We start from the raw sequence: 269,513 nt of genomic DNA on the forward strand, positions 1-269,513 counted from the left end.
TCAGTCCCCTCCAGGTCAATCCACGAACACTGGCTATCTTTAGAATCCCTAGGATGTGTGGGGGGGGGGGAGGACACTGATATGGCCTGGATACCTTATGTGGTAAAGGTTATTGAACCTTAAACACGGACTACCGCAAATAACCAAAAAAGGTTTAGCTGGGGGGGGGAGGGGCTCCAGCAGTTAAGGTGTTAAAGTCTGCTAGCCCGTCACTGTTAAGTAGATTTTCTTCGATTTTTCGACCTCGTTCAGGGCAGCGGTGGGGGTTTAATAAGAGGATAGCTCGTCAGGACTTTCTGGGTAATATGACACCCCGGCCCTGACAGAAGCCGAGACCTAATTTGCCGGTAGGCGTATTTATTTTGACATTGGGGCGTGGACTCAATGACAGTTAGCCACACTCTCCGTGCCACCTACTAGGCGCTGATTCAGTGGCGATGTGCGTGACCACGCTACCAAGGGGGCGGTGGTTCAGTGCAATTTGGCAGTTTAAACCGTGATGTGCATAATCCGCCTATGGGCGGGAACAGAGTTTGCCAGGCTGTTCGCCTTGATCTGGAAGGTTCCTAGTGGTGTGTGAGACTCGTTGTCTCTCTTCCGGTTCCGGTTGTGCTTGCGCAGTGTTCTTCGCTGTTTCATCGGGCTTTCCGTGTGTAAGCGTGAGCTGGTCTCGCGTCGCTTTCTTGCGTGAGCGCGTGCTGCTCCTTGTGATTGCAGCCCCCCGCTAGGCTTACGCCGACCGCCATGGACGCCCGGAAGCTCAGCGAGCTGCGGGCCTTTGTCACCCTCTGCCAGCAAGACCCGGATGTGCTAAAGAGGCCCGAACTCAACTTCTTCAAGCAGTGGATTGAAAGGTGAGGGGGATTTCGGGGAGACACGTTTAGTGGGTGCACAGGCCGCTCTAGGAAATAGATTGAGGGTCAGCGAGATGATCTTTGAAACTACGATTACCTACCAACTTTTAAAGAGCAACGTGTGGGTGATAATGTGCATAGTGCACGCGAATTCCGTCAGCGGGAGGAATACTGGCCAGGCGTTGGTAAAAACGTACGGAAAGGAGGGTGAAAACCAAATTAGCAATATTTTACCTTAAACATCGGAGTTTCAGTCCGAACGAACTTCTTTTTTCTTGTCTCCCCGCTCCTTCCTTCCAAAGTTCAATCTAATTCACCCAGTTACACGTTTTCCCTTCCCACACCCCTAAACGTTCTATTATTTTCGAAGTTAACATTGGCGAGAATAATGGCAGCTCTGTCACAAATCCATATGCCTATCAACCTCAGTCTGTTGGGCCTTGTCGTTCCCTCCCACTTTCGGAACACAAAAGTACGCATCCCACGTCTCTTAATAGTAAAATACTATCTCAAATATATTTTTTATGAAAACACTGCCCCTCATAAGACTTCTTTCGATAGGTTTCCTTTTCCGTCCTGATGCCGGAGAGGCTGACGGCTCGAAAAAGACGGATTAAAGTGAATGGGGCATAGGTAGATCCAAATTTAGGGGGCATGGACTGGGGTAGCATCGGACAGGGTTTATAAAATGCATTATTTATTAAAACATTTATCCATAATTTCTTTGAGAATGATGACTATATTCTCTATAATGGTTCTCCTTAAGTGTGTGTATGTGTATATACATATGCCTTAACATCAGGGGCTGGTCGTGCACAGTGCAACTGTTTTTTTGGCACTCCTCCCCCATTTCCTCCTTCTCAGTGAATTCCCTTAATACCACTCTCCAATAATGCACCTCGTATTTCTATAGGGTCGTTTTGACAATCATTTCATTTTTTTTATAGGGCTATTTATAGTTTACTCACACTCAGTTCTGTGATCTGCATGGAACACGTTCTTTGTAGCAGGCACATTAACCCTCTGCACTGTGTGGGTGACTGGAGTGCCCATGTGAGTGCGTGGTTTGCGATGCAACCGTGTGAGAGGAGTGACTGCAGTGTGAGTGAAGTGGCCATATGAATTTGGGTGCGGATGGAAGTACAGAGTGGGATGAACGTATGGTTAGTGATGGGCTTGTTTGAGTGAGATTGCAGAGTGAGCAGTGAGGGGGACATGTGGGTAAAGTTTCACATGAGTGTAGGGTGAGTAGTGTGCTCATGTGACTGCAGGGTGAACAGCGCAAGTGCATTGAGTGCAGATTGAGCTGTGTGCTCATGTGACCGCAGGGTAAGTATAGTGAGAACGGTGTGAGTTCATGGTGAGTGGCATAAGCGCAGTGTGGTCACTGAGTGCCGGGTGATTTGTGTGAGTGCCCAGTGAGAATGAGGAGTAAGCTGTTTAAATGCAGAGTGCATTCACAGACACTTGAAGTAACTCAGCATGTTATTAAGGCCTGGCGTAGGGTTTCAGATATACGTTGAACTATGCTATTATGACATTAAGTGTCGGGGCCAGACTGGCTGTAGTGGGCATCAGGCGTTTTCTCAGTGGGCCGGTTTTGCAGCAGTGCTTCAATATCGGTCCCCTGTACCAAAATAAGCAGTCACCTAAAGCCTGTTTTCAACTTATCTGGCAATACTTGGAACAGCAAATATAAACAAAGTATTTTTAATTGTGTTCTAGGGCTGCCTGAATTACTCATGACTGATAATTAAAGTGAACAAAGACTTTTCATTTCAAATAAATACACATTATTTTGTTTATAACCCTATCCAATGACAATTCAAGACTGGGCCTTAGCAGGCTTCTTAAACTACAAACGACTGTTATTTTTCTATTGGCAACCCTACTTTATATTCCTTTTCATGAAATTCATTCTCACACTATAGCAGTAAAAGTTAAATACAATATAAGGAATAACCAGAGTGGGAACCCAGGGGGTACTGGAACCAGAAACAAAACTAAGCCTTGTTAACTAGTTTACAAAGGTATGTAAATATGCAAATGGACTTTCAAAGATCTGTTAAAAACTCTGATTCCGGAGATAAGACTCCAGGCACTGCCCAGTGGAGCCCACAGCAGCTCAAGCTGACACATGCCAGGGCTGCGTGTGTGTATATGTATATATTATGTCCCTGACCTTGTTAGAGAAAGGGACAGCGTCGTATGGGTTATAAGATACATAGGCCACTTGCATCAACATAAGGAATTGCGATTCCAAAATAGCGATTTTTAAGGAATCACAGTTCCTTATGCATGTAATCGCAATTTGCGAATGCAATTCCAAGGGTGCAATGGGTGCCTCGGCCCCCACCGATGCACCCCCCAAAAAAGGTAAGTATGCACATGTGCAGCACACACACATTCCCTAAGGGCGTGCATTTTTCAAAGCATGCGCAAATTACCATCAACTTCAAGTTGATGGTAATTAGCGTTTCCTAAATGCAGTTTTCAGTTAGGAAAGGCTTGATGTATTGCAATTAGGGAATCGCAAATTGTGATCCCCTAAATGCATTCGCAATTTAGGTAATCGCAATAAATTGCGATTACCTAATTTGCGAACTCAAAGCCTTTGCATCGGAAAAGGCCTTTTTGTCCGGTTGCAAACCGGCCAATTCTGTCAATTGGCCCGTTTACGACCGGACAAAAGCTTTATGTATGTGGCCCATGAGTCTAAAAACTTGGTTACCAGTTTGTCATTGTAACACTGGAACAATGAGTGCACAAAGGTGTTTTCATTGTGCTGTGATTTTGCATTGTTGCCCTATTATGAACATAAGCAGACATATGCTGACTTTGACAGACCCATGATTAGTTTGACGTCAGAATAATGTTTTAACAAGCATTTTGCTGCCAAACCACACTAGTTTGACGAGGCAGGATAAAGTGATGTCAAACATACGTACGTGAGCACTAGTGTACTGTCTCTGCATAGACGCCATCCTGGAGAAAAAAAAATCAGTTAAACCTTAAAGCAAATACTTCTCATGTCTTACAATGCACTCTGAGAAATAGGTGATTACATTGGGTGGGGGTTTTTAGGCCCATGGTTAGACTTAAATTATACGTTTTAGCCTTTGGAATTTTGGACAGGTGCATTAGTTTACGTGGGGTCACATACAAATGATACATAATTTTGCACCACGTTTGCTTAACCTGAACACAGTAGGTTGTCTTTGGGATATCTGCCCAGAGGCCCTCCAATTCCTTGTGTGTTATTTACCGATAGTCACACCCATTATTGCACCTGGGGCAACTCGGGGATGAATATTAGTGTTGCATATATGGACAATACCAAGCCTTTTGTGATTTTAGTTGAAGTTATTCAGATGAAGTAAGATCTCTGGTTCCAGCGGCTTTGTTTGATGGAGCAAGAGCCCACTGCCCAAGTAGGAAGTATCCGTGCCTCTCACCCCCCTCCAATCCCATAATCCTTTTGCAATCCTTGAACAACCATCTTGTGGTTTTGGAAGAAATCTAATATGTTAATCAGTCTCCACGACGTCAGCCCCACACATTTTTCCTTCTTTTAGGGCTGGAGTGAAATTGGGGTTTCTGGGCGGGTGGTGAAGGCAAGATTCTCAGTCATGGTAAGAGGTCTATTTGCATCTGAAACAGGTTGCTGCCGACCTAGCTTGCCTAGGAACACGCATGACCTCCCAATGGGGGTGGGGGGGGCTTCCTAACAGTTTCTATTTCATATAAGGTTAGTGTTTCATTGATTTCCAGAGGTACCATTCAAAGACTACCATTAGTTGAGCTGCATGTACTTTTCAATATCTGGGCGCCCATGCCCTATAAATCACACCAATGTGCATTGCCTTTCGTAGGATTCAAGGCATGCGATTTTTGCCGAGTATGTTGCAGGCATTTTGTAGTTGTCTTAGATATTGTTACAGATGCACACGGGTAGTATTAGGCCAATGTTTGTTTTCTGGACAGCCATACAGCTACCTATCCATAATATCGATAAGGAGTTTTATTCGTGTTGCTTTTAATTTCTTTGAGATCTGGATAACTAGGCCATGCAGAGATGGAGTTTAATGAATGCCCTGGTATTTTATACGATTAAGGAAACAATGGTCCCTTGAAGGAGAAATATAAACCTCTACTTCCTTGGAAAATGTTAGTTAACCATCAACGTATTGGTTGTATTTCAAACAACACAATTTTATTCAGTTTTTCAACAAAAAGAAAATCATTGGGCTTTCATATTCAAGACAATTAGAAATAAATTGGTGCTCCCAAACAGTGCTAGTGAGGCAAGTGGCTACGAAATGCTCTAATGCTAGACAGACTATGTACATAAATAGTGAGTGATTGAGCATGCAAGGGTGGTTGATCCACACTCTGACAGTGAAATGCTCCAGAACCAAATAAAAACTGTACACTAACATGGTGTCAATGTTTCGACTTGTGCGTTCAATTAGGCAGGGTTATCATCAGGACGCAGATTGGGAAACACCAATGGAGGAGAAACCACTTGTCAGTAGGTTTAAAAAGTCTGTTTTTTCCCCCCATAACATTAATACAATAAGCTGCTGGGAGGGACACCTAACCTACCCATTTGCTGATATGCACGTAGAGTAAGTCTATCAGTACATTTCCGAAGAGGTCTTTCACATCAGTCTAATCGGGTGTGCCAAAGTATTAATCCAAATCTTTGATGAACCATATCAAAACATATGCAGATTCTCATTTAATCCTTTGCGGGTTCTGTTTAGTGTGCCGCATATGACCCACTAGGAAATGTTCCTCTAGAAAAAAGGATTAAAGAATAAATGAAACGCCTCTCTTGCAGCGTCCTAGGAAGGTGTGGTGTGTAGTTGGACTCAAAAATAATTAGGGCCGCATGGAAATGTGAGTTGTCTCGAAGCACCGTTTCAGTCACTCACAAGATGTGAACGTAGTGGGGGGGTGTGTATGTCAAGTGATGTGTGTGCAACACGAATTGGAGTTAAGAAGCTTCTTGGACGTCACTATGACGGGGTAATTAAAAACACCACCGTAGATTATTGATGGGATGTGACCTAGGTAAATAACTTCTATGAAACAAAAACAATAGATGAATTGGTGTTTCTGTCACACTTATAAGCGGGGTGGATTATAAATTAAAGCTTACCCCAACTGGGCACAAATTACTCAAACCGTCAAGAATGGTAATCAATCAAAAGGGCAAGCTCCATGGATAAATCCTATAACTAACAAGCGTAAAGAAAAACAATGGTTTTGAAAAGTCCGCTACTAAGTTAAAATTAACAATGAGGTACTTGATCTGGAAATAAAACAACATAACTTGACCCAAACAATCACTAAAAAGAGAAGATTATGGCTGAAATGCAAAAGATAAGCAATTGACTAAATGCTCCAGAAGTGGAGGCTTGCAACCTTCAAGTGGCCAAGTAGGAACACAAGACTTACAGAACAACAGGTTTAACAAACACTGGCACAAATGTCTGTTGTGATGTAGGCGAGTGTTTGTGTTCAGTGTGTGCTTTATACTGTAGCACTGCACGTGCTGCTCTAATGGAAAATAATAAGAGGAAACTGCTCAAAATGTTTGGACTATACTCGGACAGGCGCTCAAGAGAATCTCGACAGGGAAAGTTAGTAAAAGACAAGTTCTGTGCGTTAGTTCGAGTGAATAACTAAAAGGGATAATGAGTAATGTCAAGGAATCTGTCTTCTTGTAGGAAAGTGTCTACAGTAATTCTGCTTGAAACTTAGTCAAATTGTACTAGAAGACAATGGTTGGAGCCCGTGGGTCAAGCCGGGATGTGTGTGCATCTAATAGTGGCGCCTAGCTGCAATAGTGGTGCTCAGATCTAGTCAATAGATGTGACTCATACAAAGGACCCCATGATGGAAAAAATATGTCTGATTTAAAAAAATAAAGGTAAATTAATGTTATCCATTGCATGTGTACAGAGAGCCTGTGGCTCCAGCAGAGTTGTGTGGGAACAAATAGTTATTGGAAGGGAAAGATCTGAGAAACGTGTACCTTGCACACAGTGCGCTGCATGTTGAACAAGGTTGCAATCCGAACGTGGGAATGGAAACACACAACATGATTTGGCAAAGAAAACTACTGAAAGGCCGCTTGCCTTCAGTCTTCCACTGTTTTGAGCCCATGTGTGATAGTCCACTTTATCAATCCAATGTAGTACTCTGAGCAATATGGCATTGGCAATGTCACACCCACAGGGACCCGAAGTCGCATGTTCTGCTTACCAACTTAAGTCTTCCAATGTATGCTTCGCAACCTGGAAATGTTCCACCAATGGTGCACCGATGACTCCACACTTAATCCTGCTGAGATGCTGTAAGATCCGGCATTTGATCTATTGTGGTGTTTGACCAATGTAAAAAGGTCATATGGGCACCATACCACATAAATTACATTGTTTATATTGCAGCTGGTGAAAGCAGTCAAGGTGAAATTCACATTCAAATGTACAAACAACTTAGTATTCAATCAGTATTTACATGCCACACTTTGAGTGGCATAAGAGTGGTGTCATTCCCCGTTGGGAATTAACTGAGATCTTAGTGGGCGAGGAAGCCAGGGCAGCCCGATACTAAGGCATCTGAGGTTTTTTCTTCTTTTAAAATAAAAAAATTGGTTCCTCCTTGGAGGTGAGGTAGTGTTCCGCCACTTACCACTGTTAAGCAATCTCTTTGATGCCATTGCTTGCTGGGTTGAATGTGCAGACGCAAATAATGTGGTCACACCTGTCATCTTTATGGTTGGATCCAGGAGTGTCTCTCTGGCATTATACTATGCCTGCCTGACAAGGCATCTGGGACAACCCCACTCGATTTAAATTTTTTGGTTAAGGAGTCCTATTCATTAAAAATAATCTGATCTCCTAGTGCAGTTCTACCGTATACGGAGCAACTGCTTAAAGGGCAGACTGGCTCTGAGACTCCGTGGATGACAACTTGCGTAGTGAAGTCTTCTGCCGGCTACCTATATAATGAGACAGATGTGACCATCCTCAACTTTGATCTATGGATCCAAAAATGGGGTTACTGCATTGCTAAATTCACAGGTGAATCTTTTTTTTTTTTTTGTGTAAATTTCTTTATTAGGTGTTCCTCCAGATCAGCAGACAATGTACACTAACCATCGATCTCTTCCGCCTCAGCCAAGGTGGAGCATGTTTTCATAATGATACAAGTCATTAATTAGACCTAAGGTCGTGTCGGTGGAGGAGTCTTCAGCTCAAGTTATTTTTCATTTGTATGAACGACATCCGAACTTAACTATAACTTAACTCCCCTTACCCCCCCTCCCCCGGGGTCTGGCTAACTCTAGGTCTATGCATCATATCTGTTATGCTGGGTCCCCTTGTGTCTGCTCCCAGGAACGTGGCCCCCCACCCCCCTCTGCAGAAGGCGTCGGCTCTGAGCTTTCTTTATTTTTTTTGCTCAACAATTGAATATAACTGTTTGAAATAGAACCAGTCTGTTGATGGTTAACTAACATTTTCTGAAGATGTAGAGGTTTACCCCCCGCCCCCTCCTGAGACCATTGTTTCCTTAATCACTTGACTATCCTGGTCCCAGGGTACTGGGTTGCCCCTTGTTATTCTAATACAGAGGTATTTTATGCCTCAACATGCTTTTAAATGATGACAAAGCCTCCGTTTTATTTGTAGCTAGTTGGCTTATCTGAATTCCCATTCTGTCCACCCATGTGAAATTAACCAGAAATCTGGATACTGCTGAAAAATGTTGTATAATCTGAGATGCTTCAGGGCTCATTGGGGTCAAAAGCATGTGGTCAGCAAAAAGGTGTATCCTGTGCGATTGGCCACTGTAGAAACCTGGCTCTGTATATACTATAGTAAGGTATAGTGTGCTCAAAGTCCAGTGGATCCCCAAAAGCTTAAAGAGGTAAAAGTAGATAACTTGCTCTCTATTTGTGGTAATGTGGGTGAGCAGTAAGGCTTTACCAGAGGGTAGTGTCAAGTATTTATTGTACACTCAGGCAAGAAATAATTTCACACACTCCGACTGCACTCTGACCAATTGTTTTGCATAAAAATACTTCTTTGTTGTATTTTAGTTTAATAACCAAGCCAGACTTGGTGCAGGTAAGTAAAAAATAATACTTTTCTGGTATAATACAGTTGTGTGCAATTACAGGTAGGTCAAATGTTAACAGTTGAAAATACTTTTCAGTTACTTTGAGATTACTTTGATTACTTTTTAGATTACTTTTTCTACTCCGTGTGATATGCCTAGATATCAAACTGGAACATTTTCTAAATAAAAAATGTAACTCCTTTTTTGTAAATGCAGTTTAAGTCCTCAAACAATTTCCAACTCCACACTTAAACGTTTTTCTCAGAAAAGCAGTCAATGCAATCTTATGGGAGGAAATTAAGTTAATTACTTGGGTTTCTGGGGTAAGAACCATGGTCAAGGATGCACTCTCAGAACACCCTCAGCGGCTGTAGGGCGGCCAGGTGCAGAGTGCTGAGGCCCAGTGTTATTCAGTGGGAGATAGGGGGCCTCCGGTTGGTGGCTGCTCACGGGCTCGCCTCTTGGATGTGGGAGCAAAGCTCCTAGAGTTTAGCTCGGGGCAAAGGGGGATCCAAGATAGCACACAAGGTGCACCCACTGCGGCACTGGGGTGGCTGGGTGCAGGATCAACGTTGGGAGCCCTGTTGATTTCAATGGGAAAGCTCTGATTAGCACAATCACTGCAGACTCGGGCACCAAGGTCTTCTGGAGGCGACCACCGGTTGGAGAGGTGAGTTGGGATGCTGGGACACTTGGTTGGGCCACCGAAGGGCATCTGGTGCAGGGGTGTCTTTTGGCATCGGGTTTTCCTTACCAGCTTCGGCCGCGGTAGGGGTATCCTCCACATAGGGGCTGCAAGCATCATCGGGGGACTTTTAAAAAACTTTCTGAACATTTTCTGAGTAACAGCAAGACATGACACTATACATCTTCATGGCAGGGATGTACAAAGAAACCGTGATCACAGCATGACGGCTCACAGTCCGTCTTATCTGTTATGTTACCATATACTTTGTCAGCAAAGTTCACCAAAGCAAGCAACAATAGCTGTCTAAAGCACCGAGCAGGTCACCTCGATCGTAACGCCGGGCTCCCAAGAAGTTCTCCCCTTCAGATGGCTCGGCAGCACCCAGCAGTGTAACAGGGTAACCCCACAGATCCCTTTCAATGTCTGTTCAGTGTTAGTCCGCCTAGGCCTCCTCATCATTACCTGCATCAGCCCTTCCAGTCGCATTATCCTTTGCCAGTAAGTGTGTCTTATACAATGCCCCGAAGTTTTTAGGACTGCTGCGCGGCGGAAGAAGTTCGCTATAGAGCTCTGTTTGCGTACTACAGAACACCATGTCCCTGGACCAGTTCGCGATCGTCGGAACCGGGCCTTTCAGCCAACATATCGTCCTCACTGCGCCTGTACTCCTATCTACCAATCTGCGAATTGCTTTAGGGAGTGGCTTGGAGTATCCCAGCAAAGCGAGCAGGGGATCCGGTGTGAGTTGCATATCTATAATGCCTCCTAACTCTCTAAACACTAGAGCACAAAAGGTATTTATCCCCGGACATAACCACGCTAAGTGTAAAAAAAAAAAAAAATAACAATAATAAAGAAAAATATGCAGTTCTTTCGTCACAGCGGTTGCCCTTAGACGTGTCACGCAGACCATATCTACATAACCTTTCCGGCGTGTAGTACACCCTATTTAAAATGGATAAGCCTATGCCCCCCATTTAGCGAGATCCATCATCGGGGGACTTGAGGTAGGTCAGGGATCACCAGATACCAAGTCAGGATCTCTGGGGAGACCACCTCGTGGCGTTGGTACACTCTAACTCGGGCCGTGGGCGTCTGGTGCAGACTTGAGGATTGGGCTGGAGCTAGAGTCTGTTGGTGAACAAATCCGATGCTCAAGGGAGACAGTCTTGTTAGGGAAGGCAGTGCAGGTCATCTTGGGGGGGGGGGAAGCTGGGGGGCTGCTGGCTGCAGGACACACCGGGATTCTGTTGGAGCAGGTCTAGATTGGGACAGGCCGGTAGGGCTGGGGCCAAGTCAGCCTTCTCTTCTTCCTTCAGCACGGCTCTTAGGTCCTTCTTGTCTGAGGAAGCAATGTTCGGGGTTGCCCCTAAATACTACATTTAGGGGCGTTTAAGGTAGGTACAAGTCTTTACCAATGCGTCCCTTCTTTAACCCTTGTTAAGCCACCCTCCGGGGGGGGGGCGGCATAAGCATCACTCTGGTTGGCTGGTCCCCCCCCCCCCCCCTCTTTTTAGGTCTCGCCCGACCCAGCGCATGCGCTGGTCTGGTGAGACTTTTTGAGCGGGCTCCAAAAAGTACTACCAGGCCAGCCTAAAGCTACAGTGCATGACTGCAATTACTTTCACTGCCGCACGGCCGCTTTGATGTTTGATTGCGATCACTTTCGCGGCCGCTTGGCATAGCCAATAGGTCTCGCCTTTGGGACCTTATAAGTATTTAGTTATGCAACCGTTGCTTGGCTAAACACTTAAGGTCCCAAAGGCGAGACCTATTGGCTATGCCAATGCTTGTTTCAGGATGTTGGGGACAGAGTTGTGATTCGCCTCACCCCACCTGAGGAGTGGGGTTGGCAAAAGTGGGCGCACCGCTCCTATCTTTGTTTTCCCGCCGATTCCCTCCTTAAGTGGGGAGTAGTACCGATGGGGTCCAGTTGCTGAGAGCAGCAAATGGCTGGGCCTGCTCACAAAGGCGGCAAGCCTTTGAAACTTCCCCTTCGTGGACCCTGCCCATCCTGAGGAAGGAGGCTTGGCACCTCTGCCCAGGATGTGCTTTGTTTCAGGACCCTGAGAGCGGGAGACTTTTGACCCAGGGGCCCAGTAACATGTTTGGGGATGGCAGCTGGCGGGTGGCAGCTGGCGAGCAGCCAGTCAGCTGGGACACTAGAGTTGTCGTTTTTCATGGGGCATCGCTAAGATTCACTCTGAGTGCATTTGAAATTAAGTCCCACACTGGCATCAGTGTGTGTTTAATGTGCTGGTAAGTTTGATACCTAACATACCGGGTTTCATCAAAGCCATTATGGTGCTGCGGATTTCGTAATGACCTACTCCCAGACCGTATACACTTTTATGGCTTTGCTGCACTTACAATGTCTAAGAATGGACTTGAACTGTAGGGGTACAGGGCCATGTACCCTCACCAGTGGCATAGTGCACCCTGCTAGTGTAGGGTAGTTCCTATATCCCTGATAGGCTCTGCGCATTGGAATAATATACACTATAGTTTTGACATAGGACTGAGGTCAGTATGTCTCTATCGAGTACATTAAACTTAAATACTTCTGTGTTCGCCAGCTAACTCGGAGGTCACTAGAAACTTCTCGAACATACAAGAAGGGATTAGTTTCTGACAACCGCATAAACATGACAACTTTGTTTCCCTTGGAGCCGGAACAATCTCAGAACCGTGGAAACAAGTTTCACTCAGTCAATCGTGCATGCTTTGTTTCTACAGAGTTACACAGAAATAAATAGACTGGCGTTTCAATAAAAAGAGTTTATTGAACAGTCTTATTTCTCGTACAAGAGATATGAACTGCTACAATCGTTAGACAGGTTGCGAAGTAGAATACGTACAGGGTTAGCAGTAAGATAAAATAATACTGCAATAGCATGGTTTGTAGCTATGACATATATATTCATATAATACATACATAACACAGGCTAAAATGTGAATACTCATCTTGTGCTTCTAAATAGTTCTACCCCAGTGTAACTAACCTAAGTGTAGTACGAGGTAAGAAGTAGATGCTGTCTTCTAAAGTATAGCTAGCTATAGTTTTAGTTTTGCCAAGAGTTCCCAAAAGTTTCTCTAAGTTCTAGTCTGCTCCATACCTTAGAAAGTGTGAGGTTGGAATCTCTTTCCGGGACTCGATATCTAACACCCCGCAAGGGGAGTCAGAAACACTGGAGCTGGATTTTCTGCGAGGAGGATGACAGCGTCTGGTCAGTGCATCAGGTGGGAACTCTATCTCCTTCCGAACTAGGTGCGGCGAACCGCAAGTAGGCAGTCTAACTGGACCGTACCGGAACCGAGGTTTGCCAGGGCAAGTGCAGGTATATTTATACCTTTAAGGTGTTTAGGAATGCCTGTATTGACTTGAAAGTCGGGCATCGGAACGTTATGAATGAACCCCTAAGGAATAGATGTTCATGAATAATAAATGAGTTCTTGGAGAAATCAATTTCCAAGCAAGGGAAATTCCAAAAGGCTTAAGAGTCTGGTTTTCCAAGAACTCATTGTGACGTGGATTGACGGATGTAGGAGACCATGCCTGTATTTGGTTAACATGGACAATGCCTAAATAAGGGCTGGATTTTCTATGCCTAAATAAGGGCAATATAAATTGTACCTATATAAGGGCATACATCGGGAAACCTATATACGGAATCTAAATCTACACACAACACTAGAGGGATGGTTTACCTATACCATAGGCAGTGGGTTGTAGGCATGGCACACAGGGATGTGTGCCATGTTGACTTCACTTTTCTCTGCACCAAAACATGCAGCTTGCAAGGCCTGTGTGTGCGTGTGCGTGTGTGTGTGTGTGTCTGTGTGTGTGTGTGTTTTAAGGTACGGGCCTCTAAGGGAGGCACAATAGGTGCTGCAGTCCTTGGAGACCTTTCTTGGTCACAGTGACCTTGGTATCCGTGGTTCCTTTACATGGGACTTGCATGTGGCCAGAGAGTGCCAATTGGGTTTGCAATAGTACAGTTTTAGGGAAAGAACATAGGCCCTGGGTACCTGGTTGGCAGGAACCCAGGGCCACTTAGTTAGAGCGTCAACATCAGGCAAAAAGTGGAGGGCAACCATGCAAGAAGGGGCACTTTTCTACAACAGGCACAAGCAAAATGTGAGGTAGAGTGTGTTCAAGGAGTGGAAAGAGGGACTACAAAATAGAACCAGTAAATGAAAAGGTAAAGCACTAGCACAATGTTGGTGAGAAAGAGGAATGAGAGCCAGAGCTTGGCTCAAAGAGAATAAAGTGGTGCAAGCCTAAGCAATAAGACACTGATGCAGAAGGGAAGGCTGAGGTAGGCAGAGTTGGACTTAAAGAAGTGGATAGAAGAGTATTGTAGTACTGGAGATTTACAGAAAGGGTAGTTGAGAGGGAGGTCTTCAGGATGCAGGATAGACACACCACATGGTAGGAAAGTAGTTTAGCATGGCCTGTCCCGGAAGCGAATAGTAGTTGCATAATAGGGGTGATGGACGTATTGGAGTGGGGAATCCACCCTGGGCTTCTTTAAGGTGTTGAACGCTGCAGGGGCTGAAGAGACTGGAGAGAAAGGTAGGTTGCTCTGAGCTGTTCATCTTTTTGGGGTTCCTTTTGGGCATGGTGGTCTTCAATTTCAGCTGCTATCAATTATTGTGGTCTTAATTTTTCGCTAGTCCTTTTTTTATTTATTTATTCAGTGCAACATTGCAGAAAGAGGACAACCATGTGCAAATCGGTCATTATACTGCTCCTATGGAGCAGTCCAGCCTGTGCGAACTTGACCCGAAATGGGTATCGGAGCGCTTCACATAGCACCAGTTGCGTTACTTGAGGACACATTCATTTTTAGGTCTCGCCTGACCCAGCGCATGCGCTGGTCTGGCGAGACTTATTGAGAGGGCTCCAAAAAGTGCTCAGGCCAGCCTAGAGCTACAGTCCATGTGCGCGGTTACTTTCACTGCCGCACGGCCGCTTTGATGTTTGATCGCGATCACTTTCGCGGCCGCTTTGCATAGCCAATAGGTCTCGCTTTTGGGACCTTATAAGTATTTAGTTGCGCAACTGTTCCATGGCTAAACACTTATAAGGTCGCAAAGGCGAGACCTATTGGCTATGCCAATGCTTATTGTTTTTTTTGTTTAAGCACGGCGAAATTAAGTGATTTGCCCAGTATCGCAGGATGTTCCACGTCCTTGCCGAGACTCGAACCCGGTTCCCCAGATTCGAGGTCGACCACCCTAGCCGTTAGGCCAACTCCTCTCCCCTAGCCTTGTTGAGCCTTGCCAGGGAGGTGCAAGATGATATGGCACAGTGAGCTACAGGATCATTGAGGGTATACCGGATGTACTATTATTTGCATTGAGTATCAAAATTTAATACGTGATCTCAGCAACTGGTGGAGGCTCTAAGCAGTGTGCATAGGGCTTGATGGGCCACTAAAGGATTTTGGTCAGGTAGCATTGGTCAGAGTAGGGTAACATACAGGAGTGGGCCTCTGCTCAGTGTGAGGATGGCAACACATTAGTCATGTTGTTGGGGAAAAGGTAGGGCCAGTTGGGGGTATATCTTTCTTGATAGCAAGAAGAGGACTCTGCTCTGTAAATTGGCATCTTTTGAGGTCTGGGTAATGGGACAGTCTCATGACATGAGAAGGTGATTTAGTTGGACTGTAGAACAGATCTCTTCAGGAGGGGACAGGCTGTGTAAAGGAGAATACCAAGAGACTAGCTTGTGGAGGCAACCATGGGCATCTGCACAGTGAAAAGATCTAGTGGAATATATAGATTGCATAGTGTGAGGTAAGAATTGGGCACCACAAGTGACTGATTAATAAAGTCGTAAGACGATGTGAGGGTGGTCTGTAGACTACATGGGGGTGAAAAATGCCTGTTTCTATGTGGTTAGGTTGTGATATTAGAGTGGTGTAGTGTGTGACTGATCAGGTCAGGTGTTTGTCTGGTTGTTCTCTTTCCCACTCTCCTCACATTGCATTATATGCTAAGTCTGGGTACCTCCTATTTGCCTAGGGTTTTTGAATTTGTGACAAAAGCTTGTCTCTTCTCCACAGTTTGGGAGCCACATTACCACCGTCGTCTGCAAAAACATCCCCTACTCATACCCCCACAGAAGCACCAAAGGTAAGATGCCGCATGACCTGACAAAGGAACTTGAACATAAGCTCAATTCTTTGAGGTCATTGGGTTAGAGGTTGCAGAGAGTATTGGGGCTGGATGGTGAACATTCTGCACAAGGAAGCGCTATTTGATTTCGCATTTTATGGCAATCTGCTAGTTTCCTTTCATTTAGAAAGGATCTCTTAGATGCCTGCAGTGTGCAAACTCAAGGGGGCAAACTTTAATACATGTTAGTGGCTCCATAGGGGAGTTTGGGGGCTTGCCTTACTTTCGGATTGCCAGTTATTCTGAAAGATTGCATGTTACTTCCCTGGACCTACCATTTTGCAGTAATTCTTTCTCTCACCAGTGACGGGTGAGGTCAGGGGATAGTTTCTCTAAATGGGTTTGGAGGCTGACTTTACCTAGGGTTCACTCCGTCACGGTTCATGGTTGGTGAGCTCCCCTCATGCTCTTAGAGTTGGTTTTGTTACAGATGCATGCATTTCCTTCATACCTCATTAGCTTTTTAAGAGATCATTGATTGGTAAAATGTGCATGGAGTTATAGGTGTCTGGTTTCTGGGGTTTGCGCAGGCATTCTGACTGTGGCACTTGCATGTAGCTTGAAATTACGCACACTTCTTAAGGTGATCCTATACCCACAAGGCCACAGAGGCCAGTAGTTAAGTATGCACATCGTGCAGTTCACTTAACCTGTGGATTGAATTGGTGCACAGTAGTGTATGCTGCATTTGAGGTACTTCTATTTTGTCCTCAGCAGGAGCATGCAAAACCTGAAGAGCCTCCCAAACAAGAGGAGCCAACTGAGCCACAGAGTGAGGAGAGCGATGTTGGTGAGTTTGCAGCACTGCTGTAATGAAGTCTGAGCTTGCTAAGGAGGTTTTTTTCCAGGAATGGTCCTCTGAGCATCAGTGTGCATAGTATCCCTTTACGGATGGATGGGTGCGATAGTAGAATCCAAAATCTGCATTATCGGTACATCTGTTTTGAATTCATAAGTTCATGAATCATGCCACATGCATATGGGTATTGTGTAATACTTTAATCTCACTTACATGAATACTATTAAGTATACAATTGACCTTATAAAATACAGATAGAATCATTGTCCATATGAGGCTACATTAAAAAAAACCAATGTGACTGTTTCAGGTTACAGTTGAATAAAAAATGCTGCACAAAGTAACACTACGGAATAATCCCTAACTTTTGTGCTTGGAGGAAGCATCGCAAGAAAGTTGAAATAATGGAAAATTGAGCCAATTTACAGGATATAAACTACTCAAAATGCTCATGGCTTGTTTAAAGAACAATTACTAAAAATAAATAACGAGCCAGGGGCTTCCAAATACCAGCATGCCTTTACCTCACAGAATCAGTACTTTGAGAAGCTTATTAAAGTTTATATTTACTTGGAGTATAGGGACTTTGAAGGGTCATTTAGGACTTTACCAAAGATACTTATGATGCAGAGCTTAAATTACAAGCAAGATTCCTTCTGCTTTGTAGGATCATTGATGGACGTTCTGGAATAGAATACCAGGGTCATTCCCAATTGACAGGCGGTATCCAGAAATTAATAGTACAGACCCGTGATTTTTGCTGTCTGCATCTAATAACATTGTCAAGATGCTTTGACAAATCTTTTGGGCTGACTGCTGTCTAGTGTGGCTTCTGAATTGAAACAAGAAAGTACAGATGGATCTCCAAGTAGCACTTAAACTTATTTTGTTCATAGAACTGTTCTCATTCTAGCGTCTGTAGTTTTACCTCCTAGTTGAATGCGCCGAAGCCTAGACAATTACCAGTCTATTTGCCTGTTTGTAATACCAAACCATGAAGGACACGTTCTACCTTGCTAAAATGGTTTATTTGTATCCCGGCCTGTATGTAAGAGCATGTTAATAAAAAGCTGATTAGATGTCCATATGTCCTCTTTGGTGGTGTTGATAATATAAAGCAATTTTAAATATCATTGAAGTGGACCTTTTAGCTGAAGCTCAAAGGTTATTAAAAAAACAAGACTGGTAAAAGAGGACCTCCGGTGTAGTTTGGAATACATCAATGTAACACTCATTTGCAGGGCAGCCACTTTACACTGGTGAGGAGATATAATGGCATGAGTTGTCAATATATTGTTATATTTCTTCATATGACTGACTCAAAAAAACCGTTCCGAAATGTTTAAAAACAAAAAATTCTACATTTCATAAATAGTCAACAAATATTCAATTTAAGAAAAAATGTGTCCCAATATCCTCCCCTCCTGAAGCTGTGCTTGTGCCTGCCTGGCAATGCATGGATGGAGCACCGATCGGATGAGCGGTGGATACTGGGTTCAGCAGTCCTCATCACAAGATCACCCACGTGCTGGAAATTATGTTGTCCTCTGTTGTGGTATTTTGGGGGTATAACATGACTTTGGTTCGGCTGGGACCTTGGATGCCTGTCTGCCGTCACTGTGCCTGGCTTAATCATGAAGACGCGTACGGGTCTATGGCAGGGCCGTGGGGGGACCTGAGCACCAAGGGTACAGGACATAGCGCAGCCTTTCCCTTTCTTGTTTGCCCTCTTGAACGGCATTCTTGGCGGGCGTCCCTTTTGGTTTTCAGTTTTTGTGTGGGGGGGGTAACTACCACTGACCCTCTGTGTTCATAATCCTACATAGCCTGCTGGTAAAGACTGGGTGGGCAGAGGCACCCCGTTTATTATATAACAATCCGACTAAGGGGCATGGTTGTAGTGCACCATGGGCAAGCGTAAGGCAATGACAATGGGAAAGACTCCGCTTCCATATAGGCCCGCTATCATGGACACCATGCTTGAGAGAGCCTTTGGGGTAGTTTCTAACGAGATTGCTATGACTGAGCGATGATTGTCCATCAAGGCTGACCGAAGGAAAGGGAGGGGGGGGCACAGGAAGGTTGTGTGGGGGATATCTGTGCAGCAGCAAACTTGGGGGGGGGGGGGGGGATTCTTCCACCAAGATGGACTGTCCAGTAAAAGATGCGAATGGGGAAAGTTCTCATAGTTCTGCAGGAGTTGCAAATGGGGCTATGTTGGTAGAGATTAATCCCTGCATAAATCCGGCTTCCCAGAGTCCAGATATTGTCATTTCCTCCCCGTAACCTGCTGCCAAACGATAAGGCCCAACGTTGAGGTGCCCCGACATGTCCAACAGTCTAAATTAAGAGCTACCTTGTGGAAGGCTGGGGCTTTGACTTGAGAGCTTTGGGAAATTTGTTGAAAATGTGAAAGATTATCTTGCCCCCATCAAGGAAAGCCTGGCTGCCGTGGAAGCCCAAGTGGTTAATATTAGTGGCAGAGTGCACTTAAGTGAGCAAAGGTCACCCAGTATGATTCTGCCCGGACACGTTTGCAGCTGCGGATCCAGTGGGCTTGTAGCTGGATCAGGTCTGGTGGCCAGCTTGCCACAAGACATAAAACCCTTCACGCCCAGCCAGGCAGGAGAAGTTACTAAGGCAAGATGCCTGCCGACATAGCGCAGGGGGGAGCGACCGCTGCAAGGAAGCCGAGAACCCAGGTCCTGTTACAGTATTTCGGAGGGACCCAGAGGCAAGAATAAATGACGATAAGGAGATGGTTTTCAGCACTTTGGCACTGTCCCCCCTGCCCCCCGGCATGTCCATATGTGGTGGTTCTGGCAGGCGTCCCAACACTAAAGGGGGACGTGGGGGGGGGGGATGCATCTAACTATCTGAGGAGATTGCCTGGTAGTGAACGGTCGTCACCCATTAACAGTGACCAGGCTGCTAAGGCATCGTGAGGAGAGGTTGTTAATTCTAACGGGCTTTACTGCACTGCCCCTGGGATATTTCTATAAGCCACCTGTACAATCATGCAGCTGACGGAGGCCAAACTAGCTTTACCTAACTCTAACAAGTGTAGGAGAGAGATCTGGGACCACCGTATTGGGAAGACGTACCGCTTGGATTGAAGAAGAAAAGCCAGAGGGAACCAAATCTCTAATGAAGTGGTTGCTGCTGTTGCCCAGAGGACAGGAAACCCTGATCACTCATTTGCAGTGCTGTCTTGGAACATTGCAAGAATTCGGACGAAGGTGGGAAATGGGGATTGGGTGGGTTTTGTCAGGTTATGATCTAATTCTGTTACAAGAGACCTGGGATGTGGACTAGTTTCATCTAAACAGTTTCTTTTCCTATTGTACTCTGGCTATCCCTACTATTTCAGGGAGGGCAAAGGGTGGCTTGGCAGTGCTTCCATCAGTTAAACGTGATGTGATGAAGGGTAAATTTAATGTTGTTCTCCCTGCTATCAATTGCTTTTACTCTCGGGTCTTAATATTGTGGATCTTTTAGTTGTCAATTTCTATCATAATATATTTGACCAAAGAAATTCTGAAGTTACTAATAATTGAAGTGAGTAAATTAGTAAGGTAACCGTTTCTTGACAGCCACTATCTATTCTGTGGGCTGGTGATTTTAACTGTAGATTTTAGCAATTCAAGTGTTTGCTTGGTTGAAAATCAGGATGAGCAATTTATGACTCATTTCTCTCTCTGCTTATGGGGACGACTTGAATGGTATTTAAATTTCTCATGACCTGATTCCTTTGTATGATTGTGTTATCGGTCTTTCGTGGGATTAGGACACAAGAGCACAAACAAACTTGTTTCTATCCAGCATCCATTGTAGTCACTCCCGGTATTTTAAACATCTTACCAAATTACGCCTGTGACCACAATCCCTTAGTGGTCTCCTTTAAAATAGACTTGCAGACAGGGAACCTGATGTTGAATAAAGGTTTAAGGCTGAAATGGGAACATGTAAATTCCCTGGATATTGAGTATAAAATCTTGAGTGACAATATTGCCCTCATGCAAAGTTGTCTGACACTTGGATCCTTGCCCGTTGGCCTTGTTCAAGATTTTGAGACACTTTGTTCAGCTATCTGTTCATCCGCCCGAATAGTCAGGTTCTCTACTAAACCGGTCCCTCCTGATTGCTGGTTCTATAGTTATTGTACAAAGGTCCATGAGGAGTTCAGAAGAGCCCTAAATGCTATCCCCCTTAATAAAGAACTAGTCGGGGGCATTGAGCGAGAAATCTAAGGTGGTTACAGCTCATAGAAAGATGGATCTCAGGACAGAGGTCTGGTCGGATATGGGGCTCCTGAGGACTTGAACGACATGAGAAAGTTCTGGGAAGCCATTAACTGTCTGGTGTTCTCAGATACCTCTACCCAAACAAATGATTCCGATACCAGGAGACACCTGGGTGTCAACTATTCACATATCTTTAGCACTTTAAACAGAGCCTTACATTCTGAGCATAGGGTGACTGAACTTGAGAGCTGCTTCTGTCTTCAATCAGTTTCTGTTAAGGAGGTGGAGGCAGCGATCACTCCAGGTTATCTGTCTCAAAGCGCCCGGCCCCGATGGAGTTCCCCATGACCTGTTCAAGGATAACCCCAACCTCTTGGCACCTCGTCTAAAAACAAAATATCTTTAGGGCTTCCATCACAGGTGTTCCCTGCCTGCTTCATGGAAAGACGCTACAGTGATCCCTATCTTTTAAGAAAGGGGACAGGAATGACCCGATTTGTTATCAGCCAATATCTCTAATAGATGCAACAGTAAAAGTCTTGAGCAGGGTCCTCTTGGCTCGGTTAGAAGAGTGGGCCTCTGCAAAGGTGCATTCTTCAAACAATATGGTTTTAGATGGGGAGTGGGCATGAAGGAACAGTGCCTGAATCTGTCACTGATAGTCAGTAAATACACTAGGTCCATGAAGTGCTTTTTACATCTAGCCTTCATGGACTTATTTACTGCGTTTGATACTGTCAGTCGTGACAGATTGTGGAATATAGGGGTGAAGGAATCCCTTGTTGTCCTGTGTAGGTTACATTGTAATACTGCGGTGAAAATGCGTTACAGCAATGATGGTGAGAGCGGATTCAATTGCCTCGACGTTTGTGGTCCGCCAGGGCTGTATAGTGGCCTTTTTATTGCTATTTTATACAAATGGCTTAGATGCCCATCTATTGAAAAAGGGTCTAGATTTTCCAAAAAAGGTCTAGCTTGTCAAATTTATACCGAGATGCTGTTCTTATTGCAAGGACAGCTATGAGCCTTGAGAGATCCGTAAATGCCTTTTGTAGACTTGGACCTAAAAGAGAACTATAAAATGTCGTACGTTATTGTGTGCGGCCCCAAGTCGTCAAAGTTGAAATCTTTTACCGTACAGGCAATCAAGAATGTAACCTTTTTTCCTATCTAGGGATTCTTTTTAACACGCAATTACTGTGGGAGCCCTTGCTGACCCTTGGCCCAGATCTCTGTACTGGGGTGAATGTATGACATTGATCTGAATTCTGTCCATTATTTGCATTTGTCACCCTTGGGGCACAGCAAACAACTAGAGCCACTGTTTTTTGTTTTGCAGTAAAATTGGACCCTAAGCCTGGCAAAGAAATTGCCACATTCTACAATACTAAATGCCTCTCATTTGCCTTTTATGGGGCTGGAGTGTGGGGTTTTAGCAACTGTGGAAAACTCCACTTAGTGGGAAATTAATTTTATGAGAAAGCTTTTGATGGTCCCTAAGAGCGTACCATCATCTTTTTGCAACTCTGATCTGGTTCTTGAGTACATTACAGATCGTATTGGATTTGCCCCTTTGTTATGGGTGAAAATCTGGTGTACACCGTAGCTAGATTTTTCAAGATCCATTATTATGGATTTTCTATCCATGGCAAATACTGCGATGATTTCCTGGCTTGGTTATCTGAAACGTGCGTTTAGCGAATTGGGTGTAATAGTTCTTTAATGACCCCTGTAATATGGCGTCTCCAAGCTGCATTTCTATTAAAGGCTTTATATTATTCAAGTGTCCGTGCACGGCGCAACCGGCAATTAAATCCGTGAAGAGCCTTGATCATGGGTAATGTTCGTTTTAGGTCGAGCCTAGCGCATGCGCTGATCTATGGGGAGGCTTCTTGTAAGCACTCCAAACTTCCTAGAGACTTCTTCGTGTGATTTTGTTAACACCCACAAATTTTATTGGCCATTGCGTGTGGCTTTCAAAAATGAAAGCACGCAAATGGACACAGGCGGGTGTATGTCCTGCCTTTTCTGTAAACGTTCACTCCCATAGCCTTTGTGTCTCTGGAGCGAGCAACTGTGCGCAGTGTGCCAGCTTCCCAGGATCATGTTACTAATTAACCCAGCGAGGTTGCTTTCACGCTTGTCTTGGCTTGCCAACTGTACCTTTATGCTGGTGTCCGCCGCTCCTGCTGCCGACCAGTGTCTGACGTTTTTCTCAAGTCTGCTGACCGCTGGCCTAGCTCCTCCCTGGCGGAGTCGACTGCCTAGAAGCACTCTTTCTCAGCTGGGTGTGTCTCTTTTGTTCTGGCTGGCCACTGCTTGGGACCGCCGGGCTTGAAACTCTGTGTGGAACCCAGGGCCGAGCCACCATCTGCAACAGCAGAATCCGTGAGAACGGGGCCCCAGCCCCGACTTGAGATACAGGCCTTAGACCCAGCCCCTCCCAATGACCCTTTAACTCCTGGGATCACCAAAGCAACACCTCCCTAATCCAGTGCAGTTTCTCCCGCGACGACTCATCGTTTCTCGGCCCAAAGGTCTTTCGTCTGGACCTCCAATTCGCCCACCGCCCTGGCTGGGGACCGGATTGATTAAGCTTTATTTCAGGCCCGCCGAGAGACGCACTGCGGTTGTATTCCACGGCCTTCTATCCTGGAAACTGCCCGGCTCACGCGGCAGCTGCCGGGTCCCCCTCTACTGTTGCTGGTCATTGAGGTCGGGATTGCGGAGTCCACTTAGTACAGGGTCACTCCAGGAATATATTCAACTGGTCTAAAGATTGCTGTGACAGGATGAAGAAGGATTACTGGGTGGGCCGGCCGGGGAGCTTGGAGGCTTGCATCCAGTCGGCCGTGGTGTTTGGCCACGCCCCCTGTAATGGCTATATCTAAAGGCCTGTACCCTACAATGGAACCTAAAATACCCAATGGTGAACACACTGCCCAGTCTCTGCAAGCCCTACAGTGCCCCCAAAATCAATTAGTTATCCTCCTTGACTGCTTGTACTTTGAAGCTGTTTAGTTTCTACATTTCTCCCATCATCCCATAGTAGTGGCAATACCAGCAAACAATTGGAGCACATTGATGGCGCAGTTTCCCTTCAGTACCATAAAAGAATCTTTCTTCATAATTATTACATATGGTTGCATTATTTCTTGATATGCGTTACGTCCTTAAGGACATATTGCTCTGCCTGCACCATATCATTATAGCTTGCATTGCCCAGTTATGCAATTCCCCAGTAAACACATTGACCACAGTGTACAATGTTCCAGTTTCTACATATTGCTGTTATCCATAAGACACCAGATATAGCATGCAATATCAGCTTCTGTAATAACCCACTTAGCACATGTCAGATTATATAACATCCCTCCTGGCAAGTGTCTAGAGTCCAAAAATGCCCCAATGTGCACCGTGGCAGATTTGGCCTTGTTACCATCAGGAAGCTAGTTAGCCACAATCCGTAATTCCCTGTTAGCACACTGGGTTCGATTGAATTGCACATTGCTAGATTCGCATTAAACCAGCTTGTACAGTGCTTTAGATTCCATAATTCTACAATAAGCTTACTGGCCAAGTTTCATCATTCACCAATTATTACCTGGCTTTATACCATAATGTCCCATTCATTGAACATTGCTAGATTCCGGAATACTGCAATTTGTGCACATGGCTTGATTCCATAATGTTCCATTTAGTAGATAGCTAGATTTCACAGTACCCGATGCCATAATGACCCAGTTAGCACAACCTATACTTTATTGATGAGACATCATGAAGACAAAACACAAATGACATTGCTCATGTTCCTGTGTGGAGGAAACAAGTCTTAACAGTTAGAGTTGGACTGTCTTTTTAAAAAAAAAAATTTAGGTCGAGCCTAGGGCAGCGGGCATGCGCTGCTCTATGGGGAGGCTTCTTGTAAGCGCTCCAAACTTCCTAGAGACTTCTTTGTGTGAATTTTTTAACACCCACACATTTTATTGCCCATTGCGTTCGGCTTTCATAAATGAAAGCACGCAAATCGCCAAAGGCGGGTGTATGTCCTGCCTTTTCTGTAAATGTTCACTCCCATGGCCTTTGGGTCTCGGGAGCGAGCAGCGGTGCGCAGTGTGCCAGCGGCATTCCAGGATCATGTTACAAATTAACCAAGCGTGGTCGCTTTCACTTTCGCGACCACGCTTGTCTTGCCTCAAAAGCAGACCCCACCCACCCCCAACACAGCATCGAGCAGCGCTCACCGCGCAACTTCATTTACTTATTATCGGGGCCCATACGTGTTATTTTGTACACCGTATCGCCTGCTTTACGGCAGTCACGCTTTGTTACATCGACCATCTAAATCGTCCACGTTCTCCTTTATGGAAAGTTCTCTGATACCTCTGGGTCCAGCCAGCGCTATATAAAACTACAAAAAAAAACATGTCTGCCATGATGCGATTCTTCTGTTTGCAGGTACGTGTGAGCTGTGAAGAAAGCGCCTCGGGCTACAAGCCGTCTGCAGCCACAGAGCACAGCCTATCATCAAGGGGCTCTGCGTCCCGCCCGTTACTGCTTGTTACAGTGCTTCTGCGCCCATCGGGTTCTCTTCATTTAATTTAAACATGTCCGTTGTGCAGCACTTTTTCTGTTTACAGGTATGGACAATGTGGGCTGTGGCAGGGAGTAGCCCGACTGACTCCAAACTTGCTGAAGTCACTGCACCCCGGACCATGTCTCCCGAGGCATCGGCCAGCTCTTGCAGTGCTCCATCACTTGTTTGTGTACCTCAGTCGTCTCCCAAGGCATTGGCCAGCTCTCGCAGTGCTCCATCCCTTGCACAAACAAGTGCCGCTTCCTGCTCACCACCACCACTCACGGCACTAAGGACCAACACCCCCAGCGTGGCTGACTCAACACACTGGCCAGGCCCTTATTGGGAATACAACTAAAACGGTCTCCCTTATTCCCGAGGCAAGCTGGGCCGCACCTAACAGACGGATTAGTCTTCAAGGCACTCTAGGCGAGTTCGTGCACATTGTTTTTATTTTTTGGCAGGCTCAGTTCCCAATGTTCACTTTTCACAAGGTTTTCCAGTCTGCCTTTATCCAACTCTTCATTATAGAACAATAAGATTTTCACAGCTTAGCCCGATATTTTTTTTTCTGTAATCCAACCCGGCCATTTAGGAAAACCTAAGCTGAATTTCTATCTACAAAGCCGAGCTTTTCCAGATGCATTGGTATTGCGCGGGAGAATCGTGCACCGTCGTTTCTGCGAAGTATATACGAAATAGGATCACCTTATTAAATAGTATTGATGATTAAAAAAGGATCTAAGCAGTTGCAAAAGTAGCAAACCCAAAACAATTAGAAACCTTTAAAAAGTTAAAACTATTTTCATAAAACCACGCATGGGTTAAAAAAAAACTAGAGCCAGTCCCGGTCTGAAGGAAGCACCTCCGGCTCCAAGCAGTTTCTTAGCACTTCATGTAAGCGGGCACAAAGCACAGCCTATGCCTCCTCCCTCAGTCTGTTGTTTATAGTAATTTGGTGCCTCTCACCATTATTTAATATCTCGTGCCATGCCGACCCTTCTCTATCCCGCCTGTCTCTGAAAACTTTTGCTTTATTTTTATACTCTTCCCCGTCCCCTTTCCCTACCAAATCACATTCTCCCTTTCTTTCCTCTTCCCCCTCACCTTGCCGCCCCTTAAACTTCACCCCACATTTCGCACCCCGCCCCTTTCCCTACTTTCCTCCCCCAGGCCCCCTGGATATAACAAATTTCAGGGATCATCTACAGCCCCTCGAGCTACAGGAAGAGGAGACTGAGGGCCCGAGCAGCCTCTGTTCCCGCCGTCAGTAGTGTTCGCACATCACCACCCCCATCTTCAATGTCAAGCGCATCCCTTTGTTTAAGGAGGTAATGCCAGGGCTGGCGGTAGCACTAGTCAACTGCTACAATTAGGTGCTTGTTTCCCATTTAGAATAACATTTTCAAAATATTACTTCTAGAAGCATCAAATTCTACAAAACGAATAACATGTCCCAAAGGCAAGACCTATTGGCTATGCCAATGCTTGTCTACTAATCGGATGCAACCCTATTTGTATCTTTTTCTGGAGCCTCAACATAGATTTTTTTTTTTTTTTAAACCAGATTTCGCTTGAGCATTCTGTACTTTCTGGTACCTTTTCCTAATCAAGGTGGTTGGCATGCCTGCCTTCCGCCCTGCCCAAGTAATAATGTTGCAAAACAATTTACTCTGCACTTTGTCTTGCGCACTGTACAGAAAATTGAGATCCAAATTTTTGCATCCGATACTGAGGCTGCGTCGCCCTTGTTCTTGTAGAGAAGGTTTTAGTCACTCTTTTAATATGTGTTGCTTTTTAAAAGAAAATAAGTGGAGCCCTTACAACACAAAAACTATATGGATAAACCAGTGTATTTTGCCGTGCATGCTTTGGAGGTTTTGCATATGCACTTTATCTTTCTTGCAGGGTGGGAATGTGATTCTCTTGCATCTATGATGGGTTTAGCAAGAAATGTACACTGGAATAGATTTGAGTTGCCAGTTCGTTTCTTAACCTATTTGTCTGCACTTCTTATTGGATTTAGCATCGTTTTTAATGATTTTGTGTATTCTACTTAAATGATGTATTTCTCTATTGTGACATTTTATTGAATGAATTATTTTTGCTTTTATGAGTTGCTTGTCAAATCGAATAAAGTTTGATTGCATTAAACATCTATTAAAATCTAATGGTAAAAATATTAAATCATGATTAATCTGACCGAACAGTTATGTTGCTCCGCCCTAACATGTTACTTTATTTGAATAGACAGTACTCCTGCACATTGTTGAGATTTCTCGCCACATAGAACCGGAGGTACAATCATATGTCCATTACAGCCAATCTTAAATTTAGGCTGTTGCATACCTATAAAGCCTTGTATGGCCTATTTTTTCTTTTCTTGCATATTCAATCTTATTTGATATGGGCCTAGGTTTCCTGGGCAAAACTCCTCCCAAAGTGCTCATGCCTGACCAAAAAGTGACAAGTGATATAAGGTAAAATTTGTATTCTAAAAATTTCAAAAGTAATGTGTTGCTACCCAGTGTGCGTCCACAACTCCTAATCACGGTTCAGTCCCCACGGGCCAGAGTTCTCATCTTTTTCACACACTTTGTCTCCTATTATCTCAGCGCCCTGACCCTGTTCCCTCCTCTCTCTTTCTGAGGAAGTTAGTCCACACAGAAAAAACGCAGCAGTTTACTGTTACTGATATGCTTCACAGCAAAATGTCTGGGCAGTGGTTAGGTTTCATCTTTGTTATAGCCATAGTGCGCTCCAGCACCCCTTTCTTCACTGGATGCACCATACTGCCTACGTGTCTCTTGTTGCATGGACATACCAAACAATAGACCACAAAGCTTGAGTTGCAATTAAGAAGCTTTGTAACATGTTTCATTGTGTTTTTTACCCGGAACCTCAAACTCTTTGATCTTGCTGCTGCTCCTGCACGTTTGCTTCTAGTGCAGCGTTCAAACCCAGCCACCTTGGGTTTCTCCATTACTGTATCTGTATAGTGGCTATGTACTTGTAGACCTTTAAGTGACGTTCCTTTTCTGTGTGTTGTACTGGGGGTAGTGTAGGACCAATGGAGGGATCATCCGGCAGGATACCCCAATGTTTCACTACTTGGCAGACGTCCTTTGACTCTGCAGAGAAATTCAAAATCGAGTTTGTCACTAAATCGCCTCCTTCCTCTTTGTTTGGGAATCGATAGTTTCGGCCTGTCTATTGTGTGCACCTTCCTAACCGCTTCTTTCAGGACATTTTTAGAGTACCCTCTGTTCTCAAATATGTTTATAGCCTTTCATTCTGCCTGTATGTAGCTTTATGTTGTGGAGCTTGAGGCTTAAAAGCTCCCCATATGGGATACTGTTTACGAGGCTGTGTATATTGACTCCTGACTTTGAGTTGCCGACTGTCTGTTTTCTGTACAGTTTTGTGAGCAATAAATTGTCTTCAACAAATGCCAGAAGTCTAAAAAAGGCACTTCTGTATCACTAATACAGCTGGTGAATTGCAACTTTAATTTGTTAGGCAAAACTGCAATATCTTTCATCTTCCTCATGTGATACTTTGCAAACCATGAATAAATCCCCTCTATGGATCGGGCCACCTTTTCTACCCAATGATCATTGGGATCTGCCCAGGCCACATGCTCCTCCCAACAGCCCACAAATAAATTAGCATAGCTGGGACCGAAACATGTGGCATTCGCTGTCCCTTGCCTGTGTCGATTATAGTTGCCCTGAGAACAGAAAAATGTTGTTCAAACAGAAAGGTATCAGTTGTGATATTATACTATTATGTTCCTGAAATTTCAATTTTTTTCCTTTAAGGAAAAATTCTACTGGCTGGAGTCGCTGCTGGGGCGATATAGATGGGTACAAGCTTGTGATGTCAAGTGTAGGAAGTTTCCTTCCCACTCAATTTCCTGGATAATTCTAATAAAATCAGTAGTATCCTTAATGTATGAACTTAAATCCTTCACAGACGGAAAAAGAAAAGTCTACGCAGATCGAAGCATTCTCTAGTCTAGGAGGCTGCCCTTCGATGACACAATTGGATGCGGGGGGGGGGGGTGCATATATATATATATATATATATATATATATATATATATACTCTTATCTCTGAACAGTGTTTCTTTTTAGTGTGGCTTACAATTCTGATTTTTTTTCCTTTGCTTTCTTCAGGCTTTCTATAGTTTTCATAAGCTGCAAGTTAGTCTTGCGTTACAACAAACAAGTTAGTCTTGCAGCATTTCTTTCTTAGTATTTTCCATGTAATTGGAGCCTGAACACGTCAACATGTTCTAATAAATGTAACCTCTGAGGCTATGATGTGGTTGTCAGCATTTTAAACCAGATACACTCTTTTCAATTATGTGAAATTAAAGTGTGTTAGGATCTGGGCATGCAGACATATTCTGCCTCTTATGACTACCGGTGAAGATGTGTGATGCAGAAGCTTTTGTGGAGCAGCTGTCGAGCTACTATTCTTGTATGTCGCCCCATATGTTGCTCTTTGTTGGTGTTTGTGCCTTCATCCAACCACCAAACTTCACAGGACTGTTGCTGTGCAGTGTTTATCTGAAAGAAACACCTTAGTTAGATTCCTCACCTTTCAATATCCCCAGGCGTCCGGCTGGATCCGAAAAGATTTTTCGTCCGCAATACCCTTGCGCGTCGTCTGCGGCTCCGCGTCCGTCGTCTGCGTCGTGATCTCCGGAATGACGTCGCCGGAGTACTTAGACGCCGCCCTCGCGCGCTGACATCAGTTTTTTTCCGCGCCAGTAAACGCCGATCCGGGAAGAGCATACCCTTTAGTCACTTTTTGAACTCTTTTGGTTCTATTTCCAGTCGACCTAGACTATGGCGCCGGTAGGGATGCCTGGATTCAAACCTTGTGACGCCTGTCACCGACTGATGTCGGTCACGGATCACCCCCTCCGGTGTCTCTATTGCCTTGGGGCCGACCACGATGCCGAGTCGTGCCTCGACTGCCGGGCCTTGACCCCGAAGGCTAGGCGGGAGCGGTCCAGCAAGCTGATCGAGATCCGGCAGTCGGCTCCGTGCTGCGCCGCTCAAGGTTCCGGTCGAAGGACCGTTCTCGGAGCCGCAGCCATCACCGCTCGTTGGGGTCGAAGTCTTCGCACTCCGGTTTGAGGCAAAGCAAGAAGTCGAAGAGCCGACATCGCTCTTCTGACTCCCCTCGCCAGTCGTGAGACTCTGATGAGGGTTCGGGTGGCACCACCCGCGCGGCTCCATCGGAGCTGCAGGAGTCCCGTCCGACCCCATACCCTCCGGTCCCTGGGTCTGACGCGACTCCGGTGGAGATCAGAGACTTCTTTGTGGCCATGAGGAGCCTGGCTCCGCCGTCGACGCCTGCCGGCACGCCTTAGAGCCCCGCTGGCTCGACTGGGAGGCCTAGCCAGCTGCCGACTCCAGTCCCGACGCTGCAGGCCCCTGTGGGATCCAGGCCTGGATCCCGGTCGACTTTACGACCCCTCCGCCGGTGCCGCCTTCGGACGCCGCCGTTCCCCGGTTTAGTCCTGGTCCGGGCCCGGTGTCGGAGCGGCGCCATCCGGCGCCGATGGATGAGATTCATCTACTTCCCGGCGCCGACCCTTCCACCTGTATACCAGGAGTCAGATGATGGAGACGACTGGGAGTGGTCTGAGGACCCTCTGGCACAGCAGTGCCAGTTATCTCAGGACTGGGCAGACGAACTGAGGGATGCCAGTGGTCTTGATACCTCCCCTGACACTGGCTTCATCTCTCCTCCAATCGTTGGCTACGGAGGAGGGTGCTACGTATTCTGTGGTGCTGCGCAAGGCGGCTGAAGCCCTCTGGCTGGAGCTGCCTGCTGTGGCCGTGAGGACTAATCTCCTCACTGAAGTGCTTCAACCGCCGGCAAGCTCCTCGGAGTCTCTGCTGCAGTTCAATGAAGCACTGACTGACGTTCTGATGGGCACCTGGTCCAAGACCTCCACAGTTCCTCCTGTGGACCGGAACGTGGCCTGGTGCCACCGCCCTGCACCGGGCGACCCCAGTTTTCTGTCGGTACACCCCACGCCCAAGAGCCTGGTTACCCAGGCTTCTACCTCCCAGACCACCTTCCCGTCCGCTCCCCCGGATCGGGAATCCAAAAGGTTGGAACAGTTTGGGAAGAAACTGTTCTCCTCCCTTAGTTTGGGGTTGCGGTCTATCAACACCGCGTGCCTTTTGGACCGTTACTCCCACTCCCTGTGGGATACGGTGGAGGACGTGCTGCACCAGTGTCCGGAGGAGGCCCGGACACGGCTCGCCCAGGCTCTTGCCGAGGGGCGGGATGCGGCACGGTATTCAATCGGTTGTGAACTGGACACAACGGACTCGCTAGGCAGGGCAATTGCGACCATGGTGGCGATTTGTTGCCACACCTGGCCGAGGTCCACGAACTTCTCCGGGGATGTCCAGAGCACCCTCATGGACATGCCCTTCGATGGCCGTCGCCATTTTGGCGACAAAGCGGATAGTGCGCTGGAGCGCTTTAAGGACTCCAGGGCAACGGCCAAGTCCTTTGGCCTCTCGGCCTGCGCCCACTAACTTCCGCTTTTCGCCCCTTTTGTGGCCAAGGGAGGGGCACCCCCGTCTAGCCACAGGACGCAGACCCAGTCTCAATGCGGACATGGATTCTGCCGAGGCGGTGCAGGAGGACAAAGAGCCGGTCCGTCCACGTCTACCCCAGCCGCATCTGCCTCAAAGCCCTCCAAGTCTGAGCTTTAAGGCCCATTCCACGCCGGTGGGAGGCAGAGTTCGCCATCACCTGCTCCACTGGCGTACCATCACATCGGACAGGTGGGTGCTGCAAATTGTCCGAAGGGGCTACTCCCTCCCATGCAAGGCAACCCCCCCCCCCCCTCCTCCTCCAGCCATGCCACTGCAGTACCACCGCATGTCGGGGGGGGATCACTTGAACCTTCTGCGGGAGGAAGTTACGGCCCTCTTGGCCAAGGGGGTCATCGAGCACGTTCCTGGCCCAGAAGTAGGCGGGGTTGTTACTCCCACTACTGTCTGGTTCCCAAGAAGGGCAAAGGGGGGCTATACCATATCTTGGACCTCAGGAGCGTCAAAGGAGAAGTTCAAGATGCTGACATTAGCTCAGGTTCTGGCTGCCCTGGAGACTGGATGGTAGCGTTGGACTTGCAGGACGCTTATTTCCACATCCCTGTCCTGCCGGCCCACCGGCGTTACCTGCGGTTCACGGTAGGCCACAAGCACTTTCAGTTTACCGTGCTCCCCTTCGGCCTCACCAGTGCCCCTCCACGAAAGTGATGGCCGTGGTCGCAGCTCATCTGCGCAGATTAGGGGTTCCAGTCTTCCCTTATTTCGACGAATGGTTGTTGAAGGCGGACTCGCTCCAGGCAGTCGTCTCCCACCTCCAGGCTACAGCCGACCTCCTGCATTTGCTGGGGTTTGGCATCAATGTGCCGAAGTCGCATTTGAGTCCCTCCCAGAAGCTCCTCTTCATTGGGGCGCTTCTGGACTCTGCGCAGTTCAGGGTCTATCCTCCGGAACAACGGGTTCGGGATATTCAGCCTCTATCCCGGGTTTCGGTCAGGTTGGTGCTGCGGCTTCTGGGTCTGATAGCCTCCTGCATCCTGCTGGTACGTCACACTCGGTGGCGGATGCGGGCTCTCCAGTGGGACCTGAAGTTTCAGTGGGCCCAGCATCGGGGCAACCTGTCCGACCATGTCTTGATCTCGGATGGCACTGCCAGACAGTTGCAGTGGTGGCTCACGGACTGCGATTGGGTCAGTGGCAGATCCCTCTCCCTACCCCAACCGGAGCACGTAGTGGTGACGGATGGGTCCCTCCTGGGATGGGGGGGGCCACATGGGCGAGGCGGAGATCAGAAGCCTCTGGCGGAGTCCCAGCTCCATATCAACCTATTGGAGCTGCAGGCGATCCGACTTGCACTGAAGGCATTCCTCCCCTCTGTTCGGGGGAGTGTAGTGCAGGTGTTCACGGACAACACCACCGCCATGTGGTATTGCAACAAACGGGGCGGGGTGGGGTCGTGGACCCTTTGTCGGGAGGCTCTGCACCTCGGGACATGGCTGGAACATCGGGGCATCACCCTGGTGGCTCAACACCTGGCGAGCTCTCTGAACGCCAGGGCGGACAAACTCAGCCGCCAGTGCATGATGGATCACGAATGGCGTCTGAACTCGGACGTGGCGCAAGGCCTATTTCGGCAGTGGGGAGATCCTTGGTTAGATTTATTCGCCACCGAAGAGAACGTGCAATGTCGGCAGTTCTGCGCGTTGGAATTTCCAAGGCGGCACTCGCTCGGAGACGCTTTTCGTTGCGATTGGATCTGCGGTCTGTTGTACGCCTATACCACTTCTGCCCACAGTACTGAAGATCAGCCGCGACCGGGCCCAAGTCATCCTTGTGGCTCCGGATTGGGCACGAAGATACTGGTAACCAGAGCTACTCAGTCTATCGATCGATTTCCCCCGATTCGACTGCCTCTTCAAGAGGACCTTCTGTCGTAGCAGCAGGGGACGGTCCTCCACCGAACCTGTCCAGCCTCCACCTCCATGCGTGGAGATTGAGCGGCGGCAGTTGATGCCATTTGACTTGCCTCCTGAAGTCTGTAATGTTGTTCTGGCAGCCAGGCGTCCCTCCACAAAATCGGTATGTGCCTGCCGGTGGAACAAATTTGTGGCATGGTGCACAGCAAAGGCTGTGGATCCCCTTTCCGCCCCTCTTTCTGAGGTTCTCCTCTTCCTCCTTTCCCTGGCCCAGCAGGTCTCTGCTCTGGGCACCCTCAACGGATATCTTTCAGCTATTTCTGCTTTCTTACGGCTTCCTGATCAGCCTTCTCTTTTTAAATCCCCTGTTTCTCGATTCTTTAAGGGCATTACTCACATGTTTCCTCCTGTCCCCTTTATAATGCCTCAGTGGGATTTGAATCTAGTCTTGACCTATCTGATGTGCGCTCCCTTTGAGCCACTTCATAATTGTCCCCTTCGTCTTCTGACTCTTAAAACTGCTTTCCTGGTTGCCATCACCTCTGCTAGAAGGGTGAGTGAGCTCCAGGCTCTCTTCTAAGCCTCCTTTCCTTTCTGTCCATCCGAACAAAGTTGTTCTTAGGACTAGTCCTTCCTTTCTCCCTAAGGTGGTAACTGCCTTTCACATCGGCCAGTCTGTTACACTGCCCACCTTCTTTCCGCCTCCCCCGAAAGAGAAAGAGAGGCTCCACCGTCTGGACCCAAAACGGGCACTGTCCTTCTATCTGGACCGCACCAAACAGTTCAGGGTGGACGACCAACTCTTTATTGGCTACGTGGGCGCTAAGAAGGGGCGGGCGGTGCACAAGCGAACCATCTCTCGGTGGGTCGTTTTGTGTATCAAGGCCTGTTATTCCTTAGCTAAAAAGGAACCTCTTGTAGGGCTGAGGGCCCATTCCACGCGGGCCACAGTGGTGACCACTGCCCTGGGCCGGGGAGTCCCCTTGCAGGATATTTTGTCAGACAGCAACGTGGGCCTCGCTGCACACGTTTGCCAAACATTATGGACAGCTAAGTCCGGAGAGACGGCTTCTTTGGCCGTTCTGTTCTCCAGGACTTTCTGGTGTGATCTTGGTTCGCAGACCCCCCGCCGGGGTTGGTATTGCTGGGGGTATCTATTCTAAGGTGAGGAATCTAACTAACGTGTTTCTTTCAGATGAACTAGTTACTTACCTTCGGTAACTGTATGTATGTAACATTAGTTAGATTCATCACTGCCCCGTCCATCCTCCCCGTTCTGCGACCCGATATCTAGGGTTGAGGTCATCCTTTCAGGGCCCTAGATTATTGGCACCAGTGTCGGTCTCTTGCATGGCTCTGCATTACTGGCGCGGAAAGCTATGTACAAGAACTGACGTCAGCGCGCGAGGGTGGCGTCTAAGTACTCCGACGTCATTCCGGCGATCACGACGACTGACGCGGAGCCGCAAACGACTCCTAGCGACGCGCAAGGGTATTGCTGACAAAAAATCTTTCCGGATCCAGCCTGACGCCTGGGGATATTCTAAGGTGAGGAATCTATCTAACTAATGTTTCTTACAGATATATCGTTACCGAAGGTAAGTAACTTGTTTGTTCGTGCTTGTTAATTCAAACCTTCTTACAGCAGAAGTGTGTTTCTACAGTCAAAATAGGTACTGGTTGTTTTCCTCTCGTTAGTGGATTTAGACATCAACAAAGTGCTGAATGTGTAAGGTGTTCAACTCTGGTCTCATTGTTAAGGCTGTTCCCAAGTAGACTTGCTGGTTTTCAGTCTAATTGTTTAGCAACTCCATCCAGCCTATGCTACCCGAGTTGGTGAATAGCAGTCATGCTGCCAATGAACATTACTGTTTGCTTCTGTTTCTTAAATCGTTCTGCCAAGTTGTATATGGTACAAAGCCATGCCCCTCCCTGAGGTAATAAAGTAACCTGTAACATAACACAGGCCTTTTTCATGCTTATTGTGCTACTAATTTTTGTAAATATTCAGCATGTCTGAAAACTAACACAATTGTAGGATTTGTACATGCGGTTTACTTGCGTGCACTCAGTATTTCTGATTATGGTTTAGACTTTTTTGCTTACTCTGGCAAAAGATATGAGGAGAGTTGATGCTTAATCATGATCTCTCTTAATCATACTCTGCCTCTGATGGAGTGCACAAAGCAACCTTGTTGGCGCCTTTAACTAAAGTGAGATTAGAGGAAGGTGAATTCCTGCAGAGGAAACGGTGAGCATAAGGTTGCCTTTTTCACACCTGGCGCGCATTCACCATACAGTCTTCTGGGTGCGTGCTCCCACTTTTCTCTCATCCTAGTGCAATCTGCCACCATTGTGCACCTTTCAAACCGGTCTCATTCCTCTCCCTAAAACCCTTTCCTCCTTTTTTTGTTTTTCCCCTTTAAGCTTCCAATAGCTTGCCTAGCAATATCTTGTTCAGGTAGAGTATGAATGTCCTATGAGAACTAAGTTATTTTTGAAGCATTGTGGTTTATTTTCCGCAGAAATTGATAATGAGGGTGTGATCGACCCAGACACTGAGGATTCTCAAGAGATGGGAGACGACAGCGCTGAGGTAAAAACACTGTTTTGAGGTTTCTGGAGTGTGTGTGTGTATGTATGTATGTATGTGTATGTATGTATGTATATGTGTGTATGTATATATATATATATATATATATATATATACGTATGGGAACATGGAGGGCTTATTCAGCACTTACTGATGACTCACTGATACTCTTCTGAACATAGATTAAACATAGGCTTTAAGTAGTTGTGCTGATTCTCAGGTAATGTAGCTGTAAAACACTCGGAGGGATGCTACAGGTTACATAGACGTTTACAGGCTCTGGCAGCAGAGATAACCCTCCTATATATTATAGAAACTGCAGGCCCATGCTTCCCAAGGATTGGCTGAGCCTAGGTGTCGCACATTTTGCAGACCTGCTACAAAGCTAACCCGTTGTGGACATTGTTTTTTTCATGTCACCCTTTCTTAGCTATCTCATTCAGTTTTAGATTGGAGCTGCTTCTTCCCTCTATCCCTACATACAACAGAGTTCACCCTGTGTCAGATTTCACAGTTGTCCCTCACCTCTTCACTCTCTTTTTCTGCTGCATGTTGTTAAACAGGAGCCCCCACTAATATTTTGCTTCCTTTCAGGTAACAGAAGAAATGATGGACCAGGCCAATGAAAAGAAGTCTGAGGCAATTGATGCTCTAGGAGAAGGTGAGTTAAGAAAATATTTGACTGTTAAGATGCCAGTGCACCTTTCTTAGCCATATGTGTTAAAAGATTTTACATTTTTTTTTTGTTTGTTTTACTGCTCCATTTAAATGCGTGGGGGGGGATGGGGGAGGGTACAGATAATGTTTCCAGACCCAAACTAAAGATTGTTGCTTAATGTTCTGCCTGTTTGTGTCTCACCCACAACCTAGCCTGCTCTAGAGGCAGGGCTCAAATACTTCACTTAAAACACTAGTTAGTATTTCGAGGGAGAGGGGGGGGGGGGGTTGTTTGATCTCACTATTTGTAATGCTGACGGTGGCCTGGAAAATATGGGGGGGAATAGCATAAGTCACAAACTGGCAAAAATGACCTTTAGTGCACCGTCCTCCGTGAGTAAGGGGTGTAATTCTATAGTCTCATTGCTATTCCTGGCAGGTGGAAAGTTGACTTCACTGGGCTCCTTTCTCAAGTTTATCTGCACCCATCCCCCACCAGTCCCTGTGGGGCGAAATATAAGTCATGCAGAGTTGGATCAAACATAAATAAGAGGCAATGACCAGCTCTCGTGGAGCCACCCTGGTATCCATCCAGTCTCTCTCGTCCAGTTGGCCTACCCAACCCTCCCATTTAGCCAAAGGGCTTAGAAGGAATCTGGTGAATTAATGACCAATGAACGGTAGACCAGTGAGATGCTTCCCTGGCCAAGCGGGTACAAAAGAACCTGGACCTCTAGCGGGCTACACTCCGACAGCTCCTGCAACTGAAAGTGGCACACTCTTGGCACATGACACTTCTGCGAATATCTGTAAAATGAGGCCATGTGGAGTTCAAATTCCTCCTGGAGGGCGTGGAATAACTTTAATTGTGAGCCTTCCCAGGCGTCCCCAGTCCCCAAAGTGTGAGATACCAGTGAGGTCTCTCGAACCCATCCAAGTTGGGTGAAAAGAAATCTCAAGCACTCTTAGAGCAACTATTAGTCCATTTCTTTATGTTCAGTCTTGTGTGCTTTATCAGTAATTGTAGTTTCCACCCTTCAATTGCCAACAGGTGGTTTGTCTCTGGAGGTTATTACACCATTTGACTTAATCAGGGCTAGAACAATAATTGAGACATATTTCAATATAAGATGAACATAACCTATTGAACCGCCTCCTTGGTCAGCTTGACCGGAAAACGCCATTAATAATGAAAAAGAAACTACAAACTGCGGGAGAAGCATGCTTGGGCCTTACTACGGGCGGGGGGCATCCCGGGGACGAGGCACATAAGTGAGAGACACTTGGAATGCAGAGGGATCTGAGACAGTGAAGCACGGCGATGCCCGGCCTCCGGGATGTGGGATAGTCGATGCTGTTGGCATGACAATTGTGATGTGGTAGCCGACCCCCGGGGTGTAGGCGCAGAGTTCTGTATATGAAGGTGCCTTGTTCGCAGTCAATAAAAAAATAAAAAAATAAAAAATAATGAAAAAGAGATGTATAATGTTAAGAGGCATATGAGCTGCAGATTACACACTGTGCATAGATCGCCATCTGGTGTTGGGCCCGGATGTTTGCAGTCGTTTTTCTTCTTGGAAAGTCTTTGGAAGTCACGAGGTATGCGACTCCTCCTTTGGGTCATACTGCGCATGGGCTTCGGCTCCATCCTCAGATTGTTTTTTTCCGCCATCGTGCTCGGATGTGTTCTTCGCGCTCCGGTTCCGAACCGTTTTCAGTTCTTCTGATCGGCGCGCAATCCTTCCCTTTCCGCTGTTTAGTTTCGATCGCGATCTCCAACAATCGATGCGACTCATCGTTCGAAGTCTTCGATTCCAGTCATCGACTAAGGCCTTCGGGCCTACCTGAGCTCCGGTCCTGGCTCATGGAAAGGACTCCATTTAAGAAGTGTCCTCGATGTGGGTCAAAGTTTCCCCACACCGATCTCCATGAGGTGTGCAACCTCTGCCTCTCCCCAGAACACGAAGGACGAGACTGTCTGGCTTGCAAATCCTTCCGGTTAAAAAAGACCATTCGGGACCGAAAGGCGAGGAGAACCATGGCACACTCGTCGACTGCAATCCCTGACTACATCTTCGGAGAAGGTGTCTGTTACCTAAGACCAGCACACCGAAGGGGGCCTCGTCAGCGCCTCCGAAGCAGACGACTCAGATGTAGAGGACATCACTCCGGCACAGAGGGGTGTGAGTACTAACCTCGATCCCCACCCCCCACCCTTGACGGCATCGAAAAGGCTTCGGTCACGCCTTCGCCCTCGGGCCTAGGCACGACCAAAGACACTGCTTCACATACCTCGCTTTCAGGCCCGGTAAAGAAGCCCATCAAGCCTTCTGGCAGCTCGGGCTCGAGCCAGCCTGCTGTCGGTGCCGAGAAAGACTCTTCTGCACCGGCACCGAAAAAGATGGCCGCCTCCTCCTCTGCACCGAGCTCCACACCGAAGCACTCGGCGCCGAAGACAAGCACTAGCTCCTCGGTACCGACACATCCCCGGAACTGAGCAAAAAATCCAAAGCCCTCGACGCCCACACCTCGAAGCCGAAAGTAATCTCTGAACCGAGGAAACAGCCGGACATTTCTAAGCCACACAGTTCAAAACAACGAACAGATGCCGACTCCAAGACTAAAAAACCTACGGCTCCGACACCGTCGGCGCCGATGGATCGGCCCCTCACGGAGGAACTATTTTGTCCCGATCTACCACAAAAAACACTTGTCAAAGACCCTAACACTGGACATTTGATGCTCAGCATCAAAAAGACCGCTGGACAAACCTGCTCCACCTCCCAAGAGAAGAGACTTTGCTACCTCCCAAGAGAAGAGACTTTGCTACCTCCCCTTTGAGACTACCTTCACCCCCTCCTCCACCCTCTCCTCCGCCTCCCCCCCCACCTCATCATTCCCACACACCCTCCCCGAATGAGGATGATGATTGTCTACGACGACACAGGGGGCGGACCCCATGACCACCCCACAGGGGACCCCGCTTCTATAGGCTCCCTAGACCCATGGGACGACTACAACATCCCAGACGTCCCGCAGGATGACCTTTACCCTTCAAGACCGTGAACCCCCCCCCCCCCCCCCCCCCCACACACACACAGAAGACACCATGGGGTTTACGTGGAGGAGGACTTCCTCCAAGATACCTTTGACACTACACACAGGGCCACTTCCATTCTGCCCATGCTTAAGGGGGTTATCAAGGAAGCGCCTGAGGTCTTTAAAGTCCCGGCCAGGATCATCAACGCTTGCATTGAGGTAGAAGGCCGCTCCTACAGACCCCACCTACATCAGAGGGCCTGCACCACTAGACTCCCTAGTAGTCTCCACTGCAAGGAAGCGTGCAAACTCCTAGGCATCAGGCGAGGCACCACCACCTGATAAGGAGTCCAAACTCCTAGATGCCTCTGGCAAGCGAACTGCATCCCAGGCTGCCAACATATGGCGTTGCAAACACCCAAACGCTTTTGGCAAGATACGACAGGGCACATTATGAATAATTAGAAGCCATAATGCAACACCTCCCTGACAAATACAGGAATAGAGCCAACGAGCTAATCCAGGAGGGTAAAACCATCACCAACACCTCCATTCGCTGCGCCCTCGATGTAGCTGACACCGCCTCTAGGGCAATTAACACCAGCGTCTTCCTCCGTATGCATGCCTGGCTACGAATTTCGGGTTTCAAACCCGAGGTGCAGGCTTCCATCCTCAACCACCCCTTTATCCAGGAACATGTGTTTGGCCCAAACGTTGACGTTGCCCTGGAAAAAATGAAAAAGGGACACCGATACGGCAAAGTCTATGGGAGCGCTACAGTCGCACCCTCCCAGGCGCTCCTTTCGCCGTTCTTCCTTTCGAAGCACCTCCAGAGGCTACTCCTCCGACAGCGCCTCCACTTCCTATAAAGCCCCTACCCAATCCACCTTCACTAGGGGTTACCAGAGAGGAGGCTACAGGAGTAACAACAATAAGGGCAGAGGCAAAACTAACACCTCCCGCTCTGCCTCCACCCCTGCCCAATGACTTCCCTCCACTCCCCCCAGACCATACCACTCCAGTCGGGGGCAGACTCCACAATTTCCTTACTGTCTGGACTACTATCACCTCAGACAAATGGGTAACACAGATAACTCGATCAGGCTACTGCCTGCTCTCCCAAAACGACTTCCTTGCCACCCTAGACCTCAAGGACGCCTGTTTCCACATTCCTGTTCACAAGGCTCACAGGAGGTTTCTCAGATTTGTACTGGACGGTCAACACTATCAATTCAAAGTGCTCCCATTCGGAGTCACCACAGCACCACGGGTGTTTGCCAAGTGCCTAGCGGTAGTGGCAGCACACCTGCCGAAGACAACACATCCACGTCTTCCCATACCTAGACGCTGGCTCATAAAAGCCAACTCATACAACCAGTGTGTACAACACACTCGCGCCACTATCCAACTACTTCACCAACTGGGCTTCACAGTAAACCATACCAAGTTCTATCTGCAACCGTCCCATGTAAAACAATACCTCGGTGCCACCATAGACACCTCAAAAGCGCTAGCCTATCCCAGTCCTGCCAGGATAGCAAACATTCAGGCTCTACATGCCAAATTTCACCCAGAACACACTCTTCCAGCTCGTGTGTTCATGCAACTTATAAGAATGATGGCCTCTTGCATATTCATAGTACCTCATGCAATACTCCAGATGCGTCCTCCAAGAGTGCTTAGCGCGCCAATGGAACCAGGCCCAGGGTCAACTGACAGATCTGGTGTTGGTAGACGGTCGCGCCCATCGCTCTCTGCAGTGGTGGACCACCGAAAACCTTTCCAAAGGGTGACCGTTCCTGGACCCTGTTCCCCAGATAGTACAGACAGTGGACGCATCGCTCTCAAGCTGGAGAGCTCACCTACTACATCACACCACGCAGGGCAGGTGGACACCTCAACAAAAGTTACTCCACATCAACCATCTAGAGTTACTAGCCTTATTCTTAGCCCTGAAGGCCTTTCAAACCCATGTCTCAGGCAAGGCCGTCCTAATCCGCAGGGACAACATGACAGCCATGTACCATATACAAAAACAAGGCGGCACACACTCCACAGCTCTGTTAGCACAGAGCATATGAAGATGGGCCATACCCCCAAAAAAATCTTTCTCCTAGCCTAACATGTCCCAGGAGTCCAGAACACTATAGCCGATCTGCTCAGCAGACAAACACAACAAATCCACGTGTAGGTACTCCATCCACAAGTTATTCACCCGTACTTTCAAATGTGGGGCCATCCACAAATAGACCTCTTCACCACACACAAACGCCAAATGCCAAGCTTCGCCGCCAGGTATCCACACCCATTGTCCAAAGGCAATGCAATATGGATGAACTAGTCAGGCAGATTTGCATACGCTTTTCCGCCTCTCCCACTCATTCCATTAGTGGTGCGCAAACTACAGCAACACTCCCTCACTCTCATCCTAATTGCTCCAACTTGGGCCAGACAACCGTGCCGCACCAAAAGTTACACCTCTCTCCGTGGAGAGATCAGGCACCCGGACCCAGCTCAGCTCAACCTTGCGATCTGGCTCCTGAAATCCTAGAATTCGGTTATCTTAATCTGCCCACTTACTGTATGAACGTCATTAGAGAAGCTAGACGGCCTACCACTAGAGCTTGCTACGCAGCCAAGTGGAAACGTTTCGTGATGTTCGAGGCATGTGGGCTGCTGAATTCATTTCTGTGCATAGATCACCGCCTAGTGTTGGGTCCGGATGTTTGCACGTTGTTGTCCTGGAAGAGTCTTCGAAGTATCCTGAGATAGGTGACTCCTCCCCTGGACCACAGTGCGCATGGGCATCCTCTCCATCCTCGGATTGTTTTTTTCCGCCATTGGGTTCGGATGTGCTCATCTTGACTCAAGTTAGGAAAAACTTTTTTCAGGCCAAAAGGCCTTTAGTTCGCGTCGGTACTGTTCCCGATCGGTATCGACAGTTACTTGCTAGTTTACTAACTTCAAAAACAACTTTTTCGCATCGACATCGACACCATCGACGATGGAATCGAGGACACCATTCAAGCGGTGTCCTGTTTGCAATGCAAAATATCCCCATGTCGACGTCCACCCGGTGTGCAACAAATGCCTTTCACCGGATCACGACGAATCCACATGTATGGCCTGTGCCCGATTCCGATCCAAAAAGACTCTCCGGAATCGACGAGCAGCGAGACTTGAAGCGCAGCAAGCGGCACCGGCCCCGACCAACATCTTCAGCGCCGAGGACGAAGATGTGGAAGGCGTGGAGAACCTACCCTCCAGCCCCGCTTCCGAACACAATTCCGGATCGGAAGACCTAGAAAAACAACTCTTTCACAGGGATGAAGACGACACCGAGGTAGGAGACTACGATGAGGCCTTAGGGGCCGAAGAAAGTAGCTCCGGTGACGAGCAAGGCCTACCCGTACAGACGGAGGATATCCCAGTGCGTCAGTCTATGGCTCCGGTCGAGGGATCGCCTTCGGGCCTTACCCAAGACCTATCCCGCAGTTCTTCGGCCCCGCCCTCGTGCCCGGCCTCGGACATTCAGCGACAGCCATTAGTACCCAAAACGACTGGTCTCCCTTCATCGAAACCGAAACCAAAAGTCGTGTCAGTTCCACAAAAACCAAAACTGAAAGTGACACTGGTCTGATCGAAGCCCACTACACCTTCGACGACAGCCAAACCCGTCGGCGCCGACCGCACCAAACGGGACTTCGGTGCCGAACTCGCAGCAGCCGATGTCGGCGCCGACACACCGAAAAAGGCCATCGGTACCGCCAAACCGCCTCGGCACCGAAACAATCGGCTCCGGCCACGAAGGTCAAAATGGCCGCTGCGTCGCACACCACTTCGAAAGCAGCACCTAAGGCCCAATCATCGACGCAGTCGACGGCTACTACCTCTCCTCGACTCGATGGCCCCGAAGAAGCCCACGCCTGCCTCTACAGAACCGCTCGGCGCCAAAGAACCGTCGGCGCTCCAGGTGCGACAAGTTGCAGCGTCCTTGCAACGCATCAAAGAAAAGGCAGCCCTCCAGGACACGTCGGGCCCCGAGCAGAAAACTGCGCCCAAAATGTTTGAAATAAGAACACGTGTCATCCAAACTAGGATCACACCTGCCGAACGCTCTCCTCCGGAGACGTCACCGTCCCACATCATCGATGCCGACACCGGCAGAATTATGCTCCACAAGCGGAGAATATCTTCCGAACACGCTTTGGACTCCTACCGGATCCCGCTAAAGAAAAAGCTGCCAGCGGATTCGGAACCAGTTCTTTACAAACGTCTCCATACCTCCTACCCAGATCCACAGTCCTTCTCTCCGACACACTCCGAAACCGACGTTTTGGAGGACTATATGGGTGACGACGTCCCCTGCCCCAGAGAGATGGACCCTGAAGGCCAACAGGACCCTTACCAGCCTTGGGATGACCCTGTAGACACAGGTGCACCTATGGATACACAGGACACGCAGCTATATGGCGCAAAAACGTCTCCCACAGAGGACACTGCCGCATTCAACGCCCTAATTGAACGTGCTGCGGCAAATCATGGTGTGCAACTCCACTCTGACACAATCGAGGACGATTTTCTAATGGATACTTTCGCATCCTCAGAGAGAAATATCAAAACTCTACCCATGTTGAAGGGTGTCCTCAAACCAGCAAAGGACATTTTCAAAGAACCCACCAGGGCAAGAGTAATAAACCCCAGGATCGACAAGAAATATAGGTCGGCTCCTGGGGACCCTACGTACATTAGAGGCCAGTTGCCTCTGGATTCCATCGTAGTCGCAAATGCTCGCAAACAGGCGCACTCGCAGACAACTGGGGATGCTCCTCCCCCGGACAAAGAGTCCAAGGTGCTCGAGACCTCCGGCAAACGGGTTGCAGCCCAGGCAGCTAACATATGGCGTATTGCCAATACCCAGGCGCTCCTAGCTCGCTACGATCGCGCACACTATGACACATTAGAAACCCTACTCCAACATCTCCCTGACCAATACAAAGAGGGAGCAGAGATCCTCATCAGGGAGGGACAACTCCTCACGAACGCATCCATTAAGTGTGCACTGGATGCCGCAGATACAGCTGCCAGAGCAATAAACACCAGCGTCATGCTACGACGACACGCCTGGTTACGAATCTCCGGATTCAAACCTGAGGTTCAAAATAACATCCTCAATCAGCCGGTCAACCCCGACTACTTATTCGGGCCAGAAGTTGACACCACCCTAGAAAAAATAAAAAAGGACACAGACACTGCAAAGTCCATGGGGGCTCTCCAAACGCAGACCTTTCGGAGTGGCTCCTTTCGTCGCCCCGGAAATAGAGGAGCAGGCAGAGGACAGGGGTCACAGCAAACCTACAACAAGGGCAACACACAAAGTACCTACGATAAAAACACCCGGGGTGGGTATCGTGGCTCCAGCACAAAGGGCAGAGGACGCGGATACGGCAATACCAGGTCCTCCCCCAAGAACAAACAGTGACGCCCTCTACCTTCCTCCCGACCACATAACACCTGTCGGGGGAAGGCGACAAAGGTTCCTGTCCACGTGGAACACCATCACCACGGACAGGTGGGTCAAAGATATTATCAAACACGGTTACTGCCTAGAATTAACCTCCACTCCACCCACAATACCACCAAAACACCGTCCTATGTCCTCAGAGCACTTAGCGCTATTACAGCAGGAAGTGCTCAGTATGCTGGAAAAAGGCGCAATAGAGGTCGTACCCGTCCACGAGCAAGGCACGGGGGTGTACTCCCTGTACTTCTTAATACCAAAAAAGGACGGGTCACTCAGACCTATACTAGACCTGAGACCCCTCAACCGCTACATTCTCTCAGAGCATTTTCACATGCTCACCCTACAACAAGTCCTCCCGCTGCTCAAACAGGGAGACTTCCTGGCCACGCTAGACCTCAGATGCGTATTTCCACATACCCATTCACCCCTCACACAAAAAATATCTCAGGTTCACTGTTCAAGGGCAGCACTACCAATTCAAGGTTCTTCCCTTCGGCGTGACAACAGCACCCAGAGTCTTCACAAAGTGCCTAGCTACTGTGGCTGCACATCTACGGAGGCAACACATTCACGTCTACCCTTACCTGGACGACTGGCTTGTTCAAGCAAAGTCAGCCCAGCAATGTGCCAGCCACATGTCGCGCACCATTCACCTTCTTCACAGTCTGGGGTTCTCACTAAATTACCCAAAATCACATCTCCAACCCGCACACGTACAACAGTACCTAGGTGCGACCATGACACTCTGGCAGCCACAGCTCAGCCAAATTTAGTGAGGATCAACAGCATGCAAATGCTGATTTCCAAGTTCAAACCCCAACACTCCCTTCCTGCGCGAGTGTTCATGCAGTTGATAGGCATGATGGCCTCCTGCATCTTCATAGTCCCACACGCGAGACTACATATGCGCCCGCTTCAGGAGTGCTTAGCACGTCAATGGAATCAGGCTCACGGGCAACTAAAAGACCTAGTGTTGGTGAGCGGTCGGGCATACAACTCTCTGCATTGGTGGAATCCACAAAACCTTTGCAAGGGCCGACAGTTCCAAGAGCCTGTTCCACAAATAATACTGACAGCGGACGCGTCTCTCCAGGGATGGGGAGCTCATGTACTCAATTACACAGTGCAGGGACTATGGACAATACAACAAAAGAAGATGCACATCAACCTTCTAGAACTGATGGCAATCTTCCTAGCAATGAAAGCATTCAAAGTACACTTGTGCAACAAAGTTGTGTTGATCCGGACGGACAACATGACCGCCATGTACTACATACAAAAGCAGGGAGGAACACACTCTCCACAGTTGTCTCATCTGGCTCAGAGCATGTGGAAGTGGGCCATTCAGAGGAACATGTTCCTCATGGCGGAACACCTCCCCGGCAAGGACAACCAGATGGCGGATCTGCTCAGCAGACACAGCCACCAGATGCACGAGTGGGAGTTACACCCATCAGTACTCCAACCGTACTTCCAGCAGTGGGGTCATCCAGAGATAGACCTATTCGCCACAAGCGAAAACGCAAAATGCCAAAGCTTTACCGCCAGGTTCCCACATCCGCAGTCGCAGGGCAATGCGATATGGATAAACTGGTCCGGCAGATTTGCGTACGCTTTTCCCCCAGCACCATTGATACCGCTGGTGGCACGCAAACTCAGACAACACTCACTAACACTCGTCCTGGTTGCTCCAACATGGGCACGCCAACCATAGTACACCACCTTTCTCGAACTTTCCGTGGTGCCGCATCAAAGGCTGCGGATCAAACCCGCGCATTTGACGCAGAACCATGGCGAGATTCAGCACCCAGATCCGCAACAGCTGAACCTGGCAATCTGGCTCCTGAAGTCCTAGAGTTTGGCTACCTGAACCTGCCACCTGACTGTATGGACATCATTAAGGAGGCTAGAAGACCCACTACCAGAGCTTACTATGCAGCCAAATGGAAAAGGTTCGTAATTTATTGCACTAACAATGACATTAACCCGCTAGACGCATCCATCCAAAACATAATTTGTTACCTCTTACACCTATACCGATGCAATCTGGCATACACCTCAATACGTGTCCATTTGACCGCAATATCAGCCTATCTCCAGAACAGGCAGCACCTCTCTTTATTCAGAGTGCCTGCCATCAAAGCATTCTTGAAGGACTCAAACGAGTAATTCCTCCAAGCCACCCACCAGCTCCAATGTGGAACCTCAACTTGGTCCTCACCAGACTGATGGGTCCACCCTTCGAACCTCTACACTCATGCGAGATTAAATTCCTCACCTGGAAAGTAGCTTTCCTAGTAGCGATCACCTCTTTGAGGAGAGTTAGTGAACTCCAGGCACTAACCGTTCAAGAGCCATTCATACAGGTTCACGCCAACAGGGTCGTACTACGTACCAACCCCAAATTCATGCCCAAGGTGATATCGCAGTTCCACATTAATCAAACTATTGAACTGCCCGTTTTCTTTCAAAACCCACAAACTGTCGCAGAAAGAGCACTCCATACACTGGATGTAAAGAGAGCCCTCATGTACTATATAGACAGGACTAAAGTCTTCAGGAAAACAAAACAACTTTTCGTTGCCTTTGCCCCACACCACAAAGGTAACGCCATCTCCAAAGCAGGTATAGCCAGATGGATCGTTAAATGTATTCAAATTTGCTATCAAAAAGCTAAACGCACATTAACGATTCCCCCACGAGCCCACTCAACACGTAAGTGAGGGGCCTCCATGGCTTTCCTGGGAAACATTCCCTTGCATGATATGTAGAGCAGCCACCTGGTCCACTACACATACATTTACCAAACACTATTGTGTAGATGTGCAATCAAAACAGCAGGCAGCTGTAGGACAGGCTGTTCTCAAAACTCTTTTTCAGACCGCTGCAGCTGGCACTGGTGGCCGCCGCTAATAGAGGGTACTGCTATATATTCTATGCACAGATATGAATTCAGCAGCCCACATGCCTCGAGCTGAATATGCTACTTACCAGTATGCATCTTTTCTTGGCATGTAGGGCTGCTGACATTCATATCGCCCACCCTCCTCCCCGGCGCCTGTAGCAGCTGCAGCTCTCAGAATTACTGTAAGCATGGTCATCACTTTCTGTATCTACTCCATCACTGCCACAATGGCGAAAAACAATCTGGGGATGGAGAGGATGCCCATGTGCACTGTGGTCCAGGGGAGGAGTCACCTATCTCAGGATACTTCGAAGACTCTTCAAGGACAACAACGTGCAAACATCCGGACCCAACACTAGGCGGCGATCTATGCACAGATATGAATGTCAGCAGCCCTACATGCCAAGAACAGATGCATACTGGTAAGTAGCATATTCAATATTGTCACAACAATAACTTCGATCCCCTAGATGTGTCCATTCAACTCATCATAGGCTATTTTCTACACCTACAAAGATGCAACCTAGCCTACACATCTATTAGACTGCACCTTGCAGCCATAGCTGCTTATCTACAAAACAGGCAACATCTCTCACTCTTTCGAGTACCTGCCATAAAAGCCTTCATGGAAGGTCTCAAGAGACTAATTCCCCCCAGAGTGCCACCCTCACCTGTGTGGAACCTAAACATCGGTCTCACAAGACTAATGGGGCCTCCCTTTGAACCTCTACACAAACGTGAACTTCAATTCCTAACATGGAAAACTGTATTTCTTGTAGTCATTACTTCCCTCAGAAGTGTCAGTGAGATGCAAGCATTCACCATTCAAGAACCTTTTCTGCAAATGCACCATAACAAGGTTGTTCTCCGCACTAATCCAAAATTCCTCCCTAAAGTCATTTCTCCCTTTCACCTAAACCAATCTGTGGAACTGCCCGTATTCTTCTCGCAGCCACAGACCACTGCAGAAAGAGCTCTACACACACTAGATGTCAAACGAGCCTTACTCTACTACATCGAAAGGACACAACCCTTTCGTAAGACCAAACCACTGTTTGTGTCTTTCTCACCACCACACAAAGGCAACCCCATTTCCAAATCTGGGATAGCTAGGTGGATTGTTAAATGCATACAGATTTGCTACCACAAAGCAAAACGCACGCTATCTGTTCCCCCTAAAGCCCACTCTACACGTAAAATAGGGGCTTCCATGGCATTCTTAGGGAACATCCCCTTAGATGATATCTGCAAAGCAGCTACATGGTCTACACCGCAGTCTTTCACTAAACACTATTGTGTAGATGTGCAAACTAAACAAGCTAGTGTAGGCCAGGCTGTTCTTAAAACACTGTTTCAAACAACTGCAATAGATACTGGTGGTCGCCGCTAGGAGCGAGTACTGCTTTATAATCTATGCACAGTGTGTAATCTGCAGCTCGTATGCCTCGAACGGAATAAGCTACTTACCAGTATGCATCTGTTGTTGGCATGTAGAGCTGCAGATGTACACACACCCACCCGCCTCCCTGGCTACCGTTCCAGTTTCTTATTTAGATACAGCACACATGGGTATCTTCACTGCTTATTACTACGCTCCCATCATTTCCCTGCTGGCGAAAAATAATCAGAGGATGGAGCCGAAGCCCATGTGCAGTATGATCCAAAGGAGGAGTCACATACCTCGTGACTTCCAAAGACTTTCCAAGAAGAAAAACAACTGCAAACATCCGGGCCCAGCACCAGATGGCGATCTATGCACAGTGTGTAGATCTGCAGCTCTACATGCCAAGAACAGATGCATACTGGTAAGTAGCATTTTGTATATGTATATATATTAGGCCTGGGCTAAAATTTCGTTCCGTTCGCGGAAATTGCGATCATTTGACATTTTCGCGTTCCGCGGAAAGCGCGAAAATGTCAATTACCGCATTCCACAGCTTTGCGATAATTTTGGTTCTTGCTCGCGCTGTAAAATACATTCTCGCGCACGCGCGATCGCCTTACCTGAATCCCTGCGTTCGCCGACAAGTTTTCTTGATTTGGTCGCGTCCTCCATGAGATGTTGTATTGTTTTTAGCCATTTGCGCTGTCTCGCGACAGTTCGCGCCCGCAGTGACGTCATGCGTCGCGCGATCACGTCTTTCTTCTTGCGATCATGCACCGCGAGACAACTGAAAACAAGATGGCCGCGCCCGCGTGCAACCGCATGGGTAAGTTGGCGAGCCGCAACCATGCAGAAAATCTCGCGAACATGCGGGAAAAAAACTTCCGCATCTTCGCGATATTTCCACGTGTTTGCGATAATTTTTGACATTTTCGCGATAATTTGTGAAAGTGGATTTCGCAAATTCCGCCCACCCCTAATTGTGTGTGTATATATGTATGTGTATATATGTATGTGTATATATATATATGTGTATATATATATATATATATATATATATATATATATATATATATATATATATATTCTCCCAAAGATTACAGCAGTAGGATTGTAATCCAGGTGTCAATCACTAGCTGAAACAATTATATGAACCATTCTCCATTTACAAACTATAAGCAGTAGAAAATTTGGTGATTCGCTGATGGCGATTGGCTTCCATCAGAAGTCAGAGTAGGAGAGTGGACCCTCCCTGCCACCAAAAGTGTTCAGTGTAATTTTTGTGTGCATTCTTTATTAGGTTTCGTACTACGAAGCATTTTGTAATAAACTCATTACATTGTCATATGTTATCGACACATCTGTATACCACTTTCCTCCTACAAAGGTCAGCTCCATCCTCCCCCACATCCAGAGACCTATTACCCATTGGCGGGCCCCCCCCCATTCTGCCACATCCTCCTCCAGTCTATCATCTGATCAGAGTAATTTAATGGTCTGTGGGCTCCCCTAAAGTGAAGTCGTTTTCACAAACTAAGGTTTTGTGTTCAATTACACTTCAGTATAAAACTCTGGGGAAAAAATATTTTCTTGAATACACCATACTTCAAATTAGCTCCTAAGTAATAGATCAATTACACAACTGAAAGTTCAACGGTATTGAACAAGTTAAAAAGTTGTACTTCAATTTAACCATGTGTAATCAAACGTCAAAACTTCTGCTTAACCAACCATATTCATATGCAAAATTGATCAGCACTTATCCTATATCGTTAATCATATGATCAGTCTGAGTCACTTGCTGCAGTCTTATTATACGTTGTATAATGTTCTGTACATAAACAAAATGACTACTGTCATAGACAAGAGAATTGATCTCAAGGCTCACAAGGAACTACATATAAAACAAACAATACAAAATTACACTAGTCTCTGAGCCCACATCAGACTTGTTAAATCTTACCAGCTCGGAAGAATTCTTAACAAAAATACACATCAGTGAGCCCACATTGGATCCGATTAATCTTACTGCCTCGTAGAGTACTCCTTCATGCTGCGAGGACCGTGTTGGCGTTCTGCGGCTGCGCCATAGTAGAGTAGTATAAATATACTGGGAAAGAAGGACTGGTACTCCTACTTCGCAAGGACCGTATTGGCATTTTAAAGTCGCACCATATTGAAATAGTATCTGTACGCTCAAAGAGAAAAAGCACTGTGTATCCTAAAGAGTGGTGCCATATTGGAGTAAGAATTGCCCATCTTATACAAGAAATAAATAAGAAAAATGGGGAAAAAACTTTCTTAGTTAATTCATATCAAACAATGAAATAATATACCAAAGAAACCAACTCTAACAAGAGAATTAAGCACAAACATATGAGAGAATATTTTGTAATTCTATTCTTCAAATAAATATTACAAGTCAGCGCAAATAATAGACATACCAAAGTTGCACCATATTGAAGTAGTATAAAGCCCTCCAAATTTAATTAAAGTAATAAATTTAACTCTTCCCCCTATAAATGTCACAAACCGGCGTGATGTTAATTTATTACGGCATCCTGTGGTGATACCAAAGGATCTGAAGTAGGAATTTGTGTGTGTGTGTGTGTGTGTGTATGTATATGTATGTATAATATAGTGTGTGTGACTGTTTATCAACTAATTTCATTCGGCACCATGCCAGGCTAATCATCCCATTCATATTAAAGCATGGCAACACATAAGTTGATGCAGTTATAAGAGGGACTTACAATGACTAATCCAAAATAGAGCTAAAATTAAACTACATAGGAGTACCACCGTAATATTAAAGCATTTTGGGAGCTCATATTTGTAATCGCAAGTAATGATAAATACAGTATCAAATTTGAAAAGATTAGTGTAGAGTAAAGGATACTGAAATTCGTTAAAGCGAAAGAAAATTCATATTAATCGGGGTCAAGGTATGGTGTGGTCACTCGCATCCAATTGGTGCACGATCTTATAAATAACCTAGATATGATGTAGACCAAAATAGTAATGGCTTCCTCGATTACGATATAGTCATATATATTCAAGTTGTACACTGTCGTGTAAATACAGTATACAAAAAAATGGGGCACATAATACAATTTTGTATTATTTGCCTCTTTGCTACAGTAATGTTTGGGTCTTTGCAAGAAATGGGAGTGGGGTGAAGCTGCAAACATTTTCCATGTTTGATTGTTTAGGCATGTATTGTGTACATGTACAGATGACTGTTGGGTTGGAACACATTAACAGGTTTTGAATTCTCCATGTCTGTTTTCAGGGGACCTGCAGCGTGCCATTGACTTGTTCACAGAAGCCATCAAGCTCAACCCTCGGCTAGCTATCCTCTACGCCAAGAGAGCCAGGTTAGTTGGGAATTGTTCATTAAGGCGCTGTGCATCAGGGGAGGGTGGGGAGCATGAGGAAAAGTGGCTAAGTCTTGGGGTGGTAAAAAGGGCAAATACACTAAGGCACTGCGACCTAGGAAACTATGTATAGAGTTCAGAACCTCCTATGCAGGAGGCAGTGGCGGCTGGTGACATTTGAAAGTGGTGAGGCGTCCAATTATTGCCGTTCCACACTGCGGTGAGCGAGTGTAGCAAGCGTGCCCGAACAACCGACGGGGGGGGGAGAAAAGTTTGAAAAAAGAGTGGACAAATGGTGCATTTTCAAGCAAATTTGAGGAAGCAGGAAGGTTAATAAAGCAATACGATTTAATTATCATTTAAGAAATTGTCAATTTTTATGACCTATAGAGGACAATCTTTGCCAGAAGCGCCAAGGAATGCCCTACACTTCTACTGTTCCTCGTGTCCAGCCTTATGTAAAAACTCCATAGGTATGAGTGAACCTACAGAAACATGATTCAACTGAGACATAGAACTTAGAAAACCAACAAATATCTCACTGTGACCCCACGGCACAAAAAGATACCATGTCAGTGTGCAAGCGCCGCAAAAGTGTACAGAAACAACCAGCAGTAAAATCATAGCAGAACAGCATAAACAACACACTGTGAATTCAAGTCACAGAATCTAATTCACACTGTGAAATAACAGCTCAGCATACCCTTAAAGACATCTCTGCACCATCTGAGAAAAGCTAACACGTGGACAGCATAAATACACAACATTTTATACTGTTAGCAGAGGAAATCCCAAATATGTAAAACTCTTCCTAACGTGATGTGTGTAAACGGATTTGAATAGCTCGCCTGATGAATGCGAACAAATCACACAAGGATTCTGAAAAGTGGTTTCATTAAAACGGAGTGGCACACGCATCTGAAGCACATACTTTAAATCAATACATCACTTACCACAAAGGGTAACTTAAAGCTCCTAGATTCGCTTCTTGTCACCGTCTGATTTTTAATGCATATACCTGAATAACCTGTTATGCCTTTGGCCTACAACGGCCTTTCCTATGTATTGTACTTTGATGCATATGGCCATAATTTGCAAATTATATGGTTTGTCAGTGGCTCGTTTGCAAGGATTCAAATATTTATGAGTTTTTCTAACTAAGATGTAGAACTTCTCATAGAATGGAGTTAACAAGGCCCAACAATTTGCATTAATGCTGATAGTGCAAAAAATAACCACATAGGACTCATATCGAACTTCTTTAAACCTTTTTCGGCTCCTTTCTCAGAATACACATTTTTCATTTATCTATATTAGTTAAAATATTTGCTCGCCCAGCATCTAATAATTTGGCGCGTCTCAAACAAAATTTAAGATGAACTTCAAAATCAAAGTGAATCGTGAAGTTTGAATTGTTTTTCGTGTGCCATGACAAAATAAAATATACATACATACATATACATGCTGAAAAAAAGAATCCGGCCAACGCTGCACTCGTCGGAACACAGTTCCCAATGAAGCTGTCAAAACACCATGTTCAATTCTCCACATGTTGGTGACCGTAGCATGTTCCTGTTTCTACGCGTGTATGAATTGTATGTAAACTGTTTAATGCCAACCTGGTTAGGAAGCGTTGCATAGCGAGGAAGCAAGGTAGAAAATTGGGTGAGTGGGTGACAGAGCAGGGTATTTCTTTCATACTTTGGACCATGCACTACTTCAAAACTTCCTTTTGTGCGATGTCTGGCTATAGTACCCTCCCAAACAGAATGTATTTGGTTCTCTGGTAATGACATTTGTAACTTGCGAGGCAAAAGACCCCCCCTGGTGTCATTACTAGGTGGGGGGTTGGGAATGTAAAGCTGTTACACTCTGTCTCCGGACGGAGCTCGTGTTCGCTTTGAACTTTGATCATCTCCGTTCTGCTCCAGGGAACTTAAACAAATACCCCTTTCTTATATGAAATTTGTCTGTGCGCTTTTCAATAATAGCCAAACTCTGGAAACTTACTTTAAGCCTAACCTAATTTTGCCTAGAGCTGCTTTCTTTGTTTGTCGTCTTTGTGAAAAATGGGAGTCCCTACTTGAAATGCTGGTATTATATTCCAAGACCCCCCTCACCTCTTTCTCACCTGAAATGGAGTATAGTACGTCGGAGGCTACAAAGGTGCGTCATAACAGTGAACCCTCCAAAGCCCTCTCTGCTTAACGAAAGGTCACCTGGTTTGACGCAGGGTTCAACGTACGTGTGTGGTTAATTAACAGCGGCATTTTCTTTTGTTTAGTTGTTGCTACGTTATTTTTTTAGTATGCTGCAGCATGTCCCAGTGGCATTACGCAAAAGGATGGCCCCTGAGTTAATCTGTCATAGATATTTATTGACCTTGGCCTGTATGGAGACTCCCTGAAGGAGTAGGGGGGGGCCCGGCGCTACAGAGGTCCCCAGGCGCCGTAGGGGCTTGTGTTGCACCCCTGACCAGCCGCGGCTCGCGCGCACGGGGGGGGTGTGGAGGGTCGCGCACGGGGGGGGTGGAGGGTCGCGCACGGGGGGGGTATGGAGGGTCGCGCACGGGGGGTGGAGGGTCGCGCACGGGGGGAATGAAATATATTAAACAAAAAACTTACCTCATAGCCGGTCCACGCCACCTCTCAGACTTCTGCTCCCCTGGGCGCCTTCACGAACGGCACTGGAGGGGCCTGCCAACCCCTCTCAGCCAATCCAGGATTGGCTGAGGGCACAGCTAGCGCCACAGCTGCCCATTAGGAGACCGAGGGGCTCCTAATGGGCATGCAAGCCAGTGCAAACACAAGTGCGCATGACTGGGCACGGGTGAAAATTCGCTCACCCTCCCCACTCATGCGCACTTGTGCTGCTGCCTGTTGCCCCTGGTCTGACAATCATGTCAGTCAACATGACGCCGGACCGCCCACCCCCTTCAGACTCTGAAGGGGGTGGGCGGTCCGACGTCATGCTGACTGATATTGTCAGTTGGTTCTCCCTCGGCGTCTTTGAACTTAAGTAAACTGATTCAGTTTACTTAAGTTTAGAAACGCCGAGGGAGCTACGGGCGGGGGGCTACGCCCCCAATGGACGCACCGCTTGTAGGACCATGTTGTATATTGTTATTATTGGGTCACCTTTGACATTTTTCATGAACGGGTCCGAATCCGTTTTTAATGCTTCATTTGGTTGGCTAGTCGTTTTCATCCAAATAAGTCTCCAAACCTTTGGTTCTGAGGAGCAGTGAGCTTTACTGACACTTCCTAACATAAACGTGTATTCATGGGTGTGTTCGGACTAGATCTAAAAGCTGCCTTCCCTTTATTTTGTTAGTGTTTATGTGAAACTTCAGAAACCCAATGCAGCGATACGGGACTGCACCAGAGCCATCGAGATCAACCCAGATTCTGCTCAGCCATACAAGTGGCGAGGGAAGGCGCACAGGTAAGGCAGCACATTTGCTCTGCAACTGCACAACTTCTCGTAGATTAAGGTAGGTGATGAATTAAGGAGCACACATCCAGGACGAACCCAGTTGGGCAGGATATGGGTGTAGGGGATACCCTGGGTCGAGCACAGACAGAGTAGAGGGATGCCCATGTAGAGGAATGCCATTGATTTGGTTGGCAGTGTATGGATACCCTGCTTGGGTAGGGTCAGAACGGGGGGGGGATGCTACAACCTGGCAATTTAGGGGTAAGAGGGATGACCCTGTTGGTAAGGCAATAGTATAGGTTGAGGTGTGGGTATACAGATCTGCACCTTGTTTGAGGAATACCCTGGTTAATCTGAATTCCATTAGAACCATGCAGTGTCGGGCAGGGGACTGGGTTGTAAAAAAAGAACAGCTGTTATGCAACTATTGGGGAGAAGGAAGCAGAGAACCAGCTGAATGAGTTTGTCCGGTTCTTAAGCTACAGTCTATTCTACAAAGCCCTAATGCAGTTTGAATCTCTCAAAACTGTTATTTCACCCCAGAGGGTACCTATCTATCCCCTTTCCACCATTCGAACACCTACGTTTGTCATCCTTTGTGCCTTTTTATTGTTGTGATTCTCTGCTAAGCTATTGTCTGTTTTCTGTGTTGCTCTGAGCTTGTACTGCTCTAGCTCACTCGTTCCATAACAAAGCTCAAAGCACCTGGTCTTTTTCCCCGTTTGTCCCTAGCACTGAGGTCCTTGTCAATTCATGGGTGCTTTTCTCAGTACTATCGCACTTGACTTGTATCAGTCTTGTGCCAGTCAGTGTATAAGCATCTGCTGTGGTTTCCCTTTTTTGGTGCTAACAGTACATTTTCCTTTCAGGCTCCTGGGGCACTGGGAAGATGCAGCCCACGATCTGGCAATGGCTTGCAAACTGGACTATGATGAGGACGCTAGTGCCATGCTGAAGGAAGTGCAGCCGCGGGTAAGGGAGCTGATTTTTGGGGAGTTTGGGGTGGGTGGGGCGGTTGGTGGAGGAGTTTCGGGGGGAGGCAGGACCCTCAGGCTGTCCTGGAGCAAAGTTCATTCAGCCAATGTAGGTATAGGTCCTCTTTCTGTTCTGCACTGTTCTGATTGTCTTGCTTTGGAAGCATACCTTGTGACCAGCACACTGCCAGCCACGAGTTGCCTTGTCTCCGTTTACCCTTGGAGCATACGGCTTCTGCAGAACAAAGATATCGTCCAAGCCCTGTTTCTAGTGTGCCCATGCTTCCCTCACTGTGGTTTGGAATAGGCCTCTGCAAGAGACTGAATGGAGGTTTTGTTCCTGCTTGGCTTTCCTTGATTATTGCAGGTAACCCATCTTGCTATTAATCTGTAGGGTCCGGACTATTGCATGGACTCCAGTTTGGAAGTGGTAGGAGGCTGGGGTTCTGACTGTTGCTACTGCATGATCTTCTGGAGGAAGATTACTTTCTGTGCTTTGTGCAGTAAGGTAGCTGTAGGAGTCTGCCGATAGGTTGCAGGTTGCAATCCTCCTTGAATCTGAACCATGTGTTATGGTCCTCTGCCAGAGGAGGCTTGCTGACTGCAATTGTTTGTTTCCAGCTTCCTTGTCCATAGTTGCTATGGTTGGGGTTGTCTGCTGGAGGTAGTTCCTCTATGCGATGATTCTTGTAGTGTTTTCTGACCTTTGGTAGAGTTAATATACAAAACCGTCGTTCTTACGGAAGAAGCCTTATTACACTAATCTTTGTTGATGGTAGAGTGGCATGGCCTCCCCCCCCCCCCCCACAGTATTTTCCTTCAGACACAACAAGAAGTCCAGCATTTGTAAGATAATTCATTTGTAATGTATTATATAGATCATGCTGGGATAACCCTGTATAAAGAACAATATGCAAACTACGAGGTGCTTTAAAAACAAGGCGCAGTGCTTGTGAGTTTGTGGGAAAAAAACGAATTACAAAGCAACGAAGATGGGGTTGAAAATGGCTGTTTAGTACATTTAGAAGTAAATTGAGATGAGTTTACAATGTAAAATTCTACCCATTTGGCTGTCAATCAAAACAATAGCATTCTAATTGTAATGGTGTCTGCGTCTCGATACCCTAACAGTGAGATTCCAGTAGGGTCTTTATCACGGTGGTGATGGCTTCACCTCGATCAGTATAAGGAGGATACTTGAAAAATCAGTCTGGCAGGTCCAGTATGCTCATTCAATATATTTTAAATGTGTATCGTAGAGGAAGTGGGTTACAACTTCTGCGGTGCTTAAAACATTGGCCAAGTGCGACTGGTGTTAATTCCCTGCTGTGATTTAAAATTTCTGTGAGGTATTTAGGTGGACCTCCCCGATGACGTGCTCTCGCATTCTGAAATGCTTAATGACTTCAAGTGTATATGAGCCATCTTATTTGCCTTGTTTTCTTTTTTCACAAACTCATGAGCACTGCACCGTCCCTACGCACTTGTGTTTTTTTTTTTTTTTTTACGAGCACCTCGTTGTTCGTGGTTTATTCTGTATACATGCTTCTAACGGCATAACCACTTTGATACGTTATAATTGATTTACCCTACAAATGTTGGACCTTTTTGCTTGTGTGAAGGAGACTACTGTTAGGGGGGAGGTAGTTCCCCTCTCCTGTTAACCAGGATTAGTGTATGTAATTTTTCTTTAATAACCTTTTTTGTATAATGCTCCTGTAACCCAGGTTCTGACGCATATAAGGTAGTCCCGTGGCTTTTGTTTTTTTCCCTCCATTTTCTTTGCTTGAGTTATGCATTTCTGTTTGGGCGTCAGTGGGATGGGAAAAGGATTGAAGACTGTGGTTCCATTGTGTGGTGTAGGTTTCCTTTTGTAGCTGTGGGTAGCTGGGTGGGCCTGTGATGCAGGAGTATATAAGCAATAATTTGCATATGTTTTGTCCCTGGGATTGTTTGCTGGAGAATCGCAGGTTGCATTTCATGTGGAATTTCCTTCTCCTGCAGCTTGATGTACCTTTCCGAGTCTCCCCCTTTGATCCTGCAATGTCACTTTCTCTCCCTCATAGGCCCTGAAGATCGCTGAACATCGGAGGAAGTATGAGCGGAAGAGGGAGGAGAAGGAGATCAATGCAAGAAAAGAGCGAGCGAGGAAAGCTCGGGAGGAGCATGAGCGAGCGCAGAGGGTAAGAATAGCAAGAAAAGACCCCCCCCCCCACCTCTTGTTTGTATTTTAACTACTGCTGTGCTTTCATGCATTTTGTTCTTTCTTTTCCTGCTTGCTGTGTGCACTTATGCTGTTTTTGCTCTTTCCGATGCCCCCCTCCCTTTGGTGGTTCTTGCTTTCCTTTTTAGGACTCGCTGAGCCCAGCGCATGCGCTGGCTCAGACATTTTGTATGTGAGCTTTCAAAGTGCTGCTGGCTGGCCTAGCGCTTGCGTTCACGCGACCGTGCACGCGCGCTAGCCTTCAGCAGCACTTTGAAAACTTGTGCGTCATCGCGATCACTTTCGCTTTCAGAGCGATAGCGATGACTCACGCTTTAAATGCTTGTTTTAGTTTTCTTTTAAAGCGTTCCCGGTCTAAGTTCGCCACAATTTGTAACCCGTTCATTTTGTTTCACGACATTGGTTTGACTCTTTTGCCCTCACATTGCCCCCTTAGCCTCCCCCACTTGGAAAGTTCCTTTTCCACTTCCTGTACCACCAGTACCGACGCCACTCCAGACAGTACCACGTAGCTGGCAGCTTTCTCACGTCCATGGGCTTCATCAGTCCATTTTTCCTTTGAATTCTGGGACTTGTAGTCCTTTTTAGGTCTCGACCTTGCTATCGCGTAAGCGATCGCAAAGCGAGACTATTGAAAGCGGGTTTGAAAAGTGCTCCCAAAAGCGGATTGCATGGCTAGCACGCGCACAATCACGCGCATCGTGCCGCCATGCACTCCGCTTTTGGGAGCACTTCAAAGGGTCCGCTCCCCCGCCTGGAATGCGCTCCGCCGCCCCCAAGCGCGCGCGCGCCACGCTCCGCTGGGCTTGTTCATCATCTCCTATTTTACTTTCTCTTTCGTCTTTCTTGTTTTGTTATCCCCTCTGCGATCATCTTCAGAAGCATTAATTTCTCAACGCGTAGCTGAATCTGTCCCGTAAAGTTACAAAATGCCTTCCTGAGCTATTCTAGGCTTTGTGCCCCAAACAAAGTCCTACAGGTGGTTTGTGTCAGTTGTACTTGTGCGCTATAAAGTCTGTTCCTAAATAGTACTAAGAGTGCATCGTGAAAAGGGTCGAAACGTAAGACCTGTTTTAAACAATTAAGCAGATTCCCGTTTCAAAACGCATCCATTAAAACTAGTGGAGCGAAGAGCTATTTTTTGTTTGGCCTTTCTGAAAAAGCAGCAGACACACAAACCCCCAGCCCTCTTTGCACCCACCCGCACTCCTCGAGTTGGTATGATACATTGCGCTCGCCTTGTGTCTTTGCTTGGGGGACATGCATGTTGGGCTGCTAAGGGAAGGCGCCCCTGCTACCCCCACTTGGCCTGTGGCTGAACAAAGAAGGCCTGGTGCTAAACTATTTTAACTTTCCATATGGGGTTGATAGGGGAAAAACACTGTTACAGAAATCCACAGTCAGGTGCGGCTTAAACATAGGGAGAAAGAAAGCCGCAGCATCAATCGCGGGATGTCCCAGCAAGCCGCAGCCCCCAAGCTAAAGCTGGGCCAATAATTAGCCACGTTGGCTCACTCAGGCTACAATCCAAATGTGCGCTGAGAATGCTTACAGACAAATCTGCAGTAGTCATGTACAGAGGCGTGTTTATTGTCCATCCTGACAAAGTACTTTTATGCCGAGTATTTAAATTTAGCATTGCGTCATTCTTCGTTGTCAAGCTACTTCACGTGTCATAAGTCGTATGGGCCACAGAAATTGCTTTTAGATTCATGTATTTATATGTCTAGGGCCTTATTAAAGAGGGCTTGCAGCCTCGAGGTAGGTTCAGTGGCTCCTGCGCCAGTTGTGGATGGCGCGCCGCTGAGTTGAGGTGTCCATATCGTGAACGAGCAGATTCCTTTGTTTACTTCAAAAACATTTCTCATAATTAAGACCACTTATCTCAGAACCTCTCTTGTTCGACTTCTTATTGCAGAATGTAGACATATTAACACTTTATTGCAATTCTGTGTAAATTCTGCATAAAAGTTGAAAAGTAGAATATGTGGCGTGGGCAAGAGTTGGTATGCATGTGAGAAAGTGTGTGTGTGTGTGCTTGAGTTGAATCAGATGAGTCTGTGTGTGAGCGGAGGTGTTTTTTGCCTTCGCATGTGTATGCTTAGCGTGTGTGCCATGGTTTATGAAGTGCATGTATTGGGGTGTGGGGACAAAAAGATGCGAGCTTCAGTATGAGAGTGCGCGTGAAGGGCAGAAGAGTTTGTGTGTCAGCATGTCTGTTTTACATCGGTTTCTGCAAGCGCCCTGCATCTCTGCACTGCTGAAGTAAAACATCTGAAAGAAACACGTTAGTTAGATTCCTCACCTTAGAATATCCCCAGGCGTCCGACTGGATCCGGAAGATTTTTCGTCAGCAATACCCCTTGCGCGTCGCTAGGCGTCGTCTGCGGCTCCGCGTCCGTCATCGGCGTTGTGCGCCGGAATGACGTCGTCAGAGTACTTAGACGCCGCCCTCGCACGCTGACGTCAATTCTTCTTTTTCCGCGCCAGTAAGCGCCGATCCGGGAGAGCTACCCCTTTAGTCAATTTTTGACTAACTTTTTTGACTTTTTTTGGTCATTTCTCGACTCTGGTGCCAGTAGGATGCCTGGTTTCAAGGCCTGCGACGACTGTCACCGACTGATGTCGGTGACCGATAATCACCGCCGGTGCCTGTACTGCTTGGGCCTCGACCACGACGCAGCGTCGTGCTCCGATTGTATGGCCCTGACCTCGAAAGCTAGGCGGGAGCGGTTCCGCAAACTTCTCGAGCTTCGCCACTCTGCTCCGCGCCGCTCTCGATCCCGGTCCAGGAGGAGGTCCAAGGATCGGTCGCAGAGCCGCACTCTCCATCGTCACTCGTCTGGCTCGAAGTCTTCGGGTAAGTCGAGGCACTCCAAGAGGCGACACTGCTCTTCGGACTCCCCTCGGCCGAGGGTCCGGGTGGTTCCACCCCCGCGGCTCCGCAGGCGCCGCGCAAGTCCCCATACCCGACGGTCCCTGGGACTGACGCGACGCCGGCGGAGGTCAGTTGCCTTCCTCTCGGCCATGAGGAGCCTGGCCCCGCCGTCGATGCCCGCTGGCGCGCCTTCGGGCCCCGCGGACTCGACTGGGCAACCTCGCGTGCCGGCGGCTCCGGCGCCGTTGGAGGCTCCGGCCCGACGCCGCAGGGGCCCGAGCCTGGGCCCCCGTCGACGCCGGTCGACCTCGTTACGCCTCCTCCGCCGACACCGATACCACCCCCCGACGCTGGCTCCGGTCGAAGTCGATCCCCGGTTCAGCCCCTGTCCGGTCCCAACGCCGCATCCGACGCCGCTAGAGACACATATTGTCTATCGACCGGCTCCGATCATTCCTCCTGTTTACCAGGAATCGGATGAAGGGGGTGACTGGGAGGGGTCTGATGACCCTATGGCCCTTCAGAGCCAACTTGCACAGGACTGGGCAGATGAACTGGGGGAGGCCAGTGGGTTGGATACCTCACCGGACACTGGATTCATCTCTCCTCCGACTGTGGCTTCGGAGCAGGGTGCAGCTTTTACTGTGGTGCTGCGCAAGGCGGCCGAAGCCCTTGGGCTTGAGCTGCCTGCCGTGGCTGTGAGGACTAACATCCTCACTGAGGTGCTTCAGTCTGCCGCATGCTCCACTGAGCCTCTGCTGCCATTCAATGAGGCCCTCACTGACGTTCTGCAGGGCACCTGGTCCAAGCCCTCCACAGTCCCTCCTGTGGATAGGAACGTTGCCAGGCGCCACCGCCCTGCTCCGGGCGACCCCAGTTTTCTGTCCCAACACCCCACCCCCGAGAGTCTGGTTATCTAGGCCTCTACCTCCCAATCCTCCTTCCCGTCCGCTCCTCCGGACCGGGATTCCAAGAGACTGGAACAGTTTGGTAAGAAGCTGTTCTCCTCGCTCAGTTTGGGCCTGCTGTCTTTAAACACCGCCTGTCACTTGGAATGTTACTCCCGCTCTCTGTGGGATGCGGTGGAGGACGTGCTGCCACTGTGCCCGGAGGAGGCCCGGGCACGGCTTTCCTCGGCTCTGGCCGATGGGAGAGATGCAGCGCGCCATGCAATCCGATGTGGACTCGACACTACGGACTCGCTGGGTAGGGCGATTTCTACCACGGTGGCGCTTCGACGTCACGCCTGGCTTCGGTCCACGTCCTTTTCAGGGGATGTCCAGAGCACCCTCATGGACATGCCTTTTGATGGCGCTCGCATTTTTGGTGAGAAAGCGGATAGTGCGCTTGCTCGCTTCAAGGACTCCCGGGCTACAGCCACGTCCTTGGGCCTCTCGGCCCCGCGGCCACAAACTTCCGCTTTTCGCTCCTTTCGTGGCCAAGGTAGGGGCACCTCCTCGCGTCCGCCTAGCCACCGGCCGCAGAACCAGCCTGCATGCGGTCGCGGACGTGGTTTCTGCCGAGGCGGTACTGGAGGACGACGCGGTCAGTCCACATCCACTCCGGCAGCATCCGCCTCAAAGCCTTCCTAGTCCGAGCTTTCAGGCCCATTCCACGCCAGTGGGAGGCCGGGTTCGCCATCACCTGCTCCACTGGCGTACCATTACTTCGGACAGGTGGGTGCTGCAAATCGTCCGAAGGGGCTACTCCCTCCCCTTCGAGACGACCCCTCCAGCCAACAGCCATGCCACCGCAGCACCACCGTATCTCGGAGGATCATTTGAATCTTCTGCGAGAGGAAGTTTTGGCCCTCTTGGCCAAAGAGGCCGTCAAGCGCGTTCCGAGCCCAGAAGTAGGTCGTGGTTGTTATTCCCACTACTTTCTGGTTCCCTAGAAGGGCAAAGGGGGCCTACGCCCGATCTTGGACCTCCGGAACGTCAATGCCTTCCTCCGGAAGGAACGGTTCAAAATGTTAACTTTGGCTCAGGTTCTAGCTGCCCTCGACCCTGGAGACTGGATGGTAGCGTTGGACTTGCAGGACGCATATTTCCACATCCCCGTCCTGCCGGCCCACCGGTGTTACCTGCGGTTCACGGTGGGTCAGGAGCACTTTCAGTTCACCGTGCTCCCCTTCGGCCTTACCAGTGCCCCTCGGGTGTTCACGAAAGTGATGGCGGTGGTCGCAGCTCATCTTCGCAGATCAGGGGTTCCAGTCTTCCCCTATCTCGACGACTGGTTGTTAAAGGCGGGCTCGCCCCAGACAGTCGTCTCCCACCTCCAGGCTACGGCGGATCTCCTGCATTTGCTGGGGTTTTCCATCAATGTGCCGAAGTCACACCTGAGCCCCTCTCAGAAGCTCCTTTTCATCGGAGCAGTTCTCGATTCGGCGCTGTTCCGGGTTCATCCCCTGGAACAGCGGGTCCGGGATATACAGGCCCTGATTCCCATCTTTCGGCCTCTATCCTGGGTTTCGGTCAGGCTAGTGTTGCGGCTTCTGGGGCTGATGGCCTCCTGCATCCTACTAGTGCATCACGCCAGGCGGCGCATGCGGGCTCTGCAGTGGGACCTGAAGTTTCAGTGGGCCCAGCATCACGGCAACCTGTCCGACCATGTCTTGATCTCGGAGGGCACTGCAGTGCAGTTGCAGTGGTGGCTCACGGACCGCGATTGGGTCACGGGCAAGAGCCTCTCCCAACCCCTTCCGGAGCATGTTGTAGTGACGGATGCGTCCCTCCTGGGATGGGGTGGCCATATGGGAGAGGCGGAGATCAGAGGCCTCTGGTCTCCGGCGGAGTCTCGCCTCCACATCAACTTGTTGGAGCTGAGAGCGATCCGACTTGCACTGAAAGCCTTCCTTCCCTCTGTCCGGGGGAAGTGTCGTGCAGGTATTCACGGACAACACCACCGCCATGTGGTATTGCAACAAACAGGGCGGGGTGGGGTCGTGGACCCTTTGTCAGGAGGTTCTGCGCCTCTGGACATTGCTGGAACACCAGGGCATCACCCTGGTGGTTCAACATCTGGCGGGCTCTCTGAACGCCAGGGCAGACTAACTCAGCCGCCGGTGCATGATGGATCACGAATGGCGTCTGAACTCCGAGGTGGCGCAAGGTCTCTTTCAGCAGTGGGGAGGGCCTTGGTTAGATCTATTCGCCACCGACGAGAACGTGCAATGTCAGCAGTTCTGCGCGTTGGAATTTCCAAGGCGGCACTCGCTCGGCGACGCTTTTCGTCGCGAGTGGAGTTGCGGTCTGTTGTACGCCTTTCCGCCTATACCTCTTCTGCCCAGAGTGCTGAAGAAGATCAGGCGCGATCGGGCCCAAGTCATCTTGGTGGCTCCGGATTGGGCACGAAGGTACTGGTATCCCGAGCTACTCAGTATGTTGACCGATCCTCCGATACGTCTGCCCCTTCGGGAGGATCTTCTGTCGCAGCAGCAGCGGACTGTCCTCCACCCGAACCTGTCCAGCCTCCACCTCCATGCGTGGAGATTGAGCGGCGGCAGTTGATGCCATTTGACTTGCCTCCTGAAGTCTGTGATGTCATTCTGGCAGCCAGGCGTCCCTCCACAAAGACGGTATACGCCTGCCGGTGGAACAAATTTGTGGCATGGTGCACAGCAAAGGCTGTGGATCCCCTTTCCGCCCCTCTTTCTGTGGTTCTCCTCTTTCTTCTTTCTTTGGCCCGGCAGGGCTCTCCCCTGGGCACCTTGAAAGGTTATCTTGCTGCCCTCTCTGCCTTTTTACGGCTTCGTGATCAGCCCTCTCTTTTCGAGTCCCCTGTAGTGTCCAGCTTTCTTAAAGGCATTACTCACGCGTTCCCTCCTGTCCCTTTCGTAATGCCTCAGTGGGACTTGAATCTTGTCTTAACATTCCTGATGTGCGCTCCCTTTGAGCCTCTTCACAATTGTCCTCTTCGTCTTCTGACTCTTAAGACTGCTTTCCTGGTAGCCATCACCTTGGCTAGACGGGTGAGTGAGCTCCATGCTCTATCGTCCAAGCCTCCTTTTCTATCTGTTCATCCGGACAAGGTTGTCCTTCGGCCTCGTCCTTACTTTCTACCTAAAGTGGTGACCCCCTTTCATCTTGGGCAATCTGTCACCTTGCCCACCTTCTTTCCGCATCCTTCCAAAGAGGAAGAGCGGCTCCACCGTCTGGACCCAAAAGGTGCGCGCTCCTTTTATATGGACCGCACAAAACAGTTCCGAGTGGACGACCAGCTTTTCGTTGGCTACGTGGGTGCAAAGAAAGGCAAAGCTGTGCACAAACGGACCAGCTCCCGGTGGGTCGTTTTGTGTATAAAAATCTGTTATTCCTTGGCAAAAAAGGACCCGCCTGTTGGGCTGCGTGCCCATTCTACTCGGGCCACAGCGGCTACTACTGCTTTGGGACGGGGAGTCCCTTTGCAGGACATCTGTCAGGCGGCAACATGGGCTTCGCTGCACACGTTTGCCAAGCATTATTGCCTAGACAGCCAAGTCCGGAGGGATGGCTTCTTTGGCCGTTCTGTCCTCCAGGACTTTCTGGTGTGATCTTGGTTCGCAGACCCACCACCGGGGTTGGTATTGCTTGGGTATCTATTCTAAGGTGAGGAATCTAACGTGTTTCTTTCAGATGTACAAGTTACTTACCTTCGGTAACGATGTATCTGTAAGAAACATTAGGTTCGAGGCATATGAGCTGCAGATCACACACTGAGGATAAGATCGCCATCTGGTGTTGGGCTCGGATGATTGCAGGTTGTTGTTGTTTTCGGAAGAAGCCTTTGGTCACGAGGTTGGTGACTCCTCCCCTGGACAACAGTGCGCATGGGCATCCACTCCATCGTCAGATTGTTTTTTTCCGCCATTGGGTTCGGATGAACTTTTTTCCGCTCCAGCAGAAAACTTCCAGCAATCGATTTAACTCTTTAATCTTCATTCCATCGACGTCGACATCCACTCGGACCGGTTCCGGAAGCGGCTGATGGACAGGACACCCTTCAAAAAATGCCCCCAGTGTGGAGCGAAGTTCCCCCACAGTGACCATCACGAGGTTTGTAACCTCTGCCTGTCGCCGGAACACAACGAATCGACCTGTCCAGCTTGTGCCGCTTTCCGTTCCAAGAAGACCCTCCGGGACCGAAGAGCTCGACGCCATATTATGGCCAAACCAGCTCCAGAACCGGAGGACATCTTTGCTCAAGATGTTCCTGAAGATGACACCGAAGATCTCGATAGTGTCCGAGGCCGACGATTCCGATGACCTCATCACTCCAGGGCAGCGTGTGAGTACCACCCCCCCTGCCCCATCCAAAAAGACAGTGGTCAAGACTCCGCCAGCTGGGCCCAGTCGCGACCGGAAATCCTCTTCAGAAGCCCCGCCCTCGGGCCCGGCTCCGAAGACATCTAAGCCTGTAGGTGGCTCGGGCTTGAGCAAACCTCATGTGATTGTTCCTTTAACACCCTCGGCACCGAAAAAACCACTGTCTGCACCGAAACAGGCTTCAAGACCGAAATCTCCTTCGGCCCCGAAACGTTCCTCGGCACCGAAGTCTCCACCGGCGCTGAAACGTTCTTCGACATCGATGCCGAAAACTCCATCGGCACCGAAAACTCCATCGGCACCGAAAACTCCATCGGCACCGAAAACTCCATCGGCACCGAAAACTCCATCGGCACCGAAAAAAGCTCATAAAGACCCGAAACGGCCGTCGCCGCCACCACCTTCGGAGCCAGATTAACTTTTTCGCCCAGATCCTACTCAAAAGCGGATCTACATCAATCCCGACACTGGACATGTGACTGCCGTCCCATATAAAAAGCGGAAGCTGGACATCACACCTCCTCCAGCTCCCATACGGAAAAAGGACTGTGCCACTTCACCACTTCATCCTTCCTCTCCCGTATTACCTCCTAACCCGTCCCCCCCTCCTCCTCCTCCTCCTCCTCCTCCTTCTCCTTTACCCTTACCTTTACCATCTCCCTATCATTCACCTCCTCCACAGGATGATAATGATGACTTGGGGGGGGGGGGGGGGGGGGGGGGGACCCTGATTTATTTAATGATCCTGTTGATCCACACGACCCTTTTACATTTCCAGGCACAGCACCAGTAGATGACTGGTCTTATCCAATGCCTGACATGCCTGACCCCACTACCTACCCCTCCAAGCCCTCCCCTCCTGATGACCATTTGGGGTTTGGCCAACTAATAAATAGGGCAGCAACATTCCATGGTGTCACTATGCACACGGACCCCCTTGAAGAGGACTTTCTCCTCGATACTTTTGAGCAGTCACAAAAAACTGTTCACATACTGCCCATGATTAAAGGGGTTATAAAGCATGCCACTGAGGTCTTTAAAGACCCTGTTCGAGCGAGGGTTCTCAACCCCCGCATCGAAAAAAAAGTACCGACCAGCTCCGCAGGACCCTGCATACATTAAAGCCAAGCTCCCTTTAGACTCCTTGGTCGTTTCAAATGCCAGGAAGCGCGTTAACTCACAGACAACTGGAGAAACGCCCCCCCCAGACAAGGAGTCTAAACTTTTAGAAGCCTCAGGCAAACGAGTCGCTGCACAGGCGGCCAACCACTGGCGTATTGCCAATACCCAGGCCCTGTTAGCCCGGTATGACAGGGCGCATTATGACCAACTTGAGGACCTTATGCAACACCTGCCTGATCCCTTTAAATCCCAGGCCGCTGACCTCATTCAAGAAGGCAAATTAATATCTAATGCCTCCATTAAATGCGCCTTAGATGCAGCAGACACTGCTTCTCGGGCGGTCAATACTAGCGTCTTACTCAGACGACATGCCTGGCTCCGTATTTCCGGTTTTAAACCAGAGGTTCAAACCGCAATTCTAGCTCAACCTTTCAACCAAGAGCAGTTATTTGGCCCTGCAGTGGACACTGCATTAGAAAAAATGAAAAAGGATAATGAGACTGCCAAGTCTATGGGAGCACTGCAGTCTCCTCAAAACCGGGGTTCCTTTCGTCGCTCCTTTTATAGAGGAGGCTCCAAAAACACGGCAACTGAGACCACGTCCACCTTTAAAAATTCTGGACAAACATCCCCTAATAGAGGATATTTCCGGGGAGGTTATAGGGGAAACAATAACAAAGGTCGAGGGCGGGGCAACAACAACAACACCCGCACCTCCCCAGCCACCAAACAGTGACTTGCCACCACTCCCCCCAGACCATTCCACTCCGGTCGGGGGGCGACTCCAACAATTCCTACCTGTCTGGACTTCCATCACCACAGACAGATGGGTAAGACAAATTATCCAGTCTGTCTACTGCCTAGAACTCATACAATCCACCCCCCAAACATACCACCCAAACAACGTCCAATGTCCTCACATCATCTCTCTCTCCTCAAACAAGAAGTTCAATCCCTGTTACAAAAACATGCGATAGAACCAGTCCCTCTTCAACATCGGGGAACCGGGGTGTATTCTCTATACTTCCTCATTCCCAAAAAGGACAAAACATTACGGCCCATACTGGATCTCAGACTGCTAAACCAGTATATACATTCAGATCATTTTCATATGACCACCCTCCAACAAGTCCTCCCACTGTTACAACAGGGAGACTTCCTTGCCACATTGGACCTCAAGGACGCGTATTTTCACATCCCTGTGCATCCCGCTCACAGAAAATATCTACGATTTGTGGTAGATGGGCAACACTATCAATTTACAGTTCTCCCATTCGGAGTAACAACAGCACCCAGAGTGTTCACCAAGTGCCTAGCAGTCGTGGCAGCGCACCTCAGAAGACAACAGATCCATGTCTTCCCCTATCTGGACGATTGGCTCATAAAAGCCAATACTCGCCAAAAATGCGTTCTCCACACTCATCGCACGATTCAAACTCTCCACAATTTGGGATTCACTATAAACTACCCCAAATCCCATCTACAACCTTCCCACTTACATCAGTATCTAGGAGCAACCATAGATACCTCCAAAGCCGTTGCTTATCCCAGCACTGCCAGGATAGCCAGTATACAAAATCTCATCTCTCAATTTCAAACTCATCCATCTCTTCCAGCAAGAGTGTTCATGCAGCTCCTAGGCATGATGGCGTCATGCATCTCCATAGTCCCACACGCACGACTTCAAATGCGTCCCTTACAGGAATGTCTAGCACAACAGTGGAACCAAGCTCACGGACAACTTACCGATCTGGTGTTGGTGGACAGTCGCTCACTTCGCTCACTAAAATGGTGGAACACCATCAACCTGTCCAAAGGGCGACCGTTCTTAGAGCCTCTTCCACAAGTTGTGCTAACTACCGACGCATCTCTCACAGGGTGGGGAGCCCACCTCCTTCACCATACCACTCAGGGCAGATGGACCAGTCAACAAACTGCTCCACATCAACCACCTGGAACTCTTAGCAGTGTTCCTAACACTAAAATCCTTTCAGGGTCACCTAAAGAACAAAACTGTCCTCATACGCACAGACAACATGACGACAATGTATTATATACAGAAACAGGGAGGGACACATTCTCTCCAACTGTCCCAACTGGCACAGCAAATCTGGAGATGGGCAATTCCCCAAAACATCTACCTGTTAGCAGAACATCTCCCAGGGATCCACAATCAAGTGGCCGACCTCCTAAGTCGCCACACACAGCAGATCCACGAATGGGAACTACACCCCAAGGTTCTACTCCCCTTCTTCCAAAAATGGCGACAACCAGACATAGACCTGTTCGCCACTCCCGAAAACACAAAATGCCCAACCTTCGCCGCCAGGTTTCCACACCCACAGTCGAAGGGCAATGCCCTATGGATGAACTGGTCAGGAAGATTTGCGTACGCTTTTCCGCCTCTCCCACTAGTTCCATTTGTGGTACGCAAACTGAAACCGTCACTAACACTAATACTAGTGGCTCCCACTTGGGCACGTCAACCGTGGTTCACCACACTTCTGGAACTGTCTTTAGTTCCACATCAAAGGCTACGCCTCTCCCCGGATCTACTAACCCAGAACCATGGAGAAATCAGACACCCAGATCCTCAAACACTCAACCTAGCGATCTGGCTCCTGAGGTCTTAGAGTTTGGATACCTCAATCTCCCTCCAGACTGTATGAATATCATAAAGGAAGCCAGACGACCTACTACTAGAGCGTGTTATGCCGCTAAATGGAAACGATTTGCCATCTACTGCGCTAATAAGGACATGCATCCATTGGATGCTTCCATCCAAAACATCATTTGCTATCTACTACACTTGCAAAGATGCAATCTGGCGTATTCCTCTATACGTTTACACCTAGCAGCCTTGGCAGCCTACTTACAAAATAGGCAACACCTGTCCCTTTTTAAGGTACCAGCCATCAAAGCGTTTATGGAAGGTCTCAAAAGAATTCTTCCCCCAAGATTGCCACCTGCCCCAGTGTGGAATCTCAATGTGGTTCTAACAAGACTCATGGGTCCCCCATTTGAACCCATGCACAAGTGTGAATTACAATTCCTAACATGGAAGGTAGCTTTCCTTATCGCAATCACTTCCCTACGCAGAGTAAGTGAACTACAAGCCCTTACACTAGAGGAACCTTTCTTTCAACTACACCGTAACAAAGTGGTTCTTAGGACAAACCCTAAATTTCTTCCAAAAGTGATTTCCCCTTTCCACCTTAACCAATCAGTAGAGCTACCAGTCTTTTTCCCAAACCCAGACTCCGTAGCTGAAAGGGCCTTACATACTTTAGATGTCAAAAGAGCCTTGCTTTATTACATCGACAGGACAAAACCTTTTCGAAAGACAAAACAACTCTTTGTTGCTTTCGCACCACCACATAAAGGCAATCCAATCTCCAAATCCGGTATAGCCTGGTAGATAGTTAAATGCATCCAAATATGCTACCTAAAGGCTAAACGTACACTTACAGTTCCCCCTAGGGCGCACTCCACGCGTAAAATAGGGGCTTCTATGGCCTTCTTAGGTAACATTCCCTTAGACATTTGCAAGGCAGCCACGTGGTCTACCACGCATACCTTCACTAAACACTACCGTATTGACATGCAGGCCAAACAACAGGCCTCAGTGGGCCAGGCTGTCCTAAAAACTTTATTTCAAGCTGCTGCAACGGATACAGGTGACCACCGCTAGGGGAGACACTGCTATACAGTCTATCTTTAGTGTGTGATCTGCAGCTCATATGCCTCGAACGGAATATGCTACTTACCAGTATGCATCTGTTCTTGGCATGTAGAGCTGCAGAGTCACACACGCCCGCCCGCCTCCCCGGGACCTGTATCTGTTCCAGCATCCGTCTTACTTAGACATTACACATGGACATCCTTTCTTTCGTTCCTATACACTCCATCTTTTCCCATCATGGCGAAAAAACAATCTGACGATGGAGTGGATGCCCATGCGCACTGTTGTCCAGGGGAGGAGTCACCAACCTCGTGACCAAAGGCTTCTTCCGAAGACAACAACAACCTGCAATCATCCGAGCCCAACACCAGATGGCGATCTTATCCTCAGTGTGTGACTCTGCAGCTCTACATGCCAAGAACAGATGCATACTGGTAAGTAGCATATTCCTTAGTTAGATTCCTCACCGACCCACCCATCCTCCCCGTTCTGCGAACTGACATCTAGGGTTAAGGCTATCCCTTTCAGGGCCCTAGACTTTTTTGGCACCAGTGTCGGTCTCTTGCATGGCTCTGCGTTCCTGGCGCGGAAAGCTATGTACAAGAACTGACGTCAGCGCGCGAGGGCAGCGTCTAAGTACTCCGACGCCATTCCGGCCCACGACGCTGACTGACGCGGAGCCGCAGGCGACGCGCAAGGGGTATTGCTGACGAAAAATCTTCCGGATCCAGTCTGGCGCCTGGGGATATTCGAAGGTGAGGAATCTAACTAACTAATGTTTCTTACAGATACATCGTTACCGAAGGTAAGTAACTTGTTCAACATCTCGTGTTAACGGCCTCCATTAATGAACCTTTTAAAAACGCTGATCCTTGGGTCAATGCAGCCTGTACAAAAAAGCTAGTGTCAATCATGTTTAATCTGCTATCAAATACGCTCCAGCGCCCAAATTAGCAGAACAAAAACACGGGTTGTGAGTGACCTCTGAACTCTCTCTTCACAGGCCAGGGGGGCACCGCGGGGCTGCTCTCCCAGCAGGGAGGCTCCCTTCAGCGTCCCTTGGAATCCATATTCAGCCTGTGACCACCAGGGTGAGACCCGGGGCGCCTGGACCCCCCCTCCCCCCCATTCCAAGGCAACAGATTGTAGTTCACGTCGACCCTCGCTGTGTGGAAGGAACCCCTCGGCATCGTGAATATTTTTGAAGTCCGCTTTCCCTGCCCTGTTCGCTTTTCCTGGTTTTTTCAGGATAGCAAAATCAATCCTTTATAGTGAACATCTGTTCTGTAGCAGAGAACTGTACAAGCAACAAGCATTTACAATGCAATAGGTCTCGCCTTTGTGAGCGTTTGAGCTATTGTTATTGTAAATGACAATGCTTTTCATTTGTGTTTTGAAAACCTTTAAGCGGTCCGTAAACACGCAGTTTGTAGTAATAGCTGGCAGTAAGAGAGGCACAGTTACTGCCAGCCTTGCTTCTCGTATGCAACGACTATGTACAAAGTGTGTGTTTACTCACCGCTTGCAGGTTTTCAAAACACATAAATAAAAGGCATTGTCACTTACAATGCCAATAGCTCAAACTCTTGCAAAGGCGAGACCGATTGCATTGCAAATGCTTGTTTATAATGAACTAAACAAGACTGCAAGTTCCATAATTGAAAGAAAAAACAAGAACTGGAGCAGCTCATTACACACGGATCTTAGAAATTTGGCAGGGCTGCCATAGAATACTATCATCGCTTTTAGAATGTACGCCTTTCATAGGCGGGACTTCCTGTGCTAGGAAGCAGTCCAGATGGGTGGGTGTGACGGGGACATTTCTAATTGGCAGATCAGGCAAAGTTAGGAAACTTCGCCGATGAGATGTTTGTGAGGTTTGCAGACTTTGCAAATGGAGGTTCTCCTCAGAAGCCCAACACTCCCTACAGCACCAAAGGCACATGCGCCCCCAACCATTCAAGGGCCCCACTCGGCCCAAGGCCACTGAATACCTGTGAGACATAGGAGAGCCAGGGACTTCTCATCACGTTCTGCAGGTGGGCCTCGTCATTTTCCGTTACGCCACTGGCTTTTCTTATCTACTCCTGCTTAACCAATAAGGGGTGTACAGTGTTCAAGTTACCAAAATATTTTTTTAGCTTGCACCGCCAAGCGAATGAGCCTTTCTCTTCTTGCCCAAAGGTCATCTCAGCATGCGATTTTGAACATGTCATTGCAGGATTACGATGCATACATTTTATTCCACTGCTCGGCTCTTTGCAATCAAAGGCAATCGTGTCTGAACTGCAGCCAGAAGCAAGTCATTTAGACTTTTTCGAGTTTTGTTTTTTAAATTAATTTAGCGATATAAAAACATTTTATGATGTGTTTTTTTTTTATAGTTGATGCTTAAACGGTTTTATAAAGTATGTACAAACTATACATGAATGAAGAAACAAAATAAGACCTCTTAGCTCTTGCATCGTTGCTCTTGTAATGTTTTTCAGCATAGAGCACAGAACTTTCTAATCCTGCCTGTAGCCGAGACATAAACTAGCACAGGGTAGGAAATGGACAAACCCCTACAGCCAGTTGACAAATCATGCTGTCCAGTTTTGCTGGCCTCATTTAAACAAGCATTGGCATAGCCAATAGGTCTCGCTTTGGGACCTTAAGTGTTTAGCAATGCAACAGTTTGTTGTAGCATCAAGGATATTGTGCTGCATAACTAAATACTTATAAGTTCCCAAAAGTGAGACCTATTGGCTATGCCAATGCTTGTTCTTCCTGTGTGTATTCCTCGGCAACTCCTGCTTTACCTCTTCTTGCCATTTTGTTGCTCTCCTTCCTTTTCTCAACCTTGCTTGTTTGCTGTTCTCCTCCTTTTTGATTCATTTTCCTTCCCCCTGCAGTTTCTGCTTCCTTTTCACACTTTCCACTCCTTTCTCCCCTCTAGTTTCCTGCTCATTTTCACCCTATATCTCTCTGAGAATTTGTCGTTGAATTCTCTCTTCAGTGATGTTCCTTCAGGCCCTGTTTTCCTTGTCTGTCCTTTTGTTGCCCAGTGTTTGGTTTTCACTATTCTCATAAGGTGGCAAGAATTCTATGATTAGTTCGAAGTGTCGTTTGCGTGTTCAATATAATTGGGGTGGAGGGAGGTCTCTAATGTGATGGAACGATCATGGCCACATGCCATGTATTACTCATGGGTCACTGCCTGGTGCGAACTGCAGCAGAACTGTGGATTTTTGGCACAAAACCCTGCCCAGCCCTCTTTCGACAGTCACAACAGTGACTCGTCCTGTGAACTGGAGAGTTTCCAAAGCCTTGGGTAGCTTGCCATTCTGGATTCTTGCTGCACCAGGACCAAGCAGCTGTCTAGGGACATCTGCATCACTGAGACCCACTTCATGAGTGGCCCAGCTGCCTTGAGTTTGCCTGCCAGCTGTTTGTCCGTGACTGCGAAGAGGATTTTTGTGTTCCCAGCAGACCTAACCACGCTGCACCTGAGCTACCTGGCCTTGGTCCCGACGAACTAGCTATGTCCCCGTGCTCCAAGACCCCCTGTGACCCAAGCCTCCGTTTAGGAGCTCTCAGACTAGTCTCCATTTGCAGCCTGGTTCTGGGTGGCCCCCCTTCTCTGTAAAGCGCCAGATACCAACCTCCTCGGCACCCTGGTCCCTGCAGAAACAGGGCAGTTCTCTTCCAGGGGATCCTCGTCAAAGTCATAAGCATTAGAATATTCCCGCCCATGCGCGGGACCCCGGAAACACTATATTGTATGTGCCCCATACCAGAGCTGAATCGTGCTGTAAGGAATTTCCACTATACATGAAAAACATGCATTAGAAACAGGAGAAACAATAATAAAATGTGTTTAGAAACTGTTTTAATGCTCAGCAAACAGTAGAAATCCTCATAAAACACTGAAAGCATAGGAAGCTCCCAGGCTGCATTGCAAATACCCAGTCTAACAAGACTGAACAGCTAACCTGTAGCTGCATAGCAATAAACTGACAACCGTGCCTTTAAGGCACACCTGACCCCAGCTTCCCATCATGCCTCAGGGGTGACCGTTAGGTCAGTTGTTCTTTCCGGCTCCTTTAGGAAGGATCCTGGCAACACAGCTCCACTCTTTTCTGATTTTTGTCAGAAAATATTTTCACTTTTCACAACTTTTATACCTTACTTCGATGTCTTTCATCATTTGAAGTAAGAAGCTGTCTTTTTTTGACAGGTTTGGGCATTTTTTAACAACTTAAAATGCCATCTCTTTTTGACCCCAGTTGTTCTTTGCGGAGAGTGAAGAAAGTAATGATACGAAGAATTAACAATATCTTCAAATTATAACAATCCTTTGCCCGGGGAGGCGGGAGGGTTGCTTATGACTGATGAGGATTACAGGTAAGTAACTAATCCTTCTTTTCCAGGGGATCCTCATCAATAGTCATAAGCATTAGAATAGAATAGCGAGCCTCACCTCATCTCCCTGCGGGCAAAGGAGAACACAGAAATGTGATCAGTAAACTTAGACAAAACTAAGCTATCCAAATAGATTCCTCAAGGAGGCTTGGCCTACTTGAGCATCAGCCCTGGAATCAGATTCTAGGCAGTAGTGACTCGTAAAGTTATGAACCGATCTCCAGGTTGCAGCCTTGCAGATCTGACATTGGGACGTCATGTAAGAAAGCAACTGTGGCCGCTTTCCCCCTAGTGGAGTGCGCCTTAGGAGGCAACGGTAAGGGTCTTTTCGCCAGCCATTTATTTTCCTGTCTGTATTTATTTGTAAATGTGGATTTAAAATTCAGAATACAGTAAAGTCATGACTGCTTGGTCAATAGCTGTGTGGATTGACCGGTAGGCGCGTTTAAAAAAAAAAAAAAAAAGTTAGTCTTGAGGCTTAAAAGACAATATGGACAAGGTAGATACAACAATGTGCATGTTTTCATATGTAAATTGATACTTGTATAGCGCACTACTCACCCGCAAGAGTCTCCAGGCGCTTTTACGAATACCGCTGTGGAACCCATCCTGGCTTTCCCTGTGAGGCGTCCACTCCTGGGCACCCCCAAGGTGGAGGCCAGGCATCCTTAGCGTTGTGGGGGCCGTTGTGGAGATTAAGCAAGCTATTGCCCAGAGTTGCAGAGTGGGACTCCATGATTGGAATGGCACCGAGGCGAGAATTATCAGGTCCGTGGAATTTTGAGCCCAAGACCCGCCGAGGCGGGGAATTGAACCCTGGTCCCGGGCTAGACCTCTGCTTCAGGGTCTGCCGCTCTAATCATTGAGCCACACTTCTCCACTTCATATGTGTATTGATTTATCATCTGTGGGCGTGGATCTCATTGAAACCTGCCAGGAATTAAAGTACAAATGTGCATTTATTTTTTTAATGTGAAAATAATCTAGTTTCAGCTTTGTTCACATAACCCAAAATAAATATGGATAAATACAGATACAATTCACAAAATATAAATGGGCATGAATACAGATGGAAATGTCAAAAAAATATACACCATAAAACCGTGAGCCCTATGCAAAATGCTCTAGCAGTTGACTACATAAAACATATGTGATTTGTCAGAAAAATGCTTCTTTCAGCATCTGGTCTTCTGGACAGGTAGTGTCATCAAGACTGTGAATTCTTACTCCAAGCTTTTTGGGATCCTTTTGTGTTTTAGGTGGCATGGAGGTAAAATGAGTGGCTTAGATAAATCTGCACAATTTGGTGTCTAGATGAGGAACGTTTCCCCTTATCCAGTTCCCTGCCTTTGCTTCTACTTTCCTTCTTTGCACTTAAATGGTTTTCTACAATGCTTGCTTGTTCTTACGTTTTGCAGTCTTAAACCGTGCCCCATTCTGTTTTGTAATGTTGCTCTCCCTCCTCCATCTTTCCTTCTGCGTGTACGTTAATTATTTCAGTCCCCTTCCCATCCTCCTTTTCTCCCAGTTTTATTAATGTTTCTGCTGTTCCCCCCCCACCCCACCCCACCCCACCCCACCCCACCCCAATGTGTCTACCCTCCTCCCCAATCTGACCATGGTGCTTGTCTGTTTTTTATTTTATTTAATCCTGTTTGTACCATACTTGGTATACATATGTTTCAGATGCCCATAGATACTTGTGGATGCTGCTTCTTCGGCTTTTTTAATCTTTCCTCAGTCTTGATCTGCTTATAAAGTGACTCATAAAATGACAATAGTATTTTTTTTGTGTGTGCGCAGGAGGAAGAGGCTCGGAGAGCGGCAGGTGGTAGTAACCCCTTTGGCGGGGGTGGATTCCCAGGTACGTTTAACTTTTGCATGAACATACGTAGTGCCAGAAAGCCATTTTAATTTTGGTACACAGCTTGAGGGGAGACTTCTTATAGAAATTGATCATGAACAGAGCTGGTAGTGAGGATTCTGAAGATGAGACTACATTTGGGGCTTTTCTCAGAATGCAACTTTCTGTTAAGGAGGTTGTGGGGATCTTCCCCAATTAGGGATCGTGAGAAAGTGCCCTCTTTCTGCATGGTTGCCCCCACTTTTTGCTGAATTGCTGATGTACTTTGACTGAGTGTGCCCTTAACTCCTTCTAATCAGGTACCCAGGGCCTAAAACTGCATTGAAGCCTAAACCCAATTGGCATCTCTGGTCAGCCTCTGGTAAATGGTACCACAGGTACCCAGGGAACTGTGACAATAGAAGGCCCCTAAGGACTACAGCACTTATTGTGCCACCCTTGGGGGCCCTGTACTCTGACACTTACACACTGCCTTTACAAGCTGCGTGTCTTGGTGCAGAACAAGGTGAAGAGTCGACATGGTTCACATCCCTGTGTGCCATGCCTACAACCCCCTACCCTCACATAAATCAGTCACCCCTCTAGATGGTTGCACTATACCAGTGGTGAGGGTACAGGTGCATGAGCCCTGTACCCCTACAGTGTCTAAGTCCATTCTTGGGCACTGTAAGTGCAGTGCTGCTATTAAGAGTATATGGTGCTGGAAGCTTGTCACTACGAACTCCACAGCACCATAATGGCTATACTGAAAACTGAGAAGTTTGGTATCAAACTTCTCATCACTTTAAACCCCCACCGTGATGCCAGTGTTAGATTTAAGGAAAAATGCACACAGAGTTTCTTGGAGATGCCCCCTGAAAGCGAACCTACCATTGGTGTCCAAGCTTGAGTGGCTGCTTTCAGCTGCCACCACCAGACATGTTTCTGGACCCCTGGGTCAAGAGCCTGCTGCTCTCTGGGGCCTGAAACAATGCACATCTTGGGACGAGGTGCCAAGCCTCATCCCCCAGGATGGGCCGGGTTCACGATGGGGAAGCTTCAAAGGCTTGCTGCCTTTGTGAGCTTCCCCAGGCCAATTACTGCTTTCAGCAACTGGTCTACACTGGTTTTGACCCCCACCTTGGGCGGGAGAACCGGCGGGAAAAACAAGTGAGGAAGAGAGGTGTGCCCACCTCTGCCAACTCCACCCCTCAGGTGGGGGAGGCAAGGTAAATCACAACTCAGTCCACGCCATCTTGAAGATGGGGACTCAGCCAATCTGGGACAGGCAAATGCCCCCCTCCCACTGGAGGGTGGCATATTGGGGGGGGGGGGGGGTACCCACCCCAGGGAAGGAACCCATTGGTCCCTGTCTCTTATCTACCTGTAACACCCCAGCCCTACCAGCTTGTCTTCCTCTCGAACATGCTCCTGTGAAATCCTGGTGTGTCCTGCAGCCAACAACCTCAAACCCCGGAGGACCTGCCTGCCTCTCCTGTGAACACCAGATTTGTTCATCTGTAATCTCTGGCTCGCACTCTGCACGTGCAGTCCATGGCCCGAGCTAGAGTGGGCAAACACCACGAGGAGGTCCCCCCGGCGATCCTGAGATCTGGCGACCCATACCTGCCTCAAGCTTTCAGCTGACACCCCCCAACCGCGACCAGGAACTGGTAAGAAGGGGGGTGGAGTTGGCAGAGGTGGGCACACCTCTCTTCCTCACTTATTTTTCCCGCCGGTTCTCCCGCCCAAGGGGTGGGGTTGGCAAAGGTGGGCACACCACCTGGGCTGAGCTAACTGTTCGAGGCATATGAGCTGCAGATCACACACTTAGGATAAGATCGCCATCTGGTGTTGGGCTCGGATGATTGCAGGTTGTTGTTGTCTTCGGGAGAAGCCTTTTGGTCACGAGATAGGTGACTCCTCCTCTGGACAACAGTGCACATTGACATCCACTCCATCCTCAGATTGTTTTTTTCCGACTTTAAGTTCGGATGAACTTTTCCACTCCGGCTGAAAACTACTGAAATCCAGCTTTCGAAACCTTTACAACTCGACGTCGAAATCCAATCGGACCGGATACGGCTCATGGAAAGGACACCTTTTAAAAAATGCCCTCAATGTGGAGCAAAGTTCCCCCACAGTGACCACCTCGAGATATGCAACCTGTGCCTCTCGCCGGAACATAACTAATCCAACTGTCCAGCCTGCGCCGCATTCCGCTCCAAGAAAACCATCCGGGACCGAAGAGCTCGACGCCATATCATGGCCAGACCAGCTCCAGAACCAGAGGACATCTTTGCCCAGGATGTCCCGGAAGACTACTCCGAAGACCTCCAAATCGTATCCAAAGCGGACGATTCTGATGACCTCATCACTCCGGGGCAACGAGTGAGTACCAGTGCCCCTACCCCAACCCCCCCATAAAAGACATTGGTCAAGACTCCGCCAGCTGGCCCCAGTCACGACCGAAAATCGTCTTCAGAAGCCCCGCCCTCGGGCCCGGCTCCGAAGAAATATAAGCCTGCAGGTGGCTCGGGCTCGAGCAAACCTCATGTTGTTGTGCCCACAATACCTTCGGCACCGAAGACTCAACCCCTTTCGGCACCGAAGCAGGCTCCGAGGCCGAAATCTCCACAGGCACCAAAACGTTCTTCGGCACCGAAACCATCCTTGGTACCGGAAAAAGTCCACAAAGACTCTACCGATCACCCAAAACACAGATCGAAACCGAAAAAGTCGGCGCCAAAGCCACTTTCGGACAATGAAGAACTTTTTCGCCCGGATCCCAGCTCCCGTAAAGAAGGACTTTGCCACCTCCACCCATTCATCCTTCCTCTCCTATATTACCTCTCATCCCACCCCTTCTGCCCCCACCTCCTTCTCCTCTACTATCTCCTACACATACACCACCTCCGCAGGATGATGATGATGATTTAGCGGGAGACCCGGATGACCTTAATAATCCTACTGATCCTAATGATCCTTTCACACTCCCCGATACAGCACCCTTAGATGACTGGGCTTACCCTTTACCTGATTTCCTGATCCCACTACATACCCCTCCAAACCCTCCCCTCCTGATGACCATTTAGGGTTTGGACAGCTCATAAACAGGGCGGCACTGTTCCATGGCGTCACCATGCACACAGATACACCTGAAGAGGACTTTCTCCTCGACACATTTGAGCAGTCGCAAAAATCAGTTCAGATCTTGCCCATGATTAAGGGAGTGATAAAACACGCCACTGAGGTTTTTAAAGACCCTGTTAGAGCTAGCGTTCTTAACCCCCGAATTGAAAAAAAAATATAGATCGGCCCCACAGGATCCTGCATACATTAAGGCGCAGCTCCCTCTAGACTCTTTAGTCGTATCAAACGCAAGAAAGCGGGCTAACTCCCAAACAGGAGACACACCGCCCCCAGACAAAGAGTCCAAGCTCTTAGAGGCCTCGGGCAAAAGGGTTGCCGCACAAGCTGCTAACCACTGGCGTATTGCCAACACACAAGCCCTATTGGCCCGATATGATGGGGCTCATTATGATCAGCTAGAAGATCTTTTTCAACACCTGCCTGATCAGTACAAATCCCAGGCCAATGACCTCATCCAAGAGGGAAAGCTAATATCTAATGCCTCAATCAAATGTGCACTAGACGCAGCGGACACCGCCTCTAGGGCGGTCAACACAAGCGTATTACTTAGACGCCACGCATGGCTACGTATTTCCGGCTTTAAGCCGGAAGTACAAACAACCATTCTTGCTCAACCATTCAATCAGGAGCAACTATTTGGACCCGCAGACGACACTGCACTAGAGAAGATGAAGAAAGATAACGAGACTGCCAAATCAATGGGAGCATTACAGTCTCCACAACCCCGAGGCTCCTTTCGACGCTCCTTTTACAGGGGAGCCTCCAAATGTGGGAACAGACACCTCTTCCACTTTCAAAACCTCCGGACAAACATCCCCTAACAGAGGATATTTTAGAGGAGGATGTAGGGGAAACCAATACCAAGGGCCGCGGATGGGGCAACACCAACACCCGCACCTCTCCAACCACTAAACAGTGACTTGCCCCCACTCCCCCCAGACCATTCCACTCCAGTCGGGGGAAGACTCCCAACAGTTCCTACCTGTCTGGAATTCCATCACAACAGACAAGTGGGTAAGACAAATTATCCAGTTTGGCTACTGCCTCGAACTTACAAACACCCCCCCACACATACCACCCAAACACCGTCCAATGTCACTACACCATCTTACACTCCTCAAACAAGAAATTCGGTCCTTGCTTCAAAAACACGCAATAGAACCAGTTCCACTCCAACATCCGGGTACAGGAGTATATTCTCGTTATACTTCCGCATTCCCAAAAAGGACGAGACTTTAAGACCCATACTCTACCTCAGACTACTAAACCAGTACATACACTCAGATCACTTCCATATGATCACTCTCCAACAAGTCCTCCCACTAATTCAACAAGGCGACTTCCTTGCCACATTGGACCTCAAGGACGCATACTTTCACATCCCTATGCATCCCGCTCACAGGAAGTATCTACGATTTGTGGTAGACGGGCAGCATTATCAGTTGACAGTTCTCCCATCCGGAGTAACAACCGCACCCCGGGTATTCACCAAATGCTTAGCAGTAGTGGCAGCGCATCTCAGGAGACAACATCCATGTCTTCCCCCTATCTCGACGATTGGCTCATAAAAGCCAATACTCTCCACAAATGCGTTCTCCACACTCACCGCACTATTCAAACCCTACACGACTTGGGATTTACCATCAACTATCCCAAATCTCAACTGCAACCCTCCCACATACATCAATATCTCGGAGCCACCATAAATACGTCCAAGGACATAGCTTATCCCAGCACAGCCAGGATAGCCAACATACAAAACCTCATCTTAAAATTTCAAACTCAACACTCTCTTCCAGCAAGAGTGTTTATGCAACTGTTAGGCATGATGGCGTCCTGCATCTCCATCGTACCCCACGCACGACTTCAAATGCGTCTCATACAAGAATGTCTAGCACAACAGTGGAACCAGGCTCACGGACAACACTCTGGTGTTGGTGGACAGTCGCTCACTTCGTTCACTGAAATGATGGAACACCATCAACCTGTCCAAAGGACGACCGTTCTTAAAGCCTCTTCCACAAGTAGTGCTGACCACCGACGCATCTCTCACGGGTTGGGGAGCCTTCAACACACCACTCAGGGCAGATGGACCACTCAACAAAAACTGCTCCATATCAATCACCTAGAACTTCTAGCGGTGTTCCTAGCACTGAAATCCTTTCAAGTACATCTAAAGAACAAAACTGTCCTCATCCACACAGACAACATGACAATGTACTACATACAAAAGCAGGGCGGGGGACATACACTCCAACTTTCCCAACTCGCACAGCAAATCTGGAGATGGGCAATTCCCCAAAACATCTACCTGCTAGCGCAACACCTTCCAGGCGTTCACAACCAGATCGCCGACCTCCTAAGTCGCCAGACACAGCAAATCCACGAATGGGAATTACACCCCAAAGTCCTATTCCCATTCTTCCAAAAATGGGGCCAACCAGACATAGACCTGTTCGCCACTCACGAAAACGCAAAATGCCCAACCTTCGCCGCCAGGTTTCCACACCCACAGTCGAAGGGCAATGCAATATGGATGAACTGGTCAGGCAGATTTGCATACGCTTTTCCGCCTCTCCCACTCATTCCATTTGTGGTACGCAAGCTCAAACAGTCGCTACAACTGATCCCACTTGGGCACGTCAACCCTGGTTCACAACACTTCTGGAACTATCGCTAGTAATACATCAAAAATTGCGCCTCTCCCCGGCTTTATTAACCCAGAACCATGGAGAAATCAGACGCCCAGATCCACAGTCACTGAATTTGGCAATCTGGCTCCTGAAGTCTTAGAGTTCGGTTACCTCAACCTCCCACCAGACTGTATGAATATCATAAAAGAAGCTAGAAGACCTACTACTAGGGCGTGTTATGCTGCAAAATGGAAAAGATTTGCCATTTACTGCGCTAACAATGATATACGTCCACTGGATGCTTCCATCCAAAACATTATTTGCTATTTACTACACTTGCAAAGATGCAATTTAGCGTATTCCTCCATACGTCTACACCTAGCGGCCTTAGCAGCCTACTTGCAAAATAGACAACACCTGTCCCTCTTTAAGGTACCAGCCATCAAAGCATTTATGGAAGGTCTTAAAAGGATTATTCCTCCAAGATTACCACCTTCCCCAGTGTGGAATCTCTATTGTTCTAACAAGGCTCATGGGTTCCCCATTTGAACCTATGCATAAATGCGAACTGCAGTTCCTAAAATGGAAAGTGGCTTTCCTTATCGCAATCACATCCCTGCGAAGGGTAAGTGAAATACAAGCCTTAACTCTTGAAGAACCATTCCTACAACTACATTGTAACAAAGTGGTTCTTAGGACAAACCCGAAATTCCTCCCTAAAGTCATTTCCCCTTTCCATCTTAACCAATCAGTCGAGCTGCCAGTCTTCTTCCCTAATCCAGACTCAGTAGCTGAGAGGGCCCTTCATACCTTAGATGTTAAAAGAGCCTTGCTTTATTACATCGACAGAACCAAACCTTTTCGCAAAACCAAACAGCTGTTTGTTGCTTTCACTCCACCACATAAAGGCAACCCCATTTCCAAATCAGGTATAGCCAGGTGGATAGTTAAATGTATCCAAATATGTTACCAAAAAGCTAAACGCACTCTTACAGTTCCCCCCTAGGGCGCACTCCACGCGTAAAATAGGGGCTTCCATGGCATTCTTAGGGAACATTCCCTTAGAAGATATTTGCAAAGCAGCCACATGGTCTACCACACACACCTTCACTAAACATTACTGTGTTGATGTGCAATCCAAACAACCTCAGGACACCCGCACAGCCCTCCTGCTGTAGGCGAGTCTGTTCCCCCTCGTTGCTGCTCGTGACTCCGTTTTTGCCCTCCTGTGCCCGGATTGTGCATTTAGTTTTATACTGTATCTCTGCTTCTTTGTGATTGTGTAATTTATTTTTTAACCCCTTCAGCGCAGCGCGGATTCCCGCGCCACGCTGAAGGTTCGTTGCGCGGACGGGCTCATGACGGAACGGTTCCGTCATGAGCACAGCCCAACCGACGCTCATGACGGAACGGTTCCGTCATGAGCGCCGAAGGGGTTAAACTGTTTCTCTGATTTGTTTTGCACGTTGCTCCCCTGTTGTGACCCCCCCCCCCCCCCCCCTCCGCTCCCCGCTTCCCGCCGCCGTGACATCACGGCCCGCCCCCTTTTCTTTCTTTGTCCTCCCCGCTCCCGCCTCCCAGCTGCTCCTCCCTCCCACTTGGCCTTAAATGGAGACCGCGCAGCGGGTGCGCCGAAGGCGCGCCAAAGGCAAGCCCGTCCGCGCCCAGCACCAGGACCCCTGGTCCACAACGAAGCCAGCGCACTCGAGGATCCTACGACCCCGCCACCCTCCACGCACTCAACGCCGGCCGAACCCCCGCCTGCTATCGAGCCACCCTGAAACGCACCCACGGACCCTTCACCTGCCAAGCCTGCAAGTTCACCTGCCCCCGGACCTGCTCCGCACCCGCCAAGCCAAACACCAGCAGCAACCACCTCAAGTGCATCCTGCTCAACACCCGCTCCGTCCACAGACACGCCGTCGAGCTCTGGAACCTGCTCGACACAACATCACCAGACGTCGCCTTCCTCACGGAAACCTGGATGAGCGCCTCCTCAGCGCCCGACATCGCCATCGCCATCCCGGACGGATACAAGATCACCCGGAGGGACTGCGTCAACCAGACTGGAGGAGGCATCGCCATCGTACACAAGAACACCATCTGCATCACGACCAGCACCGACGACACCTTCGCCGAACACCTCCACTTCCAGATACACACCGACCCCAAGACCACCCTCAGAGGCACCCTCATCTACAGACCCCCAGGATCACGCACACAATTCAGCGAAGCCATCGCAGACTTCGTCAGTCCGCACGCCCTCCCCTCCGCTGACTACATCCTCCTAGGGGACCTCAACTTCCACCTGGAGAACAACAAGGACAGCAACGCCACCACCCTGCTGGACAACCTCGCCAACCTCGGGCTCAAGCTACTGGTGAACATCCCCACCCACTACGCCGGCCACACGCTTGACCCAGTCTTCTCCTCCAGCGAGCACATCTCCTTCAGCCACTCCACCGGACTTCATTGGACTGACCACAGCTGCGTCCACTTCAGCTTCAGAAGAACCACGACCCACCACCACCCGCAACAGGTCCCTCGCAGAAACTGGAACAAGATCACCGCCGACCAGCTCACCACCTCCCTCAGCCAGAACCCTCCCGCCAGCACAACGGACCCCAACGAAGCAGCCAGCAACCTCACCCAGTGGATCACCAACTGCGCAGACGACCTCGCACCACTGAAGACCCCTCCCAGCAGACACGGCACCAAGAAAGCCTCCTGGTTCACCGACGAACTTAAGAACTCCAAGAAGAACTGCCGCACCCTCGAGAGAGCCTGGCGCAACGACCAGACCACATGGCCACCCGCAAACACCACCAGCTGATTCGCACCACCAAGAAGACAGCATTCAAAGAACGACTGGACAACAACGCCCACAACAGCAAGGAACTCTTCAGCATCGTCCAAGAGCTCTCCAACCCCAGCGCCGGAAACAACATCACTCCCTCGCAAGACCTCTGCGACTTACTCGCCTCGTTCTTCCACCGCAAGATCGCCGAAATACACAACCGCTTTGGCGCACCAACCACGCACCCATCCACCGAACCTACGCCTGGACCCAGGTCAGCACCGAAGACACCACCCGCACAATGAACACCATCCACTCCGGATCCCCTACCGACCCCTGCCCCCACCACGTCTTCAACAAAGCCGACTCCATCATCGCACCCCAACTCCGGGACATCATCGCCTCCAACACCGCCAGCTTCCCGGAGAGCTGGAAGCACGCCGAGCTCAGCGCCCTCCTGAAGAAACCAACAGCGGACCCCACCGACCTCAAGAACTTCCGCCCCATCTCGCTCCTCCCTTTTCCTGCCAAAGTCATCAAAGACCGTCAACAAACAGCTTGCCGCCTTCCTCGAGACGACCGGATCCCTCGACCACTCGCAGTCCGGCTTCCGAGCCAACCACAGCACCGAGACCGCCCTCATCGCAGCCACTGACGACATCAGATCCCTGCTCGACAACGGGGAAACAGCGGCCCTCATCCTCCTGGACCTCTCCGCAGCATTCGACAGTCTGCCACCGCACCCTAGTGCAACGCCTCAGCAACATCGGAATCCAAGAGAAGGCACTGGGGTGGATCATCTCGTTCCTCGCCGGAAGAACCCAGAGAGTCCGCCTCCCCCCGTTCAGATCCGAGGCCACCGAAATCTTCTGCGGCGTACCACAGGGATCATCGCTCAGCCCCACCCTCTTCAACATCTACATGAGCCCCCTCGCAGCCATCGCACGCCAACACAACCTCAACATTACCTACGCCGACGACACCCAGCTCATCCTCTCCCTCACCAACGACCCAGCCACCGCCAGAACCAGCCTACACAAAGGGATGAAGGACGTCGCCGAGTGGATGAAGAACAGCCGCCTGAAACTGAACTCAGACAAGACGGAAGTCCTCATCCTCGGACCTTCTCCTTCCGCCTGGGACGACTCCTGGTGGCCCCCTGCCCTGGGCAGCGCACCCAAACCAACGGACCACGCACGCATCCTGGGCTTCATCCTGGACTCCTCACTCACGATGACCAAGCAAGTGAACGCCGTCTCATCATCGTGCTTCAACACCCTGCGTATGCTCCGTAAGATCTTCCGATGGATCCCCACCAAAACCAGGAAGACGGTCACCCAGGCCCTCGTCACCAGCCGCCTGGACTACGAGAACACCCTCTACCCTGGAACCACTGCCAAACTCCAGAAAAGACTCCAGCACATTCAGAACGCCTCAGCACGACTCATCCTGGACATCCTGCGCCGAAGCCACATCTCCGCCCACCTGAAAGACCTGCACTGGCTCCCCGTCAACAAAAGGATCACGTTCAGACTCCTCACCCACGCACACAAGGCTCTCCACGACATGGGAAGTACCTCAACAGCTGCCTCACATTCTACACACCCACCCGCCAGCTCCGTTCCGCCAGCCTCGCCCTCGCCTCCGTCCCACGATTTCGGAAATCCACCATCGGCGGAAGATCCTTCTCCTACCTGGCAGCCAAGACATGGAACTCCCTCCCCATTCACCTTCGGCTGACCCACGACCATCTCTCCTTCAGGAAACAACTCAAGACCTGGCTGTTCGAGCAGTAGCGTCCCCCCTCAGCGCCTTGAGACCCTTACGGGTGAGTAGCGCGCTATACAAATTCCGATGATTGATTGAAACAACAAGCTTCAGTAGGCCATGCTGTCCTAAAAACTCTATTCCAAACTGCTGCAACAGATACAGGTGACCACCGCTAGGGGAGACACTGCTATATAGTCTATCCTAAGTGTGTGATCTGCAGCTCATATGCCTCGAACGGAATATGCTACTTACCAGTATGCATCTGTTCTTGGCATGTAGAGCTGCAGAGCCACACACGCCCACCCGCCTCCCCGGGACCTGTATCTGTTCCAGCATTGTCTTAATTAGACACTACACATGAACATCCTTTCTCTTTATTCTTATACTCTCCATTTCCCATCATGGCGAAAAACAATCTGAGGATGGAGTGGATGCCCATGCGCACTGTTGTCCAGGGGAGGAGTCACCTATCTCGTGACCAAAAGGCTTCTTCCGAAGAAAACAACCTGCAATCATCCGAGCCCAAAACCAGATGGCGATCTTATCCCAAGTGTGTGGCTCTGCAGCTCTACATGCCAAGAACAGATGCATACTGGTAAGTAGCATATTCCTTTCCCACCTATCTTCCCGCCTAAAAGAACGGGAGACGGGAAGGGGGCCTGATCCTGAGGCTGGGCGGGGTCGCATTACAAAGGCGGCAAGGCTTTTGAAGCTCCACCTGCCACTGATGGCTCTTCCTGGCCTGGGGGACGTGTGACCACCTCCGTCAAGGAAAGGCTTTTTTTCTGAGCTCAGGGAGCGAAGGCTCCAAACCCCAGGGGTCCAGAAACATGTCTTGTGGTGATAGACCTGTGTGTGCCCATCAGGGAATCCAACAGATGCTGGTTATTTTTCAGGGGGCTTCTGAGTGCATTTTTCATTAAATCCCACTCTGGCATAAGTCTGGGTTTAATGTGTTTATAAGTTTGATACCAAACTTCTCAGTTTTCTGTAAAGCCATTATGGTGCTGTGGAGTTCGTAATGACAAACCTCAGCACCATATACTCTTAATGGCATTACTGCACTTACAATGTCTAAGATTCGACTTAGACACTGTAGGGGTACAGGGCTGATGCACCTGTACCCTCGCCACTGGTATAGTGCACCCAGCTAGAGGGATGGCTGACCTATGCCAGGGCAGTGTGTTGTAGGCATGGCACACAGGGATGTGTGCCATTTCGACTCTTCACTTTGTTATGCACCAAAACACACAGCCTGCAATGGCAGTATGAGTGTGTAAAGGTACAGGGCCTCTAAGGGTGGCACAATAAGTGCTGCAGCCCTTAGAGGCCTTCCCTGGCCACAGTGTCCTTGGTACCTTTTACAAGGGACTGACATGTGGCCAGAGAGGTTCCTATTGGAGGTACAAGGTACAGTTTTGGGAAAGAACACAGACTCTGGGAACCTGATTGTCGGGGACCCAGGGCACATCAAGTCGAAGTGCATCAATAGTCTGGCAAACAGAGGGGGGGGGGGGATGTGTTCTGCAACAGAAACCCATCTTCCTACAGGACTCACGAGAGAGCCAGGTCTCTTGAGGGAGCTTTTGAGAAGTCCAGAAAATCTCTTTAAGACTTCTCACCAACCTCCCAGCTCTAAGATAAAGGAGATACCAAGAAGCAACTTTACCTGGCCCATCAACGCCTTTCGCCAGGGACAGAGACTGCCCTTATGCCTCCTCTGCTGGCCAGTCTGAGGCACAGATCCTTTTCAAAGTCCCTCTCAATGACATTCCCGTCCACACCAACATCATCTATGACCCAGCATTACCATCTCTTTGTTGAGACAGCAACGGCGAAGAATAATATGACAGCTGCCTTCGGCGCTCCTATCTTGTCGACGAAGATCCAGGTGTTCGAAGTTCCTGTCGAGGTTACTGCCGTGGATTATAGTTCCGACAACACTCCTTCCGACTACGGCCCCAGCGACAATGAGCCTATCGGCGATTGCCCCGTGGATGGTCGACCATGACAGTACCTCTGACACTGATGTCTTCGTCAACAATAAAAATTTCAAAGATCTTCAATTTATCCTGAGGTCGCTTCAACTAGAAAGGTCTCTCACCAGCCGCAAAGCCATCTACTAGACTTTAAGTAGTCTGATGACTGCAGCCTTTTTGGCCCAGTTGAGTCCTGAACTGAAGGTAAAATGTCAGGAGGTAGGAGAAGGAAGGGCATTACTTCCAACACTATTACCCTCCACCTCCTAAGTACTATGAACAATGTGGATATTATTCTGACCCTCCACCTAAGCAGGACACTTCACATCTTCCTGTCTCTTTGGTCCAGGATCTCCAGGCCATGGTTTCCACAACCCCCTGAAGAGCAGTCTGCTGCGCCATCACCACCCTGCTCCTCTGGTTCCTCTGCCTTTTCCCCCACCAGCTACACCTAGGATGACACCTGCGTTCCATGTAGCATTACCTCCAACAGATGTTCCTTCATCCTCAGAGGGTGAAATACCAGACATTCAACCACCTCTACATGAGTGGGATGACTACGTGATTCTACCTCCGTCCCTGCCTCTTCTGCACTGGCTGATTCACCTCCTGAAGCGATTGGAGGTTTCCGTAACCTCATGGAGAGCGGCAATTTCATCTCGGTCTGTGAAGCAGCCTGACTGCTTCCTTTACGATATCAAAGAGCAGTTTAGATGAGCGGTACGCTCCATACCTATCTTGGACTACATTTGGCAGGTGGGAGTAAATGTGAAAAATCCAGCCACTGTGGCGGCTGTACTTCCATGGATCGACAAATAGAGCACCTGAGTACTCCCAGTTATGCTTGACACAACTCCCCAAGCCTGACTCAGATCTCTTAGGGGGTGCAACAGAGGTCTAAAAACCTTTATATTTCGATATCCAAGTCACCAGACAAAGAAGGGCACCGTCTGGATAACATCAGGAAGAGATTCTCCACCATGTCGGCAATTACTCTAAGCCACTACGACTCCCAAATGGGGTCCGAAATCTGTGCTATCATTGACCTCATCCCTGTAGATAGACTAGCAGAAGCAAGGAAGATCTGGTTTGAGGACGCAAGAACATAGCCTGAGATTATAGCCTGTGCCATGGACATAGCCGCCAGATGCTTCCGTCAGTTAGCCGGCACAGCTGTCCCACGGTGCCATGGATAGCTAAAGGCAACATCATTTAGATCCATGGTTCAGTCCAAAATATTGGACATTGCTATGACTGGGATATCCTATTTGGGAAAGACAATCGATGATGCTCTGCTTTCCATTAAGACAGACACTGATTCTGCCAAATCTCTAGGCGCACTACAAAACCGTAAGGTGCCTTTTTAGAGGAGCACGTGGGTGTGGTTTCCCTTCATATAGGGGTGGATACCAGCACTCACAGCAGGATCAGCCACAGTACAGGACAGGACACCAGCAGCAGCAGTCCTATCTGCAATCCTCTACTGCTGGTTTTCTTCAAACAAGGGGATCGCAGAAGACCACCTCCTCAGAATCTTGACAGCATTCTCAAACAGTGACTTTCAGGTACCAGTAACAACATCCTCTCACCCCCATGGGTGCAAAAATATCCTGTTACCTCCTGCATTGGCAAACCATCACTTCAGACAGATTGGAACCTTGTCACCGCCCCCCCCCCCCCCCCCCTCCCTCGCTCTCCTCCGTCCTCATCTTCACTTATTGGGGAAGGAAGCTCGCCAAGGGAGCAAATAGAGAAGGTCCCAGGGCCTCCGAGGTAAAGAGGATTCTACTCCAGTTTTTTTTCTCATCCACAAGAAATCAACGTAGTGTAGACCGATCCTGAATCTCATTAAGCTCATCAAATTACTCTGCAAAGAATCTCTCCGGATGATAACTGACATTCTCCATTGTGTCAACAGTGGCGACTTCATGACCTCTCTAGACCTGGAAAATGCTTATTGCCATACCCCATTCATCCCAAACACAAATATCGTTTCACAGTAGCTTGCACCCATTACCAATTCAAGTCCGCACCTCTTGTATTCACCAAGTACAAGGCCCAAGTAGCAACAGCACTCAGGAAACCAGTTCATCGGATATTCCTATACCTAGAAGACTGGCTGCTAAAAGCCCAAACGCCAAGATAAGCTGCCAAGGCAGCGAAAGCCTCACTTGCTGTTTGTCAAATAGGGCCTCGCCGTCAATTGGCAAATATCCTCTACTAATCCCTTTCCGACTATGCCATTTCTCTGAGCCTATCTCGACACAATACAGAAGAAAGCGTTCCTCTCCCAAGACAGGCATAGAAGACTAGCGCGTTTGGCTCCGAGCAGTGCAGGAAAACAGTGCGTTTCTGTTTGACTGTTAGTCAATCCTAGGTATGATCTCTGTGAAAAGCTTGATCCCCTCGGCGCACCTCAAGATGAGACCATTACAAGAGGAATTACAGCTCCAGTGGATCCAGTCGGAACGGTCCTTTGAGGACTTGATCTCCATTACTCTAAGATGTTACCAATGCTAGCATGGCGGTCACACACCACATCTGAAGGCCTTGTGTTTTTACCACTAGTGCCGGATTGCATCATCACTACAGACTCCTTTATGGAGGGCTGGGGAGGCCACTTGCAAGACCTTCAGATCCAGGGAAGGTGGTCGACACCTGAAGTGTCTACACATCAACAGCTTGGAGCTCTAGGCCATTTTTCTCACCCTGCATGCTTGCCTCCCAGGGATAGCTAAATTCCCCCGTGCTGGTTCATACCGACAATACAACCAGCAAGTATTATATCAACAAACCGTAATGAGTCAGATCTCACACTATTTCAATTAGTCCAAGCACTGCTTTACAGCTCGCCGAACATCTTTCCAGACTCAACATGCTTGTGGATGCCCTCCGCAGGACTAAGGACAGCTGCCACAAGTGGGAACTCAAACAGTAGCTGAACAGGATATTCTCGTTGTGGGGCAAAACAACACAGGATCTATTAGACACGGAAACTAATACCAAATGGCTGTTCTGTGCCAGTCGATTCCCTCTCCCAGGGTCCGAGGGAATGCCCTTTTGATGCTCTGGGATTTATGCGCACGCTACCGCCCAATCCCCTTCCACCCCCACCCCTCGCTCCCCCATATTCCCAGAGTCCTCGCCAAGATTAAGACGGAGCACTGTTGTCTCCTGTTGATCGCTCCCAAGTGGCCCAGGCAGCACTGGTCTTCATAGCTTCTCCTAGCTGAGATCAAGCCCATATGCCTTCTTCCATCGTCACCTCTACTGACAATGAACAAGGGTCTGATATGCCATCCAGAGCCAGCATCTACACTTGCATGCATGTAACCTGAATTCAACGAATTTCGGAATCTGAAAATTCATACATGAATGCAAAGATGAGATCTCCAAGACTACAGCAGAAGGCTTCATCAAGACTTACAACTTTAAGTGAAAGATTGTCATTGGTGTCAGTAAAACAACTCGTACTCGTTCCATGCTTCTCCAGTACAGATCTTACCTTACCTTCTCTCCCTGGCCAAGTCAGCTCTGGTATATGCGTCAGTTAGAGTTCACCTTGCTGCAATCTCAGGGTACAGACACTTCACAGACCATCTCTCTGCTCCACAAGGCTTATAAAACAATGCTTGAAAGGACTCTTCAGGGCCTTTCCTCCAGTGCACGCTCCTCCTCCGGAATGGCATCTTATTGTGGTCCTGTTGCAACTAATGAAGCAGCCTTTCGAGCCTATTCATAGGGCTGACAAAGTTTCTCGTGTGGAAAGTTGCTCTTCTCTTTGCACTCGCATCTACCAGAAGAGTCGGCGAGGTGCATGCCTGTACCACTCAAGAACCTTTTGAGTTTGTGCTTCTCAGAACAAATTCACCTCAATGTGCCTGTCGTTCTTCGAACCTTTTTCCCCAGCCATGCCAGCTGAACACGCTCTTCATTCTTCTGACATTAAACGATTCCCCAAATTCTACTTGTAAAGAACTAAGAACATTTGTAAGACTGAACAGCTACTTGTAGCCTTTGGACAAGGCCATCCGGGCACAGCTGTGATGAAACCTACCATTGCAAGATAGATCTCTGCGACAATTCAATTTTGCTTACCAAGGAGGGCAAGTCCTTGACGAATGCTAAAGCTCATTCAACAAGAGTAGTCTCCACCTCGGCTGCTCTGTTCGCAGACATTCAACTGCAGAAAATATCCTGTGCTGCGACGTGGAAGAGCACTCACCCACACATTCATGCAGTACTACTTCCTGGAATCAACACAGCGTATCGACAGCGTATTGATGCAGCCGTGGGCTAGGTGGTGGTACGCCATCTATTACAATAAGGTGACCCTATTCAAGTAGAGGTGTTTCTTCATGTTCAAAAAGGTCAATGTTTCCAGACGTTAGTTAACTGTGCTCTCCATTTATCTCATCTAAAGTTTTGCATAAAAATGCTTCTCGTTGTACGTTTCTATATGTTCGAGGCATGTGGGCTGCTGAATTCATATCTGTGCATAGATCGCCGCCTAGTGTTGGGTCCGGATGTTTGCACGTTGTTGTCCTGGAAGAGTCTTCGAAGTATCCTGAGATAGGTGACTCCTCCCCTGGACCACAGTGCGCATGGGCATCCTCTCCATCCTCAGATTGTTTTTTTCCGCCATTGGGTTCGGATGTGCTTATCTTGACTCAAGTTAGGAAAATTTAGTTTTCAGGCCAAAAGGCCTTTAGTTCGCGTCGGTACTGTTCCCGATCGGTATCGACAGTTACTTGTTAGTTTATTGACTTCAAAAACAACTTTTTCGCATCATATCCGACCATCGACCCCACATCGACGATGGAATCTAGGACACCATTCAAGCGGTGTCCTGTTTGCAATGCGAAATATCCCCATGTCGACGTCCACCCGGTGTGCAACAAATGCCTTTCACCGGATCACGACGAATCCACATGTATGGCCTGTGCCCGATTCCGATCCAAAAAGACTCTCCGGAATCGACGAGCAGCGAGACTTGAAGCGCAGCAAGCGGCACCGGCCCCGACCAACATCTTCAGCGCCGAGGACGAAGATGTGGAAGGCGTGGAGAACCTACCCTCCAGCCCCGCTTCCGAACACGATTCCGGATCGGAAGACATCGAAGAACAACTCTTTCACAGGGATGAAGCCGACACCGAGGTAGGAGACTACGATGAGGCCTTAGGGGCCGAAGAAAGTAGCTCCGGTGACGAGCAAGGCCTACCCGTACAGACGGAGGATATCCCAGTGCGTCAGTCTATGGCTCCGGTCGAGGGATCGCCTTCGGGCCTTACCCAAGACCTATCCCGCAGTTCTTCGGCCCCGCCCTCGGGCCCGGCCTCGGACATTCAGCGACAGCCATTAGTACCCAAAACGACTGGTTTCCCTTCCTCGAAACCAAAACCAAAAGTCGTATCGGTTCCACCGAAACTGAAAGTGACACTGGTTGGATCGAAGCCCACTACACCTTCGACGCCAGCCAAACCAGTCGGCACCGACCGCACCAAACGGGACTTCGGTGCCGAACTCGCAGCAGCCGACGTCGGCGCCGACACACGGAAAAAGGCCAGCGGTACCGACAAACCGCCTCGGCCCCCGGCACCGAAACAATCTGCTCCGGCCACAAAGGTCAAAATGGCCGCTGCGTCGCACACCACTTCGAAAGCAGCACCGAAGGCCCAATCATCGACGCCTTCGACAGCTACTACCTCTCCTCGACTCGATGACCTTGTGGCCCCAAAGAAGTCCACGCCTGCCTCTACAGAACCGCTCGGCGCCAAAGAACCGTCGGCGTTCCAGGTGCGACAAGTTGCAGCGTCCTTGCAACGCATCAAAGAAAAGGCAGCCCTCCAGGACACGTCGGGCTCCGAGCCGAAAAGCTCAAAAAGCTTCTCCAGCACCACCCCACATCACTTTTGGCCTGCCGCCATCCACGGCGCCCAAACTGTTTGAAATAAGAACACGTGTCACCCAAACTAGGATCACACCTGCCGAACGCTCTCCTACGGAGACGTCACCGTCCCACATCATCGATGCCGACACCGGCAGAATTATGCTCCACAAGCGGAGAATATCTTCCGAACAAACTTTGGACTCCTACCGGATCCCGCTAAAGAAAAAGCTGCCAGCGGATTCGGTCTTTACGAACACCTCCATACCTCTTACCCAGATCCACAGTCCTTCTCTCCGACACTCTCCGAAACCGACGTTTTGGAGGACTACATGGGTGACGACGTCCCCTACCCCAGAGAGATGGACCCTGAAGGCCAACAGGACCCTGACCAGGCTTGGGATGACCCTGTAGACCCGGGTGCACCTATGGATACACAGGACACGCAGCTATATGGCGCGAAAACGTCCCCCACAGAGGACACTGCCGCATTCAACGCCCTAATTGAACGTGCTGCGGCCAATCATGGTGTGCAACTCCACTCTGACACAATCGAGGACCATTTTCTAATGGATACTTTCGCATCCTCAGAAAGGAATATCAAAACTCTACCCATGTTGAAAGGTGTCCTCAAACCAGCAAAGGACATTTTCAAAGAACCCACCAGGGCAAGAGTAATAAACCCCAGGATCGACAAATATAGGTCGGCGCCTGGGGACCCTACGTACATTAGAGGCCAGTTGCCTCTGGACTCCATCGTAGTCGCTAATGCTCGCAAACGGGCGCACTCGCAGACAACTGGGGATGCTCCTCCCCTGGACAAAGAGTCCAAGGTGCTAGAGACCTCCGGCAAACGGATTGCAGCCCAGGCAGCTAACATATGGCGTATTGCCAATACCCAGGCGCTCCTAGCTCGCTACGATCGCGCACACTATGACACATTAGAAACCCTACTCCAACATCTCCCTGACCAATACAAAGAGGGAGCAGAGATCCTCATCCGGGAGGGACAACTCCTCACAAACGCATCCATTAAGTGCGCACTGGATGCCGCAGATACAGCTGCCAGAGCAATAAACACCAGCGTCATGTTACGACGACACGCCTGGTTACGAATCTCCGGATTCAAACCTGAGGTTCAAAATAACATTCTCAATCAACCGGTCAACCCAGACTACTTATTCGGACCAGAGGTTGACACCACCCTAGAAAAAATAAAAAAGGACACAGACACTGCAAAGTCCATGGGGGCTCTCCAAAACGCAGACCTTTCGGAGTGGCTCCTTTCGTCGCCCCGGAAATAGAGGAGCAGGTAGAGGACAGGGGTCACAGCAAACCTACAACAAGGGCAACACACAAAGTACCTACGATAAAAACACCCGGGGTGGGTATCGTGGCTCCAGCACAAAAGGCAGAGGACGCGGATACGGCAATACCAGGTCCTCCCCCAAGAACAAACAGTGACTCCCTCTCCCTTCCTCCCGACCACATAACACCTGTCGGGGGAAGGCTACAAAGGTTCCTGTCCACGTGGAACTCCATCACCACGGACAGGTGGGTCAAAGATATTATCAAACACGGTTACTGCCTAGAATTAACCTCCACTCCACCCACAATACCGCCAAAACACCGTCCTATGTCCTCGGAGCACTTAGTGCTATTACAGCAGGAAGTGCTAAGTATGCTGAAAAAAGGTGCAATAGAGGTCGTACCCGTCCACGAGCAAGGTACGGGGGTGTACTCCCTGTACTTAATACCAAAAAAGGACGGGTCACTCAGACCAATACTAGACCTGAGACCCCTCAACCGCTACATTCTCTCAGAGCATTTCCACATGCTCACCCTACAAGTCCTACCGCTTCTCAAACAAGGAGACTTCCTAGCCACGCTAGACCTCAAAGATGCGTATTTCCACATACCCATTCACCCCTCGCACAGCAAATATCTCAGGTTCTCTATTCAAGGGCAGCACTACCAATTCAAGGTTCTTCCCTTCGGCGTGACAACAGCACCCAGGGTTTTCACAAAGTGCCTAGCTACTGTGGCTGCACATCTACGGAGGCAACACATTCACGTCTACCCTTACCTGGACGACTGGCTTGTTCAGGCAAAGTCAGCCCAGCAATGTGCCAGCCACATGTCCCGCACCATTCACCTTCTTCACAGTCTAGGGTTCTCACTAAATTACCCGAAATCACATCTCCAACCCGCACACGTACAACAGTACCTACGTGCGACCATAGACACTCTGGCAGCCACAGCTCAGCCAAATTTAGTGAGGATCAACAGCATGCAAATGCTGATTTCCAAGTTCAAACCCCAACACTCCCTTCCCGCGCGAGTGTTCATGCAGTTGATAGGCATGATGGCCTCCTGCATTTTCATAGTCCCACACGCGAGACTACATATGCGCCTGCTTCAGCAGTGCTTAGCACGTCAATGGAATCAGGCTCACTGGCAACTAAAAGACCTAGTGTTGGTGAGCGGTCGGGCATACAACTCTCTGCATTGGTGGAATCCACAAAACCTTTGCAAGGGCTGACCGTTCCAAGAGCCTGTTCCACAAATAATACTGACAGCGGACGCGTCTCTCCAGGGATGGGGAGCTCATGTACTCCATTACACAGTGCAGGGACTATGGACAATACAACAAAAGAAGATGCACATCAACCTTCTAGAACTGATGGCAATCTTCCTGGCAATGAAAGCATTCAAAGTACACTTGTGCAACAAAGTCGTGTTGATCCGGACGGACAACATGACTGCCATGTACTACATACAGAAGCAGGGAGGAACACACTCTCCACAGTTGTCTCATCTGGCTCAGAGCATGTGGAAGTGGGCCATTCAGAGGAACATGTTCCTCATGGCGGAACACCTCCCCGGCAAGGACAACCAGATGACTGATCTGCTCAGCAGACACAGCCACCAGATGCACGAGTGGGAGTTACACCCATCAGTACTCCAACCATACTTCCAGCAGTGGGGTCATCCAGAGATAGACCTATTCGCCACAAGCAAACGCAAAATGCCAAAGCTTTACCGCCAGGTTCCCACATCCGCAGTCGCAGGGCAATGCGATATGGATGAACTGGTCCGGCAGATTTGCGTACGCTTTTCCCCCAGCACCATTGATACCGCTGGTGGCACGCAAACTCAGACAACACTCACTAACACTCGTCCTGGTTGCTCCAACATGGGCACGCCAACCATGGTACACCACCTTTCTCGAACTTTCCGTGGTGCCGCATCAAAGGCTGCGGATCAAACCCGCGCATTTGACGCAGAACCATGGAGAGATTCAGCACCCAGATCCGCAACAGCTGAACCTGGCAATCTGGCTCCTGAAGTCCTAGAGTTTGGCTACCTGAACCTGCCACCTGACTGTATGGACATCATTAAGGAAGCTAGAAGACCCACTACCAGAGCTTGCTATGCAGCCAAATTGAAAAGGTTCGTCATTTATTGCAATAACAATAACATTAACCCGCTAGACACATCCATCCAAAACATTTGTTACCTCTTACACCTATACCGATGCAATCTGGCATACACCTCAATACGTGTCCATTTGACCGCAATATCAGCCTATCTCCAGAACAGGCAGCACCTCTCTTTATTCAGAGTGCCTGCCATCAAACCATTCTTGGAAGGACTCAAACCTGTAATTCCTCCAAGCCACCCACCAGCTCCAATGTGGAACCTCAACTTGGTCCTCACACGCCTGATGGGTCCACCCTTCGAACCTCTACACTCATGCGAGATTCAATTCCTCACCTGGAAAGTAGCTTTCCTAATAGCGATCACTTCTTTGAGGAGAGTTGGTGAACTCCAGGCACTAACCGTTCAAGAGCCATTCATACAGGTTCACGCCAACAGGGTCGTACTACGTACCAACCCCAAATTCATGCCCAAGGTGATATCGCAGTTCCACATGAATCAAACTATTGAACTGCCTGTTTTCTTTCAAAACCCACAAACTGTCGCAGAAAGAGCACTCCATACACTGGATGTAAAGAGAGCCCTCATGTACTATATAGACAGGACTAAAGTCTTCAGGAAAACAAAACAACTTTTCGTTGCCTTTGCCCCACACCACAAAGGTAACGCCATCTCCAAAGCAGGTATAGCCAGATGGATCGTTAAATGTATTCAAATTTGCTATCAAAAAGCTAAACGCACATTAACGATTCCCCCACGAGCCCACTCAACACGTAAGTGAGGGGCCTCCATGGCTTTCCTGGGAAACATTCCTTTGCATGATATATGTAGAGCAGCCACCTGGTCCACTACACATACATTTACCAAACACTATTGTGTAGATGTGTAATCAAAACAGCAGGCAGCTGTAGGACAGGCTGTTCTCAAAACTCTTTTTCAGACCGCTGCAGCTGGCACTGGTAGCCGCCGCTAATAGAGGGTACTGCTATATATTCTATGCACAGATATGAATTCAGCAGCCCACATGCCTCGAACTGAATATGCTACTTACCAGTATGCATCTGTTCTTGGCATGTAGGGCTGCTGACATTCATATCGCCCACCCTCCTCCCCGGCGCCTGTAGCAGCTGCAGCTCTCAGAATTACTGTAAGCATGGTCATCACTTTCTGTATCTACTCCATCACTGCCACAATGGCGAAAAACAATCTGGGGATGGAGAGGATGCCCATGCGCACTGTGGTCCAGGGGAGGAGTCACCTATCTCAGGATACTTCGAAGACTCTTCCAGGACAACAACGTGCAAACATCCGGACCCAACACTAGGCGGCGATCTATGCACAGATATGAATTCAGCAGCCCTACATGCCAAGAACAGATGCATACTGGTAAGTAGCATATTCAATAGATGTTATATATCTTTATTTAGACAGATTTATATATATAAATAGCATGATATAGATGTGCAAATATAGATGTGTATTTCTATGTTTTTACTTTTTAAATGCATGCTCTGCAAATGTATATTACCCACCATATTCTAAGGGTACTTGTATGTTCAAAGCATGTGAGCTGTATATCACATTCCTTGCATACCCCTGCCATCTAGTGTTGGGTCCAGATGTTTGCAAGTTGGTTTTTCTTCGAAGCAGTCTTTCCAGTCATGAGGTAAGGTGACTGCTCCTTTCGGTGGTAGTGCGCATGGGCATAGACTCCATTGTTAGATTTTTTATTTATTTTTTCCGCCATCAGGTTCGGGCGTGGATTGCTGCACTCCGGTTCAAAACCGTTCTTCGGGTTCCCCTCTGTGCGCAGTCCACAATACCCGCATCTGTATTGTTTCGTACGCGTATCCCACTTCTCCGCGTATCGGTCATTGAACATTTCTATTTGGACGGAAAACTCTTAAGTCCATCAGGCCTAACTTTGTCGGTCCACCTTACAGTCTATGGAACGGACTCCATTCAAATTCTGCCCTTGGTGCCTTGCAAAATATCCACGCACCGACTTGCACAAAGTGTGCAACTTGTGCTTATCTCCACAGCACAACTAACAAGACTGCCACGCGTGCAGATCCTTCCGATCCAAGAAAACTCTGCGATCGTCTGGCTCTGTCGTGAAATGCAAAGCCAGAACAAGAATACACGCTGGACATCTTCGGTGAAGGATCCCAGCAAGAAGAATTCGATGCACATGGGGCCGAAGACTAACCGGAAGAACAGCCCTTCTGTAGTAGGGGATCTCTGTGTATAGTCATAATCTAGTGAATAGTCCCGCCCATGTGCGCGGACCCCGGAGCAATAAAAAATAATCTCTAAAAGGTGACAAATCATGCAGACCTGCATACACCTTTAAGAGAATTTAATTTAAAGACAGATAATGCAGCCTATACCCACAGGCTACACTGTCCAGTACTTCAACTAGAATTCCACCAAAATCCACAAACAGCACTGCCTGTCCAGTTTTTCTCCCCATAGGAAAAAACCCTGCCTCTACCAGCAAAAACCTCTGGAATGATAGAGAGGAAGGAGTGGACAGACAAGCCCCATAGGCTGCCATTATGTGGCTTGGAACAGGATACTGTGCCTTTAAGAAAACTTTCCAGTTTTCCAGAACTTTCCCCAGTATCCCAGAATGCCCAGCAGGTCCCATTTACTTTCAGTTCTTTTTTCCGGCTCCTGCTAGCAGGACCCTGGAGCATTGAGCTCTACCTTTTTCAAGGTTTTTCATTGAGATTTTGGCAATTTTTGTCACTTTTTCTTGTGTTTAGTAGCTGGTACTGTCAACATGCCTGGCTTGTTCGACAAGTGCCCGGAATGTGGTCGAAAGAAGGCTAAAACTGACCCACACGAGGTGTGCATAGCTTGCCTTCCCCAGTCCCACGTGCCTGAAAGCTGTACCATCTGCCACTCGTTTTCAGCAAGAACCCTGAGGGACAGGATGAAGAGCAGGCTTCAAGCTCTGGAGGAGCGAAGACTGAAGGCACCAGGTGGGTCTGGTGGGGCTGATTTGGCCCATGCTGAGGCCTCTGGGGGGCTCCCCAGGGGCAGGAAGACCAGTAAGCGCTCCCGCTCCCCGTCGACGTCGAGGGCGTCGACGGCGACGTCTAGGAGGATGACCACCGTCTGTTCGCCGTCTCCCCAGGGCTCTGGGGAGAAACGGCGTCGACTATCGCCGTCGAGGGACCTGAATAGGCCGCCGTCGACTACATCGGCGGCGTCGGCGACGACGCAGTCTTCGACTGCGTCCAGCGGTCGACTTCGAGAGAAGGCCCGGCGTCGGCGTTCGGCGTCGAGGGATCGCAGCTCGCCGTCGATGAAGAGAAGGAGATCGACGTCGAGAAAGCGAAGGTCGACGTCGAGAAAGCGAAGGTCGCCGTCGAGAAAGCGAAGGTCGCCGTCGAGAAAGCGAAGGTCGCCGTCGAGAAAGCGAAGGTCGCCGTCGAGGCGAAGGTCGCCGTCGAGGCGAAGGTCGCCGTCGAGGAGGAGATCGACGTCGAGGCACAGGTCGACGTCGAGGCACACGTCGACGTCGAGGAAGAGAGAGTCGCCGGGATCGGTGTACAGTGGTGTATACCCCGCCTCGGAGGTCTCCGTCGCCTCCTCCTCTCCCACCTCTGCCACCGCCTCCTCCACCACCACCACCACCGCCACCTCCTCCACCACCGTCTCCACTTCCTCCACCGCCTCCTCCGCGGCCGCGGACTCTGTCTCCGCCACCCCGGCCTCTGTTGCTGCCAAGCACTCCTGCGGTACCGCCGCCGGTCCCCCCGAGGTCGGTTTCCCTTCCACGGTACCCGACTCCGCCGCAAGGGACCCCGAAGCCACGACGCCCACGGTCGCCTGGACCAGCAAGACCGGCGGACAGGCCTAAGCCGAAGAGGTCGCGCTCCCGCTCTCACAGGAGGCGACGATCGCGGAGCCGAGGGCGATCCTCGTCAGATTCTAGACGACGCCGCAGAAGGTATAGGTCCAGGTCGCGCTCCTCGGACAGGGACCTTTCCCCGACGCTGTCGGACTCCCCGGGGACTAGGGTGTCGCCGGTGGACGACTTGGTCTCGTTCCAGGAGGTGCTGTTGCGAGGGGCTGCGAAGCTGAATATCACGGTGACGGTTCCAACACCCACGACGTCCGTGATATTTGAGACGCTTCATAAAAGACACTTGTCTCGCCCCCTCCTGCCTCTCGTGCCTGGACTGGTGGAACCAGCTTTGGAACTGTTCCTCACTCCCGCAACAGCGAAGGCCGCTCCGTCCAGGCTCATGAAGAAATATAGGGCCCCGGAGTCGGATCCGTCATTCTTGAGAGGGGACCCGAAACCGGATTCGGTTATCGTGACGGCGGCGAGAAAACAACATGCGACCGCCCCGGCCTCCACGGTGCCACCGGACAAGGAAAGCCGCTGGCTGGACTCTGCGGGCAGGAAGGTGTGTGGTACCGCTGCCACCACGATGAAGGCGGCGAGTGCAGGGGCGTTGTTGGGCCGTTACGACTGGGCCCTGTGGGAATCCCTGCAGCAATATGCGGACCTCCTGCCACGAGACAAGAAGGAGGACTTCTTGGAGACGGTGCGCGAAGGCATGCTGGTTTCTAACCAAACGATCAGCGCAGCAGCGGATATATCGCTATTGGCAGCCCACGCCTACTGTCATGGCGTCCACCAGCGGCGCCATTCCTGGTTGCGCCTGACGTCCCTCAAGCCGGAGGCGCAGCAGAGAGTGGCCAACCTGCCCTTCTCGGGGGAAACCCTGTTCGGGAAGCATGCGGACGATGAAATGGCCCGCATGAAGGCTGAAGCGGAAACCCTGACGGCCGTCGGGTTAGAGAAGGCCGAGAAAAAGAAACGACCGTTCCAGAGGAGGTTCGGGTCGTCGGGCCGAGGGCGTGGGCAGGGCTCGGGACAGCAGCAGCCACAACAGCAGCAGTTCCGCAAGCCCTTCCAGAAGCGCCAGAGGGGTAGAGGTGGCCAGCAGGCTACTACCACAAACAAGGGCCCGGCCGGGTCTCGGCCCTGAGCTGTTACTTCCCCCTCAACCGTTACCCACTCCAGTGGGGGGAAGCATTCGATTTTTTCCGGCAGAGTGGAGAAAAATTACTCAGGACAAGTGGGTGCTGAATATTGTTTGCAATGGATACAGTCTTCGGTTCATCAGCCCGCCTCCAGCGATTCCGCCGGTCAGCTCTCGCTTCCAGCTGAGGGAGCTCCAGGCGGAGGCAGACATCTTGTTGAGAAAAAAGGCGGTAGAAGAGGTACCTCTGTCTCAAAGGGGAAGAGGTCTGTACTCTCGGTTCTTCCTCGTTTGCAAGAAGGACAAGAACGAGTTCAGGCCCATTCTGGATTTGCGACAAGCAAACAAGTGGATTCGCAGAGAAAAGTTTCGCATGCTGTCGTTGCACCAGATTTACCCTCAGCTGCAACGGGGAGACTGGCTCTGTGCCATAGATCTACAGGATGCGTACTTCCATGTGCCCATAGCACAGAAGCACAGGAAGTTCCTGCGATTCCAAGTCGGCGCCAATCACTATCGATACACAGTACTGCCATTCGGGCTAAAGTCTGCTCCCAGGACTTTTTCGAAGTGCATGGCGGTGGTGGCGGCACACCTGCGGAGGAACAAGGTGTTTGTCTACCCGTATCTGGACGATTGGCTGATCAAGGCGTCATCCTTCGAGGAAGCGCAAGAACACTTCCGTTGGACGTGCGAGCTCTTGAACAAGCTGGGGTTACACGTCAACATGTCCAAATCGGTCCCATCTCCGGTACAGTGCATACAGTACCTGGGGGCCTCCATAGATACGCGGTCAGCAAGCGTGTCTCCTTCGGAGGAGAGACGGTTATCGCTCCTTCGGAAGGCTCAGGACCTCAGGACTGCTCCCTCGACGACTGTGAGGAAGGTGTCGTCTCTACTGGGATCGATGGCCTCCTGTATCTTCCTCACTCCGCACGCACGTCTACAGATGCGACCACTGCAGGAGTGCTTGGAGGATCAGTGGGATCAGAAGACAGGCTCTTGGGACGACAAGATCCGACTGTCTCTACATGCTCGTCAGTCTCTGAAGTGGTGGTGTTCGGCGGAAAACCTCCTCAAGGGGGTTCCCTTCCACAAGGACATTCCCACGACGAATGTGGTGACGGATGCTTCTCTCCAGGGCTGGGGTGCGCATTCCGGGGACCTGCAGATTCAGGGGAAGTGGTCTCCTTTGGAATCGACGTACCACATCAATTTCCTGGAACTCAGAGCTGTCTTCCTGGCACTGAAGGCTTTCCTTCCGTCCTTCCAGACCAACTCGCTGCTGATACAGACGGACAATACTACCACGATGTATTACCTCAACAAGCAGGGGGGGTCGAGATCGCGCACTCTGTCGCAGGAGGCGCAGGCGATCTGGCGCTGGCTGCTGGCCCGAGGATTGACGATCACGGCCACGCATCTGCCAGGGGTGCAGAATGCTCAGGCGGACGCCTTGAGCAGGCTGATTCAGGAAAACCACGAATGGGTCATAAACGACGAAGTACTAGGAGAAGTCTTCGCAAGGTGGGGGACTCCAGACGTAGATCTGTTCGCCACCGCCGAAAACAGCAAATGCCGAGACTTCGCATCCAGGTACTACCAGCGGGGGACGCTGGGGAATGCGCTATGGATCGATTGGTCGAACAGCTTTCTGTACGCTTTTCCACCCATTCCCCTGATTCCGGCGGTGCTCATCAAGCTGTCCCAGTCCAGGGCGCGGATGATCCTGATCGCCCCGGAGTGGCCCAGGCAGTGGTGGTTCACGGACCTACTTCACCGGTCTCTCCTTCCTCACATGCGGTTGCCGTGCAGGCCGGACCTTCTCACGAAGTTCGGGGGGCGGATGGTGCACCCCAACCTCTCGTCTTTGAGTTTGGCGGCATGGCTCCTGAAATAGTGCAATACGGTCATCTGAATCTACCAGACGATTGTATGGACATTCTGAAGGAGTCTAAGCGACCTTCCACTAGGACATCCTATGCTTACAAGTGGAAGAGGTTCTGTATCTGGTGTAAGTCCAAGAACTTTGATCCGACAACATGTAAGGAAGATGTCATCCTTCCATACCTTTTGCATCTGGCGCAGTCTGGCCTTAATTTCCATTCCATTAAGGTTCATCTGGCTGCTTTGACTGCTTACAGGAAGTGCCCTTCGCAGACGTCCTTCTTTCAGATTCCTGTGGTCAAGGATTTTTTGGAAGGCTTGAAGAAGGTGTTCCCTCCTGTCAGACTTCCCTCGCCTTCTTGGGACTTGAATGTGGTGCTGTCCAGACTGATGAGAGAGCCTTTTGAACCTATTCACAAGGCTTCATTGCAGCACCTATCCTGGAAGGCGGCGTTCCTAGTGGCCATTACATCGGCCCGCAGGGTGAGTGAACTTCAGGCATTATGTTGTCAAGAACCTTATACTGTGTTTCATGCTGCTAAGGTTGTGATGCGTACTCACCCTAAGTTCCTTCCTAAGGTTATCTCTGACTTTCATGTCAATCAGACCATAACTTTACCTACGTTCTTTCAGAATCCCTCTTCACCAGCGGAAAGGGCTCTCCATTCCCTGGATGTCCGAAGGGTGTTGAAATTTTATCTGGATAAGACCAAGGATATTCGTAGGTCTGACCAATTGTTTGTTAATTATGGCTCAGTCAGGACTGGTCTTGCGACCTCTAAGCAGTCCATCTCTCGGTGGATTGTGTCCTGCATACAGTTGTGTTATCAAAAGGCTAATAAGACCTTAGGGGGTAAACCTAAGGCTCATTCCACCAGGGGCAAAGCTGCCACGACGGCTTTGCTGCGTAATGTTCCGATTGCGGAAATCTGTAAGGCGGCCACTTGGAAGTCGGTCCATACCTTTGCTGCGCATTACTGTCTGGACTCGGATGCCAGGGCAGATGCTCAGGTTGGGCAGGCTTCGCTGCGAAATTTGTTCGCACAGTAGTGGTTGTGTCTTATGTGTTCTCCACCGCTTTTGTTGTGTGGGGATGGGCTTGCCATTCTATTCACTAGATTATGACTATACACAGAGATCCCCTACTACAGAAGGAGTAGTTTATTTTCTGTAACTCCAGTTCTGTAGTAGGGGTATCTCTGTTATAGTCATAAGCGCCCGCCCTCCTCCCCGGTGGAGAGATACTTATTCATATGGAGAATGCTACAGGTCTGGCGTGCTACGCCTTCAAAAAGAACTGAAAGTAAATGGGACCTGCTGGGCATTCTGGGATACTGGGGAAAGTTCTGGAAAACTGGAAAGTTTTCTTAAAGGCACAGTATCCTGTTCCAAGCCACATAATGGCAGCCTATGGGGCTTGTCTGTCCACTCCTTCCTCTCTATCATTCCAGAGGTTTTTGCTGGTAGAGGCAGGGTTTTTTCCTATGGGGAGAAAAACTGGACAGGCAGTGCTGTTTGTGGATTTTGGTGGAATTCTAGTTGAAGTACTGGACAGTGTAGCCTGTGGGTATAGGCTGCATTATCTGTCTTTAAATTAAATTCTCTCTTAAAGGTGTATGCAGGTCTGCATGATTTGTCACCTTTTAGAGATTATTTTTTATTGCTCCGGGGTCCGCGCACATGGGCGGGACTATTCACTAGATTATGACTATAACAGAGATACCCCTACTACAGAACTGGAGTTACAGAAAAGAAACTACTCCTTATCAATTCCTGAATCTAATTCCGAGATGGAGGATGACTTACTGCAGGGTCAAGGTCCTGTGAATACCGAACACCCCTTGCCCTGAAATCCAACTCCAAGCAAAATGCTTTGGTTCTACCTCCGCACCAAGGTCGGCACAGAGACTGTTTGACGCCCTGCCTCCTGACTGTGCACCGAAGCCCATTGTCAAGCCTTCCGTCTCTGGATCGAGTTGGCCAAAGTTCGGCTCTGAGCCGACACCTTTGAGCTCAAAGCCAGACTGCTTCGGAGCCGAAATCCTATACGGCGAAAACTGCTTCGGAGTCCAAACCTTCCACTCCAAAAGGTCTTTCTGTCCCGGCACCGAAATCCTTTGCGCCGAAACCAAAAAATGCTCCTTCGAGCTGCATGATCAGATTCTCGACTTGCCACCCCCCAAATCGGATCATAAACATGAGTCGGAGAACATACAATAAAAGATTCCTTTAGAGAGGAAAAGTGTTGGTACTAACCCTTCTCTTCCTCTTCCACCATGTTCCCCTACACCTTCACCACCTTCTCCAGTATTGGAACATTTACTTATCACACCACACAATTCTCCACCCTCACAGCATGATGATGATGATATTCAATTACCTGTAGATCCTTGGAAAGACTACACTATTGATCCACCTACAGATCATGCCTCCATCCTTTACCTTGCAGTCTCTCCCTGCTGACAACATTGTAGGATATTTAGTTGCTTGCTAGAGCTGCCCAATATCACGGGATACACCTACACAATGAATCACTAGATTTCTTGTTCAAAACGTTTAGTAGTACATACTGATCTAGTCACTCTCCCTATGCTCAAAGGCATGATGAGACATACTGATGATATCTTCAAAGACCCTGTTTGTGCTCTCATTCTGACTCCCAGAATAGATAAAGTATAAGCCTGCTTCCTCTGATCCAGTCTTTATTAAGGGTCAGTTACCCCTTGACTCACTTGTCTCTTAATACCCGTAAATGGGCTAATTCACAAACCTCTGGGGATACCCCCTCCAGACAAGGAATCAAATTTGGACTCCTCTCGCAAATGAATAGTTGCCAAGGCGGGTAATCATTGGCACATTGCCAACACCCAGGCCCTCTTAGCCAGGTATGATAGTGTGCACTGGGACAAAATGGAGCAATTGCTCCAATATCTCCCAGCTGAGCACAAAGCTAAAGCACACAATTTAGTACAAGAAGGAAAGCTCATTTCCAATTCCTCTATTAGATGTGCCTTAGATGCTACCGACACTGCAGTTCGAGAGATTAACACTAGTGTGTTAATCAGGAGACACATCTGTTAAGGATTTCCAGTTTTAAACCTCAAGTCCTGCAATTAATCTTCAACAACCCGTATGATAGAGCTTCTTTTTGGACCTGAAGTTGATCAGTCATTAGAAAAAATGAAAATAGACACTGAAGTAGAGAAGTCTATGGGAGCTCTACAGTCTCCTAACCGGGGCTCCTTTTTGTTGCTCCTTTTATTGTGGGGGGTCTAAGATCATGTCCTCAGACACCAATGTTTCCTCCTATAAAGGCAACAATCAACCTTCCGCCACAAGAGGTTTCTTTAGAGGAGGGTAAAGAGTAAACAACCGCAAGGGTAGGGGAAAGGGTTCCACAACCCCGTAACTCCCCTTCCTCTTACAAGCATTGACTTAACTACCTTTCCCCTGATTATCTAACACCTGTCAGAGGACGTCTTCTACAATTCCTCCCCATTAATCTATAACAGACTAATGGGTGTTGGGAATTATCCAACAAGGTTATTGCCTGGAGCTTACCACCAAACCTCCAAACATTCCACCTCATTCTCACAAACTGTCGCCAGAACATTTGCACCTCCTCAAACAGCCCAGTCTCTCTTGCTAAAAGGAGCCATAGAGCCGGTGCCATTACAATATCAGGGGTCAGGCGTTTACTCCCTGTATTTTCTAATTCCCAAAAAGGACTGCTCGTTAAGACCTATTTTGGACCTCCGAGAACTGAACCTCTACATGCTGTCAGATCATTTCTACATGGTGACACTTCAAGTGCTCCCACTTTTACAACAAGGTGACTTTGTCTACCCTAGACTTAAAGAACGCATATTTTCACATTTCGTTTCACCCTGCTCGTTGCAAATATCTGATTTGTGATAGTGGGTCAACATTACCAATTCAAAGTACTACAGTTTGGAGTCGCCACTGCTCCCAGAGTGTTTATCAAATGCCTGGCAGTAGACGCAGCTCATCTGAGAAGACAGCATATCCATGTCTTCCCCTATCTGGACGACTGGCTCATCAAAGCCAGCACTTAACAAAAGTGTCTCCAACACACAAGCCACAATTCACTTACTGCACCAACTAGGGATTACTGTGAATGCGCTGAAGTCCCTTCTGCAGCCTTAAAACGCACAAACCTATTTGGTAGCCACCATAAACACTCAAAGCTCTAGCCTCTCCCAATTCAGCCTGAACTCATAGTATTCAGTCTCTTCTCACTAAGTTTCAGCCCAACCACTCCTCACCAGCCAAAGTCTTCATGCAACTGCCAGGAATGATGGCGTCTTCCATCATAATCGTACCCCATGCAAGACTTAACATGCGCCCCCTTCAAGAATGCTTAGCAAGTCAGTGGAATCTGTCGCAGGGTTGATTAACTGATACAGTGTTGGTGGACGGCCGCACCCATCGCTCTCTGCAGTGGCGGAACCCACAAAATGTATCCAAAGGGCGGCCCTTCATCAACCCTGTTCCACAGAGGGTGCAACAGTGGACGCATCACTCACTGGTTGGGGGGCTCACTTACAGGACCACACAATCCAATGATTGTGGAGTCTAAAGCACAAAAATCTCCATATAAATCCTCTAGAGCTACTAGTGTTTCTCACGCTCAAAGCCTTTCAAACTCACCTAGTAGGCAAAGCTGTCCTTTTCCGCACGGACAACACTACAGCTAAGTACTATATAGAAAAACAGGGAGTGGGGGGGGGAGACACTAGGACGCTGGGTTTCTGTTGCAGTAAACCCCCCCCCCCCCCACACACACACACACACTTTTTACCAGACTACTGATGCTCTTTGACTTGATATGCCCTGGGTCCCTGCCAATCAGGTTCCCAGGGCCTGTGTTCCTTTCCGAAACTGTACCTTTGTAACCCCAATTGGCACCTCTCTGGCCACATGTCAGTCCCTTGTAAAAGGTACCATGGGTACCAAGGGCACTGTGGCCAGGGAAGGCCTCGAAGGGCTGCAGCACTTACTGTGCCACCCTTAAAGGCCCTGTACATTTACACACACACACTGCTTGTTTTGGTGCTGAGCAAAGTGAAGAGGCGACATGGCACACATCCCTGTGTTCCACGCCTACAACCCACTGCCCTGGCATAGGTCAGCCACCCCTCTAGCTGTGTGCACTATTCTAGTGGTGAGGGTACAGGTGCATGAGCCCTGTACCCCTAATGTGTCTTGACCAATTTTTAGACATTGTAAGTGCAGTAATGCCGTTAAGAGTATATTGTGCTGGGAGTTTGTCATTATGAACTCCACAGCACCATAATGGCTTTACTAAAAACTGGCAAGTATGATATCAAACTTAACAGCACATTAAACCAACACTGATGCCAGTGTGGGATTTTATGACAAATGCACTTGGAGGGCATTTTAGAGATCCCCTCCGACAAATAACCATGCTCGCCAGCCTGCCACCACGAGACATGTTTCTGGACCCCTGGGGTGGGAGCATTCGCTCCCTGAGCCCACAAACGCAGCCTTTCCTGGGCTGAGGTGGTCACACCTCCCCCAGGCCAGGAAGAGCCATCTGTGGCAGGCGAACTTCAAAGGCCTTTCCACCTTTGTAATGTGACCCCCAGCCTCTCCTGCTATCAAGAGCAGGCCCCCTTCCTGTCTCTTCTCCTTTTCAGCGAGAAGACAGACAGAAAATATTAGCATAGCCCAGAAGGTGTGCCCTCCTCTGCCAACACCACCTCTCAGGCGAGGTGAAACCCACTCTTCAGTGCCCGCCATCTTGCAGATGGCAGGCACTCCAATCAGGATTAGAGATTGTGCCCACTCCCCCATGTGTGGTTAGCACACAAAGGGTGTAGTCACCCGCTGGTCAGTAGCCCATTGGCTACTGACCAAGACACTGCTAAAACGCCCCCTAAATTACAGTATTTAGAGGGCAGCCCTGAACCAAGAAGACAGATTCCCGCAACCTATGAAGGACGAAAGACTACGTCCAGCTGAGGAAACTGCAGAGAAAAACTGACTTTGCCCCAGCCCTACCAGTCTGTCTGTAGTATCCAGAGATCATGTGCTAAAAGTCTCCTTGATCTGCAGCCAGTGACTTCCAGGACCCGTGGGAGGACTGACTGCCTTCATCAAAGACCAGATCTTCTGTGAACAGCAGTTCTGTTAAAAAGAAACTCCCAAGATCGACTCTGAGCCTGCTAAGGACAAAGAAACCCGACGCCTGGAACCACCATTGTACCTGTTGCCTATGGCCAGAGTGGCCCACCGGTCCCAGCAGGGTCCCCCAGCGCTCCAGAGTCCACCGTGGGTTGACCTCTCCAGGACTCCCCGTCGCCTGCGGCTGCTGGCTGGAGCCAAACCCCCCCAACCGAGAGTGGCCTGGTAAGGTGAAATCTGACTTCAAAAGACACCCCTGCATCCAGCCTCCCTGCACCCTGGAGAAGAGAACCTGAGGTGCACCTGTGTGCCTGAGCCCTTCAACTTACCTGCCCAACTGTTGGTTCCTTCTGGAAGTCTTCCTGGCCCGAGCCTGCAGCCAAAATCCCAAACCGGCAAACACAGGGCACCCAACATCAAAACAGCACCCTCCACCCAGCCGCCCCCTGCGCCGCTACGGGTGTACTTTGGGTGCTAACTCGGATCCCTCGTTGCCCTGAGCCTAACACCAGGAGCTTTGCTCCCACAACCTTGTGGCCTGCTTGTGAGCAACCACCAACCAGAGGCCCCATATCCCCCCATTAGATAACATTGGGCCTCAGCACCCCGTCGCCCTGGTGCTGCTGAGGGTGCTTCAGGGGTGCAGAGTGGGGAAGCCTGGTTCTAACCCCAGAATACCAACTCTGACTAACTTGTACTTACCTGCAAACCGTTAACTTCATTTTTCTCCATAGGAATACATTGACTGTTTTTTTCCTTAAATTGTTTTAAGTGTGGAGTTGGTTTGTATGAAACACTGAAAAACAGCAAATGTACAAAAACTGATTTACTTACTTTCTCTAGGAAATGTCCCAGTGTGCTATCTAGGCATATCACACTGAGTAGATAAAGTAACTTAAAAAGTAATGTACAAAGTAATTTGTAAAGTAACTGAAAAGTAATTTCGAAACATTGACTTACCTGTAATTCAATCTACTGCATTCGAACCTGCATATTGCATAAGATTTTGCAAAGCATTTACTTCACTTACCTGCACCAGGCTTGACTTTTTTTCTAGAAATAAAATAACTGAATATTGTTGATGCAAACAAATTGGTCTGAGTTTAGTCTTTGAGTGTGACATCCTTTGCTGCCTGAGTGTGTACAACAAATGCCTAACATTACCCTCTGATAAAGCCTTACTGCTCGCCCATGTGAGAAAGTGCCATCTTTCTTGCATGGTATGCCCCCACTTTTTGCTAAATTGCTGAATGTACTTCGATTGAGTGTACCCTGGGTTCCTGCCAATCAGGTGCCCAGGGCCTATGTTCCTTCCTTAAACCACACAAACTCCAAATTGGCAAACCCTAGCCACATGTCAGCCCCTAGTAAATGGTACCCTAGGTACCCAGGGCCTTGTGACCAGGGAAGGCCTCTAAGGGCTGCAGCACTCATTGTGCCACCCTCAGAGGCCCTGTACCCTTACACACACACACTGCCCTTGCAGGCTGAGTGTCTGGGTGCAGGACAAAACAAAGAGTCGACATGGCACACATCACTGTGTACCATGCCCATCACCTACACTGCCAAGGCATATGTCAGCCACCCCTCTAGCTGGGTGCATTACGCCTATGGTGTGGGCACAGGAGCAGGAGCCCTGTGCCCCTACAGTACCCGGGTCCATTCCTGGGCACTGTAAGTGCAGTGCTGTCATTTAAGAATACATGGTGCTGAGAGCTTGTCAAACACGAGCTCCACAGCACCATATTGGCAACACTGAAGCCTGGGAAGTTTGGTATCAAACTTCTCAGCACATTGAACCCACACTGATGCCAGTGTAGGATTTAATGTACTAAGCACCCCAGAGGGCATCTTAGAAGATGCCCCCTTACAGCTAACTTGCAATCCACGTCTGCTCTGAGGCTGCCCAGGCTGCCACACAGCAGACACGTTGCTGGACCCCTGGGTGGGAGAGCCCCTGCTCTCCCGGGCCTGCAACAATGCACATCCTGGGTGAGGTGAGAAATCTCCTCCCCCAGGATGAGCAAAGGGAAGCTTCAAAGGCATGCCGCCAGTTGGAGTTTCCCCAGGCCACTGCAACCCCCCACTCTGGCGGGAAGCTTGGCCGGAAACCCCATACAAGGACAGGGGATGTGCCAGCCTGCCCACCCCACCCCTCAGGTGGGGGAGGCGAGGTGAAGCACATCTCCGGGCTCTCGCCATCTTGAAGATGGGAGGCCCTACCCTATCAGGATTAGGCTACTGCCCCCCTCCCACAGGAGAGAGGCAGGATAGGGGGTGTACCCACCCCAGGACAAGGACCCATTGGTCCCTGGCCTTCACCTACCTGTAACGCCCCTAAATCTAGTATTTAGGGGCCCCCTGAACCTTCCTTCCTCAGATTCCAGATAGAAAAACGACAAGAAGAGCAAGAAGAACAAAGACCTGCCCTGCAGCTGCTAAAAAGAGAAGAAGACACCAACTGCTTTGGCCCCAGCCCTACCGGCCTGTCGACTCTCGAACCTGCACCAGCGCGGCCTCCCACGTGGCCAGCAACCTCACCAACCCCGGAGGACCTGGCTACCTTTTAGCTCTAAGCCCCTGGGACTCCCACGAGTAGAGGCTCTACTCAAGAAACCTACTTGCTATCCCTGGCACCAGCCCGGGACCGCGGACCCAACACACTCTGCACCAGCCAAGCCTGGCCAGTGCCGGAGTGGACAAAGACCCAGAGGACGACCCCACGGCGACTGTGACCCAGAGTCCGGCACCCAAGGACCCCCCCTCGACATCCCGGAAGAAGCCTGCAGCCTCAGAACCAAGTGCCACCCCAGCCGCGATCAACCAGAGGGTAAGATTCCCGACGTCAAAAGGCACCCCTGCACCCGGCGCCCTGCGACCCCCTGTGCCCAATCCTGGGGTACCCACCTAACCTACAACTACCCAACTTACCTCTCGAAGTGGTGGTGGCACCTGAAACCTCCTCGTCCCCGAGCCTGCAGCCTCTTTCCAAACCGGAACATTCCCATTGATTTCCATTGAGCGCCCTAAGGCTCAAAAGCACCCTGCACCCAGCCGCCCGAGTGGCCCTGGCAGTGCCCTCTCTACTCTAACCTACTTCCCCACTTGCCCTGAGTAAGTGACCAGGAGCCCAGCTCCCACAGCCGCGTGGCTTGCCAGACAGCAGCCACCAACCAAGGCCCCCCTATCCCTCATAGGATAACATTGGGCCCAACTCTCTCTGCACCCGGCCGTCCTGAAACCGCTGAGGGTGAACCAACTGTACCTACCTGACACTGGGGGACCCCTGAGTCCATGCCCGGAATTTCAACACTACCAGTCGAGTACTTACCCTTAAACCGCTAACTTCATTTTCCTCATAGGGTAACATTGACTGGCTTTTTTCTTCAAAAATCTTCTAAGTGTGAACTTTTCAAAACTGCAAAAATTCACCAAAAATCAGCCAAGTGACAAAAACGAATTTACTCACCTGCTCCTAGGTGAGCTCCCAGTGCTGGATCTTGGTGCCCAGCCCTGACTCTGAAAAGTGTTCACAACTATACTTACTTCTAACTCATTTTTCTCCCATAGGAAACCATTGCCTGCTTTTCTGTGAAATTTCTTCTAAGTGTCTACTTTTGCAAATTTGAAATATTCTTTTAAAATCGTACCATTTCTGCAAACGAAATTACTTACCTGCTTTTGATAAGGACCCCAGTCCTGGGTCTAGGCACCCAGTCCTGGATTACTAAAGTAACGATAAAGTACTCTACCTGCAATTTGAATTTCTTGCCATAGAGATCCATTGAATGTTTTCTGTGAAATATTTTCTAAGTGCTAACTTTTGAAATAGCTAAATATTATCTAAAAATCATTACAGTTATTAAGTCGACTTTCTTCACTTGATTCTGAATACTGACCCCAGGCTGGTTCTAGGATCCAGACCTGGAATTCCAAAAGTAATCTGAAAAGTAATTTATTACAAATAACCTGAATTTACCATTGAGCTCAATGCATTGTTATGTTTAGGAAATAGGATTGTTTATTGCAACCAACTGTGACTGTTTACACAAATTTATTGCTTGAAACAAAAGTATTTATATTCAACCTCTCATTCTGAGAAAGTATATTTTTACCCCCTTGTGGTTCTAAAAATAAAACAAGCATATATTTTATATATACAAATCATTGGCCTAGAGTTCAGTTATTGAGTGTGTGAAACCATTTGCTGACTGAGTGTGTACAATAAATGCTTTACACTGTCCTCTGGTACTGCCTTACTGCTCGACCAAGCTACCACTTTTGAGAGTAAGGTCATACCTAACTTTGACCTCTATCAGCCTCTGGGGGACTGTGGACTCTGTACACCCTGTACCTATTAGGGAACAGTATATACAGAGCCACTTTCTCACATTGGTGGATCAGCGGTGGGATACAAACTTGCATTTGTTGGACTACTTGGTTACCATCTGATCACACGACAGAACTCTTAAAAATTGCCTTTAGAATTCTGATTGGTTTTTCCAAAATTACTAAAAGTCTTGCTAGGGCCTTGCTTAAGTCCCATTAGAATTTTAGAAAAATAAAAGTCACTATAGTCAGGGTAGAGGGTTAGAACTGTCAGGTTAGAATGTCTCAAACAAACCCAGCTATTAGTGATAATAATAACATGGACCTGGTGGAGGAGCTCGACCTCACACCTTACTTACACTTGTCTTTCAAGGAATTGAGGTCCTTATGTAAACTCAAAAATTTACAAATGGGTCAGCATCCATCCAAACAAGGGCTCCAGGAGCTCCTGGCTGAGTATGCTAAAGACCACCCATCTGAACATGGTGATGGCCAGTCAGATGAGGAAAGGGAAACAGGGGAGGAGGACAGCAACCTCCCCATACTATTCCCTAGGGAGGAGATGGCACCCATACCCTCCAACTCAAGACATAGCATCTGGGCACCTAGAGACCACACAGGTGGCTCTGGTCCCAGAGACAACACTGGGGGACCCCCCAGTGAAGAGGACAGCCTTGTGAGGCTGGCCAAAAGAATAGATCTAGAGTCCAGGCTCCTGGCTCTAGAAAAGGAAAGGAGAGAGATGGGTTTAGCACCCATCAATGGTGGCAGCAATAATAAAAACAAGGATAGGGAGGAAACTTCTGACCTTAAAATCCCCAAAGGGATTGTCCCTAAATTTGAGGAAGGTGATGATATCACCAAATGGTTCACAGCCTTTGAGAGGGCTTGTGATATCAGGAAAGTAAAGAAACCTCTCTGGGGGGCACTCCTGTGGGAACTGTTCTCTGGTAACTGCAGGGACAGGCTTCTGACTCTCTCTGGGCCAGAAGCAGGATCCTATGACCTCATGAAGAAAGCTCTGATTGAGGGATTTGGATTCACCACTGAGGAGTATAGAATTAGATTCAGGGGGGCTCACAAAACCCAGACCCAGTCCTGGATTGATTTTGTAGATTTCTCAGTGAAGACACTGGATGGTTGGTTAGCTGGACATGGTGTGCAGGATTTTACTGGATTGTACAATTTATTCATGAAGGAACATATTTTGAGTAACTGCACAAATGAAAAGTTGCATCAGCATTTGGTAGACCTAGGTCTAATTTCTCCCCAAGAATTGGGAAAGAAGGCGGACCACTGGGTCAAGACTAGGGTGACCAAGACAACCACTGGGGGTGACCAAAAGAAGGTGGTCACAAAACCTCCCCAGGGGAAAGGTGGTGAGAATCCCCAAGATAAAAAGTCTGAGTCTTCCAAAGGGCCCCAAAAACCTGTTCAGGTGGGTGGGACCCAAACTACTCCCTATGTGCCCCAACCATATAGGGGGAAGAACTTTGATCCCTTAAAGGCCTTTTGTAATACCTGTAAGAAGCAGGGACACCTAACTGTATCTTGCCCCCAAAACAAAGCCCCTAAGGCACCCAGTACAGCCACTCCTGGGGCAGCAAGTATACAAATGGGATCAGAGGTGTACCCTGAGCAAATCTGGGAACACACTGAAGCAAGTTTAGTCTCCTTGGGAGAAGTGGAGTTTGCCACTGTGGCTGTGTGGCCCCCCAACTTGAAGAAATACTTACAGTACCCCTGGGTGAATGGAACTAGGGTAGAAGCTCTGAGGGATACAGGTGCCAGTGTCACTATGGTGAAAGACACACTGGTTTCCCCTGAGCAATACTTGATTGGGAAGTCTTACCCAGTCACCAACGCTGACAGTGTCACCACTAGTCATCCCATGGCCATGGTAACATTAGGCTGGGGGGGGGTTACTGGCCTGAAACAGGTAGTGGTCTCTCCAAAGTTGCCAGCTGCATGTCTGCTTGGAAATGATCTGGAAACCTCAGCCTGGGCTGAGGTTGAGTTAAAGGCCCATGCAGCCATGCTGGGCATCCCTGAATTGGTGTGTGTGCAAACCAGAGCACAGAGCAAGAGGAAGGGTGAAAAAGTAGGTTTGGAGCCTGGAATAATGGCCCAACCAACCAAGAGGAAGGGCAAGAAGACTGGGGGACCAGCTTCTGTACAGCCAAACACTCAGAACCCCTCTCCCCCTGGAGAGGATGTAGATACCTCTGAGGGAACTGAGTCCATGGAGCTTGACCCTTACCAGGTTGAACTCTTGGGCCCAGGGGGACCCTCTAGGGAAGAGCTGTGCCAGGGTCAGCAAGACTGTCCCACTCTTGAAAGCCTGAGACAACAAGCTGCTTCAGAAGCCAGGGGAGATGTCAGTGGTACCCATAGAGCTTATTGGGAAGAGGGATTACTGTATGCTGAGGCAAGAGACCCCACTCCTGGAGCCACCAGGAGGGTGGTAGTGCCACAGAAGTACAGGGAGTTCCTCCTAACTTTGGCTCATGACATCCCCCTAGCTGGACATCTGGGGCAATCCAAAACTTGGGAAAGGTTAGTGAGTCACTTTTACTGGCCCCAGATGCACCAAAAGGTGAAGGAGTTTGTCAGCTCCTGTGTTACCTGTCAGGCCAGTGGCAAGACAGGTGGCCACCCAAAGGCCCCCCTCATTCCACTACCAGTGGTGGGGGTCCCCTTTGAAAGGGTAGGTGTGGACATTGTGGGTCCACTCGAACCTCCCACAGCCTCAGGGAACAAATTCATTCTAGTAGTAGTGGATCATGCTACTAGGTACCCTGAAGCAATTCCACTTAGGACTACTACAGCTCCTGCAGTAGCCAAGGCCCTCCTGGGTGTCTTCACCAGGGTGGGTTTTCCTAAGGAGGTGGTTTCAGACAGAGGTTCCAACTTCATGTCTGCTTACCTAACACACATGTGGAAAGAGTGTGGAGTGCAGTACAAGTTTACTACACCCTACCACCCACAAACCAATGGCCTTGTTGAGAGGTTCAACAAGACATTGAAAGGTATGATCATGGGACTCCCTGAGAAACTCAAAAGGAGGTGGGATGTCCTATTACCATGCTTGCTTTTCGCCTACAGGGAAGTGCCACAGAAGGGAGTAGGTTTCTCACCCTTTGAACTTCTGTTTGGTCATCCTGTAAGGGGACCACTGTGTCTTGTAAAGGAGGGCTGGGAGAGGCCTCTTCAAGAACCCAAACAGGACATAGTGGACTATGTGCTTGGCCTAAGGTCCAGAATGGCTGAGTATATGGAAAAAGCATCCAAGAACCTTGAGGCCAGCCAGGAGCTCCAGAAGCACTGGTATGACCAAAAAGCTGCACTGGTTGAATTTCAACCAGGGCAACAGGTGTGGGTTTTGGAGCCAGTGGCACCAAGGGCTCTCCAAGACAAATGGAGTGGCCCTTACCCTATCCTAGAGAGAAAGAGTGAGGTCACCTATCTAGTTGACCTGGGCACTAGCAGGACACCCAAAAGGGTCATCCATGTGAACCGCCTTAAACTCTACAATGATAGGGCTGACATCACCATGCTGATGGTGACTGATGAAGAACAGGAAGCAGAGAGTGAGCCACTCCCTGACCTCCTATCCTACAGCCCAAAAGATGGGTCAGTAGATGGTGTGATTTTCTCAGACACCCTCTCTGCCCAACAACAGACTGACTGCAAGCAAGTCTTGCAACAATATGCTAGCCTCTTTTCCCTGACCCCTGGTCTGACAAGCTGGTGTACCCATGATGTGGACACTGGTGACAGTGCACCTGTCAAGAACAAAATCTATCGACAGTCAGATCAAGTCAAGGAAAGCATCAAAGCTGAGGTCAGCAAGATGCTGGAGTTAGGGGTCATTGAGCCTTCAGAGAGCCCCTGGGCTAGCCCAGTAGTTCTGGTCCCCAAACCTCATCAACAGGGTGAAAAGAGAGAGATGAGGTTCTGTGTGGACTATAGAGGGCTCAACTCTGTCACCAAGACAGATGCTCACCCTATCCCAAGAGCAGATGAACTGATAGACAAATTGGGGGCTGCCAAATTTCTCAGTACCTTTGACTTAACTGCAGGGTACTGGCAGATTGGCATGGCCCCAGGAGCAAAAGAAAAGACAGCATTCTCCACCCCTGATGGGCATTATCAGTTTACTGTGATGCCCTTTGGGTTAAAGAATGCCCCTGCCACCTTCCAGAGGTTGGTGAACCATGTCCTGGCTGGGTTGGAGTCCTTTAGTGCAGCTTATCTTGATGATATTGCTGTCTTTAGCTCCACCTGGCAGGATCACCTGATCCACCTTGGGAAGGTTTTAGAGGCTCTGCAGAGTGCAGGTCTCACTATCAAAGCATCCAAATGCCAGATAGGGCAGGGCACTGTGGTGTACTTGGGCCACCTTGTAGGTGGAGGCCAGGTACAGCCCTTACAACCCAAAATCCAGGCCATCATGGACTGGATAGCTCCAACAACCCAGACCCAAGTCAGGGCATTCCTTGGCTTGACTGGGTACTACAGGAGGTTTGTGAAGGGGTATGGGTCCATTGTGACCCCCCTCACAGAACTCACCTCCAAGAAAATGCCCAAGAAAGTTAACTGGACAGTTAGTTGTCAAAAGGCTTTTGACACCCTAAAAGAAGCAATGTGCTCAGCACCAATTCTAAAAGCTCCAGATTATGCCAAGCAGTTCATAGTGCAGACTGATGCCTCTGAGCTAGGGATAGGAGCGGTCCTATCCCAGACCAATGATGAAGGCCAAGACCAACCTGTTGCTTTTATAAGCAGAAGACTACTCCCTAGAGAGCAGCGTTGGAGTGCCATTGAGAGGGAGGCCTTTGCTGTGGTTTGGTCCCTGAAGAAGCTGAGGCCATACTTGTTTGGCACTCACTTCCTAGTTCAAACTGACCACAGACCTCTCAGATGGCTAATGCAGATGAAAGGGGAAAATCCAAAACTACTGAGGTGGTCCATCTCCCTACAGGGAATGGACTTTGAAGTGGAACACAGACCAGGGACTGCCCATGCCAATGCAGATGGACTTTCCAGGTTCTTCCACTTAGACAATGAAGACTCCATAGGACAAGGTTAGTCTCATCACCTTTCGTTTGGGGGGGGGTTGTGTGAGAAAGTGCCATCTTTCTTGCATGGTATGCCCCCACTTTTTGCTAAATTGCTGAATGTACTTCGATTGAGTGTACCCTGGGTTCCTGCCAATCAGGTGCCCAGGGCCTATGTTCCTTCCTTAAACCACACAAACTCCAAATTGGCAAACCCTAGCCACATGTCAGCCCCTAGTAAATGGTACCCTAGGTACCCAGGGCCTTGTGACCAGGGAAGGCCTCTAAGGGCTGCAGCACTCATTGTGCCACCCTCAGAGGCCCTGTACCCTTACACACACACACTGCCCTTGCAGGCTGAGTGTCTGGGTGCAGGACAAAACAAAGAGTCGACATGGCACACATCACTGTGTACCATGCCCATCACCTACACTGCCAAGGCATATGTCAGCCACCCCTCTAGCTGGGTGCATTACGCCTATGGTGTGGGCACAGGAGCAGGAGCCCTGTGCCCCTACAGTACCCGGGTCCATTCCTGGGCACTGTAAGTGCAGTGCTGTCATTTAAGAATACATGGTGCTGAGAGCTTGTCAAACACGAGCTCCACAGCACCATATTGGCAACACTGAAGCCTGGGAAGTTTGGTATCAAACTTCTCAGCACATTGAACCCACACTGATGCCAGTGTAGGATTTAATGTACTAAGCACCCCAGAGGGCATCTTAGAAGATGCCCCCTTACAGCTAACTTGCAATCCACGTCTGCTCTGAGGCTGCCCAGGCTGCCACACAGCAGACACGTTGCTGGACCCCTGGGTGGGAGAGCCCCTGCTCTCCCGGGCCTGCAACAATGCACATCCTGGGTGAGGTGAGAAATCTCCTCCCCCAGGATGAGCAAAGGGAAGCTTCAAAGGCATGCCGCCAGTTGGAGTTTCCCCAGGCCACTGCAACCCCCCACTCTGGCGGGAAGCTTGGCCGGAAACCCCATACAAGGACAGGGGATGTGCCAGCCTGCCCACCCCACCCCTCAGGTGGGGGAGGCGAGGTGAAGCACATCTCCGGGCTCTCGCCATCTTGAAGATGGGAGGCCCTACCCTATCAGGATTAGGCTACTGCCCCCCTCCCACAGGAGAGAGGCAGGATAGGGGGTGTACCCACCCCAGGACAAGGACCCATTGGTCCCTGGCCTTCACCTACCTGTAACGCCCCTAAATCTAGTATTTAGGGGCCCCCTGAACCTTCCTTCCTCAGATTCCAGATAGAAAAACGACAAGAAGAGCAAGAAGAACAAAGACCTGCCCTGCAGCTGCTAAAAAGAGAAGAAGACACCAACTGCTTTGGCCCCAGCCCTACCGGCCTGTCGACTCTCGAACCTGCACCAGCGCGGCCTCCCACGTGGCCAGCAACCTCACCAACCCCGGAGGACCTGGCTACCTTTTAGCTCTAAGCCCCTGGGACTCCCACGAGTAGAGGCTCTACTCAAGAAACCTACTTGCTATCCCTGGCACCAGCCCGGGACCGCGGACCCAACACACTCTGCACCAGCCAAGCCTGGCCAGTGCCGGAGTGGACAAAGACCCAGAGGACGACCCCACGGCGACTGTGACCCAGAGTCCGGCACCCAAGGACCCCCCTCGACATCCCGGAAGAAGCCTGCAGCCTCAGAACCAAGTGCCACCCCAGCCGCGATCAACCAGAGGGTAAGATTCCCGACGTCAAAAGGCACCCCTGCACCCGGCGCCCTGCGACCCCCTGTGCCCAATCCTGGGGTACCCACCTAACCTACAACTACCCAACTTACCTCTCGAAGTGGTGGTGGCACCTGAAACCTCCTCGTCCCCGAGCCTGCAGCCTCTTTCCAAACCGGAACATTCCCATTGATTTCCATTGAGCGCCCTAAGGCTCAAAAGCACCCTGCACCCAGCCGCCCGAGTGGCCCTGGCAGTGCCCTCTCTACTCTAACCTACTTCCCCACTTGCCCTGAGTAAGTGACCAGGAGCCCAGCTCCCACAGCCGCGTGGCTTGCCAGACAGCAGCCACCAACCAAGGCCCCCCTATCCCTCATAGGATAACATTGGGCCCAACTCTCTCTGCACCCGGCCGTCCTGAAACCGCTGAGGGTGAACCAACTGTACCTACCTGACACTGGGGGACCCCTGAGTCCATGCCCGGAATTTCAACACTACCAGTCGAGTACTTACCCTTAAACCGCTAACTTCATTTTCCTCATAGGGTAACATTGACTGGCTTTTTTCTTCAAAAATCTTCTAAGTGTGAACTTTTCAAAACTGCAAAAATTCACCAAAAATCAGCCAAGTGACAAAAACGAATTTACTCACCTGCTCCTAGGTGAGCTCCCAGTGCTGGATCTTGGTGCCCAGCCCTGACTCTGAAAAGTGTTCACAACTATACTTACTTCTAACTCATTTTTCTCCCATAGGAAACCATTGCCTGCTTTTCTGTGAAATTTCTTCTAAGTGTCTACTTTTGCAAATTTGAAATATTCTTTTAAAATCGTACCATTTCTGCAAACGAAATTACTTACCTGCTTTTGATAAGGACCCCAGTCCTGGGTCTAGGCACCCAGTCCTGGATTACTAAAGTAACGATAAAGTACTCTACCTGCAATTTGAATTTCTTGCCATAGAGATCCATTGAATGTTTTCTGTGAAATATTTTCTAAGTGCTAACTTTTGAAATAGCTAAATATTATCTAAAAATCATTACAGTTATTAAGTCGACTTTCTTCACTTGATTCTGAATACTGACCCCAGGCTGGTTCTAGGATCCAGACCTGGAATTCCAAAAGTAATCTGAAAAGTAATTTATTACAAATAACCTGAATTTACCATTGAGCTCAATGCATTGTTATGTTTAGGAAATAGGATTGTTTATTGCAACCAACTGTGACTGTTTACACAAATTTATTGCTTGAAACAAAAGTATTTATATTCAACCTCTCATTCTGAGAAAGTATATTTTTACCCCCTTGTGGTTCTAAAAATAAAACAAGCATATATTTTATATATACAAATCATTGGCCTAGAGTTCAGTTATTGAGTGTGTGAAACCATTTGCTGACTGAGTGTGTACAATAAATGCTTTACACTGTCCTCTGGTACTGCCTTACTGCTCGACCAAGCTACCACTTTTGAGAGTAAGGTCATACCTAACTTTGACCTCTATCAGCCTCTGGGGGACTGTGGACTCTGTACACCCTGTACCTATTAGGGAACAGTATATACAGAGCCACTTTCTCACAGCCCACTCTTGGTGAACTCCAGAAATTAACTATACAAGCGCCTTTCTTTCAGCTTCATAGACAAAGTGGTTCTTGCACCAGTCCTCACTTTCTCCCTAAAGTAGTTTGTTTTTCGTATCAATCGGTTGAGTTACCGGTGTTCTTTCCTCAACCTGATTCTGTAGCAGAACGAGCTCTAAACACTCTTGATGTTAGAGCTCTACTATATTACAGTGCAAGAACAAAAGAATTTCATAAAACAACTTTGTGTTGCTATTTCTCCACCACACAAAGGCAATCCCATATCCAAATCAGGCATTACAAGATGGATCGTAAAATGTATCCAGACTGCTTATCAGAAAGCAAAAATAATTTTGCTAATACCCCCTAGAGCACATGCCACTCGCATAATAGGGGCTACTATGGCCTTCTTAGGGAATATTCCCCTAGCTGACCTCTGTAAGGTAGCAACATGGTCTACACCGCACACATTCACCAAACACTATTGTGTAGATGTGTTTTAAATACTGCATGTCCTACATTAGCTTGATGCCTCGCTGTTTCAGACAACTACAGGTTAGCCACTGCTTTGGGAGTACACTGCTGTATAGTCTATGCAAAGCATGTGATCTACAGCTCACATACCTCGAACGGATAATGTTACTTAACCCAGTTAGCATCTGTTCTTGGCATGTAGAGCTGTAGATTACCATGCAAAAACCAGCCTCCCCGGTCTCCTGTAGTTTCAGTTTATCAATTTACATACATACGCATAAACATCTCTATTCTACACTCATTAACTCCATTCTTTCCCTCTGAGGGAAAACAATCTAACAATGGAGTCGATGCCCATGGGCACTATTGCCAAAAGGAGGAGTCACCTTACCTCGTGACTGGAAAGACTTCTTCGAAGAAAAACTACTTGCAAACATCCGGACCAAACACTAGATGGCAGGAGTATGCAAAGCATGTGTATCTACAGCTCTACATGCCAAGAAAAGATGCTTACTGGGTAAGTAACATCCTTATCATGATACTGCTTGCTACTCTTATTCAAGCAAAGGAATCTATAAAAGATGCCCCAATACTGGATACGAAAATAAGTTACCTGTAACTGCAGTTATGCAGAATTAATCTTTCATAGATTCACATGGGACCCACCCGCCTCCCCGGAAAGGCTCCCCTTATTCCTGTGATATTACTCCCACTTGTGCTGGGAAATGAGGGACTCCACCACTCTTGGGAGTGATCTAGAGGGTGCTAGCAGCGAATTGGTTATAGTTGAAGTATGGTCCTTATTTAAAAAGGGCCCAGATAGGCTATTAAAGTGATGGCTCAGTCCCGTTACAGCCTATAATAGATTCATCATACTGCTTGATTATGGTACCATGGGATTTCCTCTTAGTATTCATTCACAAGCACCCAACCTCCTCCCTGGGAAGCTTTAATGTTTGTGCATAGTATAATGGGTTAAGAAGAGATCTGCAGTTTCATGATGATCCAAGCTAGACTCGCTCCACACTCCGTACACATTCTCACCCGCTGTACAAAAACAATCCAACATAATATTGGAGCCCATGTGCATTGTGGACCAAGGGAGGAATCCTAGCACATCTTATGACTTGAAAGACTTCTTTTGAAGAAAAACAACGTGGAGGCATCAAAGTCCAATACTAGATGGCAGGAGTTTGCAGAGCATGTGAATCTACAGCTATAGAAACTACAAAAAGATGCTTAAAGGTTAAGTAATACTTTCCTACTTTACCAGTACATACCTTTTTAATATTACATTCTCTACATCTATGTACACTTTTGACACACAACACAATCTAAAATTAAGTCTGTGTAAGTGTGTATTTTGGGCCGAAATCGCATGTCTCCTTAAAACTGAAACCCCTTTGAAGAAAAATAATGTGGAACTTCCATGGACCAACATTGGATGACAGAAGCGTGCACAGCATGTGGTTCTACAACACAGCAAGCTGCATTCAGATTGTTACAGGTAAGTAATATTTTTCTCTCTCCCCAACCAAAGGAGAGGTGTACATGTTGGCATCCCTGCCACTAAACAAGTACCTGATTGGTGTGCTGCTTGGTATTTACAATTGATGCACTTGTTTTGCATGCTATTGTCACGCTTGTTTGATAATGCATGGTGGGAGACCCAAACTGTTGGAGTCACCAACCTCAATGTCTGCAATTGGGTGTCGAAAACTAACTCCTTCTTTCATCTATTTATAGGTGGTTTTCCTGGAGGAATACCTGGTATGGGAGGAATGCCTGGAATGGGGGGAATGCCTGGGATGGCAGGGATGGCTGGCATGCCTGGACTCAATGAGCTCTTTAGCGATCCAGAGATCATGGCAGCACTGCAGGTAAGTGCTTGGTAGACTTCTATGGTTCTTTTGGGTGACCTTCTGAGGCTATGTTCTTTACACTTCGTACAGATAGGGACCTAGTGAGGTATGCGTGAATTTGTGCAAACTTTGTCTTGAGTGGACTCTGGCGATCTGTATGTACAGATAGGGGTGCCTCTGAGCTAACTGCTTCTTGAGGTTTGTGGACCTACAACTTTATTACTATATACTCCACCAGTATAATTGGTATGCTGTTCATTTGATTGATGTATCCTGTCTGTTGTAATCGGCTGGTGATGTGTATATGGTGGCCTCATCATAAGGTAAATTATCTTTTAATCTGGAAAGGTAAGGTATGTAACCACCTGAACAGATCTCTGAAGTGAGCAAGCCACTAATGACTTTTGCTGTTTCATTTCAGGACCCAGAGGTTATGGCAGCATTCCAGGATGTGGCCCAGAATCCAGCAAACATATCCAAGTACCAAAATAACCCCAAGGTCATGAACCTGATTGGAAAACTGTCTAGCAGCTTTGGGGGCCCGGGCCATGCATAAACATGGAGCAATGGAGAAGAGAAGGCCTTCCATTTGAAAGGGACTGCAGGGCGAATACATGCCTACCTGTAAGCTGCCACTATGAAGAATGGAGAGGGGAGGCTCCACGATCACACCTGTTAAACTGGGACATGCAGGATGCGCTGAGAACGTCCCAAGGGGTGCTTAGGTGACGTCTTAAAGGGGGTGCTCCGGTGAAATCTTGAGATGCTGTTCCGACATTCTAAGGGCATGCTCTGTACTGACATAAATGACTTTCTCTACCATAGTCTGACCTCAAATTTTCCCCACCCTCCCCTTATGCATCAGTTCCCTTGCCCTTTCTGCTTCTGAAGCTTCCCACTGGTTTGCCAGTATCCGAGAAGCATGAAGCTGGTATAAATATATACATACATGAAATAACTGCACATCAATAAAGATTTGGAATTTAATCTGAGTTGTTTCGAGTATTAATTTCTTGGCTCAGATTTCCATTTAGGCTTGTCCATACTGCACTGCTATTGTTTTTCAAAAGTAAGCACTTTAACCTGAGGTCAGTCTATCACTTTACCTTTAGATCTTAGGCCGATGATTAACCAAACGAACTTTTCAAGATTTTCTGATTATGGCATACTTGCTCCTTTTTACCTTTGCTGGTATCAAACGAATACATGTTTTGTGTAATCGGTTTGTAGCTTGTATGGCTGTAGATAAACGTAAGTTGCATGCTCTTGCCATGCAGTTCTAATAGGCACAGACGACGCCCTGGATTGTTTGTTTTCCCCATCTGAATTGGACATAAGCAATGGCTCTGTGACTGATGCAATCTTGTGGCTTTTCTGGGCCTAACTGGTCCACTATTTTGAACTAGTGATGCAGGTAATAATGACAGCGTATTCGGCATCTATCCGATGGTTATCCCAAAAGGATGACCGCTCTACCTTCACTGACCGCTTCACCAAGACATCCCAGCTCCTTGGTTGCTATTTTTTTGGGGGGTGAGGGATCGGGTCTTATTTTTATTGCTACGCTGCACAGATATCGCAGTACATATTCATCAACAATTCGCCACTATTGATTTACTGTAAAGATGTATGAAGTTGCATCTCAACAGTCTATTTGAGTGTCCATTCTCTCAGCGCCATAGTTTGTGTGTGTGCACATTAGCTATTTGATATTTAAAGTCTTTCCCAACCAAAAGTAATGCGTGCAGCAATGTTACATTTTAAAATAAGGAATAAATTAACAAAAAAAGCAGAATCTTTGCAGCGACTGACAACTCCTTCCCTTTTTTATTTTTCAATTTTTTAACCTTTTCTCCCAGAGATCAGCAATATTCATAAACCGAATTACATAATGAGGTTAGAACAGAACATCTTAATTAACATAACATTTTGTGAAGAATAATCCATCCTCCCTATCCCCTGACTTCAGTATACCAACTAAGTCAGACTATCACAGATCCTCCCCCAGATATAATCCGATATTGAAATTAAGCTACAAAAAAAAACATTTCATGCAAAAAGCAACCAATATTTCCTCCCATCCACTAAACTTGTTGACCTAAGTGATTTTATTTCCTATGAATCCTTCCACCTTGCAAGAGGGTCCCAGATACGTCGTCCCAGCATTTTCGACTTCTTCCCCTTCCTCTCATAAATAGCTCTTTCCATTATATACAGTGAGAGCCACTGTTGAAACGTAGGGGGTAACAAATCAAGTCAAGCGGAAGCGATACTCATCCGTAATACAGCCATGGCTACAAAAAGAAATTGATAGGCCGGATCTTGCAGTTCGCTGCAGTTAACTCTCAACCAGAGCAGGGGCTAATATAACTTTCAGCCGAAGTGACAAATCTAGGAATTTCGTGATAGTCTAACAAGTTTTCGAGACGGGGGCAAGATGCAAACATGTGTACGAGGTCAGTGGCCGATGCACCACATCGCGGACAAATAGTCCCTACTGACCCACCCCACTGTGCTATTCTAGCCGGGGTATGATAAAGAGCAAAGATAGTTTTAAAATGCTGCGCTTGAAGCCCGTCCGAGCACAGAGCCGTCTGACCTAATTCAAGAGACTCAAAAACCCTCTCTGGTACAACACCCACCCATTCTGTCCATTTACCCGCATGCTTAGCCAAATCGTCTTGCTTTAATGCGATCAATTCTGCATAAAATAGCCTGATAGCACCCTTCATGCAGCCCCTAATAATATCTGACTTTGATTCTGCTAAACTTATTATACCCTCCCACCTTCTTACCAGAAAAACTACGCAGCTGTAAGTACTTAAAGAAATTACCTCTTTCGAGCCCGAATTCCACCTGAATATCCCCAAACTGTTGAAAGCCTTTGTTCTGTATTAGATCCCCTGCCTTCCGGACCCCCCTCACTGACCAAACTGCCATGATCTCATCTGTAAAGATTTCAGGAAGCATGGGGTTTTTATAGAGCTGGGTATAGTGGTTGAGCTGACCTAGACCAGTCTTTCTTTTCAGTGCCGCCCAGATCTTAAAGGCAGCCACAAGAGTCTTAAATTTTGTCTGTTTATAATAACTGGGCTCCATAAATTTAATAAAACAATTCACAGCATGATCCCTATTTAACAACTTGTATACATCCGGAAGCCCAATTTCCCCTTCCACATCTCCAGAGGGTGTGCCAAATAAGATACTCGTATATTGGAGAGCTGCAGCCCAAGCCCAATAATAACTTCTAAAATCAGGAACAGTGAACCCCCCTTGCTCCCGTGGTAATGACATAAACCTGAGGGCCCTACTAGTTTTTCCGTGCTCCCAAATATATCTGTTAACTATACCCTCCAAAGTTACAAACCAATATGTCTCAAATTCAAGCGGTATTGCCCTGAATAAGTAAAGAATTTTTGGTAAAACCATAATCTTTACCACATTACATCTGCCAACTAATGATAAATGTAGATTATTGATTCTATCAAAATCAGCTCTTGTCTTCTTAATTACTGGCTCGATATTCCTGGCTACCAGATTCTCCAAATCTGACACAATCGTTATTCCCAGGTACACTGCTGATTCTGTGACACGAGGATCACCGATGATGGCATACCTGTTCTTTATGACTTGAGTTTTAGTTCTGTTTAGAGCATACCTGGAGTATCTGCCAAAATCTTGTGCTACTGACTCCACCATCAATGCAGAGGAGGGATTAGCCGTAACAATAGCGACATCGTCCGCGTAGGCCAAAACTTTGGATGCCAAACCCTGACAAACGATAGGGAGAATTCCATTGTTAACCTCGAATAGCTGTATTAAAGGGTCAATATATATGGCAAATAGGGGTGAACACGGTCACCCCTGCCGTGTCCCCCACTGGATAATTAAAGGCGCTGTATAGCCACCATTCATCCTTAAACGAGCTGTGGGTGCCTGATATAGTGCCTGTATGGATTTGATAAAGCCCTCACCCAAACCATCTCATAGCTTCCCTCAGAAAATCCCAGGAGACCCTATCAAATGCATTCTCAGCATTTGATAAAGCGGACATATGGTCCCCTGAGATCTGTTGCATCAAGAAGTGTTTTCACTCGTTACACATGCTGCGTTGTCCCCCCGGCCCTTTATAAACCCATGCTTGGCAAGGGTGGATTATTTTCCTCATAATATTGTTGAGCCTAGTGGCCATAGCTTTGAAAAGATTTTAACATCGCTATTCAATAGCGTTATAGGCCGAAAGGAGCCTGGCTCCCTCGGTGGCTTTTCCTTTTTACAAGGACAACTACATCCACTCCAGCCCAAGACTCTGGTACTGCCCCCCCCACACCTTTGAGCAAGCCGGATAACCGCGATCAAATCAGGTCCTATTACCTCCGCAAAAGTTTTATAAAACTCTAAAGGAATCTGGTCCGGGCCTGCCGCCTTGCTAGTGGGAAATCTTGCAGAGCAGTCATTTCGTCTTGAGTTAACACCATCTCGAGAGCTTCCATTTCTACTAGATCAACCTGCTGTAGAGATTTTATCTAAATATTCCCGTATTGCCATCTGCTTCTCTAGGGATTCTTTACTATATAGCTTTTGATAAAAATGCCGGAACGTCTCTCGAATCCCTGGGGGGTCTACTATTACACTCCTATTAGCGTAAAAAATTTCCAATATCTCCCCTGCAACTGCTTTCTGTCTTACTCTTACGGCCAGAGTATGCCCCACCCTCTCTCTATACTCATGGCAGTGTTCTCTTTTTGCCAGATACATTTCTGCGGCTTTGACAGCTATACATTCTCCAGCTTCGGCCTTATTTGTGGCCAGTTGAAGCATTATGTCTTCAATTGGCCCTTCCGTATTAACAGCCATGGCCAACGCCTCTTCTAGCTTAATTAGCTTATCTCCAACCGCCTCCTCCCGGCGATGCAAACTATAGCTAGTGGTTTCCCCTCTAACCCCCGCTTTACGAGCATCCCAGACTATCCCTGCACTTGTGCTCCCTCGGTTAAAATCCCAAAATTCCTTAATCCACACCTTCATATGAGACAGATAATCTGGATCATATAGTAACCTCCGTTTCAAAGTCCAACCCCGAATTTGCTCATCTCCCCCTGAAACGCTAACCGTGAGAACTAATGGATTATGGTCCGAGGGTATTTCTCAATCCTAAAATTAGTGATGAACTGATGCGATAACAAGAAGTAATCTAGCCTGGAGATAACCTTATGTGGTGCAGAAAAAAAAGTACTGCCGGGGTCAGTAGGTTTCATATATGCCCATGCATCAGTGAGACCGTTCTTAATAATTAAATTTGCTAAAACTGCACCGACTCTCCTTTTCCTACACGGATATAGACTTCCTGGAGTACCCAGTGTACCCCCCAACCATTAATATTGAAATCCCCACATACAATCATCAATGTGGACCACAATACGAGATTAGTATCCAAAAATTCAAACCTCACCGGGGCATCACATGTTGACCCGTATACCGAGCATAATGTGAATTTTTGGCCTCCCAACGATCATTCAACAATAGCCCAGCGGCCCCATAGATCATCAGATTTCCTTAAGAACTTTACATCACTCTTCCGGGTAAGGATAGCTACACCTCTTGTGCGGGAGCCCTGTGTAGTATTCACCACAAGCTTGTATCCAAGATGCGGACTCTGGACCCTTCTATATGTCTCTCTTGGACACAAAGAAAATCTATGCGTAAGGATTTAAACAAAATTGCAGCCCTTTGCCTCTTATTTTGATCATTTAACCCGCAAATATTGACTGTCGCTATTCGAATGCTCATAGTAATGATATATTCCCCCTTTTCTTACCACTACCCCTCATTCTCCTATTACCTTTAAATCTATCAATGCTTAAAGTTGCTCTCCAAGTGCTCATTCGATATACATGTGACTCCAGATACTCAAGTTGTTCCCTCCCCTCACATATTGAACTGACAAGTACTGTGCTGATCACAAACCCACCCCACCTCCCCCCACCTGCACCCCTTACAGGCAGATAGGTCAGACATGACCTATATATGGCAGCTGATCCTACATATCAGGCAGCGCCGACCCCCCATAAACCAATAACTTCAGTGAGCTCATCCTAACTACCAATCTGACCCAGTAAACACCAACCCTTAAAGCTTTTAGATAACAAAACAAATCTGCTGGAAATTTATACTTCATGTCTCCCTGAAAGTGCCACTGTAGAAAATTTAATCAACAGCAACCCCCCCCCGAGCAATATTACACCACGAGTTTCTTTAGCTCAGCGAGACACTCCTGCGCCATGACTTCAGAAAAAAACATTTTGACCCTCCCATTAGAGAACTTTTAGTTGTGCAATAAATAGTAGAAAACCCTCACAACCCACCCCCTGAAACGTAGTTATCATCTGTCAGTCTCCACCTCCGCTCGACCGTCATATGGCAAAAGTCAGGATGAGCGAAGGTGTGGCCCTCGTAAGATCGCTTCGAATTAGGTCTGGCCCGATCAATTATAGCCTGCCTTAACAAAAAATTACCAAAATCAAAATAGCTCTTGGTCGAACCCCTTGACTTTTTGCTTGAGCTCTCCTGAACATTGGAAATCGATGAGCCCGCTGTATTTCCATCTCCCAGTTCCAGTGGGCTAAGTCCGGAAAAGCACCCTTCAGCAATGTGATGACAAAGGCCATGATATTCTCGCCCTTCACATTTTCTTCCAATCCAAGTAACCGCATATTGTTGCGGCGTTGCCGATTTTCAAATTCCTCAAGTTTCCAGCATACATCTAGAGACTGCTTCTCCTGCGTGGCCTTGAATGTCTGTAATTTATCGACTTCGACCTCCACAGCAACAGTCGTTCTTCCACTTGCGTGACTCTCTCCGACATATCCGTGCATACCTTATTCATCTTACGGATTGCCCCCTGTAATTTTTTAGTGGCCTCTAGCGATCTTCTACTCTACTGTTTCGCCTCCCCCTGCATCTGCTTCAAAGTAGCATATAATGGCCCCAATGTTGGAGAGGGAGCCACAGTTTCTGAGGTGTTGGCACCCCCAGTAACACTTTGTACTGTAATTCCAAGGTCCGATCCACCAACCGCGCTCGTCAGTTGTTGCCGAATAGTCCCATTCAAGTTTGCGAGTGGTTGAGTCTGATAATCTAGCTTTAGCCTTGGCACGTCGCTTTCGGTTACTGGACCGACTGCGGTGAGTTTTCTGAGTAGCGGATGACTTCCCAGAAGCCATCTCCTGTGACGTCTCAAGTTCGCTGATCTCTGATGTATCCGAGTCTTCATTTAAAGAGAAACTTATCCCCTTCAGGGGAGAGCAAGGGGACACTTGACCATGACGATATTATACCATGGTTGTTCCGATCTCCGGACGAACTACTGGCACTACCACCATCATTTTCCAGCTCAGCCGGCTGTACCTGTGACTGTGCCAAGGCTTGTTGTTGTCTGTACGCTAATTGAACACCTGCCGTATCAGAGCGTATGACCGAGCCTTCCAGGATAGTACTGCCATTACCATTGATATTTTTCTCACCATTATTATTTGCATTGGCAGTCTCCTGCCCCAGCACTCTGATCAGGGAGTCTGCAGCCTCCTTGGGAAGCGCCCTGGGATTTCCCTCGTCACTTAGCTCACACGGCGTCTGTGCAAGCAAGCCTGTGTGAGACGCATCTACTCCGACCAATCCTTCGGAGTCCTGATGACGCTCACCACTCTGATCAGGTCCGGAAATTACAGACTAAACAATAGTAACCGCGGACTGAGGCATAGGACTACAGAGCACAGAATCCCCCTGCACAGTCACTGGAGCGTTAGTGCCCACTGAATCTTTGCCAGGATCGTTTACTGTGAGAGCGGGGGTCCGCTGACACCGGAGTTTTCAGAGCAACCAGGAGGAGTGAGGCGGCACGGCCAGCAGCTTTTGGAGCCATTATCGCTCTCAACGCTTCCGCGACTGATGGCTGCCGCAGAGAACCCTCCCCAGCAGCTGCAGCGGCGTGCAATCTGGTACTGCTTGCCACCCCAACATCTTTCTGTATTGTCCTTCCTTTGGGGGACCCCCCCCGGCGCACCTGGCCAGTGCCGTGCACTGGATCCTGTGTGCCGTCCCTTAGAGTCCCTTTAGCGTCTTTTACAGCGTCTTTCACAGCGTCTTTCACAGCATTAAGGTCCTTGACTGGATCTTTAACTGATTTGCTCGTCTTCGGGGCCATCCTACGCTGTAATTGTACAGAGAGCCGCCAGAGGAACAAAGGAACCCACCAAAGAATCACGCCAATCCGTGCTGACCGGGAAGCGAGCTGACCACGGCCCTCAGCACCAAGCGCTCTAACATCAGCAGCTCAAGTATCGGCAACCTGCAAAACCACCGGGTAAGTCCACAGAAACATATCCGTTGATTAGGCCGAGCATTTTAAGAGCGCTCCGAGGGAGAGGGGGGGGTTGGGATCAGTGCTGACCTCACTGAGGTCAGTCAGCGGCCATCTTGCCGACTGAACTCCTTCCCATAGATAACATGTGCATGTCGTCTAGAGCAAGGCATCAAACAGCCGTCATTATTAATCTAATTAAAACAGTGAGTGAACATTATTATCATCAGGTGAAGGCTATTTCTTTGTGGGGGTGTGGGTTGTTTCCATTCTCTGTTTGGTGTGTGGGTGGTATGGTTGGACGTATGTGTTGAGCCCTCCTCCCCCTCATTCTGGTTTTCTGTCGACTGTAATCCCCTCCACATGTGTCCCTAGTCTTCCAAATCATGCTGTGCATTCTCATCTGTGTACACAGCTTGCAGGGGGCACTCCTCCACCTCCTAGGTTGCCATTTGTGGCTTGGTTGAGTACTCTTCAATCACTGCAAGCTCGCCCCTGAGAATGTATACAGGAAGGGAATGATGGAATGCACATCCTTCCAGTTATTTACAGGTTGCAAAACTTAGTATCCCAGAATCGAGCAGCTAGATGATTGTAATTGGTCTTTTCCCGAAACTACTACTAGAATGCCTTCCAGGTCTGCCTAGCATTTTTATGCAGGAAGTCTTGTTAGAGTACTGAAGGAAACGACATTAGGTGCCTTCTAAAATGCAGCAGCAGTCTTCCTGTGAAACCCTGACATTTTTGGTGAAGAAGATCCTTTGTGTTTCATGTGGAGAATGAAGCGAGGTCCCCCCTGGGATCAGCTCAACTGATTCCCTGCCCTTGAGACCTCCTTTAGTGTTTCAGCTGGAGAAGACCAAGACTGGATGTCCTTTACATTACTTTCTTGTCATAACCAGCCTGCCAAAAGGCTATGGTTTACCAGATTGTGTTAAGAACATTGTTCCAAATATATGCATCATCTACCTGCAAGCCGTTGCTTAGGAGGGAACTGCTTTACAGTGGATGCAGAGTATGTTTATCGGTAGCCATGTATGAGAAATGTCCTCTGAGCATCTGATTGCAGCATGTAGTGCTGCAGATTCACATGTGCCTGCACTCCTACCTGAAAGCTGGCAATGATAAGTTTAACTTTTCTCACACTACGTTAGCAACATACAATGCACCCTGCACATCCTAGTAGTCTTAACCTACACTCCACTTTCACCACTCACTATACGTAAAAAGAATCCAGGGTTGTCGGTGCCCATACGCATTGTAAACAAAGGAATTCGTAACCCATCCCAAAACTCCATGTGTAACCAGATTTGTGGAGCTTTAAAAATAAAGTTTTTATCAGTTAAATCAATATACAAAACTGTTAAACACTCAAGATCCACATCATATTTTCCCTCTCTTGGCTGAAGGATAAATCCAGACTGTATTTTGTTGGTGATGAAACTATTTGACATACCTCGGACACAATGGTTCTCTCGTAAGGGAATTTCCATTATAGTCTTGAGCATTGAATAGTCCCGCCCATGGGCGTAGACCCAGGAGCACTTTTTTACTATATAAGTGCAGATGTTCACCTTTCTTCAGGAAGGCCTGCAGAGTCACTGAAGAAAGAAAAATATTATGCAGCCAATAGGACTAGGCTACAATGGCCAACTCCTTCATCTTTTACTTAAAAAAAGGGTCCAGGAGAATTATATATGTGTACAATTTCATGTTTTAATATTAAAAGCCTAAATCTTTCACAAACCCTTTTTTGATAGAGCCTAAAGATGAAGGAAAGCAGGACATAGTAGCCCCATAGGGTGTCATTATGAGTTAAAAATAGAGGCTGTACCTTTAAGGACCCAGGAGACTACCAGTACCCCATCATGCTGAGCAGTTGCTTCAGTTTTTTCCGGTACCTGGTGACAGGACCCTGGAGCTTTAAGCTCTGCCAAATTTGGACTTTTCTCCTCAAAATGTTCAACTGCATTTTGGTGACCATCTTTTCATTCAAAGTATTTGGTCTCTTCCCTGGCTTTTTCTGGCTTTTCATGAAAGAAATTAGAGGTTTTTGACAGAAAAATGCTATCTTTTTGACAAATGCCCAGCCTGTGGGAGAAAAAAGGCCAAGACTGACCTCCATGAGATGTGTGTACTCTGCTTCCCAGAAGATCATGTTCTTTAGTCTTGCTATCACAGCAGAAACGTTTCAAGACTCACCCTGAGAGTAGACTCGCCTTCATGGTACTGAGGAGTGAAGACCACAGGCACAGTCTGAATATGGGACCTCAAGGCAAGGAGCGGGTTTTGTCACCGGTTTCTAGAGGGCCTGTCAGGAGAAAAAAAAAGAGCACTAAAGTGACATCTGTCCCGGTCGACGTTTAGAAGATCTAGGAGAGGTACAGAACCGATCTGTTCGCCCTCTAGCCATGGTTCGACGTAAAGGAAAAGCCGCAGATTAGTATCAAGGCAAGGACTATTGAAGTCTATAAATATACCCAAAGACCTCGTTTGACGTTGAGGAACCCATAGACTACCAGGCCATCAAGCGGTCGCCGGTGAGATCCATATCGACGTCTTGGCACCGTGGAAGGTCGACGTTGAGGCACACTCCGACTTCATACCGAATGCCCGTCTCCACATGTGACCTCTACAGGAATGTCTCGGACTAGTGGGACCAACTGACAAGCAATTGGGAAGACCGGATACAACTGGGGAGAGGATGTGGCCTAACGGCTAGGGCGGTCGACCTCCAATCTGGGGAACCGGGTTCGAGTCTGCAACGACGCTCAACATCCTGTGATTCTAGGCAAATCACTTAATCTCCCGTGTAACAAAATTCAATGTGTCCTTATGTAACGCAACTGGTGCTAATGTACAGCGCTCTGATACCTTTGGGTCAAGTTTGCGCTGTATAAAACTCAGAAAAAAACAAACCAAAAACTGTTCTTTCAGGCGAAGCTGTCCCTGAAATGTTGATGCTCTCCAACCAATAACTTTTATCAGGAGATTCCGCCTTAAATCATAGTCACTGATGCCTCACTACTGAATTTACATGCTATATCAATCTCCTCGAGATGGGCGCAGTCCATCTGGTGCTGAAGGCGTTTTAGCAGTCGTTCAGATACCACTCCCTACTTGTTCGGACGGACAATTTGACAATCATGTATTACCTCAACAAGCTGGCACGACTAGGTCCTGGCCCTGGCCCTGGCCCTTGTCACATGAGGCTGACTATCTGGAAATGGCTTCTAGCCAGGGACTTTAACATAAAGGCATCATACCTTGCAGGTGTCCAATGCTCAAGCAGATTCCCTCCGCAGACTCTTGCAAGAAAACCACGCTTGAGTCTTAAACAATGACATCGTACAAAACCTCTTTCAACCGTTGGGAGCTCCGGCCATCGACTTGTTTGCCACTGCAGAAAACAAAAAATGCAGAAGCTTCGCCTCATGGTACTTCCAGCCAGGGATGCTAAGGAATGCCCTATCAAACAGTTGCTCTGGCAAGTTTCTCTACGCTTTTCTGCAAATTCTCCTGATCTCAACAGTCCTCATCAAGTTGTCCCAAAAGAGAACCAAGATGATCCTCATAGCTCCGGTGGCCACGCAAATGGTGGTTCACAGACCTCCTTTACTGGTCTGACCATCCACTTCTCAAGCTGCCATGCAGACCAGACCTGCTAACGAAGTTTGGAGACCAAATGGTTCACCCCAATCTCTCCTCTTTGAATTTGGCGCTATGGCTCCTGAGCTAGTGCAGTATGAACTGCCACAGGACTGCATAGACATCCTGAAAGAGGCTAAGAGGCCTTCAACACATTCAGCATATTCCTTCAACTAGAAGATTTTGCATATGGTCTTCCTCTAAGAATGTGGACCCTACATTTTGTCAGGAATATGAAATTCTTCCATATTTACTCCATTCGGTAAAATCTGGCTTTCAATTAGCTTTTTCTATAAAGTTTCACCTGGCAGTTCTTATTGCCTACAGAAAATGTCCTACACAAACCTTTTTTTCTCTCTTCAAAATCCCTGTAATTAATGATTTTCTAGAAGAGTTAAAGAAGGTTTTCCCTCCCATTAGGCGTACTTCTCCTCCCTGGGAGCTGAGCAATGTACTTTCACGTCTGATGCAGGACCCCTTTGAGCCCATCCAGAAAGCCTCCCTTCAACACTTTTCTTGGAAGATAGCTTACCTTGTAGCTGTAACATCGGCTCGCAGGGTTAGCAAGTTCCAAGCGCTTTGTTCTCATGAACCACATAGTCTTCCACTCTAGTAAAGTGGTCATGAGAACTCGCCCAAAATTCCTTCCCAGTTATTTCAGACTTTCTTGTCAATCAAACCATCTCCTTACCCAACCAGAATTCCTATACTCCAGCAGAAAGATCTCTTCATGTGAGGAGAGTTTTGAGATTCTATCTCACTAAGACAAGAGACTTCCGAAGATTGAATTAATTCAACTGTGGTGCAGGCCGTACGGGTTTAGCCACTTCCAAGCAATCCATCTCCCAATGGTTAGTATCCTGCATCCTTTTGTGCTAACAAAACGCTATCTGCATGAAAGGTAAAGCGGCTACTGCCGCTTTGAGGAATAGCCCTATTCGGGATCTTTACAAAGCAGCCACATGGAGATCTGTCCATATGTTTACCAAACATTACTGCCTGGACTCAGATTTCTGAGGGAGTCCTGTACTACTTGAGCATGTACTCTAGCATCAATTTTTTTTTTTAAAGTCTGCCTTAGTTTATTCTGTCTTCACTGCTCTTAATGGGCTTGCTACTCTATTCAGTGCTTATGACTATAAATGGAAATCCCCTACGAGAAGGAATAGTTTCTTACCTGTAACTAAAGTTCTCCTGTATGGGAATTTCAACTAGTCATAAGCAACCCTCCCTCCTCCCCGGTGGTGTTGCAGGGATTCTGCTTATGCACAGAACTATGCACAGAAAACCAGGACCTCAGTGAATTGTGGTGTACCAAAAACTCACCTCAGAACCCCTTATCCGACCAGCATCAGTGTCCCATTCGTTAGCCGAGTTTTATCTCTGCGGTCTCAATGTATAGACAACCCAGAACAAGCGACTTGGGGTATTCTCAGGAATGGTGGGAATCAGAAATACCTGTTCGTAATTATTCTCATATCAGTCCACAACAGAATAAACAGAGACACGGTGAAGTTTAAAGAGTTTATTTTATAAACCTCGTGTCCTAAGATGCAGTACTTTGGCTAACATTAGCAGACAAATGATTAAGATCAAAACCATCAGCATAGTTACAATACCATAGAAAATGAAAGGAGTAATCCTGCTAAAATGACAGTGGATATCAGCCACCTTCCTTTCGCTAATAAACTAATATTATTATTATTAGACTAATAGAAGGTCTCTAGGCTTGACTGGGGAACCCTATACCGTAAAGATCAGCTCAGTGAGATCACATCACAGGATCAGCTAGACTCTGCTCCTGGGAAAGCTCTTCTTCCGAATGTAATGAAAAACATGCAACACTGCAATATTAAAAGCACCCGACTTTCAGGTATTTGCAGCTGCGTGCGTGTTATGGCTAAATAGTGGGCCGATCAACCTGAACCCAACAACATGCACCGTCTAGCGACCCAGACTGATTCTTTACACAATGTACAGACCAAGGTCGCTGCTCACTGTTAGCGATGTGAACAAGACAGTTCTCATGTGAAGCAAAGTCTAGTAAGCATTTCTCACTTAATAACATGTGACTACAGTGTCGTGTGCAAAAGCAGCAAAAGCGGCAAGATTGCTTTCTAAGATCTAACGCGGTTGTGCTAACTTAGCATTGTACGTATATAGATAGCAATCTTCACTACACCCCCCCCTTGATTGGACCACTAACCAGTAGGGGCGCACTTGCAAGAACGCAGAGTTCAAATTTGATAGAACGGAACCAAGGGCATGAACTGTAAGTCCATATAAGGTAAGTGAAAAAGTTCGAAAAGAAAAAAAAGATTGAAAAAAACCATTTAAAGGATAAAAAAAACATCATTGAAGGAGGTATGACGATTCGAAGGTGCAAAAAAGTCAATCCATCAATGTATAAGCACAATAAGTTGCAACGGCTTCCAAGAGGAAATCATTGGAACGTTCTGCAAAATTATCTGCCATCCAGTTCAGCAAGGGGAAGGAACACACATGTTCCTCGACAATCGGAGCCTCTAGCACCATTCGAGGACAACTGGCGTGTTCTTCAAGATAACTTCTCGCTAAGAAGTCAGCTGCAGCCGCTCCGATGTCCCAATTCTAAAGGACTCCATGTGCTGCTCCCACAGGCCATAATCCGGACGCCAGAACAGTCCAACTTATGAGCCACTAAGGGGCTCATTAGCCGATCATAATCCGGGGCAGGAGACACCGAGTTCGACAGGCACAAATCCAGAGCCCATTGGAATGGACAATCTAGGCAATGAAAGACAGGCTGCACACAGGTAAAGTAGGTAAACCGGAAGGACAATCCATAGGCTATGCTTAAAGTCACCAGTGGTAAAGTGCCATAGTATTCAAGCATCCGGTTACGAAGATGGAGCAGCCGGGACATGCTGTCGTGTGACGCAAGTTGTGCATCCATAGCGTAATACGCAGATCAACAAAAGCACCCCAGCTACGAGGGCGAGAAGCAAAGGAAACCTCCGAAGACGCTGGAAAAAATAGAATGGAAAAATGCCGGGATCACACCAAAAATAGTTTGAAAGGCGGTCACGAGGCTGGAGCCCACAATTTAAAAAAAAAAATGAGCCAGGCCACTTGTTGACGAGGCATTGAAGATAGTCTGAATCAGGGCCCCAAAATGAAGGGGGAGATCAGTACTCAAAAGCGCTTGCACCTCTGTGCGTGTGTTTGCTACGTGAAGGACAAATGTTTCCCTGGTGAGACAATAGAGCCCTTATTCTGCTCAACTTATTGAACTCTGCTTTCAAGGTTGGAATGGAAGGCCAGATGGATACATCGAGCCGTCCATGCGGGGGTGGGAAAAGGACGTTATTACAGCAAACTACCCTCTGTGAAACAGTCACTATGTAGGGAATTCCTACTAACATCCCACAGCAAGCTTCATTATTTAATAACAAATAACTACCGTTAGCAAGCAGCGTAAAAGACGGTGTTATAACTGGCACAGGCATCCCTTTAAGGACGCAAGCTAAATTAGGAGCGTGCACATTACATGCACCATGCAATTGAATGTGCCTACACACCACAGAGTGATCCGGAGTGGAAGTGCACTCTTCACCTTTTAAATAAACCTCTTTTCCATCCCTCACGCATCTATACGTGAAAGGGAGTGACCAAACTTTGTGCAGGAAGGCAGTACCAAGTTTTTCATATCTGCCTAGCGCATATTGTTTCATGCACGAACTGAACTTAAACAGGGGGAATGGTAACGTGATCAGCCCGTGGATAAGCCACACTGCAGAGTTTAATTCGGCAACGGAGAAAGGTAAAGGTTCTAATTTTTCAATGTGCAGTAATGAATATGTCGCATCCTTCATGGACATGAACTGTTTCGCAGTTAAATTAAAAGGGAGGAACAAAGATGAAGTATTCATGTAATCCCAAGGGACTTTCCCAGCTTTTAACGTTTGTAATGTCCATGCAAACTGCATAATGGAACGCAATTGATTCTGACCATGATACAATACAGACAAGTCATCCTGCACAATGTCTACCACAGATGAAACAATATTATCTAAGGTATAAATTCTGGAAGACAGGGTGTTAATGCCATTATCTTTTACAGCCAATACCTTTTCCATATTGGCTTGATCAATAGCTCGTAATCTGGATGCAGCTTCAATCTGTGACAGCTTCCAAACTTTGTTGTACATAGCATATAGCCATCTTTTGGACCTGCCAACCGCAGGACCTTTAACAAAATCATTCAAATCTATTTTGTCGTTTAATCGCGATAAGTGAAGTTTAACAGATGCTAAGGTGGAATGTTGCAGCCAAGATTGGCATAACTTCCATACTGAGTAGGTAGTTACCGTGTGAGGAGACTCAAAACGGGGGTCCACACGAACTTGCGTATACCCCGGTGCTAAATCCAGAAACCGATGTTGACAGGAATCTGAACTAGTTTGCCACACCAACCACCTTTCCGGATTCAATTCAGAAATATTGAAGGATGTGTTGGAAACGTATGACTGCAATGTAGCAAGGGACAGATCCGTATGATTACCCCAATTAGGATAAGCACCCAGACCCGCAACGGAGGGTGAATTTAATTTTTTAGAAGTAGCCAATCCAAAACAGGTGGTCTGAAAAATTGACGAATTTAGAAACATGTGATTCGGGATGAGGCAGGCACGATGCAAAGCTTCTGTTCCCTGTACCTGCCACGGTTTAGAACCCCAAACCAATTTAAGATCGATAGTAGCTTTCCACAGATCATATCCTCCAATTGCCAATTTGTCCATAAAGGACTTGGAATACAACAATTTGGTGTGTGTCAGTCTAACCTTAGAAGCAGACTCAGCCGCAACCTTAAAATAAAAGGAGGCCGGATTCGACACACTAAAATGAGAAAAATATGTGAATTTGTCCACTAACGTGTTGGAGCTGCCCAGCCTAGGGGTGGGACAGTGTTCCCATTGTGTATAATTTACAAAATTTCTAAACGTATTTGCTTTGTGTAGGAAATGCGTGCCATAATGTTGATAGCAGAATTGCTCATCATAATTAGCAGTGTTTAAATACAAATCTTCAGCATCAAATGCAGCATAGTTTTTCAAATCAGAAAACAGTGCTTGTACATCCCAATCATCTGAGTGTATGTTCTGTTTGACTACATCACCCATAGAAACACGAAATACATTTGGCACATTGATCACTTCAGTGGGGCCATGAATTTGAAATTTCACAGCATCCCAAGCGATCCCATCACGTACAGGCCAGGCAGTAATGTTCACAAAAGTCTGGTACCTTTTCATGATATGTGATGAGGAGTGGGGGGCCAAAGTTCCATCTATTTGTCGAATTGTAGATCTTTCTCTCAGGTAGTGTCCATTGATAAGTTTAAAAAACACTACCACAAAGCCAACGGACATAAACAAAAAAATACATATGAGCACCAGCCAAATGTAAGTCCAAGGGGGAATTAAAAAATGTCTTTTGAACCAGGTCACAAAAATCGAAACTTTGGACGGGGCAACGGAAGTCATTGAGTTCGTGTCAAAAGAGTATCGTGACTGGGTAACTGTGGTGGATTGTAAAACAGGCAATGGAACATCCGCAGGATAAGCATACTCAATATCTTCAGGTAGACCACCAGGTGTCGGTGGCAATAAAGGACCAGTAACTGTATGCATCTCAACGGCAACATCAGGCAAGGTGTTAGAAGCTGGGGCCACAACAGAATTTCTCAGCATCGAAGGGCAAGAAACCGCTGGTGTCATACTAAGAAGAATCGGCCACTCGCTGTAGCTTGACATTGTCAATTGAGATGTACCTGTTATCCTTACGACCAGGAAGTGGAGGTAAAATGACTATGTGTACCCTGTACTCCAAGCACCGGAACTGGTGCACGATAAGAGGGGCCGAACTCCTTCTTGTTCTCCACCTTCTTACGGACCAGATCACCAACTCTAGGTAGCCAGCCGACTACCGTAATCTGAAGCGCAGCATCAGATGTGGAGGGTACGTGTTCCTTCGCTAGACTGTCTCTGGCATCTTGAAGATTCTGCAATAAAGCACAGTGATCATCTACGTCAAAGGGTGCGGTGGTCGCCGCCATGTCTAGACCATCAAGGTCCGGGACAAACATTTGTATGCCAAAGAGCATCATGTATGGGGTCCGCCCACCCAGAGACCTTCTAGGGAGATTATTAAGTGCACGTTGCACGTCATATAAGTGGGCTAGCCAGTTCCGGCCAGTACCTAAAACCATGGCTGTCAAAGATTGCTTTAAGTTACAGTTCATCCGCTCCACTACACTATTATCCTCAGGTCGGTATGGAGACGAAAATTTGACTTGGACCCCCAAATTTCTCATGGCTTCTTTGTACGCCTTAGAGGCGAACGCAGGGCCCTGATCAGAATGAAAGGTACCACATGCAAAACTTCCAACAAAGACACGCAAATCCTTGATGACAGTATGGGCATCAGCACTCTTTTGTGGCCACACCCACAGAAAACGTGTGCACGAATCCACTGCAACCAAGATGTATTTGTACGCAGTATCGGAGGTAAATGGACCGCAATGATCTAAATAAACACACCCAAGTGGTTTATTAGATATGTACAACTGAGTTTGTGGTGGGCGCGCCGCAATTGAAGGTTTTATCTGCTGGCAAAAGTCACAATTAAGAACATAAGCACAGGCTTGTTTATATAAACCGCACCACCAGTAACGTTGTTGTAACAGAGATACAGTAGCTGCAACGCCGGCATGCGCGGACGCCATGCCCTCGTGAGCTGCTAATATCAAAGATGGTCTGCAGTCCGCGTTGGGAATCAATCTGTCACCAACGTCATTAATCCTCACTAATCGGACGTTATCAAGACTTAAGCGATAATGGTAACGAGAAGGGAAACCTCTTGGATATTTTGTTCCCTTCTCTGTAGCAGCAATAGCTGCCAAGATGTCATCATTGATCTTACTTTTGGATCTTGTAACTGCTGCTACTAAGTATGTCGCCACTGCTGTTTTTGCTGCCTCGTCAGCCAGGCTGTTGCCGTTCGCATGGACACCAACTCGTTGGTGACCAAGAGTGTGAATAACATTCACGAGAGGCAGATGTTCTTTAAGTTCTGCCACTCGAACCCAAAGCGTTTTATGCTTAATCGTGCTACCTTTGGAATCATGGTAGTCATTCTGAGACCAAAAATGTAGATTGTCGTTGTAAGATTGGACACAGTAAAATGAGTCACTCACTATAAGAGTAGTGACTCGAGGATCAGCAAACTCCAGTGCAAGCACCAGAGCACGAAGCTCCGCCAACTGTGTGGTACAATCACCCAACGACTGCGTATGCACGACATCGGATAGGAATTCACCATTTACGAAAGTACCGACTACAATTGCGCAGGCCGCTGAATAGGCATGCTTCGATCCAGTAGCCGGTTGCGCAGAACCGTCAGTGTAAATGACACAATGGTAATCCTCAAGTGGGCGCAAAGACAGAGGAGCTGGATGAACGAATTCATACTGCAAAAGCTCCTGAGTCTGTAGTGCCGTGTCAAAGATGTATGTGACGTCAGGCGATGTCAAGGAAGTGGCGCATTGTATCCACCTTGGATGCAAAGCTTTAGAATTAGGTACACTTGCTTTTGTCACCGCCTCAAGGGCAGGATATGGTGTCAACAGCAACATGCGTTTACTTTGCGATAGCGCTCGCTCTTTCAGATTCGCCATCTGTACTGCTGTCAGAACTTTCTCGACTGCGGAAAATCGCAGTTCAGCCGAAGTGTACAAGTGTGATTTGTAGGCAATGGGGACGGTGTCGCCCTCATTGAACGTTAAGTATGTGAGACCCACTGCGCCTGGCACAATCCTTATGACCAGGTTAGTGTGGTTATCACGGGTCAGTAAGTATCTTGAAGCAAGAAGATCAGCCTGCAATGATTGCAATATAGCTGAATGCTCTGGCAGCCAACATGATTTGGAAAAAGTAGGTTGTATCAAGGCATAAAGCGGCTTGATACGCTGGGCATAATCGGGAATGTACGTTCGACCGAAATTCAGAAAGCCCAGCAGAGATTGTAATTTCTTCAGTGTCGTAGGAGCACGTAGGCATGCGCATTTCTCAAGGAAGTGCGGAGCCAATCCTCGACCTTCATTATTGAGTTCGTATCCCAAGAACAACACTGTATATTCCGCAATGTGAGACTTCGCAAAATTGAATTTGTAACCGAAGTCTGCAAACACAATGATGCGATCGACGCAACGCAAATGCGGCTCTAACTCGTCATCTGTGAGATAAATATCATCCACATAGGAGTACGCATCAGGGTCTATGCTCTCTAACAGAGAGACTACACGAGCGGCAAAGTCCCCAGGGCTGTTTTTATAGCCCATTGGTAATCTTTTGAAATGTTTTTGTTTGCCACCCAAGGTAAATGCCGTCCACTCACTACTGAGAGAGGACAGGTTATGGCTATAAAAGCCGTTGGAAATGTCAAGTGTGGTTTTAAACCGTTTTCTCACGAGACTATCGACGAGAGGCGAACTGTGGGTATTCTGTACTGCGCATGTCCGGCAATGAGAATTTAAATGCCGGTAATCCAAAACCAGGCGGTACGACCCGTCAGGCTTCGTCACAGTGAATAAAGGATTATTCATTGGTGACACACATGTTTCAATTACACCTTGATATTCCAATTGCTCAAGGATAGCCGCGACGTGAGGTCTTGCTTCGCGACGCATGGGATATTGGGGTTGTGGCTGGGGCGTGGACCGCAACGGAATTTCATGGCTGAGGGACAATTTATCCCAGCCTACCTGATTACGATACAGCGCAGGTGCTAGCACCAGAGCCCAATCCTCGGTGAACTTTTTAGCTTGGTCCTTCGGCACTGTGTGCGTAAAGGACGGGAGGATTACCTCCTCCCTTCTAGGAGCATCTAAAACGAAAGCCGGGGGCCATTCTGCCTCTGCCAATAGAATATCATATGAAGTGGTCAGATGATCCCAAAAAATCCCTTTAATCGTGCGTTGTATGTCACCTTCAATTAAAATGACTAGGTTATATAATCTGTCAGGGGGAGCCACTCTAGTGTCAGCAGTTTCTACAGTTCTGAACGTATCAGTTGCTGTCGCCACCAGATATGGACGCAGTGCTTGTCGCACTACTGTAACTCCCGCCGCGCTGTCGAGCAGCGTTGGTGCCCATGTCAGGTTCTGAAGCTGCGTCCGCACCATCTGTGGCATACCTCGCTGTTAGCGCAGCAACTTTCTTCTTCTGAAACGGGAGTCATTGACGTGCAGACTCGTCCTGCTTGCCTTTGCCGTCAGTCTGGCAGGGTTGCTCACGACTTTGGGCACCCCTTCCTTTCCCACGGTCTCCGCCACCGGATTATGAACCCGATGTTTCCTGTGAAGAACGAGGAGAGCGTTGTTCAGAAACCTGGAATCTATCAGGTGACTAAATACGAGATCGATCGCACAGATCATATGTGCGTTCGCTGGATGACTGCACGGGCGAGGCAGGACGAGACCCCTGTTTCTGCTTCCCCTGTTTCTTTGCTCGCCAACTTTGTTTAGGAAAATTGGGGCTTTCGTCTTTAGTCGACGAGCTCACCTTAGTTTGCTGTACAATATCAGGAATTATTGCGGCTGGTTTAACACCCAACGCACTACGGCCCACTTGCCTGTAGGCTTGCGCAATTATTTTTGCGAACTCTTTGGGCTTGTCGAGTTCATCCACGCTGTCCAGCTTATTTAGTACCTGGAACTGCATGGCATCGCCTTTGAGGTTGCCCATTACCATGGAAGCCACCACATCGAACACCCCGACAAGCCTCATTCCTAATTCAACAGCAGCCTCCGCACCGTGATTCTCTTGAACACGTTTGATGACGGAGGGTAGTACAGACATAGACGGAGTGCCGAAGCACTTCGAGTAGGTCGCGGCAAAGACCTTGCCCCAGTTTGTGCAATCAGCCATATCTGGGACTAAGTCCTTCGGCAAACTAATGGTGAGTATCCTGTGTTTCTCCACAGGAGTGGTATGCGGGAAAAACTCCTCCAGTTGGTCAAATTTCTCAGCAAGCCAATAAGGAAAATCATCCCTATTTTGGGGGCGCTTGCCCATTACCGAATTAACCATAACAGGACTAATAACCACCGCGTGGTGGTCTGTTGGTTGTCCCGCAACAGCAGGTGCCCCCACCTGCACGTTGCGTGACGTACTGCACTAAAGCCCTATGAACTGTAATCAGGGCTATGTGTAGTACCCGCAGCTCAGCCACCGCCACCGTGAGATAACGGGGATGAGGCGTAAATCTGGCTAGCACCGGCCATGTGGCCCCTGCAATAGACAACAGGCCCATTCTTGCCGGTGCAACCGCATGGGGAAGGGCGCCATTAAACCAAATGGTATGCTGCCAGGCAGAGATTGGAATTTCTTGTGTCCTATACGGGGTATAGACCGCAGGTAGCTATGTGGGAGTAAAGGTGTGAAACGTATCATCGTCATCCACCGCCGGAAAAGTCACCCAAGAGTAAAACAACTCATACGGGTAAGATGCATCAGCGCTCACCACAAAAATAACAGCCATCCCATCGATCGGGCACCCCATACTGCGTCAAATGATGTCGTAGAGCTGCACGACTATGCGTGGCTATGTCAACCGCCATTAGGACACACTAAAGAGTATCAACGATATCAACAGTAGCACTGGGGTTCAGTAAAAAATTAACCTTTTTAATGATCAAGCTTGAAAGAACCTATTAGTCGAAACACAGGTAGGTTAAACCGTCACTCCCGTTAACCGGAAACTAGAGTGAGGGTGCCGTGGACTAATATAAGCACTACTAAGGCGTTTCAAATCAATAGACCAAACGTTAGGTGTGCCATGTTGCAGGGATTCTGCTTATGCACAGAACTATGCACAGGAAACCAGGACCTCGGTGAATTGTGGTGTACCAAAAACTCACCTCAGAACCCCTTATCCGACCAGCATCGGTGTTCCATTCGTTATCCGAGTTTTATCTCGGCGGTCCCAATGTAAAGACAACCCAGAACAAGCGACTTAGGGTATTCTCAGGAATGGTGGGAATCAGAAATACCTGTTCGTAATTATTCTCATATCAGTCCACAACAGAATAAACAGAGACACGGTGAAGTTTAAAGAGTTTATTTTATAAACCTCGTGTCCTAAGATGCAGTACTTTGGCTAACTTTAGCAGACAAATGATTAAGATCCAAACCATCAGCATAGTTACAATACCATAGAAAATGAAAGGAGTAATCGTGCTAAAATGACAGTGGATATCAGCCACCTTCCTTTCGCTAATAAACTAATATTATTATTATTAGACTAATAGAAGGTCTCTAGGCTTGACTGGGGAACCCCATACCGTAAAGATCAGCTCAGTGAGATCACATCACAGGATCAGCTAGACTCTGCTCCTGGGAAAGCTCTTCTTCCGAATGTAATGAAAAACATGCAACACTGCAATATTAAAAGCACCCGACTTTCAGGTATTTGCAGCTGCGTGCGTGTTATGGCTAAATAGTGGGCCGATCAACCTGAACCCAACATGCACCGTCTAGCGACCCAGACTGTTTCTTTACACAATGTACAGACCAAGGTCGCTGCTCACTGTTAGCGATGTGAACAACAGACAGTTCTCATGTGAAGCAAAGTCGAGTAAGCATTTCTCACTTAACACGTGACTACAGTGTCATGTGCAAAAGCAGCAAAAGCGGCAAGATGGCTTTCTAACATCTAACGCGGTTGTGCTAACTTAGCATTGTACGTATATAGATAGCAATCTTCACTACAGTGGAGAGGACAGAGGTAACCATGGGACCTCAATATCATCATGCATCGCCTCAAAAAGAACTGAAACAACTGCAACCTGCTCAGCATGATGGGCTACTGGTGGTCCCTGGGTTCTTAAAGGCACAGCCTCTATTCCCTGGGTTCTTAAAGGCACAGCCTCTTTTTAACTCTTGTAATGACAGCCTATGGGGCTACTCTGTCCTGCTTTCCCTCAACTTTATGGTCTATCAAAAAGGTTTGTGAAAGATTTATGCTTTTATATTAAAACTTCATAAAAGTATACACATATATAATTCTCCTGGCCCCTTTTTTAAGTACAAGATAAAATAATTGGAACATTGTAGCCTAGTCCTATAGGTTCCATAAAATTTTTCTTTAAGTGCCTGCAGGCCTTCCTAAAGAAAGGTAAACATCTACACTTCAGAAGATATATTGTGAAAATGAGCGAGACTATTCAGTGCTTATGAATATAATTGAAAATCCCCTATGAAAGAACTGGAGTTACAGGTAAACTATTCCTTATCTGGATTTGTTGTTACAACAATCTATACAAAAATTTGCCACCCCTACCAATTCTTAATCCATTGCTTGAGGCAGGCTGTGCTATAGTATTTGTTTTTCCACCAACCTGCACCAGTCCGTGAATTCTGGTCTCCTCTGTTCCCCCCACTTCTGGCTATGTTCTGCTTTGCCAATGCCCATCCCAGCTTCACCTTAAGCCTCAAGTACATTGGAGTACCATCCTCTTCCCTCCTGGTTAATGCATTGTTTGTCAGAGGCCTTGACCAGACCACCCAACACGGTGCATGCATGCATTCTTTTATTCCTTCCCAGAAGAGCTGCACTTCTGGTCAGGACCACAGGGTGTAGAAAAAGGTACCTGTTGTGCACTCCTTGCTGATCGTTCTTCTATTTTCAGCTCCGTAGTTGTTGAATAAAAAGATCTATGCAATATAAGCAGCTGTATTTGTGCGTAACTGGATGGTTTTGCCACCTCTCTTGGGCCTCCTAATGCATCTTCTTACTTCCCTTCCTCCAGGGTGCCCAGGTTAGCATCCTATCTCTTCTTTAGTGTCTACATAACTTCAGGCAAATGATAATTTTGTGGTTTTTTTTTTACATATAACTTTATGTAAGGTCTCACTCTGTATCGTGCCTGCCCTCCAAAGGGGAGGATTTGGAGAGTCTTGAGGTGGGATCCCAGGATGTCTAATCTGCAAGTACTTCCCGTTTGGCATCTGGTATTCTTTCCGAAGTTTTTCAAAGGGCACCATTTTTTCTCCTGCCAATATATCCCCTAGTTTGGATTGTTGCAGGTTCACCCTAATGTTTTGATGGCCTAGGTGCAGGTTTTTCGCGACTAGTGCACTGGGCCCTGCTGTCCGTGCCCCTGTGCATGTTCTATGGTCCCTTAAAGTATGTGTACAATTGGCTAATACCAGAGTGGTTTATTTAACTTACCTATAAGTTCCTAGTTTATGGTGCAACAGGTGCCCAGGGTGGTAAGTTAGCTTCACTAGTGGACTGAAGCAAATAATTGTTTCACCAATATGGTGACAAAGTTGTCATTGCAGCCTAGTCAGGCAACTTTAAAACTGACAACTCCACATTGCAAAATACACTTTTTTGCCAGATCAAAGCTTTCCTTTTAATACTAATAAGCCACCCCTAGGGAAGGCATTGGTAGCCCACCAGGCAGAGTGCTTAGTATTAAAAAGAAGGGCATGTTCCTTTAGTATTTAGTATGCACTGCCAATGAAAACCCAAAATGCCATTTCACAGTAGCAAGGTTGGTAGTCCCATTGACTAACATGGAGTTTCACAAACCACCCTGCTAAGTGCTAACTTCCATTTGAGACCACCAAAGATGTTACTCCAAGCTATAAATTAAATCATTACATTACAATCTGACTTCTTGCCGAGATGGGATTTAAGTTAACTTTTAATAAGGTGAATTTAGGGAGTGAAATGCAAAAAGATCAATTGGTTGATGGAATGCTGAACATTGTCAAACATGCACCCCCGGTACATAGATCTGGTCCTAAATCCATTGTTTTGCTCACCATGCCATTCCAGTTTGGACCCAGCCATATGCAAACCAGTCTTGACCATGCTCCCCATGGGAGAATAGAATGCTTGTGTTCTGGTTCAGGCAGAACCTGGCTTAGCAGTTCTGGCTGGACTGCTCACATGAGGAGCAGGGTCAAGACTTATTTGCATATGGCTGGGTCCCAACTGAAGTGACATGGTGAGCAGAACAATTATGGGATAGGACGCTACCCTGTACGCTTGCCAGTGGTTAGACAAAGTGCAAGCATTCCTCATCACCTGTTGTATCTTTCATGACTTTAGGGAGTCAACATTTTTTTTTGTCAAACTCTGGTAGCCTTTTTGATCTGCAGTTAGCTTAAAAAACGTGTAGCCCCTTGCTAGGAAGTGTGCAGCCCTCCCAGGAGAAGGCAACAAAGAATTATTGGTAGGAGGAGGTGTGACCACCTCCAGCAGGATGACTACCTGGAGTAGGCCACAGATGACCCGCCTCTGAAGCAAATGGCAATCACACCTCAACAGGTCTGCTTCTTTGTGTTACCAAACAGGCTGGCCTCTTTGCTGGAGGACAGAAAACCCAGTTTATACTGGCTATACACCAGGGATGTGCCCAGAGCTCCACACAGGGGTAAAAGACTTGAGCCATCTTGGATTCAAGCAGAGAAGGTTGCTCTGGGATTGTTTTTAACCCCACCCATGACCGGATTTAAAAGAATGTTTTGGACGCCCAGCCCTCGGTCCTGGCACCGAAAACTGATACCAAGGCCAGGCCTTCAGAATTGACCACTTTAGACTTAGACTGACCTTCGGGATGGAGCCAGCAACCAACCACAGCTACCTCTGGGCTGAGCAAAAAATTCTGGTATACACCAAAAGCCTTGGCACTGAAAGTTACAGATCTGAAAGCCTCGGTCTTCATTGGCTTTCATATCTCCAATCAAGCCCATTCTTGAGAAAATGGACATTTGGCAATGTAAAATTCAGATCCAGGAAGGTACAGGACGGCTACTTCGCTACCAAAGAGATGCCTTGTGGAACGACCGCTTCCCGACAGCCCTGTGCCCCTGATGAAAAAGATGAAGAAAAAAGCCATCAGTCCTACATGCCGGCCTCCTCCCCTCCATCCCCACCACCACCTGACCCACTTGATGCTTCACCTCCAGGTTCACCAGGTACAGATGATTGGGAAGGATCCTGATCTATGGGATGCATATGGCACTGATCTCCTTACCCCTAACAATCCACATCTATATCCTGCTTGTCCATCTCCCCCAGAAGATGCCACTTCTTTTCAACTAGTAATTGCTACGGCAGCTGAGTTCCACAATGTTGAGCTACACAGTCAACAGGCCTTATTATTTCACACCCCCTCTTCCGCGCAGAAACCCAGTATCTACCCATGCTTCCTGGCATGAGGCATGTTGAGGATATTTTTGACGAGCTAGTCCAAGCCTAAGTTATCATCCAGCGGGTGGACATGAAATACAAGGTGGCTCCTTCTGAACCACTATTTATTGGGGGTCCAGTTCCCCCTGACTCTATAGTTGCTACTACGGATCATTAAAGAGCTAACCGCCACGCTACTGGGATACTCCGCCTCCTGAAAAGGAGAGTAAGCGAATAGATGCCGCTGGAAAGAGTCACACCTCAGGCAGCTAATCATTGGTGTATTGCCAATTTCCAAGCACTTCTGGCGCGCTATGACTGAAACAAACACCACAAGGACCTGATCAATGTGGGCTAAATCTACTGTCATATATAGGATTGGGAATGGGTATTCAACTTGCACTCCCCATCAAAAAAGAAATTTCTTTGTGTTGTCCCAAATCCTTAAAGCCTAATAGGTTAATATTTTTCTAAAAAATCTTTACGGTTGTCAGTCACTGTGCTCCAGATATACCCCCCCCCCCCACTTAAACAGCTGTATATATCACAAAAAACAATTGTGAAAAGGCGAGATAGCACCTCTCGTGTGCTACACCAAAGGAGCTTACTGGTTGGTTCTCACCAGTTGTGCTCAGGTTTCTCATCATAGGTAGCTATCTCACCTATGAAAAATAACAGAACAGTGTCCAGAACAAAAAAGGTGAAAAGTGTTTTGTGTAGATCACAAAAAAGAAGAAAGAGACCCCGTAAAGTTTAAACTTGAGGTAAGCCACACGTACACCAAATACCAATTTTATTCAAAACTCGTGGGCCTACTCAAAATTAAAAACAACTGCATGTTGCAGACCAATTGAAGATGGGCCAACATGTTTCATTGCCTGTTTTTCTTAGTGGCAATTTCGTCAGGGCTTGAGGTCGGTAATCTCCTTACTGGACTTTCGTTGACCAACACAAACAGAAACAAGCATTTGCAATGCAGTAGGTCTCGCATTTACACAATTTTAAGCTATTGGCTTTGGAAATGACAATGCCTTTTATTTATGTTTTAAAAACCAAAACCTAAATAAAAGGCATTGTCATTTACAATACCAATAGCTCAAACTTGTGTAAATCCGAGACCTATTGCGTTGCAAATGTTTGTTAATCTTGTAGAGGTTGATGGTTGCACATTTTTGTGGGACGGGTCAGGGACCCAAGGTCTTGATCTTGTAAGTCCGAAACACTTGTGCAGTCTTAGACAAGGTTGATGGTTGCAAATAATTTTGTTTGGGGGGGGGTAAAGGGGGGGTAGGAACCAAGGTCTTGGTCGTGATCTTGTAGGTCTGGGGCACTTGAGCAGTCTGAAACCAGTGCTCCTTCTCTCTTTTTTGTAATTCCTCTGGTAATTATTTGGCTCCCAATATCTGAGCAGCACAGCGGGTTAACCTGCTGCGGCGGAATCACGATCTCCAAATTCAAGGTATTAGTTTATCACAGAGAATCATCTGCTAGAGATGTTTGTGCGCGTAGGAAATACGTGAGCATTTAGGCTTTGGGAAGGTGTTTAACTACACTGAATCTGTGTGTCATTCGAGTTATTTTTTAATTCTTTTGAAATAACAAAATAATCCAAATTGGTAACACTTTAAAACAAGGCTGTGAAATGTTCTGAAATCGGAGATCAAAAATGAATGCATCTTCCGCACATCACGAGTCCTGTGATCATCCCCTATGATGTGTTCTTGTTTTAGATCTGTTGAATAGACGTGCTGGCCCCGTATCGGTACCTACACCTCGGACCGCCTGCTTACGAGATCTGCACACCCTGCCACTCAAGAGCATGAACCCGGCTCCAATGAAACACACAAGAACACGACCTTCAGCGTTTATTTAACCTGCACAGCCTGTTTCTTCCACACACCGGGGCATTGCTGTTTGTGTACATCTGTGTTTGAGATGGGATGTGTTTATGACCTGACAAATGGCTTTAGGATGTCCTCGTCTGTATGGTCGGATTGGGATCACAATTTGGCCTGGGCACTGGTGAAACGAGCATCGCGGCACCGACACTTTACTTTTAATGTTAAAAGTAAAGCGCGTGTGCCGCGATTATAGCAAAAGTAAAGAAATGGATGTTGTTTTCTATTTCTTTACTTTTGGTATTATCGCGGCACCCGTGCTTTACTTATAACATCAAAGGTAAAGCGCGGGTGCCACGATTATACCAAAAGAACACAAGCGGCACTGAAAGCGATCGTGTCGCGTTCGCTATTGTCAACAACTAGTGGTGTGCGCGCACCACAGAGGAGTGGGGGGGGGGAGGGAGCACGACAGCAAGGTGAACGCGCGCTGCAGCGCGTGCTGGCCACTGTCGGGGAATGGGCGTTTCAAAGACTGGACATTGTCCCGCCTTTGCCCAATCGTGTGCCGTTTAAAAAAAACACGCGCAAGCCGATGCCAGACGGAGAAAGCAAAACCACACACAAGCGTGTGGGTAGCTTTCTAAACCCCGTACAAGAGGTCTCATGCTGCGCGAGCAGTGCTGCCCACTGCAACGCTAAGCACAAGACCTAAAAACCATTAAAACGTCCAACCAGTTAGACCCCCGTCTTATCCAATCAAAACAATTAACATAAGCCTGTGTCACTAGAGTAATTATTTACCGGGTATTAGCCAGGGCCCCTCGTACCAGCTATCCACCTCGTCATAGGGTACTTGCTTCTGTTATAAGACTCTTTTATAACACATATATTGCCATAAATCTATATGGAGAAACACACAACTGTTAGTCCTTCCTTTCTTCTCGAATGTGTCGGTGATATAAAATTAAATGCACCGTGGTCTCACTCTATATAATTGCGGATTCACAGCCCCAAAGATCTGTATACTTCTATATAGTTACCTTTTTCATGAACAACCTAATTTATATTTCTGTGTTTCCCTACAGAACGGTTCATCATTAAAACCAAGTGTTGCAGGAGTTTCCCTTGCCAATTATACAAAAACGGAACCCAATCCGCCACTTATTCAACTCAAGTGCGCCTGCAGATTTACATGCAAATTAATAAACCAGTTCGTGCTCGAGCCCCTCATCGGCCCGTGTCTCTCTAGTCAAGCCACCTTTGTTGGAAAATACACACATTCACCCGTATCCAGAGCTCTCACCCAATCAATCTTACCACGTGTACCATTAGACTGAGCGTGGTCTCATTCCGGTACGTTGTTACGGTCTGGCGTTCCATTTAACCGATCGGCCCACAACCAGGAAGTCTGGTCGCTTCCTCGTTAAGTGTCACGTGGTTCACTGTGTTTTGGAAGCGCCATATTGGACTGGTGTTCCATACACTAAAAACGACCCAACTTGTTAGTGTGTTACTCACTACTTGCTGTGATGACAATATATTTACATATTTCTATTAGAGAATGGGCAAAAATAAATGGGGGGAAAAATAGGGAGGAGAGTTTACATGGACAAATTACATTAATCCTATGCTTCCGCAAATTCATGATCTTTATTATTTATATGCACAATATGGAATTCTCAGTGGAGAGGGCACTTCCATTCAGGCAGCCCGTTTATTCTTCCTTGTTGGATAAGCAAAAAATCTTTTATATAAAAAGTTTCTCCATATACATTTAAAAAAAAAAAAGTTTCATCTTTCAGGCTGTATTGTGGGCAGGTACAACTGCCCCAAAAAAGGGGGGGGGAGAAGAAGAGACATACCTCTTACACTGTCCATTCCATTTCATACTGAAATGTTTACATAGGTTCTTCACCGTCTCTGGTTGTAAAGAGTAGTTAAGTTTGAATGTGACACAGAATGTTAGGAGCTATATAGGGGTGGAGCTCTTAATTCAGTTGATCACCCACTAATCTTATTCCATTCAATATAATCATTCAACCCAATCATTCAACCCAATCTGATCAGCCTTTTCTGTGAAAATCTAACGAGCCTCCCTGTTGGCCAATGTTACATGCCTCACCTACCACTCTTTCTAAAACAAGCTATGTCAATGTTCTAGCATCGTGGTTCTGTTCTTTAAAGTGTTGCACCAACCTTGTAGTTAGTCTGCCTGACCTTATCATACTCAAATGTTCCTGAATGTGAATTTTAATCTTGCGCGATGTGAGGCCTATGTAATGTAACCCACACGCCGTATTACAATTGCTGAACTTTGTCAAGTGCCACACTTTCCCGTTCAGTAACTGTATACTGTTGGTTATCTCAGTTAAGTCACACACTGAATAACTCCCACATGGATAATGTCTAGGGGGAATTGATGAATCTTTAGGACATGATATTATACAAGTGTGAAGAACCAATTTATCCTTTAAGTTGCATGCTCGTCTAAACGCAAACCTAGGTTGTGGCATCTTGAAATCTGCTGTAGACAATAATGACCAGTTTTTTCGGCTGGACTGGTGGATTTTCGTCGTCAACGGATCATACGTCATGACAACTGGCAGGCAATCCATGCTCGTTCTCGTGTTCTTTGCAAGTAAAACACTCCTAGTGTATTCAGTGCTCCTTTTCTTGCATTATTCACTATCTTCCTGGGATAAGCCCTCTGGACCAATTTGTCTCTCAAACCCTCTGATTGCTGTATATAGGCACTTGTGGTGGAGCAGTTCCTGCGGTACTTCTATGACTGAGCCCATTGGGATGAGATGGAGGAACTCTTGCAGTACTGCCCTGAAGAACACCACAGAAGGGTACAACTAGTTGTCACAGAAGGTCCGACCATTACCAATAACTCCATCCAATGTGCACTAAATGTGTGGGATACAGTTGCTAGGGGTGTCAATACTAGTGTGCTACTTAGACTACATGCATGGCTTAGGTGCTCTGGATTTAAACCAGAGGTCCAGCAGGCAATACTAAAGATGCCCTCTAATAAAGAACACCTTCTTGGCTCACAAGTAGACACTACCCCTGATAAAATGAAAAAGTATACTAACACAGCTAAGGCTATGGGAGCATTACAGATGACAACTCCTTGAGGGTCCTTTCATTGCACAGGTTACAGGGGTCCATATAAATCTACCGCCATAGACACCTACACCTCCGAACAAAAACACGGCGAGTCTGCCTACAGTAAGACCTTTTTTTTTTTTTTTTTTAGAGGTTCTTTCAGAGGCAGAAGCAATAATGGAAGGGGCAGCAGAACCCACTGTAAAGCAGCGATTACCCAATCCTTAAACACCTTCCCGCCTCCTCTCCATCCGTGACCACCCAACACCTGTCGGGGGTAGACTACAATCTTTCTACTCAGTCTGGGAATCTATCACCACAGACCAATGGGTAGAAGCTATTATCCAACATGGCTATTGTCTGGAGCTCATTACCATACCACCCAACATCCAACCCCTCACTCACAGGATCATCTGACACTCCTCAAACAAGTCAAAGCCACTAAGACCAATCTTGGATCTCTGATCCCTCAAGCAATACGTCCTATCAGAGCATTTCCATATGTTTACAGAATGACATTCCACTTCTCCAAGAGGGCGAATTTATGGCAACACTGGATCTAAAGGACACATATTTCCATATACCAATCCACATTGCACACCGCAAATACTTCAGATTTGCATAGCAGGCAGACATTACCATTTCAAAGTTCTACTTTGGGGTGACCACAGCACCTCAAGTGTTCACAAAATGTTTGTGAGTAGTTGCAGCACATCTGGGAAGACAAAACATTCATGCATTCCCATATCTTAACAGTTGTCATATCAAAGCCAGTACCTACCTACAGCGTTGACAGTCTTCACAGACTGGGGTTTACAATAAACTTTGCCAAGTCTCACTTTCAACATCTCCAAATTCAACCGTATTTAGGAGCAATCCTCAACACAGTTAGGATTAGCCTATCCAAATCCCGCTTGAGTTCAGAACTTTCAGGTAACTTAACCACACTTCCAACCAAACACACCTCTAACAGTACAGACTTTGATGTGTCTGCTAGGAATGATGGCCTCTTGCATTGACATAGTTCCCCACCAGGTTACATATGTGTCCCTTACAGAAATTTCTAGTTTGCCAGTGGTCTCAATCACTGGGTCACCTCGAAGATCAAGTGTTGATAGACCGCCACGCTCACTGTCCTGTGCAATGGTGGAACACCAACAACCTGCTACAGGGGCGGCATTTTCTGGCCCCCTGTTCCTTACCTCACTCTCACTACAGATGCATCTGCGAATGGTTGGGGTGCCCATCTACAAGACCACAGTGCAAGGTGTGTGGGATGCCAAACATAAATCCCTACACATCACCTAATTGAAGCTTCTAGCGATCTTCTTAGCACTAAAAGCTTTCCTTCCTCACCTGTCTCACAAGGTTGACCTAGTCCGCCAGACAGTATGACAGCCATGTATTCTCTGAGAGCGTGGAGGAGACCCGGTATTCTCAACTGTATCAGACCATATGGAACTGGACTCTTCACCACCACATTCACCTCTCGGCGGAGTATCTGCCTCTAGCCGACAACTATTTTGCAGACCTGCTCAGCAGGATGCAGCACCAGACCCACAAGTAGGAACTTCACCCGCAAGTCCTCTTTCCCTATTTTCAAAGGTGGGTGTTTCCTCAAATAGACCTTTTCGCCACAGCCGAAAACCCCGAATGCCCAAACTTCGCCTCAAGGTACCCACACCCACTATCCAAGGGCAATGCACTATGGAGGAGTTGGTCAGAGATATTTGCCCAAGCTTTTCAACCTTTCCCTCTCATTCTGTTTCTGATTCGGAGACTCAGGTGCGTCAGCCCTTGTTCATCGCACTACTGGATCTTTCAGTAGTTCCACACGATAAGCTCCTCAACAGGCCGGACCTTCTTAGAGTCCAGGACAAATCAGACACCTGCACCCTAAAACTCTCTATCTAGCAGTTTGACTCCTGAGATGATAGTTTGGCTATCGCAACTTACCACAGGAATGTATGAACATTCTCAAGCAAGCACGCAAACTCACAACTAGAGCATGTTATGCTGCAAAATGGAAACTTTTGTTTGCTACTGACAACCTAAACACATTGATCCTATTAACCCCATCGCTGCGGCGCGAATGCCGCCGCAGCGCTGGGGGGGGTTTGGGGGGGTTGACGGCGCCGCTGTGCTCATGACGGAACCACGCCGTCATGAGTCACGGGTGAGCTGTGCTCATGACGGCGTGGTTCCGTCATGACTCCACCCACTGCGCTAATCGCCCGCACAGGCGGGGAATTAGCGCCGCGTGGGAGGAGCGGCCGCCAACGGCTGCAGCATGACGGAACCACTCCATCATGAGCACAGCGCACCCGTGGCTCATGACGGAGTGGTTCCGTCATGAGCAGGCAACGGGTTAAAGTCACTGTGCAAAACATTATCTGCTACCTACTCCATTTACAAAGGGCTAATTTAGCCTGCACTTCCATTAGTTTACACTTTGCTGCCATGGCTGCATATCTCCAAAATAGACAGCATCTCTCACTGTTAAAAATCCAGTCATTAAGGCATTTATGGAAGGGCTGAATAGAGTCATTATTCGTCTGGGTCCTCCAGCACCCTCCTGGAACCTTAACATTGTTCTAACCAGACTTGTGGGTTGCCTTTTTGAGCCTCTTCACTCATGCTCCCTTCAATTTCTTTCATGGAAAGTGGCATTCTTAGTTGTCATTACCTCACTCAGGTGTGTTAGTGAGATCCAGGCTTTAACCTTAGAATAACCATTCTTTCAAATGCATAAAGACAATCTGGTTCTTCACACTAATCCTAAATTCCTAACAAAGGTAGTTTCTCAGTTTCACCTCAATCAATCCTTTGAGCTTCCTCTGTTTTTTTCCCCTAATTTATTCTGTAGCGGAAAGAGCTCTTCATAACCTAGGTGTAAAAAGAGCACTCATTTTCTACATAGTTAGAACTAAAACTTTCAGGAAAACAAAGCAACTCTTTGTAGCCTTTCCTCCACGTCATAAAGGCAACCCTAATCCAAATCAGGGATAGCCCAGATTTAAACGTCCTACATTAAATACAAAAATCCTTTACCTTTTACTCCCAGAGCACATTCTAATAGCAAAAGGGAGCTACTATGGCCTTTTTAGGACATTTTTCCATAGCTGACATTTGTAAGCAGCTGCATGGTCTACCCCACACACACGTTTACCAAACTCTACTGTGTGGATGTTTTTAGCACAGAGCGATGCCAAAGGGGATGATGGACGGAGCGTTTGAGCTAATATGTCTGAACTGGGGTGGCGTAGTGAGCAAAATAACGATGCTTTAAACCCAGATCTGTGACTGGGGGTGAATGTTTTGCCAATGTACAACATTCCGTCCATCATCTTGTGTTTTTTGATGTTTTTAGCACGCCAACAAGCCAATGTAGGTCAGGCAGTGCTGCGCATCCTTTTTCAAACTACTGCAACTCCCACAGGCTAGCCACCTCTTCAAGGGAAGGACTGCTTTACAGTCTATGCTGAGCATGTGTAACCACAGCCTTGCATGCCATCTAACAGATTGTTACTTACCCTGTGAACATCTTTTTATGGCATGTGGTGCTGTAGATTCACATGCGCCCTCCCCAGACTTCTATGGCCTTTACATTACATACTTATGTGATAAGTTTACATTTAGCATGGTCATCCTTTTTCTTGCACACTTCTTAGACTCTTTCTCACCTGCCTGAGGGATAAAATCTAATAAAGGAGTTGATGCCCATGCGCAGCATCACCGAGAGGAGGAGTTACTCAGTCTTGAAACTCAAAAGCCTTTGAAGAAAAACAACTTACGCAGCTCTAGACCCATCAGTAGATGGCAGGAGTATGCAGAGCATTTGAATTACATCACTACATACCACGAACAGATGCTTTCAGGGTAAGTAACCTAATGCTTTTATATGGTGCCCTGACCGCAAAACTCATTTGTTGAATTGGATTATACCCAATTGGCATAAGCTAATTTACCTATAAGCCCCTAGTATATGGTACTCGGGGCATGTAAGTTAGGTCACCACTGGAATTATAGCACTGGTTGTGCCGCCCTGGGTGTGACACAGATAAAATGAGCCTCCCAGTCCGCCATTGCAGACTGGAAGAGCAATTTTAAATTGCTAGCCCGACTTTGTTATGGAAAGCAATTGCAAAGTTAAATCTTGCTCCTTAACAATACGTTAGCCACCCCTATGGCAGGGCACTGAGCCCTAAGGCAGGGTGCGGCTTATTTCACAAGCAGATCATGTATTTTACATGTTCTGGCAGTAAAAATGCGAAACTAGTTTTTGTTGTGGAGAGACCTGGTCGCCCACATTGGTGAATACGGGGTTACACACGGACCCCTTAGCTGTACTAACTTCTAACCGGTGTGTCAAAAGTTGATACTCCAAGCAATCAAATAACTCGTTACATTAATCCCGGCTTGATTTTCAAGTCCAAACTAATGTAACGTGGCAGTGTGCAACTTTTACATAGTTGCCACTTTTTTGCCTATAAATCTCCTGTGCCTTAACTGTTGCACAAGGATGCTGGCCCTGAGACAGCCAACTGCTCTCCTGGGGAGTCATTTCAACGACTCTCAGGGGAGAAGACAATAGAAGCTTGCACAGGAAATATGTGTTACCTCCCTACGTTTTGAAGGAGGGCAAATGGATAACACTTGGGAGAGGGGTTGCTCCATTGTCTAGGTGGACGGTCCGGCACTAGGGGCAGGGAAGTGGAAATCAGTTGCCAAACCGGTTTTCCAGGGGCGTGTAGCTGCACCTCTGAGATGGGCTAGGGAGCTCTGGATGCTGAATGTGAGAAAGTGCCATCTTTCTTACATGGTATGCCCCCACTTTTTGCTGAATGTACTTTGACTGAGTGTGCCCTGGGCTCCTGACAATCAGGTGCCCAGGGCCTATGTTCCTTCCCTAAAAACTGTGCTGAAACCTAAACCCAAATTGGCAAACCCTGGCCACATATCAGCCCCTGGTAAATGGTACACTAGGTACCCAGGGCCTTGTGACCAGGGAAGGCCCCTAAGGGCTGCAGCACTTATTGTGCCACCCTTAGAGGCCCTGTACCCTAACACACACACACACTGCCCTTGCAGGCTGAGTGTCTGGGTATAGAACAAAACAGAGTCGACATGGCACACATCCCTGTATGCCATGCCCACAACACACTGCCATGGCATACATCAGCCACCCCTCTAGCTGGGTGCCCTATGCCAGTGGTGTGGGTACAGGAGCATGAGCTCTGTGCCCCTACAGTACCCAGGTCCATTCCTGGGCACTGTAAGTGCAGTGCTGCCATTTAAGAGTATATGGTGCTGGGAGATCGTCAACACGAACTCCACAGCACCATGGTGGCTCCACTGAAGACTGAAGTTTGGTATTAAACTTCTCAGCACATTAAACCCACACTGATGCCAGTGCAGGATTTAACCCCCTGCGTGCTCATGACGGAACCACGTCGTCATGAGCCACGGGCGGCGTGTGCTCATGACGGCGTGGTTCCGTCATGCTGCGGCCGTTGGCGGCCGCTCCTCTCACGCGGCACTGATTCCCCGCCTGTGCGGGCGAAATAGAGAGTGGGCGGAGTCGTGACGGAACCACGCCGTCATGAGCACAGCTCGCCCGTGACTCATGACGGCGTGGTTCCGTCATGAGCATGGCAGCGCCGCGCTCTCCCTGCACCCCCACCAGCGCCACGGCGGAATTCGCGCCGCAGCGAAGGGGTTAATGTACAATGCACAACAGAGGGCATCTTAGAGATGCCCCCTGAACCTAACCTACAATCCACGTCTTGTCTGAGGGGCTGCCTAGGCTGCCACACAGGAGACATGCTGCTGCACACCTGGGTACAGAGCCATCCGCTCTCCTGGGCCTGCAACAATGCACATCCTGGACGAGGTGCTAGGTCTCCTCCCCCAGGATGGGCAGGGGGAAGCTTCAAAGGCATGCCACCTTTGTGAGCTTCTCCAGGCCACTTGCTGTACTCAGCAACTGGCCCCTACCGGTTCTAAACCCCCACTCTGGCGGGAAGACTGGCCGGAAACCCCAAGGAAGGACAGGGGGTGTGCCAGCCTCTGCCAACCCTACCCCTCAGGTGGGGGAGGCGAGGTGAAGCACATCTCCGGGCTCTTGCCATCTTGAAGATGGGGAGCTCTGCCCAAGCAGGACTAGGCCACTGCCCCCCTCCCACAGTAGAGTGGCAGGATAGGGGGTTACCCACCCCAGGGCAGGGACCCATTGGTTTCTGCCCTTTACCTACCTGTAACGCCCCTAAATGTAGTATTTAGGGACATCCTGAACCTTCCTTCCTCAGATCCAGATTCCGAAACAGCAAAGAAGATCAGGAAGCAATAAGACCTGCTATGCAGCTGCTAACAAGAGGAAGACACAGACTGCTTTGGCCCCAGCCCTACCGGCCTGTCGACCCTCGAACCTGCTCCTGCTAAATCCCGGCATCTCCCGTGGCCAGCAACCTAACAAACCCCGGAGGACCTGGCTACCTTGTGACTCTAAGCATCTGGGACTCCCACGAGCAGTGGTACTGCTCAAAGCAAGTAACTGACCCCTGGCATCAGCCAGGAACCGCGAACCCTGCACACCCTGCAACCGTCAAGCCTGGCCTGTGCTGGAGTGGACAAAGACCCCGAATCCAGCACCCAAGGACCCACCTCGACGCTCCTGACGACGCCTGCAGCCTCAGAACCAGGGACCCCCCCCCCCGCGATCAACAGAGGGTAAGATCTCATGACACCAAAAGGCACCCTGGCGCCCTGCGGCCCCTGTGCCCAACTCCTGGGTACCTACCTATTCTCCAACTACCAAACTTACCTCTCGAAGCCATGGTCGCACCTGAAGAATCTTCGTCCCCGAGCTTGCAGCCTTTGTTCGTTTTTGAGCTTCTCCATTGCAATCCATTGAGCGCCCGACTGCTCAAAAGCACCCTGCACCCAGCCGCCTGAGTTGCCCTGAGCAAATGACCAGGAGCCCAGCTCCCACAGCCGCGTGGCCTGCTAACCAGCAGCCACCAACCACGGGCCCCTTGCCTCCCATAGGATAACATTGGGCCTACCTCACTCTGCACCCGGCTGCCCCTGTGCCGCTGAGGGTGTAACAACTGTACTTACCTGACCATGGGAGACCCCTGAATCTATGCCCAGAACCTTAACTCTGCCAGTCGCGTACTTACCCAAAAGCCGATAACTCACTTTTCTTCCATAGGGTAACATTGACTGGTTTCACTTGAAAATTCTTCCAAGTGTGGAGTTTCTAAACTTTAAAATATTCACCTAAAATCAACCTAGTAACGAAATCGAAAATACTCACCTGCTATTAGGAGAGATCCCAGTGCTGGATCTTGGTTCCCAGCACTGACCCTGAAAAGTAATTACAACCATACTTACCGCTAACCCAATTTTCTTCCATAGGAAACCATTGACTGTTTTTCTGTGAAATTTCTTCTAAGTGTCGATTTTTGCAAACTACAAATATTCTTTAAAAATCGTACCAACTGTGAAAACGTAATTTCTTACCTGTTTTAGATAGATGTCCCAGTACTGAGCCTAGGAGCCCAGCAATGGATTACAAAAAGTAACAAGAACATTCTTTACCGGTAACTTGAACTTTTTCCTATAGGAAACCTTTGACTGTTTTTCTGTGAAATTTCTTTTAAGTGTCGATTTTGCAAACTTACAAATATTCGTTAAAAATCGCCTGTATAACCTAAACGCATTCTATCAACTGCTTACAGGTGGTATACTAGTGCTGGATCCAGGATCCAACACTGAACCCGAAAAAGTAAGCATAACCCCACTTACCTGCTAAGTGAAATTACTCCCATAGGATAACATTGATAATTTGATTAGAAAATGTTTACAAGTGTCAACTTTTAAAATACCAAAGTATTGCTTAAAAATCACAACAGTAACTAAAACGTATTTACTCACCTGTTTCGAGGAACTGTCCCAGGACTGAATCTAGGATCCAGTCCTGGAGTTAGAAAAGTAATCCTAAAAGTAATCAATTGCATTTACTTAGAATATTCCATTTAGCTCAATGTATAATTGTGTTTGAATTGAGTTGTCAATTGCAACAAACTGTAACTATTGCATTCAAAAGACTATTGTCTATTGAAAACCATTTATCTAAAGCATCTCATTCTGAGAAAGTATATTTTGGTACCTATTGTTGGTTCTAAAATAAAACAACCATATATTTTTATATACAAACCATTGGCCTAGAGTTCAGTTCTTGAGTGTGTGAGACCATTTGCTGACTGAGTGTGTACAACAAATGCTTTACACTGTCCTCTGATACTGCCTTACTGCTCGACCAAGCTACCACTTTAGAGAGTAAGGTTATATCAAACATTAGCCTCTGCCAAACCTTTGGGGACTGTGGACTCTGTACACACTGTACCTATTTGGGAACAGTATATACAGAGCCACTTTCCTACACTGAGTGAGGGATTCTGCCATATTGGAAGTGGGCAAAAGGATGCATTCTAGGATAGCCATATGCCACACTTCACAGGAAGTGGTAATCAGGATGGAGGGAACCTGATAGCCCGCTGACTACCGACTGCATCGTACACAGAGGTCATTTTCTGAACATGAATAGGGCACCCCTGGCTCCCAGAACTCTGATCTCGGCGGTATTGGAAGAAGGACCAAAGAACTACCCTACTTCACTGTGGAACCGGGAAAGAGATGCTGTACCTGCATTGACTGGACCTGCTGAACCTGGTAGCTAGCAAAGGAGAAGTGGCTGTGCCTGCTGTGTCTGTGTCCTGCTCGTGGAGGAGTTTTCTCCAGAGCCTAACAGAGCAAGAAACACCAAGAGTCAGTTCGCAACACAGGGCTACAACAGCTGAGCAAGCCTACTGGGGCACGTTAGGAGCCCAGAATCTTCAGACCGCTGCTGTGCAGCACTAGAGATCATAACCTGATTCTCAAAGTTCACCCAAGTCCGCTGCACCTGGTAGAGTTGTCAGAGTGCAGCTTTGTAGCCCAGAAGACGAGTTTTCACCCAGGGAAGGAATTGGCTGTGACCATGATACCGGTCAACTGGACTTCTGCAAGGATCAAGAGGACTTTGAGGAACTTCGACCCCATGGTAAGGACCGCCTTTTCCACCCTGTGAATCAAGGATTAGCCGCAAGAAGACCCTGTTAACCGCATCTCGTCGACCGCATACTTGAGCAACTTGTATACCTTGCATTTGGACCACTTCCATAGGAACCTACAGCAAAAGATAAAAGCACCTGGAACTGGCTCGAGACTGCTTCGCCTGCTGATGTACCTGTTTCTCAGGGTCTTACTGGTTCCCCTGACTGACTCCATGTCAAAGTTGGTCGCCCAAAGCAACTCTAACCAACCACAATACAACTAGCCAAAAGTTTATCCTCAAAATGTTTCCAAGTGTCAAATTCGTTGCATTTGCCAGTACTTGTTCGCGGTTGAGTAAAAAGTGCTAGTTTGCTGTACCTTACCAAATTTATATCTCCGGTGAATCTTTTTTGTTGTGCCTAAAAATACAGTCAGTTTTGATAAATTGGGATTTGATTTCTTCAGTGTCTCGTGTTTTTCTTCAATTGTTTTCTTGCTTTCAAAATGCTTTACACTTGTTCTTTTGTGTAAGTGTTGTTACTCAGAGGCGCAACTACCCAGGGTTGAGCTAGACTCGGGTTTAACAAATAATACCAACTGGTTCTAAAGGGATTGGTAAGTGTCATTACATGGTGATGTTGCACAACTACACCATGTAAGCACCCTATTTCCTTACATCTGGCATTCTGTTAAGCTTCACGACCAAGAGAAGCTAAGGGATCCTGCACCCCTGGAGAGCCCAGCTGCCCAGGAATGCCTGACCACTGCTGAATGCTGAAGTACCTGTTGGGAGACAGATTCCCAACCCTCAAGAAGTGCCTCCAAGTTTATTGATCAGTGACTGAAGTCCGAGTGGACTCTGGTCCCAAAAAAAGAAAGGTTTACTTATCTGTAAGGAACCACTGAAATTGCTTTAACCGGGAGACCAGTTGATCAGTGGCGACTGGACCTGCACTGGGTCCTGAGGCCCGATAAGACCTCCGACGCTTGTGGATACCAGGGTGGCCCAGTAATCTTCACCGCATCTCTTAATGCTCCCCAGCCTGAGGAACACTTCTTTGCTAGACCGCAGTAAAAAAATACAGAGGACCCTGACTATTAGACCTAACTGGTAACTGTCTCCTTGGACCTAAGTGGGCCATTTACAACAGTTTGTTGCATTCCATTTAAAGTGAACTACAGTGATTTGATTGCCTGTGAGAAATCATATCTGCAGTTTCCATCAATAGATTTTTGTCATGTTGTTGTCTATTTAAAGATAAATTTCAAGCCTATTCTTATAAATTGGTGTTGGATTTTTATTTAGTTCTGTTTCTTAGTTACTCTTTTGGTACTTCTGAATGCTATACATTTATTCCTATGATTAAGCCTGACTGCTCTGTGCCACAGCTACCCAGAACAGGAGTAAGAATTTTAATAAAGAAACCCGACTGGACCCGATAAAGATTGGGACATTATTGCATGGTGAGGTCTCAACAATTCAACATCTGGGTACCAAATATAGGAATTGGAGGTTGAACATAAGATTAAAAACATGCAGCTGAGAATCGCTATCAATACTATGCGCTATTCATACGTCCTCTGGGGTTTTCAAGAAGGCCTGGGATTTTTCTTTTCCATCTGTGTAATCTTGTGTAAATTACGGGTTTTCATTCCATCTGTTTTTCCTTACTCTCCTCGTACATTTTGCACACACTTAACTGGCTCACTTAGAAAAGATCATGCAGATTATCCAGTACATTGTGCAGGTGTCTCATATCAAGTTTTGTACCTCGGGGCCTACGCCAAGGTACAATTTTCATGCAAATGGATGACCCAATAAATGGATCCATTGCCTAGCCCAATTTGTGTAGTAAGTACATTTTGCAGAAATTATGCCTATTACACGTGGAAATAAATTACAGATTTTCACCCACCCAGCTGTTTTTCAGGTCATATGAGAATGACTGAAGTGGGTGGGACAAGGAAACATCTTAAGCAGGAAATCCATCCAAATGTCTTGACATTTGAGTCGTAACTGATATGCCCCCAGATAATGTTTACTAATCATAGCGGGGATTTAGGTAGGCTCGATGTAGGATGTTAAATATGTTTTGGATTTGGGCATTCCGGGAAACCTTATGTGGGTAGACTATTCCTTGTCATGGTCCTTGATGGCTTGGCTCTTCCCTAAATAATCCTCTGTTCTGACCATTTTTTCGGTCTGGTATTTTGTGGATCTAGCGTTGGGACGCCCTGTTGCTGGGGCACCCATGCGCTTTACAAATCTGATGACATAACATTTAGTGCTGGTCAATGTCAAATTCCCAATTTTCCCTTAGCAGGAGCAAAGAAACCTTCTGTCTTTTGACTAAGGCTCTGTATTGCAAGTTGATCAATTATTCCCTTGTTCCACGGTGTATGTAGAGATCACATCAGTTCATGTGTTTGTGGCTCTTATTGTTGTGATCCTCCACAGCTTTCCAATAGTGCTGACGTGAAGCTCACTCTCCTCCACCACGGTGTGACTCAGTCAATTTCCTCTGAAGGGATCTCCCATTACTATAAGGACTTCCTCCCATAGGAAGTCCTTGAAGGTGGTCCTTCCTCTGTGTGTAGAGGTAAGTGTGAGAAGGACTGCGGGTGCTTAGGGTGTCACATCTCTTGGTAGGCCAAGGCTTCACTCAAGGCAGCTCAGGGCGATGCAGACACTGGGGAGGCCAAGTGGTGAGGGGGAAAAAATATTTCTGTTTCATACTTCTAGCTGTAGACTCTTCAACTCTTGAATATCTCAGATGCCAGATTTGATTGGGAAATTATCAATAGCTGTTCTGCACCGGTCTGTTTCAGAAACTATACCACTGTGCCATTTGCGGAGCAAAAGCTCTCACCTTGGCGTCCTGACTTTAGTTCTCTTTTTACAGCTCCTCTCAACGCACCCTGATCTTATGCTTTCAGTTTTTTTGCTTTCCCAATTTTAGTGTCCAAAATTCGGTGGAGTGCTCAACATGCCACAGCCTGAACGGTCAGGATTCAAACTGCACAGGGATTGTGATCGACAAGTGTCCATTACTGACCCCACACTTGGTTATGGTGGCTGTGGTCAAGTATGATGCAATTGTACAACCTCTGCCTCAGTATCCGCCCCAAAGCAATGGAGTAGGACATGGGATTGAGCAGCTCCTGCTTCAATATATATACCCCAAAGCTATACATCGAAGGTTTGGTGTCTGTTTTGGCTGAAATCAACTTCCCCTTCCTGGCAGTCATCAAAATCCTCTAGGGAAAAACAATGTAAACATATCAAGCGGGATAAACAGGGGCACTGATCACCTAAAGGTAAGTCGCAGTAAGTGATCCCCCTCCTCCTGGGGAGGTTTTAATTTTTTTTTTAAGGAACCAGAGTTGATAATGATTCCAATCTTCTGGCACAGTGCTGGTCCGCGTCCCATTTACGTCATTCCACAGAGCCTCATCACACAGCTCTCCACTGCCAGAGTTCCTACCTCAAGGGACAGATGATGCGTTGTTCCTCAGCAGCATGATGGATCTATTTAAGCGGTCAGCTATGTCCTCTGGAGTGCCACAGGGCACCATGGGATTGCATGTAATCCCATTTGTGTTTATGCCGGTGGGTTATTGGCAGATACTATTGGACACCATGTTCCTCCGGTGCCACTCTGCTCCATGCTGATCCCATCCTTCTCCCCTCTATAACCATCTGAAGCCACAGTCAACACAACCCCAATGCTAGTACTGCCGCCACAGAAACCTCCCCTCCTCCGATACCTGTTGTGGCACTATCGCTTTCACTAGATCAGCCTCTCCCCAAGACCTATTAGTCTGATCCAGTACAGAGATACAGTGCCTGTTGGAGGAGCAACAATATAGAAAGGAGTCCTGAGCTCAACATGCATGTCTTGATTGTGTTGAGTTCTGACACTTTGGACATACTTCAGGTTCTCCCACAGGGTAGGGAGACAGAAAACCTACTGCCCTCAGGCACAGCAGATTATCTTGCCTTTCAACAGGCAGGTGGTTCTGTGACATTTAAATCAAGTTCCCTTGTGGGCCCCCATCTCATGAGGTGGTTTCCTATCGTGCATTGGTCCACAAAGCAGCAGAAATGCTATAATTACAGTTTCTCTTGGTAAAGTGCAAGTTTAACCTACTGGAGGAGGTGCAGCAATCATCTGTTTAAGCATCTGAGCCACTTTTGCCATTCAGGGAAGCACTTATGGACCGTGTTCAGCGTTGTGGTGAAAGTCTACATCTGCTCCGGTGGGTAACAAACTCTTAGCCAGGAGACATTGACCAGGTCCAGGGAAATCCCTTGTTTCTTTCAGTTCACCCATTTCCAGAGAGCTTGGTGGTCTTACCCTTGTACTGCCCCTAGAAAGTTTCAGGTGCATTCCTAATGTCACTAGCGGACAGGGCATCTAAAAAGCTCAAAGTAGTGGGAAAATATTTTTTCTGCAGGTACCCTGGTCTTAAAGTCTCTAAATGCAACATGTCTACTGTGTAGAAGTACCCACGCTTTGTGGAATATGGTGCTCCTTCATTTCCTGAATCACGTCAGGGAGCACCTCTCTGAAATTGTGAGGGATGGGTAGGATTCCTGCAGGCACATAATAAAAGCAGGCTTGAACACAGCTAACTTACACATTTAGTGGGGTTCCTGTGTTCTTGAGGCGCCACAGATATATGAGGTTTTAGAGGTTTGAGATGCGCAGGCAACCTTAATAGACCTTCCTTTTGATGGTGGCAATCTCTTTGGAGACCAGGCAGATTCTTCCTTACACAGATTAAAAGGCAGCAGGGCTACGATTTGCCACGACTCGCACTATAGGTTTGCAGCGACACCAAACAGACTACCACCAGTACAAAATGTTTCCTGACTTCAAGTGCAGGTTTAATGTTTGCCAATGACTGGCAAAGTCTAGAACATAGTGAGTTTCTTCCTCCTTTCCCTCTTACCATGCACCATAGCGAAAGCAACCCTAGTTGCCATTGTCATAACGTGAGGCCCATAGAATGACAAGTGTCATCCTTTCTACTGGCCTGGAAGACCATAAATTTAGACCAGTGAATTCTTTGAATTATAGAAATGGGGGTGGCCTATCCTTCCAGTAGCCCCCTCCTTCCTGACCCCTCCCCAACTTTATCACCAGCAGAAGACTCCATATCCTACAGGAAGAGGTGGCACTATTGCGGAAAAGAGTGGTGATTCTGGTGACAGAGGAGGAAATTGACCATGGGTGCTGTTCTCAGTACTTCCAGGTTCCGAGGAAGGACGGCAGCCTTCGTCACATCCTCCATTTCTTGGTCTTGAATTCTTATTCCATAAGAAGTTCAAAATTGTGTCCCTGGCTCAGGTTCTTTTGGCACTGGAAGTCAGAGACTGGATGTTGTCCTTCAACTTGCGGGACATGATCCACACATTACCAGTTTATGGTCCTCTTATTTGGTTTGGCACAGCGCCCCAAGTCTGCACGAAGGCGCTGACTGTGGCTGCAGTGCATCTCAGGAGGTCGGGCATCCTGATGTTTTCTACCTGGATGGCTGGCTTCTCTAAACTGGGTCACAGCAGACAGTTCCACTCAACTTTCAATAGACTGCATCCCTGTTGGTTGATCTTGACCTTTTGATCAATGTGCCAGAAATCCCACCAAGATCCCTCGACACTGCCAGCTCATAGGGGTCGATCTTTTTGCCAGTCTGAACCATGCCCATTGCCTTCAGTTCTCTGGCCTGCAGTATACAATATAGGTAGCCTCAGTGGACGCATTTCTGTTGAGGTGGATCTTTGCACTTTGCTTTAGGCTTATTCCCATATCCTTGATTCCTAGGGTTCTAATGAAGATTAACCAAGACTGGACCCATGTAATTGTAATTGCCACCGAGTGGCTAAGAAGGGTGTGATATACAAACCGCTGCACCTCTCCTTGTGCCCCCACCCTGCTCGGCTAGCTGTTCAGTGTGGACCACCTCTATGTCGGTGGGGAAAGGTCTGCATTCCAATCTCCACAGCATCCACCTTCAAGCTTCGAGATTAAGCAGGACACTTAAATTCCTTTCAGCTGTCATCGGAGATGATGGCTGTCATCTTGCCTGCTTGCCTTCCATCTACCGAGACTGTATGTTATGGGAGATGGAATAGATATGTCACTTGTTACAGTTACAACAATGTGGATTTTTTAAAGACCCTCCCATTGGAAGTCCTTCGTTTCATGCTGACCCTGGCTCAGCATGGTTTTGCAGTGGGCACCTTCAAGGGATCTCTAGTGGCCCTATCTACAGTTCTCTGCCTCCGAGATCAACCTTTCTTGTATAAATTACCCATTGTTATGAGTTCTTTGAAAGGGCTAATTTGTATCCTGCTACTTAATCATGCATCAGTATGGCTTGAATTTTGCAGTGACCTTTTTAACAGGTTCTCCCTTTGAGCCCCTGGACAGTTGCTTTTTGTGTTCGCTAAAATTGAAAACAGTTTGTAATATCTTCTGCATGATCTTTCCATGTAGTATTGGGCTTGGACCTTTTGGAAGTTATTTTTCAAAGAAGTCTCTTGAGGTACGAGATATGCTGTGACTTCTCCTCTTGTCCACTATGCGCACGGACACCGGCTCAATCTTTAACTTTGTTTTCACCATTGGGGACGGACACATAGTGAGAGGGCCCTGAATCTGTTGTGTTCTTCACACATTTTTCTGGCTCACACAGTTCAATTTTGACACCAATGTTTGGGAGGACAGACTGTGCTTTAGTGACTTTCTTGATCTATTTCCCGGGACACCTTGAGGAAGACATGCCCTTCCTTGACCAGCAACACTATAGAATGTAGACTCGAAGTGGTTAAAGGAACGAACATCCTTCCAACATTGCCCCTGGTGCCCTCATTGCAACTCTAGCACAATACGACTTAAAAGTACATAAACACTTGTAATAAGTAAGACCCACAGAACCTTTGTTTTTATTGCCTGTTGCAGCTCTAAGCATCCATGTCAAAACAACACGATGTCTGCAGTTTGTGCCTCTCTCCCACCCCCAACCATGAAGATGCTTCTTGGGAGTTCTGCATTGCCTTTTTCTCCAAGAAAACCTTAGGGTGCTACAGAAAGAGGTGCTGGACACACTGCAAAATGCACCAACAGCCTCCGAAACCCAGACATTTCTAGAAAAGAAGACTCCTTCTGTGTCAAAGAAGGCAATGCACGTCCACCCAGAATCCCGGCAGTCCAGACTGCACCCCCCACCCAGACAGTATGCGAGTCAGAATCTGAGGAAGTAGAATTGTGTCTGAAGGCCATTGGCCTTCAAACCAAGAGGACATCCATGGTCGTAAGTACTGCACCCATCTTCAAGAGCCACGCAACCAAACCAAGATTGAATAATGGTGAGGTAGATCACTGCTCCTGCTCTAGTCTGGCATCAAGCCCAAGCACAGACAAAAGAATCTACTACCTGCAGGGGCACCACTGCCTTCGAGCTCTGGTTGGCACCAAGAGAAGATACAAATTCAACCAAGCCTTTCCCAAAGGGCGTCAAGCACCCACACCCGGTCACCCTCGAATCTTGTGGTGAAGATCTCATTGACACGAAAAGTGTCTAAGATGGTCAAACCAGAAAAGTCAGAGTCACCGATACTATAGAGACTACAAGAGTAACTCTACTGCAAGTAGAAGCAAATCCTTATCCATCATGTCACCGGGATTATATTGGCAAAACAACCTCATCTGAAGCCCCCAGAGCCATTCCTTCACAAGAGAAGGCTTGCCTCTGAAGAACAACCTTCCTCAAAGGCCCCTTTTGGACTGGCTCCAAATATGCACAGGCGCACAAGCTCTCTTCCGTACTTTCCACCACTGCCCCCTCCACCTCTGCCCATGCACATCACTTCCTATGTCTCCAGTTGAGAGATTCTCCTCACACTTTTTCTGACCCGGTAGTCTACATGAGCTCATCAAACCATATGACCAGCCCCTACACATAGCTTCAGCTGATGACCCCCCTGTGAAGAATACAATGTTGATCTGTATCAGATGATAATTATATGGACCCATTTAGGGCATTCTCGCCAGGTGATGCCACAACCTACCATGAGTTTGTCCAGAGGGCCACTAGACACCATAATTGTTTGTCTACTTGTCTGTCGTTCAAGAGGACTTACTAGTGGAGACTCCTTCATAGTCAGAACACTTAAGGCATGCTTAAATCGGTCATGGATAATTTTAAGGAGCCAGTAGAGGGCAGGGTCATGACTCCTAGGGTAGATAAAATACAATGACCTTATCTATATTAAGGGTTAGGTTCCCTGTGACTCCTTGGTGGCTCACACCACTCACAAGAGACCCTTCATGCAAGCTACAGGTGAAGATCCTCTTCCCCAGCACATCTGAAAAGAGAATAAAAGTCTCACTGCTGCAGGGTAATGAGTAGCGGAAGAGGCAGCCACCCTGCTGCATAGCCAATTCCTTCCTACTCATCTCCATGTACAACGGGTCTCAGTGGTGTGGGAAATGCAGGAACTTGTCTAAACTCTTTCACATGTGTACAGAATGTGGGGGGGGGGAGATAGTGTAAGGTGGCAAGACCATCTCGAATTCCAACATTTTGATGGGACCTCCACGCTGTAGACAGCCTCTGGGGACATTACCCTTCTCCTCAAAAAACATGCCTGAGTTTGCATCTCTGATTTAAATCTGAAGTCCAGCATCATCTCCTCAATCTCCTGTTGGACTTGGAGCATCTCTGGTGTCCAAGATGACAAATGCTTGGAAAAAAAGGGGGGCATGGAGATTGCCAAGTCTATGGGTGACAGCCAAAGTAAACTACAGGGGCACTCCTGCATTCCCCCGCCTCGACGATTGGCTGGTCAGGAGCGCAGCCGATAGCAATACCTAGCACACACTCGAACAGCAATTTTTCTGCCTTACAGCTTGGAATTCACCATGAATGCTACCACGTCCCACCTCCGACCTCAACAGATTGACCCCTTCCTTAGATCAGCATTTAATGCAACAAGGAAAGTACCCCAACCACCAGCGAGTGTTGGCAGTCCAGCAGCTTCTGCCTCTTTTTCAGCCCAGTCCTCAGCTCACGGTGAGAATCGTGACGTGGCTTCTAGTAGTGGTGATAGCCTTGTGCTGCTCTACTGTACTCTGCCATGCTCCACGCACGCCCCTGTAAGAGTGCCACGTGTTTCAGTTGTCACAAGCGGAGTGTCAGTGGGAAGATCTATTGTTGGTCAAGGTCAGCACCTATTGTCCTCTACATTAGTGGGACAGCAACAACTTGTTGCAGGGCAGGCCTTTATCAGATCCAGTTTCGCAATTGACCATTACCACAGGCACCTCCATCATAGGCTGGGAAGTATATTTCAATACCATGATTGAGAAGAGTGTGGGCATCTCAGTGCCATGCATTATTTGCAGAAAAAGGGTGACACGCACTCCTCTCATCACTAGCTGAGGGAATTTTGCATTGGGTAATCTGTCACAACATTAATCGCCCAGCGGAGAATCTCCCAGCGGTGGACAACAACTTTGCAGACCTACTCAGCAGGATGCATCAACAGGTCCACTAGTGGAACTCCACCTGCAATTCCTCCACAGGTGCTCTCCGTGTGGGGGCACAATGCAAATAAACCTGTCATCACCCCGGAAAATGCAAAATGGTCAAGCTCCACCTCTAGATACCTGCACCCACATTCCATGGGCAATGCACTATGAATGAAATGGTCAGGGAGCGTCACTTGCTCTTTCCCTCCTCTCCCACACCTACTGTACATGGTGAGGAAAATCTCATCCTCGTGGCTTCCACTTCGACGAGACAGCCCTGGCACTCCATGAATCTGGAAATGCCAATCAGAAGCTTCTGCTCAGGCCAGACTTTCTCACCCCCAGACAAGGCCAGATCAGACATGCAGATAGCTCAACCTACAGATCTGGCACCTGAGGTCCTGGCTATTTTGCTCAGGGTTGTATGACAGTTCTGCAAGAGGCTCATAGGCCCACAGACGAGCCTGTTATGCACCAAAGTGGAAAAGATGTATACATTACTGCCTTTAACCCCTTCAGTGCCCCGCCCTTTCCCCGCCCTGTGCCGGGCGTTGCATTAGCGGGCGGGGTTCATGACGAGACTATCTCGTCATGGGCACTGAAGAGGTTAAAAAAATCTGGACCTCCGTAAAGGCTAACTCCCAGGACATCATCTGCTATCTTTCACATCTCCAGAAGTCAGGCCTCGCCTACACATCGATACAGCTACACGCAGCTTCTGTAGTCACTTAAATGCAAAACTGGGATCATTCATTCCTCTTTAGAATCCCTGTAATCATGGCTTTCATGGACAGTCTTTGAAGGGCATACCTCTTTAAATAACTCCTGCTTCCATATGGAATCTCAATCTAGTCCTCATGAGTCTTATGGGGCCACCGTTTGTACCTGTACACTCGTCCCTTACAGTTCCTTTTCTGGAAGGTAGCCTTCCTACTGGCTATAACGTCCATCATGAATTTTAGCGCACTACGACTACTCACTTTACTAGAGACATTCATTCGGGTTCACAAAGATAGAATTGTTCTTAATATGAATCCCAAGTTTTTCCCAAAGGAGGCATCGCCTTTCCACCTTAATCAGACCATAGAGCTTCAAGTCTTCTTTTTGCAACCAAATTCAGTAGGGGAAAGAGCTTTACAGAGGCTAGATGTTAACATAACTTTTATATACTACATTGACAGGCCCATGCCTTTTCGCAAGTCTGATCATCTCCTTTTAACTTCCATGAAACCGTTCAAAGGTAATCCCATCTCTAAAGCAGGTGCAGCAAGATGGATAATCAAGAACATCCAAACTTGCTACTACAAAGATAAGAGAGTCTGACCTGAACCCCCTCCCACCCCCCGGGCTCACTTCACCTGTAAGAAATGGGAAAGAATAGCTTTCTTAGGGAACATTTCGCTCGCTGACATCTAGAGTCTGATCCTATGCACATTCTGAACCAAAGGAGGAGTCACAGCTTCAACTTGTGACTGGAAAGACATCGAAAAAAACAATTTGCACATGGCTGAGCCCAGCACTAGATGGCAGAAGTATGCAGAGCATGTGACTGTACTTCACTATAGGCCACAAACAGATGCTTATAGGGTAAGTATCATTTTACTTCTGGTGGCAAACACTAAGCCGAGGTGTGTGAAGAAGGTACAGGCAGTAAGCATTTAACCGGCCATTATGTGTTTTTTACCCTAACAAGTTAGTCGTTCAAAATACGGCTTCTTTCTTGTCAGCAGTGGTGACCCCATTCAGCACGGGGCAATCTATTAGCTTACTTTCCTTTTATTCCCGGCCACATCCTACGAAGGAGGGGGGAACCACAGGTTGCGTTCAAAAAGCACGGTCAGCTTCTACATAGACAGTATATAAAAGATCAGGTATGATGATCAGTTCTACATTAGTTATGATGGTAGCTGAAAAGGCAAAGTAGTGTAGAAGAGGACTTTGTCCCGCTGGATAATTCTTTGTATTAAACTTTGCTTTGATTTAGCAAAATAGAAACCTACAGAGGGCCTCCGAACACTCCACCAGGGCAAAATCATCTCTTTCACCTTAGAAAGAGGCGTGCCTTTGGCTGAAATCTGTAGGAAGGGCACGTGTGCTCCCGTACTCATCTTTATTAAGTACTACTACTTTGCACACTCTGAACTCCGGAATTTTCTTGTTTGACCATTCTTTCTGACATACTCTTAAAAAGGATACTGCTTGGGAATCTATTCAACAGGTGTGGAATCTGCAAGTAGAAATTTCCATCAGAAGAAAATGTTACTTTACTGCTGTAACAATCTTTCTGGTGGATACTCACCCCTAACTGCAGATTCCTCACCTATCCCACCGACCTCCCATTCTGAAGGTTGGCCACACAACACTGTTCCTGCTAAAAAAAAGTTTAAAGTCTGGATATCCCACAGCACCTTCTCAGATTGCTGTCACTTAGTCACCAAGCCTCGTAAGAATTCTCTATCCTGAATATGGTCTTATAGATGTACAACACAAGACCCAAACGTTGACATGCTTACCCATTTGCATTTATGAAATAAGACCATTTGTACTAGAAATTTGTGTCCTACTGTTAGACATATTTCTTTGTAAATAGGTCTCTGAAATGGGTGAAATACACTGGTGACAAGTGCACATCATTTCTGATGGCTGTTTATTTCTGTCACCCTTGTATATGAGATAACCTGTACTCTTTATTCTGAGTTTGATTATAAATTTGAACTCAAAAAGAATACACCCTTTCTGATTTTGATTTACTCGCTTTAGAGTATTTGTATTGATTTTCAAAATGTATGTGTTTGAGGCCACTATCTAGGCACTCGCAAGCAATAGTTTGATACAACGATTTTACATGTTTACATAAAATCCCTTGTAGACACCTGTACCTTAAAAGAATTTTGTTACAGAAGCCCACAAGGGTATATTGGGTTACCCAATTAATACAAAACATAGTTCTATTGCTAGTAATTGAAAGTGATCAGGAAGCCACTTTAAAGGTATGTACTGGGAACTGGTCATTACGAGTTACCCAGCTACCTAATGGCTTTACTGAAAATAAGGGTGTTTGGTATCAAACAACTCGTCTTAATAAAAACCATACTGATACCAGCATTGGATTTATGAAGACATGCACCCAGAGGACACCTTGGAGGTGCCCCCTGTAAACCTACTAGTCAGTCTGTTGGCTGACTGGTACCTTCCAGCCTGCCACTACAGACGGGTTTCTGACCCCCTGCGAGGAAGAGCCCATGCCCTCAGAGGTCAGAAAAAAAGCATGCTCAGCAGAAAGTGCTCCCTCCTCCTCCAGCAGGATGGCTAGTGAGTTAGCTGCTTAAGGACAGGGACTTCAAAGCCCCTGCCCTCTTTGAAATGCAACCTCAGCTTCCCCTCAGAGATGGTAAACGCCACACCCCTGAGACCCATTTGGCACCAGAGCAGGCGGGAAATTAGATATTCAGGAGGCATGTTTCACTTGCAGGCTTGTTACACCCCTAAGGTGGACTACCTGAAGGGGACAGCCAGAGAAGGGTTTCACCATCTTGTTTTGGGTAAAAATAGAGACTTCTTCTGGGTCAGGGATATGCCCACTCTTCACAGGAAGTGGTCATAACAGGGTGTAGTCACCCCAGAGGTAGGTAGCCCATTGACTACTACCCTAATACCCAACTAAATGCCCCTAAATTGAGTATTTTGGGGCCCCTTCAACACCAGAGAGACTGATTCGACTACTGGGAACAGAAGGACAAAAAAGAGCCGACACCGTGACCTCATGACCTGAACCCCTTTGAGTTCCCCCGGACTTGCCCCAAAATCCCTCCTTGCAGCATTTGTCTTTTTTAAGCGCAAGACCCACATCTTGCAATTCACTTAAAATGAATCTAAGAGTAGTAAATTAGACCCGTTATGAAACCAACCCTACTGCGTTATACTTCTGCACTGAACCTAATAATATCAAAACTGAGTTGGACAGGATGCGTAGGATGGGCACCGCAGGGTACGATACTGTTTGGCCCAGAGACTTTCCATGACCACCCCATGTCAGGAAATCTAAGACATCGAGGTGGGTGGACACATTTGGCTAGAAGGTAAGGAGATACCCTAATTCTACAGAAACTTACACTGTTACACTGTATTCCTTATGTTTCAGAGGTAAAAAAATGCTTCCACTGGGCATGAATGCTAACTGCGGAGTGATCATGCACATTTTGGATATGCAATGGGGCACCTCGACGCTGGTGGATTATTACTGGCAATGCAGCAAATTTGCCTATACTCAGCTTGCCCACAGATGGCTTGGACTCTGTGGATCCAACATCCACCGAAATATCAATCCCGAGATAGGTAGCTACCTCAGTCTTACGTGGATCCTGGCAGGTAATGGTTTTAGTACAGAATATCCTAGTCTTATCAGAGTTCAAACAGTATGCCGACTGCCTGACGAATTCCAGGGCCAAGACTTCGATCCTTGCAATTGCTCCCACTGGGTCAGGGGTGACGACAGCTTTGTCATCAGCATATGCTAACATCTTGATATTATACCCCCTGACCACTATTGGTTTTGGTTTAATTTACTGATCTTGAATAAATGATCTAATAAGTGGATCTATATATAACGCAAAAAGAATTGGTGAGCAAGGGCACCCCTGTCTTGTACCACGAGCTACCAAAATCCTTTCGGACTCCCTACTTATCAATTGAATCCTAGCATATGGCTGTGCGTACAAAGCTCTTATGGCCGTTAATATACGCGGTCCAAATCCATTAGATCTTAAATTGTCCCATAAGTATGCCCACTCAACCTGATCGAAAGCTATTTGAGCATCAAGGAGGATCAGGGACATCTGCTCCCCTGAGGCATCCGCTATGTCCAACAAGGAGATTACCCGACGTACTTGATCCGTAGTCCCTCTCCCTGATATGAAGCCATGTTGCCAAGAGCTCACCAAAGAGGCAATAATTTTACCAAGTCCGAGCACGATGATCTTAGAATATAATTTCTCATCAGCGCTAATCAGGGAGATGGGTCGATATGAGGATGGGTCCTCAGCAGCTTTCCCTTTCTTCAAGAATACAATGATGTTGGTTTCTTGCCAGGATTAAGGTGGAATTTCCTTCTGCTGTACGGTCAGGAACAGATCTAAAAGGAGAAGTGTTAGTTCTTACTGGAGAGCTTATAAACTTCCTTCGGAATTCTATCGGGACAAGCCGCCTTACCTGAGACCATCACCTGGAGAGCCTCGTTAACTTCACTAATCGAGATATCTGCCTCTAGTTCCTGCCAGATAGATTAAATCCTGGCATTTTCAGGCCCAGCGGCCTCTGGAGATTCATCCCTAGTCTGACAAAGGCCCCTATAAAACTCTGCGAATACGCTTAAAGTTTCTTGGGGTTCTGTGGCTAGGGTCCCATCTTTCCTCTTTAGCCACAAGATGTTATTTGCTGCTGCCTTTTTTCTTAACCGTAGTGCCAAATGTTTAACTGTAGCCTCCCCATACTCGTAATTATCCCTGGTATAAGTTTGAAAGGCTTCCGCCACTGATTTACTGTGAAATCCATTAATTTCTGCCTTTATCCTTGTAACATCTTGTTTAAGCTGAGTTTGTCGCTCAACCTGTTTTTTGGCAATGGCAGCCATGTGTTCCTCCTCACACTTGGTCTGTTAGTCGATATAATTCCTCTCTCTGTCTCTTCCTACATTGTCCAACAAAACTAGCGATCTCCCCTTTTAACCCCACCTTAAGCATATCCCACATTATTTCTCTAGAGGCACTGAACCTATTTATATCAAAGAACTGTTGGGTCCATCCCCTAATATGCTCTATGAACCCCTCCGTAACCAGCAGTTTCTTATCAAAGGTCCACTTTGTACAAGATCTTTCATGCCCCTGTACCATAATTTCCAGCATCAGAGGGTTGTGATCTGAAAGCACTTTTGGCAACTTCCTGAAATCAGCACCCTCCATAAGGGTGGCGGAAACAAAAAAGTAATCAAGCCTGACGTATTTCCTGTGAGGGCACGAGAAGTAAGTAGAACCTGAATCACCTGGCTTCCTAGAGGACCAAATATAGACTAGTCCATGACTAGCGATCAGTACATCAAGTGCTTTAAACACCTGTGGCTTCCTCCCCCGATATTCCTTAATAAAGGGGCCACTTGAATCCAGGTGAATATTGAAGTCCCCACAAATAATAAGGGGAGAGGGCCACAAGGCTAACTCTAGCTCTAGTTCCTCCAGCATACTGGGGTCGTCTAGATTCGACCCGTAAACCGTACATACTGTTGGCCCACTTGATAATGAGACTATTGCCCAGCGGCCCCATTTATCTGATAGTGTTTGTTTTACGGGTGGCAGTCGATTAGAAACCTCTGGTCATGGTGGACTGGGAAGAGCAGGTTACCTGTGTGTACCCTGGGATTATGTTAAGCCCTCTCTTTTGCCACAGGATGCAAGTTTCTTGTTGTCAGATTATATCTGCCACCAGGGATATAAGTACCTCACTTACCCTGCCTCTCTTCCCCTTATCATTGAAGCCTCCAAAATTTACAGAGCAAATAGTTAACCTACCCATTGCTAAAACCATTTAGGCACCCAAGTTGATCATCATACTGTTATACATTATACACGCTTTTTCCTACCTCCTTCCTTAAATTACACCGATCACTCTGCTTTTCTGGGTGTTTTCTCCCCACCACCTTCCACCCTACGTCTCCCTGCTCCCCCACATTCCCTCTTGCCCCATCCCACCCCCTGCGCCCTCACACCCCACCCCACCCTACCCTGCCCTCCCCATCCAGAGGAAAAATAGACCTGAGCCGGTCTGTGAAGAATGAAAGGTGGTGCTTCTACCAAGTGGTGGCTTAAATTATGCATATATGTGTCTATCTAGTAACCCCATACCCCAGGAGTTGTCTCAAGATAGTAATAGCAAATGCAATGTGAGCATTTAATCCCCTACCCTATTTTTAATTTATCGTTGTTTTATTTATATTCATATATATTTTTTTTCTTTCTTTTCCCCTTTCTTAGTTTTTTTTTTCTTACCTCCTCCCTTACTTTAATTACGTTTTCTTTCTTGGCCGAACATGTTTGTTCAGAAGGCTAATCCTTTATAAGTTACATAAATTACATGGGTATTCTCATCTCAGCCCTATCTATTTTTTTTTTTTAACCCCCTGTATTAAATTCTGCCCACCAGTGTCTGACAACACACGTTAGGGGACCTTCGTGCACCCCTGGTTTCTCCTAGAGTCGTTTACCCCCCAAAAATAATACATATTTCAACATGGTCATACAGTCATAGAGTCATAGAGTTATATCCCACCTGAGGTTAAGAACTCTTTTGCCTTGATCTCAGATGTGAAGGATGAAAGGTGGTGCCCCTCCCAAGTGGTGGCTTAAATTATGCATATCTGTGTCTATCTAGTAACCCCATACCCCAGGAGTTGTCTCAAGATAGTAATAGCAAATGCAATGTGAGCATTTAATCCTCTATTTTTTTTTTTTTAACAACAGATTTTATTTGTCATTTGCACATAAGAGGCAGGGCTCTGTAACCCCAGAAGCCACTACCGCACAGAGTTACATGGAGATACAACGCAAAGGACAATTTTCATTTTGTGTTTTTTGGGAAAGAAAAACAGAACACCGAAAACAAACCAAGCAATTACATTCTTTGATCTATAGTATAGTCTCGGATCTCCACCCCCCCCCTCCCACCACCCCCCCCCCCCCCCCCAAGTTGCGCTTCGCTCCCTGAAAATCGCTCACCCACCCGCGCCCGGTAACCACAGAAAGAGAGTGAGGACCACGGCCTATCCACCCTGGTAGAGACCCGACTCACCCAGGCCGCCCCCGCACCCCTATGGCACCCGACTCCCCAAAAAACAGCCCCCATCACTCTAGTCCTACCCTACTCCCACTGGGATATCGTCAGTCACAGCAGGGGGCTCCAGCCACAGGCCCCGATAATCCGCCCACCGCTTCCAAATCTTGTAATGCTTGCGTGGGCAACCCCGAGCCACAAAAATAGGTTGTTCCAGGCCCATACAGAAGTCCAGACCATTTTTCCAGGCGGCCACCGAGGGGGCCCGCTCATCCTTCCACTGCCTGGCAATGTCTCGCTTCGCCAAGGTAAGACCAAGCAACATGAGGTCCCGTTTATAGATATTACCCCCAATGCCATCCATGACGTGAAGCAACGCCAGCTGCGGCGTACGCTGGAGCTGCCACCCCAGGACCTCAGACATACACGAAAAAAAAAACCCTCCAGAATCGATCCAACGACGAACAGTGCCAAACCGTATGCGGGAAGGAACCCTCCGCCCCACCACACCTGAGGCACACTGGTGAGGCGATCATGCCCGCTCTATACAGGCGCACCCGAGTGAAATATACCCGGTGTAGATATTTGAACTGGACCAGACGGAGGCGCATCGCAATGGCCGCACCCCGCGGGGCGGCTAGGGCCTCCCTCCAATCCTCTTCCTCCAACGAGCCTACATCGTCTTCCCACGCCCTCCGTAACCTATCCAGGGAGGGCGCACTATGGATGACCAAAGACTGATATATCCGCGAGATCTTTTTGGTTGCGAGATCGCCCATGAAGACTTTCGCCTCCACCGGACTAAATTCAGGAATGTCTGTCAGGCCCTCCAGGCTAGGAGCAAGTGCATGGCGAAGCTGGAGGAATCGGAAGAACTGCGTCCGGGGCATATCAAATTCCTCCTGCAAGTCCCGAAACGATTTAAGGGATCCATTCCTCGTCACGTCACCCAAAGTAGAGATACCAATGTCGTCCCAGCCGCCGAACCCCTGTAGCGCCGCCAACTCCGGTAGCCGCCCATTATGCCATAGCGGCGTTTCCCCCGTTAACGTGTTCCACCACCCTATTCTCTTTAAGGACTGCTGCCAGATCTGAAAGACTACTCTGGAAACCGGCGGCAGCGAGCCCAGACCGGCGCCACATTCCGTGCCCACGACGTCTCCGGTGCCTCTGATAGAAAGACACCCAGATACTTAAATCCACTTTCTGCTATTTGCAGCGCGGACGCCCACTCTCCCACCCCCCCCCCCATCCCCCCCCGGTCACCCAGAGCCCACAAGGTAGACTTACGGGGGTTCATGTACAGCCCGGACGTTTCCCCAAAGATCCGCATTATCTCCAGTATACGTGGCCCCGACCTGTCCAACGCCGTCAGGAAGAATAAGACGTCATCGGCATATAGGGCTATCCTGTCAGACAATCCAGGGGCCCATTCGAATCCCTGCATCTGCGCATCTATACGTACCCACGCCGCCAAAGGCTCCATGGCGACGGCGAATAAATAGGGCGACAGGGGGCACCCCTGTCTAGTGCCACGACCAATAGGGAAGCGTTAATCCCCTATTTTTAATTTATCTTTGTTTTATTTATATACTTATATATTTTTTTCTTTCTTTTCCCCTTTTTATTTTTTTTTTCTTACCCCCTCCCTTACTTTAATTCTGTTTTCTTTCGTGGCCAAACATGTTTGTTCATAAATCTAATCCTTTATAAATTACATAACTTACATGAGTATTCTCATCTCATCCCAATTTTACCCCCAAAAAATTATACACATTTTAACCTGGTCATACAGTCATAGAGTTATATCCCATCTGAGGTTAAGAACTCTTTTGCCTTGATCTCGGATGTGAAGAATCTGGTGTGATCATCCCAGATTACTTTCAGCAGAGCTGGATTCAAAAGAAAGGCCTGGATGTAATCATTTGTCTTAAGCGCCATCAATGTTCGACCGTGATATGACAGAAGTCCGGTCTGGAGAAGAATGAGAACCTATCCCCAGAATGCTGAGCCTCAGGTCTAGCTTTTCGAATATATTCTGTATCAGCAGCATATTTCCAAAGTACACCAGAAACGCTCGTGGTTTGGTGTCTGGGTTGACTTGTTGCCAAAGTGTGTAAGGGACTCGATGCATCCTTTGAATTTCGTGGGACCAATTCCAGCCTTCAAGTTCCGGAAAGGAGTTTTGCAGCCACTGGACCATGTACATACGCAAGTCCGAGCCATCTTTCCCTTCAGGGATTCCCAAAAAATCGCAGATTATTTTGGCTCTGACGGTTTTCATTGTCCTCGAGCTTCCACAGAATCTCTATTAGTTGAGCCTTGTGAGCTTCTGCTTGGCCCTTCGTGCCGGCTATGTCTATCTCACCGGTAGTTGTTCTCGTCTCGAGTTCCGTCATCCGGTCACTGATGGCGTTGCAGGTTTTACCTATTTTTCCTACTGCCCCCTGTAATTTACGAGCTGCGGTCTGTGATCGTCTGCTTTCCCGGTGAGCTTCTTCTACACCCTGCAAAATAGTATCCAATGTGGGAGGCATTGTGGGCTGACCGTCGACGGGGGTCTTATTGTTGTCCCCAACCAGTTGTTCCCCAGGGGAGAGTCCCACTTTAAGTCCCTATGCCTCTGGTTCTCTGTTCTGCCCACTCTGGTGTGCGTCTTCCGGGTTGTGGCAATGGAATCCATGTCGCTGGTGCCTGGTAAGCTCTCCGTATCACTTGAGTCTGAGTTGGACACTGAGCCTGACCCTACATCTGACCAGGTGGCATCCGACAGGGAGAAGAAGAAGTAATTAGCCTCTAAGTCCAGCTTCCTTTAACTGCGTGCATCTGATTTCTTGGAATTTCCATGGTGTTTTTGCTTCACCCGTAGCTCCAGGCTAGGAAGTGTCAGCTCGGGCTCCCCTGCTGGTCAAATATGCCCTTTGTTGGGGCCCTTACTAGTACTAGTATCCTTAACCTTAGTTATTGGTTTGCCTTTACTATGAGTATGATCAGTTTGAGCAGATTCCTGCCCCAAATCTGTTCTTGAGAAGGTAGCCCTGCAGCAGCCCCTTTGCTATTGCTATCCGCCTCCTCTATATACACTTCATTGTTCACTTCCACTGCCGACCTCAGGATTGGGTTTTTTATTTCCACTTCAGGCTGCATTTGTACTGCCATAGTAATCTCCCCAGTCTCAGACCCAGCTGACAGATCTATACGTTGTCCCCTCAAAGTCTCGTCCTCCTCGGGCTCCCCAGACTCCCCACTGCCCAGCACAGTCTTACCGGTCTGTGTGGAGCACTGACTGCCTACATGACCCGGGGTTTCGGTCTGCTGCAATGTTCCCATGCCCGATGATCCGCACCCGGCACCCCGGAGCAGCTCGAGCACGTTGGCACCGGTCCGGTGCAGTTGGGGCTGCGCGACAGCACCCCTCCCTTTCCCATCTGGGTTACTCTCAATTTCGGGTCTTCTGCCGGCGTCCTGACTGTATTGAGACTGGGGCTGCGTCCACAGCTATCGTTTGATGGGATATCTAGAGGACAGTCTGTTGATTGGCGCCTCTTCCTCTGGCCATCGACTTTGGCCCCATTACGACCGCTGGTCTGCCCGAGACACTCCGACCTGAAGCGAGGGAAAGCTCCTTCTCGAGGCACCTGCACACTGCTATCAACGATTTGGCCTGCTCTGCCACTGCTGCGATCCAAGGTAAAGCCCAACCGAGTTCTACAAAACATCTGGTCTGCTGGGATTTTGTCAAAGTCCAGCGCTAGCTTTCATATAGAATTTATTGCTGCCATCTTATTGGGAGCCACCTACGGCCGATTCAAGCGGCCGCCATCTTGCTCCTTTACCATAATGATGGTCATTCCCTAAGAAGAACTAACAGACTTGTACCAGCACCCGTTAAGGAAGAAGACAACTTTGCTGCTCAAGCTCATGAAAAGAGAGCCGTGGACGATTTTTGCGGCACAGTTCCAAGATATTCCAGTAGAATTCAGACTGTTCACAAACACACAAGTATGACAGGAAGGTCTATCCCATTCTCTAACTTTTACACAAAAGCTAATGCCCGCTGGCTTCAAATAACTAGGTGGGAGATGCTTAAAATGATGAACAGTACTGAACTCAGCCTCAATTCGATCAAGGATGAACTGCAAGCAATCCGCCTCATGGTGATGCAGCACCAATATGTATTAGACTTAATGACTGCGATGGAGGAAGGGATGTGTGCCAAGATCAGTGCAGCTGGCTGCACGTTCACACCGGGGAATGACATGGACAATAGAATATTGACACTTGCCATCTAAACATTGCACCATTTACAAAGAGACATGAGTAAGCAGGAAGATGCCCCTAAGCAGGAGTGGTTTTTTAATTGGTTCTCCTAGCTCCCCCGGTGGACATCCGGGTTGTGTGAATCATTGTTGCCAGTTTTCCTTGTGTTTCCATTTTTATGTGGGTCTGTACAATTGGGGATTACCTGCTGTAAAAAAGCAGTACTCAAACTGGGAAAATGCAAGTAACTAAGAAGGTAGTGGCTGTCGGAAGCAAGCATAAAGAACAACAGGCCTCCAATAAAATAACTATCAAAAAGTATGAGTTAGGGGGGCATGGCTTGGATAGCCAACATGGCGGACGTAGCCTGGCGAGGCTTAGAGCGTCTAAACCATTAATCTGTAATGATCGGGCCGAATCCTTCGCCAACTGGACATACCAGCGGCCGGGAACAAGCAGGAGCCCCGAATCAAGGTGAATTGGCGGCCCTCTGGCACATTTCTGGCTGCAACAGGCCAGTGTGCGGCGAGGGCTTGGATTCGCATGGGGCTAGCGCCTGCCCGGGGCCATACGCCTTGCGCTGGCTGTGACCCAAGATGCAAACGGAGGCTAATCGAAACCCACCAGAGATTAGGCGGCGCTATGACGGACTGCTGCTAAGGCAGTGGCGGCCTGGGCCTGGGCTGATCCAGGGGTGTCTGCGGGTCCACGGCTCCTTGTTGGCCTGTCGGGTTGCCGGTGTGGCAGCGCTCATGCGTCTGGGGCCGTGTAGTGGCGCCATGCGGGGCTTCCCCTACCGGCTCTGGCCGCCTGTGCCGGGAAACACCATCAGCAAGAGGCCGACTGTGAGATCCTGAGGGGGGCCAGGGCCTGGGCCTGTAGCGGCGTGGAGTCGGGTCATGCCCGCCCCTTACAAAGCGATTGTGTTGGGCCAGCGGCCTGCCAGAGCGAGTTTGCCTTGGGCTGAAGGCATCGGGCCGGCAAGCAGGAATCTGTCTGCCCCCCTACTTTAAAAAAAAAAAGGACAAGGAAAAAATACAACACACACCAGTGTACCCGCTGTGGTGGCAGGACCGGCAGGGAGACCGGGTCCTGCAGGAAGAGCAGGGGGCAAGACTTAGCCCCACATGCAGCGCCAGAGAGCTATGCATGCCAGGCTCATATGAAGGCCCGCAGGAGTCGTCCGGAGTGACCCTGCTGCTGTGGCCGGCACCGCCCGCCTCGTGGAATTGGTTCACTAATTTCTCCCTGAGGGTGCTACAGCAGTGGATAAAGGGGGTGCTGGCTTGGAGTGGCCAGAAAGACGGCGGGGTGATTTACTTGCGGCAGCAACACATCCTTGGCACACGGTCTCCACTGGGGCAGGCTGCGGGTCGGGGGTCAGGCGAGTCTGATCTCGTTAGGGGGTCTACTTGGCTGGCCACCTAGGACTACGGAAGCGGCCAGGCCAGGCCAGGCTTGGTGCAGCTTGTGGTCAGAGGTGGGCCAGATTCCATGAGGCCCGGCCTGCGGTGTCATTGCCCAGCGAGATCTACAAGACGCCTGAGTGGGCAGCGGCGTCCAGGATTGATTGGTCCTGCATTGGCGTTGGATTATCGCTGCCACTGGATCGAGACGCCTCTCTCCCCTGCCAGTATGGGCAAAGATAAGCAAGGGGGCTCCGGCCCCAAGCGAAGCACTCTGGACCACTTTACTATCGCCCTGGGCAGGCGCCACTGGGGGGAGGCCGGTGGCCCGATTCCTGACAATGTGGAGCTCTTGGGGGCACTTACTGAAGCTCGAGATACCCTTGACGCAAAGTATGGCATCGTAGGGTCCGATCATTCCTACGTCAAGACCTCCGGAAAGCTGTGGAGAGCATCATGGAGGAGGAGACACGTGTCTCAATGGTCGAAGATACTGTAATGGCCCTGCAAAAGAAGGTGATTAAACTCATGGTGGTTGCGCAGGAGCTCGAATCCCGTGTGGAAGATGCCGAGGGCCGATCCCGGTGCAATAATCTGCACTTTATTGGCTTCCCGGAAGTGTGCGAGGGCTCCTCCATGGACCTTTTCCTTACACATTGGTTGAAGACCCTCCTGCTAGAGGCCTCACTGTCCACTTGTTTTGTTGTGGAGAGGGCACATCGGGCACTGACCAAGAAGCCACCCACGGGGAAAAGTCAGAGACCGGTGATTGCCAAGCTGCTGAACTATGCAGACTGGGTCGCCATTCTACAGTTTTCTAGGAACCACAAGAACCAGCTACTCTTTGAATCGCTTCCCATCATGATTTTCCCAGATTACACTAGGCTCGTGCAACAGCAGCACCAGTCTTTCACAGCAGCTAAGCACAGACTTAGAGACCTCAACATACAATACATGTTATTATATCCGGCCCGAATGAGAGTCACATACAACTCTAAATCCTACTTCTTCGACTCACCGGAGGCAGTCTTCGCCTGGGCGGACGAAACAATGCATCTTAAGCCACATACACCGCCACTACTGGAATCCGACTCCTCTCGGGGCTCACAACGAAACAAGCTAAAGAGGAACAAGTCCAAGAGAAGACATAGATCGAGGTCCAAATGGCGCTCTCCGGCCCAGGACGAGGAATCCTAATACGTGCCAATCGCCTTAATTTCTCCGGCTCCTGGCCAGGATTGTTCCGACTTCCTCCTAGTGAACTCTGCACCGTTTGGAATACTATGCTGGCTTGGATGCCATGTCACTGCACCATCACACCCCTGAACATTCATGTTCACGTTTCATGGGAAGTTTGGGTATGATTGGACGAGGTCCCCTGGGACCCCCCGTTGGGGCCCCGGGCTCTCCTCCTCCGCGACAGATGCTCCTTGTTGGTGGCAGTATCGGGGTGGGGGAAAATTCAGATGCTTTCAGTTATTGTTGTAGTTCTCACATGTACACAGGGGTTACACCACGACTTCACGAACGCAGCTGGAAAGGTTTCTTACACAGACGATAGATGATGGCACATACATGTACTCCCCAACCTGGGGAATTGACCAAAGTATCTTGGAATGTAAGAGGGCTGCTTAGTAAGATTAAGAGGGGTGCTGGTCTTCGTCAAGCCAAGTGCTGTGAGGCAGACCTCCTTCTTCTGCAGGAGACCCATCACCTAGGTAATAAAACTTCATGCCTCACTAGATTTGGGTACCATACAATATATCCTTCGGGGTTCACTAGGGGATCCCAGCACAGCTATCCTCATACTCCGCCGTGTCCCATTCATTTTTTCCAAACATTGGTTAGACCCAGGGGGACGCTACACCATCATATCTGGGACACTGTAAACATCGGTAGCATATATGACCCCCCTTTGGGTAACACTTTTATTAATAGAATCACACAGCTTTGGGGGGAACTCCCCAAGGGTCTGACACTGCTGGGCGGGGGCTGGAACAATGTCATGTCACCCCTAGACCGGAGGCGTGAGCCGAGATGTGAACTGATGATGGGCAGATCCAAACGACATCTCCTGGCCACTACATTGGGGTGGTCGGATGTGTGGCGCACTCTTTTTCATTCCTCTGAGACAGGGTTTACTTTTTTATCCGCCTTACATGGCTCGCTATCATGATTAGATTATGTCTTCGTACCACATAGCCACATACACAGAACCTCACATATTTCCATCTTGCCCTGGAGACTGTCTGACCATTCCCCAGTCCTATTCAAACTCTGCATTGGATCTCAAAAGCCCCCTTACAGGTGGTGTATGTCCCCTTGGCACCTACGCTAACCAGAGTATCAACAGCTCCTAAGTCAGGCCATTTCGGACTATCTCAGGTCTAACACAGCCTCAGCCCATCCAAGGTTATCCTGTGGGAAGCCCTTAAACCCACAATTTGCGGGGTAGACATAAGCTTTCGTGCGGGTGAAAAGCGCAAGCACATCGCACAAATTGTTGTTGAACTAGAGAACCGTCAGAGGTCCCTTGAACCCCAGCTCGTCACAGATTTCAGTCCGTCCATACAACGTAATCTACTCCAGGCACAACAGCAAATACAACACCTCACTAATGAATTGCAAGAGATCTGATTTGCGTTACAACACAGGATCTACCAATGGGGTGATAAGTCTAGCAAAATGCTCCATCGGCTATGCCAGGCCGTGAAGTTCCCCGCTGCAGTCCCAACGCTCCGAGATGCAGATGGAGTCCTGTGCTCGTCTCCCGAGGCGGCGGCTCGGGTGTTCGGAACGTACTATGCCTCTATATGTGACAGGAACACATCTCAAGTGCCCTGATGGAGGAATTTTTAACTGACATTCCCCCTCAAAAACTCTCAGCCCATACACGAGACCAGTTAGATGCCCCCATAACGGTGGACAAACTCAGTGCTGCGCTGGCCAGCATACGCCTGGGCCAGGCTCCCGGCCCCCGTACCCCAACGGATTCCCAAGAGAATTTCCTAGATCACATATGATTACGTTGGGCCCACATTTGCTGGAAGTGCTCCATTGCGCCCTCGAACAACATATATTACCCTGGGATTGGCGTCACGCCGAAGTTGTCCTGTATCTCACTTGCTGTTGCGCCCATCTCTCTCACTGTTTATACCACGTCATGTGTCTCTTGCGCCGTCACTACACTTCACGAGCACTTGTGTACAGTATTTTGTTATTTTGTTAAGGTCCCTGTGATGACCAAGGAAATTAAATGTAGAGATTGGAGGGCTCTTTCACGTCTTCACCCTTCTGGTGAAGTGTTCCATCTTCAACAGCTCTTCAACGTGAACAATAGTATAGGTGACAACTAAAATTCTCCTATCACCAGTATCTCTACGGTCGTCGATATCCATGCCCCTCTCAAAAATCGAACTCAGAGAGGAAAAAACTCTGCCCCTTGGTTTAACGACGATCTAAAAAAACTAAAACTTGAATGTAAACAAGCAGAGAGAAGGTGGAGACACGATTATGAAGAAACGTCCAAACATACTTGGAAATCTAAGGTTCAGGCCTACAAAACTCTCATTAAAAGAGCCAAATCCGATCACTACTCCTCCTTGATTTGTAACACTACCAACAATTCTAGGAGCATTTTTAACATCCTTAATAGCGTCACCAACCCGGAATCCTGTAAAAATTTGATCGTCCCGTCTCAGGACCTTTGTGACAATCTGGCCACTTTTTTCAAGGAGAAAATAGAACTTATCCTTAAAGACCTGGACTCTCTTTATGACACTGAAGCTCCTCTGGACTGTCAATCACCTGACTCACCTAGGACTCCTGAAGACCTACTTCTTAGGTTTCCTCCGCTCACATATGATATTTTCACTAAAATTGCAAGACAAATTGTTTCCGGATCCCCTCTGGACCCGGTGCCTCCCAAAATTTGGCAGGAATTTGGAGATGAACTCTTCCCCCATCTCCACTTAATTTGTGAGCAATCTCTGATGACTGGCACTGTCCCTGACCATTGGAAACGAGCATTAGTTTCCCCCTTGTTAAAAAAACCATCCCTTGATCCTGACTGCTCCAAGAATTATAGGCCCATTTCACTGCTGCCGTTCCCTGCCAAAATAGTGGAACGAGTGGTTAGTAACACTCTCTCCAACCACCTGGAACATCATTTCTTACTTGACGGGGACCAATTTGGTTTCCGGCCGGCCCATGGCACCGAAACAGCCCTTATCACCGCCATGGACGAACTTCAAAGACGGGCAGACAGAAGGCAGGCATCGTTTTTGATACTGCTTGATATGTCTGCCGCCTTTGATACGGTGAATCATAAGATCCTATTAAGGCGGCTGTCGGAAGCTGGAGTGAGGGATACGGCATTGCAATGGTTTCGCTCTTTCTTGCAGGACAGGCAGCAGGCTGTTTCTTTGCCTCCTTTCCAATCTGTCTTTTCCCCGGTGTCGTACGGAGTCCCCCAGGGCTCTGCTATCAGCCCAATACTTTTTAATGTTTACCTCAGGCCGTTAATATTACTGATCAAAAGTTTCGGCATCAAAACCGTCAATTACGCCGACGACACGCAGATGATCCTCTCCTTGGAAGGGGAGGACTCTATTTCTGTGGAGGTTTTACTTAATTGCTTACGGGACACTTCTAGGTGGCTGAAAGATAACTCACTTCAGTTTAATGCAGGGAAAACTGAGGTGCTCTTTAGCGCAGGTTCTAGGCTCCCACGCCCGTTCCCTAACAATTTTTGGCCCCCGGAAACTAGGTCCAATGTGCAGCCTGCAGATTCTGTTCGCAACCTAGGGGTTACGCTCAACCACAGACTCAGCTTGGAGACCCATGTTCAAAAAACATCGGCCTGTTGCTTTGCCATTCTCCGTTCTTTAAGAAAAGTCCTGCCCCTCCTACCCATCCAGGCCCGTGCCCAAGTGGTTAGATGCACCATCCTGAGCAGGTTGGACTATTGCAACGCCCTCCTGCTCGGGTCCCCTGAGTTTCTGCTGGATAGGCTCCAAAGGGTCCAATCTGCAGCTGCAAAATTGGCCTTGGGGCTGTCAAGAAGATCTCATGGTTCATCTGCCTTGGCTAAATTGCATTGGCTCCCTCTTAGACAGAGGATCCAATTCAAGGCCCTCTGTATTGTTTTCAGGGCCCTCCATGGTACTGGGCTGGCCCCTCTCCAAACTAAATTTGTATGGTATGTTCCTACTAGACATCTTCGCTCCTCTGATGCCAAACTGGTGGTCATCCCCAAATTCAAGCTGGTCAGAGCTGGGGGCAGATCCTTTGAGGTGGCTGCCGCTAAACTCTGTAACACCCTCCCCAGCGAAATTAGGCACATTAATGAACTCTTGCCGTTCAGAAAAAAGGTTAAAACGTGGCTTTTCCCTTGCTAGTCCACTCCCTGCTGGTCTTCTCTCGCTTTTCCTTGGATTCTGTCAGCGCCAGGATGCCTGCAATGGTGACAGTTTGCGCTTTACAAATTCTTATAAATAAATAAATAAAAATTGTTGGTTACATGCCATTGAATGTAACGCAGTGCTACTGACTCATGTGCTTGAACATATGAAGTTAATATGTCCAACATGTCTACTATATGAAATACAGTCTGCATTTATGAAAATTGTTTCCCTGGTTTCTTCTCCATTTTGCGATTAAATCGTGTTTCAATAATTGTGTCATTACACATATATGCATAATTGTCACTTGAAACGATACCCTTGAGACATTGTTGTTTGATACAGTTTATTGCCCTGGTCTCTTTAGGGTTTATGGGCCACCTCCTGTAGTCTGTTACCGATTGTAAATAGAGACAGTCCTCAGATCCTGTGCCTGTAACTGGTCTCCTGGCCGCTATGTTTAATTAAACAAACTGTTCCTGTTTTCCCAAACACCTCTTGTCTCTTGATTTTTCAAGGTATTTCATGTTCAAGTAACATGTGGTAAAGGCATATGCATAGTAAAGTTTTGCCTAGTAAAGGCATATGTGTTATAATGGACGCTTTGTAAATGCATGTCTGGTAATGGCATTCATGGTTCCGTCATACAAACCTCTAACAGACCCCAAAAGATGGTCCTTGGATTCACAATAATAAATCCTTAGCTCAGTCCTGGTAGAGTGGCAAAGAGCAGTCAGGATTTACTAGAGGAACATTTTCTAAGCATTTCAGATTACCAACATGGACGGAAAGTAATTGACACAACCCTATAGAAATCCGAAACCAATTTATAAAAAGAAAGTATATTTTTATCTTAATTTTGACACGAAAGCAAATGAAATAGCATACATATAACCGGACTTATCAATTTTAGAAGAAAACATAAATCACAGCAATTCAATACTACAGAAAATGCACATTGCGGTCAATGGGAAAAAGTGGTTGTGATAATAAGTCACTTGCAGGTCGAGTTATGTAGAACACAAGGAGGATAAAAGTGTTGCAGGTCCCAGGACCAGGCCATGACAGTCAGTTGCATTTTACCTGGCCATTTGAGCCCGGCTGCAGAGTTGTCCTGGCTGTCCTTGGTGCTGAACGAGAGCAGAGGGAGAGTTGTTTTAACAGCGTAAACAGTGCTGTGGAGTAAAAGATGCCAAAACACAGCAATGTGGCCACTGCTGATGTCGGATGAAAGTCAGATGGAGATCCCTCTAGGTATAGCGTTGAGTGCAGAGCTCAGTTGCTAGACTGGCGACCAACAAGGCTTAGCAGTGGTAAGCACAGCAGATGGGTTACTTCAACGGTCCCAGAGAACATGATACAAGCCTGAAACGTCGTGGAAGGCAGGACTACAGTTCCCACAATGCACTAGACAATCGGGACCTGAGCGATCCCTCGGGGGCCCGGCAGCCAGAGATTCTTTTCATCCGGAGCGTTGTTTTACCTGTAGTTTGCAGGGGACTCGTGCCACTAGTCCAGGGGAGTCTGAGGGAGCTTCAGGCTCAAACAGAGATCCCTCTGTCTGGGGGAACTGAGAGTTGGCCTAGGACGAATCTTGATCGGGCAGTTCCAGGAGAGTTGCCACAGGTACAGAGCAAACCTCTTTTGGTTTGTGCCAGTCCTGTTGTTTCATACACGGGTCTCTTCTTTGTCCTCTTTGATGCAGGTTGATTTAGAACTGAGGTTTTAGTGTCAGCGGTAGCCTTTAAATCCTAGATTTAGGGACCTTAGGGGTGGGAGTGCAAGTGGCCAGTGGGCTACTTGCCCCAGCAGCTAATCCGTCCCTGAGGTGACCACATCCAGGGGTGTAAGTCATCTTTTTTACCCAGAAGCCACTATTTCTACCACTTTTAATAGTGGCAGATCCTTAGCTAAACAGGCCAGCCAGCCTACCCTAGAGGTGTAGCCAGCCTTCTGGGAGTGCACACCTCCTCCATACCTAATTTCACACCTGTCTGGGAGCAAATGTGCCTGGATCAGGGGTGGGGTTGTTTCCTTCTTTGGGAAGCAGCCCTGATACATATCAGAGGTGGTGTAGCCTTTGAAGCTCACCGCCTTGATGTGCCACTTCACTAGCCATCATGAGAGGGAAGAGGTTGCCTCCTTTCTGCTCAAGTACAGAAGAAACAAGAGCAACCCAATATGTCCACGTGAATTTGGGTATAGATGTAGCAACTCAGTAGAAGTGTTCACTTGGCACTCATTTTCAAAAACAATGTGATTACACAGATTACCTTCTGTGCAGACTTAATCTGTACAGAATAAGCTATAATAAAGCAGACATATATTCTGTAAGGACTTAATCTTATTACAAGCTCGAATAAAATTCTGACAACCAATATTCTATATTTACTTTAACCAATACGGTTCAGCCAAACTGAAGTTTTTATTTAGAAATACATGAAAAAACGATTCTCATCACATTTATAATAAAGTGAGTGGTAGAAAGATTTAGAAAAACATCCCAAGTGAAAATATTTGGAACCAGACCGGGAAAAAGTGACCATCCGAGTATGAACAATAAATTGGTTTCTCTCAGGAGACAGACAGTTCTTCTTTATATTATGAGATACAAAAGGTAATTATGCATTGTGTTCACTGCACACAACAAAGGTCTGTCTTTTTAGATGTTGACTACGTTTCATCCCTAATTGCAGATGCCAGGGTCTCATTAGGACTGAAGAATAACCTAGGAGACTAAGAGACTAAGAGGGTAGCAATAATTAGTGATGGGGCTGACAAGGCAGAATGCAGTTAAAATAAAAAATATAGGCTACATACAAGTTGTATCACTGGATAATGGTCTCTCTTATTACCGGTAAACCAAAGCTAATAAAGTACGATTTGTCCTGTACACAGGCCCCCACAGCCGGTCTTGTATGGAGGATTTGTTTTGTGGGAGGGCCAACAATGTAGATACAATGCGGTCTACAAAGGAATGAGAACAGGGCATTTAAGTCAGTGTCTGATAAAAAACATTTTGTCATGCATTGTGAAAGAGTGTGCAATTCATACCGCTTTAAACAGGTATAGCCATGATGGAGAGAGGGTAAAGTTCCAGCAAAAATAGATGGGAATGGCCTTATGGAACAGAAAACCTAATTAAAGTTAGGCAAGAATCATGTTGTAATGTGTTTAACAGTATGGACAGAAAGAACCGTTCTTACCCAAAGCAGAGAAAGGGTTTTCCTACCCAGAATCTCCTGCAAAACTCAAATTTAACTGAAAAAACTAAATTTTTACAGTTCTGTGAGGGAAAGTTGTGGGATCACTGGGCTGACACTAATTTCATACCAGCCAGCATTCCCCAAGATCTCCCAAGGGAAATGTACCTCACTTCTGTGGGTGGGCTAAGTACCTGGATTTTTAGCCCCGGGCTCGGTGGCCAACTAGGGAAACCTACCAAATCCACACATTTCTGAAAACTAGGCACACGGGGGAGTCCAGGGAGATATGGCTTGCGTGGCACATCCAAAGTTTTCCTACCCAGAATCGCCTGCAAACCTCAAATTTAGCTGGAAAATCAAAGTTTTCTCAAATTTCTGTGAGGGAAAGTTGTGCGATAACTGGGCTGACACAAATTTCCTACTACCCAGCGTTCCACCAGGTCCCCCACTAAAAATAGTACCTCACTTGTGTGGGCGGGCTAAGTGCCCGTGACAGGCAAGGGACCAAAAGGTATTGTGGAGACATCAACATTACCTATCACAAAACAACCTGGTTTTGCAAGGGGGTCACCTGGGTTTTTGGGCCCGGACTTGGCGGCCATCTATGGAAGCCTACCGAACCCAAACATTTCTGAAAACTAGACACCTGGGTGAAGGTTGATTGAGCCTTTCTGTTTGTCCATCTGTTTGTGGATGGAAACTAGTTGACTTCGCTGACTTCATGTGTAAAACTTTACGCCACGCTTTCCAGAAATTTGCAGTGATTTGAGTTTCCCTGTCTGAAACAATAGTTGTTAGAAGACCATGGAATCTAGTACAGTACATGCTCCATAAGCATCTGTGCCAATTGCCCAGCGGTAGGTAGTTGTGTGCATGCTATGAAGTGGCCCATCTTTTTGAGACTAACCGCTACCACAAGGATGGTGATATGTCCTCAGTCCTTGGGTAATCCCACTATAAAGTCCAAGGAAATGGTTTCCCAGGGGACCGATGAAGTAGGGAGTGGTTGCAGCAACCCTTGGGGTTTCCCAAGATCCACTTTCACTTGTACACGTCTCGCAAACACATACCATATTCTTTACATCAATTCATACAGAAGGCCACCAAAACTGACTATCAAATGTTATGTCCACACCATGAAGCCCTGCGCTAGCTGTATTGTGGCACCAACGAGTCACCGGCCTCCAGAAGGACCTGTCTTCTCCGACGTTGCGAGACGCTTCCGCCCAATGCGATGCTGCAGCGGCGACACCCCTTTACGCGCTACGACGACAGCAGCTCCGACGGCTCCACGCTTCTCCATGGATGCGAGGCGCTTTTCTTGATGCGGTGCAATGCAACAACTACGATGGCTGCAATGGCGACACGCTTCCTCCTCGATGCGAGACTCTTCTCTTGATGCGGTGCAATGCGTCAACTACGATGGCTGCGATGGCGACATGCTTCTTTGGGGTTGCGAGACACTTCTTCGATGATGCAAGATGCTTCAGGCTCGGTGCGACAGCTGCAGCGGCGATACACTTTACGCGATGTGACGACAACAGCTCCGACGGCGGCAGCACGCTTCTCCTTCTTGAGTTGCGTTTCCAGCTCCTTGCGACACACAGTCCCTCAGAAGGCCCAAACATCAGCAGGCACTTCCAAAGAACTCTAGGGAGCTGGTGGGTGAAGTCTGTTGTTCCTGAGACTTCAGCAGGAGGCAAGCTCTTTTCCAAGCCCTTGGAGATCCTTCACAAGTTGAGCAAAAGTACACACAAAGTTCCTTTCTCCTCTCTTTGGCAGTAGGCAACCCCTGCAGGCCAATCCCCCAGTTTCAGGGATAGTCTCTCCTCAGTTTCTTCTTGGCTCCTCTCCTCTGCAGAGGTTTCTTCTTGTTTTCCCAAAGTGATCTAAATTCTTGGGATCAGGGTCCCAATACTTATACCCCAAAATCCTTTGTCCTCTGAGGGCAGAGGGGCCTTTGCCTTGTTCAAACCGGTTCTGGTCAGTCCTGGAGCACTTTGTTTACCTGACTCCTTCTTTCCTTTCAGAGTGCAGGGCAGAGACATCGGACGCACCACAGGAGGTGGAGCCAGCATTGTGGAGGGAAGGCACGGCCCTATTCAGGTCCCAGGTGCAACTCCCTCCCTCCCATCTAGATGCAGATCTCTCTATTCACCACTGGGCTACCTCATCCTGTCTCCTGGAATTCCCCAGCCCTGTCACTCAAACTCCAGACAAGGAATACACAGCCTAGCAGAGGCAGGTTTGAATGGTTAGACAAGAAAATACCTACTTTCTAAAAGTGGTATTCTCAAACACAGAATGTTAAAACCAACTTCACTAAAAGATGTATTTTATCATTCTGAGTTCAGGCATACTAAATTCAAATTTCTACCATATTCCCTGAGTCAGTTAGGATTATAAAATATAATGACGAAAATGGCTGTAATTCACTATTAGAACATGCCACACACACACCAGGGCATGTCCTACCTTATACTTACAATGCACCCTGCCCTTGGGCCTACCATAGGGGTGTCTGATATGACGAAAAGGGAAGGTTAAGGGACTAGCAAGTTGGTGCACTTGCCCAGTCAGCATAACAGTACCAGACTGCACGCAGGCTCTGCAATGGCAGGCCTTAGGCACACTTTTACCGGCTGCTTCTGTGGGTGGCACAACCAGTGCTGCAAGCCCACCAGCAGTATTTGGGTTACCTGCCATGGGCACTCCTGGTGCACTGTACTAGGGTCTGACAGGTAAACCAAACCAACCAATCATGGGATCACTAATTCATACATCAATTTACAATGGGGAGAGCATATGCACTTTAGCACTGATCATCAGAGTCATAAAACAGCCAACAACAGGTCAGAAAAAATATAGGAGGAAGGCAAAAAGTTCAGGGAAGTCCAACACTCCCCGTCGGTGAGGAGTACAGCAGGGTGATCAGTTTTAGGAATCTGGTGCTAATGCTCGGGCGGGAGAGAAGGGCGAAAAGATATGGCTATTCTAAGGTATCAAATGCCTTAGTGGCATCGAGGAAGATCACAGGTGTGGGAAGGGTCGATTTCTTGCATAGTCACGAAAAAGGTAAGTCAGGAAAATTAGATTTTTCAGCTAAATTTGAGGTTTGCAGGGGATTCTGGGTAGGAAAACTTTGGGAGTGCCACGCAAGTCATACCTCACTAAACTCCCCCCGGGTGTCTAGTTTTCAGAAATGTGTGGATTTGATAGGTTTCCCTAGATGGCCACTGAGGGGCCCGTAGGGCACTGCAGCGCCAGCCCTATGAGGAGCACCACCCTGTGATGCATGACATCCTTTGGGGTGTGTGAGGATTCAAGTAAGAGTCTCTCTGACTCCCTCCCACTTTTCTAAAACACCCTCTCTCTAATTCTTCTCTCAGGAACAGTGACTTCCCTTAGCGATGTATCTACTATTTGGGAGCACAAGCCACTGGACCTATATCCAGCTCTTTGTCCCCCCTCTCTCTTCTCAGTTAAACCATGGGAGCTGTCAAAATCCGACAGCGAATCCTACTCCTGCGTTGTGATAGCCTGGCCTTGATTGGCTTTGATGTTTGTCCTTTATAGAGCAAGCCGAAAGGGCACCAAATACAATAAATCACATCACAGTTTGTGTAGTGTTGTAAAACACTGTGTATATCCCCATGTGTAAAAGTCTTAGTGTTTGTGGTGTACTCAAAGGAGACACAGTTTCCCCATTTGTAGTGGCCTTTGAAAGGCGCTCAGGCCCCAAGCTGATAGGATGGTGTCATTTGGTCTGGTGACATCAGAATTAGCATGATCAAGATAAGTCCCAGAATTAATGGTGGTTAGAATGGGTCAGTGTTTGTTTATAATCTTTAATATCTTATTGCTTTATGGGCAGAATGTTGCCACACATTCTATTTTATCTGATGCGTCCTTAGTCCTGGTCTGTAATATCTGCTCCTTAGAGCTGAACCAGGCTCTCTTCATAGAATTTTTCACAAGACGTTTGGGGTCACCTCTCTCATGGGGTTTCTTCCTAAAAATAATCTTTCAATGCCCTAGGATGGAAGCTCTTACATTGCAACAACATGTTTCTTTCTGTTGCTTTCCTACAGACAGAAACAATAAGACGGTTGTCGACATGTTTTATCTCTAGGGAGATGTGTGGCACAGCGGCCACAGCAATTGACTCCGGAGCGCAGGGCTCACGGCTCGATCCCTGGCGCTGGGGGCAGCTCAGCATCATGTGACTCTGGTCAATAGCTCACTTAATCTCCACGATGGCCCCAGCGCCTTGAAACCTTAAGGGGTGATATGTTTTTTGTGCTTTATAGATATGAATATAGATCTTTTGGTCCAAACATGGGATACTTTCACAGCTGAAATTGTGGGTAAATTTAAGATGGTGTTGGCTGTTATTAATGTGTTGTATGAACAGTAGTAGGTCCGATTGGGGGCCTCTCCATATCAAGAAGACATCATAAATATATCTTTCAATAAATCTCTCCCAACATCTGATGTTGTCAAAGAAAGAGTTGTGGTCAGTTGTGATAAAACCTTTTTTTAAATGGCCCACATACAAATTCCCTGTATCCGAAAAATAAAACTTCTATTCAGCAGTACCAAATTGATTACATTAATTATGGAATACTGGTTGTCAGAATTCTATTCAAGCTTTTAATGAGATTATGTCTTTACAGAAAATATGTCTGCTCTATTATAGCGTATTCTATACAGATTAAGTCTGCACAGAAGTTAATCTGTATAATCACATTGTTTTTGAAAATGAGTTCCAAGTGAACACCTGTAATTAGTTTCTACTTCTTCCTGCTCAGGCCTTTGTTCCTGATTCCTGGGAGTGTTCAGACTGCCTGGCAGGAGGTCAGAGTCCAGTCTTGGCATCAACAAGTGTGGGCTGCCAGCCAGAGCACAGAGAGACTGGGGCAACCAGGTTGGCAACTTCTAAGGTGGCCACCTGGGTGCACGCCACATCGCCCTCGAACCAAGTTTCATGCCAGGGGTGAGAAGGCATGTTTGATGAAAAAACTCGACATATCTAGGTGGTACCATAATAGAGCTCGCAACCCCGGGTTTGACCGTGTGTGAGCCTATGTTTTTCTATGGACTGTCTATCACTCTTAGTGTACTTTAATAGTAAAGGCCACTATAGGGACATATAAGCTTGCACTTACATGCCCACGCCACTAGTATAAGGCTTCTTGTCTCCTGGGGTCAGGAGGCCTTCCTTAGGGGTGACTGATATATATTAAAAGCAGTGCATTGACGTTGCCACATATGGTGAGGGCAAAGTCCAAATGGAGCAGTTTACACTGCTCCTGTAGTCTGCAATGGCAGGCCCGCTGTCAGTAGTTTACTTGGGCCACTCAGGGTGGCACAAACAGTGCTGCAAGCCCTGGGGGCCCCTTTACCACCCATGCAGTGGGTACCACTGGTACCATTTCCTGGAGAGGGGGGGGGTAAAGTCCTTGTCAATTGGGGATGCCCATTTACACATACCATTTTAGGAGAGAGAGCACTGGCGCTTGGGCCTTGGCAGAAGGTTCCAGTGCACTTCCAGAGTTATAACCATCAGCATTACAGCAAAAAGTAGAGGGTAATCATACAAAAGGACAATTTCCTACACCTTGCATGAGGATTGCTTGGTCTGTGATACTCAAATTGTTCCGCACATTCCAAAGGGCCTTCAGGTCTTGCTGGGAGATGTCATCGTGGATGTGGGCATGCCTGAGGAATTCTTTCCATTTGTTTGCGCGGATTGTCTCTATTGCCTTCTGGGGTCACGTCAGTGGATGTTGCGTCTACAATGTCGGACAGCTCCACTGTGCAAGGGCTTCTGGTGTTCATGATACAATTGGCGTACTCATTTGCCCATAATGAGGCGGGGTCACATCTAGTCTCCAATGATTGTCAAGCTGTCTTGAAAGATGGCCAGGCTGGTGATAAATCTCTTGCAGCATGTAGCGAGGCTCAGTAAGCTGCAAATTTCTGCCAGGGAGATGGAGGTCAGAGCGTCTTTGATATCAGCCCATTTTTCTGGCTCAACGTGAATTACTTTTACGGAGAAAATGTCGCCATAAAATGTAAATCCTTTCATCAGGACTGGCACTTCCTTGGGTTGAGTGTCAGGCCAGCTTCACTGATCCATGAGGGAAGCAGTGAGTCAATGCTGGTGGTACTCAATGGTGGGGACATGTATGATGTCATCACTGACATTGGTGACACCTTCCAGGCCAGACAGGACCTCCTGAATTGTATTTTGGAACACCTCTGCTACTGATGATATGCTCTAATTTAGCCTGTGTTAGCAGCGAAGGCCCACATGGGTTGAAAAAGTGGCATTCCTCCTGGAATTCAAACTGATAGCCTGCATTGCGATCCAACTTGTAGAACCACCTAGACCAGTTGAGATCCGTAATCAGGTCGTCAATGGTCAGGGTGATGTGCCGCTCTCTCTTGATAGCTCTGTTGGGTATCCACATTTCGACACAGATGCGAATCCCACTTGGATCCTTTAGCTTGCTTGCAACTACCATGGGCAAGACCCATGTTCTTGGGCCAGCTTTCTTCTCTATCACTCTGGCCTCTTCCAGTTTCCAGCAGCTCACTCTCAACTGCGGAGTGTAGGTAGAATGGGACACGCTTGTGTTGTAGGGCAACTGGCTTCACTGACGTATCAATGTGGATTTACACTTGGAGCTCTTTCAGTCAGAATAGGCCTTTGAAAAGATGAAAGAACTCATGCAGGATCTTCACACTCTCCATCGTCCACAGCGGAGTTAAAGGTGATGAGCTGGAACCTCTCAGCTGTCCCGCTGCTGATAAGTGTGTCCAAGCCAACCGTGCTGAAAAAGAACTTTGTGTTGTGGATTTTCCCGTCATGTGAGGTGGCACTGTGGAACATCCCTTTGAGTTGTAGAGAGGCGGTACCCCCGTAAGTATACATCTTTGTAGTGATGGGTAGCATGGTGGGGGTGTGGGTGCAGTGTTAAGTATTGTGACATTTACTGACGCGCCCATGTCAATGACGGTTGTTACTTGTGTTTTCCTGATTGTGACATGGCATGTCAGTCGAGCGCTCTGGTAGTTGTCACTGAAGCCTAGCGCACATGAGAAGAGAAATATTCTTCATCATCTTCGCTATATATACTGTTGTTCGGACCCAGCGGCACTCCATCTAGGACCTTAGAGCTGTTGCTGTATGTGATGGCGTGCATTCCTTGTCGCCATGGGGCACTGTGCCCCCGCTGCCCTAATGCCCATCGTCCGCCACTGCAGACCTTAGAAAAGTGGGTAGTCCATTGGCAGGCAGACCATGTCTAGCCCCTGGCAGGGCATTCCGACAGGAGGTGTGAGGGGAACAAACAGTACCCACACACATCTCATTTTCCAGAATCTGATGGGGTTTTTCTCTATATGCTCCAACGCCTAGAACACCACCTTGGGATACTGAGGATTTTCTTGTTAATAAGCCAACTGCAGGTCCTCTCATGTGAGGATTCAGAAGATTTGAGAGAGATATAACTATACAAGAAATTAAAGCTGCCATAAAAAATATGGTGCGCGGTAAGGTTCATGGAGCAGATGGCTTACCTGTTGAGTTCTTTGCTACATTCAAGAATAAATTGGCTCTTAGATTGGTGGAAGTTTATTCTATACTTTGGAAGACAGGTTACCTGCCAGTGTCTTCATGTGAAGCGCTGGTCATTCCTCTTTTGAAACCTGGATACCCTTCAATGGATGTTAGATCCTATAGGCTTGTGGGAGGGACGGGCGGAAAAAGAATCTCGGAGGCCTGAAATGTGGATCAATCTTGGCGCAGTTTTATTTTAGGAGCGCACAAAATAGGCTTTACAAAGGGAAACATCCAAGGTCTTCCTTTCTTTACAGGGTTTATTTGACGTATTCTACTTTTCCAGGTAGTTCATCCGACCGTAGGACGTCCCCAGGTGGCTCAGAAAGAAAAGAAGATGTGGGCGGTAAGTATAAGCCTTAGGTTTGGAAGGATTTTCAGGACAGATTCCTTCACCACACCCGGGAGTGTTGGGTTACCACACAGCGCTATACTAAGGAAGTTGTGTTAGAATGGGGAAAACAAAACTATATGAAGTATAACGTGCCATTTCCTGTCTTATGTTTGCTAATCCCTTTATATCCAGGAGTAGGTAAAGTTACATAGGTGGATAGCCTTGTAAACAGGCGTTTTCGGAGTGCTGACGGGGTTCTCTTCCCCCTTCCCTTTCTTTCCCCTTTTAACCTGAGTCAATCTCTTTTGGGTTTTTTCATGAGGGTGGGGTGACACGCAAGCAAAAATAAAAAAAATAGGTAATGCACATGCAGCTTTTGGGGTGACCTTTGTGACCTTCTTCCCATTTCTAGGGCACCACCTGCGATACCAACACCAATCCCTCACTCCCCTTCCCCTGTACGAGTTACGTACCGCGATGGCCGCAACCCTCCTGAGTTGCGGTGGCGTGAAGGTGATTCCCAGGGGGCCTCCACCAGTCCTCACACCAGTCCTCGGAGGTTCCATCGGCTTCGTTGTCTCCTCGAGCTGTCTCCGCTGGGCTCTTCTCTTTTCCTGACGTGGTGTCTTCTCACCGCAATTCAGCGGGGCTCTCGACTCCTTCGAGGTCGGCGGCGTCTTCCGGGTCTCCTGTTGCTGCTCTTCCTGTTTCTCCCTCCTTACAAGGTAGATGCTCCTCCTCTTCCATCCGAGCCGGACTTCCCCATTGGCTCTCACACCGGATGGGAGGGTCTTCCACCTTTGTGCAAGAGGCTTTGATCAGCGTTAACCCCTTCTGCTCCTCTTCTTTAAAGAAGCCAGGTTCAGTAATCGACGGGACGGGGGTAGATCGGGTAAGTTGTTCGTCCATGTTGGGTCCCCCTCCTCACAAGGCCATTGACTCTGCTCAATGTAGATTATAAAATTCCAAGCCGTGTTCTGGTAAGCAGACTCTTACCACATATGCCCTTTTTAATATATACTGATCAAGCTGACGTGAAATACAGCGTATAATATTCGGAGGCTCATCTCTCTCTTAAATGATGATTTTGTGGATAAGAAGAGGGCAGCGGTCATTGCAATAAACTTGAGAAGGCCTTTGACAGTTTAAACTGGGAGTAAATATATTCTATAATGGGTCAAATGGGTTTGGGTGCAAGATTTATTTGCTGGATCAAACTTCTCTGTAAAGGTCCTGAGGCAGAGATGCATAATGGCAGAGTGGTATCTGAACCCTATGACGTGGGACGTGGGACTAGTCAGGGGTGTCCAATGTCCCCCTTATTATTTGCTATTGCAATGGAGCCTCTGGCCAGCTGTGCCCCCCACCTGGAATTTTTATCATGGGATGGAATTCCGTGGGCAAACACATTTTGCAGCATTTTATGCTGATAATATGCCGCTGTTTCTCCGAGATGTTGGGATGGATTTGCCTGGTTGTATAGACTTATTAAACCACTTTGGTATAGTATCTAGGCTACATATCAATTGGCAACTCTCACTTGTTTCCACTTTGCTGATATACCGCACAGCCCCTGAATTTACATGGGCTCAATTTGAGCCCTAGCTGCATTAAATATTTAGGTATAAAAATATATCATAGCCAGCAAGATTTATTAGATGGGAATATTGGAGCAGCTGTTAAAACACTTAGAACTAGTATTCATTTTTGGACAAGCTTACCATTATCTGTGGCTGGCAAAATAGTGGTAGCTAAGATGGTTGCGCTACCAAGATTGCTCTATTTTATCAACATGTTGAATTTGGTTGTGCCTTGCCAATTATTTAGGGAATTCGAATTGCTACTTCGTAGAGTAGCACTAACAACAAAACTATAGGGCACTGTAACAGAGGGAGGGTTGGCTAATCCTATTATCTGGCGGTTCAACTGCAATGGTTAAATAGGTGTGTTTACTGTCAAATGAACCCTGGAGAGGGTGTTTTTAGCTCACTGCCTAATTTACAGGTCTTATTGAAAGTCTTCTTGCTTCCTCGGTGGAGACTGCGATCAAATTCTCAAGAGCTGCTCGTGATACAGCAGTGCTGGCAATGCTGCCTGCAGCAAACCTGAGTCCAGGTGCCCTATTGAGCTGATATGCTATTAAAATGCATGAAAATAGTGGCCATGGTAGGAGCATTAGCAGGGATTGAAAGATGGACAACCTTTGGGGTTTACCGTGTTGGAGACCTATATTGGGATGGAGTATTACTTTGGTTTGAAGACTCAGCTGAAGAATTTAATAACTATAGTGGAAATGTTTTAGCACACAGGGCAACAATAAGGAATTATTGGAGAAATGGAGATGCTGAGCCTGCCACACATCAGGTGTGTCAACAGCTCTGTAACACAACAGGGTGTGTAAGAGAGAACTATAGCCTGCGATTCATGCAAATATTCTTTCTCCTCTTGATGAGTTGAAAATAAAATGGGAGAGAGACTTAGAGCTCCAAATCAATGATTCGGAATTGTATAGGATTGTAGCGCATATACCAGCTGTTTCTAGAAATGCTAGGTCAAATTAATTAATTTCTATATCCTGCAGAGAGCTTATCTAAGACCTGGCAGGATAACCAAGTTCTGTGCGACTGCTGCTAAAAAATGCCCTAGATGTGGGGAGTTAGGGGTAGAAATGTTCCATATGATATGGTCCTGCCCTTCATTAGCGGGATTCTGGGAGGAAGTAATAGAATTTATTAATGGAATAACCTTGCAGGATATCTCTTGTACATCCTTGGTCTGCCTCCTAGGGGGATATCCTCGCCCTAAAAATAAGAAAACTACTACTATATTTACTGACTTAGGTTTGTTTCTGGCAAAACGAGAATTGACTATGCACTGGAAATCAGCACATGGTCCTCAAATTACTAGATGGCGTAAAGAAATGGTTAAATTAGCAAATTTGGAGAGTGCTGTGTTGGACAAGGTAAATTTGAAAGGGTTAAAGCATGGGATCACTTGGTGGATAGTTTGTTGGCTCCGGAAGCAGACAAAGAGTCATCAAATAGCTCCCTTAGTCCTTGCAGGTAAGGGAAGGGAAACCTAGTTTAATACTGATACATTGGGTGATAATGGGTACTACTGTGACATACTTGTCCATGTGGAATATTGTGACATTTTATTTATGACTGCTTTTCTTGATCAAGGGCAACGGTGTGGTGGGTGGGGGGATTGATGTTATAGTTTTATTGTACTCATTTTTTAAATTTATTTATTTATTTTATTTTTCTCCATCCAGCAGCATGTCATCACAAAACATAAAGCATTTACATACAAGTAGCTTAAAGGTCATATAGCGTTGTTAACAGTGAAGACATAAATAATAACAGGAAATAATGCCCAAATTCCTACAAGAAGCATGTACACATCTGAAGCCTTGAGAATCCTCAACACTAAGAGAAACTGTAAGTGCCAGATCCCACCTGAGGGTATCATGGGGGCCTGTTCTTGCCATTTTTGTAAAACCACCCTGCCCACAGGGCTCCCAACCCCAGGCTACAGCCCTACCTCTATAATTAAACCCAATATACTAATCAAGGGGGGACTAATAAACGCAAGATCACTAAGCAAGCACTGCCAATACGTCAGGGATCTTATCATAGACCAACAGCTCGATCTGCTTTTTATTACGGAGACATGGCTGAAAGGTTGCTCTAACCCTGACCTAGCAGTCGCCCTCCCACCCGATTACACAATCCATAGGAGAGACAGAACAGATGGTAGAGGAGGGGGTTTAGCTATCATCTTACGGGACACCTTTCACTGCACTAGTATGAACCTTGATACCATCAAGGGAGTAGAAAGCTTGGGCTTCTGCCTCTCCTTAAATGCCTCCCTGTCCTTTTCAGGCGCTTTCATTTACCGCCCACCGGGACACAGCACCACCTTTCTAGACTCGCTTGGGGATGGATTGAGCCATCTCCTGCTCAGATATACCAATATCACCCTACTTGGTGATTTTAACCTCCATCTTGAAGACAGGACTAACTCAGGTGCAGATAACTTTCTTCAAATCACTGAACTTCTTACTCTGACTCAACTCGTAGAGGGTCCAACACACCAAGCAGGCCATACATTAGATGGGGTCTGTTCCAACTTCACCCCACTCTCAGTTGGCCCACCTCTCCCCCTGATCTGGTCGGACCATTTCTTTGTCCCCCTCACCCTTACAATCCCTCAGACGAGCCTCACTCATAGGCCGTCCCCTCTGCCCCGATATGGACGGAGATGGGCAAAATTAGCTGAAAATTCGAGATTGGCTACCATTGCCCAATCTCTAATTCCAGCACTAACAGGAAACACTAGGGAGGACTCGCGCCGTTTCCATTCCTGGCTTACCTCAATCTGCAACAAGCTTTCCCCTCTGGAGGGACCTGATAAGCACAAAAAACCTAAAATAATAAACAAACCCTGGTTCACACCCACCCTTGCCCAAGCTCAATTAATATGCAAGCAGAAAGAGCGTAAATGGAGGAAAACGTACAACTCTAAGGATAGAACAGCCTACAAAAATGGCAGAAGGCTCTATCATCAGCAGATCAAATACGGTAAGAAAGAATACTTCACCAAGAAAATTCTAGAAGCTAACCAAAACCAAAAAGCCATTTTTTCAGTGGTAAAGTCCTTTACGGACCCCAAGGTTCTACTGAAAGAGATACCCCCATCGCAGAATCTCTGTCATGATATTTCAGCATTTTTCGAAGAAAAAATTAGGAAAATTCAGAAGGACTTTCCTCTTGACAAGGCACTAGATCTTGATAGGGGCTCCGAGCTAGCACCCACTCACTTTATCAGGACCTTTAAGCAGGTCTCGTTAGAACAAACCCATGAGGCCATAAGAACTTGCAAATCAGGCTCACCCCTAGATGCCTGCCCTCCACTGATTCTCCATAAAATAATAGATACAGTCAACCACATTATTAATCAGATAGTGAATTCTTCCATCAGCACAGCCATTGTCCCAGACGAGTGGAAGCTCGCGCTTGTAAAACCACTGAAGAAGAAACAAAACATTGACTCCTCCGTGCTTTCTAATCTTCGGCCTATCTCCTTACTTCCATTGCTTGGCAAGATAACAGAGAAGTTCGTGCATAAAGAACTGTCCAAGTTTATTGAGGATAATAATATTCTTCACCCTCAACAATCAGGCTTTCGCCCCAAACATTCCACTGAATCAGCCCTATTGGAAATAACTGATGCACTAAAAATCATAGCCGACAATGGCAAGAAAGCAGTCCTCATCCTGCTCGATTTGTCGGCTGCGTTCGATACCATTTCCCACAGTATACTTCTGAAACGACTCGAACGTAGCAGCATCTCTGGCTCTGCCCTAGACTGGATTAAATCCTTTCTTACTAACCGTAGACAAGCAGTTGCCCTAGGTACCTTTACTTCAATGGAACGTAACATAACAACTGGCATCCCACAGGGCTCAACTCTGAGCCCACTGTTGTTCAATGTCTACATGACCCCTCTCATCCACTTAATAAAATCATTTGACATTGAAGTCACGTCCTACGCGGATGACACCCAATTGATCCTTTCCCTAGACAACAACTCATCCTCGACTGAACTTACCTTCAAACACTGTCTCACCGCAATCATCCACTGGATGAGAGAGAACCATTTGAGATGCAATACGGACAAAACTGAAATCCTCCCCATAGGGAAAAATGTCCAATTCCAACCTGGCAAGTGGTGGCCAGATTGGACTGTTTCACAAAAGTACTTCCCACTGTCAACTCGCAACTAAGTTGCTGAATGCATTTGAACAGTCCTAGAGCTCTAAAGGTATGGAGGTCCCTGCGTGAAGTCAGAAAAGACCACCACTATTGAGTGGGGAAGGAGGCAACTCCTTTTGTTTTATATTCCCTCACACACCCTAGTGGTGTCATGCTTCATCATTGGGACACCTCGACGCCTAGAAGTCGAGGTGGGCTCGCCCATTTTTCAGGGAGCTCTTAAGAAGATGTTTTTGGCCAGGGGGATAAAGATTAAAAGTCCGGCAACAGATCCCAGTTTCCCTTTTATTCTTGGACCTGCTGGGGGTGATAATAAAATAAAAGTTAAGGCTCAATGGGGATATTATGGTCCTAAGACCCTATAGCCAACATGTTTCAGTCCTATTAAGCCCCATAAAGGGTGCTGGACTTTCTTCAGGGCGGGAATGAATGCCCCCTGGAATCGGTAGTGAAGGGAATTTCCCTATACTACTGGTGATGAGGGCAACTAACGCTCCTTATTAATTTCCGTAGACTAATTAGTCTCACATGTCACTCCATCTATGTAGAGAAAGAAAAGAAAAAAGAAGAGACCACACATTTTTTTATATATGGAGATCTAGGTTTGTTCATCTCTACAGGCGTTCGTCTCAACTTAATAGTGGTGAAAAATACTCCACCAGACATACAGAGGTGGCGGGTGAAAAAACACACTTAGTTTATCACACGCTCGTGTCTGTGTACTGCCCGTCTTGGTGGCGGCCTTACGCCGCATCCTATCACCTTTTGCTCTTAGGTGTGTGTCTATCCATATTGATCCTACACCCGTGTCATTCCCACGTGGTCAACACTACTGCTTTAAAAATAATCGCCGTGATTTGTTTAAAAGTCATGATAGTGTATATGCATGCTCAACTTTCACGCTCATGCATACGTATATCCATCTCATACATTCATTCTTACCCCATTCTGGGAGGGGTATCGACTCCAAGTGGAGAACCAGCTCTTATTGGGGTAGCCCTGTAGTCAGACACTGCGTGTTTGTAGGCGTTTTATCACCACACCCACGAGATTCAAGTAGCCCGAATCGTTGTCCCATAGTTATGGAGGGGGACCAAACCAGGTGAAAAAACACATATACAGAGACAAACACACGCAAACATAAACACAGGACAGTATCCGTGAGAGCTGTGCTTAATGCTGGATTCCAAAAGGGGCCAGCTTACTCCTCATACCTTATGTCCGTAGTAATGTTCCATCATTACTCACGCCATCAAGGGTCCTGCCCCTCGTATCAACCTATTCGGAGGTGGTTCCACTGCTTGGGGTACTAATTTGCCTTGTTGTTCCGTTATAAATGGGCCGTTTCTAATTGAATGTTGTGCCGCCCACTTACACATCCCGTGACTGGCGTAAACGTGCCCCCGGTGTGAATCATGGGAAACGTAGTGTTACACTGACGGCACGCCCCTATATGCTTAGAGATTTTAAAAAAATATATCTTTATTAGCACGATGCCGAAAACAACAGTCAGCCAAATGGTGTGTCTTGTTTCTTTGCGGATTTAAAATTGGAATTTTAAAGGCCAATGAAATTCTGATATAGACAAAGGGTGTCCCTGTCATTCCTACATACATGAGTTGGCAGGGGCATTTGATGAGGTAGATGACCTTCTCTGTGTTGTACATGGGCTGTCTCGGAGCCATAGCAAAGGCCTGATCAACCGATGCAGTGGCCTTGGAGCAGGCTGGTACGGGCTCTCATGAGAACGAGGGGGCGAGGCTTGGTAGAAGCTTTGTTGTGTTTGAATGTGTATGAATGTGTATTAAAAAGGGGAGCCTACACTGGCCTGGTGGAAGTTCACGCCGTGGAGCAGACGTGTTGTCACGGAAGAGTGGTGTCACCTCTGAGCTTTCACCCGGTTCAAGCAATGGACTCCCCTTGAGCGAAGCGGTGTGAAATGATGGAGCAGTAGGTGAGGTGTCTCTGTTACTAACTGTCTCTCGATTCTTTACTGATTCTTTCCTTTCCTTCTTATTTTCTGATTCTTATATCCATACATATATATTTCTACATATATGTTTGCCTTGATTGCGTTTCAATCATACTATTGATATGTTAGAGTCTGCTATGATAGGTGCATTTGGCTTACCGTGTGGTGCTATTCACTAATAAATACATCCCAGATATACCAATTTGTCTTTTCCTTGTAGCAGGAGGTGTGGACTCTTCTTGGCCAATTATTCTGTTGTAGAAGGATGGGTGAATTCCCTTCTAGCAGGTAGTTGTGTTATAGGAAGTTGTTCTACTCCTGGCAAGTGATGTGCAAAGTATGTTTCGCTCTAGAGAAGTGCTGTGTATATATTGTTTTCTTGCCTTGCCTTTGGGGGAGTGTTGAAAGTTTGCCCATCTTAGGAAGTGCTGTGTATATGTTATATTCCATAACTTTGGAACTGATATTCTCTCCCTGGGAAAGTGACGGTACATACCTTGGTCCAGGGGAGATCTGAGCATTACAGTGGCAAGGGGTACACACTGTCGTGTTCTATTGCTATGTGTGGAATATGTGCATGAGGTCCCGTCCAATAGTGTGCATGTTGTGCTTGCGCATAATAAAAGTATAGCTGGAGGTCTGGCGCCCTTGGTGATACGGTTGTGTTAGGATTTTCCAGCTAGTTCTGGCTTGTTTTCCTGCCCATGTTAAACGCTGTAAGACCAACCTTAATCTGGTAAATAGTGCCTGCGTTAGCCATATCGGTATATTCCAAAACAAGTATAAGAACCTAGGCAGTATTATCATTTTCTGAAGCGCTATTCTGTCCTCTAAGGAAAGGGGCATTTTGATCCACCTATCTACCTGGTCTTCGAGTTTCGTCAAGGCTCTACCATAGTTTTCCCTAATTACCGTGTCTGGGTTGCGGTGTATCCATATACCTAGGTATTTTACTGATCTGTCTGCCATTTCAGGGGGTATTCTAGAGTTGGCTGTGGGGTTGCTGCCATGAGGAGGATAACTACGGATTTATCCCAATTATTTCGGAGTCCTGAATGATGTTCAAAGCTAATATATTCTCTGATTAGTGGATTTAGGTTGGTGTTGGGGTGGCTTGTATAGAGGACCATGTCATCTGCATATAGGGATATGCCGATGGGTCAGAGACCAAATTGTAGGGCTGACCTGTAGTGCTTTTGACGTACTTTGCAAGCTAAGGGTTCCAAGATTAATGCAAAGAGCATTGGTGACAGTGGACAACCCTGTCCAGTACCCCATGTCACATCAATTGGGTCTGACGTCATCCCATTTATTCTGACCCGCGCCTTAGGTTCGGTGTACAATAGTGCTATCCATCGCAGAAAGGGCTCTGGAAACCAGTAGGATGGCAAGACTGGTGGTGTCCCGCATGCAATCCGACTCGGCACTAGACCTCGGGGCTCCTTGTGTGCATATTATTTGCCATATTTCTTGGCGTCTGAGAGGAGCTCGCTCACAATGCGGCCATCTCTCAGCTCGGCTAGCTCAGCCCTCCATTTTATTGTACTCATTTTACTTGACCTAAGATATGTATGAAATATACAGTAGTTGGAATATGCGTGAATGCTTGTGGATGCATGTCATATGAGATATATTGATATCACTTTTTATCTGTAAATTATAGTTATCTGGATATTTCTCATTTTAACCTATATTTTAATCTATTTATCATAATTATCTGTGTACCTTTTTAAAGCAAATTACTTTATAAGTAATGTACATCATTTGTGATCTGTATTATATGCCTATCACTATTGCACTAAGGTCTATTAAATGAAACTAATACAAGTTATTTAAACTAAACTGATGGGGTTTTTCTTGAGCCAAGTGTCTGGGGAGGCCACACAAGGTGGCTGCAGTGACCACGGTTTTAAACGGTCTGTAATCGGCCTTCTGCTTCACCAAAAAACTGTGGAGCGCCATCTCCATCTGCTCAGCACTGTTGTTTGAGAGTTCACAAGAGAAAACAAGGGGTAAAAATGTCACGAAGAGCATGCCAGCCCGAAGGAGGATCTGGAATTGTAGGGGATGGATGACCTGCAGCCCTGGATGATTTGGGCTAAACCTCCTTTTGGGTGTCATCATCAGTGCAGGTACTTGTGAGTTCCCACAGCCTGGCGTAGAAGACAATGAGTTGATGGGCCTTGCACAGGTTAAAGTGCTCAAAATCCGGGTTCATCTTGGAATCAAAGTAGGCATTAAGGGATGTGATGATGCCATCGTGGTCAGTGTTACCGCCAGTATTGAGGAGGTTGTGGAAGAGTTTGAAAATCTCCTCCCTGGCTTAGGTAAGGAGGAAGGACTGCTTTGTCTCACCATCAGCTTCTTTGGTGGCCTTGAAGTTGTTGTTCAATGCGCTACTTATATGCTCCATCTTTTTGCCGCCGTGGCGGGATCACTCTGTTAACTCAAGGGGACTAGTGGATTGGACGCGCCCCCTACCTGGTGAGTGGTACAGAGTCGGCCTTGTTCGTAGGTGGTGGTGTCAGCTGAAGGAGGAGCCGGCTGTTGGTTGGCACCGTATCTCATGGCACAGCTTCACACGGGTGTGCTGGTGGGCAATGCTGGGTAGCACTAGTAAAGACAGTTTTGGAAGCAGGGGCTCCTGTGACGTGTTGCTGGTGGCTACCTTGGTGAGTGTGTGCGTTCTCCACTCAGGACAAGCCACAGGGTCGTGAAAAGGCCACAAGACTGACAAGCAGGACTGGTAGCGCCCAGATGTGCGGAGTGTGTGTTGGTGCTGGGTCAGGGCACTCCCCTGTTGACCTTGGGGGCGCCAGTGGTTGTGCAGCTCTCAGCTGCTGACACTGTAGGTAGGTGCGGGGCTACTCCTTGACTTGACAAGCAGTGGATGCGCTCGTGAAGAAATGGGCGTTGCCTGCAGCAGTCATCGCTGGACTGGCGGGGTCGACCCCCTTGTCGCCAGTATGCTGGCACATCAGGCCCTGCGCTTTGCAGACAATTGATGACGCGAAGCCCAGCCTGCTGTTTGAAACTGCGGAGCAAAACCTGTGCACCCGACTCAGTCAATTGCTTTGAAAGGAATCAAACACCCTAATTTAGCTTTAGGCCCTAATCATTCTGTTCATTATTCTGGTTTACCTAACTCTCACCCAAAAACTACGAAGCATTATTATCGTATAAAGAAGGACATTTTGTATGAGGCTGTTTAAAGGTGTGGTTGAGGTTGATGTATAAGTTGCACATTTATCTGGTAAATAATCTGCAGCCTGCTTTGAAAAAAGGCCTAAATGCGGTCTGACTTTTAAGTGTTTTTACCTCCTGCACCATGTTTCTGGGAACCTTCGTGACTTGGATATTTTGCAGGAAACTCAGAGCAGCAGAGGATATTCCAAACTTAGATTTGTAAGGGCAGTGTGATTGCTAGAGTCACAAAACTGGAAAGCTGCGCTCTGAGGAAATGTGTGATTATGAAATAAGCAGACTGGGTGGGAAATAGCGGAAAAGCATGAAGCATTTTCTATTGTTAATATTGTATTGGAGTAATGGCTGTTTGTCAAAAATAGTATTATAAGAATGGACTTGCAGCATGTGTAGTTTGAGACTGACTTGTGCTTCTCTTATTGTGCGGTCACTCTCACAGATGTTTTAGTTTGCGCATATGCAATATACGTGTTTGTCCTCCCTTTGTTGCAGATGTGGTGAGTAATGATTTTAGCTGCATAAAGGATTTTCCTGACATGGAGGTAAGCCAGCCAGGAGATCCCCTTTGATCTGGCCTGCCACTGGGGAGGTTCCTCTTCGGCGCCCCTTCGGATAACTAATTTGGTCGTGCATAATATGAGGAGGATGACAGATGCCCATTGAGACAAAAGATCTATTTTTTGGATGACAGGGGTACTGGTTTTGGGGCCGTCTGCGGCGGACTGATAAGGTAGGAAAAAGGTCGATCATTGATTCCTTGCGTATTGATCCACAACTGTTACAAACAGAGATGTGTATTTAGTTAATCCTGGCAGACCTTTGTTTAGGAATCATCAGAGAGGCGGAGAGAGAGAAGTAAATGTGTTTTGTTGATCCTGACAGACCTTTGTTTAGGAATCATCAGAGAAATAGATGTGTATTTAGTTAAACTTGGCAGGCTGTTTTTTTTTTCCTTTTGGAATTATTAGAGAAATAGGAATTATATAAGAAGTTTATCCTGACAGTTTGAAATAAGGAAAACGTCAGAGAGAGAGAAAAAGTTGACATTTTGTATAAATATATTATGTGAGTTTTTTATTTAAAATAATATATATAATGTAGATTTGTTATTATCATAGCATGTGTATTAGATCATGAGTTTTCTTGTATTATCAAAGGCACCAACTGTTTTTTTAAGTGTTAACTCTATTAGGATAGGAGCCTTTAAGAATAGTAAGAGTTGGGCGTACTAGGATACCCAGTAGATTTATTTTGTGTAATATAGGTCCATCTGATTTGAGTGTAGGTGTGTCATGTGAAACTCTTGTAAGTCTCCCACAACTTGCTTATTTATGGATAACTGCAGACGAGGCTAAACAAAAGGGAGTAGTTTGTCTTGTAGTCCATGAGTATTTTCCCCACAAACAGGAATAGTAAAGGTTTCTAGTAGAATAAAAGAAAAAAGTGTGAGGTCATGCTTTTCTTTAAGAAATCTTCCCCGGGAAGACAGAGAGAGAAAGGGACTCCTTTAGGCCAACTGATTTCCACATTTCCAGGAAGCTCTGATAGGATAAAAAGACATTCTCAGGAATGGGCAGAAGGTACAAATACTTCCCTGGTTCCATTGTCCCCAGATGGCTCTTTTGATAATACAGTGATAGACCATGTAATATTGTATATCTTAGCAGCATATAAAGGGGATAAAAGAACAAAATGATTAACATCATTAGACATATGGAAGATTTCAGTCAGGATTCCCATGTGAAATCCACAGCACCACCCCGACATATTCCGAGATGATTAAAGGGCCCTTATGCCGTCAGGGTATGTATCCATCATTGTTAGTGGAAGATAAGGAATCAACTTCCTCAATAGACTCAGTCAACACTGATGTTCCGGCTGTAGGCTGTAAAGAGCCGACATTAATACCACTGACTGACAAACAAAATTACATCAAAGGTTGATGACTTGTTAAACATGGGGAAGGTTGATTTTGCTCAAACAATTAATAAAGATTCTCCTAAACTTGAAAAAGTATATAAGGGAAAAGTGTCTCTAATGGGAGACATTTCAATGAAATTAAGACAGGACAATAATGGAAAATTGATGGAATAAAAGTCAAAAGACATATTTGAATGGACTAGCAGGATACATCAAAACTCAAGTGAAGGAAATGGATACTATACTAGTACCCCACAGGTGAAGTTTGACTTACGGGCACAATCAAAGAGGTATCAGTCAGTAAGAGGATAAGGGTTATTGTGACATGACCACCAGTGTAAAAGAAATACAGAACACAATTGAGAGACTAAGTGATATTGCTGAAGACTGTTCAAATATATGAAAATCCATAATATATAAGACAGATGAAAAGCCAGTTGTAAGGAATATGGGATATGATGTGGAAATCAAGAATGTGACAGGAAAAGATGTGAAAGATGAGGACGAGATAAACTCAGTGGGGAGTGAAATCAGAAGGTTTCTTGACCGTGAACGTGTTAAAGGGAAAATCTATTGAACAAACACCAAGAAAACAAGTTGACACAGCAATATGGGTTTTTTACAATACTGCAGTAAAGATCAGTCACTACAGGATAGATCAGTTCACCTTCGAGGAGATGTACCTTGATGTTTGGAGTTTTAGCTCAGAAGCAGCCCTATTTATTCCCTCAAACCACAAAGGAAAAGGTCACAAGTTGATCATTGCCTAAGCAATTTTCACATAGTACATACAAGATAGCATCAGTAGCTGTAGCAATTTCTCAGAAACTGAAGCGCAGGTAGGTGGGCCTAGCCTCACATGATGAGTATGGAAACCCCCTATGTGGGTTTCGGTTCTCGGAATCTAAGCGGAGGAAATATATATTTATCTAACTGCGCAGCCCATGGTTATGTCCTGCTCAATGCTGATTGGCCAAGCTTATCTGACCTTTTGTATGTGGTTTCTTCCATCTAGCCAATTAGGTGTGAAGCTGTGGTTTCTGCAGAAGCGAGTGACCAGCTATCTGACCTGTAGGTATGATCTCGGCAGAAGCATGCACATGTGCATCAGTATGTACTAAAGCAGAATGGGCACCTGGCATTTCTTCCTATGTATGTGTTGAAGCTAAAGGTGAAAAAAAACGCAGAGCTTCAGAGAAAGCAGGCGTGTATGTGATTGGTGCATTTTGGCTCATTTCTCTAGCAGATGGAAATTGTGGTAACCTATTTTTGCAACTTCTGCGCTTAAGCTCTACTGGTTTCCTGAGTCTGAAGGGAGATGTGATCTGAGTTTCATGCAGTAGCTCAACTTACTGACCGCAAGATGTTTCCTGACTCATTTCCTGACCTAACGAACAATGTGACCTATTTATCTCTGCTAGACATATTGTTCTTCTAAGTCACTACTTCTGTGCAGAGGCCTGTACTGTTAAAGGGGCCTAAAACTGTTTCTAACTTAGGACCTTTCCATGGAAGCCTGGGGCCTCAGATGTGTGTGGTTCTGTGTATAATGTATCCCATTTTTCCCTATATCAAACGCATTGCATTGTGGCAAGTGGCTGAGAACAGAAATGCTGAAATAAATAGAAGAAGATTAGAGGAACGAAGTGCCTTTAGAGAACAAACAAGAGGAGAACAGATGTTTCCCAGTAGTATAACAAGGCCTGGGCATCCTTTTCGAGCAGCGGGTATGATAGAATTAGGACAAAGTTCCCCTCCAGTTGGAGCAAGATCTCTTTATGTACAAAATATGCAGGGAATGACAAGTTTTATACAGAGACAAGAAAGGAAAGGAAATAGTGACTTGACACCCAATGAAATAGCAGCGAAGGAAGAAAACAGTTGGTATAATGTTGTCCCATTCACTAATATTCTTGTGGGGTGGACAGAAGGTATGGTGCTGCAGATTAGAGTGTGGCTGAGAGCAGGATCCTTTGACCCTGAATTGATAAATATGGCTGATTTATGTATTTTTCAAGGTTATGGGGACCCAGACTGGGATTGCGATTTCAGGCAACAAAGCCCAACGACCCCGCCGCCGCCAGAGCCAACCTGCACGAAGGGATGAAAGAGGTAGCCGAGTGGATGACGACCAGCCGCCTGAAACTGAACTCGGACAAGACGGAGGTCCTCATCCTGGGCTCCTCACCCTCCGCCTGGGACGACTCCTGGTGGCCTCCCGCCCTGGGCACCGCACCCAAACCGACAGACCATGCACGCAACCTGGGCTTCATCCTGGACTCCTCCCTCTCCATGACCAGGCAAGTCAACAACGTCTCCTCGGCATGCTTCAACATCCTACGCATGCTACGGAAGATCTTCTGGTGGATCCCCACCGAGACCAGGAAGACCGTCACCCAGGCCCTCGTCACCAGCCGACTGGACTACGGCAACGCCCTCTACGCCGGTACCACCGCCAAGCTCCAGAAGAGACTCCAGCGGATCCAGAACGCCTCAGCCAGACTCATCCTCGACATCCCACGAACCAGCCACATCTCCGGACATCTGAGAGACCTTCACTGGCTCCCCGTCAACAAAAGAATCACCTTCCGCCTCCTCACCCACGCACACAAAGCCCTACACGACCAAGGCCCGAGCTACCTCAACAGCCGAGTCAACTTCTACGCTCCCAAACGCCACCTCCGATCAGCCAACCACGCCCTCGCCGCCGTCCCCCGCATCCGAAGAGCGACTACAGGAGGAAGGTCCTTCTCCTACCTGGCCGCCAAGACCTGGAACTCCCTCCCGACCGACCTGCGCCTGACCCAAGACCACCTCTCCTTCAGGAAGAAGCTGAAGACCTGGCTGTTCGAGCAGTAGCGGCACCCCCCCCATCCCCCCCCCCCCCAGCGCCTTGAGACCCTACGGGTATGTAGCGCGCTTTATAAGTGTCACTGATTGATTGATTGAAAGCCTGTGTGTGTGAAAGAAATATGTTATAAGGTCTAAGCCAGTTTATAAGGGACATGGTGGCATGAATACTGCTGTAATGCAGATGCCACTGGTGTATAAGACACAGGGAGCACAGTCTGTCTAAGTTCCATGGCAACACATGGATAAAGAAGAGCCTGCCTCCCTTACATGAAGAAGCAGGGAAATGGATAAAAACATTTGAAAATGCAACAGCTTGGATACCTTGAGCTCTTGGAGATGTAAAGAGCCTGTTAAGGTCCATAGTAGGGGGAGGTAGACAGTATAATGAGAAGTGCAGGGATACAAGGAGTAACTATTATTAACGGAAAACATGATTGTCTGCTTTTTGAAGTGGTGTTCTCTAGGGTGTGGACTGAATTAAAGAAAAGGTACCCAGACCGACCTGACATTGGGGCATTGATGACGCAAACTATATCTCCAGGACAGTCCTGTGCAGACTACAGAACGATGATGAAGAAAAAGTGGGAAGCAGATGTAGGACCTGTAGATATGGGAGGTAGTTGTAGATTATTCTATAATGTTTTAAAACAGGGGCTACCGGGTAGACATACAAGACCATTTAGATCAGGCAGTGGCCTTAGATGTAAAACCCTGAGCGGAAATACAAGCACATATCATACATTTTTGTAGAAAAAAGGAAGACAAGGAGAGGAATAATAAATACCAAAGTGACAGCGCCCAAGCCAAACTGGTGACACAAAAGATCCAGAAAAATGAGAAGGAAAATAAAAGAAATGACTGTACAGGTTCCTGTTGCGAACAGAGAGCAAGAAAGAGATCAAAGAGAAGGGAGAAAGATGCCAGGAAGGAGAACTTGTAAATGCCATTACTGCGGTAACATTGGACATTTTCTTGCTGAATGCTGTTTTAAGAAGAGTGATGAAATGCAGGTAGTCATAGGAATAGGAAGAGAAAGGGGATGACAAAATGTGGTCCTTACTAGTAAGTCCCCTACCCTCAACAACAAATAACTCCACTACCACAGTTTTATATGCCACAACAGCAATGTGCTAATGTACCTGTTTAAGAGATGCCAGCATCTGTAGTACAGACAGGAGGCCAGCCTCAGGTGCAGATTACCGCAGTGGTGAGCACAGGGAGTCAAGGACAAGGGGGAGTGATTGTTCAAGGTGAAAACCCCTTTTATTATACAGTTTGATGGGATGCACCAGGGAATCCCAATTGTTCTGTGGGAGCTAGGACTCTTGACCCAGCGGTAGAACCAATGGTAGAAATGAACATAATGGAAAGGAGATATGCTTTCTTGGTGGATACATAGGCAACAAAATCTTGCCTCTCAGAAGGAAATGTTCCATTGTCCTCTGCCACCATGGATACACTGGGCTTCTCTGGTGAAGTACAGCGCATTCCGTGCATGACCTATGTGCTCCAGAGGTGGCTAGAGTGCAAATGCAGGAGCGTCTCCTTTATTCTCCAAACTCACCAGCAAATTTATTAGGAAGGGTTATTATGTCTAAATTAAACATAACAATATGGTTTTCCTCTGAAGGGTCCATGCCATGTGAAATACCAGGTCAAGTGAAATGTGGGATCCATCTGCTAAGAATTCCAGAGAAAAATGTGGTTGGAAGGGCAGAGCCAGTGCATTATAAATCACTAGCAGATGCAGTACTTAAGGTTCTGAAGACTGAGGAAATACATTTAGGGAGATGAATGGAATTGTCACCTAGACATATTTTTCTGAAAGCAAGTTAGTGGTGATGAACTGGGACAGGTGAATACCCTTTATCTTTACCTTGAGTGCATGGAATTAAGCAGTAGGTGGGGTGCCCTGGTGGCATCAGATAATGATGGAGGAATTTGGAAGATCCTGATTTTTCCTATGCCTGGTCTGAGACCACTAGACATTTCTGACTCAGAACTCTTTTTAGACAATCCCACCAGGACTGAGATAGTTTACACACACACCGCACCCTTGTTAGTGCATGTCTACCATGCACAGACCATATTACCAGTTGTGCCATGCCATAGTATTAGCATAGTACACCATAGTGCCAGATCCGTCCGTGATATTGTCTTATATAGCAAGTGACAGCACATGGTTTTCTGTGGTGAAGCTAAAGAATGCTTTTTAGCATACCTTTACATTCTAACAGTCACTATTTTACTGCGTTTAATTTTGATGGTGAACAACTGGTTTACTCTAGACTTCAACAAGGCTATTGTAAGTCTCCCTCTGTGTTCAATAGAGTGTTGAAAGACGATTTGTTACATTTCCAGTCAGACAGTACAGTCTTGCAATATGTAGATGATCTAATAATATGTAGCAAGAAAGAATATGAATGTGTTTTGGACACTGGTAAACTCTTAACGCTACTTGCTACTAAGGGTTACAAAGTGGACAGGAAAGAATTACAGTTTCTGCAAAAGGAAGTGCTGTATTTGGGCCAAGTGTTTGCAGAAGGCAAAAAGATAGCAGGTTCTAGCATACAAACTATATGTGATCAACCTCAGCCCAAGACAGTAAAAGACATACAAAAAATGTCTAGGTCTTTGTAATTTTGTTCATCAGTGGTTATTTGATTATGCTACTGTTAGAAATGGGATTTGTGGTAGGCTAGGGCATGTGCCAAAGCCAGGCAGAAACCACCACTCTAGTCAGGATAAGGGAGTTACACTCCTAAAATAACCCCTGCTCATCCCCTTGGTAGCTTGGCACAAGCAGTCAGGCTTATCTTAGAGGCAGTGTGTAAAGCATTTGCACATAACCAACAGTAATACAGTGTAAGCACTACAAAAGGACACCACGCCAGTTTAGAAAAATATCCAATATTTTTATATACTTAAGACAAGACCAAAAACTATAAAAATCCACAATACAGTACTCACAAATCTTCAGTTATCAAAATAGGCTTGAAAAACAGGTCCTTGATGTCGATAGCTCCGTCCGGGGCTATCACGGCATCGTGAGCAAACAAATCCAAACAGTTCTGGCTGACCGCGGCATTGCAGGCCAGCTATGGTGTTGGGAAGACCCACAAACAGTACCTTTTAACAATGCAGGGCGTCGGCGACCTCTTGTTGAGCTTCCAAACATGGCGTCCGCAGGTGTCGGTTCCGGAGGTCGGTGCAGGAGTCGTCGGGGCTCTTGAAGTCACACGCGTTGCAGATCGAACTCCTCTTTGTTGAAGTCAGGAGCGCTGGCGTCGGCAGGCGTTGGGTGCTGCGGGGCGAACTGCAGCGGTGCTGCATGTGGTGCCCTCGGATCACGGTGCGAGCAGTGGCTTGGTGGCGGCCTCAGATGGCGTCGTTGGTGAGACCAGGGTCGCGGTGCAAAGTGAATGCGGTGCTCATCGCGGTGCTGGCAGGTTGCAGTGCAAGCAGTGGCGTCGTCGTTACTGAAGCGCTGTCGTCGGCTGACGAACTGGAGTCGATGGTGCCGGAGTCAGTAGGCCAAGGCTGCGGTGTGAGATGAGAGCAGTGCATCATGTAACTTTACGAGCGGTGCCCTTGAACCACGGTGCAAGCAGCGGCATCGATTACGGCGTGGAGCATCGTCGTCGGGGATACCAAGGTGTCGTTGTGAAGCGAGGTGGTGCAGAGTGCGGGGCTCACAGGTCGCGGTGCGAGCAGCGGCTTGGTAGCGGAATCAGCAGGTGTCGTGGGTGAGACCAGGGTCACGGTGTGGCATTGCGGCGGTGCTCTCTGCGGTGCCTTCAGGACATGGAGTCGGCAGCGGCATCATAGATGGCGTTGGGTTGCTTTTTCTTCTGTTGCAGCACAAAACACACAGTCCCTAGTGCGGAGGGCAGAAGAGCTTGAAGTCTTTGCTGTTCCTGAGACTTCTTGAACAGGGGGCAAGCTCTACCTCGAGCCCTTGGAGAAACTCACAAAAGTAGATTGCAGACAGTTCAATCCAGTTCTTTCACTGCCCAAGACAGACGCAACCACTGCAGGCCAACACAGCAAAGCACATAGCAATGTGGTAGTTCTTCTTAACAGCTTCTCCAGCTCTTCTTCTTGGCAGTCTTCTTGGTAAAAAAGTTTTCTAAAGTTCAGGAGTCTGGTCCCCAATATTGATATCCCAAAATCCTTTGATCTCTTAGGCAGAGAGTGACTGTGCCCAGCCAGAACCAGTTCTGCCTTCTCTGGTGTGACTTCCTGGCAGGAGGTGGAGATGGGATGGTCAGAGGCAGACCAGGCCCTTTGAGGTGCAAGGAAATCTCCTCCCCCTTCCCCATTTGCAGCCCAGGTCTATTCAGCCTTTTCCTGACCCACCTAGACTATCTGGAGCCACTCCTGCTCCCCAGCCTTCTGTCATCCAGAACCCAGACAGGCAATCCACATTCCAGCAGTGGCACACGGGATGACTGAGCAAGAAAATAACCACTTTCTAAATGTGGCATTTTCAAACACAGAATGTAAAAATCACCTTCACTAAAAGATCCATCTTTAGATTCTGAGTTCAGGCATACTAAACTTTATTTTCCTACCTAATTCTCCGGGCCAGTCAGGTTTATAAGATGTTATAAACAAACTCCCCATTCTGTCCTATGGGGAACAGGTAGCCTTGCAATAGCGAAAAACGAAATTGGCCGTAATCTGCTATCATGAAATGCCACACTCACCAGGGCATGTCCTACCTTTCACAAGCACTGCACCTCGCCCACAGGGGTACATTGGGCCTACCTTAGGGGTGGCTGACTTGTAAGAAAAGGGAAGGTGAGGGACTGGCAAGTGTGTGCACTGACCAAGTCGACATGGCAGTTACAAACTGTTCGCAGACTCCGCAATGGCAGGTCTGAGTTACCTTTTCAGGGCTACTCGAATGGGTAGTACAATCAGTGCTGCAGGCCCACTAGTAGCATTTGATTCACAGGCCTCTGCACACTCAGTGCACTTTACTAGGGACTAACAAGTAAATCAAATGTCCAGTCATGGGAACACCAATCCATACACAATTTACCACAGGAGCACTTGCACTTTACCACTGATCAGCAGTGAGAAAAGAGTGCAGAAACACTACGCCAGCAAAAACAGAGTCAAAACCGGGAGGTCAGAAAGCAAAAACTCAGGGGAAACACGCCAAAAGATACCAAGTCTAACAGCTACCATCATACAACCCCTAGTATATGCAAGAAAGCAAGATAAAACTGACAACACAGACATACAGTGGACTGAAGACAGTCTAAGTTCATTTCAGACATTAAAAGAAGCAATTGCTTCAGCCCCAGTGCTAGTAAATCCAGACTATACAAAGCGATTTGTTTTGTTCTCCGTTGTCACAGAGGGTTCCATGATATCAGTCCTTACTCAAAAATACCTGATGGGTCACAAACCTGTCGTCTATTTTAGTGGACTATTAGATCCAGTAATGAAAGCTAACTTTCCTTGTGAGTGAGCTCTTGCAGCAGCAGCTTTTGCTATAGAAAAGAGTACCACTTTTACGGCAGGATGCCCAGTAACGCTGTATGTTGAGGACTCTCCATTTGCTGTGCTGCAAAAAAGTAAAAGTACACTGACCACTCGAAGAGCGACAGGTTATGAAGCAATACTGTCAAATCCTTCCAGCTGTATTAAGAGAGTACACTCAGTCAATCCTGCAACTTTTTTAGTGCACCCACTGGAGCCCACTAATCATGACTGGAGTGTAACATTGGAGGAGGACAATCCCCTGGCACATGAGGACCCCTTGTCTGATGGCCAACAATTGTTCATTGATGGTTCCTCATGGATAGAGCAGAAGACTGGCAAAAGGCATACAGGTGCAGTTGTTGTTGAGGCTATTAGTACATCTACTGATTATACCTTACACACATTGCACCGCTTACCCTTGCCATCCCAAGACTCAGCCCAAGTGGCTGAGGTAAAAGCATTGATAACGGCCCTGCAGGCTTATCAGGGCCAGACATTAATGATATACACTGATTCAGCATATGAAGCTTCCACAGTTCACTTAGGATTGAAGAGATAGGAACGACGAGGATTTCTCAAATCTGATGGGACACCACTAGCAGACAAACATCTCTTTGCTGACCTTATTGCTGCATTACAAATACCATGTTGGGTGGCAATGGTTAAGTGCCAGGCACATACAAAATGAACAGATTTGATGTTTGAGGGAAAATAAGCTGCTGATACAGCAGCAAAGGAAGCTGGTTTATATGAAATGAAAACATGCAGTATGCACACTTTAGATACAGGTGCTGAAGTTGAAATAAAAAACTATGAGAATATTTTTATAGAGGCATTATTAGACATTCAAAATGCAGCACCACAACTTGACAAAGATCTCTGGAAATCGAGGGGGGGGGGGAGTGCCTGGATTTCCAGATCTCCTTTATAGATCAGCAACTTCAGGTAAATTTATAATGCCCCAGTCTCTACTTATAACAGCCCTTCGACAACTTCATTCATCAACACACAATTCTTAAAGAGTAATGATGGATGAATTAAACAAAAGCTGGTTTATCCCTAATCTAGTACCATTAGTTGACGTATTGCTAGCTTCATGTCATTTGTGTTATCAGTACTCTAATAAGAGATCACCAAATATGCCTTCATCCTCCATTCCAAGACCAAAAGGTCTGTTCTTAGAGTTACACATAGACTTTGTAGATATGATACACAAATATAATGAATATAGGTATTTTCATGATGGATTATAACGGGACTCTGCTCCAGGAGGGATGCTGAGCAGGCAAGCAAATTCCTGGTAAGAGAGGTCATACTGAGGTGGGGGGTTCCAGTGACAATACTCTGAGATAATGGAAAACACTTCACTAACACAGTATTTCAGAAAATTACTAAACTATTAGGAGTGGAACACCAGTTTACCTCAGTTTACCATCCAGAGAGTAATGGAATTGTAAAGAAGATGAATGGCTTATTAAAAAGTAAAGTATCAAAGATTTGAGAGACATTGAAAAAGAATCGGCTTTACTGCCTTCCCCTTGCTCTGTAAGCTTTAAGAAATGCCCCTTCAAAGGATCATCATTTGACCCCTCACCAAGTCGCAACAGGTAGGCATTCTAATTTTTCCTTTAAACAAAATCAAATTATTTGTTCTGGTACTAAGTCTGCATCAGAGAGTGTTTGGCAAGAAAAGAATGCATACATGTTTGCCTTAACAAAAGCTGTACAGGTTTATTCTATCCAGGTTCAGCTGCAACAGTCCGACAGTACTGCACCACCCCTGCCTTTGTCTTCAGCATCGGTTCCTGGGTCTTTGTGAGAATCTTTGTGAGGACATGGAAGGACCCCAAGGTTCTAAGCCCCTACCAAGTAACACAGAGCATGCCAACAGCAATAAAAGTTGAGGGATGCAGAACTGGGTGTACGTAACGGATCTTATTCCATTTTCGGCCTCACTCCCACAGAGCGGGGAGGAGGTAAAGGTTCAAGTATAAATGACACAATGAAGAGATAGATACATTTTATTTTTTGTATTAAAATAATGAGTCCAGTGGTTATGATTATTACTCTGATAATTTGCTATTGTATTATGTTATGTAGATGCAAAAGACCCCACCCATAAGGAAAAAATATTACGCTTTCGCAGAGCTCTTTTTAATGAAACAGATATACATCCTTTGCATGATTCTTTATTGATAATATGTGGTATAAATATATGCATAATATAGATACCAATACACAAAATGATAGTTTTTTTGTTTTTTGGAGGGCAAAGTTAGAGTTCTATTTAATGAAAACAACTTTTCCTGTCAAAAATTACATCGCAAATTAATCAGCTCTCTGTTCTGGGGAGCTCTATTTAGAATGTCGACAACACATGAATTTGGTTCTTTGCTAAACAAATTGTTGAAAACTATAGGGATCAGCTGCAGATTAGGGCAACAGAAATATATTTTAATACGTAAAAATCCAGCTCTTACCAACGGCCACCTCTGTTAGGAACCATTGATTTATGAATTGGAAGGGGTCATTTTCTCAAGTAAATGCACAATGACATTGAGAAAATGGCGACTTTATTCAATAAGTAAAGATGAAAGGTGAAGGGAGAATTTTACTCTAAAACATGTACACTAACAATGGAAGGGGAAGAGAAATCACAGCATGTGTCTCCACAGGTTGATGAAAAGAAAAAATGATTTAAAAATTGTAAGCTTTTGGGTAGAGTGGGACAACCCTGAATTTCTTGTGCAAGGACGGATAATGAAGAACAAATACAATCTCCACCTTGGTTGAAGGTTGTGTGGAAGAAAAAGTCATATTATTAAAAACTAACAGTCCACAAGCACATCCAGCTTTTACTAAAGACAGCACAGAGGCAGGGATGACTAAGGGTAGAATACATCCCCTTTAGTAGTCTACATAGTCTACTGTAAAACTGGAAGTGAAAACGTGTGTAGACTAATAAATAGCCCTAAGCTTCAACCGCATTGAAAAAGAATGTAAAAACTGCAGCAAATTGTTTGTCATTATGTTTTCACAGTTGAGTTACATGTGCCACAATGTTCCCAACAGTAATAATTCTAAATAGATTTTTCTTGACACCAGAAGTTCAACTATGCAGACAGTGATTACACATGGCAAAGTTATGTTAGCCTATATTTCAGATGTAAAATCAAGATTGTTTACAGTATCTCAAGATAAATTGCCGTCGAATGGGAACTCCTTTACAATACTCTGAGGTCTACAAGATGTACCTATAAAATAAACTACTGTGGAAAATGAAAACAGCTTAAACTGAAAGTGGGGCTTTTTTTCTTTTTTAATTGCTGTAACATTGTCCTTCGGGTGGCTGAGGAAGTTTCAGGTTTTCTTTAGACATCATAAGACGCCGGATCTCTTGTAAGACAACTTTGATGCTATATGTATTCTGCCATTTTGCTAGAACAGATATGGCTCTTTGATCCACCATTCTGTTAGAACTATTTACGCCACCCATATTTTTTTTTTGTTACAAATCTTGCAAATGGAGGTAATTCTGGATATTTTGGCCCACATTCTACTTTAAGGCTGTATATTCTGTTTTCATACATTGTTCTTGGAGGTCCTATAATCATTCCTGTCCATCTTGTGAGTGTAATATCTTCATTGTCTTCAAGGCCCCAGCTAACTGTTCCATCTCCAACGCCTTTCTGGCCTTCCTCAAGTTCTTCCAACAGTCGAATATTGTGAGGAACCTTTCCACCTGAGCCCGTGGTCGCCGCCATCTTGCGCCGCTTTCCTCCGGATACGGTGGCTTCCTCCACACAAAATGATAGTTATTATGTACGTTCTCTTTTTCCCCATACCATAGAAACACAACCTTTAGTGTATCCTAAAGAAGTGCCTGTTAATATAACAAACTCTTCATTGCACCTTTTCTTGTGTAGGACAAAAGCACAGTTACAGCCAACTCATGTTAGTACTGTGACTGCCCGAGTTAATACAACTAGATGTGATACAACCCCTGAAGTTTTACAAAGTCTGACAGATAAAACAGAGATAATGAAAGAGACACCCAGAATGAAGGGAGCAGGGCAGAAATATAGTTAAGTAAATTGGGAGGAAGCAGTATTGGAAAGAAGTTTTCTAGGGAGATCTAATCCATCATCCACCTTTAGTAATTATTCTGCCAAACCACTGCCCTCGATTGTGCAGCCAGGCCAGTAATAAGTATTGAAGCATAAGTATTTGCCAATAATAAATGGTTTACCTGAGCTAGTTTCCGTGTAAGGCCATATCTTTATGGAATGGCACAGAAACAAATAGTCCTTTGAGATTTGAAAATGTAAAGGATCATGAAGCAACTATGAGATGAAAACATACAGAGATGTACATTGCCGGAACTAAACAACATCATAAGCTAGCTTTGAAGCTAATGAAATTCTCTTTTTCCTTTCAGGCAAATGGGATTGTTAAAGTGGGACGGAATGTCAATTGTGGCTTAACTATATACAATGCCGATATGCAGGGCGATACCTCCAGCCTTATGGATTTATTCTGGCAGTATGGCGCTCGAATATACACTCAACTACCCTCCGACTAGAGTGGACTCTGCTCCCCAGTAACTCTGTACACCCCATCTATGTTAATACCAGCAAAAAGAATAAAATATTTGCATTTGCATTCTATGTGTAAAGCATCAACTTTGCTGCATCACCACAGAAGAAAAAGAATGGCTGAGTACTTTGGAACTTCAGGATGTGCCCAAAGAGTATAGGATGGTCAATGATGCCCAAACATTTTTGGGGAGTCTGTTACCCATGTTTCAAGCTAAAGCAACTGCTTTCTGTGTGCAAATTACCAGGTGGGAGTTAATGAAGACTATAAATGTGACTGAAGATGGCTTTAATGCCATTAAAGAGGAACTGTGTTCAATCAGTTTTATGGTAATGCAGCATCGCTATATATTGTACTTGATCGAAGGAGGGGTGTGTAAAAAGATTGGTTCTGTATGCTGCACTTTTCTATCAGCAAATGATGAAGATGAAGGAAACCTGACTCAGGCCATATTGACTTTGCATAACTTGCATACAAAAATGAAGAAAGAGGGGGTCCTCCAGATGAGTGGTTCACTGAGTGGTTCGACTGGGTGCCGTCTTGGATGTCGGAGTTGTTTAAGGCCTTGTTACTTATAATAGTTATGTTGCTATTGATGTGCCTAGTATTGCAAATTATTTTAGGGTGTTGCAAGAGGGTAACAGCTAAAGTGGAAGGCATGTTCCCTATAATAAGAAATAAAGAGATGCAAAATACAGAAGTGGGAGAAATGTACAGGGGAAGTAAGGAGGTAGTGGAACAATCGACTAGAGAAGGGAATAAAAGGAATCAAAACCCTAATTTAGCTTTAGGCCCTAATCATCCTGTTCGCTATTCGGTTTTACCTGTCTCTCACTCAGAAACTGCGAAGCATTATTATCGTACAAAGAAGGACATTTTGTATGAGGCTGTTTAAATGTGGTCAAAGTGCATGTATAAATTGCACATTTATCTGGTAAATAATCTACAGCCTACTTTGAAAAAAGGTCGAAATGTGGTCTGACTTTTAAGTGATTTTTCCTCCTGCACAATGTGTGTTTCTGGGAACCTTCGTGACTTGGATATTTTGCAGGAAACTCCGAGCAGCAGAGGATGTTCCCAACTTAAATTTGTATAGGTAGCATGACTGCTAGAGTCATGAAAACAGGAAACCTGCCCTCTGAGGAAATGTGTGATTATGAAGTAAGCAGATTGGGTGGGAGAGAACAAAAAAGCACAAAGCTTTTTCTATTGTTAATATTATATTGGAGTTATGGCTGTTTGCCAAAAATAGTATTATAAGAATGGACTTGCAGCATGTGTAATTTGAGACTGACTTGTGCTTCTCCCATGATGCGGTCACTCTCCCAGCTGTTTTATTTTGTGCATATGCAATAAACGTGCTTGTCTTCCCTTTGTTGCAGATGTGGTGATTAATGATCTTAGCTACATAAAGGATTTTTTCCGACAGCTTTATTAGAATCCCAATATCACGCTTGGGGTCAGAATGTGTGGGTGCGTGTACGAATGTGTGACACAGCAGGGCACACAACCGGAGATGTATCACAGAAATGGCACGTCTATATAGATTCAATGCTTAAGATTAATTGTTGGCAAGATGATGTAATCTTTTGGTATTCGCATTCATGGAATATTTGAGTCAGTGCTCCACCACACGTAGTATTGTTTTACGGCAAGAGAATAGTACCAGAAATATGTTTTGTGTTGCAGGTTCTGATCAGAAGCAAGAGTGATGTAATTTCTAGCCTGATGTCGAGAAGGGAGTGGTTTGCTGATGCATGAATTAAAGGTCCTCATTGGAAGAGTAATGTTCTGCGGTGTGTTTGTTATATTCCCATGTAGTGAAGCAGCTTATTTTTTACGTTGTCCTCATGAATAACATTTCCAAGGTACGACCTTTGGCATACATTTGCACGCATGACAAAATTGGATTAATTTCTCTGAAACGAAACTTGTTTTACATCTAGCTTCGCACAACATTATCACAATGCTCTGAACATCATGTACTGGGTCTCGTTCCTTACTATGTACAAATGCCACACTATCTTCATCCACAGGGCGCCAGGGCTTTCTACATATCCACAACATCACTATGCGTGCATCGCAAGGCTGCTTTCTATTATAAAAGATGAGCATCCCGCTAGATTAGCAGAGGAGCTACTTCCGCTGACACAGAGGGTCCGTCCATGCTGAGAGATTGCCACACAGAGATCTGACATCTCATGAGGGGTGTCCAGTTTGTGACCAAGATGGGGTTCTTCACTCTTTCCCTGCAGGTAATGGGGTTGGATCGTCCCTTGGGGGATTCTTGGCTCTATACCTACATACACTCTAGGTACGCTTAGGGTAGCGTTCGAATAGTAGGAGTACACCAGATTACTGGCTTGTTTACATGTAAGGCTCCCTGTTTTCCGTTCTTACTGATGTTTACAGATAAATACAGACAGAAAACATTAATTTTCTTGTTTGTATTTATTTTTAAATGTGGATAAAAATGGAAATTGGGTTGCTTTTTGAGTAATTCTAAATATTGTCTGCCCTCACTGCCAGGCCATTAGATGAGTGGATTGATAGATAAGAGGGTTCAAAAAGAAAGACATTTTTGTAACGCGGCTTTAACAGCAGTAGATATGCACAAGGTTGATAGTGAAATTTGCATTTTTTCACATAAGTGAACTGATTTATCTTCTGCGGCTGCTCACAGCACTGAAACCTGGCAGACCTTCAAGCATGAGGGCAAATTTATTGGTTGAATAAATGTGGAAATATACTAATTTGAGCTTACATTTTCCACAAAACCCAAAATAAATATGGATAAATACAGATAAAATTAGCAAAAAATAAATATGGCTAAATACAGACGGAAATGGCAGAAAAATAAATACCATAAAACCGGGAGCCCTATTTATATGCCTGCATATATACATTGTTTTAGCACCAAGATAGAACTCTACCTACTATTTACGCTTTTGGTGCTTGTAATCACGTTTATCTGCTTCTGCCTCCTAATCATTGCAGCACACATATTTTAAGCAAGAATTTCATTGGTTCAATAAATATGATTGAAAACGTCCCACTATGCATCTCTGTATATTTCTCTGATATTTAGTCAGCAAGAGAAACTGAGCGAAAAGTTCTGCACTGTTTCCACGATCCCGGAGGGGACAAGGTTGTCATGTTCAGTGGTTTCCAGAAACCATTTGCTCCCTAGTAAATCCGGGGGGCTTACGAAGGCACTGTGAGTCAGCTGATCTATAAGCTGACATATCCTGTGGGGTTGCTTGGATCAGTCTTAACACCTAGCCCTTAGTTTGTGTTGTCTGAACAAAGCGCAGGTCCTACGGTTTGGTAGGAACTACTCGACATGGCGTCCGCCAGTGTTGGTTAGGCACTTATTTAATGGTCAAATCTGAGTAGTTCAGTCGTGCTTTCTCAGAGACCCATACTCACATCCTTACTGGAGACGTCCGTAGTGGGAAGGGAAACAAATCAGCCTCAGCTGAGTAGGTATGCTCTATGTATTAGCTGTTGGTTAAATCAAGCTTGGAGGATTAGAAGTTCCCACATTGTGCAAACCATATCTCTATAAAAAAAAAAGTGGCTAAGTACTACTTCTCTAACAATGACCGAACAGGACGAAAACATTGGAGAACAGATAGATACACTGAATATTTCAGGAAATTGCAGACAGGCAGTAACCATGAAATTATTACAAGATGGCCTCCCGGCAACAAGTTACCTTCGTGGTTGAGGCACACAAAGCATTCAGAACACAGGTATTCTATTATTGGGTTAAATTCCCACCTGCAGATGCACACACATGGTTATTCCATGAATATATTGAAGATGAACCACCTGATGATTATTTTCCTTACGAGGACTTAGAAGTCCTGTTAACTTACCAAGAGCATAATAATAGGTTTAAAGGTGCCCTACCCCACACCACAGAACATGTGAGACTCAGTCCACTCTGCAGAGAAGGAGCGTCATGGCTGGTCTTAGCTTCATACATACTGCATCACGGCATTGCTGCCTTAGCATCAGCAGGAATGCTCAAACTTTACAAAGATTTAGTAAACATGTACAGAAATCTAACACAATATGTAATTAGAACATTGACAATACAACCTGCGGGACTGCTCATGCTACTACAGGTAATAGCCCACAAACACTAAATGCAATTATGGGAAAGGTTCCTGCCAGCTGGGAGCAAATCTCGTTCTCAATAGCACAAAAAACAGCACAGCTTGAAGCGTTTTTTCCCCATACGGGAACAATGGAAAAACACAGAATACGGACAATTTGCTTGCCAACGGGGATGGCTCCCCCGATAGAAGATTGTGTCACTTGGGGTACAGTCTTCGCTGCCGTATATACCAGAACACATAGTACCCCCTCAATAGCAGTCATACCAGAAGTACTGAAACAAATTCAGAATGAGTACGGGCGGAGCCTGCCTTAAATCTGGGAATTAAACTGGAGGACATCTTTGCCCACATATCAACAATTATTACATAAAAGGGGAGGCAGCAGCTGTAGCTATACGCCAACGCCAGAGCTACTTCACTCCCGCGCAGCAGGAGCACGAATTACCAAAGATTATCGAAGAAACATAGGCCTCGTTAGGCAGAGATAATCTGGGAGCCAAACCTGGGAAACCAATAGTTAAGAGTAGTTCTGAAAAGGATAAGTCTAAGCAAGCACATGATTCTTCAAAGAAGAAATGGCATAATAAACAAAAACATAAACAAAACAAAACACAGTCACAGGTGGGTCTCTTCAATGGGAACACACTGAAAGAAAGTATAATCTGTGGAACCGTGACAATATTAGAAAGCCTGACAGCTAACAGGATACTGATACATGTTCACTTCGTTCCTTTCAGGAGATATCCGAAAAGAGTTCAGAGAGAGACGGACGGTCAAAGTACAGATCGGAAGAGTGAGTCAAGCCGAAAAGGGAGACACATTGTACTTCAGACTACATCATTTATCAGTAAGATAAACAAAAGACTTCAAAACCTCAATTTAAAAAGAAGTAGGTAGTCGGGATTAAAATTAGACATTCCCAGGCTTCTGAGGACTCTGCTTCTGAACGGGGAATGGGCAGTGACGATGCTGGAAAGCGCAGCAGAAGTCACGATATTTCGCCAGAATCTGATAGACTTTCTGGCGGTAGTAGCGCTGAGTGAGCATATCACGGTGGAAACACCGGATACAAGGGTAAGTGTCCCACATCGTTTATATGAATTAACACTCCAAATTAAGGGGGACATACTCAGGAAAGTAAAGGCTATCTTTTGGGAGAACCTGACATACGGTTCCAACATTCTTTTGGCCGAAAAGGATTGGCCACCTGATTTTATAATGGATTGCCTATTGGGATAAGAGGGTATTTTACCTGCTTTTTCCAACCTCATACCAGAATTAGTTCAAAATTCATATGTGCAAGAGTGGGCGTTAGCACTTGCTCCTGCACTTTACCACAATCATGTTGGATGGGATGATCAGTCACCTCATCATGACATCCCATTAAAATCAATTCCTCAACCCCAGAGACAATACCCGATTAGACATGAGGCAAAAAAACAAGTCAGGGAGATCTGAGCTCAACTTGAATACCAGAGTGTGATAGAAAATTGCACCTCACCTATGAATAATCCCTTGTTTCCTGCAGTGAAACCCAATAATTTATATTGTCTAGTCTTGGTTTATAGACATTTAAACACATCCACATGCACATTTGAGGTACAGGATGTACATAGTGCTGCACTAATGAATACCATTGTGTGGAAAAAATACAAAACAACACTAGACACCTTAAATGGATTTTTCTGTCAAAACATAGTGCCTGGGAGCAGATATTTGACAGCATACTTGGTGCTAGGATCTCAATGCCAATTGTGTTGATTACCCCAGGGGTATGAGAACAGCCCAGGGTTGTTCTCAGCCAGGGTAACAGAGTTACTTCAAAATTTTGATGAAGAGGCATTGCCCTATGTAGATGACATCTATCTGGTGGAAGATTAATTAATGGAACACTTGGCTAGGGTGAACCACATTATTCTTGGTTTCACCCACTTGGGATACAAATGTAATTTAAAAAAATCAAAAATCACCCACCTGAGTGTCCTATTTTTAAGATGCGAATTGTCAAGTGAAGGAAAAAACCTGGCTGCACAATTTTTAGAAAAAGCGCACTGCTCTATCTCCAACGACTCTAAAAAGACTAAAATCCATTTTAGGATTCTTGAATTTTGGCAGAATACACATTTTGGATTACTCAGAAAGGGTAAAACCTTTCTACGATTAATTAGACCTGATTTTTCAGTACACCATTGGACACAGGAATATACGGATATCCTAGTTCCGTATAAGCTGACATAATAGCTTCTAAACATTTACACACATGTGTCAACACAACTAATCTGGTGATCCGAGTGGTTGCTGGACCTACCGGGTACACCTACATCACTTTCAATGAAGGCGATGCAGTACTTATTGTATACAAATGCTGAAATGCATTTTGCACCAACAGAAAAAATACTCACAGTAGTACAGAATACTGTAGTGAGAGAGAGATCACTAGAGATGGGGAAACTGATAATTGTCGTGACCTCGGTACTGACCCTAGACGCCAATACAAAGGCAAGCATCCCGAATGCTAAAGCATTACATCCAAGATGGATTCAGTGGGCTAACTCTCTCACTGCCAGATGTAGAGTTCAGATTTAATCCTACATTGCAAACACAAGCATTCCTCCAGTACGAACAAGAATATCCTCTTCCGATCAATCAATCATTCAGTCAGGGGTTTATAAAGCGCACTACTCACCAGTTAGGGTTTCAGGGTGCTTGGGGGGCAGAGGGGGGTGCAACTCCATTGGGGTCATTTGAAGAACCAGATCTTGAGGTCTTTCCTGAATTGATGCATTGTCAGGCTTCGTCGGAGGTGAAGGGGGAGATTGTTCCAGGTCTTGGCTGCGAGGTAGGAGAACAACATCCCACCTGCTCTGTTCCTGTAGAAGTGTGGGGCAGTGCCTAGGGCGAGGTCGGCTGAGTGGAGGTTTCTCTTGGGTGTATGGAAGGAGAGGCGGTTGTTGAGGTATTGGGGTCCGATGTTGTGGAGGGCCTTGTAGATGTGCGTGAGCAGCTTGAAAGTTATCCTTCTTTCGGCGGGGAGCCAGTGGAGGTCACTGATGTGTTGGGTGATGGGTGATGCCGAATGAAATAATGCCTCTAGATCAATATGAATGTATCATTTATGCCGATGGATCTGCCCAGCCGGCCGTAGAAACACAACAACAATATTCCGCGGCATGCGCAATTGTAAAAGGGTGCATGCGGGACAGAAAGTTTGTTCCCGGTAAAAACACATACTCAGTCTCTAGGAGATTGTACAGCACAGCTGGTGGAACTAAAAGTCCTGATACTGGCACTACAGAACACAGATCGTGAATTCTCCACACTCCTAGTGTGCGATTCATTCTATTGTATCCAGTCCTACAACGAATATTTACATTATTGGGGCCAGAATGGATTTAGGGATTCTAAAGGTTGCACAGTAAAGCACAGTAATGCACAAGATGCTTTGGAAACAAGTGGCAAAGCTGAAACAAGGCCTGCCACAGGCTCATGTTATTCATAAAGTATTGGTGTTCACGTTGAAGGGAATTCAATGGCGGATGATGCCACCAAGGCAACAGTACGCACTGCTGCCATTGCTGCAATAACTTGCTCTAGCACTACAAGAGACAGAGCGACTTCAATGCCACGCACAACAGCTCAGCCCTGCCGAAAGGCTTTCCACTCGAGTACTCCTACAAGTTAGATGCACAAAACATTCTGTATGCTCAAATTCCAGGAATGGGGGATAGAGTAATACCAAACACTGATCGCAGATTGGGATTAATAGTAGCTGTACAAGAGGGTCTGGGTTCAGCTCATGCAAGGATCACTGCTACAGTTTTGTTACTGAAGCAGCGCTATTGGTGGCCAGGTCTTACTAAACAGACCAAGGACTTTGTCCATAAATGCGACATCTGCGCGCAGATGAAGGGCTTCAACGTAGCACGTCCACCACAAACACCTTTACTGATCTCAGACAAACCACTTGTGTGTGTCTATTTGGATCACTGCAGCCCCTTACACTCAGAGGGGGCTTACAAGTACATCTTGGTGGCAGTCGATTCATGCACTAGATTCCTGTGAGTTTGGCCCCAGCGTTCGGCTGACTCTCGAACTGTTATATAGGATTTGCGGTCTTCATTAGGACAAACGCAATTGGCACACCACATTCCGACCAGAGCCCGGCGTTTGGCTCCCAGGCTTACAAAGAAGCCATGGGAAGTTTAGGTGTGGCCTTGAGGTACTCCTCCCCCATTATCCTGAGGGAAATTCAGTAGTTGGGAGGAAAGGAAAACCCGTGAATTTTAAGCAATCCTTAACAGCAAGGGTGCTAGGCTCGGAGGCAGTTGGGTCGGTCACCTATATGGGGTCCAGAGGGCACTTAACATGCCAAGAAAATCCCTAGGGGGTCATACACCTTATAAGCTCCTGCTTGGGTTAAGAATGTCGGTACCTGACCTCGATAATGTCAGCACAGTGGCAACTGAAACCCCATTTGACCTCAATGATCATTTGGATGTTTTACAGGACCTTAAAGGATACTGAGCTTTACAAAGCAAAGTCCAAGTAAAATGCACCGCCACTGGTGAAGTGAAAATGGTAACGGCGAGACCTGCCTGGGTCCCAAAGATTGAGGACCTGGTCAGATAGAAAATTGTGGACACAAAAGAATTTGGGCCATCTTACCGTGTGCCTGTACCTGTCCTAGCTGTCGAAGGACTGAGAACTGTCCTTCTTCCAACCCCTGACAGCCGTCGAGACAAAAAGTTTGTCTCAATTGATCTGATCAACCCACACTATGTGGCCAATTCTCAACAGGAGGGCACGTGGGATCCTGGGTAGCTGTCACACTCCTCTCTCTACTGTACAGGAAGTTCAGATGGAAGCTTTAATAACAACTGAAGACTCCACTTTTCAAAGAGAAGCCGCAAACAACAATGAAATGATACTTCTTCCAGTTGAAACATCTACAACTGTACAGTCAACAAGTACAGAAATTTCAATTTGGAAAATTGATGACGCCTATGTCAAACTGTGCGCAAATAACGTATGTTACTGTATAATCCCATGTTTTTCCCCTATGCCTATAACTGTAACTGAGTTAATTATTGTAACCGTAACTCACTGATCCTCGCGTAAAGCGCTCTGATACCTCCAGGGCTAGCCAGCGCTACATAAAACTCTACAAATAAATAAATAAATAAATTATGCCACAAATCGAGTCATCCACCAGTTCCACAAAACCTGCAGAACTGCCAAGAATAGACCGGAAGGCATCTAGCTACTTCGTGCATTATGATGATTTCTCATCGAATCCAAGTGAATCTGAGCTGCTGACACCGCCTCTCCCTTTCAAGGTTCGAGTTTATGCTTTCTATCTTTGGCTGAAAAAGACTTACTTCGTTTTTCCCTGGATACATCTATGGATTACAATTGGGTTACTTTTCCTGGTACTTTGGATTGGTATAGTAACTGTCTTTTTCCCACTACTGAATGGACACTTTCTCCCTGAATGCTCTCAAGTACCTCTTGCGAACTTGGTCCTTAAACCACATGCGTCATCCCACCATGAACTAAGAGACTTGTCCTTGGTGAACATTACAGCGTTTCCAGTTCCTGAAAGAATTATATGGGACAGGGTATTGTATGATGTATATGGTCCTACTGAACTTTTGAAAATTCCATATTTGTTTAAAATTTCTTTGAATGATATCATCCCCTCTAGTACTTTCTCTGATGATTGGGACATTGAAACTGCATAATTTGCTTTCAGACTTAGAGCAATCAGCTGCATTTTCTAATAATGATTTGTATGATGGCATTAGTAGATTTGGAGACATGTTCCGTTACCAGCATTATGGTCACCTTTTTTTTTACATAAAGCTAGTATTCCACGTGCTGTTTATCGTTACATACAATAGGAACACTGCCCAACACCGCCGAAAGGTAGTTCAAAGACTTTTGTACAAAAGTTTGCTTATTTTTCAGATTTTTTAAAACCAGATCCAGCCTCATACTATGATAGGCTTGCACTGACACCTGCAAAAAAATATGCTTACAAACGCCAAGCTGATATATTCTGCTTCCTTTATTTCCCAACAGTCTATACAGGGTTTCAACTTTTGGAAAGACACCATAGACACAAAATCTACCTGGGGACAAAAGATTGGCAGGTTCAGGGAACAGAGGCCTTATTTAGAGCGTGCCTCATACCAAATCAAGTGATTTTCGTGAACAAGACACTGCAACAAACGTAATGTCTGGGTATAGCAAAAACAAAGGATTTGAACCCACCACGTATTCTTGCATTCTCACGTTTTGAGGATTGGCAGCATTTTACACACTTTAAGGATACATTAAACACCATGAAATAAAATGGTTCTTCAATTCATCAGTGCCCAATTGGAAGGTTTGGTTGGTTTGGCTTGTGGACACAAACGGGTGTCAGTCTAGATTCCTGGGTAAAACCGAAGGGTTTAGAATCAATAGACCTGATCAAAGATATGTACAAACAGAACACTCGGGTGGTTACATCATATAGTGTTGGGAATTTATGCCTCGAATGGCTAAAGACCTCAACACTCTCCCTGGTAAAACAGCACTTGTCCCTTCTTTCTGATGACATGGATCTCATGAATTTTTTATTAGGTCCCCCGAACCCACGTCAAAAGCACTATTTGCACAGAATATGCAACGAGCTGGGGAAGAATTCTCAACAGAAAGCTGCTGAGAGATTGCACAAGATTGGTAGGGTTAATCTAGAAAAGGCTATGGCTTTGGTTGACAATGGCATGACCTTTTTATCATTTAGAATGTATTCATTGAGCAACATAGTGTCTTCCGCAATTGACATAATACAGCAAGACATGTCTATATTACAACATGGAAAGTCACAATTACGGTCAATAGTAATATTGATCTGAGCGTTGCAAACGTTACGTTCTGGCCACATGCCACGGCGTTACATCAACAGTACAAATCTGTTTTCAGCATACGATCTCACAGAAAGACAGGTGACAATGGCACATAGAGATGTGAAATATACCATGTTGCACATTGAAAAATTAGACCAATTACCTTTCACTGTGGCTGATGCACCATCCACTGACTGGATAATCCATGGTTACATCAGCCTACCGGTCACGACCTTTCAATTCCAATAATATCTCCAGTACCAATAGGTAGGCAAATATGAAGCACTAGAGGAAGGATATGCGCACAAGTATTGGGAATTACCGCTCAGGTTAAACTGCAGGAATGGGGATACGGATGTTTTTCTTAGTCGCTCCGACTGTGAAGATGCCTTAAGCAGCTCCTTGGTTTGCAAGGACATTTCTCTACACGAGGCATGTAATGCTTCAATGGCGAACTTGTCTTGTTATCTGAGGGTTCCCCAGCTGTAGTGATTCATCCTGTATTCAGGCTACTCTGGAATGGGAGCTATTTGACCTGTCTTCTGCTGCCAGCTTCCGCGTCAGGAATGCGTCCTGGATATATGTCTCGGATCAGAATTGGTTGCGCCACTGGACATTGAAGTATTGATGGACCCCTTAAAGGCCCATATGTGTTACTGTCCCCAGCGTATTCCACTGATGATGAACGCATTCTTAGAGCCACTCTGGGATGCTTTCGCTCCTGGTGATGTGAACAACGGCTTTGGGGACAACTTGTGGGACACAACGCCTCTCTCAGCAGCTGCTGTGGGAACTGGATGGAATCACTTTCCTCCATAAACATGCTACGAGGTACGCCTCTGGGAACGTCTGTGGATGTGGGCAACAACTATGTCGCGTCTACCACTCAGAACACATGAACAATTGGCCTTTTTCCGTGTGGGAACTATTTTGACCTTTTTTTAAACAAAATATACCAAAACAGTCTTTTTTCTAGGTACCATGGCTTTCTGAGAGCTTGGAATCTCAAATAATATATATAATGCAACGCGCAAATAACGTATGTTACTGTATAATCCCATGTTTTTTCTCCTATGCCTATACCTGTAACTGTAACTGAGTTAATTATTGTAACCGTAACTCACTGATCCTCATGTAAAGCAGTCTGATACCTCCGGGTCTAGCCAGCGCTATATAAAACTCTACAAATAAATAAATAATTTATTGGGACACCTGGTTTTAGATGCTTTTAAAGAGCTGTTTTTAACGTTTTTAAAACTGTCTGCTGGCTTTTTAGATATCGAATCTTAGTATGAGGAGTGGGTGTTATAATCCCATGTAGCGAAGCAGCTTATTTCTTACATTGTCCTCACAAATAACATTTCCAAGCTATGACCTTTGGCCTACATTTGCACACACGACAATGTTGGATTTGTTTCTCTGAAACTAAACTTGTTTTACATCTAGCTTCGCACAACATTATCACAACGCCCGAACATCATGTGCAAGGTCTCGTTCCTTACTATGTACAAATGTCAGCACTATCTTCATCCACGGGGCAACAGGGCTATCTACATATCCACAACATCACTAATCTATGCGTACATCGCAAGGCTGCTTTCTATTATAAAAGATGAGAATCCCAATAGATTAGTAGAGGAGGTACTTCCGCTGACACTGAGGGTCCGTGCATGCTGAGAGATCACCACACAGAGGTCTGACATCTCGTGAGGGATGTCCAGTTCATGTGCAAGACTGGTTCCTTCACACTTTCCCATCAGGTAATTTATTTATTTATTTACTTGTAGAGCTTTATATAGTGCTGTCTAGACCCGGAGGTATCCGAGCGCTTTACATGAGGATCAGTGAGTTACGGTTACAATAATTAACTCAGTTACAGTTACAGGTATAGGCATAGGGGAAAAAACATGGGATTATACAGTAACATAACGTTATTTGCGCGTTGCATATCCAAGAAACGCGTCTTATGGCGAATAGAAGGTAGAGGGGGAAAGGTAAACAGGGGAAAGAGATAGAGTCAGGCAGACTAGAAGGGGGACAGCAGTTCAGGGGTAACAAAGGGGTCAAGGCGAAAGACAAACAAAGCCGTGAAGAACAGTTCAAAACAATGTCTGATGTCCGGCTGGGTAGGTGATGGCCAAGGGGGTAAACCAGAGCCAGACTCCTCTATAGCTGCATAGAACAGCTCCACCGGGCAATGGCCATTGGTACTCGGGTTTCGCGGTAAGTTCGAACAGTTTTGGGTTACGCCCAAGAGGCATCATCATAGTTCAATCGAAGGCATCAGTCCTGTTGTGACTGGGAAAGCGTCATCCGCCTCGTCCTACAGCTAGCCCCAAGATAGGAGAGGTGGAAGAGAGAGTAAGTAGTCCTCAGTGGGCTCGCTCCTAAGACCGGTTGCCCAACTGCCGAGCGCTGTCAGTTTTAGATGGCCTATGGGGAATGCAGCAATCCCCTCCTTCTTTACATCCCTCCTGTAGCACTGTGGAGCAAGAAGTTGCTGAGGTACTTAATGCTGCACCCCCTTCAATTAGAGGAAACCTTGGTAACGTGTCAGATGCCATTTTGGGGTCAGGCACGGCCAAGCGAGGATCTGTTTTGCTGCCGTTACTAGCCTGTCGTGGGCTAATCATTCCTGCAAAAGCTCCCGCTGCCCCTTGCTCCCATCATGCCTAAGCAGTGCCCCGCTTCACAGGATTGCACCGGCGGTGCCCTCCAAGAGGTCACCTGTGCGAAACTAAAGACCCTCAACGAGCTCCTCAGGAGGGTTCTAATTGTAGTGGAGCGATCCTTCCTTCAGTAGAGCAAGGCGGTAATACTGCAGTGCACGAGAGGTGCAGGGTTTTGTGCCTCTTAACAGACAGTAGAGAGGTGAGCCGGCTCCCGACCCACGTCTCCGTCCCAAGGAGCCGCCATCTTGGTCGTGCTATTAATTCCCTCAACAAGCTGGAGCCCACAATTGGTGAGTCCCTTCCCTCCCCTCCTTCCGCCCCTCCCGCATTGGGGAGCCCCGGTTAATACCTTCTGTTCTTAGTTTTCAGCTTAACAGCCGTGGTATAATTCTGGCCGATTGATCCGCGTAACCACTGGAACTGGTTGTACCTTCTCTAGAGGCGAATCGTCTCCCGAATTGGGTTAGTTTCATGCCTCCCTTGCCTTTTAGTCACGACGTTACCGGCTCACCGTAGTCCTCACGTCCGCTTGACTGTTCTGTCCAACTCGATCATGCACTAGCAACGAATTCTTCGCACGGCCCACTACACGCCTTGCTAGTCCTTAGTGCGCACTTAGGCACTCACAGTCTGAATACGCTCTTTCGTTTAGGTAAATTCACCAGTTTAAATTCACATGAACAACTTCCTTCGCGCCAATAACCGACCACTTGTATTCCTCACGTATGGCATGCCGTGCATGGTTACTGGCACCATTGATTCTTCTTAGTGTTAATAGGTTAAAATATTTTTCCTTTTCTCCTTTCTTCCTTTTCCTTCCCACAGGAATTGTTAAATCAGGCTTATTATTCCTTCTAGTCCTGATGATGATCTATGTAATTTTTGAATAGATCGAAACGTCGTCGACCCCATGTACAAACATGCATTTTAAACGCATTTGTTAAAAAATTGTGCATGACGTTGTACTTTAAAGAAAGCTTGCCGTGTATCTCGAATTGGCCAAAAGCTTCATTCTTCAGCCTGATGTATGTCTCTTTTGTTTGACTGTCTGTACCTTTTGTTCAGTTGTTCAGGACACAGGACTGTGTCCCACTCTTCAATCTATTATATGTTTGAAAATAATTCTATTGATTATTAAAACTTCAATGCCCGGCTGGGCATTGTACGAGCAATATAGAGCCGATTCTGGTCTATATTTATTGGATGTTGTATTGTTTTTGAAGGACCTGTTGTTTTTCAAATAAGCCATCTTGGAGTAAGGCAGCCGGGATCGCCCGTTCTTCAGGAGCAATTCTACCTTCAGTAGAGCAAGGCGGTAAATACTGCAGTGCTCTAGAGGTGGGAGGGTGGCATCACACAGGGTGGCATCACACACACAGAAAAAAACAAGCAGACATGTACACAAAAGCATTCCACACATGCAAAGGAGCCTATCCTGAATAGTCAGCAGCAGCTGAGCTCAGGACAACAGAAGTGCCTTCAGTGTCAGAGACAGCCAGCTTCTTCTCGGACAGCGTAGTGCTCCCCCACACTATCAGCCAATGAGCCTACCTTTCATGAGTACTGGTATCCTCCTAGACAGTAGCAAAGTGCCGGTACTAACAGTGATAAAAAAGAAGTGCCAGTACTCAGTACCTGTGAGTACTGGCCCATTTAAAGCACTGCCTCTGCCCTTTTCCCTACGGCTAGGCTCTTCCTGGTTCTGTGTCTTTACATCTGCATCTCCTCTCCTTTCTCAATTCACCTCTCATTTCTACCCAGCCTCTAACCTTCTCTCCCTGGTTTTGCCCCTCTTGCACCCACCTCTTGCTTACTCTCTTCACAAGTCTCTTACATTTTGACACTGTTTTTTCCCCACTTGCCTCCTCTTCTCCCCTCCAAGATGTACCCATGCCCACAATTTGCCACCTGGCCAGTATTTTGTTGTGCTATATTTCATTATTTGAGTTGATAGAGCATGCTTACTGTTGAGGCCTGTATTTTTAAATAAAGGCTAGCAACAAAAAACATTGCTAAGGATTTATATTTTTTCCAGTAAATAAAAGCATAAATCATTTAATCACTTCTAAAGTACAAAAGTATTTCCAAGCTGTGAAAGTATGTGTGTGCGTGCGTGTGTGTGTGTGCACGCATGTGCTGTCGGGGCCCTGTACATTCTGCAAGACAGCGTTATAAACTACATTTCAGGCTAAAGGTTATTTCATTTCTCTTGATCAGACTGCTTCCCGGCATTAAAAGAGGCAATTCGATTGAAATCGCATGTGGTTCGTCAATAGTTAAACCAATTACTTCACGAAATACAGCAGATTTTTTACTTTACACTCATTTGTGTTAAAATACCATTTCTAAGCACCCATTTCAGACCTGAACAAATATCTGGTATTTTTTTATATGAAAAAAGTGGCAACCCTGACTTCAGCTGTCACCACACTTTTTTTACATTTCTCCCTCCCCTTCCTTCTATGTTTATCTCGTTTTTCCACCAATCAGATCCATTGCCAGATGTCACAGGAGCTCATTACTGGGGTGCTGCAGCATTCCCTGCTATTCATTGCTCTTTGGGCAGGGCTGCTTTCACACCCATGGATCCGTCACTGTAATCATGTAAATGCAGCTATTAGTCTTGGAGGGGCACACAAAGGGAAGCAGCTCCTGTGCTGAAAAAAAACATGAAAAGAAAACCAGCTTTGGCGAAGGTGTAGGATTGTGTTGCGCTGCCACTTGCTTTAGTACAGCCAGTGCAATACCCTAAATGGGACTGGATTACTGACCAGCAGCCCCAGCCCATTTCACACACCTGACAGAGCGAGGGTATGGGGGGGAAAGGGGCTAAAGTACTTTCAGCTGAATGGTCGTTGAACGCCTAATCAACAATGCAGGGTCTGGCTAGACCTTGTCCTGTTAATCACAGCATGACGCAAGCCCTCTCCAACCCCTGCAGTCTGGGGAAATTCAAATGGGCGCTGCTACTCCAGCAGCCTCTCTGCAAAAGGCTACTTCAGGGGCTCAGTGCGACTGCGAGATCCAGAAGCAGAGAGGCATTTGGCCAGCATTGGAGGAGATACTGAACCTGAGCCTGCTGTGCCATCAATCAGGGTTCCGGTACTTTACCTGACTAAAGAAGAGTGCTGTACTGACGGCTAGAAAATCTGGAAGTGCTGGTACTCAGTACCGGTGAGTACCGGCCAATTTAAAGCACTGGTGGTAGCGCAGTGGAGCCACCGCCGCACACGTGGTCCGATTGCTACTCGGGCAGTCGGACTGCCGACTCCGACAGGGAACTGGCGTTCCAAGGCGTAGGAGCGGCAGTCAGAGGCTGCAATATGCTTGGCGGGATCATTACTAGCTTCCACTTAGTTAGGCTTTTCATGGCTGTTCTACAGCTATGAAAAGCCTGGCGGAGAAGAAACAAAGGCATACAAGCAGGGCACAAGTCGGGAGTACATGTGGATGGACGGCGTCCACCCACTATTTTCACATTTTCACCCTGCCAAGAAGTTGGGCCCCACTGAAAAATATGCTGAATTCGTCCCGGTGTAATTTGCAAACACTGGGACACATTCAGCAGTGCCTGCACGTTGTTGTCTGCTTTCGATAAGCAACACTGTGCAGTCGGGGAGGGGGCTTTCTTAGTACAGACTCCTGCTGGGACCATAACAAGGCCGAATCTGAGGGGTCATCAGGTCTCCTTTTGTTCGAGTCTCCTGGCTGAGAGCAGTCAAAAGCTCACACCTAGAAGCAAATGCAACACAGGGGAAACAAAGGCACACACCTTGTTAGCACTTCACACATACTCAAGAGAGGCAGCTTTTCACTTTGTTTAGGCTCTGTTTAGGAGATATGCATGCCTGTAAGAATGTCAGATGTGTTGGTCTTTCCCAGTATTTACACAAAATAAAAAGCATTTATATCCCCTGAAGAGGCGTTGTAATAATTTAAATGTCACTATTTTTTCTTGTAAAGCACTATGGGTTGAGGAAGTTTATGCTGACAAAAGGCAACATTGTTTTATGTGTAGCTTACAAAAGTGTGAATCTTCTGCCTAAATCAGAAGGGTTAGCATGTATACCTAAAATGTGCTCAAATGTACTAATGATAGACCTATTAAATATATATGTGAGGGCTTCAGATCTGATGGCACTTCTTATGATGTCACGCGCTGTGATGTCACTTGCACACTGATTAAATAGGTTAGTTCCCCCCTCACTTCTTTTTTTAGGACTTGTGCCCTGTGCCTCAGACATATTTGGATGCACACAGGGGGGCATAACATGTGCCCCCTGTGTGCATGCACAGCATGGATTTACGAGTCCATCCCGTGCAGGAACCCTGAGATACCCATTGTGGTGCCACCACCTTTTAAAGGAAACTGTAGTAGGGGAAACCGCCACATGCTGCCGGTCAGTCTACGAATAATTCTTAATCTGCGTGGTGGTGGTGGGGAAACAGGGCCAGCTTTGGCGGAACCGAGGCGCGCGCTGGTGTGCACCGCTCCGCTAAAAACTCACACATACAACATACAATGTCCAACCATCTTTGTATTGGACTGTCTAAAAATAGTGTTGGAACATAATGTATTTTAATTCAATGCACAACTATTTATACAAAAACAAGGTGTAAGTGTAACGCCCTGAACGTCTCAGGATCGTTTAACAGACACGACAATGAGGACGCAACCACTTGTGAAGGGTTAGTTCTTTTAATGAAGGCAAATAAAATACAAAGAACAAACAAAAGTTATAGTCACTGGAATCCTCCAGGCTAAGTACGTTACCAGCCCACAGCACGGATGGTCCTAACCGTCCTCTGCATATACGCCGATCCCGGCGTATGCCAACAGAGGGCAGAAATGAAATGGCCGACAATGCCAATCGGTAGGCTGTGAGGGGCACGAAGAGTGTTGGGGAGAATCGAGGAGTCAGGGAAACACCCAGCCGGGGTCTCTACCTGAAGGGAGCAGCCGCTCAACCTCTTCCTCAGACTGCACCGGGACGCGGAGTCACCTCCTGGTGATGCGTCACCGATACCCCAATCACAAGCAAGAAGACTGAACCGAGAGCAGCCGCTCGATCGATCCTGTGGACTTCCGAGTCTGTAACGCGGCAAACACCTCCTGGTGTGCGTTACAGCTGGCAGTCCCTGTGTCTCTGGTCGGGCTGGGAGTTACGACTCCAACCAGCAAAAGCGCCACTGCGCTTGGACTCAGCCGAGTCAAAAAGCGAAGCTCAATGGTTGACCGGTAGAGCTTCCGGGTCCTTCACAGGTGACGATGGGGCAAGACACGGCCCAGGGAGTAACGACTCGACCTACCTCCGTTCTTGCCTTACTGGAGCACCACTCCGGAACACTGCTCTTCACGAAGCAGGTACGTCGGTGTAAACACAATATCCGACAGCCTTGTACCTCCCGGTTCCTCCCTTTATAGGGCGTGTTTTCCTTGAGTTATGTAACAGCTCTCCTGTTTACATAAGGGCGTGTTTCCCTTGAGTTATGTAACAGCTCTCCTGTTTACATAAGGGCGTGTTTCCCTTGAGTTATGTAACAGCTCTCCTGTTTACATAAGGGCGTGTTTCCCTTGAGTTATGTAACAGCTCTCCTGTTTACATAAGGGCGTGTTTCCCTTGTATGACAGGAATTCTTGACAGTACATCCTCCCTCTCAGCGGCTCCCCACGGGTCCAGCGCTGGCAGGAAAACGCCGATGGAACAAGGAGACCAAGCGCGGAGCATGAACCCCTTCAGCCGGTTCCCATGAATGCTCCTCCGGGCCATAGCCTTTCCACGCAACCAGGTACCACAGCTTCCCCCTGCGCCATTTGGACGCCCGTATGCCCGACACTTCATACTCCACCTCCGACTCCACGCATACCGGCCTAGGTGTCCCAGACGGCTTGGAGGGTGCTGGTTTGAGCAATGATACATGAAAGACAGGGTGTATCCGCAATGACTGGGGGAAGCACACCTTCACGTTCACGGGACCCATACACTTGGTAATTCGATAGGGGCCCATGTACTTGGGATGGAACACACTGTTCTTTCGAAACCTCATGTTTCTTGTGGATATCCAGACGTAGTCTCCAGTGCGGTACAGTGGCCCGGGCCTTCTCTTCCTATCTGCCGCAGCCTTGTATCTTCTCTTGGCCTCTATTAGGACAGCCCTTGAGCGCATCAACGTGTCTTTTATGTGTGCCACCCTGTCCGCTGTGGCGGGAATCCTGTCCTCTCTGAACGGATGTAGAAATGGCAAGAACCTGGGATGTTGGCCATAGTTGCTATAGAACGGAGATGACTGTGTGGAGCTGTGAGTGGCGTTGTTATAGGCTATCTCTGCAACCCATAGCAAGTCGACCCATTCTTCCCTGCCCTGGTCCACAAAACATCGCAGATACTGTTTGAGCGTTTGGTTCAGGCGCTCGGTTTGGCCGTCCGTTTGAGGGTGGTAGCTGGTGGACAGGGCGGTCTTAACATGCAGCGCAGTGCACCAAGTCTTCCAGAATTGCGCAGTAAACTGCGACCCCCGGTCCGACACGATCACCCCAGGTAATCCATGCAGTCGTACCACATTCTTTAGGAGTAGTGACGCCAATTCCCCGGCCGTAGGGACTCTCTTGCAGGGGATGAAGTGCCCCATTTTTGTCAAGTAATCCACCACCACCAGTATTGCCGTCATCCCCTGGTCTACCGGTAGGCCCACCACGAAGTCCAGTGATATGCTATCCCATGGTCTATCCGGGGTCGGAAGTGGATGTAAGAGCCCTTGGGTTCGGCCATGGTCGGCCTTCATGGTAGCACACGTAGGATACTCCTGTCCCCACCTCCTAACATCCACTCTCATGGTTGGCCACCAGAAATGCCGTCCCATGCTACCCACCGTTTTTTCAAAGCCCAAATGACCTGCGCATGGAGAGTCATGGCACCAGATGAATGCTTGTTTCCTTAGCCTAGGCGTGGGTATCAATAGGCACCTGCCCTTCAGGGGTATCCCGTCCTTCAGCTGCCATTCTCTGTGACTGAGGAGCCACCTCCGCCATGCGAATGACCTGATCCCTCTCTTTATTCCCCTCAGGAAAGTATCCGGTTGGATAACCCCCAATACCATCCTCGGGGAAATGATGGAACGCTCGGTTGCAGGCAATGGTTCCTTAACTGCAGATTGACGGGACAGGGCGTCCGCCTTCCGGTTTTCCGTCCCCGGCCGATATGTGATGCGGAAGTTGAACCCCGCAAAGAAGATCATCCACCGCAGCTGCCTGGGAGAAAGGTGTCTAGTGGCCGTCATGAACTGTAGGTTCCGATGGTCCGTGTACACCGATACCACATGTCTTGCCCCCCATCAACCAATGCCTCCATTCGGTGAAGGCGTCCTTGATTGCGAGAAGCTCCTTCTCCGCAATATGGTAGTTGCGTTCGGCGTCGTTGAGTTTGCGGGACATGTACGCAACGGGATGAAGCACCCCTGTGTCGTGGTTGCGTTGGGACAAGATAGCCCCCAGCGCCACATCCGACGCGTCCGCTTCCACCACGTAGGGGAGATCCGGATCGGGGTGAGCCAACACCGGCGCCTTACCAAAGGCGCTTTTCAGGGCCTCAAAGGCTTTGTTCGCTTCAGGGGACCAGACAAACTCCTTGGACTTCCTCAGTAGCTGTGTGATTGGGGCCACCACTCCTGAAAATCCATCTATAAACCGCCTGTAAAAGTTGGCGAAGCCAATGAAACTTTGGACGTCCTTCACGCTTTGGGGCACCGGCCATTCTTTCACCGCCTTGATCTTTCGTTCTGCCATCTCCTGTCCCTCTGGACTCAGCATCACTCCGAGGAATTCCACGGATGTGACGTGGAAGTCACACTTGCTGAGTTTACAAAACAGCATGTTTTCCCTCAGCTTTTGGAGCACAGCTTTGACGTGGTGTACGTGCTCCTCCACACTGGACGAATAGATGAGGATGTCGTCGATATATACGACCACGTAGATATCCAACTCCTCTCTGAATACCTCATTCAAAAAGTACTGAAAGGCTGCCGGGGCGTTGCACAGACCGAACGGCATGACGAGGTACTCAAAAAGGCCGAACCTGGTCTTAAAGGCGGTCTTCCACTCGTCTCCGTCCCTCATGCGCACCAGATGGTATGCCCCTTTCAAATCCAACTTGGTGTAGATACGAGCTTTCTTGACCTGTTCCAGAAGTACACTGATGAGAGGCAAGGGGTACCGATTTTTTATGGTTATCGCATTCAATGCCCTAAAGTCCACACAGGCTCTCAGCTCCCCATTAGCCTTCGGGATGAAGAAGAGTGGCGAGGCGGCCGGAGACTTGGACGGGCGGATGAATCCTAGCTTGAGGAGTTTATCCAGGTACCCCCGGAGATGCACGTTTTCAGGCTCCGTCAGGGCATACAGCCTGCCGCTGGGAACGCTGGCCCCTGGCACCAGGTCGATCTGGCAGTCAAACTGTCTATGTGGTGGTAGCACTTCCGCCTTCACCTCATCAAATACATCCTCAAAACTGTGATAAGCCTGGGGGAGAGCCACATCTTTTTCTGCCGCTGTAGCCACCGTCTGACTCCCGCTCTCATCTGCGTCAAGGGATTCCGTTCTTATTCCACAATGCAGGATGCAATACGGTGACGTCATTTCGATGCGATGTGTTGGCCAATCCACAAAGGGGTTGTGTTTCTGTAGCCACGGCAATCCCAATATGACGCCATATTGGGGCGCTCGGATGATGTTAAAATCGATTTGTTCCAAATGGTTCCTCCCATATCTCATCGGAAGGACCCCCGTGTGCTGTCCGATGGGCCCCGTCACCAATCGCCTTCCGTCTACCGCATAGACTTCTTCGGGTACTGCTTTGGGAAGAAGCACTAGCCCTAGCCTGCATGCCTCGTTGTGGTCCATAAACATGCCAGTGGCCCCTGTATCCACCATGGCCACAACGGGTATCCACTGGTCATGCACTCCCACGTGCACCGTGATAAACAGGTGTCGTTGTCCCTTAGTGACCGAGTTGGAAAGTGAAGGGATGGATGAGTGACTCCGAGATGCCCCTTCTCTGGTCTTGGAGTCCTCTAGTTTTCCGCCGGTATGTCCACCACGGCTGTTACCGACCGGTTGGCCCGATAACGTGACGTCTTCGGTTTGGCAGGGCATTCACGTACGTAGTGGCCTTTTTTGCCACAATATAGGCACAATCCTTGTTTACGGCGTGACTCTTTCTCCGTGGCTGTGAGGCTCGCTCGTATTGCGCTGATGTCCATGGGTTCTCCCTTGGATGCGGTGGAAGTTTCAGGACTTCCCACCGTCACATAGGATGGAAGGGATTTTCCTTTTCTCCCATGATCCCCCTTTCTTTCACTTAGCCTATGTTCCAGCCGTAATACCAGGTTGATAAGGCCCTCACATGTCTTGGGTTGAGGGTCAATATGAGCCACGGCGTCCTTGAGCTCATCGCACAGCCCTTGATGGAAGAGCGCCGTCTGTTTAGCAACAGGCCACTTGGTTTCCGCAACCAGCCTTCGGAACGCGTTGAGATACTGCACCAGGTCGTTGGATCCCTGTCTCAACTCAAGCATTTCACGGTCCGCCGTGTACGAGTCAGCCCTTCTGTCGAATACCTTCAGGAATTCCTCGCGAAAAGCACCCCAATCACATAAGAGGGGGTCGTCCCTGCTCACCAGAGGTACGGCCCATTGTGCCGCGTTTCCAGCCAAATAGGATATAAGGAAAGCCACACGAGCCTGACTCGTGGGGAACGCCTTTGGTTTGCACGATAAATGTAGCGCCACTTGTGTGAGGAATACCTGCACTGTGTTAGGATCCCCACTGTACCTCTCTGGTGTTGCCAAGGGGATGGCTACCGGCATTTCCACTACTACCGCAGGGGTCTGGTTCGTGAGGGAGGTGCTGGGCGTGAGCGGGTCCAATTGGATAGCATCCAGTCTGGCTTTTACATCGGCTGTTTCTTGCCTAGAGGCAGCCACTTCAACTTGCATGGCCGCTAAAGCAGCCAGCACATCATCAAGTGTTGCCATGTCTGTTATCGACCGGGAGACAGTTAGTGTTATTAAGGTCGGATATTTTGTAACGCCCTGAACGTCTCAGGATCGTTTAACAGACACGACAATGAGGACGCAACCACTTGTGAAGGGTTAGTTCTTTTAATGAAGGCAAATAAAATACAAAGAACAAACAAAAGTTATAGTCACTGGAATCCTCCAGGCTAAGTACGTTACCAGCCCACAGCACGGATGGTCCTAACCGTCCTCTGCATATACGCCGATCCCGGCGTATGCCAACAGAGGGCAGAAATGAAATGGCCGACAATGCCAATCGGTAGGCTGTGAGGGGCACGAAGAGTGTTGGGGAGAATCGAGGAGTCAGGGAAACACCCAGCCGGGGTCTCTACCTGAAGGGAGCAGCCGCTCAACCTCTTCCTCAGACTGCACCGGGACGCGGAGTCACCTCCTGGTGATGCATCACCGATACCCCAATCACAAGCAAGAAGACTGAACCGAGAGCAGCCGCTCGATCGATCCTGTGGACTTCCGAGTCTGTAACGCGGCAAACACCTCCTGGTGTGCGTTACAGCTGGCAGTCCCTGTGTCTCTGGTCGGGCTGGGAGTTACGACTCCAACCAGCAAAAGCGCCACTGCGCTTGGACTCAGCCGAGTCAAAAAGCGAAGCTCAATGGTTGACCGGTAGAGCTTCCGGGTCCTTCACAGGTGACGATGGGGCAAGACACGGCCCAGGGAGTAACGACTCGACCTACCTCCGTTCTTGCCTTACTGGAGCACCACTCCGGAACACTGCTCTTCACGAAGCAGGTACGTCGGTGTAAACACAATATCCGACAGCCTTGTACCTCCCGGTTCCTCCCTTTATAGGGCGTGTTTTCCTTGAGTTATGTAACAGCTCTCCTGTTTACATAAGGGCGTGTTTCCCTTGAGTTATGTAACAGCTCTCCTGTTTACATAAGGGCGTGTTTCCCTTGAGTTATGTAACAGCTCTCCTGTTTACATAAGGGCGTGTTTCCCTTGTATGACAGGAATTCTTGACAGTAAGCATGGGAGCTTCATGTGCCCCTACGGTGGCAAATATCTTTGTCATTTTTCAAAAAATCCTTTATCTACAATGAAATAGCACCATTCTCTGAGTCTATACCCAAATGGTCTAGATTTATAGATGATGTTTTTTTCATATGGACAGATACACTAGAAAAATTGCTTGAGTTCCTTGAATGGATCAATTAGTGCGATAAAAACATCCGCTTTACTCATAACATCAGTTCCAGCCAAGTTGAATATCTAGATGTCGCCATTAAAAATGACAAGGCCGCTTCGCCATGAAGCTCCGGCTGCCGGACCCCGCCGATCCTTCCCGCTCTGCCTGATCCTGCCCTGGCCGGCCGTTTTTGACTGTCCTGGGGCCCTGACCCGCCTGGCTATCACTGGTGCAAGTTTGGGGCGTGCTTGCCCCCCCGGAGCTGTGCTTGCCGTCTCTTGTTGGTGCCCGGCGGGAGGCGGCTGGGATCCTGGATGCTGGGTGCGGGTGCGCGGCTACTCGAGTCCGCAGCGCCCACGAGGCGGCTAGGCCTGGAGGTCCTGGCTGCCCGGAGAGGTCGTCGCTGCCGCTGCGGCGGCCCCCCCCGGAGGGGCTCCTGCCTGAGAGCCTGTGGCTGGCGGCGAGGTGCTGTGGGGCCCATTCCGGGCCGCGGAGCCGGGCTGACGACCAGGCGGTGAGTGGGGCACTGACTGCACTCCCCGGTGGGGCGACCGGAGTGGCTGTGGGGGCTGGAGGTGGCGGGGGCCCTCCCCATCGGGCCGGGTGTTGGCAGTCGGGGTCGGGGTCCGGCTCCCCCCCTTCCCCCCCGCCAACGTTGCTTGAACTGCCCTGGTGCCCCGAGGCCTGCAGCGGTGAGATGATGGTGTGACGCCGCGTCGGGGGTTCGGGCCGCGGGCCGGCGGTCGGGGGGAAGGTGGCTGGTCATCCCTCGCCTCTTCCTTTAACTTCCCCCCCCCCCTCCGTATCCGCCTCTGGGGGCCTGTGTGTTGGGGGTGGCCCTGTCCGCGGAGGCCCCTGGAGCCCCTGGCCCTGAGCTGTACACAGGCAGTAGACGTGCTGGACTCTCCGAGACGGGGGTTTGTGGCGCGGACGGGCGCCCGGTGACTTTGGCTGCGACGCGAGGTGAGGAGTGGTGCCCCTCCGGGCGAGATCCTGGGCTGCAGGCGGGCAGCAGCTCCACCGGGCTCATCGTTTGCCGGATCGGGCGGTTGGCGAGGGGATACACTGTGGGGCCTGTGACGAGTGGCCTCCTGATCTGCCGAGGTGTCCTCCAGCTGTTCGCCTCCCGAGTCCTTCTGGAATCGCCGCGGCCGGTTCCGTTGCCCGTAGAGTGGGCGAAGCCCCCCCGGTGTTGCAGGTGCCGCCACCATGGGTAAGGACAGGGCTTCCAGGTCGACGCCCGCGGCTACCCAGACCAAGATGGACAAGTTCACGACCTCCGAGAAAGGGCCGAGCCCCGCCGGGGAGGGGGCCCAGGCCCCTGGCACGGACCTTGCTGCCATCTTGCAGGCCATCACGGCATCCCGCTCCTCCCTGGAGGGCATGGTGGGGGAGGTGAAGGTGGACGTGGCCCTTCTTCGGCAAGATCTGCGTAACGCCACCGCCCGCATATCTGAAGCCGAATCTCGCATCTCAACAGCTGAAGACGATATCCGCCAGCTGCAGGACCAGGTGCGTGAGCTTACCACCCACTCTAAAGAACTGCACCGCCGGGTGGAGGACGCTGAAAATCGTTCCCGTCGCTGTAACCTTCGCCTGGTGGGTTTCCCGGAGGGAGCGGAGGCGGGTCGTGCGGATGACTTCTTGGAGCGTTGGTTTCAATCCTGGATGCCGGTGGGCAGCCTCTCGGCCTGTTTCGTGGTGGAAAGGGCCCATCGTTCCCTGGCGCCAAGGCCCCCGGGAGCACCCCCCCGTCCTTTTATCCTGAAGATCCTGAATTTCAGGGACAGAGATGCGATCCTCAGGGAGGCCAGACGCTCTACGACTCTCCGCTACCAAAATCACACTATAATGGTATTCCCGGACTACACCCGAGAGGTCCAGGAGCTCCGGCGCTCCTACATGGAGGTAAAGCAGAAGATGCGATCCATGGGCCTCCAATACCAGCTGCAGTTCCCAGCCCGCCTCCGGGTCATTTTTCAGCAAAAGACCTTCTTTGACACGCCGCGGGCGGCCTGGACCTGGCTCGCGGAGGAGTGTCCCCTGCAGCGCGCTGGTCGGGGATCACCGGTGGAGGGGCGGGCGGGGCGAGGAGCGCCCCGATCTTCCAATCCCGACGACAACGGCGCACGCTGCCCCGGAGGCGCGCGGGGGAGGAGGTGACTGTCGAGCGCTCCGGGGGGCGGCTGCGGCGGGCGTCCGGGGCCTCGTCGGCCTCCTCAGTGGCACCCACCGGTCCTGACACCGCCGGGCAACGGGCCGTGTCCCCCCAGCGGGCGGCCTCGCTGACCCAGCCTGCTCCTCAAGTAGACACTTCGGACCTTTCCCGCAACCCTACCATTTGACTTCCATTTACTGCTTGTAATGTTTTTGCCGGGGAGGGGAGATTGGGATGTGCTTCCTGGATGCTGGACTTCGCAGTCGGGCCTCGGTGCTCCTACACACTTGTTGTTCTCGGCCAGGGCGGGTGAATTGGGTCTGCTCTGATTTCTTAAGGGGTCCACTAGCACTCAGGCCCGAGCGTTTTAGCTTGGTTTTGGTTACACACTGTTAGGGCGACAGATGCTTCTGTTTTCGAAGTATAGGGTGGGGGGTGCGGGGTTGGGGTTGGTTTGGGGTTGTTTCTTCCTCCTAGGGAGGTTTTTGTTGTTCGAGGGTGTAATCCTCGCTGTTATGGTTCTAAGGCATCATGTAATGTTTGACCTGCTCTCCTGTCCGATCTCTTCATGTACCTCCTTCCGGGGAGCTCTCCTGCCCACGCGCTCGTTGGCCCCAGTGTGGGCACGGTGCCCGCGGGGACTTGGCATCATGCGCGCTTCCCGACCCACCCACGGCTCCCTTTTGTGGCCACTTTGTCTATCTCCTGTCCTACATGCCCCTGCTTGCTCCCATGGCGGACGCACCCATGCCTAAAGTTGCCGTGCGCGTCTTGTCCTGGAATGTCAATGGTCTGCTAGATCGCTTCAAGCGCATGGCGGTCCTTAAATATGCGCAGCGTGCGGAGATTGACATCCTCCTTCTTCAAGAGACCCACCTTCTGGGTAATAAATGTCCCTTCCGCGCCCGCTACGGCTACGATAGGGTCTGGCACTCGGGCTTCGCTAGAGGCTCACGGGGGTGGCTATCCTGCTTAAGCGTTCCTTTCCCTTTGTAACAACCCAGGTGCATTTAGACCCCCAGGGTATGGCCGTTACGGTATGTGGCGCCCTGGAGGGACGGCAGCTTACACTGCTGTCCCTCTACGCAGCGCCATCCCTGCTGCAGACCGCTCTTGCTTACACTGCGGACCTCCTCCCCAAACTCCCGACGGGGTCCCTTGTTCTCGGTGGAGACTTCCACGCTGTATATACACCCCATCTGGACTCGACGGGTCCGGTCTCCTTTACCAGGACCGCTCGCGCAAAACAGCTATCCTGTTGAGCTGAGGCCCAGGGCTTGTGTGACGTTTGGAGGGTTTGGCACCCACGATCACCAGTATACCCACACTTCGGCGGCGCACCATTCCCACGCCCGTATTGATCTAATTTTTGTTCCCTCTACCGACTGTGCAGGGGTTTGTGATGTCCGCATTCTTCCGCGAGGCCTCTCTGATCACTCGCCGGTGCTTCTGGCTCTCGGCCCGCCTCCCTTTACTGCCCGTCCGATGTGGCGTTTGAATGCCTGGTTCCTTCAGGACAAGGCCTTTCGGAGGGTGGTGGAGAGAGGGATTGCGGAATACTACTTTCACAACGTGGGCTCCGTCTCTTCCGCGGTTGTCCTCTGGGAGGCCGGCAAGGCGACTATTAGAGGGGTTACAAAGGGGCATCTGCAGCAGCAGCGCCGACGCCAACTCCAGCAACTTACAGCTTGTGAAGCACAGGCCCTGGAGCTTGAGCGCGACCAGGACGCGTTGGGGGACACCGCACGGGCGCGACGCCTGGCCTTTCTCCGCGAGGAGATACGCATGTGCTCTCTAGATGCAGCGAAGACTCTTTGGTGCTCCTCGGTGGCCCGGGTCTATGGGTGGGGGGACAAGAACGGAACGCTCCTGCACCGACTGGCCACCTACCCTCGCGCAGGCCGGGTGATTCCGGCCATCACAGACGCTGCAGAGGCAACACACACGGTTTCGGTGGCAATAGCTCAAACCTTTGCGGACTACTATTCTCAGCTATACCGGGTGCGGGCGCAGGGGCTCTCCCTTGCGGGATTGATGGGGGGGGTGGTGCGGCCCTGGCGCGGTTGGGGCAGGAGGATAGCGAGACCTTGGACCTGCCCATTACCCTGCAGGAGGTCGAGATGGCAATCTCCCATTTGGCGCCTGGGAAGACCCCGGGACCGGATGGTTTTCCACAGGAGTATTACGCCCATTTCCGTGATACCCTGGCCTCGCGGCTTCGGGATCTCTTTGCAGAGGCGGTGGAGACGGGTTCCTTCCCGCGAGAAACAGATACCGCCACTATAGTCGTCCTGCCGAAGACTCAACCCCCATCACAGTCCTGCTCCGATTACCGGCCGATATCTCTTATCAATACCGAGCTTAAGGTCTACGCTACCGTCCTTGCGCAACGGCTGCGCCCGTTTCTGGTTGCGCTGGTTCACCCGGACCAATGCGGGTTTATGCCAAACCGAGGAACCAGACACTGCCTGCGGCGCCTGCATCTTGCGCTGGCCCATCGAGAGCGCCTTTCTCCTTATCTGGCCCTTCTACTGGTGGACTTCGAGAAGGCCTTTGATTCGGTGGGGTGGGAATATCTTGGAGACACCTTGGAGCTAATGGGGTTCGGCCCCCAGTTTCGCGCCATGGTTCGGGTTCTTTACGCGGACCCACGAGCTCGGGTGCTGGTCAATGGGACCTTGTCCCGCGCGTTTTCCATAGGGCGGGGGACGCGGCAGGGCTGCCCGCTCTCGCCCCTCCTCTTCGCCCTGGCGATGGAGCCCCTGGCTGTGCTCATCCGGGCAGATCCTGCTCTCCGTGGTTGGGACTGGCCGGGTATGGTCCCTGATAAAATTGCGTTCTTATTTATCTCTCAGATCCGGCTGTCTCGGGTCCTCGGGTGCGCCGAATTCTTCATCGGTTTGGGCAGGCATCTGGTCTCCGTCTGAACTCCGGGAAGTCTGTCCTGGTTCCGCTACACCCTTCACGGGAGTGTTTTGATTGGCAGTATGACATTCCCCTCCGACGGCTGTCCTTTAAATACCTGGGGATTTGGGTTACTCTTCTCCCAGAACTGTGCTGGGCTCTCAACGTGGCCCCCGTGGTTAACAAGGCCAGATCAGATCTGATGAAGTGGCAGTCACTCCCATTGAATCCGCTGGGAAGGATTGCTCTTTATAAGATAATGATCCTCCCTCGGTTTCTATATATGCTCCAAAACACGCCCTGCTCCTTCCCCCGCTCTTGGTTTCAGGACCTGGACAAGACCGCAACTAAATTGCTTTGGGGCGGAGGTAGATCCCGGTTGGCCTTAGACCGCTGTCGCGTTCCTTCCTATGACGGCGGCCTGAGCATGACGAATCTTTACCTATACTATCTCGCTACGCTACGACTGGTTTTCGGGTGGGTGGGATGATCCGGCTTATAGACTGGAGGTGCAGCTCATCGGATTCTCTTCTATTCAGAATATGCTCTATGGCGCAACGGTCCCTGGATCACTTCCGGAGGTCATGCGGGCCCCCTTTCTGGCGTGGCGAGCGGCTCTACGGCACACACGGTGGTCGAGGGTCCTAACCCGGGTGACACCGCTCTGGCATGGCACTTGGATGCGGGAGGTGGCGTGGCTCGGTGGCTTTCGCAGCTGGGACCTCCTGGGGATCTCCTGCCTGGGCGACGTCTGGCGGGGAAGCCACATGTGCTCCTTTCAAGAGCTCCGGAGTCGGTTTTCTTTGCATCCCTCGCAATTTTATCGTTATCTCCAGCTGCGCCAATCTCACGTTCCCCTAGACTCCAAACTCCCTGACCATAGCCCGCCTGAAGCCCAGGTGATGCTGGGATATCTTGGGAAGGGGGGCATCTCCCGTATTTATCGATCCTTGGTTAATAATACCCCGATGGACTGGAGTGGGCTGAAGCAGCGGTGGGAGGCCTGGGTGGGTCCTCTGGACGACAATGATTGGAGGGACGCCCTTATGGCGCCCAGGACGATCACCGCATCGGCTCGCTTGCGGCTTATCCAGGTTTATTACCTTCACACTGCATACCTGACCCCGGAGCGTCTGTTTCGCGCGGGCCTGTGCCAGAGGGCCTCGTGCGCGCGGTGCGGGGTGGAACCGGCAGATTTCTTTCATATGGTCTGGTCTTGCCCTCGCCTGGACAGCTTCTGAGGGGAGATTGAAACTGACTTAACTGACGTTCTGGGATGGGAGGTCCCCCATGACCCTCGATTAGCGCTGTTGGGCATAACGGATGGGCTGGATGGCTCCCGTAACGAGCACTATTTCCTAACCACGGCCCTGGTGCTGGCCAAGAGGGATATAGCAGCCGCCTGGAAGCAGGTTGACCCACCCAGGGGAGACAAATGGCGGAGAGGGGTGGATTGGTGCGCTGCACAGGAACGGACACTGTATGCTGCAAGGGGTTGCCCCAAAAAGTTCCGTAAAGTATGGGGGAAATGGCTCGGGGGCTTAGTTTAGGGGGGGGGGTATGCGTAGGGCGGGAACGGAGGGAGAAGGGTGGGGGGAACGCTTGTGCTGCTGTTTTTAATTATTATGTGACAGGTCTGGCTGCTACCAAATTGCTCAATTTGCTGTATGTCCTTTTTGATCTTGATGCCTATTTGAAAAAAATAAAAACTTGTTTATCAAAAAAAAATGACTCCGGTCATCTAATAGTGGATCTATATATTAAACCCACAGCACGAAATACATTGTTACACTATAATAGCTATCACCCGTCTATGCAAAAGAACAGCATACCTTTTGGTGAGTTTCTGCAATTGCGACGCAATTGCACAAACATCAAAGATTTTGACATTAAATCTCAAAGCATGAAACAGAAATTTCAGGCCCGAGGCTACCAAAAACATCTCATTTGTGACTCCTACAAAAGAGCTAGGTTTTACGACAGGCAGCATCTACTACACAATAATCAAACTAAAACCAACACATCCGTGGTTTTCGTGACAAGACACTCCATGATAAATGAGAGAGTAAAACAAGCAGTATGTTCAAGTTGGAATATTCTTAATATAAATAAATCTGATGCTATACCTTCTATACCAAAACCACTTTTTGCATATTGAAGAAATAAGAACTTAAAGGATCATATAGTGAGATCCAGGATGAGACAGGCCAACACATTCATCCAGAAAAGTATTGATGGCCCGAACCCAGTGGTAGGAAACTACAAATGTAATACTTGCAAATCTTGCTTAACAGCGATTGAATCAACAACATTACAATTTAATAATCATCAAATAGTGTCAACAACTTTAACTAACTGTAAAACCACAGATGTGGTGTATCTTTTGATTTGTCCATGCAAATTCGGATACATAGGAGAGACTAGTAGGGCAGTTAATATACAGTTGACGGAACACAGATCTGCAATCAGAAATCGGAAATTAACAGCACCTATTGTCCAACATTATATTGAATATAACCATACTCCAGACGAAATGCAATGGTATATCCTTGAGAAAATTAAAGGACAGTCAGGCATGACTACAGAACCTATAAGAAAATGCAGAGAAGTCTTTTGGATATATACTTTAGGAACAGCAGTGAAAGGTTTCAATCAGGAGATACCCTGGGACCAGGCTATCAAATATAATTACTGATTTATTCACATTAATTCATACGAGAACATGCCCAGAGAACTAGATATGAGGACGTCCTGGGATCAGGACATTGGACATGAATAAAGACATAGACTTGATAATTTGATTGTATTTGCTAAGAACCCAAATAGCATGTACCTTAAAACTAATATAATATGCTTTGATAGTATAAAAACGGTCCATATAAAATTACAAATCTTATAGGGCAAAAAGGGCAACAACACGGATGTGTTGGATGGTACGATTTATGGATAGATATCTCTGTTGCTGGTCTAACAAGCGACATATACAATTAATAACGATATACAGCAATGTGTTAAATTATCAATAAAGGAGGACAATAACATTTTGACAGAAATGTAATGCAGGAAAGAAGAATAACTAGTAAGAAGGTGCTGATCTTAAGAACATATAATAAGATCTGAGGTTTAAATGAAGATCAATGCCCAAAGCCTTTTAAAAATAATAAAAAAAGTTCAAGACATACTGGAATCACCTTTAACGTCGCGTTAACTGAAATGGGATCTTTATACCATCAGAGACTAGGCAAAGATGGTGCTGATTTTGAGCCATGTCCACAATAACACAAGCTAAATACCCGGAAATAGTTCTTCATATTCACACAACAGGTGAACCTAGCGTTGGAACGTTGCAAATTAAAAGCCCAGAAGTAGAAGTATATGTCATCCTAAAACGTTAATTTTAAAACTCAAAAGATCGTGGCAAACACGTATGGCTTTCGGTAAACTACATAATTGAGCAAGTTTAAATAATGGATGTTGGAATATTTGCAAGTATTTGCTCACGTTTACGCACAATCTGAATCTAGTGAGTATACTAAATACATCAGAAACCCGGAAGCAGTCGCTTCCTCCTACGGAATAGGTCAACCCCATAGCTTAAAAGACCGCAACTGGCACGCCGCGTTACTCGCCCATCTCCACATCAGATCCTCGAAGGAAACAACAAAATATGTAAGTAAAATATGCTGTATACCAATATTTGAGGGGGATGTAAGCAATTAGTTTTATAACATATACCAAAGACTCACTCGAGGAATAGTTACCTTAATCGATACCGATAGCTAATGTCTACTCC

General features: G+C 47.6%; 1 protein-coding gene and 1 pseudogene across 2 annotated transcripts; one reads left to right on the forward strand and one right to left on the reverse strand.

The window, feature by feature from the left end:
- Nucleotides 1-425: 425 nt before the first annotated feature.
- ST13 (ST13 Hsp70 interacting protein) lies at nt 426-130,021 on the forward strand. Of its 2 annotated transcripts, none has more exons than XM_085601059.1 (12): nt 426-854; nt 15,747-15,816; nt 16,573-16,648; nt 36,509-36,579; nt 37,171-37,237; nt 53,378-53,462; nt 56,796-56,906; nt 57,767-57,869; nt 59,938-60,054; nt 79,288-79,348; nt 128,919-129,052; nt 129,456-130,021. In XM_085601059.1, the coding sequence occupies exons 1-12, from the start codon at nt 745-747 to the stop codon at nt 129,588-129,590; spliced, it is 1,140 nt and encodes a 379-aa protein (XP_085457185.1). In that variant the 5' UTR covers nt 426-744; the 3' UTR covers nt 129,591-130,021. The 2 variants fall into 2 exon arrangements, with proteins under 2 accessions (XP_085457185.1, XP_085457186.1); XM_085601060.1 differs by having other exon boundaries at nt 577-854; nt 16,576-16,648.
- A 104,341-nt stretch (nt 130,022-234,362) lies between these two features.
- On the reverse strand, nt 234,363-234,921 carry LOC146833328 (ubiquitin-conjugating enzyme E2 variant 1 pseudogene; annotated as a pseudogene).
- Between the last annotated feature and the right edge of the window lie 34,592 nt (nt 234,922-269,513).

Source organism: Triturus cristatus, chromosome 4_2 (assembly GCF_964204655.1).
Source record: "Triturus cristatus chromosome 4_2, aTriCri1.1, whole genome shotgun sequence".
Lineage (NCBI taxonomy): Eukaryota > Metazoa > Chordata > Amphibia > Caudata > Salamandridae > Triturus > Triturus cristatus.

What these genes read in the sequence shown, in the direction of transcription:
- ST13 (XM_085601059.1), top strand. Translation starts at nt 745, where the DNA reads ATGGACGCCCGGAAGCTCAGCGAGCTGCGGGCCTTTGTCACCCTCTGC. An exon ending in TTCAAGCAGTGGATTGAAAG is followed by an intron (nt 855 to 15,746) that starts GTGAGGGGGATT and finishes TCTTCTCCACAG; the next exon opens with TTTGGGAGCCACATTACCAC. An exon ending in AGCATGAGCGAGCGCAGAGG is followed by an intron (nt 60,055 to 79,287) that starts GTAAGAATAGCA and finishes GTGTGTGCGCAG; the next exon opens with GAGGAAGAGGCTCGGAGAGC.